Genomic DNA, 288358 nt, shown 5'->3' on the forward strand with positions numbered 1-288358 from the left:
TATCAATGTGCAATGTATAACCACAAGCACTTTGAAAGTAATGAGACTCAACTAAAGTAGAAAGAAAAATCACTCTCGTAGTATGTACGTCTTTCTCCGTGCATGTTCACTGTCAAACTGACGTCATCGCTTCGTGTCAGCTCGTTCTGAAATCTGTTCTAAAAAGCTAGGCAGTCAGAAGCTAGAAAAGGCAATGCTTCCTTATAAGAGTATGCCCTGGACAGCCAACGGAAGATGAGGAAAACTATTCCTCCGTCATTTGACGGGACGGACCAAATAGAGTTCGTCCTATATTGTATACCATTAATTTCCATGTAACGCAATATTTTACTGGAATAACTGTACCCCTTAAACCAACATCACATTGGAAACTTGGCAAATTTCAACATAGGGTCAATTAGCGAAAACATTGCAGCGTGACTTGTGCCATTTCTCATAAACGGTTGAGGAAACAAATCTAGCAAATGCAAAGTGTTGCACGGAATTTACATTTTGGTTATGAACTACATAATAAGCCCAGTCCTCCATAATCGGCGGTTGGTCGTGATTCTGGTGCGAATCCACGTAGATCGATTTTCGTGCACTAGTAAACGTGAAGAACAACGCTAGGTCTTTCACCTTTATGGCATGGTGTGGTGCTAATCCATTTAAATCGGGTTGCGTGCGCTAGTAAACGTTAGGAGCAACGACTCGTCTTCCACCTTTACAGCATTGCTTATTAAGTATACAAAGACAGTTACCCAGTTAATAGCGTGCGCTAATAAGCGTGAAGAACAACGCTATTTTATTCACTTCGCAGCATGGTTTTACATGCATGCAAAGACAATCGCCTACTTGGTATCACACAGCATGGTTTTACATGCATGCAAAGACAATCGCCTACTTAGTATCACACATCATACCTTTCAAAGCGTTCTTCGTGATATGTAGGTTCATAAACTTATTACTAACTGCGAGAGTCCCTTCTTCGATTTCTCTTACAAGTAATTTTATACCATGTGGACCATTCTTGTTCCCATACTTATCATCTCTTTCTACAATACACAATTACTCCTTCGAAAGTTCGGCTTCCTGTCTCGAACGATTATCGTTCCTGTACAGTTTATCATCCTATTTAAATGTTCCTTCACGCGATTCAGCCATATTTCATTGTATCGTGGGTCGGAAATCAGATATGTAATTGAGGATGTCAAATTAAACACCGTTCAGCGGTCAAATTTCCAACCTTATTTTATTTGGCACCAGTTTTAGCGTTTTACTACGCTATCTTCAGCCCCTGACCGACAGGTAGGAACAATCTATCTCGGTTGTGATAAAACCAGGGGTCAGCAATACTGGTATTAGTAGGTACATGCAACAGAGATCACTTCAACCATCACCTGTGTCGGCAGATGATAGCTGAAGTGATCACTGTGCCTGTTTGGAATTGGAACTTTTTTTTTTTTTTTTTTTTTGTCATCAGTCTACTGACTGGTTTGAAGCGGCCCGCCACGAATTCCTTTCCTGTGCTAACCTCTTCATCTCAGAGTAGCACTTGCAACCTACGTCCTCAATTATTTGCTTGACGTATTCCAATCTCTGTCTTCCTCTACAGTTTTTGCCCTCTACAACTCCCTCTAGTACCATGGAAGTCATTCCCTCATGTCTTAGCAGATGTCCTATCATCCTGTCCCTTCTCCTTATCAGTGTTTTCCACATATTCCTTTCCTCTCCGATTCTGCGTAGAACCTCCTCATTCCTTACCTTATCAGTCCACCTAATTTTCAACATTCGTCTATAGCACCACATCTCAAATGCTTCGATTCTCTTCTGTTCCGGTTTTCCCACAGTCCATGTTTCACTACCATACAATGCTGTACTCCAGACGTACATCCTCAGAAATTTCTTCTTCAAATTAAGGCCGGTATTTGATATTAGTAGACTTCTCTTGGCCAGAAATGCCTTTTTTGCCATAGCGAGTCTGCTTTTGATGTCCTCCTTGCTTCGTCCGTCATTGATTATTTTACTGCCTAGGTAGCAGAATTCCTTAACTTCATTGACTTCGTGACCATCAATCCTGATGTTAAGTTTCTCGCTGTTCTCATTTCTACTACTTCTCATTACCTTCGTCTTTCTCCGATTTACTCTCAAACCATACTGTGTACTCATTAGACTGTTCATTCCATTCAGCAGATCATTTAATTCTTCTTCACTTTCACTCAGGATAGCAATGTCATTAGCGAATCGTATCATTGATATCCTTTCACCTTGTATTTTAATTCCACTCCTGAACCTTTCTTTTATTTCCATCATTGCTTCCTCGATGTACAAATAGAAGAGTAGGGGCGAAAGGCTACAGCCTTGTCTTACACCCTTCTTAATATGAGCACTTCGTTCTTGATCGTCCATTCTTATTATTCCCTGTTGGTTGTTGTACATATTGTATATGACCCGTCTCTCTCTATAGCTTACCCCCACTTTTTTCAGAATCTCGAACAGCTTGCACCATTTTATATTGTCGAACGCTTTTTCCAGGTCGACAAATCCTATGAAAGTGTCTTGATTTTTCTTTAGCCTTGCTTCCATTATTAGCCGTAACGTCAGAATTGCCTCTCTCGTCCCTTTACCTTTCCTAAAGCCAAACTGATCGTCACCTAGCGCATTCTCAATTTTCTTTTCCATTCTTCTGTATATTATTCTTGTAAGCAGTTTCGATGCATGAGCTGTTAAGCCGATTGTGCGATAATTCTCGCACTTGTCAGCTCTTGCCGTCTTCGGAATTGTGTGGATGATGCTTTTCCGAAAGTCAGATGGTATGTCGCCAGACTCATATATTCTACACACTAACGTGAATAGTCGTTTTGTTGCCACTTCCCCCAACGATTTTAGAAATTCTGATGGAATGTTATCTATCCCTTCTGCCTTATTTGACAAAGTCCTCCAAAGCTCTTTTAAATTCCGATTCTAATACTGGATCCCCCATCTCTTCTAAATCGACTCCTGTTTCTTCTTCTATCACATCAGACAAATTTTCACCCTCATAGAGGCATTCAATGTATTCTTTCCACCTATCTGCTCTCTCCTCTGCATTTAACAGTGGAATTCCCGTTGCACTCTTAATGTTACAACCGTTGCTTTTAATGTCACCAAAGGTTCTTTTGACATTCCTGTATGCTGTGTATGTCCTTCCGACAATCACATCTTTTTCGATATCTTCACATTTTTCCTGCAGCCATTTCGTCTTAGCTTCCCTGCACTTCTTATTTATTTCATTCCTCAGCGACTTGTATTTCTGTATTCCTGATTTTCCCGGAACATGTTTGTACTTCCTCCTTTCATCAATCAACTGAAGTATTTCTTCTGTTACCCATGGTTTCTTCGCAGCTACCTTCTTTGTACCCATGTTTTCCTTCCCAACTTCTGTGATGGCCCTTTTTAGAGATGTCCGTTCCTCTTCAACTGTACTGCCTACTGCGCTATTCCTTATTGCTGTATCTATAGCGTTAGAGAACTTCAAACGTATCTCGTCATTCCTTAGTACTTCCGTATCCCACTTATTTGCGTATTGATTCTTCCTGACTAATGTCTTGAACTTCAGCCTACTCTTCATCACTACTATATTGTGATCTGAGTCTATATCTGCTCCTGGGTACGCCTTACAATCCAGTATCTGATTTCGGAATCTCTGTCTGACCATGATGTAATCTAATTGAAATCTTCCCGTATCTCCCGGCCTTTTCCAAGTATACCTCCTCCTCTTGTGATTCTTGAACAGGGTATTCGCTATTACTAGCTGAAACTTGTTACAGAACTCAAGTTTTCTCCTCTTTCATTCCTTGTCCCAAGCCCATATTCACCTGTAACTTTTTCTTTACTCCTTCCCCTACAACTGCATTCCAGTCGCCCATGACTACTAGATTTCGTGCCCCTTCACATACTGCATTACCCTTTCAATATCCTCATACACTTTCTCTATCTGTTCATCTTCAGCTTGCGACGTCGGCATGTATACCTGAACTATCGTTGTCGGTGTTGGTCTGCTGTCGATTCTGATTAGAACAACCCGGTCACTGAACTGTTCACAGTAACACACCCTCTGCCATACCTTCCTATTCATAACGAATCCTACACCTGTTATACCATTTTCTGCTGCTGTTGATATTACCCGATACTCATCTGACAAGAAATCCTTGTCTTTCTTCCACTTCACTTCACTGACCCCTACTATATCTAGATTGAGCCTTTGCATTTCCCTTTTCAGATTTTCTAGTTTCCCTACCACGTTGAAGCTTCTGACATTCCACGCCCCGACTCGTAGAACGTTATCCTTTCCTTGATTATTCACTCTTTTTCTCATGGTAGCCTCCCCCTTGGCAGTCCCCTCCCGGAGATCCGAATGGGGGACTATTCCGGAATCTTTTGCCAATGGAGAGATCATCATGACTCTTCTTCAATTACAGGCCACATGTCCTGTGGATACACGTTACGTGTCTTTAATGCAGTGGTTTCCATTGCCTTCTGCATCCTCATGTCGTTGATCATTGCTGATTCTTCCGCCTTTAGGGGCAATTTCCCACCCCTAGGACAAGAGAGTGCCCTGAACCTCTATCCGCTCCTCCGCCCTCTTTGCCAAGGCCGTTGGCAGAATGAGGCTGACTTCTTATGCCGGAAGTCTTCGGCTGCCAATGCTGATTATTTATCAGAATTTAGGCAGTGGCGTGGATCGAACCCGGGACCGAAGACGTTTTGATTATGAATCAAAGACGCTACCCCTAGACCACGGGTATTATTTGGAATTATTACATTCTTCTTAAGGTCTGTGGGTCAAATACCTTGCACGCCAGATGGAATACTTTTGTCATGGCTGGCTCTTCCAAGTATATCAGTATTTCATGATAGTGATGAGTGACTGCAAATCTTTAATTTTCTCAAACACGTTTTTTACGGTATTTCACTACTGTTCACATGACGAGATGACATTCTACAGCCTGTATCACTTGTCCTGACTGGAGGATAGGAATTGCAGCTGTTGCACTTACTGTGTTCACCTCAAGTGCTCACAAAACTCTGATGGAGAAGGTAAATATGTATATTTTTTCAGTCTGTACAACATCAACAAACGCACAAATTTAGGATGTGAATTCAAATTGTGTAATTTACTTGTCCTGTAATCGTATGAATTATTTTGATTCTGTTGTTTAGTGAGAAGTTGATACTAGATTTCCCAGCTTTTAATATCTCTAGAGTGTTATCATTAAGATGTCGGCTTATTTCAGGGGATACTGTTCAATATATAAGTTTTGTTGTTTTGTTTCTGATACAGTTTCCTTTTGTCTACGGTAGGCTTATACTCTTGTGATACATTAGTATGTAAATAGATTTTTTTTCAAGAGCTTGTCTAAAAGGATATCTGTACAAAATACATTTTAAATCTGTGGTTTGAGATACAGGGTATTCTAAAGTATCGTGATCCACTCTCACTTGCCTTCTTAAAACTAAGTGAATTTCTAAATTTCTTTTATTAATGTCTCGTTCGTGAAACTCTTAGAAAACAGTTATTATATCATTTATGTACATATGGAGTCTTCAAAATAGGTTGCTTTTCTGAACCATGATAAAAAAAGTGTTCTCTAAGACATATTCAAAAAGAAGCTGGGGTGGTACTTAAAGCACTTGTGCAGCAGTATGAATTAAAAGAGATATGTCGATTTTAGAATTTTAGCGGACCAAAACTTATATATTTTAGCTGCTGCTCGTGTTTTCTAGAGTACATTTATCTGGAGAATTTCTCTAAAATAATTGTAAATACATTGTTTGGTTGTGATATTCAAGTGTTTCAGCGGAATCAAATGATCGGTTTGTTCAAGTGTCTACAAGGGGCATGGACTTCTATGATAGTTTTACATAGAGACTGCAGACCGCATTATATATGAAGCAGTTGTTGACAGGAAGGAGCGTAAGATATTAGGCTTAGTTTGACGTTTGTTGCTTTTTACAGTTCCATCGATGTGTAATTTCAATGAGTGTCTGGAATAAGTAATCAAATGACAGCCACAGATACGCAAATAATAATCTCCATGTAGTATACGATCTCACAGAGCTATCCACGTCAGTTGCTACCTTCCAATTGTAAGTAGGTAAAATGACGTTCCCAGCCACAGTGGCAAAAATGCTTGGATTCAGTATAGTAAGTAATATAGTAAGTACTAGACTGGGAGAGGAAGCTCAGTCCTTGAAGAAAAATCACACATCACATACATTATTTCTCAAGTCAACATCCCTTTTTCTCCACACATACTAATCGTGCAGGGTTGTGTAGTGAGAGGTTTCTTAACCGGCTTCTGACAATGCATACCTACTTTACTCTAAACCTAACCATTTGTGAAGTGTTTTAACGTAAGATAGACTTGTAGCTAACATAGGCCAAAGGGCATCGTTGATGCCCATCTTGATATCTACAGTATTTTATGAAGCTGACTTATTAATCACGAATAAAAGACTGAATTTTCATATTACCTTGTTACAAATATCGTTTAATTTGTTTTAAAGTACTTATTAACTGGATTATTTATATAAAGCATTGTCATAGGTAATAACGGTGATCACTGGGGTAGTCCATTATCTCTGCCCGTCGTACAACTTGACTTTTCTAAACAAATACACTTTCCGAAATGACAAACATATTTGTTATTGTCGTCTTGAAGTGTTATTTACCTGTTGCTATTAGGGCCTAACGTGCTTACTGTAATTTTGTTCAAAATTAAGTACACACAAGGATGTATCAAAAATCCATGATTATCATTTCAAGTCGTTCGGTTAATTTTTAAAGATGTTCTCTCTTTACTTCCACAACGACCTCATCCCAACGACCACACGTATTCAAACACTGTCATTATTTAAAACTATAAAACTGCGAAAGTCTTGCACTGACATGAGTAATCAGAGAGAGAAAATGAAATAAAACATGCAACTGAGGGCGAGCGAGACAGATAGTAATGACGGGACACGGCAGCAGAACATGACACAATATGTTAGCGTCGGCATAGCAGCGATCGTAATTAGGAGCTGCCATTGTGATTTCGGATGGTTTGACTGTCGTAATTAGTGAGCAACAAGATAATTATCTGTTTCTACGATTAACTAACCATCTTCCACTGACCGTTCTTTTTATTTAAATTCATTTAAGGTTTGTCAGTAGGATCCCTAAACTGTAGGACGACCAAGTTTTCCGAAGACTGACTGCCCAGAAACGATAACACCTTGACGGCGGAGAACCTCAGGTCCCACTGCGGCAGAGCTCCTGCTTTGGTGTTATGTACAACCTCTGGTTCTGAAGAAGACAGCCGACTAAACCCAACCGTACTCGTTTGCATGGTTTTGGGCAAATTACTTAGTTAATTAAGTTTGCCAGACACTGACTCATTCTGACAAAATTACAGACCAATAGCGTTAACATCGGTTTGTTGCAGGATTCTCGAACATATTCTCAGTTCGAATATAATGAATTTCCTTGAGACAGAGAAGTTGCCGTCCATGCATCAGCACGGCTTTAGAAAGCATCGAACCTGCGAAACGCAACTCGCCCTTTTTTCACATGATATCTTGCGAACCATGGATGAAGGGTATCAGACGGATGCCATATTCCTTGACTTCTGGAAAGCGTTTGACTCGGTGCCCCACTGCATACTCCTAACCAAGGTACGAGCATATTGGATTGGTTCCCAAGTATGTGAGTGGCTCGAAGACTTCTTAAGTAATAGAACCCAGTACGTTGTCCTCGATGGTGAGTGTTCATCGGAGGTGAGGGTATCATCTGGAGTGCCCCAGGGAAGTGTAGTAGGTCCGCTGTTGTTTTATATCTACATAAATGATCTTTTGGATAGGGTGGATAGCAATGTGCGGCTCTTTGCTGATGATGCTGTGGTGCACGGGAAGGTGTCGTCGTTGAGTGACTGTAGGAGGATACAAGATGACTTGGACAGGATTTGTGATTGGTGTAAAGAATGGCAGCTAACTCTAAATATAGATAAATGTAAATTAATGCAGATGAATAGGAAAAAGAATCCCGTAATGTTTGAATACTGCATTAGTAGTGTAGCGCTTGACACAGTCACGTCGATTAAATATTTGGGCGTAACATTGCAGAGCGATATGAAGTGGGACAAGTATGTAATAGCAGTTGTGGGGAAGGCGGATAGTCGTCTTCCGTTCGTTGGTAGAATTTTGGGAAGATGTAGTTCATCTGTGAAAGAGACCGCTTATAAAACACTAATACGACCTATTCTTGAGTACTGCTCGAGCGTTTGGGATCCCTATCAGGTCGGATTGAGGGAGGACATAGAAGCAATTCAGAGGCGGGCTGCTAGATGTGTTACTGGTAGCTTTGATCATCACGCGAGTATTACGGAAATGCTTCAGGAACTCAGGTGGGTGTCTCTAGAGGAGAGGAGGCGTTCTTTTCGTGAATCGCTACCTAGGAAATTTAGATAACCAGCATTGGAGGCTGACTGCAGTACAATTTTACTGCCGCCAACTTACATTTCGCGGAAAGACCACAAAGATAAGATAAGAGAGATTAGGGCTCTTACAGAGGCATATAGGCAGTCATTTTTCCCTCGTTCTGTTTGGGAGTGGAACAGGGAGAGAAGATGCTAGTTGTGGTACGAGGTACCCTCCGCCGCACACCGTATGGTGGATTGCGGTGTATGTATGTATGTAGATGTAGATGTAGATGTAGACAGCTGCAACGGCGTCTGCAGCTCCTCTTTGGTCTATTAATACGCAAAAGACTTTTTCAGACCTCACACAGAGGGTTCGCTTACAAAGGAAAATGCCACGTTGGTAAAACTTACTAATTTCTGATTTAGTTGCAGTTATGACCAGAAAAAATGTGAAGAATACCTCTATACTAAAGCATCATTAATGTCTGATATCTCTTTTTCGCCCTTACAAACCACATACAATCACGAATCAAAATAAAGTCAAAATTAATATGCTATCGTTGTTGGCTACAGGCCTCGTTAATCTCCAGTTAAGCTGATTCTTATATGGGAATAAATTTTTCTCCCTGCTCTCGCAGATACTGACGGACGGTTCGTCAGATAACGCCACTCGCAGGCAGGCACACGTAGAGTGTCGACAGCGGCCCTGCCTACTGCAGGTGGCGCTGGTCTGGGTGCCCGTGCCGACCGCTTCCGCCCCAGTCCACGGAGACTTAAGCGCCACTTAATGCTGAAAACTTCGTTAATCATTAATTTTCAGCGTCCTTCGCTCCACCTTCCCCGGAGCCTTTCCCCCGCCCTTGGCGAGGTCCGGGGGGAGCTCCGTCTGCCACGGGGACGAAACTTTTTAAACATTCATTCGAGCCAACATGCGCTACTACGGTGCTCTTTCTTCGCAACTTAACAATTTCCTGCGAGGGGAATGATCGCATAGATCATGCGAGCAGCCTGGAGGGAGTAAGGGTAAAGCGAGCTGGAGGATAGAGAGAGAGAGAGAGAGAGAGAGAGAGAGAGAGAGAGAGAGAGATACAACGAGCTGTTGCCAGATGCTTTTAAAATTTAAAACTTAAGTGCAAGTTAGATTAAACACGGGACGCAACGGCCAGCCCGAGGAGCAGGTAGCGGTAATTTATTCGGAAAACAAGGGCTGCCCACTAAATCATCACCGCAGCAGTTCCCTCGGCCTTGCAGTATTATGAAGCCTTACACCGAGCGAAGTCGTCAATGAGAATCTCCTCACTTTGAATGTCTCGCTCACAACATTCTGCCAAGAAAAAGACAGGGACAAACCGTAACACACAGTGAACGTTCCACTTCTGCCTCTGAAATGTCAGTTATGCTTCCTCAAACGAAATTTGGTAAATTAACATTCTTAAGGGCAAGTACAACTAGAAGCAATAAAGTGTTTCTGTTTTGCATATGCTCGGTTCTTACATCCATTCTACATTATTATCAGCAAGGATTATATATGCCCCAATATTTTATGGCAACGGCCTTGCCGCAGTGGATACACCGGTTCCCGTGAGATCATAGAAGTTAAGCGCTGTCGGGCGTGGTCGGCACTTGGATGGGTGACCATCCAGGGCGTCATGCGCTGTTGCCATTTTTCGGGGTGCACTCAGCCTCGTGATGCTAATTGTGGAGCAACTCGACCGAATAGTAGCGGCTTCGGTCAAGAATACAATCATAACGACCGGGAGAGCGGTGTGCTGACCCCACGCCCCTCCTATCCGCATCCTCCACTGAGGATGACACGGCGGTCGGATGGTCCCGGCAGGCCACTTGTGGCCTGAAGACGGAATGTGCTTCAATATTTTATTCTGTCCAATACGTGCTCCAGACATATCTCATCCATTTTCTATGAGCACCCAGAACAAGGGTAAAGGTTATCTTCACAAACCGAGAACCATAGAGAACCATAGTTATGCTACAGCACAAAAACAGACGTATCAGTTCTATATCGTTTCAAGAAAGTCAGAATATGCAATGGCTACTAACTAGTACTAAGTGTACGCAGAGCTATTTGTTGTGATATCCCGTAATTATTTCGTCGCTTTTCTTCTTGCAAGTCAAAAAGCGGATGGTTCTAGTATCCAAAAGCTTCCACTAGCATTCCGCCATTTAATACGCGATGCTTTCACTTGTGTTACCAGCCGGTATCAAAAACTACGAAAACATTAGTATATAAAGTAGTCGCTTGTGACGTCCTGTCAGAAGCGATACGTTCCTTTCCGAGCATTTGTATTAAAAATTATTGCACTGAGTCAAATCACCTTAAGCGTAAACAAATTTGTCATTTAAAAGTCGTGCACAGGACGAGTTATTGCTGGCACTTTAGCGCTAGGTAGCAGTGGCTGGTGTAACAGATGGTCTCTGTGGGAAAGAAAGTTGATGAGCCTACGACATGAACATAATCGTGTCTAAAAACGTTAACATTTTAGGAACCCAAAACTCAGGCTGTGACCGACCGTTTCTAGGCACTTCAGGCCAGAACCGCGCTGCTGCTAAGGTCATAGGTTCGAATCCAGCCTCGGGCATGGATGTGTGTGATGTCCTTAGGTTAGTTAGGTTTAAGTAGTTCTAAGTCTAGGGGACTGATGACCACAGATGTTAAGTCCCATAGTGCTTAGACACATTTGAACCAAAACTCAGAAATGTCTTGGAGATCACAAAAACATGCTACAGTGGTACAAATCAACAATAAATATGATTTAGTAATATTAAATGGGGATCGTTCTGTAAAACGGGTCACCCACGAGAGTTTCCGAACTTATAACGATATCAAACTTATTGAATGGAGAGGCGGCCTCCACAGATAGCTCACATAAGAAGCAATGCAGCTGTAGTGGAAGAATTCATTAAATTGTTTAAGTTTAGACAGTTTGACCATCATTTACATCTCTAACTGTTTCCTCCTACGCGGAATATTAAGCCTTTATCTTCCTTCATCTTTACAGTGACCAAAGATATTACAGACAAGGATCCCTAGAAACTGAATAATGGATTTTCGTCCGATTTTTCACAGCCAAACCCTGAGTGGGAAATAGACAAACGGCGTATCAAATGGACCATTGTGAGGTCTGGTCTTAATTCTTTAAAAGTAATCTGCGCAGTTAAGAAAAACTTAATTAGTGATTTGAGGCAAATCGGAATATTTCACTGTCAGTCACTTAAACAAAGTGTTAAAATGTTCAGCTCTTCAAGGATAGGTACTCTGCCTATACAAAGTTGTACTGGTGTAGAAATTACGGAATCTTTCTTTCCTGTTGGAAAAATAAACTACATATCAGATTACAGCAAAAATTGGAACTTCTCTGGTTCCTCTTGATCTATAATCTTATACGCTTAATAATAATATAACATTCCGCCCCCTTAGCTAAGCGTTCTGCACGTGTGACTGCCTTGCAGAGGGCCTGAGTTCGATTCCCGGCCGGATGGGGGATTTTCAACCGCTAAGGAACTAGATGTTGTGTAGTCTTCGCCATCATTTCATCATCCACGACCACACAAATCGCCCAGTGTGGTGTCCACTTGAACAGACTGGAAAATCGTCGGCCGAGCTGCCTCAGATGAGGACTCCCGGCCGTTTGTACCATATGATCATTTGATCTCAATAATACAGTACAGATGGATATTCAAATATATTGTTCTTTATGATTTCTCAGCGAAATCTGAAAGTAAAAAAGTTTTGAAAAATGAACGCTCACATGTTTCGTAATATGATTTGTCTAAATGTAAGATATGAAAAATAGAAATATTTGACATACCTCGTTTGGTGTACATTATTTCGAGCATCATTCAAACGTGCGTCAAATGTTCTCCAATCTGTTTTATTTCTTAATTTTAAATAAATCATTCCACAAAATATTTGACCGTTTTGTTAACTTTTTTATGCTCCCCACTAAGTATGAACAGCGTATTTTTATTTCTGGGTGATTGTTTCTGTTTAAACTCCATTCTTCTCCGGATACTACAATATTCATAAGTACGAAATGTAATGACACATCTCCCAGGTTCAATTTTGTCACAAAAAGCAGTACACCCAGTGCCACGTTACGCAAGTCATTATAACGTTGCTACCAAAAGATATTCAAGATTAACGTTACACACATTCGTTGTTTAAGAATCAATCTCAGACTTGGAGAGTAGGGGCTGTCAGTGTTCCCCCAGAAAGATTTTTGACGTGCACTCGGAAATGGTAATAAACAAATGCGAGCTGCGATATGGATGGGTGCCGACATTAGCTGAGTGCCGGGCCTGCGGTCTTCTTTCGCATCTGACTTCCTTTGGCGGGCGCAGCCTTTCTGTCTCTCTCTCTCTCTCGCTGTCTCTCTCTGCTCCCTGAATTATAACTGCTGCTCAGGGAGCTATTAGCCAAATGACGTCTGTGCTTCACTTTCCTCCCTCCTCATCCCGCTGCCCAAACCACGCTCCCTCTACCCCTCTGACTCTGCAACTACGCAGATGGTCGGCGTGGTACGCGCCGACCCTTCTTCTGTCATGACGAACGCCTCAGCAACTCGCCATAGAGACAGAGAAGCGACAAAAACTGTAGTTGCACTCACTTTATTGGGTAGCTTCCGATGATTACGTATGGACATATTTCGAGGCTTGGTGGCAACTATTATTGCTGCTGACTACCATGGTATCGATAAGCCGTTCTTTTCTCTCTACCATACCGGCTCAAACATAAGTCACGTAGGCTCCTCTGGTCGTTCGACTATCTTAGCGGCAGCTTAAGTAATTGAATGTTTTTCCAGTTTACGGTAGTGTTGTTTTAGGTCAGTTCGTTGATACACATGTCCACCTACAATTTACCAATACCTATTAGGAATATTCTCATAAAATAATACATTTCCTCACAGTCGTTTAATGAACAAAGTAAGAGCATATGGACTATCAGATCAATTGTGTGATTGGATTGAAGAGTTCCTAGATAACAGAACGCAGCATGTCATTCTCAATGGAGAGAAGTCTTCCGAAGTAAGAGTGATTTCAGGTGTGCCGCAGGGGAGTGTCGTAGGACCGTTGCTAGTCACAGTATACATAAATGACCTTGTGGATGGCATCGGAAGTTCACTGAGGCTTTTTGCGGATGATGCTATGGTATATCAAGAGGTTGTAACAATGGAAAATTGTACTGAAATGCAAGAGGATCCGCAGCGAATTGATGCACGGTGCAGGGAATGGTAATTGAATCTCAATGTAGACAAGTGTAATGTGCTGCGAATACATAGAAAGATAGATCCCTTATCATTTAGCTACAAAATAGCAGGTCAGCAACTGGAAGCAGTTAATTCCATAAATTATCTGGGTCTACGCATTAGGAGCGATTTAAAATGGAATGATCATATAAAGTTGATCGTTGGTAAAGCAGATGGCAGACTGAGATTCATTGGAAGAATCCCAGGGAAATGCAATCCGAAAACAAAGGAAGTAGGTTACAGTACACTTGTTCGCCCACTGCTTGAATACTGCTCAGCAGTGTGGGATCCGTACCAGATAGGGTTGATAGAAGAGATAGAGAAGATCCAACGGAGAGCAGCGCGCTTCGTTACAGCATCATTTAGTAATCGCGACAGCGTTACGGAGATGATAGACAAACTCCAGTGGAAGACTCTGCAGGAGAGACGCTCAGTAGCTCGGTATGGGCTTTTGTTGAAGTTTCGAGAACATACATTCACCGAAGAGTCAAGCAGTATATTGTTCCCTCCTACGTATATCTCGCGAAGAGACGATGAGGGTAAAATCAGAGAGATTAGAGCCTACATAGAAGCATTCCGAGAATCCTTCTTTCCACGAACAATACGAGATTGGAATAGAAGGGAGAACCGATAGAGGTACTCAAGGTACCCTCCACCACACATCGTCAGGTGGCTTGCGGAGTATGGATGTAGATGTAGATGTTATTAACACTTCTTCATCGAGTATTGGATCTAAGGATCAACACAAATCCTACTTTCTCGCAATAGTGTCAAAAACGTAAAAGTTTAGCTTCCGACCCTCTGCCTCTACAATTTTCCTGACTATTCATGCCCTGACAATATCCAAAATAAACAATAGTAGCCGTAGTACTTCTCATGTATTTTTATTCAAACTAAACGAAAATTCAGCTAAATTTAGAAGAAAGGAAGGAATGTTAGGGTTTAAGGTCTTACGACATCGAGGCCATTAGAGACACAGCTTCTCATGTGTTTTTATACAAACTAAACGAAAATTAAGCTAAATTTAGAAGAAAGGAAGGAATATTTGGGTCCCGTCGACATTTAGACCATTAGAGACAGAGCACAAGCTCGGATTGTTTTAAAGATGGGGACGGGAAACGGCCATGCCCTTTCAAAGAAACTATCCAGCATTCGCTGGAGTGATTTGAGGAAATTACGATAAACCTAAACCTGAGCGAAATTTCGTTTGATAGTAAATGAAACTCTAAGTTCAAGTGATTGAAAATTGTGCATAACGATCGTATTTACAATTGTATTGTTAAGAGTATCATACGTAACGGATCGGATATCACACTACTCGTCACAGACGACGTATTAGCCTGTTTATCTGAAAATAGCTTTCCTTTTTTTCCCCTTGTATGATAATGTTATGCAAAATTAAAAATTGGTGGCACCTCATTTTGCTTTATCTTTTTTCCAACGCTAGAAGTGTCATTATGTAAATACTCAGGCGAAAAATGTTTGCTGCATGTCTTTTTACTGTCTTCTGCGTAGACAACGTTTCCTTTTCCAAAAAAAGCTAAATATTTCTGTGCACATCATTAATGCGAAATCTGTTCTTGTCAGTACTGAAGATTATGTAAACAGAAGTTGTGAACTTTTATCGGGAACGGAAATAAAATAAAGACAATATAATGAATATTTAATACATTTCCATGTATTCCTTTTCTCATTCTTTTCGTAATATTTATAAACTTACAGTATGCTCTAATAGGAGACAATTAGCATCTTCTTGATAACGATAGCACTTCTTAACTTCAACCTACAGTTTAATTACTTGACCTCTAAAACTGTTTCAGCACTCTTAAAGCAAAAAAACCTTGGAATTATTTCTGGTCATATGTAAGGTCCAGTCTCTCGTGGACTCGTTCTGAAACACAAGACGACATGCAGGAAGCAGGAATATTAAATACTGCAATAAAATAAACCTACGCGTGCGGATACTGTCACACCAATGTCTGACCGCCACAGAGACTCATAAATGAGAGATATGATATTAACACCCCGGTATTGTAAAATAAGACTACTTAAGGTGAGCAAGGCTCTAGGCCTTGAAGTAACTGCATTTACTTTTTATGATGAATATATTGCGAAATTGTTTCCTTCCGTAACCCACAATAATCGAGAACATCCTGTGAATCAAATGGTCCCGCTTGGTACAGGACACGGGTAATTGCTCTTTACAAGACCGGATGCACAGAATTACAGACCAGTGTCGCTGACAGCCGTCTGTGGCAGGATCCTGGCATTCTCACAGCTCAAACATTATGATCTTCTAGGAGGAAAGCAAGCTTCCCCCAAACAGTCGGGACAAGTTCAGGAAAAATCATTCGTGTGAAACACATCTTTTAGTATTCATTCATGCAGATCTAATTTTCTACAACAAATGCTTTAGCCAGAATAAACGGTATAAAGAATGACGAGGACTTGGTCGAAAATATAGATCAGCAAAAGGCAGCCTGTTTCAAATAAATCCATATATTGACGTTTCAAATAATTTAAAAGCGAGACAGTCTTAATACACACTTGTAACGAAATCAATCCACAATTCTGGATAACTTTGCGCATACCCGTCTTGCTATAGGACAAGAAAAATCTATGCAAAAACTCTTAGAAACAAACGATAACTCGCGCAGTTCCTGATGAGTGGTGTTTGGAGAGTTTAGATGAACTCTAGGAGGTGGATAGCATGAAAGAAAGTGGTTAGCACTGACGAGTTACAGATACGAACGCAGATACAGGGGCATCACGACAGAGCACACCACGTCAACATACATGAAACTGCGGTGCCAGCGGCTCACGGCGCAAGATGCGTAATCGCATTATAAACAGTTTGCAATATCACAATAGCTATGATCATTAACGAATTGGTAGGCAATTCATCATGAAGCTCGCGAAAGGAAGCTATAAGTTGTGCAAGAATCAGAGTTTATTACCTAATAGTTTCTTTAAAATCATTTGAGAAAAACTGCAGATCGGCAGCCTTGCGCGGCTTGCTTGTCACGTAGTCAAGCGAGTTTGACAATGTTCCACGTTTGGCACATGTTGCCAACCGTGCCAACTACTACTCCCTCCGCTCCAAAGCCATAGCTAATTTTAAACGAGCTACATTCATCACATTAATACAGGATTTTCAGAAACAGTCTGAAAAGCTTGTACGGTTGTTGAAAGAGAGGTGGGCCCGAGAAAAAACTGTTAAGAAAAAAATTCCATGCGTTGTGTCTTCGTTTCCGAGTTAATTAGCATTGAAGTTAGCTAATCAGTCCGTCGCGTGCGCAGATTCAAGTAGCCCGCCAGAGAGTGCGGCAGGAGGTGAGGCTAACAGCATTTACCGGCTTCCGGCAGGTCGTCGGCGACAGACGCGCGCCCTGCAGTCTTTCTGAAACGATTTTACAGAAACTTTTTTTTTTTTGGTCATCAGTCTACTGACTGGTTTGATGCTGCCCGTCACGAATTCCTTTCCTGTGCTAACCTCTTCATCTCACAGTAGCACTTGCAACCTACGTCCTCAATTAGTTGCTTGACGTATTCCAATCTCTGTCTTCCCCTACAGTTTTTGCCCTCTACAGCTCCCTCTAGTACCATGGAAGCCGTTCCCTCATGTCTTAGCAGATGTCCTATCATCCTGTCCCTTCTCCTTATCAGTGTTTTCCACATATTCCTTTCCTCTCCGATACTGCGTAGAACCTCCTCATTCCTTACCTTATCGGTCCACCTAATTTTCAACATTCGTCTATAGCACCACATCTCAAATGCTTCGATTCTCTTCAGTTCCGGTTTTCCCACAGTCCATGTTTCACTACCATACAATGCTGTACTCCAGACGTACATCCTCAGAAATTTCTTCCTCAAATTAAGGCCAGTATTTGACATTGGTAGACTTCTCTTGGCCAGAAATGCCTTTTTTGCCATAGCGAGTCTGCTTTTGATGTCCTCCTTGCTCCGTCCGTCATTGGTTATCTTACTGCCTACGTAGCAGAATTCCTTAACTTCATTGACTTCGTGACCATCAATCCTGATGTTAAGTTTCTCGCTGTTCTCATTTCTACTACTTCTCATTACCTTCGTCTTTCTCCGATTTACTCTCAAACCATACTGTGTACTCATTAGACTTTCCATTCCGTTCAGCAGATCATTTAATTTTTCTTCACTTTCATTTAAGATAGCAATGTCATCAGCGAATCGTATCATTGATATCCTTTCACCTTGTATTTTATTTCCACTCCTGAACCTTTCTTTTATTTCCATCATTGCTTCCTCGATGTACAGAAACTATCCCGTACAAAAAAAAAAGAAAAAATTATTTTAGCGCTACTCATAGCATAGCGTCAGGAGGTGTAGGCACTCCTTCCGCGGGCCTGTCGCTAGGCGGCTCTGCATTCGCGGGGAACGTTCCAGTAGTGTACACTGAAGCACCTAAGAAAATTGTATGGGCATGCGATTCAAATACTGAGATATGTAAACAGGCAGAATACGGCGCTGCGGTCGGCAATAAAGCAACAAGTATCCGGCGCAGTTGTGAGATCGTCTACTACTTTTACAGTGGCAGGTTATCAAGATATCAGTGACTTTGAACGTGGTGTTATAGTCGGCGCAAAAGCGATGGTACACAGCACCTTCTAGGCACCAATGAAGTGGGGATTTTCCCGTACGACCATTTCACGAGTGTGCCTTGAATATCAGAAATCCGGTAAAACATCAAAGCTCCGACATCGCTGCAGCCGGAAAAAGGCCCTGCAACAACGGGACCAACGACGACTACAGCGAATCCTTCAAGGGGGCAGAAGTGCAACCCTCCTGCAAATTGCTGTAGGTTTCAATGCTGAGCCATCAACAAGTGTCAGCGTGCGGAACCTTCAAGGTGGCAGAAGTGCAACCCTCCTGCAAATTGCTGTAGATTTCAATGCTGAGCCATCAACAAGTGTCAGCGTGCGGAATATTCAACGAAACTTCATCGATATGAGCTTTCGGAATGTTCAGCCCGGTGGAGGCTCTGTAATGGTGTAGGGCGTGCGCAGTTGGAGTGATATGCGACTACTGACGCGTCTAGATACGATTCTGACAGGTGACACACGCGTAAGCATACTGTCTGATCACCTGCATCCATTCACGTACATTGTGCTTCTGACGAACTTTAGGGCAATTCCAGCAGGCAGTTCTTCTCACAGCCCACACGTCCAGAATTGCTACAGAGTGACTCCAGGAACACTCTTCTGAGTTTAAACACATGCGCTGGTCACCAGACTCCCAGACATTAACATTATTTAGCATATCTGGGATGCCTTGCAAGTTACTGGAGACAGCTCCACCTCCCTGTACTCTTACCGATTTATGGACAGCTCTAAACCATTCATGGTGTCAGTTCCATCCAGCACTATTCCAGAGATTAGTCGAGACCATGTCACATCGTGTTGTGGCACTTCTGCGTTCTCGCGGGGGCCCTGCACTATATTAGGTAGGTGTACCAGTTTCTTTGGCTCTTTAGTGTTTATACTAGTCGGATCTCACACAATTTTAAAATGGTGTATCTGTAAGATTAAGACAAGATAAGTGAACTATGCAATCTGTATTGAAAATGTAAAACGCAGACGTCCTTCAAAGCAATTATGAAGGATCGGCTCACGTAAAGGAAGCAAATAAAATGTACTGACGAAGATCGAAAAACAGCTTAACATGCACAATAACATCTATAGGGGCACATATCAATCAATAATACAGGCTAAAATATACGAGATAAAAGATAACATAAGCTCACCTAATATGTAGCCGTTAATTATCAGAAACTTTTTAAAGCTTGCGTAATGACTTCGCAGTCTTCGCTGACGAGAGCTCTTTGCTTATTACTTTCACGCGAAAGAAAAAGTGGCACTTCATCAAGTGGAAAATTAATCTACCAGCAAGTGTAAGTTTACGTTCCACACATCCTAAACCACCTGTTCCTAAAACAGTTTTGTCAGTGCTGTCTAAACAGGCATAAAGTATATCACCAAATAGATTTGAGATGGAAGACAGTTTCTATTTAAGAACTACTTCAGCCTGTAAAGAATGTTTAAAACGGATTCGGACGGGTAAGTCAAATAACAAAGGCCATTTATTGAGCAGAAGTTCTTTATGGCAGTGAAGGTTGCAGCTGTTGTGTCGTTGTCAGACGGCATTTCACTCACAAGGTTTGAGCACACTTCACACAGCTACTCTGTTTATTAAGCTGTTTGACAAAGTAACCTGCTATGTCATAAACTACACATCGTCTTGGAATGTTGTCTCTATATGCAATAGGAAGATCATTTTCCCAATCAGATATCATTATTTGTCATTAATTTTGTCCTCAGCAGATCAGTTAATGCATTTGTTTCGTACCTCCATTTCTTTAGCACATAAACGCATCCGATTAACAAATGAAATAAAGGATTGTTCTGAATCCGTCCCAAAGTCAGAAAGCATGGATGCGTGTGATGTCCTTAAGTTAGTTATGTTTAAGTAGTTCTAATTTCTAGGGGACTGATGACCTCAGATGTTACGTCCCACAGTGCTCAGAGCCATTTGAACCAATAGTTCACTGCCGCTGAAATTCTCAAGACTATTTTTTTTGGAAAACTTTAATTGCATTTGCTGTTGAATTGCTGTATAAATGAAAAGCCAATTTTTGGTTCAGTCTTTGGAAAGACGTAGGGTCAACAAGGGAAGAAGTCAATTTTGAACAATTTGTAAGGAGTGCAAATTCATGAGAAGAGTCTAAAGTCTGTATCTGTCTATAGAAATTCTGTTTCTTGACTTATGTACAACAAAATGGCTCTGAGCACTATGAGACTTAACTTCTGAGGTCATCAGTTTCCAAGAACTTAGAACTACTTAAACCTAACTAACCTAAGGACATCACAAACGTCCATGCCCGAGGCAGGATTCGACCCTGCGACCGTAGCGGTCGCGCGGCTCCAGACTGTAGCGCCTAGAACCGTTCGGCCACCCCAGCCGGCTTATGTACAACAGTCTACCTACTTTCATGGTGAAAATAGTCCGAAAAGACCCAACTTTTTCTGCCTTGATTACCCGGATTTTGGATACTACATTCAACATTTCCTGGTTTGCCAGCAATTCCTAAATTAATCCAAGTCTTTCTATGTGATTGACTTCCATCACTTGTGAAACCTATCATTCTTGTCCCAACCTGTTCTAACTGTATGAATATCTGTATCTATATTTTAGCTAGGATGTCACCACACGTTACATTTTTGCTGGCATAAACGGCAGCTGGTTGGGCCCAGCTATAAAGGAGAGGAATAAACATGAATACCAAAGCATGGTTAACCAAAGTATTCTTTTTTCTCCTCTGGAGTTAAATCACCTAAGTCTACAAAGTCATCCAGTTTGAGTGAGGAAGAATTATTCCGAATGTCTTCCCTTAATTTAACTTCACAGAGAATTACAATATGGCCGAGCGGTTCTAGACGCTTCAGTCCGGAACTGCACTGCTGCTACGGTCGCAGATTCGAATTCTGCCTCGGGCATGGATTGTGTGATGTCCTTAGGTTAGGTAGGTTTAAGTAGTTCTAAGTCTAGGGGACAGATGACCTCAGATGTTGAGTCCTATAGTGCTTAGAGCCATTTGAACCATTTTTTAATTACAACACCCAAACGTTTATTTCTGTCCTGTCCGTTTTTAAATACTTCTCTGACAGCATTTATGGCACGTCTATTGACATCATATGAGCATTTAAATTCCTTGCAGAGATTTCTCAAATTATCTTCTGAAGGTAGAGGAAGTAAGTCGTACTTTCGACGATGCCTGTAGCGTTCTGGTGATTTAATTTTGAGAAGCAAACTTCCTAGGAAAAACTCGTCGCTATATCGAATACCAGTTGATTTGTTTGGCACTTCATAAGAATAGTGTCTATGACTAACTTCCGTTTTTCACCCAGGAAATTCGACTTACTACAAGGACATGATTTGCATTGCGTTACAGCAGAAACTTTCTTTTCTAACAAAATTACTCTCTCCCTCTCTTTCCGCAGCTGATTCTGTGTTCTCAATAACATCATTTTAACGTTTTTGACTTTGCGTTTGAGACTGTCGATAATTTTTGTGGCATCAGCCTCACTATATGCTACTTGGGAAGCGTTATGTAGTGTAACTGGCGTACAAATTGCTCAACGTCGGTACATAATGCGACTCCTTGGAGGAGATTTGCGTGCTTTCAAGTGAGTTGTTAAATAGCTTGACAAGTTTGGAAAAAATACAAGGCACTGATCCTGGCTTTAAACTCCATTTCTCGGTATTTCTACCCTGTTTCCTTCCATAGCACATCAGTCCATTTTACCAAACAAATCATCATTGAAATGTCTGTCACATACATATGATTTAGTTGTTAACTGATTATCTTTCCTCGGAATAGCCGTAGCCCATTTAGCAAAATCAGTGGCCATCTTTTGGGGGTCTAAAAAGGTGCCTACCTGTTGAAGATGATTTGTCGTGTCCTGATCGACAAACGGAAGCAAAACAGCACTGCGTAGTCACTAACGCAGTTTTCTTTGTTGGATAGCAATAATTCAATACGACACAGAAATTATCAGTAAATGCGTAAAAAGTCTACTGACACATACGTAAATATTAATTCACTGTTACTTTTTAATAAAAAAGTTCTTTAACAATACGAAACACAAGTAAACATGGCAACAGTTCTTCATCTGTCTTACGAAACGCACTGTTGGGAATCTACTGCAGCCAACCTCAAGCGACCGCTGCGCAGTCTGTCGGAGGGCGCAGCAACTAGTGTTATAGAAGATACGACAGAAACAGAAGCAAGCGCTAGGGCGTAGGACGTAAATGTGTCACGATAGGAACTCTAGATATTTATTGCGCCAAAAATTAATGTTATATTCATGTCGTAATAATGAAGAACGTAATGCATTATATTTTGATAGACATAATGAAAATCAGTAGTTCTAAATACACAGCATGAGTGACGCAACAGAGGCCACATAATTTGCGTCACTGGTCAAAGCCAACTGGCTATTTCGAAAACTCCTCTTTACCTAAAAGATGACGGATGATTAAAAATTTTATGTCACACTTTGTATCTTGGGGACATTCCCTTTGAGCTAGACCGCAAATACGTAATTGTGCCGTTAAGAATTTACGAATAATAATAAATTTGTAAATTAACTGTTGCCTACGTATTAGTCGGGATGTTAGTGGGGCTTACCTTTCTGGGCGTCGTATATCACACGTTTGAAGTACCATTGTAGATCCCATGAACATAGATTCTAGCAGTTTACTAGTGTCAATGCTGGCAAACATACATACATATACATACGAGTGTGGCCACAGTAACACCACAAACTCTTTGTATGAAACGGTATTCTGAAACTAAACATTGTGACTACGAGAGCGAAGCAACTGCGCATCTAACGTATTTTGTTTTCATGAACATCAATGCTCTTCATTTGTTCCAAGTGAGATGTAGCACAAAATAAATTCAATAATTTAGCGAAACGTTTTCGAGATTATCACCTCCGCATGAGATAAAGAGATGATAGTATAGATTATTTTAACGCTTTTTTATTTACACATCCTAATGCAAGATTATTACGCCTCGAAATTCGATATGCTTTTTATTCGGACAAATGACAGTTAAATGAACATTACTAGTGGACAGAATGGAAATTAAAACCGGAACTCAGTTTACGACAGTTAATGTTGGAACTACTTGACGCACATCCCATGAGTGATCTACACTGACTGCTCTGTTAACGAAAATGAATTAGGGCCGAATTAATTGACGCCTCGCCTTAGGGGCGGCCAGAGATTTATCGTTCTTCGGTAATCCCTGTCAGCCTCCCGGCCCCGTCCTCCACACACACACATACGCACGCACACACACACACACACACACACACACACACACACACACACACACACACACACACAACACACGTCATTCGTTTTCAATTTTCGACGCTTATAGCTTTATGACTTCTTATTGTTGCTCCAAAAATAAGATTTCATAATTATGACGGAAAATGTAACTAATAATGGAACTACTTAAAAGAAACATATCATCGACTCTGCACTTAAGAGCTTTCTTTATATTGTGGTAGAAAGGAGTATCTGAGCAAGCCAAGGCACAAGCACCATTCGTGGTGACACGTTTCAAATGGCTCTGAGCACTATGGGACTTAACTTCCGAGGTCATCAGTCCCCTAGAACTGCATAACCTAACTAACCTAAGGACATCACACACATCCATGCCCGAGGCAGGATTCGAACCTTCGACCTAGCGGTCGCGCGGTTCCAGACTGTAGCGCCTAGAACCGCTCGGCAATCCCGGCCGGCCTTGACACGTTTCAGACGGAAAGGTAATAAGCAGAAGGGAAACGTAATAACCATTTTTATCTAGTAATGCTAGAAAACAAATCAGACTGACGTATTTTATTCGCAGAAAGAAAAGAACTAGATGTATTTTAATCTGAAATAACAAACATAAACATTAACCTACAAATGATAGCTAACACGCGCGACCATGACAATTGCTGAGAAAAGAAATGTCAACTTATACACGTATCGATGGGTAAAATAACTATGTAGTTGTTGGTTTCGGTGACATTAACCGACCAGTCAAGGAACATAGAATAACAGTCACCCTACAACTGAATTCAACAATTAACCAAACGGTATGCTGTCGACAGTGCTGCTGGGTGGTGGATTACCACCCACGTCCATGTGTGTGTGTGTGTGTGTGTGTGTGTGTGTGTTACAAGAGGACAGAGACAAAGTCTAACCGAAACAAGAGGCTATCACAGTCTCTGGACGCCCCTTTCTTCTCGGCGCTCAGTGGCTGGGCCCACGTGGTCGATGTATGAATCCGACCCTGGAAGTAGCCACTCTATGTTCTCGGTTGTAGGGAGCAAGTGACATAGCTTCTCACGTTTAAATATTTTAATTCGTAAGTAAGCACTAGATTTGTTAGAAGTTACATACAAATCATTTCGAATTAATAATCGATAATATTTGTGGATGAAACTATCAAAACGTATTAATTTATGTCTATAGTACCACAATTTCCTTACATAACGTCATCAATAATCGGTTCTTTTCGACCTTCCTGTTGCACATCTCTTTGAGATGAAACTGTAACATACTCATTTTTGCAAATTCAAGTTTCTTGTGTCATGGTTAAATTGTAATTTGAAATGTCAAACAATGACGATGACTTCTCTTGAGTACAAATCCTTGTTATCGGTAAAATGTTTTTTATTCCAGTCTTTGATCACAATATGAATTTTTTAGACGATGATCGGTTTCAGTCCGTAATGACCATCCTCAGCTCTTTTTTACACCACGTCCTAAAGTGATAAGGCCATAATGGCATCGTCAAAACATATAAATATAATCAGCATAGCATCGTGATATAGATCTAAAATAAGGTGTAGAATACGCCGCATCGTCCACAGTCATTATTGCAACTGGCTTGTTATCGGTATCCGACACAGCATCTCCATGGCACGAAATTGCAACTCACAAGCCACAGTGAAATTGAAAGGCGGATCAGCAGCGGTACCCGATCCCATGTTGCACATTTTCAGCTGACACACTACTTACAAGAGAGCACTCGAGTGACGAGTGTAATCTGACGACAGTGTACCTGCTGCTGCACGAGGAGCACGGGAGAAGACGTTTGCAGAGTGAGGGCGTGGCGTCAGCCGGCAGCGACGGCGGCGGCGTGTCAGGGCAGACTCCGTGTCCGAGATAAGAGCCGCTCTGCTGCAGACATTAATTAGCCGCCTCCACCGCCGCCCCCCGGCCTGAGGGCAGGGCCGCCTCCGCCTCTACCGATAAGGCCGCGCCGGGGAGCCAGGGGGAAAATCTCTGAGGGCCGCAGTCGCTATCGTCCCCGGCCTTCGCGCTCCGCGAGCTAGCACCGCTGTTGCTGTTCTTCCCCTGTCACATTAACCTAGCTCTGCAACTCTTATCTTCTACGCTATGTGAATTAAATGTAATCTGGACTGCGTGCGACGTACAACTCAGTGATGTACAAAATGTCATTCTCGCTCAATTTTCGTCCACCTTGTTTGCCAAATCAATGTTTTTGTATCGCATGAATCTATGTTGTTGTTGTTGTGGTCAGTCCTGAGACTGGTTTGATGCAGCTCTCCATGCTACTCTATCCTGTGCAAGCTTCTTCGTCTCCCAGTACCTACTGCAATCTACATCCTTCTGAATCTGCTTAGTGTATTCATCTCTTGGTCTCCCTCTACGATTTTTACCGTCCACGCTGCCCTCCAATACTAAATTGGTGATCCCTTGTTGCCTCAGAACATGTCCTACCAACCGATCCCTTCTTCTGGTCAAGTTGTGCCACAAACTTCTCTTCTCCCCAATCCTATTCAATACTTCCTCATTAGTTATGTGATCTACCCATCTAATCTTCAGCATTCTTCTGTAGCACCACATTTCGAATGCTTCTCTTCTCTTCTTGTCCAAACTATTTATCGTCTATGTTTCACTTCCATACATGGCTACACTCCATACAAATGCTTTCAGAAATGACTTCCTGACACTTAAATCTATACTCGATGTTAACAAATTTTTCTTCTTCAGAAAAGCTTTCCTTGCCATTGCCAGTCTACATTTTATATCCTCTCTACTTCGACCATCAACAGTTATTTTGCTCCCCAAATAGCAAAACTCCTTTACTACTTTAAGTGTCTCATTTCCTAATCTAATTCCCTCAGCACGTACCGAATTTTGGCTTTCACCTGTGATCTAATGACATTTTGGCCTGTGAACTCACAAGTGTGCAAACTGAGACAGCACTGAACATTGACAGCAGTTAGTTTCCTTCTTCTTTGGAATGTGGCTTAGTGGTGATAGACTGGCCAGTAGCATATTACGAGGGCTAGGTAAACTTGAAAGGTGGCAGTTTGGTCACAGTCTGACGTACAAGTGTAAGTTAATCAACTTCAGAAGGGGAGCGGGGAGCGGAGGGAGCAAGTCTTGCTCCCTACAGTGCTGGCACCGTAAACTCCGTTTCGTGCTTCCGCGAAAGCAAAAGTCACTCACGGGTTTCGGCGAATTGTTGTTCGGAAACACCACTGAAATCATGTTACGTACTGGCATGTTTAACAGAGATCTGAACCGCAGTACTTAACATACACTTATCGCAAGGAAAGGGAAAAGTACGAAATACTGTGTAGTACAACAAAATGACACAGCAGACAACAATGCTGTCTCACACTGTATTGTCAGACAGCTAATGCTGGCTGAACCCAGAAACAAATGACTATATGCCAAAATCTTTGAACTTTGACATGACAGGCCAACTTACAGTTAACGCAACGTCCACAATCGTAACGCTCATTCGTGTAAAAGTTTTTGTCGTCCGTTAGTTGAAGACACTTTACCGCCCTTACCGGAAACAAGCCATTCGTCACTTAACGTCATATGTGCCACGCGGTTAATGTATTCGCTGGCACTCTTTTTCTATGTAATTTACGATACAGTTATTATGTTTTTGGTTCGCAAACTTCCGTGAAATATAAAGCGACCTGACTAATAGTAAAATAAACGTAAACATTGCCAAAACTAAAAAATTAAATGACATAAGCTACAATGTCTTCGTAAGAAAATACTCTCAAAAGTGTATGTAACTGCAGCTTATCCCACTGAAGGCAAAAGAATAGAAACACACCACTTCATCCACAAGAAGTACGAGGGGCGTTCAGAAAGTAAGCTCCGATCGGTCGCGAAATGGAAACGACTATGAAAATCCGATAAAGCTTTGCACAGATGTGTTGGGTAGTGTCTCTAGTACAACCCCAGTTAGCATCACGTCGCTCTTCTCATTTCTGAGCTCGCAGTGAGTGCGTAAAGATGTCTAGAAAATAGTGTCTGCCGCCAAGTACGAGGGCCTGGTGAGAAATTTCGCCTGAAGCTATGCAGCTAACATTACATAACTGTCGTGCTGTTTCGTCTTCACGACAATTCTCAGCCGCATTCTGCAGGGGCAATGAAGATGCTCCTGCATCGTTTTCAAATGGAAATGTTAGATTACCCACAATACAGTCCGCAATTGTCTCCCCCTGAGTTTCATCTCTGGTCACATGAACCGCTGTCTTTGAAGACAACATTTTGACACAGACAACGAGGTGTAGGCCAGCGTGGAGAATTGGCGGAAAGCACTGGCGGCTGCCTTCTATAATGAGGCTATTGAAAAGTTGGTACAACGCTATGACAAAAGTCTAAGTCAGAACGGCGACTACGTAGAGAAGTAGCTGAAAGGTGTAGCTAATTGTTACAAGTAAAACATTTCTGATGTTCACTGTGGTTTCAATTTGGCAATCAATCGGAGCTTACTTTCTGAACAGGCCTCGTATATATTTCTGTTGCTGATCGCTCTTACTGGCACTTCTCTGACACACAATAAATTTGCATGAAATTTAAAGATTTGGTCTTGTTGCACTTCACTGTACTCTAATTTACGAGTATTTCTTAGTATAATCACTTCTTCATCAAAAGAGGGCTATGCTTAGAAACTCTGACGACGGTTGCTCTGATGTAGCAATTGATTTTTTTCGAGTCGAAATACAGTTTTATTGTTTTTGGCTTTTTATTATCACGATAGCGTGTAATTTTCTCTTCAGCTACAGTTACGATGGCTCATTTGGTACGTTATATAATGTAGGTACTGCGTCCGACACCAGTTTCTTATTTTCTGCATCCATAATCTGATTTGTTTCGAAGTGTAGTGAACGAAACTTCACCTTATTGTACAGATATATGAAAACTTTCTACTATTATCATGCTGTTTGCTCTCTATGTACATTCTCAAATTAAGGCCTATTTTTGACACTAGTAGAATTCTCTTGGCCAGGAATGCCCTTTTTGTCCTCTTGGCTCTTATAAATATTGTATATTACACGTCTCTCCCTGTAGCTTACCCCTATTTCTCTCAGAATTTCGAATTTCTTGCATCATTGTCGAACGCTTTTTCCAGGTCAAAAAATCCTTTGAATATACCTTGATTTTCGTTTAGTCTTGCTTCCATTATCAATTGTAACATCAGAATTGCCGTTCTGGCGCCGTTTCCTTTCCTAAAGGCGAACTGATCGTTATCTAACGAATATCTGATTTTCTTTTCCATTCTTCCGTATATTATTCTTGTGAGCAACTTGGATCCATGAGCTGTTAAGCTGATTGTGCGATAATTCTCGCACTTGTCAGCTCTAGCAGTCTTCGGAAATGTGTGCATGATATTTTTCCTAAAATCGGATTGTATGTCGGCATACTCATATATTCTACACACAAACGTGAATAGTCGCATTGTTGTCCTTCCCCCAATGATTTTAGATTATGATGGACTTTTATCTACCCCTTCTGCCTTATATGATCGTATGTCGTCCTAATCTCTTAAATTCTCATTCTATTTCTGGATCCCCTATCTCTTCTAAATCGACTCCTGTTTCTCCTTCTATCACATCAGACAAATCTACCACTCCTAGATACCTTCAGTGTACTCTCTTCACCCATCCCCTCTGTCCTCTGCATTTTACAATGGATTTCTCGTTGCACTTTTAATGTTCCCAATTTTGCTTTTAATTTCACCGAAGGTTATTTAGATTTCCCTATGTGCTGAATCAGTCCTTGCTACAATCATTTCTTTTTCGATTTCTTCACGTTTATTATGCAGCCATTTCGTCTTAGCTTCCCTGCACTTCCTATTTACATCATTCGTCAGCGACTTGTATTTCTGTATGCCTGAATTTCCCTGAATATGTTTTTACTTCCGTCGATCAACTGAAGTATTCCTACTATTACTCATGGTTGCTTTGCAGTTCCCATCTTTGCACCTATACTTTTATTTCCAACTTTTGTGATTGCCATTTTTGAAGATATCTATTCCTCTTTCACTGTACTACCTACTGGGCTATTTCTTATTATTGGATCTATAGCCTTAGAAAACTTCAAAAGTATCTCGTCATTCTTTACTACTTACATATCCCACTTCTTTGTGTACTGATTCTTGCTGGCTAATTTCTTAAGCTTCAGCGTACTCTTCATCACTACTGCATTGTGAACTGAGTTTATATACGCTCCTGGGTACGCCTTACAATCCAGTATGTGATTTCTGAATCGTGTCTCACCACGATGTAATCTAACTGAAATCTTCCCGTATCGCCAAGCCTTTTCCAAATATACCTTTTCCTCTTATGATTCCTGAATAAAGTATTCGCTATTACTAGCTAAAATTTATTACAGAACTCAATTATTATTTCTCCTCTCTCATTCCTTGTCCCAAGCTCATATTATCCCGTAACCAATTTTTCTGCTCCTTCCCCTACAACCACAGAGATTTTCATCTCCCTTTAGGCGTTGTACTACCCTTTCAATGCCCTCATATACTTTATCTATCTCTTCATCTTCATCTTGTGATGTCGGCATGTATACCTGAACTATCGTTATCCGTGTTGGTTTGCAATCGATTCTGATAAGAACAACACTATCACTGAATGTTCACAGTAACACACTCTCTGCCCTACCTTCCTATTCATAACGAATCCTACTTCCATTATACCATTTTCTGCTGCTCTTGATGTTATCCTATACTCAGCTGACCAGAAATCCTTGTCTTCTTTCCGTTTCACTTCACTGACCTCTACTGTATCAAGACTGAGCCTTACCAATTCCCTTTTCAGATTTTCTTGTTACCCTACCACGTGCAAGCTTCTGACATTCCGACATTCCATCCCCCCCCCCCCCCCCCCCACTCGTAGGACGTTATCGTTGGTTGTTCAATCTTTTTCTCATTGTCACCTCCCCTTTGCGAGTCCCCTCCAGAAGATCCGAATGGGGGATTATTCCGGAATATTTTGCCATTGCAAACATCATTATGACACTTTTTCAGTAACAGGCCGCAAGTCATCTGTTATGTATTTTTAATGCAGAGGTTTCCATTGCCTTCTGCATCCTCATGCCACTGATCACTGCTGATTCTTCCGCCTTTAGGGGCAGTTTCCTTCCCTAAGGACAAGAGAGTGCCCTGAATCTGTGTCCACTCCGCGACCCACTTTGACAAGGCCGTTGGCAGAATGAGAGTGATTTCTTATACCGGAAGTCTTCGACCGACAATGGCAATTATTAATCAAAATTTTAGTGATGGCAGGTTACGAACGCGAGACCAAGGACATTTGTGATTACTAACCAAAGACAACACTCTTAGAAGACGGATCTAGGGTATCACATGTTGCTACGCGTTGTTTATCTTTTTATTTGCTCATTTTTATGTTTGAGGAGAGCACACGGCTGGCTAGTAATGGAGAAAAGTTTCATTTGCCTTGGTGGAAATGAGCTAGCTGAGTGGCCCCATAGGGGTTTCGGCATGTCCTCAAGAGGTCTGTCGCAAAGATTCCGGTGGAAGGAGGCCTGACTCATGGGTGCTGCGTCTGCAGTAAGCTCTCGCCCATTTCGGCTACGAAGGCAGTTTTCTCGTTTGAAACTGGATGCCGACTAGCCCTAAGAGAATTATCATATGTGATGAATTCACCTTCCAGTAGCCAGAACGCAGATGATAATAGTATGGCGCCACTGTCTTACCGCGGGGAAACTCCTTCCTTTCCCTCCAAAAGCTGGTTACCAAATCTTGTGAATCTTGTCCGACACCGTGCTTTGGTGATTTGTGCAGGGTTCTACAATTCTGCGGAAAAGAAAGTGAAATTCTCGCTGGTCCCTGTGGCAATGCCTGGAGATCGTCCCCTATTTACTGAATTTTTGAGAGCTAGAGACTGTTAGCAGGAGACGACGATTCCGATCCGGGAACCGCGAGTGGAGAGTCGTTTGAACATGTCCTGACAGAGGTGGTAGCTATTCTCGACCGCTGTCTCAGCCATTTTGCGTTTTTTGCTCACTTTTGTATGGGTCACACGTTCGCTTATCTAAGCAGCTCACAATTTTGCTTGATTACAAGTCTTCCTTCGTGAGCCTTGTACTCGACTACTTTGTGTTTGCGAGCTGTGCAAATCACCAAAGTTCGCTCTGGTTCCCAAGCAGTCTTCCAATTATATTTAACTCACCCTTCAATGTGTTAGGGGGACGGCCGCGGTGGCCGAGCGGTTCTAGGCGCTTCAGTCCGGAACCGCGCCACTGCTACGGTCGCAGGTTCGAATCCTGCCTCGGGCATGGATGTGTGTGATGTCCTTAGGTTAGTTAGGTTTAAGTAGTTCTAAGTTCTAGGGGACTGATGAGCTCAGATGTTAAGTCTCTTATTGCTCAGAGCCATTTGAACCAATTGTTAGGGGTACATTAAGTGCTAGAGAGGCACCGTGAGACACAAGAGCACAAAAATTTGTTGTAGCGAACATTTGAAGTCCCATTATTGGTTTCTTGCGCATTGCTCGGCAGTTACAGCATTTCTTGCTCAAAATGCTTTTTATTAATTGTATTTTTGGGGGTTTATTGTGTTTAATATGTTGGGTGTGAAGTTATATGTATTTTTCGTGTGATATCTCTCGTGAGTTTAGAACGTTTATTTGCACAAATTTAATTTTGTACATTAAAACTTGCTCAAAACGGAATCATCTGGAACTAAAATAATTTTCCACTTTGGATAAGTTTCCGGATTACACAAAACTCACTGGGCTACATAAAATTTGTCATGTATCATGCACAAAAGTACAGTAAAATTTTTAAATTATGGATATAATATATTCACTCCAGCACAGTAGATGTTTGTTTAGTGTATATTGGACAATAAAACACTGTATTACTACACTAATTGATAAATAGTTAAATCTGTTGGTGAAGTGAAAGTGGAGTGAGTTGACAGAAAGTCATCACTTCGAATGTAATCATCTGTACTACATGAAATGTTTCGCATTTTCATTAATTCAGCAACTGCTGCTGCATTTTCTTGAACTTTGATGGCCACAAAATCGTCTTCTTCTTGACCCCCAAAGCCCACTTTCTTGAAGCATTTGGTGACAGTTTCGGGCTTTATTTCCTTTACTGCCAAACCAAACCAATTTACTGCATCCAGGACAGAAACTGACCGTGCAAGAGCAAACGCACTTCCGGCTTCTTCAACACTAAAATAAGAGATAGCATCAGTAATCACCTATAATGACACTTGCATGTGTAAATAACCCTATGGTCGTGGGTTGTGTGAGGCTGGTCGAACCTGGAGGGAACCAAGACAATTTTACGTTTCATAACGTTACTTTCGGGTGGCAGATTGCACTGTCTAGGAAAAGGAGAAGTTGGTTATTTCCTTTTTTCATTTTGGCATTGAAAGAACACAGCCATTCTTCCATAAGACCACTTACCATCCATGCCTTTTCATTGCTTCGCCATGTGACTGGAAGCTTCTGATGCCTATGTTTCCTGATCAACTTGGTTTTGCCGCCTTTCCAATCACCAGTGGCTTCTCCGTTTCACCTAACATGTTTCCACACAGCAATACAGTGAGTCTTTCCTTGGACATTTTTCCACCGGTACACCTTTTACCTCGAATTGCTAGAGATTTTGAAGGCAGCACGCGATAAAACAGGCTATCGGCACTGAACACATCTTTCTGGTCATAATTCACAATTAAGTCGGACAGTATGGTCTTCCACTCTATTGCTACACTTCCCTGCACATTCTCAGCTTCCCCATGTACTTCATTTCACACTATGTAGTGCCTAGCTTTCAAACTGTCCAGCCATTCTGTGGATGCCTTACACTCCGTAATTCCAAGCTCTTTAGCGACTTTCAGAGCCTCACTCCTCAACATGGATACAGATAAAGGTAAGCTTATATCCACCTCTTTCACTGCGCACATTGCAGCGTAATGTTGGTAGATGCGCAACAATGTTCCTGTATGTGCCGGTGTGCGTCAATAATGAGGAAAACGAGAAAGCCGACTAACAGAGCGCTGACGAACGAACTGTTCCCTTTGATGTACTGTACCGACATTGAGCGTAACTTATCCGTTGTTGAGCAGAACGGCGCATTTTAGGTCCACACCAGCAACGGCGCGCTCCGCTGGATCAGCTTTTGCGCCTTTAACAGAGGTGTTAAAAGTAAAGTAGACCAGTAGAGAATTTCGGAGCAGAGTCTTCCGAAAGAGGGATAGCAGCAGCGGGTACATTGTCAGGGACGCAGGAAAATAGACAGTGAATTTACAGTTGCTTGCGAAATAGAATTGAACGAAACGCAGAGCAGTTCAATTGCAACCATTATGGTGGACGTTCTATCCTGGCTAAAACAAATCCTACTGCAAGCCGAATGAGGCAGAAAAATAGCTTAGCAAATAGATAGAAAAGCCGAACGAATAGAAAATAAATGCAAGAAGGAGACGGAAAAGCTGAAGAAGACAGGAAAGAAGCGAGAGGTCAGAAATAGAAGAGTTAGAAATAAAGGTGTATTCTAAATTCGAATGGCAACGGCCTTGCCACAGTGGATACACCGGTTCCCGTGAGATCACCGAAGTTAAGCGCTGTCGGGCGTGGCCGGCACTTGGATGGGTGACCATCCAGCCGCCATGCGCTGTTGCCATTTTTCGGGGTGCACTCAGCCTCGTGATGCCAATTGAGGAGCTACTCGACCGAATAGTAGCGGCTCCGGTCAAAGAAAACCATTATAACGACCGGGAGAGCGGTGTGCTGACCACACGCCCCTCCTATCCACTGAGGATGATACGGCGGTCGGATGGTCCCGATGGGCCGCTTGCGGCCTGAAGGCGGAGTGCTAAATTCGAATCCAAAGACGAAACTTAGAAGTGGTTTCGGAAACGATGAAAACCGGTGTATTCTGTCTGGCAGAGGCCGAAGTTAGCTTGAAAAAGGAAGAGGAACCCAATACCTCACTTTCAAAAAGGGTGCAGGAGGTTGAAGGTGTTATCATACTTCTTTCGCGAAGTGTACAGTTTCTGGAGAACTGATCAGTATCAGTCTGCACTGAACCTGTACAATCTACAGCGAAGGAAGTGTTTATCTCCTTCAAAAATGAGATAATCGACTGAGAAATGAGGTGGAGCGACCGTGAATAATGGAGATACTATTACTAGTATTCGAGAGTAGTATGAGGATCGAAAATGAGAGCAATAGAGGCGAAAGTTTGCTGCCCAAGCTAGCGCCGTAATCTGTTTCTGAACGGTCTGCGGTTAGAGGCACGGATTCCGTGAACGAAAATGACAAAATGTTTGATGAAAAACAGTTTTTCTCTCTGAACAAATTACAGACTTACACGGTAGGTGGAAACATGCATGTGAAAACACGGATGACTCAGTTTAGAAATAACCTACCGACCTCATGGCTGGAATGGAGAAAATCAGAATTCACGAGTAGCCATTCAAGTGGCGAAGCTATTGTGAAGGTGTTGTCAATAATCAAAAACTGTGCAACCATTGCCGGATTCGAATCAGAAATTATGAAACTATACTGGCCTACTGCTGTGCAAAATAGAGTACGCTTGAGCAATAAGCTTAATTTTCTTACTAAATTCTGGACAAGTACTTCTATTAATTCTAGAATCAGAAGTAGCTATAATTCAAGCTTATGCTTCTCAATCGTAAGAAGTTTATATTCTAGAGAAGGTAATTAAAACTCAGCCGCTGGCAGCAACACGGTTTCAATCCTAGTTAGTGTACTTCGGTGAAATTCTGAAGATAAATCAACAACTGGACAAGCAATATAGAAACGGAAAACTAATTCAGTCGTTTGTTATTACCATGACGATGGAGCACAAAAGAACTCTCGTTTTTGTGTAGAAAAATGACTTGGAGGCTATCACATTAACATTAAAAGATCTGTATGAGATTGAGAGGGAAGAAAAGGCGGCGAGTGTTACGATACTTTCGAGAGGCAGCAATGTGGAAACTTGTGTGCTTAAGAGAGCGCAATTGTAAACGTGGGAGAGAGCGGTAACGGCAAACGGAGCCATAATCCAGAAAATACTTGGCTTAGTCCGCACCCGAGGTAGTCTGACGACAAAGAACCACAAGGGGACGAAATATCGGTGCTTCGAAAAGAGAACTAAGGTGGTGAAGTAGTAGAGTTACGAAACTGGAATTTGGTTTTCTTTACTTGTTCTGTTAACGGTAGCACTAGGGTATTTACGTATAAGTCGCGGTGCGATTTATTCTTAACTGAAAATAGTTAGTGTGTTGTAATAAGTGTTTTGTTCCTGAATGTTCCTTTGCAGCTTTGACCGCATTACATTTAATTAGTTGTCTGCGTAAGGCGTTAGAATAAACGCTCCTCCCAGTGAGATCGCTATAGATGTGTCAGAGAGCACACGTGATTTGCTTTTGCATCCACTTGGGAGAACGTTTGTTTTATTCGTGAGTGTATACATGTTTTCGACATTTTGTAGATTATGATGTGCAGCAGTGGGGTCCGAGAACCATCGGCAAAGCCTAATGAGATGTATTCATTCGTCTGTTCTCTTTCAGTCGCATTGCGCATACTACGCGAATAAATGTTTCCTCACAGTTTGCCTTTGTTTTGTACGGTGCCTCACGTTTGTATCGTTTGTTGAATGATTTATATGTCACAAGCTGCGACACGGTTGCGAATAAAACAGTGATCCGAATATACACTGTGTGATCAACAGTATCCGGACACCTGACTGAAACTGACTTACAAATTCGTGGCGCTCTCCATCGGTAATGCTGGAATTCAGTATGGTGTTTGCCCACCCTTAGTCTTGATGACAGCTTCCATTCTCGCAGGCACACTTTTAGCCGGGTGCTGGAAGGTTTCTTGGGGAATGGAGGCCCATTATTCACGAAGTGCAGCACTGAGGAGAGGTATCAATGTCGGTCGGTGAGGCCTGGCACAAAGTCGGCGCTCCAAAACATCCCAAAGGTGTTCTATGGAATTCAGGTCAGGACTCTGTGCAGGCCATTCCATTACAGGGATGTTATTGTCGTGTAACCACTCCGTCGCAGGCCGTGCATTATGAAAAGGTGCTCAATACTGTTGAAAGATGCAATCGCCATCCCCGAATTGCTCTTGAACATTGGGAAGCAAGAAGATGCTTAAAACATCAATGTAGACCTGTGCTGTGATAGTGCCACGCCAAACAGAAAGGGGTACAAACCCATACATGAAAAACACGACCACGCCGTAACACCACCGCCTCGGAATTTTACTGTTGGCACTATACACGCTGGCATATGACGGTGACCGAGAATTCGCCTTACCCATACCCTGCCATCAGATCGCCACATGGTGTGTAAGTAGGCTGTTTAGGTTTTTATGTTGCTAACGCCACGTACCGCTGTGTATGAAAATCACTGGCTGTGCTGTGTGCCGTCTGTGGATGGTTGGCATTGTTGAAATATTCTCTATTGTAGTGTTGAGCAGTTGGATGTGAACAGCGCGTAGCGTTGTGCAGTTGGAGGTGAGCCGCCAGCAGTGGTGGGTGTGGGGAGAGAGATGGCAGAATTTTGAGAGCGGACGATCTGGACGTGCGTCCATCAGAAAGAGTAAATTTGTAATACTGCATATCATGAACTGATATATATATATGATGACTTTTGAACATAATTAAGGTAAATACGTTGTTTGTTCTCTATCAAAATCTTTCATTTGCTAACTATGCCTATCAGTAGTTAGTGCCTTCAGTAGTTAGGATCTTTTATTTAGCTAGCAGTATTGGCGCTCGTTGTATTACAGTAGTTCGAGTAACGAAGATTTTTGTCAGGTAAGTGATTCATGAAAGGTATAGGTTATTGTTAGTCAGGGCCATTCTTTTGTAGGGATTATTGAAAGTCAGATTGCGTTGCGCTAAAAATGTTGCGTGTCAGTTTAGTGTAGATCAGAAAAAGTAAAGAGCGAAATGTCTGAGTACCTTCAGTTCTGCTCAGCTGTTTGAAAATCAAATGACGTAAGAGGTTTATCAGCACAGTAATTCATGAATTCTTCTAAGGGGTCGCTTCAGGTGTACCGTGATTCGTCACTCCACCGACGTTTTTCCACTGTTCAATCGTCCAATGTTTACGCTCCTTACACCAAGCGAGGCGTCGTTTGGCATTTACCGGCGTGATGTGTGGCTAATGAGTAGCCACTCGCCCATGAAATCCAAGTTTTCTCACCTCCTGCCTAACTGTCATAGTACTTGCAGTTTGGAATTCCTGTTTGATGGTCTGGATAGATGTCTACCTATTACACATTACGACCTTCTTCAACTGTCGGTGGTCTCTGTCAGTCAACAGACGAAGTCGGCCTGCCCTCTTTTGTGCTGTACGTGTCCCTTCACGTTTCCGCTACACTATCACATCGGAAACAGTGGAGCTAGGGGTGTTTAGGAGTGTGGGAATCTCGCGTACAGACGTATGACACAAGTGACACCCAATCACCTGACCACGTTCGAAGTCCGCGAGTTCCGCGGTGCGTCCCATTCTGCTCTCTCACGATGTCTAATGACCACTGAGGTCACTGATATGGAGTACCTGGCAATATGCGGCAGCACAATGCACCTTGTATGAAAAACGTACGTTTTTGGGTGTGTCCGGATATTTTTGATCACATTGTGTAAAGTAAATTGCCTTTATATTAGTACATGTTCTTGTTGAACAGATCCAAAGATGGTCATTATAGACCGAAACCGGTAGTCTGATGACAAAAAAATTTGTGACCACAGACGTAAAGGAAATTTGATCCGTGTGTGATTCGGTGTAATACTTTTTTTGTTGGATGTCGGATTTATATTATAAATGACAGACTTTTGGTGTCTGCCTCTTGAAAATGAGTTTAGTGGGGTGTGAATTTATGCATTAGACTTGAGTTTATGTTGCTGTTGTATGTCATGTGAGACTATGACACAAAAAAAGGTTCAAATGGCTCTGAGCACTATGGGACTCAACTGCTGTGGTTATCAGTCCCCTAGAACTTAGAACTACTTAAACCTAACTAACCTAAGGACATCACACACATCCATGCCCGAGGCAGGATTCGAACCTGCGACCGTAGCAGTCGCACGGTTCCGGACTGCGCGCCTAGAGACTATGACACACACGGCTAACAACGTAGGAGAGATTTGGGCGGCGATTTGCGCCTCGGGGAACCAGCTGAGATGACATGACTTTTTGTCATCCGGTGGTTATAGCCATTTGAGCACTGAGCGTGCTTGATGTTTGTTGTTGTGTGCATCAGCTATCTGTATCACACAGGCTATTCTGTTCCTTATTGAGTCAGAAGTATAAGATAAATCCATCTTACTAGTACCAGCCGCACAGCCTGGTTTAACAGTAAGGGAGCCAAATGTATAAGGATTTTTGGGGAAACGAGAACTTTTATTTCTCTTGTAATTGTGAAACAATCTAACATTCAATTTGCGCAATGTTTCGTTGCGGTAACCGTTTTTGCCTTTCTTAAAGAGAACTGACTTAAAAAGTAGTATAACAAAATTGTTAGCACGATCCCGCTAATCATGTACTCGTGTTAAGAAATAAATCGTTGCGTTCTATTTACGGCGTTGCGGTGCATTATGTTGATGAAGTATTTTTCTCTGTGAACAGTTCGAATGTTTTACAGCTAGCCGCGTCGCAATGTGAGCAGAAGTGAACCTAGAGTAGATGGCAGGGGAGACTGACCCTTCCTCTTTTGCCATAATGACACCCACATACCTTGTTATAGTTCCGGAAGCCGTTGTTTGGCCCTTGGGTTGTGTAACCCGTCAGGTCGAAGCACAACAGATGCTTTTGTCGGCTCAGACAGACAGTAGATTGAGTGTTGCTGCGACAATTCCTCTTCAGAGAAGGTCACTTTGTTACGACTAATAATGTCTGAGCTGTGCCTCAGAATTTTGTATTGTCAGCCCACACACGCTCTCATATTTGTACGATAACCTTTTGGCAAGTACATCACACTACGTTGATTTGCAACGTGACGCATAAATAAATTCAATGTACATGTCACATCTTATAACGAAGGCATAAATTCTCACGGTATGATTTATGCGTAAAATTTTAATTAAAACCATGTGTCTTGCCAAATGAGGCAGATACCATTTAATTTTTCTTGTAACTTGCTCATTTTTTATTTCGTTACAGTTTTGTGAACACTAACATATGGTAGTGACATTTCTTTATATTAATAAATTTTTTGTAATACACATGAACCACTGTCCTTGTGGGTATTTGTCAGAGTTCTTAAGGTGTTTCATGAGAAGAGATCTCAATAGAGAGAGAGACAACAATTACGGTGTATCACTTTTTATGGAAGGAAAATAGTTTATAAGTAAAAAATTCATTTGACTTCACATGGCGATGATGAGCACACGTTACTGATACCAAGTGGACAAAGGTCCCTGTTTTCTGGTTAAAGCTGAACAACACTTTTTTGTATGTGCTAATCGAGAGGTACCGTAGTTACCTTCTTTTTTTTATTGCCATTTTTATCAAACCGGCGACGATGCCTTGCTATATTTTTAATTTAAATTGATGTAAGACTGTCACAAGGCTCATGTTATAAGATTTGCGGTTCTGGGTTGAAGCATGTAATTTTCGTATCATGCCAATGTTCAGTGAGCATTGAGGACAGCGGTCATAAGAGCTTTGTTCTTTTCAAAAGGAGAAGCGATTGGGTGGTGTGACATTGCCATCACATGTCACTATAGTAAGTTTATCTTGCTGATTGTTGATTATGTTTGAGGACAGCTCAAGGCTGTCTAACTGTGGAGGAAGGTTTCAGTTTGCATTGTTGGAAAGCAAGAGGTCTTAGTGCCTTTCATAGCAGTTCCGCCATGACCACAGGTCTGCCACAAAGGCTCTGGTGGAAGCAGACCGGACTGCATTTCGCAGAAGCTTCTATACCAAGTCATTGGCCGTCCATTTCAATTACGAATACTGTTTTCTCCTTTCAAAGGAGTTGCCGCCAAGCTCCCAGAAAATTGCAATATGTGGCGAATTCACATCCCGGTACAAGAACACAGAAGAGAACGTTATGGTACTGATAACCTACCCCGTGGGAATTCTCGTTGTCTTTTCTCCAAAATCTGGTTAACAGATCACGTGAATCTTGTCCGACATCGTGCCTTGGCATGAAGGACTGTACCAATGAGCGGAACCTGGCTAGGCGTCAGTGCCAACCTTCTCCATACTAAAATGCGTGCAGTGAGCGAAAAATGGGAAATTCATGGAGGGTTCCCCTGTTTTCTGGAAAAGAAAGTGAGATTCTCGCTGGGCATTGTGGCAATGGTTGGTGATCGCCCAGCTCACTTCCCCAGAGTGGATTTTTCGAGAGCTGGGGTGTTAGGAGACAACGTTTCCGTTTCGGGATCTGCCGTGGATCGGTCGTCTGGATCTGTCCAGACGTCGGTGACGGTCATTCTCGGCCACCATTTTGAATTCGGTGTTGACTTGTGCCTTGGCGTAATTGTTCGGTGAGTTATAAATAAGTATCTCAGTTAGCGGTCAGTTTTATATGAACAGCTCACAATTTGCAGGAATTGCAGCGCATCTTAGATTGGTTGATTACTTACCATCTTTAGCGAGTCTTGAACCCGATTACTTTGCATTTGCTGGCTGTGAACGTCACGAAAGTTAGATGACGTTTCAAAGGCTCACATCCTTGTTTTGTTCCTCAAGACATCTACATCCCGGCGAAGTCTGTCGGTGTAAGTCTGAAACACCCTGTGTACCCCGTGCTCCTAAGTACCCTACGTGGAGTGTGCTGAAAGATCTTTAGAGGAGTTGGGTGTTTCCTGCTTTCTACCTCATAGTGCACTAATTTAATTAGCATTTTTATTTGGTCTTTAGACGAAATCGCCCATGTATAGCTTCTCTGGGAGAGCACGTATCTGTACACTGAGCGAGCATATAGAAATTTTGGTACAGTTGAATCAGCTGAAGCTAATACTCAGCTCGCTTCACGGATTCAGGTGGCTGCCTACAGCAACAGTAGGTTACAGATTGCCAGTAACAGTAGCTGCCAAGTGCTGCTGGGCTTGCCACTGATTTGAATTCTCAACTACCATTAAGTTTTTGAGGCCAGAACTTCACGCACGGGACTTTTCACGCAGGACGTGCAGAACGTTTGCAGCGTGCTCGAGGTGAGACCCGAGGCTGTTAGCGCGGCTCACACCGGCCGGCTAATATTGACACGTACGCCCTGCCAGACCGTGTCAGGCGTCGTCGAACAATTAGGCGCGCACGGTGGACTGCCGGCCCCGGCCCTGCGCTATTTACCCCGCTGCGCGGACGACCCCAGCCGCCAGCCACAGCCCTTTGATCTCGCGGGCCAGCGGCTAGCTGCGCATCCGACCGCTGCCATCCCCCAACCCCCCACCCCCACCATAACCCCCGCTGTCTCCGGATTAGCCCATTAAGCCCCGGTAATTACATCACTTATGTGCCTTAAACTTCGACAGGTCAAATTTCCTGCAAACGGGTTCTTATTTGTCGACGATGAATTGTCTCTCCTTCAAAGTGATTCATAATCTATTATCGTAATTGACAATCTGGTCATTCGTGTTTCGAGGCGGCGGTTATTGTTTCAATAATGCTTTCGGCATACCCTACGTGGGATATGAAAATGCAGTCGTTTCTCGGCGTTATACATCCACTTCCGTCTGGTTACCATACGTTGACAATGGTAGAATTTGTAAAGCTGTCTTCATTTCAGTGCAGAGTTGTCAAATTTGTGCTACATTTACCTAGGGTAACCCGATACATCGAGACCATCGCTGTTATGGACCTCCCTTCCCGACATCCCTACAAAACTGGATTTTGTCCCGATTTTGTAAAATACTGTCACGAGCTTGGCTCAAGTACTGGAGTAACGCCATCTGTTAGTGCAGTATGTAAATGCAGCCTGAGTTAGTTTTATTTATGTCAACAAGCTCAACGGTCTCAGCGCTTCCATCAAACCTACCTAGACCAATTTACCACTTGGTTTAACCAAGGCTCCTCCAGATCAATCCTTCAAAAACCCAGGCAATCATCACAGGATGTACCATCCCCTCCTTCTGGCTCCATGGTTTCTACCTCACCATTTATGACTGTTACGGCAAGAAAAAGGAATAAAGGTGAGATAGTGTTAATACTTTCATCCTTCTTTACCTCCTGTGCATTACTGCAGATGACGTGTCACTGAGCACATTTGCACTGTGCATGCAGTACACGGGAGGTGCCTAGTTGTTTCCACTGCCCTGTGTGGAATACCTAAGTTCTTGTACACTTCACTAACCTGCTGTCTTCGTGATGATGATGTCCCCAGCGCAGAAAACAGCACGCAGGTCGTAGATTCTTTTTCTTGAGGCTGAAATTAACTTCGCAAGGAACTGCTGCTACGAATAAACTATAACTCATTTGGGATGCCACTCGCGTTTTTATTGATATAGACACGAGAAACTGTTCTTGATCACAACGTACTGAACATATCTTTCCACAGTCATCACATCTGGCTAAAATAACATGAAATACATCCTGTCACAAACAACATGTCTGTCTACTGGAACCGTCAGAACTGGAGAATAAAATTACATGAATCAATACTACTATTACAGACAACATGTCTGTACCTAGCGACGGTCGGAACTGTAGAAAATAAAAGTGCATGAAACAAATACTGCTATAACAGACAGCATGTCTGTATACTGGAACGGTCAGAACTGGAGAGCCGGACTGCCCGGGACACTTCGCGCGCCAAGCCAGCAAGGCGTGACCCGAACGCCACCGAAGTGCATCGGCAGTAATCTCGTCAGTCTTTTGTTTTAGTAATACTTTGATTTTAATAATTTTGAAATGACTGTCGAGAGATGTTTATTTAAAAAATTGAAGTAATTTGGATGACGGGTTTAATTAATAATAGCAACTAAAGTTTAACGTTTTGGCGCCCTACCGCCGAACACAGCAGCCAATTACAGAGCAGCAGCATCATGCAGGCGGTCTTTCTCACGGGAATGGTACCGAATCTAACAACTGTCACCGGTACCTCATCCCACATTGCGTCATCTCTATGCTTCTTGCTTCTCCACTGCCCTGGGAATAGCTTCCTGGAACCTAATATGATGGCTGAATAAGCCAGAAATATTACACTGTTCTATCCAACATACTCTCACCTTGAAATGCCGTGGTCTCACCTTCGATCATCACCTCACCTGGACTCCACATTTCCTTAGCATCCAACACAAAGCCCACAATAGACACCACGTCCTGAAACTCTCATCTGGACACACATGGGGACTGCATCCTTCCACCATCCTTCATACCCACAAATCCTTGTTCCATCCCATCCTTTGTCGTGCCAGTGTCACCTGGATCCCCACCCTTCTGAAATTCTATAAAGCCCTCCAGATCCTTGAATGCAGTGTTCTCTGTCTTGCTTTCTGTACACGTCTGCTGTCCCCCATGAAGGTCCTCTATGACATCTTCCCTTTCCCACATCTCATCCTTTTCCTTGAACAGATCTGTATCCTGTACACCATGTGCAGTCTCGTGTCGGTGTCAGACGAGATGCGACAAATGTAGTGGGCCTCATTGTGTACCACGCCTAACCTTTTGCTATTTGTGCTCCTGTGGTGGGTACCCACAGATCGATCCTGTCCTGAATATCATAGACGACAAAGGGCTCAGGATCTAGCTACGTTGCCGGCCGGGGTGTCCGAGCGGTTCTAGGCGCTACAGTCTGGAGCCGCGTGGCCGCTACGGTCGCAGGTTCGAATCCTGCCTCGGGCATGGGTGTGTGTGATGTCCTTAGGTTAGTTAGGTTTAAGTAGTTCTAAGTTCTAGCGGACTGATGACCTCAGAAGTAAAGTCCCACAGTGCTCACAGCTATTATTATCTAGCTACGTTTAATAACATAGACTTCAGGGATGCTCTGAAAATTGCTCATAAGCCAACCTTTGCTTACGTCACATGGGGACAACAAGTTTTCTATTTTGGGTCGATAGTTCCTGCTCAAATAAACAACAGCACTCCGGATCACCAAAACAAAGATCTTTTTTTTTTTGTATCCCGCCTGGTAGGCGGCGCGTGGGTCTGCTCCTGTAAATTGAAGGGTAGGCCGAATGTAGGAAGTGAGTAGGAGCAGGAAAAGGTGAAATTCTCGGTACAACTTTTTACGTAACAGCACATTTAATAGAGAATATTAGTCAATGACATACGTAACTCACAAAAGTTACACAGGCAAAATCTGTAGTGGCTCGCCCACTACGAAATAGAAACAATGTTGCTTGGCCGTCTACTCGGAATCAAATGTGGAGCGGCGCTCGTAGAGGTGCACAGCGTCGGCTAGAGGGCGCTGTCGTCTGTGTCGGTGTCGCAGTGCCAACCTACGAACTTGCACCTACGTTGTAGCATCATAGCTATCGATATCACACTTTTCTCGCTGCTACCCCCGACAAGCTGACATAGTTATACGCGCACAAGTGAGATTGGTGATAAACGTGTGGATGAGCCTCTTCAAACATTGCTCACCAACCTTATCGATGGCAAACGAAAGTAGATGAACCCCTTAATGTATATGAGTGGTCTCAATAACGAAACTGCTGTACACCACGCAACATGCAGTCATTCTTGTAAGTAAGAATCCACATGTCCTGGTGCTCACAGGGTAACTACTTCGCAAGTACCAAATCAGTTACAGTCTCTAGTTCACAATGAACTAATCGACGAGTTAATAAATGCTATAGAGATTGTCGTTCAGAACAAGCGACGAAACAGTACTGTGAACGATAACGATATCAAGCTACTCGTAATAGATGTCTTTCTCTCCCATCCTAAATTATGATGCATATAAAAGCACTGCATTGGAACGCAATATCAGTTAATCCCAACAGAGAAGCTTGCAAAGAGAACTATTCATCAGTCAGCCTGATACAGTCCTGTTATGCGAAACATGGTTCAAGTCTCAGTAGGCTATTCAAAAAATGGCTCTGAGCACTATGGGACTCAACTGCTGAGGTCATTAGTCCCCTAGAACTTAGAACTAGTTAAACCTAACTAACCTAAGGACATCACAAACATCCATGCCCGAGGCAGGATTCGAACCTGCGACCGTAGCGGTCTTGCGGTTCCAGACTGCAGCGCCTTTAACCGCACGGCCACTTCGGCCGGCGTAGGCTATTCGCTTTAATAATTATTTCCTAAGGGAGAACAGTCTCGATGGGAAAGGTGGCATCGCTACGTTAGTAACAAATACGCTGCTGCGTAAGATTCAAGTTAAATGCCAGAAACAATTAAATCGAATTTGTTGCTGTGCAAATACAAGCTGCCCACAGAACCCATTACAGTAGTTTCTGTGTATAAATTTCCACAATATAGAATCGTGGCTGGCATGTTATAGGCGCTTCAGTCTGGAAACGCGCGACCGCTACGGTCGCAGGTTCGAATCCTGCCTCGGGCGTGGATGTGTGTGATGTCCTTAGGTTAGTTTGGTTTAAGTAGTTCTAAGTTCTAGGGGAATGATGACGTCAGATATTGTCCCATAGCGCTCAGAGCCATTTGAATCATAGAATCGTGGAAGATGACTCGAAACGCCTAATAAATCCGCTTCTGGCTCCATTTATAATAGTAGCGACCTGATTTCGCATCATGTTGTGTGGGGAGGATAGCAATGGCAAGTATTTGATGGATGTTATCGAAGACAATAATCTAGTGACAGTCAACGATGGAACTCCCACTATGGTGTCTACTGCCTTCCGTAGAAGTTCTGCAATAGATATAACGCTTTGCACCCCTTGTTTTACTGAACTTCCCAACAGGCACGTTAAGACTGACTAAGTGGGATCAGATCATCTCCCAATAGATTTCTTCATTAACATAAACGTTGATACTAAACAAATATTTTATGCAAATAGTAAGTGGAAAATTGCAGAAGCCATCTGGGACAAATATGGGGACACAGTTCTAAGACCTCTAGAAATTGTACAGAACAACTGGCGGGAAAAAGAAGCACACCAGATTTTACTAAATGCTATAGAAGCCGCAGCAGATATCATCATTCCTAAGAAATAAGCGATTACTGTTATAAGGCAACATTCTCCTCTCTCGTGGAATCACGAATGCTCGAGAGAAGTTGCAAAACGCCATCTTACTCTAAAAACCTATCACCAAAATCCTGATTAGGATAATTACTTGGAAATGAGTAAAGTAAGTGAGCTGTAAACAAATTTCTGGAAAAAAACGAAAAACTGATTCCGATAGTGTTCTTCACTGAATAATGCAACCAGTATGTCCAATATGTGGTATAGAATACAGGCTTTAAGAAACAGCTGTCTGCCATCGACTCATCCTACTACAACATGTTGGACAGAGGGACATATCGATACGCTCGCTCCTCCAACGGTCCCAATCCGACATTATGCACCTTCAGCTGAAGAGGACAATCGTCGTATTGTATCTAAAGAAGAACTAAATGATGGTATTAAAACATCGTGTGATAGCTGTGGTATTGACCCCATACATTATCCTATGCATGAGAATCTGCCCATGGAAGCAGAAGATTTGCTATTGTTCATTTCTAATCAGTATTTGTTGAAACAGGACCTATTGTAAACGAGGAAGACGCAGGTTATGACTGCAGTTCTGAAAAATTGGAAAGATCTAAATATCTCCTCTATCAACCGATAGTGTTGTCGTCTTATATTGCAAAAACGCTGGAACGAATGGTCAAAATTAGTGGATGAACTAACCTCTCGATTATGTCCCATAAATGTTCGATGGGATTCATGTGGCTTGAAAAGTGTAATTTAATGCTGACAACCTGTATTTGGTTGCTATGGACATCATCTCAGCCTTTCATACGAAAAAACTGGCGTCGCCGCTTTTCTTGACGTTAAGGCAGCTTATGATCACATGCAGATACCGATTCTTTTGAACAAACTGACGGATCTTGGTGTTCCTTCGAGGCTGATATATGGCATCAGTTGCCTGGTCGCTCAAAGAAAAGTCTATATAAGATTTAAAGGAAACATGCTCGATCCGTTTCTTTTCTCTCAGGGCCTGCCCCACGATGCAATTTTGAGCCCTTCTTGTATACTCTGTATACGTATGGTTTACAAAGAATAATCACTCTCCCGACAAAATTTTTACAATATGCAGACGATGTTTCTGTTTGTTCAACTGCAGACTCATAAATTTGGGCTAAAACGGTGTTACTGACTTCTACAGAACACATCGATGAATGGCTGTCTAACAATGGAGAGATCGGCTGAGAAATCGGTGATCGTACCTTTTTATAAATCGAATACTGCTTGCATTGTTGATCATGCCACATACTGAAAGTATACTTTCCAGATAAAATCTCATACTCTTTTCCTCGGTATCATATCTGACTCTTATCTCAGCTGGGCGTCTCACAAACAATCTATTGTTGATATATGCGAGTAAGGAAAAATTTAATTCGCTCCCTCACTCGTGTACGGTGAGGGGCACATCACAGTATTCCACTCATGATGTATCGAGGGATTATTCGACCTAGACTGGACTATGGTTGCATGCTGTATCAGAAACCGCCTAAGACTTTTTTTTTTTTTTTTTGAGTCATCAGTCTTCTGACTGGTTTGATGCAGCCCGCCACGAATTTCTTTCCTGTAACATGTAACAACCTTTTCAACTCAGAGTAGCACTTGCAACTTACGTCCCTAATTATTTGTTTCACGTACACCAATCGCCGGCCGGAGTGGCCGTGCGGTTCTAGGCGCTACAGTCTGGAGCCGAGCGACCGCTACGGTCGCAGGTTCGAATCCTGCCTCGGGCATGGATGTGTGTGATGTCCTTGGGTTAGTTAGGTTTAATTAGTTCTAAGTTCTAGGCGACTGATGACCTCAGACGTTAAGTCGCATAGTGCTCAGAGCCATTTGAACCATTTTTTTGTTCACCGATCTCTGACTTTCTCTACAGTTTTCGCCCTATACAGCTCCCTCTAGAATCTGGAAGTCATTTCCTGATCTCTTAATAGATGTCCTATCATCGGTCCCTTCTTCCTGTCAGTGTTTTCCACATATTCCTTTCCTCTCCGATTCTGAGCAGAACCTCCTTATTCCTTACCTTATCACATCATCTAATTTTTAACTTTCGTCTCTAGTAAAATGGTTCAAATGGCTCTAAGCACTATGGGACCTAACATACGAGGTCATCAGTCCCCTAGACTTAGAACTGCTTAAACCTAACCTAAGGACATCACACACATCCACGCCCGAGGCAGGAATCGACCCTGCGAACGTAGCAGCCGCGTGGTTTCGGACTGAAGCGCCTAGAACCGCTCGGTCACAACGGCCGGCCGTCTCTAGCACCATGTGTCAAATGCTTCGATTCTCTTCTGTCCAGGTTTCCCCACCGTCCATGTTTCACTACCATACAATGCTGTGCTGCAAACGTACATTCTCAGAAATTTCTTCCTTAAATTAAGGCCTATGTTTGATACTGTTAGACTTCTCTTAGCCAGGAATGCCGTTTTCCCCAGTGCTAGTCTGCTTTTCATGTCCTTGCTCGGTCCGTCAGCGGTTAGTTTACTGTCTAGGTAGCAGAATTCCTTGACTTCATGTACTTCGTGACCATCAATCCTGATGTTAAGTTTCTCGCTGTTCTCATTTCTGCATCTTCTCATTACTTTCGTTTTCCTTCGATTTATTCTCAATCCATATTCAGTACTCATCAGATAGTTCATACTATTCAGCAGATCCTGTAATTCTTCTTTACTCTCAGGATAGCAATGTTATCAGCGAATCGTATTATTGATACCCTTTCTCACTGAATTTTAATCACACTCTGAACCTTTCTTTTATTTCCATCATTGCTCCTTCGACATACAAACTGAGCATTAGGGTAAAAGACTACATTCCGTCTTACAACCTTTTTAATCCGATCACTTCGTTCTTGGTGGTCCACTCTTATTGTTCCCTCTTGGCTCTTGTACACGCTATATATTACCCGTCTCTCCCCATAGCTCACCCCTATTTTTCTCAGAATTTCGAACATCTTGCACCGTTGTACATTGTATTTAAATTTGCTGGTTTTATTAAAATAGACAAAGTAAAGCAATTATAATTGCCTAGATCGCGTTGACTATAAAACATTAAAATGTGGTGACTAATTTCACTTTAGTAAGCAGCCGTCTTCAGGTCAGTCATGGTAAAATATGTGTCAGAATACAACGAATTGAAAACCTTGTATTGTGTATACAGCTGGGAACTATGTAAGCTATGTTTTGTCTTAAAAATAATTTCCCGCAGAGTGGAAAGTCGCGTCCTATGGCAGATGACAACGAGTGGGACAGCAGAGGCTGAACCACAGCACATAACAAAGGATGCAGTGACCGTGAATAGCCTCAAGCATTTAGTTTAAGGTCTTCTTCAGATGGTCACCAGCAGAGTCACATGCCCTCTCCACGCAGGCTTTATACTGACAGTCTCTCACCATTCCTGCTGCCCTTTTTTGTATTCGTTTAGTATCCTCTATTGTCTTATTTGGTACAGGTCCCACACACTTGAAGGTTGGCACTTCCTTTACAACTTCGCTGCTTTTACCTCGTATTCTACTAATCCATCGACGTCTACGATCTGCTTTACCTACAACCGAGTCTAAATGACGGGTCCATTTCTCTACAATCTGTTACTTCCAGATCTTTGTGAGAGCTGACCGATTCCTACTGCGACTCATTGATACTATTAAGTACAAAACTTTACCTTACAAAACATTTTAGCAGACAGCCAATCCTTGCACCACTCTGAATCTTGTCAATGTCTTACTAAACGTTTGTGCGGCATTTTTCAGGCAGTACTTCGTTACAGGTAACTGCACCATTTGGCAAAATCAGAGGATACACCTTAATATTGTCTGCTAGATGGTTAATACAGGGTGTCCCGAACCTTTTAGGTCAAATTGGAACGGATGGTAGTAGGTTCACACCCGATTATATTGAGATAGGGAACAATGCTCGGAAATGCTTATTTATTGTGTAATGGGCATAAGCAGCGCACACCACATAGCAAGAATGTTGATCATAGTAATTGTTCAAAACGATGATCGCCAATCTCAATGCATTTCTTGCAACGGCAAGCGCAGTTACGCTCCACTCTCGCAAACATTCCGGCTGTGTGTTGTCCACTGGAACAGTCAGCGGGTAATAAACAGCGTACACCCCTGACCACCAAACAGACATGCTATACACAACTTTCCTCAGAGCACGCATGTCATGGGACTACGAAATGTATCGCACCGGCGCGTTAACCCGTGCGGCGCGGGAGCGGTCTGAGGCGCTGCAGTCACGGACTGTGCGGCTGGTCCCGGCGGAGGTTCGAGTCCTCCTTCGGGCATGGGTGTGTGTGTTTGTCCTTAGGATAGTTTGGGTTAAGTAGTGTGTAAGCTTAGGGACTGATGACCTTTGCAGTTAAGTCCCATAAGATTTCACACACATTTGAACATTTGAACAGAACTGCATGAGTCGTTGCCATGCATGCATCGAAAATGGCGGTCGTCACTTTGAACAGTTACTATGAGCTACGCTGTTATCACGCGTGTACGCTGTGTATGTCCATAACACAATAATTACGCATCCCTATCTCAATATAATCGGTTGTGGACTCTTTGTCACCTGTTTCAATTTGACTCAAAATGTTTGAGACACCCTGTGTCCACAGCTCGTGGTCGTGCGGTACCGTTCTCGCTTCCCGCGCCCGGGTTCCCGGGTTCGATTCCCGACGGGGTCAGGGATTTTCTCTGCCTCATGATGACTGGGTGTTGTGTGATGTACTTAGGTTAGTTAGGTTTAAGTAGTTGTAGGTTCTAGGGGACTGATGACCATAGATGTTAAGTCCCATAGTGCTCAGAGCCATTTGAACCAAGACACCCTGTACATGGATACCAAGGGTCCCAACACACTTCCCGGCTACAGATGAAGTTTCTTCTACATCTGTCGATGACTTTCTCTCCATGGTGCGTTCTCCCTGCCAAGAAATGATCGATTCAGTCACAAGTTAACCCAATAAATGCTGCATGATATTTCAGATCGTCTTGCTAGGAAACCTAGTAAATACATAGTGGAAATGGATGTATCCTATTTGCACTTTCTTTCGTTCTCAAATTTACATATTCTTTTTGAGGACAAGAAACAGTTGTATTTCTAACGTTCCTTGGTTTGATTCTGTGCAGACGACGGAGAGAATAATCGCATTTTTATTGTGTCGCAAATCAAAAGCAGCAGGGAAACGTGTGAAAAAGCAATATAGAATATTGTTCAGTTCTGTACATGCCCACTGTCAAATTCAATCTCTAGCAGATTACTGTATTTTTAGCGTTAGTTTTGGAATTCCTCCCAGTCTAGTTGTTATGAGGTCAGTAAAGAGAAACATGTGGCATCGTGATATTTTTTGCAGCAGGAAGTTTGATTGCACTTAGCAACACGTTAAAACTGGTGCAGAAAGCAGCAGGTGGAACGAGTGCAAGGCGGAGCCAGGTAGTGGGCGGGAAGCAGGCAGTGAGAAGCTGGGAAGCCGCGGCGGCTGAGTCAGGCGGGCGTCGCCGTGCCTGGGGCTGCCTGCTGTTTGCTGAGCGATGTTTGCTTTCGGGCCGGCAGCTGCGCCACTCCTCCAGAGATGGAGCCACTGGCGGCGCCTGCGCAGCCAGGAATGCTCCGACACTGTGCGTCGCCTTTCAACCAGTGTACGTTCTGAAGGAACGTTTCGCCGACCAGCAAGATTGCATTTGTCTTTACAGATAAACTATTCACAGTAAATATTGGTGCATTGAGTCCACCGAGTTACTGTGTCATAATCTGTGTTTTGAAACTAGCTTCAAGCAGGTAACTTCCTTGAGGAAGTTCGTGGTCGTTACCTTCGTGAAACACCCTGAAAAGGCAGAAATGATGGGATAACAATATGCAGAACTACACATGACGGTGGTATCACATATACAAGTCATAAAGCGGCAATGCATTGTTCGAGTTGTCCTTTGTACACAGATGATTCATGTGAAAAATCTTCCGGCATGACTATGGCCGCAAGACAGAAATTAACAGAATTTGAACGCAAAATGGTAGTTGCTAATAGATGCACGGGAGAATCTAATATTCCGTGATCCACAGTGTTAAGAGTGTGCAGCGAATACCAGATTTCAGTCACCGTCACGGCAACACAGTGGCCGATGGTCTTCACTTAACGACCAAGAGCAGCTGCTTTTGCATAAAATTGCCCATGCTAACAGACAAGCAAAACTGCGTGAAATAGCCACTTTTGCATAAAACTGTCCATGCTAACAGACAAGCAAAACTGAGTGAAATAGCCACAGAAATCAATGTCGGACGTACGACGAGCGTATCTGTTAGGGCAGTGCGGCAAATTTTGGCGTTAAAGAGCTATGGTAGCAACAAACCCGAGAGCCTTTGCTAACAGCATGGCTTCGCTTGTAGCGTCTCTCCTCGGCTCGTGGATCTTGAACGACTGGAAAACCGTGGCCTGATCAGATGAGTCCCGATTTCAGTTGGTAAGAGCTGATGGTCGGGTTCGAGTGTGGCGCTGACCCCACGAAGCCATGGATCCAGGCTACAAACAAGGCACTGTGCATGTTGGTGGTCACTCCACAATGGTGTGGGCTGTGTTTACATGGAATGGACAGCATCGTCTGGTCCAATCGCACCAATCGTTGACTGGAAATGGTTATGTTCGGCTACTTGGAGACCATTTGCAGCCATTCATGGACGTCACGTTCCCAAACAACGACGGAAATTTTATGGATGACAATACGTCACGTCACCAGGCCACAATTGTTGATGATTGGTTTGAAGAACATTCTGAACAATTCGAAAGAGCAGTGTGGCCACCTAGATGAACCGACATGAATCCCATCGAACATTTATGGGACATAATCGAGAGGTTAGTTCATCCACAAATTCCTGCATGGCAACACTATCGCAATTATGGACGGCTATAGAGGCAGCATGATTCAATATTTATGCAGGGGACCTGCAACAACTAGTTGAGTTCATGCCACGTCGGTTTGATGAATTAAGCCGGGAAAAAGGAGGTCCGACACGATATTGGGAGGTATTTAATGACTTTTGCCCCCTCAGTGTACAGTTTCCGACCGTCAGACTTTGCGCCAGTATCCTGTGGTATATACCAAATCCCTGCGCAGTGTCTCATGAAATGAAGGCATATGACACGATTGAAGATGACAGATTCGTTTATAGCCGCGACCCCTTTTGTACTGTTCGAGAAGGGAGGTCTGCATGACACGCGCGAAACCACGCCATATACACACACCCATCTACGCTTACACAATACAGATACAGTGTATATGCCATTCTCATACACCACATGGAAAGGTGAATGTGGTTAATCAGTTTTTGGACTATAGTTGTATAGTTAGGTATTCTGTCTTTGTGGTATTGTGAAGTTGAACTCGTGATTAGGGAAACATTTAAACTCATATTTAAGATCGCAAGTAGTATCGTAACTGTTGAAAAGTGATCAGCAATGCAAAAGTTAATCAGAAATTTAACATTAAACTGCGTACTGCAACGCCCATGACAAAGTACAGTCTGTTCTGCTAAATTTAAGAAAACTGTCCTGTTAGCAATAATACAAGCAATCTGACTGAGGGAGAAATATGAAACATAAATAACTACGAAAATGCTCTGTATAAAACTATGTAACTATAGAAATATTAATTGTACGACACGTAAATTATAAATGGCTCACCTATTGGCGCAGTAAGAAATGCAGTGTGCTGCTATCTTTAAATCACTGCAGCAGCTGCCACTGCTATGATATTTAAAAAATAAAAATTCAAACTACCAGAAACGCGATGTGCAGTGTGTGACTTTAGAGCCATCCTCAAAACTTCTGTGCTAATAAATCTTATTACTGCAGTGATCATTTTCAATTAAAGTTCCCGCAGCTTCCCCCGTCGGAAGTTTGAGTCCTGCCTCGGGCATGGGCGTGTGTGTTGTCCATAGCGTAATTTAAAGTTGGATTAAGTAGTGCATAAGCTTAGGGACCGATGACCTAAGCAGTTTGGTCCCATAAAATCTTACCACAAATTTACAATTTTTAAAGAAAAAAAAATTAAAGTTCTAAAACTGTACGTCACTAAGACAAAATATCTTAACACACGAAATATCAAAAATTCACTTTACATTAATAGTGAAAAAACCTGAACAAATTGTCTTTACTTTCATACAAACATGCATGCTGTCCATCTTTGAAGAAAAATCAATAGATCATACATTGGTATATTATTATAAAAATCTCAAATTCTAAATCCCTGACCAAATTAATGTCTACGCTTGAGTGTACTGCAAATGCGCTATTGCAATAACTTTTGAAGTCTGCTGACTGAATTTACAACATATCTCTCCGTCAATGAAAAATAATGTAAGGAAACTATTGCCGGCACACAGCTTGGCCAAAACGCATGTTATGCTACTCCATCACAAGATTCACTTCTCTCTCTCTCTCTCTCTCTCTCTCTCTCTCTCTCTTCTCTCTCCAAAACTGCGTTCCACTCACGAGCAAAGGTTCTACTGAGTCTCGCAGCTCAACCTCTTTGGCAGAGATGCCCTCTGTTACTCAGTTGCTATTGAAGCTTTACTTTTCCATGTGACATCCAAAATGTTACCTACCATAACTACAATTTCCTGTATAAAACAAAACCCTTACAAAGGGGCCGTTGTGTGCGTAGCAAGAGAACTCTTTCCGGTGTCATCTGCAAAGCCCGACGGTGTCTCCCAGCCAACGATAACTGCCTTTTTCTTTGCTGCATAACTCAAAATTTACTTGAGACTAAACGACTAGTATGGTGCTATCAATGAACACTGACTTTCAAAAATGTCACAACGTAATTAATTATAAGTCGCTTGTTTTTACTTCCTGGTTGGTCTAAGTGACATACTTATAACGCATCTGTACACGAAAAGCAGTAAAAGAAGAATGTAATTCTGAGATCAGTATGAATACTAAACAATTGATAATACGAGGTGAAGTGCTGAAGAGGTACGTACAAAGAGTATCTAAGCTTTACGCTATGTTTCTCGCGCTCTCTTCATCGACGGGAACCTACATCCTAGTGAACTGTGACACAGGGAACGGTACGAGTGGAAAGCAATAAATAATAAATCAGAGCGCATGGGCCAAATTAAAATATAAGGAAAATGATCAGTGCTCAGTCCGCGAGTACGCGCTACTTAATATCTACTATAACATCTTAGTATTTAACACAACATTCCAAAATCCTGCCGTTCAAAATAATTTTTGCCTTACAGTACCAAGGAGAGCACAAAACAATAGACAGCCGTACCTCTAGTAACTATACAATGTGGGAGGAATGACAAGAAAAATAAAATACAAGATTTTATTAGCTCAGGACACAATATCCAAAATTAAACCAACTAGAGCAAACACAACAAGCCACAACACTAATAAAAGTACAAGCAGTGATCAAGAGAAATAGTAAACCGATAATCAAGGGGCACTGCGACAGGCTACACAACGCTGCCCACAGAACAAAATAACTGAGACGAGTAATTCAACCAAAGCCGGCAATCGCAAAATGAGGCAAGCAAAACAGTTCATTATAACTGACGATAATATAAGATGCACACTAAAGGTTTAATTCGTACAGAACCTTCTCCTACTAAAAATTATTTCAGATAACGGCGCTAGGCCTTGCAGCGGCCTCGCCATTATCACAATTTAGTAAATAGCACAACTTAAGCTGAAACACAACCGGACACAGGCATGTCCAGAACCGGAATTTTCTCTTCTTGTGCATTGTCGTCCGAGAGACGTCTGTTGATGAGGAATGTTCCTTTTGCCTGTGCTAATGTGATTTTTATGTCCTCCTTGTACAACATAATTTCTGCACCATGTGTATTAGGCCTAGATAGTTCCAAAATTTGATGTCAAGTTTCTCGCAAATCTCATTTCTGCCACTCCGCATTGCTTTTATCTGTCTTTCGAGTACTCCCAGTCCATATCTGTGCCATTCATTCCACGTATCACGTGCTGTGATGCTTCCTCACATCTACTCAGGATAGTAACGTCATCAGTGAATTTTGTCATTGATATCCTTTCACCTTGAATCGAAACCCATAGCTGAACTTTTTATTTTCCAATACTGTACATTTGAAGTACAGGGTCAATAGTGTCAAACAAAGACTACATCCCAGCCTCACAAGCTTATAATCAGAACTCTTTTCGTTTGGTTTTCCACTCTTGTTTTTCTCTCTTACTTCTTCTATATTTTGTGTATTTTTCGTCTTTCTCTCTAGCGTACACATTTTTCTGTCGATTTGAAATATCTTGCTCTGTTTTACGTTTTCGAACATTTTTCCTGTGTCGGCAAATTTTAAGAAGATATCTCGATTTTTTAAGTCTTGCTCCGTTATCGAGTGCAACGTCAGGACCACTTCTCTGGTGCCTTTTTCTTTTACTAAAGAAAAGTTGCTCATCGTATAGCAAACATTCAACCTTCTTTTCCATCCTTCTTTGTATAGATAAGAAACAAAAAGGAGGGGGACGCTACCGGCTCGAATCCAGCAGCTGCTTCTTTGTTAATTGCGAAAAAAGAAGGTTCACGGAGAGTTGGTCGACCACCAGGGCTCCTTGAAGTGTAGGATGAAGATCGAATTGGTTTGCTACTGTCCGGACTGCACCTGCAACGTTGGAGATGAAACAGCCAACTACAACTGCAGTCCGCACCAACGAAATACCTAATATGGGGTCAATTTCATTTTTGTATGAGGTCTTAATTCAATGATCATAAAGAATCCGCCTCGACTGCAAATAGAAACCGGATGTTGACCTAGGTTTCGGCGCGGATAAGCACGCCTTCTTCGAACACACTGAAACTACAAACTATCTAAAGAGGCATGGTCCAACATTAATTCAGAACTCCCAAAAGTGCAAAAAGACTCGCATAAAATCTAAAATAAACGGTACGTGTGTACCATGTAAAGGTAAAGTAAACTGAGAGCCCGCGGCCCACCTAACGCTGGCTGGGGTGAGGAAGCACGCTTCTGACGGTTGAGCTAAGTACAGCCATTGACATGGCACACACGTACCGTTTATTTTACATTTTATGCGAGTCTTTTGCACTTTTTGGCGTTCTGTATTAATGTTGGACCATGCCTCTTTAGGCAGTTTGTAGTTTTAATGTGTTCCGAAGAAGTCGTGGTTATCCGCGCAGAAACCTAGGACAGCATCCGGTTTCTATTTGCAATCGAGGCGGATTCTTTATAATCATTAAATTATTCACGATTGCTGATGCGCTGCAATGTTAAATGTTCAAATGTGTGTGAAATCTTATGGGACTTAACTGCTAAGGTCATCAGTCCCTAAGCTTACACACTACTTAACCTAAATTATCCAAGGACAAACACACACACACACACCCATGCCCGAGGGAAGACTCGAACCTCCGCCGGGACCAGCCGCACAGTCCATGACTGCAGAACCTAAGACCGATCGGCTAATCCCGCTCGGCTGCAATGTTAAAAGTTCACAGGATCTTAATCCCTTGCTTTTTACATCAACATCTTCAGCTACACTCTATGAAGCACTGTAAGGTACGTGACAGTAGTTACTTTTTACTGTAACGTATCTTCCCGTTCCATTCATGGGTGGAGCATGGGAAGAATGGTAGCTCGTACGTCCCAACGCGAGTTGTTGTTTGAGTGGCCATTGCGAAATTAGCAGTTCAGTGCTCTCCGCAATCTGCCGGCGCTAAGCGCTGTATTCCACCCGCCTTATAACTTTGTTGCCGCACGTACACTGTCATCAGTGCATTAGGTCAGGGGCAGCTGAACGTTCAGGGTTCCTGTGCGATATCGTGTGTTACATCATTTGGTTTTAGTCTTTCGGGCAACGGTGCACTGACGTGTGTTTGGTAGTGAGCGAAATGGAGGAGCGAGAGTCCACGTATAGTGCTAGTCCGGTCGGTGTGCTTAAAGTTAAAAAAGAACACGAAAACATTCTAAAATCATCATATCGAACGTACTAGAGAAGCCTGGAACAATGTCAATTTTGCGGAAGTTCATAAGATGACAACAAAATGTTGTATTAGTTCCACAAGTCGACTCTGTTCCGTATTAACAGTGTAGTATTATCGGCAGAATCTCTAGATGTTAGCACATGTTCTCTTTCTCCAAGAAGGAGATTTTAATGAAAACATAAGTTACAGAATTTGATGATTATGGCAAAAAGTTAGTGTGTACTTCGATTCTCCGACAGCCGAAAGTCTCCGACGGCTAGAAAAATACGGAGTGACCCATTAGCTTGTTTAGCTTACCTTTTTACATTAAGGTGTATGATGCACGTTAGTTTTTGATACTAAAGGAGGTAGTTTAATTCTGTCTTATGTAATTTTTAATGAAGGTAATTTTTATTTACTTGATTTACCCTATCAAGGTAACCATCTTCGTGAAAAGATTAATTTTCGTGGCACAGTTACCTCCGCTCTCTGTCTTGTTCGCTCACTTTGTTTTTAATTCAGAAAGTATAATTATGGAGAAAAGGTTTTAGTGGAATGCAGAGACACTGCAGCATCTAGGATGAAGTTTTGTGTAAAATGCACTTAATGTGCACTGAGGACAATGGTCTTGTAGTGTAATTCGATAAAACTTGGATTTCACACACCATACGGAAAAACATATTTTGCTAGACTTCGACGGAAATATTGGCCTGAAAGTACCTGCAGTTGCTGTGGTATAGCGTATATCGGCGATCAGGCTCATGGATGCTGTGACGAATGATCAGTAAGAGCTGCAAATAATTTTTTAAATCCTGGCGGTGGTACGCAAGTATTCGCATGGTGTCGCCCACCCAGTCTCTCGTAAGTAAAACGCGTTGAGATGTGACACGAGTCCATAACGAAGTCTCAGACGTTACCAAGATTAATTTAATAGTTTTCTTAACAATTTTCTCCCAAATTATTCAGCAGCGACATTTTTAATTACACAGGCGGAACAGTTTCACACCTCTTAAGGTATTTTATTTTTTTATCTCGGAATACTTTGATGTTTCCACGATGAAATACGTATTACATGCATTTATAAGATTCGAAAAAGTTCATGTATTATTTTCAGTTCAAATATGTCAGTGGTTCTGTTTCTTTCTACGGTTTGAATAAACAAAATGTTTCTTACAAAAATTTTGTAACGGTAGCTTTTGTTCTTTTCTTAGCATGTGACAAGAATTTTCTTTTGGAAAGTACCCCATCGTATACTAGACTAAAAACGGGAATGTCTAATATTTTTTCGACATTTTTACTAACATTTGAAATTATCACTAACTGGCAGTATTGTAGGATGGTGAGATTAACCTGACGGGCCTATTTTTTTGACTGCCCCTAAACTTTTATCTGTTATGTAATCGCTCATAAAAATTGTAATTTCCGCCCTAACTTGGTTCTAAGAGTTTGCTAAGCAGGTTTTCACGTTTTAGACGACGTATTTATCGAATGACTCTCAACTGAGGTTTTTGAACATTTCAGCGTCACCAAAATGTCACTACTCGTTCCGTTGGTCTGTATACGCCCGACGTCGTGGTTTACTTCGACCAGCTATTCATGCCACAAACAGGGTGGGGCAAATAAAAATGACCCGGGCGAGTGGACACGATTGGACCTGAATGCTTGCATATAACTACACCCTGTGACGCGCAAACCGCCTGTATGCCCGCTACAGGATCCACATTGGTTCAGAGAATAACGCGGCTGTGTCAGTGTGAGTAGAACAGTGCAGAGTTGTTGGTGGTTCTCACATTGGAGCAGCGGTTGTTCGTTGTGGAAAGTTATGTGACAGTAAAGTCGTGGGAACGGTGTGGACAGTTGTTAGGTGAGAAGTTTAATGGTGTCAAAGTGGCAGCAAAGAGTACCATGCAACGCTTAGTCGGAAAATAGCGTCGGACAGGATCTGGTTTTTACAAGTCAAAAAACACTTTGAGACGTCATACACTAGGAAATATGGCTGCAGTTCACCAGGAAAGCCTCCAGAGTCCTTTCAAATCAACGCGACGCCTGTCGCAAGGGACCGGCACATCGCGTCGATCATGTGGAAGAATACTCCACCAGAACCTGCACATGCATCCTTACCGAGTGAGTGTCCGTTGTTCACGCATTGAAACCAGCAGATGCGTCTCAGCGGTTCCAGTTTAGTTGAGTGGCTGTTCACTGACACAACAACGAGTGGCTTAGACATAGATCTTTATGTCTGATGAAGCTTCATTTCATCTGAGTGGTTATTTCAACTCACAGAATCACAGGTTCTGGACAGCGAAGAATACGCATAACTTCCACGAAACACCATTGCATGATCATTGTTGGACGTTTGTTGTATAGTGTCTGCACCCCACATTATTGGCCCCATCTTCTTTCATCAGAAGCTGACTTCGGCCCGCTATATTGGCAACATTTTGAAACCATTTGTGACAGCATTAACGGAGGAGGAAACGACCTACAGTTGCTTCCAACACGATGGAACAACTGCCCGTGCAGCCGGCCGAACCTTGGAGCACACTTACACGATCTTCAAGCCTGACAGAGTTTTAGCAATCAGTCTCGTCGCTGCCCCAGGTCACCTGATCTGTCAGTGTGTGATTACTTCGTGTGCGGAGCCCTCAAGTCTAAGGCGTGTCGCAACAACCCTCATAGTCTTCAAGAACTGCAGCACAACATTTCGGATGAGGTTGCAGAAATTCTACCAGTCCAGATCCGATACGTCTTTAGCAACTTGCTGACCAGACCTGGTATAGTCAGAATCTTCTGCTGTGTTTCTTTGTACCCTGGAACTCTGTTCTCCGAGCCACTTTTATTTAGCCCACCTTATACACTCCTGGAAATGGAAAAAAGAACACATCGACACCAGTGTGTCAGACCCACCATACTTGCTCCGGACACTGCGAGAGGGCTGTACACGCAATGATCACACGCACGGCACAGCGGACACATCAGGAACCGCGGTGTTGGCCGTCGAATGGCGCTAGCTGCGCAGCATTTGTGCACCGCCGCCGTCAGTGTCAGCCAGTTTGCCGTGGCATACGGAGCTCCATCGCAGTCTTTAACACTGGTAGCATGCCGCGACAGCGTGGACGTGAACCGTATGTGCAGTTGACGGACTTTGAGCGAGGGCGTATAGTGGGCATGCGGGAGGCCGGGTGGACGTACCGCCGAATTGCTCAACACGTGGGGCGTGAGGTCTCCACAGTACATCGATGTTGTCGCCAGTGGTCGGCGGAAGGTGCACGTGCCCGTCGACCTGGGACCGGACCGCAGCGACGCACGGATGCACGCCAAGACCGTAGGATCCTACGCAGTGCCGTAGGGGACCGCACCGCCACTTCCCAGCAAATTAGGGACACTGTTGCTCCTGGGGTATCGGCGAGGACCATTCGCAACCGTCTCCATGAAGCTGGGCTACGGTCCCGCACACCGTTAGGCCGTCTTCCGCTCACGCCCCAACATCGTGCAGCCCGCCTCCAGTGGTGTCGCGACAGGCGTGAATGGAGGGACGAATGGAGACGTGTCGTCTTCAGCGATGAGAGTCGCTTCTGCCTTGGTGCCAATAATGGTCGTATGCGTGTTTGGCGCCGTGCAGGTGAGCGCCACAATCAGGACTGCATACGACCGAGGCACACAGGGCCAACACCCGGCATCATGGTGTGGGGAGCGATCTCCTACACTGGCCGTACACCACTGGTGATCGTCGAGGGGACACTGAATAGTGTACCCGTCATCGAACCCATCGTTCTACCATTCCTAGACCGTCAAGGGAACTTGCTGTTCCAACAGGACAATGCACGTCCGCATGTATCCCGTGCCACCCAACGTGCTCTAGAAGGTGTAAGTCAACTACCCTGGCCAGCAAGATCTCCGGATCTGTCCCCCATTGAGCATGTTTGGGACTGGATGAAGCGTCGTCTCACGCGGTCTGCACGTCCAGCACGAACGCTGGTCCAACTGAGGCGCCAGGTGGAAATGGCATGGCAAGCCGTTCCACAGGACTACATCCAGCATCTCTACGATCGTCTCCATGGGAGAATAGCAGCCTGCATTGCTGCGAAAGGTGGATATACACTGTACTAGTGCCGACATTGTGCATGCTCTGTTGCCTGTGTCTATGTGCCTGTGGTTCTGTCAGTGTGATCATGTGATGTATCTGACCCCAGGAATGTGTCAATAATGTTTCCCCTTCCTGGGACAATGAATTCACGGTGTTCTTATTTCAATTTCCAGGAGTGTATTTGTGCAATATTATAGTATGGAGTGTTTTATAAACAATATCTTCTGTATACAGGATTCAGTTTCCCACAATCTAAATCCGCGGTATGATTAACCCATAACTTATGTCATGTGATCGTACTAGTTCATACCTTCCCTCATAGCAAAAGCCAGGTGTTTATATGAAATGAATGTTTCTAGTTGCGACTTAAGAATCACGTAATTTAGTTGGAGCCATTTACATTTTAGGTTTTGTGTAACCGACAACTTTAAGTTACTTTACATTAAATGATAACTCCAGACTTGACACCACACAGATATTTCATTAAGATCTGCCTGTATTTTATTGCAGTTTTTATGGTATAACCTTTTGTCATAGATAACTGTTTCATAAAGAGGCATCCGAGCTTATTATGCACATCAGGTAATATGCGATTAGGAATTTGGTTGACAGCAATTTTTGCTTGTGGCTGAATTAAACAGCAGCATCCTGGAAGCTAGTATGCGTCAGACGATGTTAAATATATTATAACTGCAACTGCATCTTGTTCTGTCCGTTTCCTTCTTTCTAGTTTCCTCAGAAAGAGGAGAGAAGCAGAGTAATGTTCAACGTCCCGTCGACAACAAAGTCATTAGAGACGGAGAACAAGTTACAGTAGGGTGAAGATGGAAAGCTGCCGTGACAATTCGAAAAAACCATACCGGCATCTCCATTAAGCGATTTAGGGAAATCACGGAGAACCTAAATCAAGATGGCCGGACTCGGGTTTGAACCGGCCTCCTCCCGTATGCGACTCCCACATAGAAAATACTAATGAGAAATAAGCTCTGTGAATATAAGTACGAAATTCCGGATACCACTTTCGTACGATTGTGAGCAATAGTTGAAACTGGTCGAGCTGGCATGGACGGCTTTGCCGTATAGGCTAGCTGTATGATGGTCACCTAGCGCACCGACTTACGTGCGGAGAAGCGCCAAGCTTAAGGTAAAAATAGAGAAACTTTCAACAAATTAATGTTTCTGTCCCTCTACGTTGTCAACAGTTATCCTCCTGACTTGCATACTACTGTAATCTCTAAAAAAAGTTTTGAAGCATGACTCGCTGATTTTCGGTCCCTCTGATCGGAAATATGCTCCTCAGTATTTTTTACGCACAGGAAACAGTTAGTTACGTTTGAGTGTCATAAGTATATAAAGGTGCCGCAAAACATTTTCTGAGTAGTTTAGTCTCACGGACACGCAAACACAAGCCCTCCCCATACCACCGTCACCACTAGAAAAATAGTGCTTCATTATCGAAGCGATTGTTCTCTTGTCGAGATATAAGCAGATTGCTCAATTTAATACATTTAACTCGCTTTTGTTTCATTTCCGCAGTACATTTATTTGTTATCAACACAACTTCGTTACTAGTACAGATCTACTTTAGAGTGTAAAATGTATTTATTTTCTTTTTTGGATCATTTAATCTATGCTGCTGCTGTATAGATATGAAGTCTCAAATTGATGAAAACCATCCGAATGCGTTATTTTAAACAGAATGTACCATTTCATGTGGATATTCTTCATCATGGTACGCTACTGCAAGTTGTATAATCTCCTCGACCCAAAGCATGATGAAGAAATCGAAACATCTTTTTTGATAAGGGTTATAATGAAGTTCAAGAAGGATTTCAAGAAGTAGTAGAGACACATTGAGGAGGCGAAGTTGAATTTCGGCAGGAATATTTATAAAAAGGGAAGACCACATGGCACACGATGAGGATAAACTTGACTAAAAGAACAGTTTCTGTACTGCAAGGAACAAAGAGACAAAATAGGAGAGAGTTCCGCCACCACTGTGAGTACGTATCAGGGTGCATCACATTGTTAGAATATTACCTCCTTCTTTAGGTGCGGTGACAGCGGTGATAAGCCTTTAAAATGCTGGAATTGCTTTAAAAATGACTAAATTTTGTTCTTCATAGTTCTGTATAGAAATAAGCACACGGGGAGTCTCAAAGTTTCAATCAGCGTGAGGAGAAGGAAATCCAATACATATTATTGAACTGAAAACCTTCATCGATCTTTCATTTTTAGCTGATGTTAACGAAAATAATTGACACAGCCTAGAAAATCTGTGGGAAAATGATGTGGACAGCATTGAAAACTTTTGCACGGTAATGAACGTAAAACGTTTCTAATTCGACAGTTGTGCAACTTCCGATGAAATGAGACAATTGCACAACAGCCATCGGGAAATATTTTTTATGTTTGTACTGAACTGTCAGAAGTTCTACATCCTCAGAGAAAATGGAACAGTTGAAATGAAGGTGAAAGAACTCCATCGAAGGTGCAACTTTCGCCAACATATACTCAGCAAACTAAATTACCACGGTATTGAGACATATGCTCTCGTTGATTCACTGGTCTTTTAGCTGTGTAATTTGGTAAGACACATTGGGTTTCAACCATGGAAGCATCTTCGGGCGTTTTTCCGTGATAGTATGAATCCTTTTATCAGCCAGGTCGAAATGTGACGGCAGGCAATGAGTTTACCAATATTGTTTTGATAGAAAAGTTAGGAAGATAAAATATTTCTTTTGTTTTGAAGGTGAAGAAAGAAAAGTCTGAATTCCTCTGAAGTTTACTACCACTATAAAGCAAGGGCTGTAAAGAGCTCACTTTGTTGTATTCTAGTTTTCTATGTTTCTAGAAAAGGACGTGCGTGAATCTGGCGATACAGTAGCGTGAGAAAATACTATAGATGGTGACACAGAAAGTAGACGGACGCTATTCATTGTTGGCACATAGTTAAATTTTTTGCTAAGGTTAATGAGAGTGGAATAATACACAAGTACCTAACTTTGCCAACAACGAAAACTTTTGCAGTAGATTATCTCGTGCTATAAGTTTGACTCATTTGTCCGAATAAATATGGACACCTCAGGAATTCATGCGGGTTTGATGATCAAAGTGTGAAGACGAAGCAACAGACGAATGCAAAAATGAAGAAAGTAGGATTAGGGTCAAGAGGAAAAGAGAAGTAAAGACTGGTAAAATATACGAAAAGTTTTATACAAGTCACCCGATCTCATTGAGGAGAACACCACGCTGGACAAAACTTTGATTTATAGCGAGACCACGAACCTACAGCACTTATTAAGAATACGATAGACGTGTGACCTATGGTGTGACGTATGGCAGCCGAGCCATGTACACTGGGCGCAGTTTCCGTTCGGGTGCATTTATGGTAGATGTAAAAAAGGAGGAAGAGCAGAAGAAAGGAGGAGGAGGGATGACGAGTAAGAGGGAGAAGGAAAAGAAGTAGTAGACGAAGGTGAAAGTAATGGTTTGGAAGGCACTAAAACGAAGAGGGGGCGCTTATTTATGAAAGGGAACCATGAGGAGATTCAGGTTCGACGTGTTGACCAACAGTTCCATATTATCTATCTTTCCCTGGGTAGTACAGACTTCATTCTTACTCTCAGCTATTAGCCGTAGTCACTTTTACTACACAATGTGAATCAAGGCAACCAAAGTCTAAATAAAATATTTTGTTTGTTAGCAATAATTTATCCATGTTGCTGGTTGTTGTGCTCTTTGATTGTGGATTATATTATTTTAATGGATACAGCGACCAACCATTTGTTACGTGTTTGCAGGGATACACAAACGTAACTGCAATTACTGTTGAGAGATATGCGTTGGCCAAACAGGGAAATATTTCAGAGTAGGATTCCGGAAACACATGGATGCTCTTCGTTGAAAAAAAAAAAAAAAAAGGCTTATGTAAATCCACATTTGCCCTACATGTAACTGCAGGTCAACATCAGGTGACAGACCTAGTTCATAACTTACAAAATTAAAGAATGAACGTACGTGAAAAAATCGAAATGTATTCCCACAAATGTGCATCCCCAAGTGATATCCTAAATTACAGAACAGGACTACCAAACAAAGTTTTTTCAAACAATTTCCATAATTTTCTCATATAACGACGCACTAAGTGAAACCATAAAATACCGTCATCCATTGTGAGCCCATCAGTGCATAAAATAGTTCCACATGATGAAAATCTCTTGTTGTGTCTTTATTGTTTATAAATTTCATTCTAGCTATGAAGAAAACAGCGTGTAATATTACTCTTCTACGTAAAATACACTAATTATTTTTATTTTCATAATATTTCATATAACTTAATTCAACCATATAGACTACTCAGCAGATTCACGCTAAACAATTTCAGTTCTTTTTAGCTATGCAGAACCTGTAAACAAAATACAACCTTTGACCATAGATGTCTTTTTCGGATGGAAACAGAGATGTCAGTCGACAATATTGCGGCTACTGAGCTGTTTTTTTTACCCAAAATAGATGTAAAAAAGTGTTAGTGTCATATCCATAAACGCGAAAATCGAAATAACAAGCAGAGTAGAAAATAAATATACCTAAGAAAGTGGTAAACCGTGAATATACAACTCGAGAAGTGTAGTAGCTAAACAAAATTGTTATTTTACACAGGGCAGCTGCAGCATCCAATTTGCTGCTAATGTTGTAACTATGTACTGATTGAAGACTCAAACATGTATTACGTTAATTGACGCTTGGCGAAAGCCCGAAACGTTTATTGGCTTAAATAAAAATACAATATAACGAAGTGTCTCGTAGCTGTATTTATTACATTAATGTAATCTGTGTCTGTTGTTTTGCTTTTTAGAGCCTTGACTTGATCGAACGATACCGTCAAAAAGGAATCACGTTGTTGTTGGGTGCAGTGCTGCTCTGAAATGTGTGTTGTTCCTCATTTAGAATTGTTTCCGACAACCAGCAATAATAGGTTGCACTGTTTCGGATACCCGAAATTTGGCGTCAGTTTATGCTAGATATTCTGAATTTTATTCCAGATGTCATCTTTCTATTGTTTTAGAGTCAAAGACGTTGGCCCATTGATGGTTTGGCATAATGCAGAGCCGCAACAATGGAAGTGGCTGCAAATAGTTCAAAAAAATGTGGGATCTATCCTTGTGATCCTTGGTTTCGTCGTCTATGGATTTTCATCCTCAGCAATCTGCAGCAAAGTCCACAAAAGCCATAGCAGGGCCATTGTCGACTGCAGTTAATGGAATGCAAGAAAGAGCGATCTATACTTTCGAAATCAACTAACTTCCTGGACTTCCACCATCATACCCAAAACCAAGAGCAGGTAAAGCAGTAGCGTTGACGGTATCTCCTTTTCAAAAGGCTTTGGAACAGTCGATGGCTAAAGAAAAAAATAGAGCAAGTACCAAGGTTGCAGAGAACATACCATCTTCAACAAAAATGACTGCAGGAGCTTCATTCGATGCATCTGGCAGACGTTCAACATCTGAGGCTACCAAAAGGAAGCTCTTGGTAGGAAAGAGCCAAAAAGTCATGAAGCAGCAGAATAATGGTGAGGAAAACTTTTATTCAAGAGTTGATGAAACCATGTTGAAAGACTCATGAACTGAATATGTAGAGGACAAGCAGTACATTTACGGGGACCTACTGTGATCAGCTGATACCCCTAAAGAGGGCTGGATTAAATGTTTATTTGACACTACAGCAGTGAAGCCATAGTCACAGTGTATAAAATTTGTTTTCTTTAAAAAAGAGGGCCACATTACCGGTTTCGACGAACTACGTCGTCATTTTCAAATGTGAAACATCAGTTGGAGAATATATAATGGGAATTGTGACCATACATCTGACAACAATTACGACAAATAATGTGATCAGGCAACCGAGGCAATAGTGGCACAACCAATTCACTACTTGTGCCACCATTGCCTCGGTTGCCTATTCTTATTATTTTTCGTATTTGTTGTCAGATGTATAGTCACACTTCCCATTATACAGGGTGGTCCATTGATAGTGACTGGGCCAAATATCTCACGAAATAAACATCAAAGGAAAAAACTACAAAGAACGAAACTCGTCTAGCTTGAAGGGGGAAACCAGATGGCGCTATGGTTGGCCTGCTAGATGGCGCTGCCATAGGTCAAACGTATATCAACTGCGTTTTAAAAAAAATAGGAACCCCCATTCGTGTAGTACGTAAGGAAATATGAATGTTTTAGTTGGAGCACTTTTTTCGCTTTGTGATAGGTGGCGCAGATTTTTTTTTGGTATGGCTGAAACGTTTGCAGACTAACCGACTGTTATGTAGCATTCTTTACTTTTCAGAGTAACATTTGGTGCTAATAAACTTTTGTTATTAATTAATCAAATTTTAGTGTTTATTTACAACCCGTAATTAGGAAACTCGATATTAAAAAAGTGGTTCAAATGGCTCTGAGCACTCGGGGACTTAACATCTGTCGTCATCAGTCGCCTAGAACTTGTTGTTGTTGTTGTGGTCTTCAGTCCTGAGACTGGTTTGATGCAGCTCTCCATGCTACTCTATCCTGTGCAAGCCTTTTCATCTCCCAGTACCTACTGCAACCTACACCCTTCTGAATCTGCTTAGTGTATTCATCTCTTGGTCTCCCTCTTCGATTTTTACCCTCCACGCTGCCCTCCAATACTAAATTGGTGATCCCTTGATGCCTCAGAACATGTCCTACCAACCGATCCCTTCTTCTGGTCAAGTTGTGCCACAAACTTCTCTTCTCCCCAATCCTATTCAATACTTCCTCATTAGATATGTGATCTACCAATCTAATCTTCAGCATTCTTCTGTAGCACCACATTTCGAAAGCTTCTATTCTCTTCTTGTCCAAACTATTTATCGTCCATGTTTCACTTCCATACATGGCTACACTCCATACAAATACTTTCAGAAATGACTTCCTGACCATTAAATCTATACTCGATGTTAACAAATTTCTCTTCTTCAGAAACGCTTTCCTTGCCATTGCCAGTCTGCATTTTATATCCTCTCTAATTCGACCATCATCAGTTATTTTGCTCCCCAAATAGCAAAACTCCTTTACTACTTTAAGTGTCTCATTTCCTAATCTAATTCCCTCAGCATCACCCGACTTAATTAGACTAGATTCCATTATCCTTGTTTTGCTTTTGTTGATGTTCATCTTATATCCTCCTTTCAAGACACTGTCCATTCCATTCAACTGCTCTTCCAAGTCCTTTGCTGTCTCTGACAGAATTACAATGTCATCGGCGAACCTCAAAGTTTTTATTTCTTCTCCATGAATTTTAATATCTACTCCGAATTTTTCTTTTGTTTCCTTTACTGCTTGCTCAATATACAGATTGAACAACATCGGGGAGAGGCTACAACCCTGTCTTACTCCCTTCCCAACCACTGCTTCCCTTTCATGTCCCTCGACTCTTATAACCGCCATCTGGTTTCTGTACAAGTTGTAAATAGCCTTTCGCTCCCTGTATTTTACCCCTGCCACCTTTAGAATTTGAAAGAGAGTATTCCAGTCAACATTGTCAAAAGCTTTCTCTAAGTCTACAAATGCTAGAAGCGTAGGTTTGCCTTTCCTTAATCTTTCTTCTAAGATAAGTCGTAAGGTCAGTATTGCCTCACGTGTTCCAGTGTTTCTACGGAATCCAAACTGATCTTCCCCGAGGTTGGCCTCTACTAGTTTTTCCATTCGTCTGTAAAGAATTCGTGTTAGTATTTTGCAGCTGTGACTTATTAAACTGATAGTTCGGTAATTTTCACATCTGTCAACACCTGCTTTGTTTGGGATTGGAATTATTATATTCCTCTTGAAGTCTGAGGGTATTTCGCCTGTTTCATACATCTTGCTCACCAGATGGTAGAGTTTTGTCAGGACTGGCTCTCCCAAGGCCGTCAGTAGTTCCAATGGAATGTTGTCTACTCCGGGGGCCTTGTTTTGACTCAGGGCTTTCAGTGCTCTGTCAAACTCTTCTCGCAGTATCATATCTCCCATTTCATCTTCATCTACATCCTCTTCCATTTCCATAATATTGTCCTCAAGTACATCGCCCTTGTATAGACCCTCTTTATACTCCTTCCACCTTTCTGCTTTCCCTTCTTTGCTTAGAACTGAGTTTCCATCTGAGCTCTTGATATTCATACAAGTCGTTCTCTTATCTCCAAAGGTCTCTTTCATTTTCCTGTAGGCAGTATCTATCTTACCCCTAGTGAGATAAGCCTCTACATCCTTACATTTGTCCTCTAGCCATCCCTGCTTAGCCATTTTGCACTTCCTGTCGATCTCATTTTTGAGACGTTTGTATTCCTTTTTGCCTGCTTCATTTACTGCATTTTTATATTTTCTCCTTTCATCAATTAAATTCAATATTTCTTCTGTTACCCAAGGATTTCTACTAGCCCTCGTCTTTTTACCTACTTGATCCTCTGCTGCCTTCGCTACTTCATTCCTCAAAGCTACCCATTCTTCTTCTACTGTATTTCTTTCCCTCATTCCTGTCAATTGTTCCCTTATGCTCTCCCTGAAACTCTGTACAACCTCTGGCTCTTTCAGTTTATCCTGGTCCTTATCTCCTCAAATTCCCACCTGGAACTTAGAACTACTTAAACCTAAGTAACGTAAGGACATCACACACATCCATGCCCGAGGCAGGATTCGAACCTGCGACCGTAGAGGTCATGCGGCTCCAGACTGAAGCGCCTAAACCGCACGGCCGCACCGGCCGGCAACTCGATATTAAAAACCATATTTTCTTTAGCTGATTACAAGTTTTTATACTTTGCTCAGGTATTATAGAATGAGAAAATACTCGATAGTTTTTTTGCAATGGTAGTATGTAAATATAATACAGCACATTAGACTGCTGATTTACTGGTGATTTTAAATTTAAAACGGTACCCGATAATAGGACACTTCTCTACAGTCTCGGGGAGGGAGGAGAGGAGAGGGGGAGGGCGTCTCGTAGTCGAACTTTCTCTTTGGCTCCCGATACCACAGAAACGCCGCTGCCTGTGTCTGCTGATCTCCCTTCCACTTTGCGTGCCACGCTCCTCCATAAGAGGAGAAGAAAAACAGCAGGCTGACTTCACACACGAGAGGGAAACACTTGGCTTCCGTTTCTGAAAAGAGCAGCAAAAGAGGTCGTGACGCGCCGCCGGACTCACATCGCGGCCGACAGAGGCGCCCACCGCGGCCGGTGGCCCGGGCGGCCTGCCGCCCCAGCCTCCTCCTGCTCCTCCGCCTGACCCTGATTAGACGGCGCGATTAATTGCTGCAGTCTTTTGTCTCGCGGCGGTTAATTGGAAAGCGGCGCGGCTGCAGCTGCCGCCTCGGCGCTGGCGGCGTCCACCGGTCCGGGAGCGCCACGCGGCCGCGGCTGGGGAAGGGAGCGCCCGGGACTTTGAGCGGCGGCCACGCGGAACGCCTCGCTCCGGCGGTTATCTCGCGACGAGCCAGACGGATATGGCGGCTAGCGCCAGCACTCACCGCCATTAAATTCGCTGCCACAGCAGCGCTCTCTGTCAAAGGATCTGGAGAACGTACTGCAAGAGCAGCTAGTAGCTCCATTAAGAATCAGAGACACAGTTAACGACTGATTCCGACTATACCTAGCAGGTAGGGCACAAAGAGCAGAAGTTACGATAAGCTCAAATAAAGTTCAGTTCTTACTACAACACTCACCAGACACTAAATACACTCTAAGAAAAAGATAATAATAATAATATGGTCAAATCTGTTTGAAACCTTATGGGACTTATCTGCTAAGGTCATTAGTCCGTAAGCTTACCCACTACTTAACTAAATTATCGCCGGACGGTGTAGCCGAGCGGTTCTAGGCGCTTCAGTCCGGAACCGCGCGACCATTACGATCGCAGGTTCGAATCCTGCCTCGGCCATGGATGCGTGTGATCTTCTTAGGTTAGTTAGGTTTCAATAGTTCTAAGTTCTAGGGAACTGATGACCTCAGATCTTAATTCCCATAGTGCTCAGAGCCAGAGCCTAAATTATCCTAACAACAAACACACACACTCATGCCCGAGGGAGGACTCGAACCTCCGCCGGGACCAACCGCACAATCCATGACTGCAGCGCCTCAGACCGCTCGGCTAATCCCGCGCGGCTAAAAAAAAAAAGAAAAAAAAAAACAATGTACAACAAAGGAATTATCGGAATGGGACCGAAATCGAGAGATACGATGCACGTGTACAAACAAATTATTACATTTTCGGAAAATTGGGATGATTTATTCAAGAGAAAGAACTTCACAAGCCGAGAAAGTCAGTTACGCGGTGGTCCACCTATGGTGGATGGTTGGATTACAGTGCCAATAATACTCAACACGTACTCAGTTGGGGAGAGAGCTTGTAAGAGGTCCATGACTAAGGAATTTAGTGCTAGCGCACTGGAGCAGATGTAATTTCGATGGATTGCGCACGCGCTGCCTGCGATATGTAAGTTATAAGAGAATCGCAGACCAGAGAGCGGTGTTGGCTGCAGTAAGAGCAGTGTCTGTAGGAGTAAGTAGTTGCTAGCAGTCGTGTGTACGGAGTTGGCTGGGCCGGTCGCGGGGAGCGAAGGTGGTGCCTGAGCTATGTAATATAAGGTAAAAGCAGTTGCGCGCATATATAGTTTGTTACAACAAAATTCGTACTATTGTTATATCAAGTCCCATGTAAATGTTTCAAAAAATCTTTTAATAATAATCCTTTTTATAAAAATCAACTTTTTGATAATCATTCATCTGAATTTAAAGAATTTACTAATTTCTGCAATCCATGGTCATCTCGATTATCGTAAAGGAAAATCAGTCGTTTCCTTTTACACATGACAAATCTAGCGGCCAGCATTGCACTGGGCTGTGCCAGAAAAATTTCTTATAGAAGCAGACATACGCGTTATCCGGCGACTTCATTGAGATAAGAATTTTCAATTTATTCAGAATGATCTTTCAGGGCCATGACGCAGCACTACTGACGTCCAAAATTTACCGGTTTAAATTGATAGTCAGTTATTGAAAGGTTATAAGTGACCCACAATTTTATTGAGAGGTTAGTCACGTTATTATTGCGAGCTTACGGATAATAAACTGTTGGGAGGTTACACTGAATGTGAATGATATAAATATTTTTACTGTTGGGAGATTACAAACTGGTGACCTTGCTGGACAGGATAGGGGTTTTCAAGGACGAAGACAAGCAGTACAAACTGTCGCCACATGTGAGTCGGTATTATCTAGTTGAAATGTAAGTCGAGGATGGTTTTCCGTGGAGAGCAACTAAAAGAAGCGGAGAATATTTTCGACGTACGGTTGTGCTATAATGGTACCATCGATGATAGCCAAAGGGATCGTGCTATGAAATGACATGGTAAACCAGGTGACCATTCGTGGCTGTTGAGTTGTGTGGCAGGCGGCACTCAGGTTGGTATCCAACCACAGTCTGCGGCGGCTCCAGACATACCTTTGCTGGTCATCTGGGCCCAGTGTGAAGTGGGACTGATCAGTGAAGACGATTCTACTCCGGTCAAAGAGACACCACGGACTGCGCGGGGACACCGACCTGCCTGGCGTCCGCTAACCAGCAGTGATGGTCTGGGACCCCTTGGTCATCCACGGTACCCTTGCAACACAGCGGTACGTCGATGATATTTTATGCTCCGTTTTGTTTCCATTGGTGGTAAGCCATCCTGCGCTTACATTTCAGCAACATAGTGTCCTTCCGCACACGACGAGACTTTCCACTGCTTGTCTTCGTGCTTACCAAGTCCTACGTTGGTCAGCAGGCTCGAAAGATCTGTCCTCTACTGAGAACATCTGGAAGATTATGGGTAGAGCCCTAGGACTATTTCGGGATTTGGCAAATCTATCACGTCAGTCGCGCCAAATTTGGCACGATATCTCTCAGGAGGATGTCCAACAAATCATTTAATCAATGTCAAGCTAAATAACTGTTGCGTAACTGTTTGAGGTGGACCAATGCTTAGTCGACTTGCACAATTATTGACGCTCTTTCCTGAATAGATCATCAGATCTTTCTGATATTGTAATCTGTTTATATGCGCATGAGATGCCTGGGCTAGCAGGACAGAGCGGATTAGGTTGTGGAAATGGGCCAAAATGAGTTCCTGTCAGTTGCAAACAACATACAAACTTTATTTATCAACACATAATATTACAACAAGGATGCAAAACACTCAAAACTTTAATCGACCTCCTTTGACTGGCTTTATATCGGCTGAAGGCCGCATTCAAAATCCAAGACAGAAGGCTTAAGCAAAATTGAAATACAAGGTTCTTCTGGAGGTTTCACCCAAGAATATTTTCAAAATCTTCAATCTATTCGGCTGAAGACCTTAGCAATTTAATTTTAATGGAACTAGGCTGGAGGTCCCATGAAATTATTTTAAAACATTTCATGCAAATTGGGCTGAAGGCCTCATTCAAAAGCATAACAGTCTTATGCCTTAAGAGATATTAAAACTCGGCTGAAGGCCGCTCACCAACAAATAATTTAACAGCTTAAGCCCTAGAAAGAAGAGTTTCAGTTTTAAAGGGCAGAAGGCTGTATCTTAAAATATTTCATATACAGTAAAGAATAACAATCTCAAGCCTTAAGGGCAAGACAAGAACATTAATTTAAGAGATATTGATACTCAGCTGAAAGCCATACATCAACCAAATATCAAAAATCCAAACAGGGAAATTATTACATAACACATAAGGAATGGCTCTCAGAAGTTTCCAAGGGTCGGCCTGGGGTTGTAACGCTAGTGCCCGTTTAGGTGAGACAGACAGCCTGTCCAACAACTTCTTGATGTGGCGGAAACTCAATCGACAGAAAGCCGACCGACCAATCAACCAAATCAGTTCCGCTCCATGCAACCAGCAAAACGACCACAAGATTTCAGTACACAACACACAGAATATTGGCGTCCACAACAACCAACAACACCTCAGCTGTCGAACTAAAAGCCGCGCTGGACAGCAACAACATGACGAGGAAAAGTACACTGCCTAAAATTACGTCAACGACCAGGGCAGGTAACCGGAACGTCAACGGCCACAAGGCAGAAGATACTGCTGGTGAACTTCCATAAAAGGGAATAAATTAAGTTAAATTTCACAGGAAGGCGGCTGGAATCTTAGCTGACTTAAATACACACACGTCGTGGCTTGCAGGAGTGTCTCAAAAGCGCCAACCAGGATCAAACGAAGAAATGTAAACAGTTGAGGTTCGATACTAAGTGAGGATTCACCTTTAAATCCATGATCGGTGGGCGACGGACTTCGTAGCACTCGCAAGCAGTACCTCACACTCCAACCGCGCTTGCACGCCGCCAGAGGCTCCAGCCCAACTCCGCGCGACGGGGACTTGCTTGCTGCTCCACGCCTACCGACCGACTGGACTGCTGGTGCGTTCCCGACTGCTTCTCCGTCGCGACTGCACTGCTGGTGCGTCTCCGACTCACTCACTACTCGACACACGACGGCCCGGAAATACTATCAGTCGCTCCAGAGATGGTACGACAGCGTGCTACTGCTGCCACTCACGGGCAAGTAAGGCAGGAAGTTAGTGACGCCATTAAATTGAACAAGAAAACGAGTCGGCACTACTGTATTAGAAGATGATAAACAATTAATGGGGTGGACATGAGCAGCGCACGGCTCAGTATATGTAGAACACATCTACCGATTTTCGTCCTATTCGGAAAATTCTTTGCGGTATTTCGTTTTTGTGTCTTCAAGGGCACATTGATAATGGAATTCCGCAGGATAGCTTATTAGTACCTATCGTGTTTCCACTATACATAAATAACTTCCCCAGGTCTCACAGATGAATCAGTCAGGAGCTTTGAAGTTGAGTGAACTGTGTCCAGAGCTGAAACCTAGAATGTTTGAGATCTCGCTGTTGTTTGCGTGTTGCTGCTCCCAGGGTCAGTGAGACCAACCGCAACAAATGGAGTCTGTCAAGTTGGCGGAAACTATTAGCTGCCTTCTGCTCCTTGATTTTAGTTTGGATTTAGTATTATTCTTATTAGTGAAGTGCAACCAGATGTATTTTCTGCCTTGTGGCCGCTAATGCCCCAGTTACCTGCGCTGGAGGTTAGCGTACTTTTCCGGCAGTGTACCTTTCCTCCTTGTGCTGATGCTATCCGACACGACATGTAGTTCAACAGCCTCTTGAATTGTACTGTACATATGTTTTTGGGAGGGCTACCTTGGTTCTAGTCTTTCCTACGGCCCTGGGTGTGTTTCTGAACACGTGGTGCTGTCTGTCTCTTCACCCTTGCCCAAAAATATTCCATCGTTGTACCGGTGATCGGGCGTTAGGCGGATTGGTTAGTCGGTCGGTCCGCACTTAGGCTACCCCTAGCGTGAGTTGCCATCCTGTTACGGGAGTACAACTCTTGGCTGCCTGTCTCACCGCTTGCACAGCTGTAGTCACCTTCCTCAGGTTGATCCAGGGAGCACTGTCTGTGGATCACTCCGTCTTACTTGGACAAGTTGTCATACTTGTTTAGAATTTACCCTAATGTTTTAACAAGTTATTGCCTTCCCCGCTTGTAATTCCGGCCTTCAGCCGTTAATTGTTTGTAACAGTGCTTGTGGCCTTCAGACGACAATTTATTTTCAGTTTTCTTTTAATAAGGTGTGCAGCCGTCACTATAGCCTGTTCCAGTTCGTTAAGATTGTTTTAAAAAGGTTTTAGTATTTTAACATACAACTACCTTCCTTACTTGTAATTCGGGTGCCGGCCCGTGTGGCCGAGTGGTTCTAGGCGCTTCAGTCTGGAACCGCGCTGCTGCTACGGTCGCAGGTTCGAATCCTGCCTCGGGCATGGATGTGTGTGATGTGCTTAGGTTAGTTAGGTTTAAGTAGTTCTAAGTTCTAGGGGACTGATGATCTCAGATGTTAAGTCCCATAGTGCTTAGAGCCATTTGAACCATTTTTGTAATTCAGGCCTTTAGCCGTTGAGTATTCTAAAATGGCTTGAGGCATTCAGCCCACCAATAATTTTCAACCTTTTTAATCACGCCTTCAGCCGTTGATTTTTTGTAACATTGCTTGTGGCCATCAGCCGAAAATAACTTGGAATTCTTCTAATAAGGCTTTCAGCCGCCAGTGTTGTAAAATGATTGTTGAGAGTCTTGTTTCTTAAAAATGAAGTGTATGTGTTTTCTATGCAACCAACGGTAACTGATTAGGCCCCGTCCATACCTTTCCTGCTTTCCCTAAGTCCCACGTCTCAACGAGAGTGTAAAAAAGTAGTATCAATGTCACGGCCGCATTTTCAGATGACTGGTAGTCACTGGTTAAATTCTGTTTTCGACAGAAACAGTACTAGTAAATTGCTACAGTAATAAGACACTTGCGGGGATGACAAAATTAGGGTTAAAGCAAAGTGGATTATTATTGTATTGAACCAAGTGTGATGTAGCTGGAACAAAGTTTCACCTGCCTGCTGTGACTGCAGGTACCGCAATAAGTGCAAAAACTTGACCATTCTTGTATTGGCCAGAGAAGCCCTTTAGCATGTTACCCAAGCAAGAATTAGCCTTCCTGTGTAGTAGTTTAGATCCCGCTTTACTGTGGTCAATAGATGATTTAGTCACCGCAAAAAAGGACAAATTTAGGTGGATTAAATGTTACAGCATTTTCGGAAATGTCAAGAGAAGCATAAACAAAATATCGTAACAGTGTATCAACCACTTGTGTTATGGCAATACTAGATTTAATTTGTGCCATCTACTTTTGGTTCAGAAAGAGAAAAAATCGTGCAGAGGGAACAACTTATTTTGAAATTCTCTTGGACAGTATTTGTGCTAGTAAGTAAGAGATTTTTAGCATAAAATGTAAAAAGAAGTAAGCTAGAAAAATAATGTTAATCTAGGACAAGATTTCTTGTGATGAAAGGAACGAAAGGTTCAAAGTAAATGGAAATATGTGAGGTAGTTAACCAAACAGATGGAAAAAGGGTAAAATTCGGGGCTAATTTTATTAAAGTGGAAGGGAATGTTAGGCGACAAAACTAGATGGGAACATGAGAGTAAGAAGGTACTAACAGCAAGGGTTACCCCGTCAGCTGCAAGTGTTGCCAGCCACCAATCAGGAAGCGTAAGTGGTCTCGCGGTTCTAGGCGCGCAGTCCGGAACCGTGAGACTGCTACGGTCGCAGGTTCGAATCCTGCCTCGGGCATGGATGTGTGTGATGTCCTTAGGTTAGTTAGGTTTAAGTAGTTCCAAGTTCTAGGGGACTTATGACCACAGCAGTTGAGTCCCATAGTGCTCAGAGCCAGGAAGCGTAAACATTTCAACGCTGTTACCGGGTCAGGCAAAACAGCCACCTTGCCACTCGCTAACATTTCAGCCAGCTGAAAATGATTAGAACAGTAAAGTTACCTTTGTAACGTTATACAAGAGAGACTAGGTGGGACACAACAACTAGCGAGTGTAGACCTTGTAATAAATTCTATATGCAGATGTAGTGCAACTGAAGATTACTGAAGACTCTAGAATAGCAGAATCAGTTCAACCATTACGACTGACGTCATAGAACAAATCCTCTTCTCGGCGACGTAAACACGTAATCCCCCTTGCTTTTGGCACTCGATCAGTACGATCGATGGCATTCATATCGTTCGCACTCAGTTCTCTGGTTATGGTATGCTAACACCTCGTATGTGAGATTCTTCTAGTGCTGGTCTTGCACTTTTTGCCCTCCGAGACGATCAGTGATCGGAAGCCACCTCTGAGTCCAGCATCCATTTCTGACGCCTGCGCAGCAGCCAGCGCTGATGGATAGACCGAGGCTGTACCAGCAACTCAACTCTGGTCCAGTGCCGAAGCTGCCGCAACCTCTAAGGTCTCACGGGTCTGAAGATCCACCGCACCAGCGGACCAGGTTCAGCATTCAGCATAACTACACGGCATCCGACATGTCGGTTCACCTGAGGGGACAACATGGGCAGTGATGACGGAGGGATCGAGAACTCCTCGCAACGGCGTGTGTATCAAAACACGGACTTCTTGGCCACCAACATCTCTAAAAGCAGAGCTACCCACAGGGTAGTGCTACGTCGCCAGCAGGCACCAAAACCGCCACATCCGGGTGTCATCGACTTCCTCTCCCAGTTGGTACAGCACCCTCTGCAGCCGTGAGTTCGCTGTTCGATTCATCGGATTCTTCTCCGGATTATGTAGCTGTTAGTCGGCACAGAAAAGCTGCAGCGACTTTCTTTTCAGTAATATATGGCATAATTTTTAATATTATTTTATTGCATCTAATGACGCCGCACAGGTCCTCGGTCCTCATCCTGACGAATTAGTAGGGGTTTCCAGTGGGTGGACCCTACTCTTACGTCACTGGTAGAAATCTGAGATTGTGTATCTTGTTTCATTACTTCTCCCGGCTTCTGGGCTTTTCTATGTTGTGTGGCTAAAGCCGTTATATCACCACGTTTAGCTATCAACTCTGTTGATAGTAAGTCAAATTTGCAGTAAGTATATGTGTGTGGCCACTGGAATGAACTTTGCTGGCTAAGTTTTGTAAAGGTTCTGTAGTAAAACTGGTACATAATGTTTGCTTGAAGGCATGGTACAACATCTTGTCATTCAAATCTTAGCTCAGATACTCTTTCTTACTACTTCTTTTTCCATAATGACTCTCATCTCTCGGAAAAGAGTCAGTCAGCATGCTCGCTAACGAAGTCTGCATATGGTTTCTTTCTGGGCAAAGAAGTCGCGCAGAAGAAGTTTTCTTTGTTTGAACGGGACTCAAACGCCCCTAAGCTTACACTAGAAGCTTAAATGAAGCAAAGCAAGAAATGGATTATATCATTCTTCATATTAAAAGAAAGAATTGGTCATTCCTTTGTAAAAATACCATAAAATAGTCTGATGTTGAGTAATAAATTTAAATTTTAGGGAGTGATGCTGGTTTCAGGCGCCACTCTCTAGTGTGAATGATGGAGTGACGTGCCGGTGGAGCCCAATGACCGACTGGTCGAGAGAAATGTTTTATTAGACATCAGTTACACACCTCGTCGTCCCCAGTGCAAGGGAGATACGCTCCACACCGGCACTGCAGTCCGGCACTGGCCAATGGATTTCTGGCTTCCGTCCTTGTGTGGATGTCTGCACATCTGCGCGCTGAGACGCTGACGTCCAGTCCGCAGCAATCCAGAGGCCGCTCAGTTGGCCAAGTCCATGACGTCAGTGGCGCTCTCCTTCTTGTTCTGTGACTGTGTTCCGCTGCAGAACACTCGTGCTGGAGTGACACAGGCCCAGCTCACATTCACCAAAGTGTCGAGGGGAACTGCCATGCACAGGACCTGACTCTCCGCCTCCTGGCAGGAGTACGGTGGCGCCAGGCATGGATAGCAAGTCGGAGACACCAGTTCTACAGGGTGGACTCTGTGCAGTAGGCAGTTATCCCAACCCTTTTCCGAATCCATAGCTGCAGCTGTCGGTTCCCAGTCGTTTCTTGAGCTAGCGTAGACCTGATGTGGTGCTAGCAGACTCTGAATGCATCTGCCTAAGAAATTCAAATGGTTCAAATGGCTGTAACCACTATGGGATTTAACATCTGCGATCATCAGTCTCCTAGACTTAGAACTACTCAAACCTAACACACACATCCATGCCCGAGGTAGGATTCGAACCTGAGACCGTAGAAGCGCAGTTCCGGACCGAAGCGCCTAGAACCGCTCGGCCACATTGGCGGGCTAGCTCTTGTTCCATGGTCATGAACTCTGCTGTTTGTCAGCTGATAATGACTGTTGCTCTTCTTGATGTGCATAGCGGATTCGGAGACGGGATAACTGTACTGGTTGATTGTACCATTACATTCCACAAATTCACAGAAATCAAATTTGGCACGTAGTGTAAAATAGGTGGCCGGCTATAGTCCGATAAGGTTACGACGCATACTCGTGAAAAGACCGCTCTCGTCTATAATTTGAGTGCGCTGAGTGCCGAAAAGGGCCGTCAGCTGAGCGCCCCCCTCCGCTGCCCTGTCACGTCCCCCGGCTGCGCCCCGCGTCGCGTGTTTTGAGTGGCCATCAGCGGCCGGCAGCCGGTGGCGCTGCCTGCCCGGCGCCGCGACGCGCCGGCCCGGGTGACGCCGCTAACAAGCGCCAGTAATGACGGCCGCTGACTGGGCGCCAATTACCGCCGCCCGCCGCAAGTGGGCGCCACGCGCGCCGCCCTGCCCTGCACTGCCCTGCCTGCCCTGGACGGGGGTTCCCCTCCGCCCGGACACTCTTGACGAGGCGGCCGCGCACAGTTCCCACGTGCCGCGAGCACGCAGCCTCCAGCACCCCTCGTCTTACATGCATCCTTAAGCCGTCGGCACACGGACCGTGCATCCGAGCGTTGAGCGTGCCGAGTTTCTGACGTCATAGCGTGGAATAGCACGTTCGGGAGTCTTTCCGAACATGCAGAGCAGTATCTGGCATGTCAGATATTCTGAGCGTGCGTCTGAGCGTTGACCAATGAGACGGCACAATGCCACCTACGTCACACGCACGCCGTCTCCCTTCAGTACATAGTTGCGAGACGCCATGTTGGCATTCATTTCAAGTCTATATGTATATATGCCGTTTCTGAGCACCAGCAAATTGAGAATCACTGGAAAACCCGTTGTTAACTGTGTGATTCGTACCAATAAAAAAAATGAGAAACATCATATTCGTGGCAAAAGAATTATTGTAACTTGCGTATTGTCAGAGTAGGCTATTTGAAGGCAGCGACACACTGAAGATCCACCCAAAACGCATTGTTCTTGGTACAATTTGTTATAATTAAATTTCAGTTAGTAACATAATTATCTACAATTAACATTTTTGAGAAGGCGTAATACAGTATGATTAGACATCAGGGAATTGTTGTTAGCTTAGTGTAAAGAGTAGCGTCTCTGTCTATTCATGAGTTTTTGTTGGAGCGGTGGTTCGCGTCATACCACTTCCAAATTTTTTTTCCTAACATTCGCGATTTTAGTAGGTTTTGATACTTTATTATTAGTTTAATATAAGTATATGCTATAATATTTGATGTTATGTAAATATAAGTTCACCTTTTTTGAGGGGTGACTTCGTTCGATTGGCTTAATCTACAGGGCAGCTTGCGCTACTTGTATAAAGATATTTTGCTCCTTTTTCTTTTACGCTTCGTAATTCACATGTTGCAAAGATTCTGCTACTGGGTAGGAACAGTGATCAAGTAAGACTAATCTTGGGGCTTTTACTAAAATGTGGGAATGATGAAATAATGTTTATCTTATGCGGAGAAGTATTCCAAATTTGTACCGCATTGTTTCTAACGGAACTTCTATAAGTCTGTGTCCTTATTGATTGGACGTGGTACTTTCCTTTTCGTGGACGATGGAGGAAATGTGCGTTTTAATAGAACTAACGTGGGAATTTTGCGCGCACCCGTTGAGTAAACAGTGTGATTTACGAACTGGAAACATCCCTCAACTGCCGCTGGAGTGCGTTGCGATCGCGTATACCACGTTGGGACCCACGTACCGTATGAACAAGTCGCATCGTTCCTGAGCGTTCAGCAGCACGTTGAACTTGGCACGCTCAACGTTAACGTTCGACAGCACGGTCCGTGTGCCGACGGCTTTATGTAGTTTTCGTGGAACTCACTACCGTAATCCAGTTACCTCGCGAACCAAATGTACATCTATAACCAATAGGCAAGGTGCATCAAAATTAATAGCGAAACTGACTCTAGTGAAAGACACGAAAATAGAAGCGAAATCGTTGCAGTAAACATGGGATCACAGACGAGCCGTTACGAGTTTGTGGGTGCCAGCTGCCACTGTGTCTACATCTACTTTTAGATGACTACTCCACAGTTCATTCGCGAGTGCTTGACAGAGTGTTCGGAGGACACCCATCAAGTACTACCTGACTGTTGCACTCTCCAATAGAATGAGGGAAAAATGATCACCTAAACCTTTCTACTTCGCAAATCACACCAAAATTTATTAAACCTCGATCTCAATAATTCTCTATTATTTCAGTCTCGAACAGCGCGCGAAAAAGCGAACACTTGTATCTTTCCGTGCGAGTTCTGATTTCCCTAATTTTGTTATGATGATCGTTTCTCCCTATGTAAGTCGGCGTCATCTGACTTGGGAGGTCGGCAAAAGGATCCAATTGCTGTTTTATTCGTGTTTCCAGGAATAATCGCTGACCATGCTAACTCACAGGAACGATCAATTTCGCTACAAGATAAACTACTTCGCAACACCGGTAGGTTCTTCGCAAAAATTTCGGCTCAACTTACACTGAAGCGCCAAATAAGTTGGTAAAGGCATGCGTATTCATATATAGGGATATGTAAACATGCAGAAGACGGCACTGCGGTCAGCAACGCTTCTTTAAGACAACAAGTGTCTGGCGTACTTATTAGATCGGTTACTGTTGCTACAATGTCAAGTTATCAAGATTTAAGTGAGATTGAACGTGGTGTGATAGGCGGTGCACGAGCGATGGGGCACAGCATCTCCGAGGTAGCGATGAAGTGGGGATTTTCCCGTACGACCATTTCACGAGTGTACCGTGAATATCAGGAATCCGATAAAATATCAAATTTCCGACATCGCTGCAACCGGAAAAAGATCCTGCAAGAACGGGACAAACGACGACTGAAGGGAATCATTCAACGTGACAGAGGTGAAACTCTTCGGCGAATTGCTGCTGATTTCAATGGTGGGCCATCTACATGTGTCAGCGTGCTAACCATTCAACGAAACATCATCGAAGCCCCACTCGTGTACATTTCATGGCTTCACAACACAAAGCTTTACTCCTCGCCTGTCTCCGTCAGCTCCGACATTGGACTGTTGATGCCTGCAAACATGTTGTTTGGTCGGATGAGTCTCATTTCAAATTGGGTCACGCGGATGGGCGTGTATGGATATGGGAACAACCTCGTGAATCCATGGACCCTGCATGTCAGCAGGAGACTGTTCGAGCTGGTGGAGGCTCTGTAATTGTGTGTAAAATGTGCAGTTGGAGTTATGGGACCCCTGATACGTTTAGTCACAACTCTGACAGGTGGCTAGTACGTAAGCATCCTGTCTGATCACCTGCATCGGTTTATATCCACTGTGCACTGCGACGAACTTGGACAATTCCAGCAGGACAATGAGACACCCCACACTTCCAGAACTGCTGCAGAGTGGGTCCAGAAACACTCTTCTGAGTTCAGACACATCCGCTGGCCACCAAACTCCACAAACTGAACATTATTGAGCATATCTGGGTTACCTTGCAATGCGCTGTTCAGAAGAGATCTCCACTCTTCGTACTCTTACGTATTTGTGGACATCCCTGCAGGATTCATTGTGTTCTCTCCAGCACTACTTCCGACATTAGTCGAGTCTACGTCACCTCGTGTTACGGCACTTCTGCGTGCTCGAAGGAACGCTACCTGATATTAGCCAGGTGTATCAGGGTTTGGCTGCTCTGTGTATTTCCGGATTTAGCCAGCTTTCAGCGCCTGCAATGATTTGGGCATCAGTGTTTTCCACAGGAAATCAGATTTATCTTATTTCACTGCGAAGGTAATTTGTCCCTATGTAGATGGTAGTCAATAAAATCTTTTTGCATCCGAAGGAGAAAGTCAGTGATTGAAATTTTGCGGAGCCGGCAGGAGCGGCCGTGCAGTTCTGGGCGCTACAGTCTGGAACCGAGCGACCGCTACGGTCGCAGGTTCGAATCCTGCCTCGGGCATGGTTGTGTGTGATGTCCTTAGGTTAGTTAGGTTTAATTAGTTCTAAGTTCTAGGCGACTAATGACCTCAGAAGTTGAGTAGCATAGTGCTCAGAGCCATTTTAAATTTTGCGAAAAAATCTCACCGCAACGAAAACGCCGTGTTTTAATGATTGCCACCTCAATTCGCTTATCATTTCTGTTACTCTCTCGTCCCGTTTCGCGATAAAACAAAAAGATCTGCCCTTCTTTGATCTTTTTGGACGTTTACCATCATTCTTATCTTGTAAGGGTCCCACACCCTGCAACAGTACTCCAGGAGAGGGAGGACAAGCGTAGTGTGAGCAGTGTCTTTAATACATTTGATGTATATTGTTTCTATAAATAACACACAGTCTTCGATTCGCCTTCCCCTGAACATATTCTGCGTAAAATAAAATCTGGCGCGCAACCCCGTGACCGGACCGTCAGCTCGGCTGCAGGCAGAGTCCAGCTTTCTGCTCGTTGCTACACAAGCGGGCCAAGATACGGCGCGTCTCTCGCACCAGCCTTCTATTACCTAGGGACGGCGGTTTTCGCTGAAACAATCGGTTTTCGTTTACATCAGTTTATTCCACGCCAGTTTATCAAGAATCTTAAAACCTCTCAAAACAACCAGTTAGTCGAAGAAAGGCTGAAAAATTTTCACACTCTCATCTTCACCAAACATAGAATCAAAATACTAAATTAAATAGGCAAACGAAAGGAAGCATTGTCCGTCCACCGTTCGCTGCTTTTCTCGAGATGTGAGAAATGGCTGAATACTGCAATCACTATTTCCTGTTGATTCAAATTTGTTGAAACTCTACTCAAAAATCGTACCATTATTTGGATATTACGAATTGTCAATGCTAAAAGTGAAACTGAGGTTAAAGAACTCTGTTTTTCGTGTTGACTTGTCCATTGTCAAGGGCTTCAAGCAGACAAAGCTATATCATGTAGACAAAGGCAACGGATTAGCTACTTTCTATTTTTACTGTACATTGTGAATGAACTTTACGTAATATATATCAAAAATGTTGACTCTCACGGCCGGAAATATCATGTCCATTATAATTATCCGGGCTGTTATGCCGTGGTCGGTTGATGAATTCTGTGTCGATTCCCAACGTTTCGTCTCGACTTCGGGAGGAGGAGGTAGACTATAAATTACATTTCCTCGATGTGCTTGTTTTTAGAAACGAAAATGGTAGTTTCGGCCACTCAGTATACCGCAAACTCACGCACACGGACCGTTATTTGCACCGGGATTCGAACCACCACCCACAACAGAAGCGGAGTGTTATCAAGGCGTTAGCGGACAGAGCTAGAAATGAAACTGCCAGGAAGTTTCATATCAGCGCACACTCCGCTGCAGAGTGAAAATCTCATTCTGGAGAGCTAGAAATATTTGTGAACCTGAGTTGCTCGACGCTGAGGTGGATCATCTCCACAATGCACTAATGAAGAACGGATATTCGTCCGCCGAAATAAAACGCGCATTGAGGCAGCCACGCAGAAATCATACTGACGTACAGGCTACTGCAAAATCTAAAGTTTTACTGCCGTTTGTTAAAAATGTAACGGAAAGAATAGGGAGGATCTTGACGAAGCGGAATATTACCGTAATTTACAAGCCCACCAGGAAGATACAGGAATACCTTAAGCCTGTCAAGGACGCTCGCAAACCATTGGAAAAAGCTGGAGTGTATAGGATCCCATGCAGCTGTGGTGATGTTTATGTGGGTACCACTAAAAGAACGGTTTCTAAGCGTTTGGAAGAGCACAAGGGAAATTGTAGAAGAGGAGAAGGGGAACGATCAGCTGTTACGGAGCATGCTTTCCAGCCAGGGAACCACAATATTCGTTTCGAGGAGACGCAAGTACTAGCGGCCACAAGCGGATATTACGAAAGGCTCTACAGGGAGGCAATCGAAATCGCTAAACACCCAAATAATTTCAACCGAAAGGAGGAGGGCGTGAAATTAAACGGTGTATGGATGCCGGTGTTCAAGAATATGTGTACCACCCGTCCACTACTGGGTCATGGCAACGGCGATCGACGGCGACGGACAGCGGCCAATTGCACTGACGTTTTCAAAACACGTGACGTCACGCCGTGGCGTGGGAGCTTGCGGACACAGAATTTAGCGGCAGTCAGTAGCGAGCCAGTGGGTGTGTTGGACCTTCCACCGAGCTACGGACCTCCTTGAAGATGTCTCCCGCAGTCGGAGACGAAACATTGGGAATCGACACAGAATTCATCAACCGACCACGGCATAACAGCCCGGATAATTATAATGGACGTAATATACACTCCTGGAAATGGAAAAAAGAACACATTGACACCGGTGTGTCAGACCCACCATTCTTGCTCCGGACACTGCGAGAGGGCTGTACAAGCAATGATCACACGCACGGCACAGCGGACACACCAGGAACCGCGGTGTTGGCCGTCGAATGGCGCTAGCTGCGCAGCATTTGTGCACCGCCGCCGTCACTGTCAGCCAGTTTGCCGTGGCATACGGAGCTCCATCGCAGTCTTTAACACTGGTAGCATGCCGCGACAGCGTGGACGTGAGCCGTATGTGCAGTTGACGGACTTTGAGCGAGGGCGTATAATGGGCATGCGGGAGGCCGGGTGGACGTACCGCCGAATTGCTCAACACGTGGGGCGTGAGGTCTCCACAGTACATCGATGTTGTCGCCAGTGGTCGGCGGAAGGTGCACGTGCCCGTCGACCTGGGACCGGACCGCAGCGACGCACGGATGCACGCCCAGACCGTAGGATTCTACGCAGTGCCGTAGGGGACCGCACCGCCACTTCCCAGCAAATTAGGGACACTGTTGCTCCTGGGGTATCGGCGAGGACCATTCGCAACCATCTCCATGAAGCTGGGCTACGGTCCCGCACACCGTTAGGCCGTCTTCCGCTCACGCCCCAACATCGTGCAGCCCGCCTCCAGTGGTGTCGCGACAGGCGTGAATGGAGGGACGAATGGAGACGTGTCGTCTTCAGCGATGGGAGTCGCTTCTGCCTTGGTGCCAATGATGGTCGTATGCGTGTTTGGCGCCGTGCAGGTGAGCGCCACAATCAGGACTGCATACGACCGAGGCACACAGGGCCAACACCCGGCATCATGGTGTGGGGAGCGATCTCCTACACTGGCCGTACACCACTGGTGATCGTCGAGGGGACACTGAATAGTGCACGGTACATCCAAACCTTCATCGAACCCATCGTTCTACAATTCCTAGACCGGCAAGGGAACTTTCTGTTCCAACAGGACAATGCACGTCCGCATGTATCCCGTGCCACACAACGTGCTCTAGAAGGTGTAAGTCAACTACCGTGGCCAGCAAGATATCCGGATCTGAGCATGTTTGGGACTGGATGAAGCGTCGTCTCACGCGGTCTGCACGTCCAGCACGAACGCTGGTCCAACTGAGGCGCCAGGTGGAAATGGCATGGCAAGCCGTTTCACAGGACGACATCCAGCATCTCTACGATCGTCTCCATGGGAGAATAGCAGCCTGCATTGCTGCGAAAGGTGGATATACACTGTACTAGTGCCGACATTGTGCATGCTCTGTTGCCTGTGTCTATGTGCCTGTGGTTCTGTCAGTGTGATCATGTGATGTATCTGACCCCAGGAATGTGTCAATAAAGTTTCCCCTTCCTGGGACAATGAATTCACGGTGTTCTTATTTCAATTTCCAGGAGTGTATATATCACACTACGGGTTCTGCCGAAGGAACATACATCACGCAATCTGATAACTGATTCTACTCAATGGGCCATGAATCCAGTGCGGATGCAAAATAACATTCGACCTCCTGCGAGTAGCTATCAAGGAGAACATGGACGGAGACTGTGATTGGTGGCCCTCGGTAGGTGTCTGGGTCGGTCGGAAGGCGGACCAAGATAGTCCGCTCAGTTGCGATAAACAGTGTCCGGATGGAGCAGTGGTTCATGCAACTGGCTAGTAAACAGGAGAATCTGGGATCGGGTTGTGGCCCGGCACACATTTCTACTCGACGCCACTAATTCCAGATAACGTCCCCGATGTAGCTGACATCAGTCTTTTCTTATTTTTCCTTTCTTCTCCTCCCTCCATCTTCAATTTACGTAATATGAATGAACTGTTTCTGTGGAATAATTTCCTTCCTCTGCCATTGTTTCATAGAAATACTGGCCTCTAATCTTCTCTATCAAGTGAAACACTGCACTTCATTGCTACGTCGCTTCGTAAAAATATTCCCAGAGTAAGGTTGGTGTCACCTGCAATACGATAGATGTTTGACGACGACAGTGAGAAACTATCGTCCATATCAGGTGCGGGCAGGGCTTGCACACTATAAGCACACGACACACGGCAACAAGGACATTATTGTCTGTGCAGTCCTGTACCGTATCTTATGCGTTGTGTTTGTTGCTCGTTTCTGTGGGCATTCGTATTAAAATAGCACTGATAGCGTTTTCAGTTTCTTGTTATTACGAAATATTTCAAATCAATGTAGGTTTCAGGAATAATTGTTACTCTTTATTAATAAAGGTTATTTTAAAACGAAAATTTTAGCACTGGAGCTATGACTATGCGATAGTTTCGTTTTTTACTCGGTTATTAGTAAAAAATAAAAAAGACATCTGTTATAACAGTTGTTGTTGTCGTCCTCAGTCCAGAGACTGGTTTGATGCAGCTCTCCATGCTACTCTATCCTGCACAAGTTTTTTTATCTCCAAGTAACTACTGAGCCCTACATCCTTCTGAATCAGCTTAGTGTATTCATTTCTTGGCCTCCCTCTGCGGTTTTTACCCTCCACACTGCCCTCCAGCATTAAATTGGTGATCCCTTGACGCCTCAGAAAATGTTGTACCAACCGGTCCCTTCTTGTAGTCAAGTTGTGCCACAAATTCCTCTTCTTCCCAATTCTATTCAGTACCTCCACATTAGTTACGTTATCCACCCATCTAATCTTCAGCATTCTTCTGTAGCACCACATTTCGAAAGCTTCTATTTTCTCCTTGTCTAAACTATTTATCGTCCATGTTTCACATCCATACATGGATACACTCCATACAAATACTCTTTTCTTGCCATTGCCAATCTACATTTTATATCATCTCTACTTCGACCAACATCAGTTATTTTGCTCCCCAAATAGCAAAACTCATCCACTACTTTAAGAGTCTCATTTCCTAATCTGATTACCTCTGCATCACCTGATTTAATGCGATTACATTCTATTATTATCGTTTTGATGTGGCTGATGTTCATCTTATACCCTCCTTTCAAGACATTGTCCATTCCGTTCAACTGCTCTTCCAGGTCTTTTGCTGTCTCTGACGAAGTAGATGTGTCATTGGCAAAGCTCAAAGTTTTTCTTTCTTTACTATGTATTATAATTTCTACTCCAAATTTTTCTTTTGTTTCCTTTACTGCATGCTCTGTATATAGATTGAATAACATCGGGGACAGGCTGCAACCCTGCCTCACTCCCTTACCAAACACTGCTTCCCTTGCATGCCCCTCGAGTCTTATAACTGCCATCTGGTTTCCGTACGAATTGTAAATAGCCTTTCGCTCCCTGTATTTGACCCCTGCCACCTTCAGAATTTGAAAGAGAGTATTCCAGTCAACATTGTCAAATGCTTTCTCTAAGTCTACAAATGCTAGAAACGTAGGTTTGCCTTTCCTTAGTCTACCTTCTAAGATAAGCCTCAAGTGTTCCAACATCTCTACAGACTCCAAACTGATATTCCCTCAGGTCAGGTTCTACCAGTTTTTCCAGACTCCAAACTGATATTCCCTCAGGTCAGCTTCTACCAGTTTTTCCATTCGTCTGTAAAGAATTCGTGTTAATATTTTGCTGCTGTTACTTATTAATCTGATAGTTCGGTAATTTTCACATCTGTCAACACGTGCTTTGTTTGGGATGGGAATTATTATATTTTTCTTGAAGTCTGTCTTACCAGATGGTAGAGTTTTGTCATAGCTGGCTCTCCCAAGTCTATCAGTAATTCTAATGGAATGTTGCCTACTCCCGGGGTCTTATTTCGACTTAGGTCTTTCAGTGCTGTGTCAAATTAGTCACGCAGTATCGTATCTCCCGTTTCATCTTCAACTACGTCCTCTTCCATTTCCACAATATTGCCAAGTACATCACACTTGTATAGATCTTCTATATACTCCTTCCACTTTTCTGCTTTCCCTTCGTTCCTTAGCACTCGTTTTTCATCTGAGCTCTTGATATTCATACAAGTGGTTCTCTTTCCTCCAAAGGTTTCTTTAATTTTCGTGTATGCAGTATCTATGTCACCCCTATTGATATATGCCTCTACATCCTTACATTTGTCCTCTAACTGTGTTGTCACCGCCAGACACCACTCTTGCTAGGTGGTAGCCTTTAAATCAGTCGCGGTCCGTTAGTATATGTCGGACCCGCGTGTGGTCACTATCAGCGATTGCAGACCGAGCGCCGCCACACGGCAGGTCTAGAGTGACTTCCTAGCACTCGACCCCAGTTGTGCAACCGACTCTGCTAGCGATGGTTCACTGACAAAATACGCTCTCATTTGCCGAGACGATAGTTAGCATAGCCTTCAGCTACGTCATTTGCTACGACCTAGCAAGGCGCCATTACCTGTTACTATTGATATTATGAATAATACCTCACGCCAGCCTGCGTGAGCTAAAACGTGTGTCGTTCGGCTTCCTCTTGTAACCCGGTGTTGCCTCTCCTGCCAACCCACAACACTAACATTCTCTGTTTAGCAGTTTTGCACTTCTTGTCGATCTCATTTTTGAGACGTTTCTACTCGTTTTGCCTGCTTCATTTGCTGCATTTTTATATTTTCTCCTTTCATCAGTTAAATTCAATATCTCTTCTGTTACCCAAGGATTTCTACTAGCCATCGCCTTTCTATCTACTTGATCCTCTGCTGCCTTCACTATTTCATCTCTCAAAGCAACCCATTCTTCTGCTACTGTATTTCTTCCCCCCATTCATGTCAATCGTTCCCTAATGTTCTCTCTGTAAATCTCTACAAACTCTGGTTCTTTCGGTTCATCCTGGTCCCATCGTCTTAAATTCCCACTTTTTGCAGTTTTTCAGTTTTAACCTTCATTTCGTAACCAATAGATTGCGGTCAGAGTCCACATCAGTCTATGGAAATGTCTTACAATTTAAAACCTGATTCCTAAATCTCTGTCTTACCATTATATAATCTATCTGAAACCTTCCAGTGTCTCCTGTCCTCTTCCACGTTTACAACCTTCCTTGATGATTCTTAAACTAAGTGTTAGCTAAGATTAAGTTATGCTCTGTGCAAAATTCTACCAGGCGGCTTCCTCTTTCATTTCTTACCCCCATTCCATACCATATTCACCCGTTACTCTTCCTTCTCTTCCTTTTCCTACTATCGAATTCCAGTCAACCATGACTATTAAATTTTCGTCTCCCTTCACTATCTGAATAATCTGTTTTATCTCATCATACATCTCTTCAATCTCTCCGTCATCTGAGGAGCTAGTTGGCTTGTACCACTGTGGCAGGCGTGGACTTCGTGTCTATCTCGGCTACAACAATGCGATCACAATGCTGTTGGTAGTAGCTTATCCCACGCTCCTGTTTTTCTTTATTCATTATTAAACTCACTCCTGCGTTACACCTATTTGATTTTGTATTTATAACCCTTTATTCAACAGACCAGAAGTCTTGTTCCTCCTGCCACCGAACTTCACAAGTTGCCACTGTATCTAACTTTAACCTATCCATTTCCCTTTTTAAATTTTCTAACCTACCTATCCGGTTAAGTCCTCTCGCAGAGTCCATGAAGGCCGAAGGGTACCGAATGGCCGCAGTGTCACTCTCAGCTCACGGACGTCACTGGATGCGGATATGGAGGGGCACGTGGTCAACAAACCGCTCTCCCGGTCGTAGGTCAGTTTCCGAGACCGGAGCCGCTATTTCTCAATCAATTAGCTCCTCAGTTTGCCTCACGAGGGCTGAGTGCACGCACCCTCCCCCCCCCCCCCCCTACCAACAGCGCTCGACAGTCGGGATGGTCGCCCATCCAAGTGTTATCCCAGCCAGACAGCACTTATCTTCGGTGATCTGACGGGAACCAGCTTTACCACTGCGGCAAGACCATTGGCTATCCGGTTAAGGGATCTGACGTTCCAACCTCCGATCCGTATAACGCCAGTTTTGTTTCTCCTGATAACGACATCCTGCTAAGTAGTCTCCTCCCAGAGAACCGAATGGGGGCTATTTCTCCTCCGGAATATTTTATCCAAGAGGACGCCATCATCATTTAACCATACAGCGAAGCTGGATGCCCTCGGGAAAAATGACGGCTGTAGTTTCCCCCTGCTTTCAGCACTTCGCAGTACCAGCACAGCAAGGCCGTTTTGGTTAATGTTACAAGGCCAGATCAGTCAATCATCCATACTGATGCACCTGTAAGTACTGAAAAGGCTGCTGCCCCTCTTCAGGAGCCACACGTTTGTCTGGCCTCTGAACAGATACCCCTCGGTTGTGGTTGCACCTGCGATACGGCTATCTGTATCGCTGAGGCACGCAACGGCAAGGTCAGTGGTTCATGGACAGAGACTAAACGAATACCGAAAAATACCGATTATTCAGAACTAAAATACTGGTACCCGTGTTAAGCGGTCGCTTTCTCCCATCCCTACTTTTACCCCGGGGAAAGATCCACGGCACTCATTTAACAGCAGGATGAGTGGCCCTGGAGCCATCCTGGAGGTACTGGGAGGAGTAAAAGTCCCCCACCCCCCTTATCCAGGATGTAGCCCCGGATCTCCAAGGCCGGAGTCTAGCGTTATACCAAACAGACAACCACAGCGATTACATCGAGTGAGATGGTTCCAATTTTGGTGTTATCACTAGGTATTTAATAGAATCGAAAAGCTTTAAATGGAGTGATTTATCTTGTAACCAAAATTTAAGTGATATTGATTTTAGTACTCATCTGGAGAATGCCGGACGTTTTACTGCTTATGGTCAATTCTCACATTTCACTCCATGCAGTATATCTTGTGTAAATCATTTCGAAATTCGGTTTGATCTTCTGACGACTTTAATAGACATTAAATTGCAGCATCGAACCCAGACAATCTAATATGGCTGCTCAGATTGTCTCCTGAAACTTTTATATTGATTCGGTACACCCCCTTGAGTAACCCCATATATCACTTTTGATGACGTAGATCACTTGAAATAACGCATCCAGTAGCGCAATTGACACGATACTTCGTAGGCATGCCATCTGGTTAGAAGTCACTTGTGAGGAACGCTGTCAAAACTCTTTTGAAAAATGGAAATATAGGATCAATCTGAGATCCTTCGTTTATTCCCGTGAATAAATGATTAGTTCTCATTCACATGAACCACATTCCTTGAATCCGTGTTGAAAATGTGTCGATGGATCATTTCCTTCGAGATATTTCAGTACGTGAGGATACAGTACATGTTTCAAACTCCAGCTGCAAATCAGTGACAGTTATACGGTCTATAATTCAGCGGATTACTTCTATTGAATTTCTTGTGCATTGGTGGTAGGGAACTTTTGATGAGCGGCTGGTTGTATATAACTGTTAAAACTGGAGCTTTTTCATCAGCATACTCTGACAAGAATCTAACTTTTATACAGCCTCGACTGAAAGAGTTGCGTTTATTGACTTGTTTCTCTACACCGAGTGTATCTACTTCCAGATTTCTAATGTAGGCAACAGTTCTTGATTAGAAATCTGTAATATTTAATGCATCTTCTTTGGCGAAGGAATAACGGGAACTCATGTTTAGGAACTCCGCTTTAATGGTGCTGTCATGGTATCGATTGTGTCTTGCTGCTTTGTACTTTTGATACAACCAGAATTATTATAAGTGTCTGACATTGATGTGCGTGCTAAATTTAGAGCTTCTTTAAACCATTACCAATCTCCTTTTGGAATATTAGCCTAGTCTTGACATATATTTGAAATGACATGTTGTTGCAACGACAGAACAAAAATACCGTCAAGAAACGAAAACACTTCTGCAAGCCGGAATCTAACTGGCTCAAATTCCACCCAAGGCCTATCTTAATAGGAAATACAATATTATTTCAATACGTTATTATCTACAGTTTATTGAACGCAATGCGTCTTTTAAACGCGGTGTTCCCTGTGTCCCCTCACATTTGCATGCAATGCTGCGCTCGCCTCTGCTGTGAGGCACGAAATCTTTTAAACACCCGCGGATCATATCGTAAAGCGTGACAAGACAGCACAACTTGCTGCCCTAGTACTTAAACCATATCGTCGTGAACGATGTAGACTGCACGTTTGAGATCACAGATAGAAAAATCCAGAGGACTGAATGCAGGTTATCTCGGAGGCCAAAGGAGCAGGCCCAACTCGATATATTCATTTGGACCTTATAACGGAGTTAGATGTCGTCTTACAACAACAGCAAAATGTACCGGTGCCACATCGTTCAACTTACCATATTCTCCAACATCGCGCTAGGGTAACATCATCAAGCAATCCTGTAAGATCCATAAGCAGGAACAGAATCCATCCACGTTTTCGTGGAAGAGAATGAGTGCCCAATGAGACGATCACCATTCGAGGAGAAACGCTGGTCGTGTGAACAAACTGTCTATATGTATCAACGTCGTAACAGTCTCACCACAAACGTCTCGTTCGCAGACCCTTGTTTATAGAATGTTTTTGCTTGATGCTGTGGTATATTTCCGCCCCTTCCAGTTTTCACTGTTAATTATGATACACTTTGTGATTTCCATATCGATAAGTTTTCAGGTGAAATTTCGCCCTCTCTTAATAACGGGCTCAGGACAAGGTCACATGCGCTGAATTTTCTATCATGCACTCCAGAACTCGATGAGCTTCGTCAGTTAATGCGCAGATCAAGGAAAACGTACCACAGAAGTTACATACCTCAACAATGGAGGTACTTTATGAACATTTATAGTAAGAACAGGTACAGTTATAAACAGAAAGTAAAAGAGCTGAGACGGAAGAGCTGGGAGAAATTTGTTAATGATACTATTTGCTTAGATTCTTGGGAGATATCACACAGGATAGACACTGGAAAAAACTGGAAACCCACTGTTTACTCTAAGCAATGAAAATTAAAATCTTAAGTACTCGAAAGACTGGCAAGGTACTGCGAAATGTTCGTGGGAACGTTATTACCAGGTGATGATCTTGACGAAGATACTCCAGATCAGACACGAATTAGAGGAGCCGACTACGAACTGTACATTAACGACTTAAATGTATAGCCACGCTCCGTGTTGGAAAATACTAAGAAATTAAATTCGTTCAAGAAAGGCAAGCCCCTGGGCTGGACGGAATACTAGATGAGGTACTGCACTGTTTAGCTTCAAAATTGGCTCCTGTATTTACGAAATTATATGTTGCTTCTCATGAGCAACAAAAACTTCCTAAGTGCTGACTCAAACCAACTTAGCAATATTGAATAAAAGACTCGATAACGTGCCAACTCTTCCTAAATCATACCGTCCATTCTGCCTTTTGCACACAATTGCAAAAACATTAGAAAAGTTATTATGTGGAATTCTGGCTAGCAATCATGTGATACAAGACCTAAACGGATGGTGATTCGGCTTCTGGAAGGCAGATGAAAATGTCCATTCGACGGCGTGTAAATATGTTTGTGGGGTCACGTTAGACATTGCAGGGGCCTTCGACAACCTGTGGCGCCCTTCTCCTGCTTGCGCAAAATAGAGTGTCTGCGGCTGCTACACGATTGTCCGAGGGCCCACTGTGTCGAGCGATTCGCGGTGCTTACCGCCCAGGGATGTTCGGTCATTATGTGGGCACCCAATGGTTGACCTAAGGATCTGTATGCCGCCCAGTGCTCTGGGACGTTAATATGGAGCAGCTGCTGAACAACTTGCAGCATGAGACAGTTATCCTTGGGACGATGACCTATGCGAATGACTTGCTTGTCTTGGTGCATGCTAATTTTAGGAAACAGCTTTTAGCAAAGTCCTTGGTCGCTATGAAATGCCTAATGAACTACTGCTGGATGATCGGCTAAATCTAGCTTTGTAATGTTTAAGTGTAAGATTTTAAGAGGCCCAAGTATCAAAATATCCGAGAACCAATTAAGCGCCAAATTTCAACAAGATATTTAAGCTAAAATCAACAGTAGAGATAGCAGTAGTATTTGCTTATTTACCGGCTTCGGCTTATGTTAAAGTCACCTTCAGAATTTTTGGCCTCCTATGGCTGACGTTGGCGGATGTTTGGTTTTCTCGGTGTACGATCGTGGTATCACGGGAAAACCAAGGAGCCGCCACCACCAGCAGAAGGAAGCCAAAAATTCTGAAGGTGACTTTAACATAAGCCGAAATCGGTAAGTAAACAAGTATTACTGCGATCTCGACTGTTGATCTTAACCTAAATATAGCACCAGATCGCTGCACTCTATAGACAAAGTTGTCTAAATTTACGTTCAACGAAATGTCCGGGTGACTATCTCGACGAGAAGCTAAGTTTGGAGTCGCATATTAAACAAGTAAACATTAAAACGTTAACACTGTACAACAAATTCATAAGTACTGGACAAAGGAGATTTTCTCTCCCTAGTAATGTAACAAAAAATATAGCATAAGTTTGCTTGCCTCAGTTGTGGGTTACGGCGCAAGTGTCTAGGTACACGGGCTACGCCGACCATGGCAGTACAGAATGTGCAAAGAAACGTAGTCATACCGTCAACAGTAGCATTCGCAAGCACATCTCCCAAAGGCCTTTTTATGATTATGGGGCTATTCTGTGTTCAAATAGTTCAAATGGTTCTGAGCACTATGGGACTTAACTGCTATGGTCATCAGTCCCCTAGAACTTAGAACTACTTAAACCTAACTAACCTTAGGGCATCATACACATCTATGCCCGAGGCAGGATTCGAACCTGCGACTGTAGCGGTCGTGCGGTTCCAGACTAAAGCGCCTAGAACCGCTCGGCCACTCCGGCCGGCACTATTCTGTGTGATTATCAGATAACGCGCTTCCATATATTGGCTTAAAAGGCACGAATTTATGAAGGTAGATTATGGGGTGGGTCTATCAAAATATAAGGGACTTTAAGCAGTTAATCAAAGAGACTTGAGGAAGGGACTGAGAAATTTTGGAACAGCACGTTTAATTTTCTGACATTAAAATTAAAATACCTGCAGCCTCCTCGTTTCAAATTAATTTATTTACGAAATCAGTTTCGGTTTTCCATTATACCATCTTCAGGGGCCCTTGACCAACGTATGTTGGGAGGAACCCAGTCTCGTGTGCAGTCATAACGGGAGTCAGTATTAAACAAGCAGTGTCTGTAGATCTCTGTATGTTTATCAAACGACGATTCAGTTGTAGGGAAGAAGAGATACGCGGTGGAGACGAGTGACCTCGAGGTCACATGGAGAGGCAGACACCTGCCTGCAGCCTGGCGCGCTCTTGCTGAGTCCTTTGAGTGAATGTCGCTTTTTAGCATTAGCTCTGTCTTCACTCTGAACAACTCAAAATTTGTGAGGGCTACTCCAGAACTTCTGTTTTTCTTCACTATTTCCACTTACTTTTATCACTGATGCTTTCTTTAGCTTGCATCTGTGAGATGCACAGATTTGGAAGGCCAGTTGCAATTCCGCAGCATATCGTTTGAAGCGTCAACCAGTTATTAACAGTACATTCTATACCTGTGCGAGATTGACTCAAGCAATCATTTATTGTACTTCTGCACACGTCAACAGGCGTTCAGTTGAGGACTTAAATTTCTTAAACTTAATTTTGTTTCGAAAATGCATAATATTTTTTGTGCTTCAAATAAGCTATCATTTTAGATACACCTAAGTGAATAGATATTCACATTTTGTGAAATCAGTTAATTGCACATTATCCAATAGTGATACTAATTTGTGGAAATAAACTAAAGTTAATGCTTAGGATCCTATTCCGTTTCTTCTCCTACAATAGTTCAGATTAGTCGACACTCATTAAAATACACTGAAGAGCCAAAGACACCGATATAGACATACTTATTCAAATACGGAGATATGTAAACAGGCAGGATACGTCGTTGCGGTCATCAATGCCTATATATAGTTGTTAGATCGGCTACTGCTGCTACAATGGCACATTATCAAGATTTAAGTGAGTTTCAACATGGTGATATAGTAGACGCACGAGCAATGAATTGGGGACTTTCCCGTACGACCATTTCACGAGGGTATCATGAATTTCAGGAAACCAGTAAAACATCAAATCTCCGACATCGCTAAGGGCGGAAAAAGATCCTGTATGAATGGGACCAACGACGACTGAAGAGAATCGACCAACCTGACAGAAGTGCAACCCTTCCGTAAATTGGTGCTGATTTCAATGCTGGGCCATCTACTGTACAAGTGTCAGCGTGCGAACCGTTCAACCGTTCAACGAAACATCTTCGGTATAGGCTTTCAGAGCTGAAGGCTCACTAGTATACCCTTGATGACTGCACGACACTAGGCTTTACGTCTCACCTGGGCTCGTCAACACCGACACAGAACTGTTGATGACTGGAAACATGATGCTGGTCGGACGAGTCTCTTTCCAAATTGTATCGAACGGATGGACGTATACGGGTAAGGAGATAACTTCATGAATCCAGGGACCCTGTATGTCAGCGGGGGACTGTACAAGCTGGTGGAGGTTCTATAATGACGTGGGACGAGTGTAGTTGGGGTTATGGGACCCCTGATACGTCTAGATACAACTCTGACAGGTGACACGTACCTAAGCATCACCTGCATCCATTCATTTACATTGTGCGTTCCAGCGGACTTGGGCAATTCCAGCAGGACAACTCGACACCCCACAAGTTGAAATTGGTACAGAGTGGCTTTAGGAACATTCTTCTGCGTTAAACACTTCCGCTGGTCACCGAGCTCCACAGACATGAACATTATTGAGCTTATCTGGGATGCCTCGCAACTTGCTGTTCAGAAAAGATCTCCATGCCCTCTTACGGATTTATAGACAGTCCTGCAGGATTCATGGTGTCAGTTCCCTCCAGCACTATTTCAGACATTAATCGAGTCCATCCATGTCGTATTGCGGCACTTCTGAGTGCTCGCCGGCGCCCTACACCATATTAGGCAGATGTACCAGTTTCTTTGGCTCTTCGGTGTATTAATAAGGCTGATTTTTTTTGCATAGCTGAATTGTGCTCCCGCCGTGGCGGCATTTCATTGTAATACAGGCGCCAGTATTTGGAACATATAATATATGCAGTATGAAATTTACTTCATTTGCATAACTAGTGGTTAAGTATAATTGTCCTAATTTGTATTTACCACAGAGAATTTCAGTTAACTGCTGCAACTAGCAATTTGTCGTTCAAGTGGTTGATTGGTTGATTTGGGGGGGAGGGAGGGGGGACCAAACTGCGAGGTCATCGGTCTCATCGGATTAAGGAAGGATGGGGAAGGAAGTCGGCCGTGCCCTTTCAAAGGAACCATCCCGGCATTTGCCTGAAGCGATTTAGGTAAAACACGGAAAACCTAAATCAGGCTGGCTGGATGCGGGATTGAAACTTCGTCCTCCCTAATGCGAGTCCAGTGAAAGACTTTAGTAGCTTACATAACGTCTCTGTGTTGAGTTCGTGAATGTGGTAGACAGTTTGCACACTCCACTGCCGAGTTCCAGCACGTCCAGCTCACACACTCTTGAACTGTGAGGCAAACATTTCAAACTTTGTTCTCGTCTGAAGTTTCATAGGACGTATTTGAATATATGACGATTTTATCTGGAGTAACTTACGACTTTTTAAACGATTTGTCTACTCAAATAGGCGTTGGAAACAGAAGTAAACATGTGGTATAACATCAAATAAAATAAACGGCGAACAGACTGAGCTAATGAGGCCGAACTACAAACAGCCACAACACGCATGCCTCACGCGTGTGATTTCCCGAATTCGTAATCTCGAAACAATGCAACTGCAGAGCGAATCGCAGTCAGTCACGGAACGATTCTATTAACTCTGATTGCAGATTAGAACTGAGCATGTAAACAGCCATTGAGGCCGTACGTGACTGTATAACTGCCGCTGAATAGGAGTCTGGTGCTCGAGTGCCACTGAAGTGGTGTTAGCGGCTGCGCAAACCTGTTAGCAGGAAACAAGAATGGCAAACAGCGTCCGTCACGTGGCCAGGTCCTGCAGGAACGGTGGACGTCGCTGAAGTATCCTGAGCGTATAATCTCTTTAATCACAAAGAGATTATATTCAGTGTTCGAAAATGTAGCTGTCGTACTGTATAATAAATATCGCATAAAATCCGTCTTCAGTCACATTATAGATATGTTTTTTTCAAATGTTGTTCTTGTTCCGTACGTCATCTGTAAGTGATGCTTACAGTTGTAGCGTACTTTTGCACTAGGTTTTCGTCATTTCTGTCTCTGTTAAGAAAATATTTTTAGATTATTACACTTTTCGTATGATTTGAAAGTAGACGCCGGCCGCTGTGGCCGACCTGTTCTAGGCGCTTCAGTCCGGAACCACGCTGCTGCTGCGGTCGCAAGTTCGAATCCTGCCTCGGGGTTGGATGTGTGTGATGTCCTTAGCTTAGTTAGGTTTAAGTTGTTCTAAGTCTAGGGGACTGATGACCTCAGATGTTAAGTCCCATAGTGCTCAGAGCCATTTGAACCATTTGAAAGTAGACTTGCATTTACATGAATGTACTGAAAATATTTGCAGCTATATTTTCTAGCATGCATAATCACAGAGTATGTAAATTATCTCTCTCTTTGTCTCTCTCTCTCTCTCTCTCTCTCTCTCTTTCTCTCTCTCTCTCTCACTCACACACACACACACACACACACACACACACACAGAGTGAGAGAGAGAGAGAAAGAAGAGAGAGAGAGAAGAGAGAAAATACAAAGATTTTTCTCTCATTTTTAAATGTTGAGGTAAGATGTTTCTCTCCGCATGTTAAAAGAAGTTTCTCTTTATGTACTGCCGTTAGTCCTGCATCTCACTGTACCAGGTACTTGATTTTTTGTGAGATTCGAGCTTATTTTTCTGTAAGTATGTACTTAGGTACTTTTATAGGCCGGGTTTTCCAGATGTTCCAGAAATCGACATTCTTTCGTTTGCCTTTTGTGTGTAAGAACTTAAGCGTTTTATCATTTACTGTTTTTCTTAAGTGTACGTGGGGGTTACATCGTTTTAACTGAGTAATCAAAAGGAATAAGATGAAAATAGAATATTTTAAGTACTTTTTAGCTCATTTGCAAAATAAGATTGTAGAATACTTGACTACAGTTTAGCGTAAGAGTAATGGGTCCACAGAGTTCGAAATGTATTATGCATTGTTAAAAAAATTTATTGTTGTGATTGCAGGTGGATGCTATACAGCACTTAATGGACAGGCATAGTCGTGGCTGTAACAGAGAAATATCTCACAAAATTTTCTCCCCAGCAGTGAGAAGCATTGCTTACTACTTCTGATATGCCATTAACAATACTGGCGCTACCTTGCAGTTAAGTGTAGAGTCCTGCAGTAGTAGTTAACTTAATTCCTTCTCCAATACTTACTATACTTTCTTGAAAACCATTTTCAGAACAGCCTGACATTTCTTTGCAAACAGATCCACGGTCTAATAGGAGAGGATACGTTTTGGAAATCCACTGAAAGTGGAAATTAACCTTTATGTGAAATGTCTTTTCCGCATCTTCCGCTGCTGTCAAACAGAAGTGATTTAAAACATTATCGACTTCAAAAGAACCATTAATCTATCTTCATGTGCACTATGTTTATTTCGCAACTGAAGCAATGAATTTGATTTCTTGTCTATTTACGACTGTTTTTCAATAAGCCTCTACATCTACTTTTCATCCTAATGTAATAAAAATATAGCTCTTCTAAGCAGAAACTGTCTACTTACAGCTGCCAACTTCAGAAATAACAAACGGCTCGGGAAATTATGCTTCTGCAAATGTGAATTGAAAACATAATAACGAAAGCGTGTAGCTTATACACAATGTCAAATATTCTTCATAGTACTTTGTTTCGCCGGCCGGGTTGGCCGAGCGGTTCTAGACTCTACAGTCTGGAACCGCGCGATCGCTACCGTCGCAGGTTCGAATCCTGCCTCGGGTATGTTTGTGTGTGATGTCTTTAGGTTAGTTAGGTTTAAGTAGTTCTAAGTTCTAGGGGACTGATGACCTCAGAAGTTGAGTCCTATAGAGCCATTTGCACCATTTTGAACTGTGTTTAGGCATTGCGAGACTTCCATTATGAGCTATTGCTCATCGTGCACCTCCACGTCATTGTTGACTTACACTGCTTAGCCAAATCACTAGGGTCATCAGTTTAACAGAGTGTTGGTCTACCATTGGTAAGCAATGCAACAGGTGTATTAGAAGGAATTAACTTAGCACGTCCTTGGTAAGTTTTCGGAGGTATGTGGCACCAGATGTCTACGGGCAGGTCACGTCATTCCCTTAAATTGTGGGCTGATGATTTGTGGGCGCAGAGCTGCCTCCCGGTAGCACCCCGTTTGCTTGCATCGGGTTCCGATCAGGTGTATCTGGTGACCAAGAGAGTAACCTGAGTTTATGATCAAAGTCCTCAAACACCTGGTATTGTGACGTAGACAAACTACTGAGAGACGCGATCGCCGACGGGGAAGACTTCAACCATGAAGAGATGAGAGAGATCCGCAATAATGTTCAACAGTCTACAGATATCATGGTGCTTCGAATACTACCACAGATCCCATAGAAACCCAAGCGTACGTCTCCTATAGCGTAATACACTGAAGTGAAAAACACATGGGACATCTGCTAATATCGTGTCGGACCTCGTTTTGCCCGCCGTAGTGCAGCAGCTCGACGTGGCATGGACTCAACAAGTCGCAGGAAATCCGCTGCAGAGATATTGAGCCATGCAACCCCTATAGCCGTCCATGAGATCTCAGTGGACGCCTTAGGACACGACAACGACTTAACGGGCGGGAGGAAGCTGCAGACCGGGTTAACGGAAAGCATGTTGCTTCACAGCAGTTGATAATCCCATATTTAACAATATACACTTAAAACATCAATAACATACAAATCAGTAGTAACCGTCTGATTTCAGAGCGACAAACCAGAAACACCGAACTTATAATAAAGTAGGCCTGAAGGAACAGGACGTTTAACATGTGACTTTTCTACAATTACAAAAAGAACATTACCATAAGAATATGAGAACCACTCACTAGGTAGTAAACTTCAAACAAGGAAGATGACCCTTATTTAGAAGAATTATACAAGTTTAAGATTACGATTAAAATAACTTGAAGATGGTTTTAGCGCTAACGACTTAGAAATTGACGAATAATTCCTTTTTTTCAGTTTACACAAATCTGCAGGAGCTTTTTCACATTCGCAACTTTTCAAACAGGAAGGTAACAATATTAAAAATTTTACAAGTTCAGCATCTGACACTCTGAAGCTCCTTAGGCGTTAGCACTTTCTCAAATAGGAACGGTAGCAAGATGTACATGTTCAGCATTTCTCCACTCTGGAGAATCTATATGTCATAAACAATTTTTCAAATAGGAAAGGCAAGAACATTTAAAAATTTACAGGTCCATGTCTACGATAAAAGATTGTGAGCACCCTTTGAGCGCTAACAATTTAGGAACAGAAAGGTAACAACGATTTTAAAATTAACACTTTCACCAATCCTCAATTGAAGGATTGAAAGATCTTAAAAGCAAAACAAATTTTAAGGCAGCAATAACAAGGCAAGGCCGGGCTGGCGGAACGAGGCTTGGGGTAGCGGACACTTTGATTTAAACTTATGTCCGTGTGGTGTCACCGCCAGACACCACACTTGCTAGGTGGTAGCCTTTAAATCGGCGGCGGTCCGTTAGTATACGTCGGACCCGCGTGTCGCCACTATCAGTGATTGCAGACCGAGCGCCGCCACACGGCAGGTCTAGAGAGACTTCCTAGCACTCGCCCCCAGTTGTACAACCGACTTTGCTAGCGATGGTTCACTGACAAAATACGCTCTTATTTGCCGAGACGATAGTTAGCATAGCCTTCAGCTACGTCATTTGCTACGACCTAGCAACGCGCCATTACCATTTACTATTGATACTGTGAAAAATGTACCGTCAAGAGCGACGTTCACCATTTATGGATTAAAGTTAAGTATTCCACCAGCTACGTTCGTTTTTTCTAAATTCTAATTTCCTTGTCCTGTTCCAGACCTCACGCCAGCCTGCGCGAGCTAAAACGCGTGCCTTTCGGCTTCCTCTAGTAAAACGGTGTTGGCTCTCCTGCCAACCACAAGAGTCCGAATGTCATAAAGATTAACACCTTACAGACAGGCATGCCGCAGCATGCGAGGAGGGCGCGTGCCTCCGTAACTACCCCAAGAAGGGACACAGCCGACGTAGACTAGCTACGCTCGGTGAATCGGTGGGTAGTGGATAGTACGTTGGGGCCAACGGCTCCAATGGTATGAAAAACTTGGGAAGCCGAGGGCGAACAAATATACATACCACCCCACTCCAAACACCGACCAAAATCTAAGTGTTACAATAACTGCATGATTAAAACAATTGTGGTTAACCAGTTAATCGTTTAACAGTAACAATCAAACAAAACAGCCAATTTTATTAAGCAGCCAATTGTTAATAAAACTTCACAAAACTAACTTAAGAAGTAACTAGAAATGGTTGAGTACTGATACCTGTGGAGGAGACTGCAGTAGTAATAAAATATACAGTAGTAAACGATTTTAAGAGAATTGCTGCGTCTCACCATACCTTCCAACGTGAGCACAGCAAACGAGCCAACATTCATCGGGCCACTAGCGTTTGCTTATCACGGTAGTGCCCGATGCATTAGTCAGGCAAGCGAGAACTTGCCACTTTAAAGGTTATGCTCTAGAACATATTACAATCTATTTACTTTCACATCCAAGCAATAATGACAAGGATCACTGAAATTATGAACAACTTGCAATAAGATGGAAAATACAGTTTAAGTGCACTCAAATATATCATCCATATAGGGAGTCAACACAGCTAGGGGACGAATTTAGTAGCTTCTGTACGGAGTAACGGAGAACAGCAGGCAAACCAGCCTAACGGGAGCAAGTCCAGCACAGGAGCCCATGTACCACAATCCTTAAACAAAAGTAATTTACCCAAAAATAAGATAGGATGGGCGGTTGCCAGAGAAAATCAACGTGATCACGACCCCCACATCAGCAGACAGTCATCCCCAAATCCTGATTGTCAATCGGGGGCAACAGCGTAGAGGCCAACACACCAACACGGCCTTGTTCCAGTAACCGCCCATTTGGACGAGCAACCGCCGATCAGGCCCCACCGTCCGTCAAAAAGCTGCGTCCAAATCCCTCTAACCCAAAAAACGAACTACTAGAAGACCGAAGCGCCACCTTGTGGCGTGACAGGAAAATGGAATTTGCCAGTAAGCAAAGATATAACAGCTCGGGAAACGAGCGGACGCGACTGAATCCATAATTGCGAAAGTGTTACCGTGGCAGAATTTTGTGCATGATCTGAACTCTCGATTATGTGCCGTAAATGGTCGGTGGGACTCTAGTCGGGGGGTCTGGGTGGCACTACCATTCGCTCATATTGTCTGAATATCTCTTCAAAGATCTCACGAACAATTGTAGCCCGGTGACTTGGCACATCGTCATCTATGGAAATTCGATCGTTCTTTGGGATCATGAAGACTATGTGTGATTGCAAATGGTCCCCAAGTAACCGAATACAGCCATCTCCAGTCGACGATCGGTTTAGTTGGACCAGAGGAGCCAGTCCATTCTATGTAAACATAGCCCATACCATTATGGACTTTCCTCATACTTTGCATGTTAATTCCTGCCTTAATTTCACGTAGTGTTGCTTGTCTGTTAGCAAAGACAACTCTGCGCAAACGCCGCTGCTCTCGGTCGTTAGATGAAGACCGCTGGCAACTGCGTTGTCCGTGGCGAGTGGCAATGCCTGAAATTCTGCGTATCAGGGATCCTACAGTTTGTTGGTAGGTTTGTGGAGGTATGCAGCATTAGATGTCAACGCACAGGTCATGTAATTCAAGCAAATAATGCCCGCTGATTTGCGTACACTGTGATGACGCAATCCTTAGTTACATAGAATTTCACCGAGCGAGGTGGCGCAGTGGTTAGCACACTGGACTCGCATTCGGGAGGACGACGGTTCAATCCCGTCTCCGGCCATCCTGATTTAGGTTTTCCGTGATTTCCCTAAATCGTTTCAGGCAAATGCCGGGATGGTTCCTTTGAAAGGGCACGGCCGATTTCCTTCCCAATCCTTCCCTAACCCGAGCTTGCGCTCCGTCTCTAATGACCTCGTTGTCGACGGGACGTTAAACACTAACTACCACCACCACCACATAGAATTTCCATCAAGCAAATTTGGTCACCGAGAGTTCATAGTAATGCTCCCCAAACCACTGTAGCAGGGTTCTGACTCCGAGACACGTACAGTTACATGATGAAAAACGGTTCGCCGTCGCAGATGATATAAATCGTGAAGGGATGCAACTGGTTCACAACTGTTCGCGTGTCTTCGATTACCGGCATATGTTCTATGCAAGCGGAGGAGAATGTCTCCGGTAGCATAGTACTGCTCTCACCAGCTCGACGACGGCGTTTGTGGAGACGGCCATCGGTCTAGTGTGGCAAATATGTGTTTCACGCACAGATCAGACACGTTTCCATTGATCTTTCTCTCTTTCCATGGTACTGGATCACGACAATTTGAACTTTGTCAAAGTTGCTGTGTCAGTGTCGTTCCCCATGTGACTACCGCTTCGTCTTGCCTCACCTTACTGACTTTTCTATGTGTCAGTTGCCTGCTACGCCATCAGGCGGCTTTCAGTCGGACGCTGGGCAGTGGTCATGGCTTCGCCATTGTATTTTCGGTTAGCTCATTACTCTAATTTCGTTAATTATCTATTCAGCAAGCGTTCACTACATATGGGAACCGTAATCCTCTATGTTATTTTGACAAGAATCAGTTAACTGTACGTACAATCTAACACAAAGAAACGACGCAACACAAAGGAATTATGCGAATGGGACGGAAATCGATAGATGTGATGTACATATACTAACAAATGATGATAATTTCAGAAATTTTGGACGATTTATTCGATTAAACAGCTTCACAAACTGAGGAAGTCAATAATGCGTTGGTCCATCTCAGGCCCTTGTGCAAGCAGTTATTCGTCTTGGCACTGATTGATAGGATACTTGGATTTCCTCCTGAGGGATATTTGCCAAATTCTCTGTAATTAGCGAGTTAGATCATCAGAATACCACTATGATTGGAGGTCCTTGCCCTTAATGCTGCGAACGATCTCAATTAGGGAGAAATCTGGCGACCTCGCTGGCCAAGATATGGTTTGTTAAGCAGGAAGACAAGCAGTCAAAACTGTCGCCGTGTGCTGGCAGACATTATTTTGCTGGTTTGCCATGGAGGGCAACAAAACGTTGCGAAAAATATCGTCGACTTACCGCTGTGCTGCAAAGGTGCCACGGATGACAACCAAACGGGTCCTGCTATGAAACGAAACTGGGCACTAGACCATCACTCCCGGTTGTTTGGCCGAATAGCCGACCACAGTCGTGTTGTTATCCCATCATTTTTGGTCATCGGGGCTCAGTTAGAAGCAGGGTTCACAAAGGAAATTCAGTTTTAGCCCATGCAATGAGACAAGAGCAAATATTCCCGACAACACTATAAAGGGGGTTGTTGGTGTATGCTGGTCTGTGGTAGTCGGAGCAAGGCACGCCGTGAGCTCAGACCTTTTTTTGAGCCGCGTATTAATGATTCTTGTGGTCAGTGCCAGTTGCACATCGGATCGATGATTACGATGAAGCAGGGGCTCGGAGTGTCTCTCTAAATGGTTCAAATGGCTCTGAGCACTATGGGACTCAACTGCTGAGGTCATTAGTCCTCTAGAACTTAGAACTAGTTAAACCTAACTAACCTAAGGACATCACAAACATCCATGCCCGAGGCAGGATTCGAACCTGCGACCGTAGCGGTCTTGCGGTTCCAGACTGCAGCGCCTTTAACCGCAAGGCCACTTCGGCCGGCGAGTGTCTCTCTGATGATTGCCCGGTCCCCACGTGTTCGACCATGGTTCACCCATTCCTGCCAGTATCGTCGAGTAGTGGGATTACTCTTATTCAAATGTCGAGCAGTTCGCCAATTTACGGCCAGAGTGGCCGAGCGGTTCTAGGCGCTACAGTCTGGAACCACGCGACCGCTACGGTCGCAGGTTCGAATCCTGCCTCGGGCATGGATGTGTGTGATTTCCTGAGGTTAGTTAGGTTTAAGTAGTTCTATGTTCTAGGGGACTGATGACCTCAGAAGTTAAGTCCCATAGTGCTCAGAGCCATTTGGTTCGCCATTTACTCCAAGCGGCTACTTTGAGCCCAACTACACGGGCTCTCACAAATATTGACATCTGCGTATCTTTTTGACAGGCCTGTCTATGAGGCATAGTTATTGTACACTGATTATGCGGAATGAAATTCGCAATGACTTTGTGGCCATGTCCCCTGTTTCCTATTCTTGACAGTTGCGCGGTGAAATTGCGTTGCTGCGTCACACATTCATCCATCGGTCGCCACGGTCGCCAAAGTTTACAGTTTAGCATTTTCCCTCGATACCTGTATGATTTCTCCAATCAGCATAACTCTTTCATTGTGCGTCGTTTCCTTTTGTCTTAGGGTGTATATTGTACGAATTTTTTCCCCTCACATCACCTTGAATAAGTTAGCTCAAATTAAATGGACAGTCAGAGTTTCTCAAATAATTGAGGCTACACGTACAGCATTTTTCGCAATAGTCCATCTAGAACCTTCTATTGCGTTACTGAAATAATGCCTCAAAATAGTCTCCAGGCCAAGGCAAGCTTTGGATACCTGTTCATAAAGCGGGAAAATGTTTGTAACCTCTGACTGCCGTCCAACCCTTACCCCGATTATGTGTGTCTTCCTTATTATGGATTTCTGCTAAGTACGCAACAGATGCGTGCCGCGCCGATGGCGGACGCACGCGCCGTGGATCTGCGGTGCCGACAGCTGTCGCATATAGCGCGGTCGCCGTGTCACCCATCTTAGGGTTTCTCTGACACGTCGCATGAAAAATAGTGCATGGGATGCAATCCTTTGTTACTAACTGCCTGTCGCCACGTTACAACCTTTAGATATAAAGGCTTGCATCATTCGACGAATTACTGTTTCCTGGAGAACTCACCACAAAGAACAAAACGGAATGAGAACGTAGAAATTACAAGAGACACTTTTTATGCATCCCAGTACTTGCAATGTGTAGATAGGTATTAACAGCGGAGGAAAGCTACCTCTGAATCGCTGGAACAGAGACTGAATCTAGGATACATAATTATTTCGTGACGTATTTATTCGATTTTATTGTGTTATTACTCACTACATGTCAAGAATTACGCTGGGTGAAACGAAACTCCACAAAATTGAGTAGGTAGTTGAACGTTTTTTTCTACTTCGGTGTAAGATACCCGCCCATGGTCGCTAGATGCTCGCAACAGTGGGATGATTTGATTACGACTTACTACATTTCTTCTTTTTCTGCTTTTGTATTTTCTCATTTCTGACTACATCTGGTAGCCGACGGCCAGAAACAGTTCCTGATACCCCCTCCCCTCTGTACAGGACCTGCGTCTATATTGAATCTGTGCTCAAGTGTGGGAACGTTTCTTTGATTGTTTGTCATGTGAACATTGCTACAATCCCGTTATTTATCTAGCTGCGGTCACAGGTTCGAATCCTGCCTCGGGCATGGATGTGTGTGATGTCCTTAGGTTAGTTAGGTTTAAGTAGTTCTAAGTTCTATGGGGCCTGATGACCTCAGCAGTTAAGTCCCATAGTGCTCATTTATCTAGCTGGATGTGGGAAACCACATAAAACCCACATCAAAGCTGGCCGTCTGATCAGCCCTCGTCGTTAGCCCGCGAGGCGAATTATATCTGGGGGATGCTCGTCTCCCCTTATCCCGTGTTAACGAGCTCCGTTATACAGGTGGATCTATAATTTAATTCGGTTTGTTCCCCAAATCACCCTTCATTCTGTGAAAAGCCTGACATGTGCAACCAGCAAAACGTACAACGAAAAATGCAGAGTAATGCAGCAACACGTAGGTGCAAGAGTACTGTTGACGTGAAACTTCCTGGCAGATTAAAACTGTGTGCTGGACCGAGACTTGACCTCGGGACCTTTGCCTTAGTCGGGCAAGTGCTCTACCGACTGCGCTACCCAATCACGACTCACGACACTTCCTCACGGAAGTAATTCCGCCAGTACTTCGTCTCCTATATTCCAAACTTCACAGAAGCTCTCCTGCGAACCTAGTAGAACTAGCACTCCTGGAAGAAAGGATATTGCGGAGACACAGGTTAGCCACAGCCTGGGGGATGCTTCCAGAATTAAATTTTCACTCTGCAACGGAGAGGAGCTGATATGAAACTTCCTGGCAGATTAAAAATGTGTGCCGGGCAGAGACTCGAACTCGGGACCTTGCCTGTAGTGGTCTGTCGACTGATTCCTAGAGGAATTAAACATGTGAGGAGGGGTCGTGGGTCGTTCTTGGGTTGCTCAGTCGTTAAAGCACTAGTCCGCGAAAGGCAAAGGTCCCAAGTTCGAGTCTCGGGCCGGCACACAGCTATTATCCGCCAGGAAGTTTCATATCAGCGGACACTCTGCTGCAGAGTGAAAATTTCATTCCGGATAGTATTTACGTGGTTACCATCTATCGTGGGAACAGCTCAGCGTTGCTTCATCTTGCAGCTCTTCTACTTCATTCAGTGAACCCACAGACGAGATGCTATCGGCCAACGCTTCACCGGTACAGCTGCCCATACGTGGTACGTATTGTAACGCACCCCACCGCAAAGGAAGAGAGTGTAATAAAATTAATCCTTTAATGTTAATCACAGATTCGAGCTCACAATAAAATTTAGGATAAACTGGTGTCAAACTGAGAAAGGTGTGTTAATTATTTAACAAGTCGTGAATTTTAATTACTCATTTAATACTACTAAAATACTTCCTAAGTATGTACCCACTACGGAGGGAGGAAGCAGGATAATTTTGGAATTTTCCGTTTGATTGATACAGAAACAGCACAAGATGGCGAAAAGTAGCTTGGGTTCCTGTCTGTTACTTCGAATCGTCGTTGAGACACACAGTTCTCCTGTGTTCTGGGAATACGCTTCTATTCGGGCCAGCAAACTTGAAGGCAGGAAGAATAGTAGGTACTGTTGCACCTTCTATCTCTGTTAGGTTGGCTACAAGAACCTTTTCGTATAACTCGGACGTGCACTGTAGTTCATCGACCGAGTCTTTAAGTAACTTGGAGAGCAAATCTCCGCCCCGTTCCGTAGCAGTTTCTGGAGGTGACGACATCGCGATATTGATCGTGCAGCATTTTCCGACGCTTAGTGGCAAGTGTTGTCTGACATTACCTTGGAAGAGCCCTGTGTTAATCATCAACGGGTTGCTCGTGAGGATTAGAATTACGAAGCACGCCTCCACTACGATGGTTGCGAATGCCCTGTCGCTACGTTTGCATCGCGAAATACTGGCGCTGCAAATCGACATGTAGCGGGGTAAGCTCTACTGTCCGTCCCCTGTTGCTGTGAACGTATTCGTGACATATGGATAGCTTATTTCGCTATACTGATTCATTTTAATTCATTTTTACGCTATGTCTAGGGACTGATCTTTCTCCTGAAGACATTATTGTTTATGTGAACATTTTGTTCTTTAGATTTCTGCTATAGCAAGTCCATTGATCGCCCAGGGCTGCACTATTGTGAGTCATAATTAGGAAAATTGTGACGCGGCTACCTTTCATTCACGTATTCCATTTCTAAACAAATGCACTGCCGGACTATACTGACTTTCATTGGCCTGTAGCTTCCCTGCTCTCCCCTTTTGTTAAACTATTCGTTACTAGGCGACGAAACACCTACTGTAAGAAACGAAGTCCGACGGCTGGGACAGAAGACCGGCAGGTGAGTGATCTGAGAGGGAATAGCCATAGTTGGTACATCTCCGAAGGACATTTCGTCCATCTTTCGATAATCTTTATTAATTCAAATTTTGGACGAGAAACGACAGAGACCTCAGCTACACACCCAACAGACTAACAAGGGAACCTCCCCATCGCACCCCCCTCAGATTTAGTTATAAGTTGGCACAGTGGATAGGCCTTGAAAAACTGAACACAGATCAATTGAGAAAACAGGAAGAAGTTGTGTGGAACTATGGAAAAAATAAGTAAAATATACAAACTGAGTTGTCCATGCAAGATAGGCAACGTCAAGGACAATTGGAGTCAAGAGGCGCCGTGGTCCCGTGGTTAGCGTGAGCAGCTGCGGAACGAGAGGTCCCTGGTTAAAGTTTTCCTTCGAGCAAAAAGTTTAATTTTTTATTTTCAGACAATTATCAAAGTTCAGGCGCTCACACATAATCAACTTCGCCCTCCAAAATTCCAGGACCAGATTTGCTTGGACATATGCAGGATTTGACGGTCTACACACGGAAAAATTTGAAAACGTAAAAAACATATGTTTTGACAGAGCACAGGGAAAAGTGTGTGAGTGTGAGACTTTTGGATTCATTTGTTGCAGTTTATGTGACAAACTCTTATGTTTTCGTCACTTTTTTGGGAGTTATTATCACTTCCACAAGAAAACCTAAATCGGGCAAGGTAGAAGAATCTTTTAACCCATTCGCCAAGTGTACAAGTTAGGTGGGTCGACAACATATTCCTGTCATGTGACGCACATGCCGTCACCAGTGTCGTATAGAATATATCAGACGTGTTTTCCTGTGGAGGAATCGGTTGACCTATGACCTTGCGATCAAAAGTTTTCGGTTCCCATTGGAGAGGCACGTCCTTTCGTCTACTAATCGCACGGTTTTGCGGTGCGGCCGCGAAACACAGACACTAAATTTATTACAGTGAACAGAGACGTCAATGAACGAAGGGATAGATCATAACTTTGCTAAAATAAAGAAAAACTTTTGGCTTGCGGGGAGACTTGAACCAAGGACTTCTCGTTCCGTAGCTGCTCACGCTAACCACGGGACCACGGCGCTCCTTATCTCAAAACGTCCTTGATGTTGCCTGTCTTCCACATGGACTGCTCAGTTTGTATATTTTGCTTATTTTTTTATAGTTCCACACAACTTCTTCCTGTTTCCTCGATTGATCTGTGTTCGGTTTTTCAAGGCCTATCCACTGTCCCAACTTACAACTAAATCTGAGGGGGGTGCGATGGGGAGGTTCCCTTGTAAGTATCACTGCTAATATAAAATTAAGTTTGCCAGAAAAACAAATCGGAGACAGTACCGAACAGATCTGAGTGCCGCGAGAAAAGAAACAAGTATGTTCACAAACATTTTGAGCGCAATACAGACAAACACAAATTGCGGAAATAAAATAAAACTAAGTTCGATTAACCTGTAACCAGCCGTCGGAGAGTATGGGTTCATACTACCAAAATTCTTTGAAAAATATACCTTCGAGTTTCTTAAGGTACAGTACATTACAGGGAAAGCAACAACGACAGATATAATGGTGAATCTCATATCGCCTTGACTTTAAACAAAAAGAAACGATTTCATTTACATAATTTCTACTAGGAAATCGCTGATGATATACGTAAAATAATTTTTTTGGCACTTAGCTCTGAATGACACTCTAGGAATGAAGTGCGTAGAAATTTTGCAAAGTTCTGGATGTGCTTAGAAGTCTATTGTCACTGTTGAAGTGTGGAAAAACTTTTTCTGAGATTCTCAACTTCAATTTCTCGCCAGTTTAAAGCTAAAAGTTCATAATTTTGAGTTTGTGAAAAATTTATTGTTTAGGTGTTATTACGGGAGATTACACTTTGTTTTCGGTTTACGGTAATAACGTACCAAATGTGTTTCCTTTTGTTCTAAGGACATTCGTACTCCGATTTAATACACTATACGTGTCAGGAAATACATATACTACTGACGGTGAGCTGCATACAATCCCTATACGGTATATCAATTCATCTTCGGCTGTGAGATACAACTGATACTGTTTTGGATGCTACCTCGTAGAAATTATTCAATGATATTTACGTCTGGCTTACTCTCTCCAAATTCCTGAATGTGGGAACGTAATATGTAACGGACAGCCAACCACTAAGAAAAAGTTATCTAGGCGTACTATACGCAAAACTGTTCGTTCCCAGTAATTCCATGGACAAGAAATTATTTACAGTTCAAAAATGATAAATCATGTACTGATAAAATGAAAAAATACGTTGAATTCGAATCTAAGGAGCGATTAAAAAGTTTCCGTTAGAAGGCCACGCTAAATCCAGCACGAAGCTAAACTAAGCTCCGCCCGGACAGGCCATGAAGGCCCAACGAAACCGACCGGCCGCCGTGTCATCCTCAGCCCACAAGCGTCACGAGACACGGATATGGAGGAGCATGTCGTCAGCACACCACTCTCCCGGCCGTATGTCAGTTTCCGAGACCGGAACCGCTACTTCTCAATCAAGTAGCTCTAGTTTACCTCACAAGGGCCGAGTGTTGTTGAGTGCTATTGACGTGGGATTTCAAATTGATTCGGTATTTCTAGATTTCCAGAAGGCTTTTGTCACTGTACCACACAAGCGGTTTGTAGTAAAAGTGCTTGATTATGGAATATCGTCTCAGTTATGTGACTGGATTCGTGATTTGCTAGCAGAGAAGTCACAGTTCGTTGCAACTGACGGAAAGTCATAGAGCAAAACAGAAGTGACTGGTGTTCCCCAAGGTAGTGTTATAGGCCCTTTGCTCTTCCTTACCGATATAAACGATTTAAGAGACAATCCGAGCAGCTGTCTTAGGTTATTTACAGATGACGCTGTCCTTTATCGACTACTAAAGTCATCACAAGAGAAAAAAATTGCAAAGCGATTTAGGAAAGATATCTGTATGGTGCGAAAACTGGTAATTGACCCTACATAACGAAAAGTGTAAGGTCATCCACATGAGTGCTAAAAGGAACCCATTAAACTTCGGTTGCACGATAAATCAGCCAAATCTAAAGGCCGTAAATTCAACTAAATACTTGGAACTACTATTACGAACAACTTAAATTGGAAGGAATCCACCGAAAATGTGGGGAAGGCTAATCAGAGACTGCGTTTTATTGGCAAGACACTCAGAAAATGTAACAGATCTACTAAAGAGACTGCCTACACTACGCTTGTCCGTTCTGTTTTAGAATACTGCTGCGTCCAAGATTGGATTGTCGGAGTACATCGAGAAAGTTGAAAGAAGGGCAGCACGTTTTGTATTATGACAAAGTAGGGGAGAGAATGTCGCTGAAATGATACAGGATTTGGGGTGGACATCATTAAAACAAAGGCGTTTTTAGTTGCGATAGAATCTTCCCACTAAATTTCAGCCACCAACTTTCTCCTCCGAAAGCGAAAATATTTTTTTGACGCCGAACTACGTCGTGAGAAACGATACCATTAATAAAATAAGGGAAATCAAAACTCTCAAGGGAAGATATAGGTGATAGTTCCTTGCGCGCGCTGTACGAGACTGGAGTAATAGAGAATTATTGTGAAGGTGGTTCGATGAACCCTCTGCCAGGCACTTAAAGGAGATTTTCGGAGTATCCCTGAGATGTAGATGTAGACATTCGGTGCTTATACCCCTGCATCGAAGTCTCGCCGTGTTGCGTATACGCTTCAGCAACGCCTTCCAACGGAAGCGTTTTGTCTGCCCCCTTACAGAAAGTATAAGAACAAGACTTTCTAAATAACAGTGTTAACAAATAGTTATTTCATATGGATAGCTAGGAGGACTGTTGATATTTTCAAAAATATCAGGCCTCCGATACACCAATATTTTAAAATATATCATTTCCAGGAGTCGATACATATTGAGGAGAAATATCGATATCGATAAATAGGCGGAATAGGGATCGACGTATCTAGCTATAAAATTATTGGTTACACATTGTAAATATACTTCTGGCTTTAGAGCTGTGTATATAAGTATTGATTTATTATTAGATAATCTGTACATCAACAAACTAGCAGCCTAGCCAAACAGCTAGCGACTTGGAAAGAGTAGTGAGTAAATGACTATTTAAACAAAGGAAATATGTAAGTGCAAATGATTAACACTGATAATTATGACTGTCTGAAAATCGGAAGACAAGAGAACCGAAGCATTCGAGATGTGGTGCTATAGAAGAATGTTGAAACTCAGGTGGGCTGATGCGGTCAGAAATGAGGAGAATCTCCGGAGATTCAGCAGGAAAGGAATATACGGAAAACCCTGACAAGAAGAGAGGGAACATGTATTAAGACATCACAGAAGAACTTGTTTGGCACTAGAGGAGGCGGCGGTTTGTAAGAACTGTGGAAGAAGAGAGAGGCTGGTGTGTACAATGTAATATTTCTGGCTAAGTCAGCCATCATATTAGGCTCCAAGAAGCTGTTCCCAGAGCAGTGCAGATGCAAGAAGTATATAGATGGCGAAATGTGGTGTGAGGTACCGGTAACAGATGTTAGATTCGGTACCATTCCCGTGAGAAAGACTGCCTGCATAATGCTACTGCTCTGTGATTGGCTACTGTGTTCGGAGCAAGGGCACCAAAACGTTAAAGTATAGTTATTATTATTAGCTAAACTACTCATTGGAATGACTTCACTTTTTAATATAAATATCTCTCAATAGCATAGTATCAGTCAGTCATTTTAGAATTATTAAAAACAATTTAAATCAAAAACAAAAGACTGACGAAATTACAGACGAAGCAGTTCGGAAGAGTTCGGGTCACGCCTTTTCGGGTATGGCGTGCGAAGTGTTTCGGGCTGTTCGTCACTCTGGATTAGGCAGTCGAGAAGAACAGACATGTTGTCTGTCGTAGGATGTGTTTGCAGTTTTTATTTAAGTTCCTGTTCGTCACTCTGGATTAGGCAGTCGAGATGCACAGTCATGTTGTCTGTGGCAGGATGTGTTTGCCAGTATTCAGTATCAAAAAGATTCACTCCGGTAGTCATGAGGCACAGACATGTGCCACAAGTAGTGTAATGATACATTTTCGTAAACATTGTCTTTGATCATGTACTTTGCTGTATCAGAAGGTGTTGTATTTAGATCATTTAGTCTTCTCGCGTGGCTATATTAAAATACGCGTGTGGCATCCCAATGAAGTGATACACTGTTTCAGAACAGAACCTCGCTAAAAGTCAGTTTCAACCTCAAGATACAGAACCTACGACCTCCGTCCTGTTTTCTGCGCTGGTGTGCGTACTGTAAGACCATCAGTACACACACCATCAGATTATTGGACTTGTCGCTCTAACGAAGTAGGCGAGTGTGAGCAATATGTCTCGTGGTCTTATTGTGGCGTGTTTATCTTCTGCCATTAGGTCAGACGACAGAAACTCCACTTGCACGCTTAGAGTAGCAGATTGACGGTGACCAACTTTAAACAGAAGTTGATTAATTTTCACGCACATTTATTAAAATAATAACAAGAATAAAATTACTTAACTTGGTTCAGGATGCTATTTTTACAATTGACAATCTGAAGTTCCTTTGGTATTGGTACGTTAATCTTATTCTCACATATATCTCTGATACTTGACAAAAGTGTCTATACATTTATCTTCACGGCTATGTACAGGAATATGGTAATCTTATTAGGCGCAGACTAAAACTTGACCATAGACTGGTACGGACAAATGTAGAACTCGTACAGATGGATACAGACTAATGCAGACTGGTACAGACTGGTGCATACAAATGCAGATTGACTAATCGGAGGCCTGTACACTCGTTATAATACCTTGCGCGTTCATGTATCACTGCGCGAGTGTGATCCACGAGGAGAAAATGTTCTACGTTAGTAGCAATCTTATTGGCTGCGTTACATATTAATACGCGGATCGGCGGAAGCAGAATTTGGTCCGTCTCTATGGCAGCGCCATCTCGTAGTGCGGAGACGGACGAGCGCTGCGCCTGCGCTGTTGTGCTTGGCGGGGCGCGCTCTAGTGGGAAAGTTGTGTACGCGCTGACTACGTGGAACTATGTACACAACACGCCTCGCGTGTACTGCATGCACAGAACAAATGTGCTCAGTGACAGGTCATCTGTAGTAATGCACAGGAGGTAGAGGAGGATGATCATTAGTAACACCAACAATCAATTCAGTCTTCCTTTCTCGCTGTAACAAAGCAAATAATTGAGGGTATAGGATGCAAGTGCTGTGCTGAGGTGAAAAGACTGCTGCAGCCAAGCCCTGTATACAACATAAATTTGGATGAAATCGGTGGTGAAGAGTAGGTACGGTCACCTCGTGAGACGGAAAAGGACTTGCAGTTCGGCAGCTGTATTGGATCTTTTCATTAATGATGGATGGATATGGCATATGTGAAGAAAGCAGTAGAGTTCTCGCCGAAGCGAGCCCATAGATCGTTTTAGCTTGGCGTCTCCTCGGCGTGACTAGTTTTTGTCTGTTGTGCTCTAAAGCGAACCAGCTATGTCTAGTAAAAATGTAGTAGCGAGATACGTGGCGCGGAAGACTCGTACGAACGGGGCGTGCGTGCGTTCAGCGCGCCGGAGGAAGCTGTCCGGGGAATCGCTACAAGGGCGGCACGTGTTTCGGTGTCGGGTGACCGCAGGAAGAAGCCGGCCCGATCGCGGGGACAATGCAGCGGCGCGGAAGTGCCGGCGGCGCCCGCGGCTCGCCCGGCTCGCCTTACAGCGCCGCCGCCGGACGGCTCTGCCCGCCCGCCTACCATTCAACACGTCCGCCCGGCGAGGCATTCGACAAGTGTCGCTCTGAGTCAGCAGCGCTAACAACCCTCTCCGGCGGGCGGGCGCGCCTGCATATTCAACGGCTCTGCCCGCCCCGGGCGCTGCCGCTGCCGCTGCCGCCGCCGCCGCAGCAGGACGGCAATTCTGCAACCGCGGCACGGCGCTGACGTCTTCTCACACGCAGAGCAGGTAGCGGCGGTTTCAGTCGCGCACCGCCGGCAGCAGGAATTTGCGTAAAATTACCCACCCGGCTCTCTCTCGCGACGCAGTATCGGCACCTTCTAAGGAGGTGAAGGGCTAGGGAGAGAGATTTAGCATGCGGAGGCAGAACACTCTGACGAGAAGTTCACGCAAGCGAATTTGAATATTCCAAAAAAAGCTTCAAGAAGCAGGAGGAAAGCTGATGGTGATGATTGAGAGCATGAACTTTGTTCCAGTACATATGACTTCTCGGAATAGAAATTTGTTAACATCGAGTATAGATTTAAGTGCCAGGAAGTCGTTTCTGAAAGTATTTGTATGGAGTGTAGCCATGTATGGAAGTGAAACATGGACGATAAATAGTTTGGACAAGAAGAGATTAGAAACTTTCGAAAAGTGGTGCTACAGAAGAATGCTGAAGATTAGATGGGTAGATCACATAACTAATGAGGAGGCATTGAATAGAATTGGAGAGAAGAGAAATTTGTGGCACAATTTGACTAGAAGAAGGGATCGGTTGGTAGGGCATATACTGAGGCATCAAGGGATCACCAATTTAGTACTGGAGGGCAGCGTGGAGGGTAAAAATCGTAGAGGGAGACCAAGAGATGAGTACACTAAGCAGACCACAACAACAACAACAACAACAACATGACTTCTCACGGTTGTGCTCGTCAGCGCAGCGTCTTAAGTTTCAGCCATTAACTTTGGTTTCACTACAACGAATAATCGTCTGTACAGTACGTCAAGTCCATTGTCATACGAAGTAATTATGATCCTAAGTGTACTAGTAATTTCTGAGAGGCCGGCCCTGTGGCCGAGCGGTTCTAGGCGTTTGAGTCTGGATCCGCGCGACCGCTACGGTCGCAGGTTCGAATCCTGCCTCGGGCATGGGTGTGTGTGATGTCCTTAGGTTAGTTAGGTTTAAATAGTTCTAAGTTCTAGGGGACTGATGACCTCAGATGTTAAGTCCCATAGTGCTCAGAGCCATTTGAACCATTTTTTTTTTTTAATTTCTGAGAACATTTGTCGTAGAGAAACAGCGGTCTAGCTAAGAGTACTTTACAGTGGACACAAACAGTCTCGACCGCAAAAACATTTATTTAGATGGCAACCGATTTCGGTTAGTTTTTGACCATCCTCGGACCCTCATACCGTTATGGTAGGCGGTGGTGGACAAAGGAGCGAGTGTTGTAACTCCACGAGCAGTTGACGTTCGTGGAGTTACAACAACCGCTCCTACAGCAAATTCCGCTGTTTTTCAACCGAAACTGGCCGAGGAGAAGTGGTTATTGAACGCCCTTGAATCTTACATTTCAGCTGGTAGATTCTGAGTTTCTCTAGATTTTTTCTGTTGCTTTTGGAACATGTATTTGAATTTAATTGTCAGTTTCGTGAGCTATTTTGATGTTTGATTTTCTGAAAATACCAGATATTCTTTGTGTGTATTTGTGGTTGTATATGATTCTATACCATCTTCCTTTTTCGTTTTGTTTCTTAAACTTCATTGTTCTTGTTCTTCTGTGTTGCATGTGAATTGTGTGCGATTCTGTTGTGGTGTCGGTGGTAGCTGTAAGTTTGCTGTTTCCGTCTCTTGGTTTTATTGTTAGCTTTGTTACTTAGTTTTCTTTATATCTACTGATTGTGGTTATTCGTGCTGCGGTATTAATTACGTTTTGGTAGTTACCTGTGTTTAATGGTAATGGGGTTAGCCTGTGGAGCATGTGTCTAAGTGTATCTTTTTTGCTTGGGTTCCATTGATATGATGTCTGAATTATTATTGTATCTGTTGTAATGGATTTTCAGTATATGACGAATGTGAGTTGGTAGTCCCAAATCTTTATGGCAGTGTCCAGGAAACTTTGCTGTCTGTTTCGTTAAATATGACCAGTTCTATGTCGTTTATAAATATGTTTTCTACTGTTCCAGACACTTAGGGTCCCGTTGGTAATCCTTCACTTTGTAAGTGAAAGTCATTACTGAACTATAACTGGTTCTGTTCCGTTATTAGCTCCAACAGCTTGACTGTTTGTTTGATCTACTCATGTGGAAAAATACTGTGTCTGTAAAGATTTTCTTCTGTGATGGATATTGTTTGTGGCATTGAAGTATTGGAATATACAGTATATTAATTATATCAATGAGATGAGGGTAGTTGCTTCTTCAATCTGTATGTGTTTTACGTATTCAGTCAATTCTGTAGCGTTTCTTCCACATCCTGTTACTTACTGGCACAATAAATCTTTTGAAATTACAAACCTTTTTATACTGTCGCGACCATACTGTCACAGTAACAGAATGCATTTATTGACACAATTACCATACATCTATCTTTTTGTGAATCCATTCAAATCCCCGAGATGAAGCACAAGGAACATTGCTGGAATGAACCAGAGCGTCGTTTACGACTCAGATCAATTTTTCCAATAAGTTTTCACCATGCTTTAATACAAAAATTTGCTTTGTATGGCATAACAGTGTATAGTGGTATTCGTTCTCCAAGATTAAACTCTGGCATACTAAGAGACGTGGGCCGTACACGTAATTAGTTACGTGAGTGATGTCTGTGGAAAGAGGCGATAGCCGTCGATACTTATACACATAATTTATTGAATGCTAGTTGAAGAGAAAACAAAGTATACCATGGGAATTTTCTAACACAGGCATATGTAAGCTTCTTTGTGGCGAAAGGGTCTAGAACTCGTCGCCGGGCTGCCGTCCAGAACAAGACGAATGAGTATTAAGAAAACGTCTGAAATTAGTTTTGAATAACTAAGATTTAACGCTCATAGTTATCTTTTTTATCGGAAGCCAATTGGAAAAGAAGGTCTTTGGAATAATGCCTACTCTTCTGTGTGATACATAAGGGTGTCTGGTATCAGTACTGCTTCATTTTCCGTTTCGGATTCACTAAAACGCAGCTGCTGTTCCTCATGTAGTAAAGTAAAAGAATATCCATGACGCTTACATTAAAAAACGTCATATTCTCCATGACAACTGACTGAACAAAGAAATTGTTCCTAGCTTTTCCGGTCGGACAGATCAACATCAGGTATCACAAAATGTCAGTCCAGCATATTTCACGAACATAATAATACGTCATCAGTGATGAAATGTACCATGTTGGGTTCTGTTAAGACAAGTCAGTAAAATATCATACTTGCGTCATAGATCTGATAGTTAAAGTTTAAAGTTGAATGGCATTAGCGGCTGGGAGATCCCTAAGGGCAGGTTCAGCCGCCTAACTGCAGACGTTTTCCCTATCCTTCGCGGCGGAAACGCGCCCGCAGGCACCTTTCCTTCGCGAAGCGATAGTGTTGTGTTGGGAAGTGTTTCTGTTAAGTGCAGGTGACTGTTAATGTGTGTGTGTGAGTGTGTGTGTTTGTGTGTGTGTATGTGTTATGAGAGTGTATGGAATATGACGTTATGTCCACGTTGTATTTTACACGTGATTAATTGTGCTGATTGCAATTTTTTGAACGTGGTATTGATCTATGCGATCGAGATTACTAGTAAATATATTTTTGTTAATCGGGAGCTTACCTTAAAGGAATATGATGCTTTTCAAATTTTTGCCAACTGAGTGTCACGGCCCATATAAAATATATTACTTTGTTTCTCGTACAAACTGTCCAGAGGAGTCGCCCTTCCCTTGATGTAAATTTTTCGCTTCAGCAGTGAAGCATTAAGACGAGGAGCTCGCATGTGAGCCTCTTCACCTTGTCAATGGGGTCCTTTGAGCAGCGCGGAGCTGCACTGACTCGAAATTGCAGAGGTGAGGGAGGTGTCCGCAGGGACGCATCTTAAAACTGCAAGGCCAGCGCGTGCTGCTTGCCGTCCCCCTCACCCCCCTACGGCCCTACCTCACCCTCCCTAGCCCCTCTCACGCGGGGCGGCCTGTAATCAGAGCGAGCATTGTGCTCCCTGTTTGGCCGGCCCGCGCTCATTTGAATAATGCCGATGACGTCGGAATTAGCCCGACTCCGGGGCCAGCTGACCACAGCCTGACTCACCAACTACCCCCCCCCCCACCTCCTCCCCCCGGAATGAGACGATGAGCGCCACACCCCACGGCTCTGCACTGCTCCTCATCTCGTCTAACAGCGCGCTGCCAACGGCCCTCCCGAGGACAACGTCAGTTTTATTCCCGATGGAAAGGATGGAGGGAATGTTCGAAATGCGCACCAGAATTTAAAATCATTTGGAGTGACGCATGGAGAGTTAGGAAAAATTACACAGGAGACTATATGATCACACACAAACGGCCAGAAATTGGACTAATGCTTGCCTGAAGCTCTCCCTTCGTGATGGAACCAAAGCTCCTGATCATTACGATTATAAAGTGTTCTGGAAATTTGTCTGTGTTGAAACATTTATTGAGTCAAAAACACACTACCTGCTTAATGGCACATCATACCCTATTGGATAGGAAATTAACACAACCTTTCAGAGGTTTCCAATGCAGTCAAGATTTATCGTTGCAATAGTACATATGGAGTCCATGAAATTGTTACTTACACACAAGTGATTTTGAGGTAACAGTTATCGAACCATCCATATTTGTGAGTGACGTAGCCCTCACGGCGACAATGGAAGAGCTGACTCTGGTATCCAGTCGATCGTACAGCTGGCAAGTTCTGCTGTCCTTGGATACGTTACGCAACGCCTGCTCAACCTGTTCACGTAGTTCTGTAGAAGTTATTGGTTGACGAGTCGCACGTGACATTTCTCGTCCTATCATATCCCACAGGTGCTCTACTGGAGACAAGTCCACAGATCGTGCTCACCAGGGAAATTGCTGTTCGTGTCGGAGAGCACGTTGAGTTTCACAGGCAGTGTGTGGGCGAGCTTTATGTTGTTGGACAACACATCACCTTCCTTTTGCAAGAATGGCAAAATAACAGGTCCAACAACATTTTGCACCTATCGAGCGCTGATTACATCTACATCTACATCTACATTTATACTCCGCAAGCCACCCAACGATGTGTGGCGGAGGGCACTTTACGTGCCACTGCCATTGCCTCCCTTTCCTGTTCCAGTCGCGTATGGTTCGCGGGAAGAACGATTGCCGGAAAGCCTCCGTGCGCGCTCGAATCTCTCTAATTTTACATTCGTGATCTCCTCGGGAGGTATAAGTTGGGGGAAGCAATATATTCGATACCTCATCCAGAAACGCACCCTCTCGAGACCTGGACAGCAAGCTACACCGCGATGCAGAGCGCCTCTCTTGAAGAGTCTGCCACTTGAGTTTACTAAACATCTCCGTAACGCTATCACACTTACCAAATAACCCAGTGACGAAACGCGCGCTCTTCTTTGGATCTTCTCTATCGCCTCTGTCAACCCGATTTGGTACGGATCCCACACTGATGAGCAATACTCAAGTATAGGCCGAACGAGTGTTTTGTAAGCCACCTCCTTTGTTGATGGACTACATTTTCTACGGACTCTCCCAATGAATCTCAACCTGGGACCCGCCTTACCAACAATTAGTTTTATATGATCATTCCACTTCAAATCGTTCCGTACGCATACTTCCAGATATTTTACAGAAGTAACTGCTACCAGTGTTTGTTCCGCTATCATGTTCCACAATAAAGGGTCCTTCTTTCTATGTATTCGCAATACATTACATTTGTCTATGTTAAGGGTCAGTTGCTACCCCCAGCACCAAGTGCCTATCCGCTGCAGATCTTCCTGCATCTCGCTGCAATTTTCTAATGCTGCAACTTCTCTGTATACTACAGCATCATCCGCGGAAAGCCGCATGGAACTGCCGACACTATCTACTAGGTCATTTATATATATTGTGAAAAGCAATGGTCCCATAAAACTCCCCTGCGTTACGCCAGAGGTTACTTTAACGTCTGTAGACGTCTCTCCATTGAGAACAACATGCTGTGTTCTGTTTGCTAAGAACTCTTCAATCCAGCCACACAGCTGGTCTGATATTCCGTAGGCTCTTACTTTGTTTATCAGGCGACAGTGCGGAACTGTATCGAACGCCTTCCGGAAGTCAAGGAAAACGGCATCTACCTGTGAGACTGTATCTAATATTTTCTGAGTCTCATGAACAAATAAAGTGAGTTGGGTCTCACACGATCGCTGTTCCCGGAATCCATGTTGATTCCTACAGAGTAGATTCTGGGTTTCCGGAAATGACATGATACGCGAGCAAAAAACATGTTCTAAAATTCAACAACAGATCGATGTCAGAGATATAGGCCTATAGTTATGCGCATCTGCTCGACGAGCCTTCTTGAAAACTGGGACTACCTGTGCTCTTTTCCAATCATTTGGAACCTTCCGTTCTTCTAGAGAGTAGGGTCCCTTGTAGAAACACCAAAGGCGAAGTTGTAGTTTAACGCATCCCAGAGCATAAGGCCGGGTGTGGGGACAATGTGACTTGGACGAACGCACGCTACGAGACAGCGCTCATCAGATCTACGTCGTGCGTGCAAATGACCATTAGTTGCCCCCTGACAGAATTAGCTTTTATCGCTGAAGAACATGGTGCACCATCCCATCTTTCAAGTGATCCTCTGACGGCACCAGTCGAGCCGTAGACGTCGATCTATAGCGTTAGAGGAAGACGCGTACAGGTGTGGGTGCCCGTGGCCCCGCTGATTACAATCGGTTCGAAAGAGTTCGTGATGACACGTCTGGGCTCGAGAGCACTCTTACTTATGCTGTAGTAGCTGTACGACCTGCAACTCAATCCCTGACAATACGACGATACTGGCAGGTGTTTGTGCTGCGTGGAGGTCCAGGATCTCGTCTACGTAGCACGTCCACCTTGTGTGGCAATTCTCCGAATCGATCATTCCGACACTGGGAAGGCCATAGTTCAACCATTTCCAAACTCATTCATTTGGCCGTAGGAAGCACGAGTGCGTCTCCGCGGCATGATTGCCTGGTTGCTTCATGCTTTGGCGCCATACTACGCCTACTGGGTGTCAGCATTCCCTATTAAAGGATGGGCACAGACGTCATTCTGGTACCTACGCCACTCACTACTCCATCTGTTGGCGGACGACGTTGAAACCATTACCAGTACATCTGCTATCCCCCAGGTGCCATCATCGGATCAAAATCGACGTCGTCTTTTCAGGTGTACTAATTTGTTTCCGGCTTTGTATATGATAGGTGGAAAATGGCTCTGAGCACTATGCGACTTAACTTCTGAGGTCATCAGTCGCCTAGAACTTAGAACTAATTAAACGTAACTAACTTAAGGACATCACACACATCCATGCCCGAGGCAGGATTCGAACATGCGACCGTAGCGGTCGCTCGGTTCCAGACTGTAGCTCCTAGAGCCGCACGGCCACTCATGCCGGCTATGATAGGTAGAGCTATCATCTACAACTCGTGCTGCACGTCCTTACGCAAGTGTTCTGACACTTAACCTATGTGAACAGACGCTTACATCAATGTCATCTTGAGTACTACTAACAAAAATGTATGTAACCAACTAAAGTAATCAGTACGAGGCCTCTGATACACCTCTTTCAGTTACTTCATTAAGGCAGTTTGCAAACAGATAGGAGCCTCCCTACCAGAAATGACCATGCTCACATAAAAAATTCAGTAATAAAAAGGAACAGATCTTTTAAACAGAAGCAGCATTAGAACAAATATACTAAAAGTGGACGAAACCTGATACGTTTCTTACGAAATGAGCATTATGTCTCCAGTATGTAATCTTAGATTAACTAAGAAATATAAAGTTTTGAGTGGAATACCATAGCACGACGAGTCCTGAGATATTAATAAAAGCCAGCCAATGTGCACCTATCAGATTTAAAGTTTTCGCGCTGTCTAAATGCTTCACCAACAAAAATCCACCTCTTTCCTGATTGGTCGTTTAATTTGACATGCAATGCAGAAACATGAGAAAGCAGGAGGTGACACTCATATATACTACAAATGCACCTTTTATCTAATGGAAGATGTAGACATAAAATGGAAAAATTTGTATCACTGCAGATGAGTGTATAGCTCACTTGTTTCGAAAATGAACATCTCCTCTACAAAAAAAACAACATGGATTTCTCAAACAGAGATCCTGAGAAACTGAGCTCGCTCTGTTCCTCCATGAGATCCACAGCGCAGTGGACAACGGCGAACAGGTTGATGCCGTGTTCCTGGAATTCAGTAATGCATTCGACACCGTTCCGCATTCCATTTAACGAAAAAAAAAAAAAAACGAGCTTACGGAGTATCAGAGCAGACTAGCGATTGCATTCATGACTGTCTTGCAGATAGAACTCAACATGTCGCTCTCAACGGAACAAAATCGACTGATGTACACGTAATCTCCGGAGTACCACAAGGAAGTGTGATAGGACCATTGCTGCTTACATTAGGTATAAACGATCTTCTAGAAAACGTCGGATGTTCTTTAAGGCTATTCGCAGATGATGCAGTTGGTTATACCAAAGCAGCAACGCAGAACGACCTACAGAGAACTGATGATTGGTGCAGGCTCTGCCAGTTAATCCCGAACGTAAATAAATGTAATATATTGCGTATACATAGGAAAAAAATCCACTACTGTACAGCTGTACTATTAATGACAGACAGGTGGAGACAGGGCCTGCTGCAAAATATCTGGGCGTAAGTATCCAGAACGACCTTAAGTGGAATGACCACAAAAAACAGATAGTGGGAAAAGCAGACACCAGACTCAGATTCACCGGAAGAATCTTAAGGAAATGAAACTCATCCATGAAGGAAGTGGCTTATAAGGTGCTTGTTCGGCGGATTCTTGAGTATTGTTCATCTATCTGGGATCCTTATCAGGTATGACTGATAGAGGAGATAGAGAAGATACAACGAAGAGCAGCGTGTTTCGTCAAGGGATCGTTTAGCTGGCGAGAGAGCATTACGTAGATGCAAAACAAACTCCACTGGCAGACATCACCAGAGGGTCGTTGTGCATCATGGAGACATTTACTATTGAAATTTCGGTACTGAACTTTTCAGGAAGAGTCGGACAACACATTACTTCACATACTTCTCCCGTATTGACCACGAGGAGAAAATTTGAGAAATTAGAGCCAATACAGAGGCTTACCGACAATCATTCTTTCCATGCACTATTCGCGAGTGGAATAGGCTTGGGAGGGGGGGGGGGAGGATCAGATAGTGTTACCGAAAGTACCCTATACCACACACCATTAGTTTTTTTGCGATGTATGATGTAGATGAAATGATACAAGAGTGAAAGCAATGTCAAAAGAAAAGTGTTTGTATAGGCATAATATTTTTTATAAAAAAAAAACGTTTAATAGAGGTAGTTAGTTTCAAGTTAATCGTTTTAAATTATTGAAAGTATGATTTAAAGCGCTAAGGAAATGAGTTACACGAGATAAGTAATAACAATGGGGAGTCGTAAATGTAGCTTCAGCAAAAGAACTAAATATTTATTACGGAAGTCTCTTTGATACAAATGTAGGAGAGGAGAGCTTTCTAACAGTTATAATTTCGGATGAAGGAACATTTATCTGTGTTAAATGTTGCGTCGTCATTCTGCTTTGCCGGCTCATAAACTACAAGTGTAACCGTAATTAAGAGTTACGTATGTAGTTGTCAACGTGAAATTGTCACTTGTACAGCGAGGCAGCAGTGACTTATTTCGATTTCTCGTCGACTGAATTATCAGTAGTCGGCAGAAAACCAAATGTGCTTCACATTTATGTTTACAGTTCACAGCATGGGTTCGGTGGCAAAAACAATCCACTTTCTAACGTTGCACTACTGTTCGAACAGCGTTGCTTTTCAATTATTGCCGGCCGGAGTGGCCGAGCGGTTCTAGGGGCTTCAGGCTGGAACCGCGCGACCGCTACGGTCGCAGGTTCGAGTCCTGCTTCGTGCTTGGGTGTGTGTGATGTCCATAGGTTAGTTAGCTTTAAGTAGTTCTAAGTTCTAGGGGACTGATGACCTCAGATGTTTAGTCCCATAGTGCTCAGAGCCATTTGAACCTTTTTAAGTCTAGGGGACTGATGACCTCAGATGTTAAGTCCCATAGTGCTTTGAGCCATTTGAACCATTTTTCGAACAAAGTTACAAGAAAAGCAATGACAATGGTTGAAGTTCCCGTGGTAGCCCAAAATTTGCAAGACAAATTTTTCACTTCTTTTCTGGATAGAAAAAGAATATATTTGGGGGCCGGCCGTGGCGGCCGAGTGGTTCTAGGCGCTTCAGTCCGGAACCGCGCGACTGCTACGGTCGCAGGTCCCAATCCTGCCTCGGGCATGGATGTGTGTGATGTCCTTAGGTTAGTTAGGTTTAAGTAGTTCTAAGTTCTAGGGGACTGATGACCTCAGATGTTAAGTGCCATAGTGCTCAGTGCAATTTGAATTTGAATTTATTTGGGGGGTGAGGCACTTTGTATATTTTTCACATACAATTATGTTAGCATGTGGAAGTCTAATTGAGAAGCAGATAGGGACGTGGACGTACAATTTTTTTTTTGCTTTATTTGCGTGCTTAATAATATTGCATTTAAGAGTAGCGCAGTAAAAACTGATCATACCTTCACACGCGAATGAAAATTGTGGCAATGTAGTTGTAAAAGTAATTTGATAACAGAACAGGCGATAAATTAGTTGGGTATAAAAAAGTTAACTCGAGTTGATGGATAGTGCGAGAAAGAAATGGGAGCGCCAGCTTTAGCAGCCAGCCCCCTCCGTCTACCGGGCTCAGCCCGCCCGCTACCCAGGCACCGCCGCAGCCGCCTCGGCCGCTCCCCGCACCTTGCCGGCGCCAGGCCACAGACTGACAGCCGTGATAAATGCCGCCACACCGCAAGGCTGCGTTTATATTTATACAGCGGTCAGACCTATCAAAAGTTAATCTCTCCCATATATCCACTGGCTGTTGACTGCCGAGACCTTTCCGGGAGCCGACACCGCTGAAAACATCGATCAAAATTATCACGGCCTTCGGCAGTGGTGCTACACAGGTAGCACCTAGTGAAGTTCGCCTTTTGCTTCTGTTTCCATGAAGAAGGTGAAATATGATGGCAGAGACACATTTGTAGCTGACGTGTTGCCAAGTCCAAAAAAGGGGATTTCTGCAATGAGCGAACCAGAAAGTTTAGCTGGTTTACGGTGTCATAGGACAGAGTGTCACTTGTGTGTTTGAAAGTTTCTTGTTGTGGTCCTCATATCTCACCATCTGGCCTTGATAGTCCAACGAGTAGAACAGTAGACTTCTGTCCTGGAGATCCCGGTTTCAGTACCAGATACTGGGGTGGATTTTTCCTCGTTCCAGTACCTCCAGGACGACCAGAGACAGATCCATTCAACTTGCTATCAAATGAATGAAGTAGATCTTTACCTCGGTCAAATTGTAAGTAGCGTGTTTGTGTGTTGGCAGCGCTATAGACTGTGTTAATATCGCGGACAGAGCTCTGCGCCTCGGCAAAATAGTTCAAAATGGTTCAAATGCCTCTGAGCACTGTGGGACTTAACATCTGTGGTCATCAGTCCCCTAGAACTTAGAACTACTGAAACCTAACTAACCTAAGGATATCAGACACATCCATGCCCGAGGGAGGATTCGAACCTGCGACCGTAGCGGTCACGCGGTTCCAGACTGAAGCGCCTAGAACCGCACGGCCACACCAGCCGGCCCTCGGCAAGAGATTCTGTGTTTGGAAGGACTAGCAGGTAGTGAGTGGATAGGGAAGTGGATGGAAATGATCTTCTTAGTGGAGACTCTGTGTTGGTATGATTTGTATTGTAAAGTGAGACGCAAGGAGATGTAAAACGAGGATGGATGTTGCTGGTAATGTTTGGGTTGTGGAATTATTGACAACCACATTATTTTTGGAACTGGATGTGACATGATTAAGGTAAAATCTGCTAAATCCATTGTTTCCTCTTCAACAAAATCTTCCTTTTCTAACCATCTAACAATCTTCCTTTTCTAACCATATGCCTCCTAGTAGTTAGAGCCTATAGTAGTTATAATATTTATATTTAGCTGGTTGGATTTGTTGCTTGCTGTAGTTGCTGTAATTCGGGTTATGAAGATTTTCTGTGAGGTAAGTGACTTATGAAAAAGTGTGCGTTATTGTTAGGATTCCTTCCAATTCAGGACCATTCTTTTGAGTTAATTATTTGAATCATGTTGTCATTTTAGAGCAGTCAGATTGCGCTGCGCTTGTATCTTGTGGGTAGTAAATGAATAGGTTAACTTGAGTCGTCCTAGTCAGGGAAGTTCTGTAGGTCAGTGTTGTAATGATAAAAATAAGTACGCATTCAGTAGTTTCAGTACAGGCTAAGAAGTTTCACCCACTCAGTTATTTCAGTAGACAAAAAAACAAACAACGTTCAAAAATGTTCAAATGTGTGTGAAATATTGTGGGACTTAACTGCTAAGGTCATCAGTCCCTAAGCTTACACACTACTTAACCCAAATTATCCTAAGGACAAACACACACACCCATGCGCGAGGGAGGACTCCAACCTCCGATACCACCTCCCAGTGTCATAGCGGGAATAGGCTGCATTCTTCCTGTAGTCAGGCCAATATCATGATCACGGGCTGGCGGCACAGATAGAGATACACCTCGCCAGCGAATGGTCAGGATTACACTGCAACGCATTGCAGGTGTTCCCCTGCAGCAAACACGTCTGTCTGCTATGCTTAACAAATGCTTTATACGGAGATGGTATAACAGCATCATTAGCTGGTAAGTCCTCTAGGATTTCAGCCTCCTATTTCGAAAAGATTTTTCTTATTCGTACTCACTGAGCCGTGGCGGCTTCAGTGAGGGCGCGCGCGTGATCCTACTCGTGCCACTTGTGCGCGCGTTCCATCGACTCCGGCATTCGTCGTATCGTCTTTGCCGGGCTGTGTGTTCCCTCTGGGCTGTGTGGTGCTGAGCGGTGTGTCGGACACGGAGATCGACGGGTGTGGCTGAGTACTCAGCGTCCTGGCGATTGCAGAGAGTGTACACTGTTTTCCTGCGGAGTTGACAGTTGCTATCGGCGAGTTTAGTGGGCAAGAAGCAGCTCTCATCGCGTGCAATCTGGTTACGACTTGCATCAGCGAACTGTGGTGCGCCAAATATCCCGAGACGTAGTGAACAACTTGTTAGCAGCCACGAGCAGCAGGCCAGTACTATCCGGTGCATACCTGGAGTCCTGAAGCTATTGGCCACCTTGATATTTGTATGAAATTATCTGTATGACTGTTTAGTAAGTAAATTGCGTAAAGATTTTTAATTCTCCCCAGTGTGAGCTGGCCAGAAATCCAGTTTCTTAATGCGTTTCGGTGACTCTTTGGGGCTGTATGCCTCAATCTAGAAGTATCTGTAAGAACCAGGCTAGTAGTTGCAATGTTCATCTTGTACTTGAAATCATAGTTTGTTATTATTGAGTATTCGATACTACTAATAGTAATTTCTGTTTGTTGTAGACTTCATGGCCCTTCCTGGGGGGAATCATTGGATTTGGCTACGCACGTGTGGGTCATTTGTGTGTGTGTGTGTATGTGTGTGTGTGTGTGCTTGTATTTGAACACTCTCTTACTCCGTGTTGAGGAGCCCTTCGGGTTATAAGTGTACTGTTTAACCGACCATTAGCCATTTGGTGCGTAACACAATTACAGTGTCTATTGGCCACTAAGAAGTCCAAGTACAGGTATATTTTGATTTTTAAATTTTGTTTCAATCATTATGTAATTATTCTTTTAAATTGCTGTGTACATTGCTTCTTGTTGTTGCTGGGTTGGCTAACTTGCAATGATATGAGCGGACCGCTCCCATACTGAAGCTTTAGTAGTTCAGTTTTCAATTGGCCATTTAAGTATTACTGTGTAAATTTTTATCAAATTTGCTTTGCTGTTTGTTGTTTTGTATATGTTGACAGCCTTGTTTCGGCAGCGGTTGACACGTTGCTGTTCTGCTGTTCCGTGACAGGGACGCGCTTTCCTTCCGCTCCGGCGGCCTTCCCGCCATCACACGAAGCCTGAGTGTTGACAGGTCACACGCGATTTTTCCCATCTCCAGTTTCAGCGTCAAGTTGAGTACTTTGTTGTTATTCTTTTGGTATCGTGCCACAGCCGGGGCGTCGCCAGATTAGGAAGTAACTGAGTCAGTATTTCTATTACTGTAAAGCCCTTGTGGGCATGTGATGAAAGTCTTTGGGCAAACTGAGTGCTGAGTTTCTAGATTTCTTTAAAAAAATAAGAGGTTAAATGTAATGATCATTTTAATACTATTTTAGGGGCCCGGTAGTTCATCTAAGTACTTAACGTGATTTATGTGGACAGGGTTGTGACCAATAAGTGAAGTACTAGTGTTGCTTCGGTCTTGCATGTAGATAGTCTTTGGGCAGCTTGGCCGTATCCTGTCCATACAAGAGCAGAATAACTAGTGGAGATATATATGCATTTTAATGTCTTTATTTAATGTTTGTTGAATGTACACTCTTGGAAACTGAAATAAGAACACCGTGAATTCATTGGCCCAGGAAGGGGAAACTTTATTGACACATTCCTGTGGTCAGATACATCACATGATCACACTGACAGACCCACAGGCACATAGACACAGGCAACAGAGCATGCACAATGTCGGCACTAGTACAGTGTATATCCACCTTTCGCAGCAATGCAGGCTGCTATTCTCCCATGGAGACGATCGTAGAGATGCTGGATGTAGTCCTGTGGAACAGCTTGCCATGCCATTTCCACCTGGCGCCTCAGTTGGACCAGCGTTCGTGCTGGACGTGCAGACCACGTGAGACGACGCTTCATCCAGTCCCAAACATGCTCAATGGGGGACAGATCCGGAGATCTTGCTGGCCAGGGTAGTTGACTTACACCTTCTAGAGCACGTTGGGTGGCACGGGATACATGCGGACGTGCATTGTCCTGTTGGAACAGCAAGTTCCCTTGCCGGTCTAGGAATGGTAGAACGATGGGTTCGATGACGGTTTGGATGTACCGTGCACTATTCAGTGTCCCCTCGACGATCACCAGTGATGTACGGCCAGTGTAGGAGATCGCTCCCCACACCATGATGCCGGGTGTTGGCCCTGTGTGCCTCGGTCGTATGCAGTCCTGATTGTGGCGCTCACCTGCACGGCGCCAAACACGCATACGACCATCATTGGCACCAAGGCAGAAGCGACTCTCATCGCTGAAGACGACACGTCTCCATTCGTCCCTCCATTCACGCCTGTCGCGACACCACTGGAGGCGGGTTGCACGATGTTGGGGCGTGAGCGGAAGACGGCCTAACGGTGTGCGGGACCGTAGCCCAGCTTCATGGAGACGGTTGCGAATGGTCCTCGCCGATACCCCAGGAGCAACAGTGTCCCTAATTTGCTGGGAAGTGGCGGTGCGGTCCCCTACGGCACTGCGTAGGATTCTACGGTCTTGGCGTGCATCCGTGCGTCGCTGCGGTCCGGTCCCAGGTCGACGGGCACGTGCACCTTCCGCCGACCACTGGCGACAACATCGATGTACTGTGGAGACCTCACGCCCCACGTGTTGAGCAATTCGGCGGTACGTCCACCCGGCCTCCCGCATGCCCACTATACGCCCTCGCTCAAAGTCCGTCAACTGCACATACGGTTCACGTCCACGCTGTCGCGGCATGCTACCAGTGTTAAAGACTGCGATGGAGCTCCGTATGCCACGGCAAACTGGCTGACACTGACGGGGCCGGTGCACAAATGCTGCGCAGCTAGCGCCATTCGACGGCCAACACCGCGGTTCCTGGTGTGTCCGCTGTGCCGTGCGTGTGATCATTGCTTGTACAGCCCTCTCGCAGTGTCCGGAGCAAGTATGGTGGGTCTGACACACCGGTGTCAATGTGTTCTTTTTTCCATTTCCGGGAGTGTATATTCAAGTCCTGTTGTGGGATTAGCCGAAAAAAAATGGCTCTGAGCGTATGGGACTTAACATCTGTGGTCATCAGTCCCCTAGAACTTAGAACTACTTAAACCTAACTAACCTAAGGACATCACACACATCCATGCACGAGGCAGGATTCGACCCTGCGACCGTAGCGGTCACGGGGTTCCAGGCTGAAGCGCCTAGAACCGCACGGCCACACCGGCCGGCTGGATTAACCCACATTTGTGATCTAGCTTGGGAGAGGGGGGGGGGCAGATTGCTGCTTCAGATTTATTCAGTTAATTAACTGTTTGTAATAGGACCACCATGGTGTTGCAGAGTTGACAGTTTGGAGTACTACTTGTAATTTTATATGCAATTCAAATGTTCTTATACACTATGAATTTAATTTAAAAGTCTTAACTATTTGTATGTATTTCGCAAGAATCTTGGTAACTGTCAGCTGGTTCATGATACATTTTTTATTGAATAAAAATGTTTGTTTCGTAATTATCAATGACGCATCAAGTTCGGCCTCCTTCCACGTGTTTTCCTTAAATTAATCCTGATCCTTGTTCTTGGTCACACTCATTAGGCACCTCTCTTTTTCAGGCTGTGAATGACGTGAGTAAAGTGTAACTGTTAAGCGACGATGGCGAGTTGCTTGAAGAGGGTGGGGAAGGGGGTGGGTGAACGGAGAGGAGAGGTAATTTATTGCCGTATTTCTTTAGACCTGTCACCCAATATTCGAGGTCGGTTCGCATTTACAATACGAATACCACAGATCTTAAATCGAAATTTTGAATTTCAATGTAGAATTTCGATATATTCCACGTAGTTCTCCAAACCCTAACCTTAATGTGCGAGGGGCATTCAGTAAGTAATGCAACAAATTTTATTTCAGAAAGCACTTCAGTTTTTTTAAGAAATTCCAGTATACAATATTATTTCCCCTCTACAAAACACTGTCTTTCAACATAATCTCCTTTCAGTGCGCCGGCCTTACATCACCTTACAGGGAGGCTGTTTGCCCTCACTGTGCCACTCTACTGGTCGACGTCGGAGCCGCTGTCTTGCTGCATTAATAACCACCCCATCATCCATGTACTGCTTCTCCCGGAGTGCATTCTTCATTGGGCCAAACAGATTTGCCGAAAAGTGGGAGATCCGAGCAGTAGGGTGCATGAGGAACAACAGTCCAATGAAGTTTGTGTGCTCCTTCTGGGTGCACAGGTTTGTGTGAGGCCTTGAATTTACATGGAAGAGGACAGGTTCGTTTGCATTTTTGTGGCAACTAACACACTGCAGGTGTTAAAGATGTGTGTGGACGATCTGCACGACCCAGTTGCGATAATCACAGACGCCTCGCCCAACGACTCACCGTGCTTTGTTTCAGTGACAGGTCTCCGTAGACACCCTGCAAGCGCCTATGAATACATGCGATGCTCTGGTTTTCCGCCAAAAGCAACTCAATCACAGTTATCTGTTTGGCGCGCACCTCCGTTACAGACGCCATTTTGGAAGCTATCTACAGCGCAGCTGCCTTCAGAAATTCATGAAGCTATAGAGACCAATGAAAGTTCGCATTTTTTCAACCGAAATTGACGGAGAAAAAAATGTGTTCATTACTTATTGAATGTTTCTCGTATACTGTGCTTCCTAATATGGTTCCCGATGTGCGATTTCACAGTTTTTATTAGGAGCTTGGGACGTCACGTTTCGGTCTTCCGAAAGAATATATTGTTTTCTAGAACGTTTTGGCCACTGGCAAATATTTGGAGTTGCAGCCCCATAGTTTTTGTTGTTTCGTGAGAGTTTATTGTTTAAGAGAAATTGTGTCTATTTGATACAGCACAGTTAGCCTGGCTAACTGGCTTACTGGATGGGATCAGATAGATTATATAATGGTAAGACAGAGATTTAGGAACCAGGTTTTAAATTGTAAGACATTTCCAGGGGCAGATGTGGACTCTGACCACAATCTATTGGTTATGAACTGTATATTAAAACCGAAGAAACTGAACAAAGGTGCGAATTTAAGGAGACGGGACCTGGATAAACTGTCTAAACCAGAGATTGTACAGAGTTTCAGGGAGAGCATAAGGGAACAATTGACAGGAATGGGGGAAAGAAATACAGTAGAAGAAGAATGGGTAGCTTTGAGGGATGAAGTAGTGAAGGCAGCAGAGGATCAAGTAGGTAAAATGACAAGGGCTAGTAGAAATCCTTGCATAACAAAAGAGATTGTGAATTTACCTGATGTAAGGAGAAAATATGAAAATGCAGTAAATGAAGCAGGGAAAAAGGAATAGAAACGTCTCAAAAATGAGATGGACAGGAAGTGCAAAATGGCTAAGCAGGGATGGCTAGAGGAAAAATATAAGGATGTAGAGGCTTATCTCACTAGAGGTAAGATAGATACTGCCTACAGGAAAATTAAACAGACCTTTGGAGAAAAGAGAACGTACGAACATCGAGAGCTCAGATGGAAACCCAGTTCTAAGCAAAGAACGGAAAGCAGAAAGGTGGAAGGAGTATATAGAGGGTCTATACAAGGGCGATGTACTTGAGGACAATATTATAGAAAAGGAAGAGAATGTAGATGAAGATGAAATGGGAGATATGATACTGCGTGAAGAGTTTGACAGAGCACTGAAAGACCTAAGCCAAAACAATGCCCCGGGAGTAGACAACATTCCATTAGAACTACTGACAGCCTTGGGAGAGCCAGACTTGCCAAAACTCTACCATCTGGTGAGCTAGACAGGCGAAATACTCTCAGACTTCAAGAAGAATATAATAATTCCAATCCCAAAGAAAGCAGGTGTCGACAGATGTGAAAATTACCGAACTATCAGTTTAATAATTCACGGTTGCAAAATACTAACGCGAATTCTTTACAGACGAATGGAAAAACTAGTAGAAGCCGACCTTAGGGAAGATCAGTTTGGATTCCGTAGAAGTAATGGAACACGTGAGGCAATACTGACCCTACGACTTATCTTAAAAATAGATTAAAGAAAGGCAAACGTACGTTTCTAGCATTTGTAGACTTAGAGAAGCACTTTTGACAATGCTGACTGGAATACTCTCTTTCAAATTTTGAAGCTAGCAGGGGTAAAATACAGGGAGCGAAAGGCTATTTACAATTTGTACGGAAACCAGATGTGAGCTATACGTGTCGAGTGGCATGGAAGGTAAGCAGTGTTTGGGAAGGGAATTAGACAGGGTTGTAGCCTATCCCCATGTTATTCAATCTGTATATTGAGCAAGCAGTAAAGGAAACCAAAGAAAAATTCGGAGTAGGAATTAAAATCCATGGAGAAAAAATAAAAACTTTGAGGTTCGCCGATGAAATGGTAATTCTTTCAGAGACAGCAAAGAACTTGGAAGAGCAGTTGAACGGAATGGAGAGTGCCTTGGAAGGAGGATATAAGATGAACATCAACAAAAGCAGAACGAGGATAATGGAATGTAGTCGAATTAAATCGGGTAGCGCTGGGGGAATTAGATTAAGAAATGAGACACTTAAAGTAGTAAATGAGTTTTGCTATTTGGGGAGCAAAATATCTGATGAAGGTCGAAGTAGAGAGGATATAAAATGTAGACTGGCATCGGCAAGGAAAGCGTTTCTGACGAAGGGAAATTTGTTAACATCGGGTATAGATTTAAGTGTCAGGAAGTCGTTTCTGAAAGTATTTGTATGGAGTGTAGCCATGTATGGAAGTGAAAAATAGTTTGGACAGGAAGAGAATAGAAGCTTTCGAAATGTGGTGCTACAGAAGAATGCTGAAGATTACATGGGTACATCACATAACTAATGAGGAAGTATTGAATAGGACTGGGGAGAAGAGGAGTTTGTGGCACAACTTGACTAGAAGAAGGGATCGGTTGGTTGGACATGTTCTGAGGCATCAAGCGATCACCAATTTAGTATTGGAGGGCAGCGTTGAGGGTAAAAATCGTAGAGGGAGACCAAGAGATGAGTACACTAAACAGATTCAGAAGGATGTAGGTTGCAGTAGGTACTGGGACATGAAGAAGCTTGCACAGTATAGAGTAGCATGGAGAGCTGCATCAAACCAGTCTCAGGATTGAAGACCACAACAACAACAACAACAACAACAACAGTTAGCCTGGCCATAAAAGTAGCTTCTCGTCCAGTTCTGTTGTGTTTTCAGTCTGTGACGAACATATTTTAAAAAAACTAACTACGATCCTGTTTGTCTACATACAGCAGTCTGCACTTCCGGACAGTATTTTCCCCTCGCAGTATAGAACTCAGATAACTTTCATGTTGCAGCATAACAATCTGTACGAGTTCAAGTTGAAAGGTAACACTGTTTGGACTATATAAAAAGGATGCAAAATCTAGTTTAGTGACAACATTTATTTTCCCAAAACAAAGACAGACATAAATTATGCTTAACAAGTTTTGATTGTAAACTATAAACAACTAACAGTTGGTTTAAAACCGCAGTGAACAAGGATCCTGGGTGGCAGAAGTGGGTCAAGTACTCAGGCCTGAAAAATGTGGATAACGCAATCTGAATTGATCTGACCCTGAGCAGACTTTGATTGATAATCTACAGAAGTTTCTCAATATAGGTGCAGCTGAGAGCAAGTGGCGATTGAGATCTGTATGCTCTGACAAGGCTGGAGCGGCAGTACGTTACCCTTCTTGCTTCGTGCAGCGATGTAACTTGTAGCTGGCGAGATGTGTGCGGCGGAGATGAGACGTGAGGCGGCACCTGTGAATCGATCGCGGCCACGAAAGAAATGCAAAAATCTCACGGTCTAGCGATCAGGCAGACGGATCGCAATTTACTCTCTATCAGAGCTCTAAAATCATATCAGATTTCAGTGTGTGATACATCCATTCGCTGGTCGTAGCAAGGACCAATTTGGCTCACTTTGGCGCACAAGGATACCAAACGCCAAGACTGGTAAACCAAAAACGAATAAGTGTGCCCTCGGCAAACGAGTAGTCCGAGATAACATCGGAAGTTCACTGAGGCTTTTTGCGGATGGTGCTGTAGCATATCGAGAGGTTGTAACAATGGAAAATTGTACTGAAATGCAGGAGGATCCGCAACGAATTGACGCATGGTGCAGGGAATGGCAATTGAATCTCAATGTAGACAAGTTTAATGTGCTGCGAATACATAGAAAGAAAGATCCTTTAGCATTTAGCTACAATATAGCAGGTCAGGAACTGGAAGCAGTTAACTCCATAAATTATCTGGGAGTAGGCCTTAGGAGTGATTTAAAATGGAATGACCATATAAAGTTGATCGTCGGTAAAGCAGATGCCAGACTGAGATTCATTGGAAGAATCCTAAGGAAATGCAATCCGAAAACAAAGGAAGTGGGTTACAGTACACTTGTGCGCCCACTGCTTGAATATTGCTTACCAGTGTGGGATCCGTACCAGATAGGGTTGATAGAAGAGATGGAGAAGATCCAACGGAGAGCAGCGCGCTTCGTTACAGGATCATTTACTAATCGCGAAAGCGTTACGGAGATTCGGAGATGATAGATAAACTCCAGTGGAAGACTCTGGAAGGGAGACACTCAGTAGCTCGGTACGGGCTTTTGTTGAAGTTTCGAGAACATACCTTCATCGAGGAGTCAAGCAGTATATTGCTCCCTCCTACGTATATCTCGCGAAGAGACCATGAGGATAAAATCAGAGAGATTAGAGCCCACACAGACGCATACCGACAATCTTTCTTTCCACGAACAATACGTGACTGGAATAGGAGGGAGAACTTCTTTCCACGAACAATACGTGACTGGAATAGGAGGGAGAACTGATAGAGGTACTCAAAGTACCCTCCGCCACACACCGTCAGGTGGCTTGCGGAGTATGGATATAGATGTAGATGTAGACGTTTGAAGGCACGCTGTCGGTACAGTAAGAACTTCCTCTCCAGTCTAAACTACTCGCAATTGAAGTAGGTCTCTGGACAGGTCCCAAGCACCAACCACACATGCCAGACCATCGACCAGAATTCCTGTTATCAGACCTAAGTGCAGTACCCGATTGCCTCGGACCTCCCCAGAAAAAAAAATCCGTTTTCCCGGGAAGTGCACATACGAAACCACCTTCTCGCCGTCTTGAGCCAATCATAGGGCTCTAGAGGCGGTAAATCTCCCCTCCCACACGACAGCACAAACTCCTCTCGAACCAGGGCAAGAGTTAAGAAACCTGCGTCTCTGGAAAAAGAAGAAACAGCAAATTTCTGGCTTTTTAAAGTTTTCATGGAGGGTGAAGATGTTTTTATCCGAAGTCGCTTCGGTTCCTGTGGCAACAAGCAAACATATATAATCTTAAATATCTTTATCTAAATCGCCGGCGCCTTGGAGCATGTTAGTCCTACGTGAGACGTGTAATAAAGACTCTATCTCTAAACGTTTGTCAGACGCCAGAGTTTCTTATACAACCGAGGTGGCCAACAGAAGTGGGTCACAGGTGTATTTGCAGTATCACACGGAAACTTGTGAATTTTTATCACGCATGGCTCTGCACTGTGTAGACACGTCCCTTCAGTCCATCGCCCCCAGCCCAGCCTTTAGCTCGTGCCAATGCAGGTATAGCAGCATTGTTCTGCTGGAGACCTGTCTCAATGAGAGGCTACACCTTCTGCCCTGTACTTCTGGGGATCGGTCCGGCTAGATTTACTGACGGATGGGCTCACCGCCAATTGCTTTCAACTCCAAACATCGAGCTAAGAACCATAAAAATACCTCATGCTCTTAGCACCCTACCAGGTCTGCTCAGGCCATTAACTTTCTAAGCCTCGCTCAAGGTGCGTCAGGTTATAACAAAATTCTTAGTAGTTTTTCGTATACGAAAAAATTGGTGAGAGTAACTTGTCCCCCCTCAAAGTATGCAGCCACGTGGTCAGAGAATGTTTGCTCGTTTCTATTCTCATTTCGTAGCATTCCGAGGCGACGAACATTCAGTAGCATTTCACTGACAAGTGGAGCATCCTTCAGTAGACGGTCAGCTAAGATCACGACCCAGGCATCTTGCATTAATGGGTTTTTCTCTTCCTCTGTCTCATTTACTCCCTGGCGTCAGTTATTTAATATTATGGGATGAAATACTGCAAGTGTAGGTCTTGTGTCCTTTCGAGCTCTAATTTGCATGTGTTAAGCCGCAACATGTCCGGAAGCCTTGCACATTACACAGTTTGTTGATTTAAAACCAGTGTTTGTCGTCGCTTCAGTGTTTAACGCATTCATATAGTGAACATAATCGTACCTCTGTGCTGTAAATATACATTTCTATTCGGTCTAATCTGTGCTCTCAAACATATTTCTGATTGTTGTTATGATGCCTACTCTATATAACTGTGCTCCTTATAATTAACAAATTATATTACGCGATGGGGAAAAATGCCTGTGACAAACAATTGAACGCCATGCCTAGGCGCCAAGATTGTAAACAATCCGGTAATGGGTGACTTGCGGTGGACTCTGTAGTCACAGGAACTGGTTAGTCCTCTTATACACCACTGCACCATACCACAGCAACTACATTACCCAGTGTAGATGTTACCTAGCTGAAATGCTAAAATAGGCTTTGCGGCTTAAAACAGGTCAATCGCACATGCTGTAGTAACTAGGACTTTTACACCTCTTGCCAACCAAATACTGATGTTCCAGACTTTTCCCAGTGCCAGGAAACGAACCTATCACTTCTACATCGTGCAACACAGCACTAAGGTACATTGGAGACTTTTCATTGTTTCAGCAGTTCACAAAGGAAAATAACGATGATAAAGTGATGCAAGCAGAGGCAAGTCGGCCAGGAGGGCGTCCCCTATGTAAAGCACCCTGCCCTGGGCCTTGTCAATTTCATTAATCGTTGTTTTTTCTAGTTTTACGAATTAGTAGGTTGCAATTAAACAAGAACAAATAAAAATAAACAACAAAATATAACTGACCTTAGAGACAAAATTTCTGCAGCCTGAGCAAGATTGTCATTAATTTCTAGTTGCTTTTCAGTAGACTGCAGGACAGGAATCACGTAGCACCCTGCAGACAAGAAACACCGTAGTATCGTCACATTCAGCAAGTGCCTCTCAGGTGATGAATCCTCAGCAAGTTCTTTGGTCCTGAATCTAATAATCAGTGCAGTGCATGCCGTGACCTTCAGTTGAGTTCATATACCCCGTAGTTTCTTCCCCTTAATATTTTCACATAGAAAAAGGTGTAATTAGATGAATGACGAACACTAGCTTCACTTAGCGAAGGTTTATTCAGCACTTGCACACACAAAAGCGCTGAGCGAACTGCCTCCGGACAGAACTTATATAGTATATATACGGCTACAGAACATTCCAGTACAATGAATCTTGACATTTGTGGATACTTCTAGAATATACTCGAACCGTATAAATGAATTAAAATTGTGCAGTGCAAGTCAGTTTTGAACTTATCACAGCCCAGGCAACAGTTTAGTACCATAACCATTACACCACGGTGCTACTCAGCTTCTTCTGCGACAATATTCTCAGGTCGCCGTAGCTAGAAATCAATGGTTGCAACAGGCTTTATGCTCCTCAGGAAGGTTGTTTCTTGGTCTGAAATAGCGAGGTGGCGCAGTGGTAGGAGCACTGACTCGAACTCTGGTGGGACGGGTTTCGAATCCCCGTCTAGTCATCCTCATTTATCATTTTCAGCAGTGCTAGTCTTACAGGAGACCTGTGAAGCTTGGAAGGCAGTAGGTGAGGTACCAGCGGAAGTAAAGTGGCTGGGACGGGTCGTGAGCAGTACTTGGCTAGCGCAGATAACAAATTTATAAACAAAGTTTTGGAGTTGAATTGGAAAAAGTCGGTAGACCACAAGAAAAAAATTAAAAATAAATTAAACAAAGATCTCCGTAAACGGTGCATTGCTGGATCGAGACCAGCTCAACTTTCTTTTAATTTATATTAAAAATAAACTACAACAAAAAAGAGAAAAAAAGTCGGTAGAGCACTTGCCCGCAAATGGCGAAGGTTCCGAGTTCGTGTCTAGGGCTCTCACCCACTTTTAACCTGCCAGAAGGTTTCATTCTCACTTAGTCTTTCTGTGTTTACTTTAAACAAACGTAGAAGAATGTAGATGTGATTTCTTTGGGATACGGCTGATATCCGTTCTCATCCTCCACCCATTCGAACTCCATCTCTAATGACGTCGCCGTTGACTGAAGTTAATGAATGTTCTTCCTTTTTTTTTTTTTTTGACATGAGACTGAGAGAATGGAAGTTACAGTTACACAAGATACCGGGTCATCAAGAAGTCAGTATAAATTTGAAAACTCAATAAATCACGGAATAATGTAAATAGCGAGGTACAAATCGACACACATGCTTGGAATGACATGGGGTTTTATTAGAACCAAAAAATACAAACGTTCAAAAAATGTCCGACAGATGGTGCTTCATCCGATCAGAATAGCAATAATTAGCATAACAAAGTAAGACAACGCAAAGATGATGTTCTTCACAGGAAATGCTCAATGTGTCCACCATCGGTCGGCCGAAGTGGCCTTGCGGTTCTAGGCGCTACAGTTTGGAACCGAGAGACAGCTACGGTTGCAGGTTCGAATCCTGCCTCGGGCATGGATGTGTGTGATGTCCTTAGGTTAGTTAGGTTTAATTAGTTCAAAGTTCTAGGCGACTGATGACCTCAGAAGTTAAGTCGCATAGTGCTCAGAGCCATTTGAACCATTTTTTTGTCCACCGTCATTCCTCAACAACAGCTGTAGTCGAAGAATAATGTTGTGAACAGCACTGTAAAGCATGTCCGGAGTTATGGTGAGGCATTGTTGTCTTTCAGCATCCCTAGAGTTGTCGGTCCATCACGATACACTTGCGACTTCAGGTCACCCCAAAGCCAATAATCGCACGTACTGAGGTCTGTGGACCTGGGATGCCAAGCATGACGAAAGTGGCGGCTGAGCACACGATCATCACCAAACGACACGCGCAAGAGATCTTTCACGCGTCTGGCAATATGGGGTGGAGCGCCATCCTGCATAAACATCGTACATTCCAGCAGGTGTTTATCAGCCAGGCTGGGGATGAAGGGATTCTGTAACACGATTGTCATGTGCAGTTACTGACGGTTTGCTGTCCAGCGCCATCTGTCGGACATTTTGTGAACTTTGTTTTTTTCGGTTCTAATAAAACCCCATGTCATTCCAAGCATGTGTGTCAATTTTCACATCTGTATCTATTCCGTGGTTTATTAAGTTTTCAAATTTATACTGACTTTTTGATCACCCGGTATATCTTCTCGATTTCTACCGTTGGTCTTGGTTTGACGTCAGAACTTCGATCAGTCATTTTACTAGTGTGAATTTCAGGCACCCTGTTAGGTGCTCCCTGACTCATTCCGCCCGTTGCTGAACTGGCTAATGGTAGCGGAATTCCTCTAGACGTGGACTGCGTACTCTAATCCAGACCTGATTCGTAACGTTTTCCCTCACGTGTGATCCACTTGCCACACTTCACACGAATGCAACGTTGCTGAAGGCAACAGCCGGCGCTCTGGGTGAACACAGTGTAGCGGATGCGTGTGCGGGCCTCCGCGTTTGACGATCCCACGGTGGGGCGCGGACACGCGCGGACAGGTGCGGCCGGGTTCGGCTGCGGCTGCGGCTGCGGCCGCGGCAGATTGCGAGCCGCGCTCGAGTTTCAGCTGCTTCCCGCGCCAGCATCCGCTTCCGCCGCGCGCCGCGCGACACGTCACCATTTTTAACGGGCTTCCGCCGCCCGCAGCAGGTGGACTGCCGGAGCGCGCCATCTGCGGCGCTGGCACTGCGCTGGCCGCAGGACGCCTCGAGCCGCCCTCAGGGGTCCATACATGGTCCACCAGTGTTTTGCGTGTTGTGACGAGGAATGTATTGGATAGGTGCAGCTTGTAACAAAGAGCTGCGAGTCGGAGCCAATCAGAAACACAGATAATTTGAAACAATGTGTTGTAGAAATAATTACGGAGAAGCATTTGGACTTTTTCCCACGTGAATTAAAATAAGGTCAACTTATTTAGAACTGTGTTATTTTTCATACAGGTAATAGCTACAGGCGGAAGTGAAGCTGTGCGAACGGATCGTGAGTCGTACTTGAGTAACTCCGGTAGAGCATTTTCCTCCGAAAGGCAGAGTTCACGAGTTCTAGTCTCTCTCCAGCACACAGTATTCATCTGTCAGGAGCCGGCCGGATGCTATAGTTCAAAACAAAAATAACTTTGATTTATTCGTCCATTAAGTTCACAGTCTGCGCTGTACATCGAAAACAGTCCACCAAACAGTCCACTCACCAACACACGTTACTCAACTGTCCGCACTTCCCTATTTTCAGGTTCCTTTGTGACATGGTAGTACACAACATGAAGCACTTTAATATATTTATATTTTAACTTCACAGACGGCATTGCATCCTTATACAACACAGTCCAAAGCTGCTGCTATAAACACGTCATTCCGCCACTCACGCATGACAATAATCTCTCTCATGCGACTGCCATACTTCCGAGTAGCCGGTCGGAGTGGCCGAGCGGTTCTAGGCGCTTCAGTCCGGAACCGCGCGACTGCTACGATCGCAGGTTCGAAACCTGCCTCGGGCATGGATGTGTGTGTTGTCCTCAGGTTAGTTAGGTTTAAGTAGTTCTAAGTTCCAGGGGACCGATGATCTGAGATGTTAAGTCTCATAGTGCTCAGAGCCACTTTTTTTCATCTGTCAGGATTTTTCATATCAGCACACACCCCGTTGCAAAGTGATAATTTCATTCTGCAAACGTCCCCCAGGCTGCGGCTAAACCATATCTCGGCAAGATCCTTTTCTCCAGTCATCCGATTTTCGCAGTAGGAAACACAGGACATTCAATAGCAATAAATTTAATTTCTCTATTTATTGCTGGGACAAATACTTCTTTGAGGTATAGAAGGTAGGAGACGAGTTACCGGCGGAAGTAAAGCTGCGAAGACGGGTCGTGGGCTGTGCTTGGATAGCTCAGTTGGTAGAGCACTTCCTATTTCCAGGCATGCTGCCACAAGATGGTAGGTCCGCAACTGTTCATTACTGCGGTGTCAGTCCATCAGATGCAACAGACACATAGACTAAAATCAGTGAGGGTACTTGTTGCCCAGTATATACTTTGTTGTACAGAAACTGTTCACGCCCTTTGGCACCATATTGAATCAATAATTATGATTAATACCAATGTGCATTGTTTGAGAATCGGAGTGTCAGCCTGAAACCGGTAACCACTACAGCTCAATTTTAATCAGTGCAACTGAGACTGACGAAAAACAAAAAGCCAATCTGCTCGGTGCAGCACTTGCTGGCGAAAGACAAAGGTCACGAGTTCGAGTCTGTCTTACACACAAAATTAATCTAGTTTAGAACTGATTCTTGAGTTTCTCCCGGCGTATTTGATAATCAAAATATCCACGGGTATGCTGCCGGTCTATAGTGCCCAACGGGCACTATAGACACTATAGACCGGCAGCATACCCGTGGATATTTTGATTAGTTTAGAACTGTTGGTATTGCGCATCACTTTTTCGAACAGTTAGTAATTTTAAGGGTTTCCAAAAGCCTGAGTCTACAGTAGTCGTATAAACCTTAACAAAACATTCATGTTGCGATTCTTACAATGAAAGACAGTCAGAAAAGTCTCCGTAAGTCCATCTTTATACACGTGATGCTTTGATGCTTGAAGTGATCACTGTCTCAAAAATCTATGGATACCTGTCACTGAATGCTGTCCCCTATTTTGACTGGACCACTCAGGGGGCCTGAAGATTTAATATATCACCGAAGCTGGTTGCTCAATAAAATAACAATTTGGAAATTTAGACGGCTGAAATGTGTTTTGATTTGGCATTCTCTAACCAGCAGAGTGGCTGGACCTTCACTGTAAAATAGTATGTCTCTATATCTTTCTATTATGTTACGGTGCAGCCTTAATCGGTGTTTCGTACTAATGTTTTGATAATGTTAAGTATATTCTTTCGTTTTTGACATTGGCACTTCTGTTCATTGTAGTAAAGGCATACTGAGCTTGTAAAGACTCGCTACACTATAATACAGTAACCCGTCACCCTGCACTATGTTTCTGCCTAAAAAATTACTTTACCAACGTGAAAAACGATGGGGTCGAGGAAAGAATTATTAGAACAATCAACTTGTTCACAACATTCGGCAATCACTGATTTTCCCGTTATTCGTATTTGTAAAAAAACTGTGACTGTTGAACGATTTGTGTCGAATGGCTAGATGCTGGCTGTGAATGGTTGTTTTACAGGCTCCCCACAACCGCATTCGGAGTTGAAATCTACTAACATAGAAATGTTGGCTCGAATTGATTAGCTGAAAAAGCACTGAATTGGCAATTAAAAACAGTTTAGGGCTAAATATCTCAGACCGTCACTGCCAGACCGAGCACTTCCCATCTAGTCCTCGCATTGCTAAAATCAATAGAAATGTTTACCCGGTGGCGTCGCGTCCTCGCTTGTGGTATGGCTGACGGCTCAGCCCCCACCTTACAGGTGTGTCGCGTTACCGTGATAATCTCCGGGACTGTCACAATTGAATCCTTGAGAAAAAACTGGAGCACAGCAAATATAAATGTCTTAGGAATGAAGTAAATAGGAAGCACACGACAGACAAGGCGAAGTCGCTACAGGAAAAATGTGAAGAAATCGAAAAAGAAATGATACTCGGGAGGTCTGACTTAGCATATGACAAAGTAAAAACAACTCTCGGTGAAATTAAAAGCAGGGCGGTAACATTAAGAGTGCAGTTTAGGATTTACCCAGTAACGAGACGGAAGAATAAATAAGAGTGGACATGGATGACGTAGGCGATCCAGAATTAGATTCAAAATTTAAAAGAACTCTTGAAAAAGTGAAACAACGTGGAAGGAATAAATAACGTTCCATCGGAATTTCTAAAATCATTGGGGTAACTAGGAGCCGAAGGACTATTCACATTTGTGTGTAGAATCTATGAAGCTGCCGACGTACCATCAGACTCTGGAAAAAATGTCATCCACACAATTTCGAAAAGAGCAAGGGCGGAGAAGTGCGTAAACTATCGCAAAGTCGGCTTAACAGCTAATGCATCCAGGTTACTGACAAGAATAGTATACAGAAGAATGAAAAAGAAAATTGAGGATCTGATAGACGACGATCCGTTTCGCTTTAGGAAAGGTAGAGGCACCAGAGAGGCGATTCTCACGTTGCGTTTGATAATGGAAGCAGGCTCAAGAAAATGAAGACACGTTCACAGGATTTATCGACCTAGAATAAGCATTCGATATCGTGAAATGGTACTGAATGATTTCGCAGGACAGAGCTGATCAGGTTATGGTTGTGGAAAGGGACCAAAATCAGTTACTGTCAGTTGCACTAAACACACAAACTTTATTTTCCTAAAAGCACTTAATCATACATGCCCTTAAAAGGAGCCGGCCGGGATAGCCGATCGGTTCTAGGCGCTACAGTCGGGAAACGCGCGACCGCTACGGTCACAGGTTCGAATCCTGCCTCGGGCTTGGATGTGTGTGATGTCCTTAGGTTAGTTAGGTTTAAGAAATTCTAAGTTCTAGGGGACTGATGACCTCAGAAGTTAAGTCCCATAGTGCTCAGAGCCATTTTTGAACCTTAAAAGGATTCAAAACACTTCGGCTGAAAGCGCGAACACAAGTTATTACAGTTGCTTTAAGGAATACACGCGGCTGAAGGCCTTACTTAAAAAAGAGAATCTTACGTAAACACTCGGCTGAAGGCCACACACTGGACATAGAAGAACTGGGGCTTAAGGCCTGGATAACAAGAATTTCCAATAGAGAAGAAAATTTAAAAAGTTTTTAAACAAATGAATTTTCAAATTTTAATTTAAGACGGCTGAAGGCCTTATCTTACAAATATTTGACATGAAAGCTCGGCTGAAGACCACATACTGAATATAGAACAACTCACGGATTACGGCCTGCATGACAAGGATTTGCGATAGAGCAAAATTCCCCTTATTTTTTCTTTGAAAAAAAAAATAGTTCAAACAAGAACCTTCAAAGTTTTAACTTAAGACGGCTGAAGGCCTTATTTTAAAAATCAAAACCAACTAAATTAATAGGCGGCTGAAGGCCTCGCACCGTAATTGAGACAAAAATCACAACCTAGAAACCAACAGAACAATGGTGCTCAGAAGTGTTCCAAGGGTCGGCCTGAGGAGGTGACTCTAACGTACGGTTAGGTGAGATAGGCAGCCAAGAATAAGATGAAGTAATCAGAAGGCAACCCGACCCAGGGACGACTGAAGGACCGACCAACAACCTAATTAATTCCGCTGCGCCGACCAACGGCACGACAGCGGATATTGCCAGCCGAGGACGAAGATACCAGCAGCTCTACGTCTTCAGAATTTGCGTCTAAAAACAGCGAAGGCACAATAACAACTCAAAAATATGAACAACACTAAGGCTGTCGAACTACACGCGGTACGGACAGCAACAACACGGCGAGGAAAAACACACTACGGAACACTACGCTAATGACATCGCCGCGGAGACTTCCACTCTGCTCTGTCCCAACCGACCGGATTTCCTACTCCACTACGCAGACAAATGGTTCAAAAGGCTCTGAGCACTATGCGACTTAACTTCTGAGGTCCTCAGTCCCCTAGAACTACTTAAACATAACTAACCTAAGAACAGCACACACATCCATGCCCGAGGCTGGATTCGAACCTGAGACCGTAGAAGTCGCGCGGTTCCAGACTATAGTGCCTAGAACCAGTCGGCCACAACGGCCGGCCACTACGCAGACAGTTCAGTTGAATTTACACAAGCTAGACACAGTTCCACGAAAACACTTCCACAAGAACTCGAACTATCGTAAAAGCAATCACTGTGGAACAACCAGGAGGAATGACAAGTCGACACACACAGAGAACGCGAAGCGGTCGGTGACCAAATACACGTCGTCCGATGAGACGACCGACCGAACGACCAACCAAGGTCTTCCCCCACTCAAGACATGTGTGTCGGCAACGGTGGGACGAGTCATGGCTGCCCGGACCTCACTGCTGCTCCGTCCCGACTGCCTTCGGACGCACGACGACCCGGAGACACTGGCTCGGACCCAACCACGCAGAGGGAACACTTGCCCATTGGCTACCCTACATCTCTGCACAAGAAAGGAACCTGACCCGTGTCCGGCAAGATGACCAACTGACGAGGCCCAGAAACTACACGTCGCCCAATGAAACGACCGACCGAACGACCAACCAACGGTTGGTCCCGCTCCAGTCTCCTTCCGTCGGACACTGCTTGTGTGTCGCAAGCGGTCGGTGAGTACTGGCTGACGGACCTCATTGGCGCTACGTCCCGACTGAACTCCCGACACACGACGAGCCGGAAATACTAGCGGTCGCTTCAAAGATAATACGACAGTGCTCGTAACGATAGGCGCTGCTGCTGTCGCTCAAGGGCAGGCAAGCCAGCAACTTAGTGACGCCAGTAAATCGAATAAGAAACAAGGCGACAGTTCCGTAAAGAGAAGCTGTCAAGCAAGAAACGGTATGAACACGAGCCGCGCACGGCTCAGGTACATGGCGTTCGAAGTTCTGAGAAGAGGAGAAGTAAGCTATAGGGAAAGACGGGTAGTAAGCAATACATACAAGAGCCAAGAGGGAACAATAATACTGCAAGACCAAAAACGAAAAGCACGGATTAAAATGTGTGTGAGACAGAGATGCAGTCTTTCGTCCTACTGTTCAATGTACACATCGAAGAAACAGTGACGAAAATAACAGGAAGGTACAGGGCGAAAAGATTTCAATGATAAGATTCGCTAATGACATTGCCATCCTCAGTGCAAGTGAAGAAGAATTACAGAATTTGCTGCGTAGAATGAACAGTCTAATGAGTACAGACTGAGAAGAAACCAAAGAAAGACGAAAGTAATGAAAAGTCGCGGAAATAAGAACAGCGAGAAACTTGACATCAGAATTGGGGTTCACCAAATAGAGGAAGTTAAAAATTTTGCTACCTAAACTGAAAAATAATCCATGATGGACAGGGCAAAGAGGACATAAAAAGCAGACTAGCACTAGCAAAGAGGCACTCATGGCCAATACAAGTCTACAAGTATGAAACATAGGCCTTCATTTGAGGGAGAATTTCTAAGAATCTATGTTTGGAACAGAGCATATAATGGTAGTGAATCATGGACAGTGGGGAAACTGGAAAAGAAGAGAATCCAGGCCTTTGAGCTTAGTTGTTACATAAACATGCTGAAAATTAAGTGGACATAAGATAAAGAATGACGAGGTTCTCCTCTGAATCGGCGAGGAAAGGAAAATTTGGAAAACACTGACAAGATGAAGTGTAGGATTACAGGACACCTGTTACCCCATGGTGCTAGAGAGAACTGTAGAAGCAAGAAATGTAGTTGAAGTTAGAGAGTGGAACACGCTCAGCAAATAATTGAGGACGCTGGTTGCAAGTGCTACTCTGATACGAAGAGGTAGGCGCAGTGGAGGAATTCGTGATGGCCGCATCAAACAAGTCACGTTTTTATACCGTTTGACAATGCCAATATAGGCTATAAATTAATTTTGCCTCTTTTATTAGCGTCAAGGAGACAGCTCATTCTGGTGATGATCATAACGATCCAAATTGGTCATTGAATGACACAAATAATTACGATCTGAGATTGTGTTGGTCTGTACATATTTTCGCTGTTTTCTTCGAGGTGTTCATTTCAGTCCTCATCAATTATTATTCTTGTTTACAATAAATTATGAATACGAATTTCGTCCTCATATTTTCCTAACTTAAATTCTTACGGTCTTCTTATTTTCGCCACAGTAATTAGAACCGTACCGTATCGCATTTGATCTTATTTGACTTGTCTGCTAAGAAAGCAGCACTTTGTGGAGCAGGGCTATAGCGCGAGCTGGAAATGGCCAGCTGAAATGTCTCCACTAGGCTCCTGAAACTAACTGGATGGAAGGCTTGAATGTGAAAATCACTTCAGGCAGCAGTTTGGGACTCGATTAAGGAGAGTGGGCCGACTGTTCTAGCAAGGTCTAAAAGGCAAATCTTGTGCTCTCTCGGGCGGAGACGGTGATTAAATGTCTATTTAGAAGGTCGGTAATTAGTGATCAACCAAATTATTTTTTAATTACGGAAACCCTGCAAGAATGCGATGAGTGCTCTGGAAAATCCAAGTGTGATGGTTTTGTATGCTCTTTATTTGTTGACTTTGAACTATTATACTGTTTGCTCCTTGTGAAGACAATCGGCCGAAGCTGTTAGGAGCCAACAGCAGGCGGAGTAAGAACTATATTGAAGAGCCAAAGAAACAGGTACATCTGCCTAATATCAGGCAGGACCCCTGCGAGCACGCAGAAGTACCGCATCATGACGTGGCATGGGCTCGACTAATGCCTGAAGTAGCGCTGGAGGGCGCTGACACCATGAATCCTGCAGGAGTGTCCACAAATCCGTAAGAGTACGAGAGGGTGGAGATTTCTTCTGAACAGCACGTTGAAAAGCATCCCACATATCTCAATAATGTTCGTGTCTGGAGAGAATGGTAGCCATTGGAAGTGTTTAAACTCTGAAGAGTGTTCCTCGAGCCAATCTGTAGCAATTCTGGACGTGTAGGGTGTCTCGTTGTCCTGCTGGAATTGCCCAAGTCCGTCGGAATGCACAATGGACATGAATGGATGCAGGTGATCAGACAGGATGCTTACGTACGTGCCACCTGTCAGAGTTGTATCTAGACGTATCAGTGGTCCCATATCATTCCAATTGCACATGCCCCGCACCATTACAGAGCCTCCACCAGCATGAATAGTCCCTTTCTGACACCCAGGGTCAATAGATTCAAGAGGTTGTCTCCGTACCCGTACACGTCCATCCGCTCGATACAATTTGAAACGAGACTCGTCCGACCAGGCAACGTTTCCAGTCAACAACAGTCCAATGTCGGTGTTGACGTGCATAGGCGAGGCGTAAAGCTTCATATCGTGCAGTCATCAAGGGTACACGAGTGGGCCTTTGGTTCCAAAAGCCTATATCGATTATGTTTCAGTGAATGGTTCACACGCCGATACTTGTGAATGCGGATCATTGAAATCTGCAGCAATTTGCGGAAGGGTTGCACTTCTGTCACGTTGAAGGAGCTCTTCAGTCTCATTGGTCCCGTTCTTGTAGGAGATTTAACGTTTTACCGGATTCCTGATATTCACGGTATACTCGTGAAACGGTCGTACGGGAAAACCCCCACATCATCGCTACACCGGAAATGCTAAGTCCCATCGCTTGTGCGCCGATTATAACACCGTGTTGAAACTCACTTAAATCTTGATAACCTGCGATTGTAGCAGCAATAACCGATCTACCACCTGCGCCAGACTCTTGTTGTCTTACATAGACGTTGCCGACCGCAGCGCCGTCTTCTGCCTGTTTACATATCTTTGAATTTCAATACGTATGCCTACACCAGTTTCTTTGGCGCTTCAGTGTATTAGCGGTGTGAATTTTCGAGTCCAGTGGCTGAACATAGGAAAGCTTTCGAAAGCAGACTGGCACATAGCAGTGATAACTGATTTTGTAGTATTAAAGCAGTATGAATCCGAAGATTGTTCTGAACACCACAGTGCATTACTAGGCATGGCCCTCTTGGAGGTGGAATGCTGCCCCCTTCCTCTGTGCTTCTACCTGACTTACCCAGCCAATTATAGGGGTCCTACAGTTTAACGTGGATTCCGAAGCACGATGTAACTCGGTATTTTCACATCAACTAACATTGCCAGAAGTGAAAGAAGTGATAAGTGACTGGTAACAATCCTTCGAATAACCAGGGATCGAACCCGTGACCTTAGGATTTGTAGCTGCCTTCTTTTTCCTCTAACCACCGAGTTGGAGTTGTGGCAACTTCAGCACTATGACGACGGTAAAAATGAGGCTGGCGACCCTTAGACAAATTTTTAATAGAGTAGCATTGCGAGGAATCAATTCAGATTAGTCTACAGCTTTCAAATCTGTATTTCACAGATACTTCTCCAGTTCTTGAATTCCGTTTTCATTTATTACCTCTGTAGTTTTCGAGTTGTTCTCATTTGTCATGCACACTCATATTAAACATGAGGGCCATGAACTGAGAGTTAACTACAGTATTTGCACTATGATTGAGCACTCTCGATTAATCTATAAAAATATTATCAGCAGCAGTGCAGCTTCCCAAAACTCGTGTTTTCAGATTGTATGACGGCAGTTAGATTACATGCATTGGCAAGGGACTTACGTACAGCTCTAGAATGGGTATACTATAGATAAGGTGAATTAAAATCTTCACCTAATGTTATCTCGATACTGTTTCGAAGCTAAAATGTTTAACAGTGCATCAAGTTGTTTTATGAATAAGTAAAAATTGCCACGTAAACCCCATATATTCCACTTTGACTTTGAATAACTTCTTACAAAGTTCCCCGTCCATCTCGCAGCCGTATTAATCAAAATGACGAGCGATTCTACCAAGCCGTTTTGGGTATGTAAATAAGTAACGAGGGGAGCGCTAATATACGATTTTCATGTCCAGCGTATGGAACGCGATGGTGCAAAATCTGCAATTGTACTATTACTTGGGATCAAATGAAAGCACCAGTTGCTCTTATGTTTCTATTTTTGATTACCAAGACCGATTAGGGCCATTAAATCAATTTTCCATTAAATCAATTTTCCAGTGGTTTTAGGTCTATCATCGCGGCATTACACAGAACTGGCCTGATGGCCAAAACCGGTCTTGATAATCGAAAAGGTAATGTAAGTGCAACTTTTTATGTCATTTTATCCCAAAAACTTTCTCAGATTGTTGTTGTTAGATAATGGAAAGGACACCTACACTATTTGTAAGTTCTCGTTCCTTCTGTTTGTCACGAGATGTGTACAAGTGAATGAAATATTATGAGGTGATATAGATCTCAATATATATTTTCTTTCAAATTCTCAGTCTCTTTAATACAATGGCTCCACAGAGTAATGCAATGGTTACAGAATAGATAAATCACAACTACATCGCGTGTAGCCTCGAGTGAGAACCCGACGATATTCTGTGGTCGCGATAAATATTCGTCTCATGCTGTCACGTTGCCGTCTTACACCTATGTACCGAAACATTACAATCACCTGATAAATTGCATGTTTTTCCGTCTTTGGAACGAAATATATCACTGATTCTGTGTATCGGGATTCGACAGCTTGTTGGTAGATTTGTGGAGGTATGTGGCATTACATACCTACGCCCAAGGCATGTAATTCAAGTAGGTAACGAGCCACTGATTTGTGTACACAGTGGTGGTGCGCGATACCCTCCCAGATGGGTTCCGCAGGATTTACATCAGGCAAATTTGTTCTCCGAGACATCAACGTCAGTTCACCATAATGCTCCTCAAACCACTGTAGCATGCTTCTAGCTCCGAGACAGGGACAATTATACTGCTGAAAGATGACATCAAGTGAAGAGATGCAAGTGATTCAGGTCCCGTGCAAGCGCAGAGGCATGTCTCCCAAAGCATACTACTGCTCCCACCAGCCTACGTCAGCGGCTCGCTGCTCATTTCGAGCCGCCGTTCACTTCGATGAGTGCGTTTGTGGAGACGGCCATTGACCTATTATGGAAAAAATGTGCATCGCCCGAAGAGCCGATACGTTTCCATTGATCGACGGTCGAGTCCCGATCGTCCCGTGTCTACTGCAATAGAAACTGACAATGTCGTTGGGCCAACATGTGAACACACAGGAATCGTCTACTGCGGATCTCCATGTTCAACTATGCACTCCGTGCATTGTGCTCCGAAACACTTGTGCGTGCACCAGCACTGTGCTCTTTCGGAAGAGAAGCCACAAGGCACCACCTATCCTACTTTACAGACCAGACAAGCCTCCGACCCCTATGTTCTGTGAAGAGACGTGGAGGTTCAAACATTTAGAGCCTAGTGGTAGTTTTACTGTCATTCTACCTCTTTCCGTGGATATCACAACAGTTTAGCACTTGAACATTCGACCAGCTTCTCCGTTTTCGAGATACATAAGATACAGCACGTGCCCACAGCACTACCAGGCGGCATCCAACGTCGCAGTGGTCAGCGGTCATTTTTGTTCTGGCTGGTCCATTCATGTCTGTATTAACATTGTTTTCTGTATTGCCCTCCAAAGACGCCTGCAATCGATTGATTTACGTTTTGACAGTGGTTGGCCGTTGCATGCGCGAAGGACCTGTCATGTAATCACTTTACGCGTCCTTTTTATGTATTATTTCCTTTTCGATGCCGCCCAAGCTTTCTTTTACTCGACACTAGACTTCTTTTGCTTTTTTTTTATTGCTGTGAACGAGACATTTCCTGTGAATTTCGATTTCTGTAATTCCGAGCACATTTACTGCTCATACGAGACCGAAACGTCCCCTTAGAAAAATTAATGCATTACTGTGCTGATAAACCTCTACGTTATTTGATTTTCAAACAGCTGAGCAAAACTGAACGTACTCAGACATTACTCTCTTTACTTATTCTGATCAACGCTAAACTGACATACAATATTTTTAGCGCAACGCAATCTGACTTTCAAAAATCCCTACAAAAGAATGGCCCTGACGAACAATAACCTATACCTTTCATGAATTACTTACCTCACAAAAATCTTCGTTACTCGACTACTGCAATACAGCGAGCACCAATGCTGCCAAATAAAAGATTCTAACTACTAAAGGCACTAACCACTGATAGGCATAGTTAGCAAATGAAAGATTTTTTTTTAGAGAACAAACAATGTATTTACCTTAATAGTGTTCAAAAGTCATTATATATATATATATATATATATATATATATATATATATATATATATATATATATATATCAGTTCATGATATCCAGTATTACAAATTTGCTCTTTCTGGCGGACACACGTCCAGATCGTCCGCTCTTAAAATTCTGCCATCTCTCTCCTCACATCCACCACTGTTGGCGGCTCACCTCCAACTGCGCAACGCTACGCGCCCAGTACTACAATAGCGAATATTACAACAATGCCAACCAGCCACAGACTGCACACAGCACAGCCAGTGATTTTCATACAGAGCGCTACGTGGCGTTACCAATATAAAAGCCTAAACAGCCTACTTATAAGACGACAACTTTGATTTTTTGGTAATTTTCAATTTAATAGCTACTTTCATATATATCTGGGAAATATTTTAATTGTCTCTTTTTGGGTCCTAGTAGAACTCCGCACGTTCTTCACAGTGAGACGCGGATCAATGTCCTAACTAAGAGCGTGTCCACGCTACATCGGTACGCATGCGACGATGCCGTCGCACGTAAAACAAATACTGTGCGGCAGACACATAAATACAGACATGATCTGTCGACTGTGGGATCAAGCACTGTTTACGCGTTGTCTGCCTGATTGTTAAGTAAAACTGACAGTATTTTGTCACACAAGGAAGTTCGACCGGGTGCCACAGTAACTGGCGTATAAAAGTTCTCATGTAAAAAAAAAATAACAAAACGTACAAGAAGCAAGTGTTTCGAATTTTTCAGTAGACTGGTGCGATGTACGAGGTACTGCGTGTTGGTGACAGAGTTTGCCAGGTTGCGTGTGTAGGGTCCCGGTGCACATGCCGCCAGGCCCCGCCTCCGTGCCCGGGACTGTGACGGCGGCATCGGACGCAGCAGGTGAGCTGCCGTGGGACTCTGTAGGGTCGTGGGTGCCCAGAGGCACGGACGCGGTTCCCACGGCGACCGCCATGCGGGCACTTGCTGCAGTTTCCGGACAGGCTGCACTTGCCGGGGATCGGTGTGCAGACAGCGAATCCGCCGTGCGTTGCTGCCCCAACCGTTCCGCACTTCTGCTCTATCTGCAGCTGAAGCCGTCTCGCCGTGGCAATTAGCATGGGCCACTGAAACACGACAGTGCTAAACTCAACTCTTTTGTTTCCTGCTGGAAACACACCGGATCTAATTAATAGTGTGCAACAGCTAATCTTCTTCTAAGAGCAGTCTATCTTACATCGCTAGAGCATCGACGGATACTATATATATTGGCCACGACATCTTGGTAGATGATTGTTGAAGTGTCTGCGTGTTTATGGGTTGCATTTTTTCACATGACTTGTCAAGCCAATGGCAGCACGGCATCTCTTGCCGCAATTGTCACAAGTATATCTGGCTGCTGAGGCAGGAGCAGTGGTAGCATTGCGAAGCTTTTTCTGCCTTAATCTAACAAGCCTTTATCATGCTTCGACATTCCAGATGATATATCATCACGCCACTCTGGTCTCATGCTAGCTCGTGCCTCCCATCTGTTTGTGTCGATTCCAAAGCTCTCCATATCTCGTTTACAGGAGTCCTTGAACCTCAATACAGGACGTCCTACAGGTCTTTTGGCTAAAGAGATCTCTCCAAGCATCACTTCACGTGGTAATCTGTCAGGATCCATACGGTGGACGTGTCCCAGCCAGCGGAGTCGCCTCTGCTTCAAGATAGCTGAAATACTAAGCGGTAGGGAAAAAGCGCAAGTCGTACCTATTTTTGAGATGGATCGTTGGACGGATGTACATAATTATACACCTATATTGCTGACGTCAATTTGTAGTAGGACTGTAGAATTTGTATTATACTCATGCATTATACCGTTTCTGGACAACTCTGTTCGTCCAGAAGATCCAGTGCACCTCTAAAGTGCTTTTTCTAAATAAACTATTTTCATCATTAGCAAAAGACGCAAAATAATCTACACTGCCCTTGGTCTGCGATCGTGGAAAGACATCTGTACTCTTCACCAACATTAGCCATGCAAATAAACAACTCTCCACCTGAAGACGACGGTGTGAATCGTCGAAACGGGTAATGGCTTAATAAACAAGTGAAACACACACTACACACTTGCCGGTTCAGCCAACACATGTGCACCCGTTATTTTGATGAGAACTCCTACGAATGAAAATTTTTGGCCCTGTAACAGTTTCAAAACAATTTTTTCATTGCTTCAAGCCGCGTAGAGTGGCCGCGAGGTTAGAGGCACCTTGTCACGGATTGCGCGGTCCCTCCCGCCGGAGGTTCGAGTCGTCCCTCGGGCATGGGTGTGTGTGTTGTTCTTACCATAAGTTAGTTTAAGTAATATGCAAGTCTAGGGTTCGATGACCTTAGCAGTTTGGTCCGTTAGGAAGTCACACACATTTTAACATTTTAACATTGCTTCAAGGAATTCTTGAAGTTACGTCGCGTAATTCTAAATATAGTAGGAGTGTGCAAAAATAGAAATTTTTCGGGGTATCTTCGATTTACATCTTCGGTTTTGCTGGTTACTTTGAGCAACAACAGACTGCTTTTAGTGAGATTATTCTTTGAGCCTTCTATCGACTCCGATGAGAGAAACGAAAGAAACTGCAGATTCATGAGGATGTCAAGGGGAATAACGATACCTTTAGTTTGAAGTTCTTCAATACACGATAAAAACGTTACATATATTTGCAAATAGTGAATGTGGCTCGGTCTTTTTTTGTTTTCAGAACGGGCACGAAATGCTGCATCTGTAGTCCAGTCACATTCGACGTTGTTGAAACTAATACACTGCGATCGATATCTATGTATCCGATCTCTTTGTGTCAAAGCGGCACTGACAACACAAACGACATCAGGAGGCCTAGTACCTGCAGCAGTACATTTTCTACGGTGTGTTAAGAATTCTACATAAATAAGGGCACTGCGATTTTCAATATATTCTTGAACAGTGGAGAAAATCTTAGTCACCAGTTTACCACTCCTGAAAACCACTTTGAAAATAAGTCGTGGTTGTTATTTTCTATAAGTTCTCTATATGTATATCGATATCCCAGTCGATTTGCCAACTTTTATGCAAAAGCCTTACACAGTGAACATTTTCCTGTACCAGGACCGTGTGAAATAAAAATGCGCCATCGACTTAATTATTTCGATATCTGCCCCACTGTCTCATTTATTGCTGTGTATGTTGTTTTCTAGCCACGCTGTTAATCGATTACTTACAGATTTCTGACGTGACCAGTTTGTTCAGCTATGAGAAGTAATCTGTTTCTTTTGGTTGTCATCCAGCATCCAGCTGTCTAGAAGCAAGAGGGAGACGAGAGCAGCAGCTGGTTCGAGCAAACAGGCCAGCCAGCTTCCTGCGATACCGCCGGACGAGACACAGCGCTTCACTGTCGGCGCGCACCGCGCGGACGCTCTGCAAACAGGCTCCCGTACGACGCTTCGCGAGAATTCCGATCGGGGCTCTGATTCGCTGCTGTTTCAAGGACACCGGCCACATTTCCGCAGCTCTTATGTAATCGAAAAGCGCTCAAGAGCGAACTGGGTAGAATGGCTTCCTATAGTGACTGAAGATGGTTCAAATGGCTCTGAGCACTATGGGACTTAACTCTGAGGTGATCAGTCCCCTTAGAACTTAGAATTAAACTTAACTAACCTAAGGACGTCACACACATCCATGCCTGAGGCAGGATTCGAACATGCGACCGTAGCGGTCGCGCGTTTCCAGACTGAAGCGCCTAGAACCGCTCGACCACATCGGCCGGCAGTGACTGAAGAGTTCATACTTCAGGGAGACCTGATACGATCTCTTTAACAGCTAAGTGAGACAGGCGGCAGACAGCCGCCACAGCTTAAGGTGGTTCGATACGCCGTGAACGTTAGTACGAGAAAGGGCGGGATGATTCTTGGTGGAGGAAGTGGTTTTGTCGCTGGTACGAAACCCTCACAAAGTAATTAATTACTTTGGTGTGTTTATTGTAACCTGTATTAATATTAAGGCGCAACTCGTATTTTCATGCTCGGAAATCAAATGAGCCAAGAAATTAACAGCGGGTTTTATAAAGGGGATGCTTTCCAGACTCCATATTGCATTTAATAGGGCTATTATACTGACTTCTCCAATGGCCTTGCCGCAGTGGTAACACCGGTTGTCGTCAGATGGCCGAAGTTAAGCACTGTCGGGTTGGGCTAGTACTTGGTTGGGTGACCATCCAGTCGGGCCGGCCAGGATGGCCGAGCGGTTCTAGGCGCTACAGTCTGGAACCGCTACGGTCGCAGGTTCGAATCCTACCTCGTGCATGGGTGTCGGTGATGTCCTTAGGTTAGTTAGGCTTAAGTAGTTCTAAGTTCTAGAGGACTGATGACCTCAGAAGTTAAGTCCGATAGTGCTCAGAGCCATTTGAACCATCCCGTCGGCTGGCGCTGTTGGCAAGTGGGGTGCACTCAGCCTTTGAGAAGCAAACTGAGGAGCTACTTGCCTGAGAAGTAGTGGCTCCGGTTTCGTAAACTGACAATCGTTTTGAATCTCAAATGCGTTCATTTCATAAGTGTAGACAGTATTACAATGGCTTGGAGTCGACTGCCACCTTTACAAAATGTGCAACGCACTGTGACGATAACGTAGTAATTTCCTTTTAAACAATTTGAAATTGCTTGTTATGACTAACCGTTACCATACAGTGTGCTGAGAGTATTATCAGCAAGTGTGACTGGTGCTCCGCGACTTGCCGTAGAGTGTGGCAACCATTTGTCGACAGCGTACTCCATTTTGAGATCAGGAAAGAGTTAATTTCGGCTGATGTGTTATGCACCAGCGTTACAGTAGGTGAGGCCCACGATTCTCTTGCTGTTAAAATTTTTGCTAGTGCGAAAGAACTACAAACTTTATGCAACGTGATTACGCAATTGATGGTCCCAAGTATTAAAAACTAACAATGTTCCCCTTCTTATTTATAATTTTTGTGTGCCACAATCACGTGATAAAATTTATTCCATTCTGTTTTGGTACGGTACGACAGTACAGCAGACTTGCATTGTAACTGATATTAAAAAGTAGTCCTAGGTTGCAAACTGCTTTTCATTGGTTCAGAATACACTGTATGAGCGCTGTTCGGCCGCAGGATTTTGCACCTGGGCCATGTTTACGATTTATAAGCGTGGTCTTATCCCAAACCGTTGCGAATGATGACCCACATCGTACGAGATAACCTGATGATACCTTGCCCGGGTGAAAAGTGTCGTTTTCGAACCACTAAAGAGCACTGTGCAGAGTAAGACTTTTTTAAATATTAACGCTCACATGAGCTCTTCACAATGTTGAAATCGGTATCGACCAGCAGTTGGTCACCTTCAGACTTCCAACAGATAAAAAGAGGACAGAAAGAATCATTACAGAGCATATAAACACCTCCACGTAATTATAAAATCGAATGAAATCATACTTAAAGGCACATGCTAATAGCATTTCCCGTTACTTTGTCAGCAATACTGCTGGCAACTATAAGCAGAGGTAGAGGTTTTGTAAGCAGACTGAAATCCACTATTGATTCACTCGCGAAAAGTCACAATTAATGAACCGACCGGGCTGTTATGCTGTGGTCCAATGGATTTCACATTTAATCCTAGCATTGAGTTTAAATGCAAAATCCATTCGACCACGGCATAGTAGCCCGGAACAATTTATTAATCGTGACATTCCTGGCCGTGAAAATTTACATTTTTCATGCACTTTTCAAACTTAAGTGTTCAGAATAAGGGGTGCGGGGAGCGCTTCATAGGGACATATGTATGCATTAAAAAAGAAAATTATTGTACAGGATTAATGATTAAGAAGACCAAAATGTTGTAGGAAAAAATGAAAAATACTTACATGCACTAATGTTCGTTAGCAACAATGAATATGAGGTGCATTCTGTCATCTAGGCATTTGTGATGATACGTGGCTATTAGGCGACCACTTCGTTAGCTTACCGGGTTGGAAAGGACGACACACAGAAGTCAAATATAGCGACTTCCCGCTACGAACTATATGTAATGAGATATCAGGAAGGTGGTGAAACGAAAGTCAGTTGAGTTAGCCCCTCTAGATGTAGGAATAGGCATCAGATCTACGAAGAATCGCTCATTTCATTTTAATGTGTCTTAAAATATATAAGAAATAAAGCAACGTAAGTCAATCAGTCTCAAGTACAGTATGTAATTTTTTCCAGATGTCCCCATTCTCTGCGAGAGTTTCGCAGCCGTCGGTGGGAAACTCACAAGCCCAGCGACGGTTGTCATTTCCCACTTTCTTCAGCATCACCTGATTTAGTTATGCTACATTTCATTGCCATTGTTTTACTTTTGTTGATGTTTATTTTATAACGTCTTTCCAAGACAGTATCCGTTCCTTTCAGCTAATCTTCCGAGTCCTTCGCAGTTTGTGATAGGATTACAATGTCATGAAGTGTTAGTGCGACGCAGAGTTTCATCACCCAATTGTACCCTCACAGTGTGTCAAGCTCCACCAAAACCCATCAACTCAGTGGCAGTAGACGAGTTGTTTACTACAGATGTGTTCTGATGCTCCAACTAAAAAAAACGAATATGGTGGAACACCTGCGGGGCACTGCATAAAACGAGATGAAAAATTATTTGCGGTATGGTAATGAGGAAGGTAGGTACATGGAACCAGACATGTCAAAAAAAAATGGTTCGAATGGCTCTGAGCACTATGGGACTTAACATCTATGGTCATCAGTCCCCTAGAACTTAGAACTACTTAAACCTAACTAACCTAAGGACAGCACACAACACCCAGCCATCACGAGGCAGAGAAAATCCCTGACCCCGCCGGGAATCGAACCCGGGAACCCGGGCGTGGGAAGCGAGAACGCTACCGCACGACCACGAGATGCGGGCCCAGACGTGTCCTAGAACACTAGCGACCACTACGATAATTTTGAAGCATTAGTCTGTTTCTTTCGTGTCAGAACTCGTTTAGCATTTTCTCAGATGGAATGCCAAAGTATGTCTTCAGAAACTTAAGGTCTACGCCCCTTGAGTTGATCCAGTTTCATTAGACTTCGCACAGCGTAAGGATTCGAAAACAGTCGCTCACTAATACAGGCTGAACTACGAGAAATTGACGACTTAGCTCTACTGAACAGCCAGCATTTTAGATGGATGAAATTTTAAATCCAAACCTAAAACTTTTCTGAAAGACTCACGGCTCATTTGAAGACTATGTGTATTTTGACGTGCTGCTCGTCTCGAACTGTTGACGATTTTCTCTCTCAAAAGAGTTATGTGTTCAGGTGTCATCCCATTTTTATTGGGACCTATTTTCTTAAGAACGATTCCTGTTTTTCTGGAAGATATAACTCATCTTACAAACGTATTTCGACTTTGAGATGTGCGATGAAAATGATGATGCAATATCCGCTGTGTTGGGAACACAGAGTCAATGTTAGGAAAAATCTTTCGTAAGCGAACAAGCGATGCTCTAATTTTATCTGTACCGTTGCTAATGAAATGGCGGACGCTCCCCAAGTGAATAACTACGTCTCATTTCCAAAAAAATGCTTCAAATGGCTCTAATCACTATGGGACCTAACATCTGAGGTCATCAGTTGCCTAGACTTAGAACTACTTAAACCTAACTAACCTAAGGACATCACACACATCCATGCCTGATGCAGGATTCGAACCTGCGACCATAGCAGCAGCGCGGTTCCGGTCTGACGCACCCAGAACCGCTCGGTCACAGCGGCCGGCGTCTTATTTCCCTCTTACCACTCACAGAGGTGTTTTTTTTTTTTTGTATTATCAGTCGTCTCATTGATTTGCAGGGGCCCGACACTCTCTCCTGTGCCAACCTCTTCATCTCAGCGTAGTACCTGCAACCTATGTCCTCAATTTTTTTCTGAATGTATGTCTTCCCCTACACTTTTCACCCTCTATAGCTTCTTCTCGTACCATGGAGGTTAATCTCTGATGTCTCAACACGTGTCCTATCACCGTCCCCCTTCTTCTTGTCAGTGTTTTCCATATGTTCCTTTCCTCATCTGCTCTTCAGAGAACCTCCTCATCTTTGATCTTATCAGTACACCTAATTTTCAGAATTTTTCTGCAGCACCACATTTCAGACGTTTCTATTCCCTTCTGTTCCGGTTTCCCCACTGTCCATGATTCCTTGCCAAGCAATGTTCTGTTCCAAACGTACATTCTCAGAAATTTCTTCCTCAAATTAAGACCTTTGTCCGAGACAGGTAGACCCTTCTTGGGCAGGAATGCTCTTTTTGCCTGCTTTTAGGGCCACACGCCTCAACCGGTATAAACAGAATCTTTCAGAGGGTCGCTATGTTGTCCGTCCGTTTGTCTGTCCGTTAAGACCCCTTTTTGTCTTTTCGCACTGTAAAAGAATTAAGGTTCTAAGTCAATTCAATCAAAAGGTACGGTCACTTATGCCATATTTGTTGATACAAACTCACTCACTGCTATCTAATAGAGTACTTCCTCTTGACGTAGAATCATGAAATTTGGCAAGAAGCAATTTTTCACAGTACAATTACGGGAAATAATCCGAAAATTGTTAATATGTTATTATTCATAGGAAAAAAAATTATTTTGTAAAGTGTTATTCGATTTAAAACTTGAAATTAAAACACTCTCGAAGATCTTGGAATCTCTGGGACCGATGTCTTTCGAGTTTCATTATCGATAGCACGAAAAAGTTGTCGGGATCCAGGAATGGATGAACTGTCTATACACATACTTAAGTTTGTACGGAACGCTCAGAGCACGAGTCCTTGCTTCGACCGTCATGGGTTGTTTTCATTCCAAGATAGCAAAATCCCTTAAATTCGTCTGCTTCGTCATCAGCCATCTGATGTTATATTTCTCGCTATTCTCATTTCTGCTACCTCTCATTACTTTCGTCTTCGTACGGTTTACTCTCACTCCATATGCTGCACTAATCAGACTGTTTATTCCACTCAAAAAATCCTGTAATTCTTCGCACTTTCAACGAGGACAGCAATGTCATTAGCGAATCTTATCATTAATATCCATCCACCCTGATTTTTAACCGAAGTTTTGAACCTTTCATTTATTTCTGTCATTACCTCTTCGACGCATAGATTGAAGAGCAGGCGCGAAAGATTACGTTCTTGCCTTATCCTCTTTTTAATTCGAGCACTTTATTTTGGTCCTGCAGTCTTATTGTTTCCTGCTAGTTCTTGTTCATGTTGTATATTACACGTCATTCCCTACAGCTTACCTCTATTTTTTTCAAAATTTCTGACATCTTGCGCCATTTTACATTGTCAGACGCTGTTACTAGGTCGCGATTCCAATGAGCGTGTCTTGATTTTTCTTCTGTCTTGCTTCCATTATCAAAAGCAGCTTGAGAACTGTCTTTGTGGTGCCTTTAACTTTCCTGAAGCCAAAATGATCGTCATCTAACAGGTACTCAGGTTTCTTTTGCATTCTTCTGCATATTGTTCTCGTCATCAGCTTGGATGCATGATATATTAAGCAAGGTTTTGCGATAGTTCTCGCACGTGTCCGCTCTTGAAGTCTTCGACATTGTGATAATATTATTCCGAAAGTCTGATGGTGAGTCGTCAGTCTCACAGATTTTACACAGCAGGCTGAGTAGTCGTTTGAATGTCACTTCCTCAATGATTTTAGAAATTCCGAAGGAATTTTATCATCCTTTCTGCCTTATTCGAGCTTAAGTATTCCAAAACTCTTTTAAAGTCTGATACTAATACTGGATCCCCTATCTCTTCTATATCGACTTCTCTTTCTTCTCCTATCACGTCATCACGTAAGTCCTCCCACTCGTAGAGGCCTTCCCTGTATTCTTTTCACCTATCAACTCTCTCCACTGCATTTAACAGTGGAATTCGCATTGCCTTGTTAACGTTACCATCCATGCTTTCAGTTTCATGGAAAGTTGTTTTTACTCCCCTATACGCTGAGTCAATCTTTTACACAATCATTTCTTTTCCGATTTCTTCACATATTTCATGCAGCCATTTTGCCGTAACTTCCTTGCACTTTCTGTTAATTTCATTTCTAAGTGACTTGTATTTCTGTATTCCTAAATTTCCCTGAACACTTTTTGACTTCCTTCTTTCATCGATCAACTGAAGTACCTCTTCTTCTGCTATCCAAGGTTTCTTCAAAGTTCTGTTTCTTGCACCTGTGTTTGTCTGTTCAACATCTGTGATTGCCCTTTTCAGAGATGTCCACTCCTTTTCCGGTGAACAGCTTACCCTGGTATTCCTCATTGCAATATCCACATCCATAGCGAATTTTAAGGTCTGTCATCATTCCCCAGTACTTCAGCATCCCTCCACAGTGATTCTTCGTAACGATTCTCTTAAACTTATTTCTGCTGCTTATCTTTACTGACTTGTGATCTGAGTCTGTTTCTGCATCTGGGTACGCCTTGCAGTCCAGTGTCTGATTTCTGAATCTCGGTCTGAACATGATATAATCCAGCAGGAATCTTCCCGCGTCTCCTGGGTCTTTTCGAAGTAAACCTCCTTCTCTTGTGATGCTTGAATACAGAATTCGCTATTACCCTTTGAAATTTGTTGGAGAACTCAATTAGTCCTACTCCTTTCTCGTTCCTACTATTAAGTCCATATTCTCGGGTAACCCTTTCTTCTATTCGTTCCCCTACAACCGCATTTCAATCACTCTAGCAATAAACTCTTAGTTTCTCTATCTCTCCATCTTCTGCTTGCGACTTTGGCTTGTATAAACTATCGTTTCGGCCTTTGTGTGCTATCTAATCTGACTTTCCCATTCATGACGAATCCTACTACCATTATACCATTTTCCGCTGCTGTTGGTGTTACCATATATTTGTCTGAACAGAAGGCCTTCTCTTCTTTCCATTTTTCTCTCAGATGTACTACTACTTCTGAAAACGACCATTCTACATCTACATCGATAGTCTGCAAACCACCTTCATGTACCAATGTCATTTCTCTGTCCCCTGTTCCAGTCGCTAACTGTCGGCGGGAAAACCGATTGACTGTAAGTCCCCGTGTAGGATCGAATCTCTCAGATTTTATCTTCATGGTCTTTCCGTGAGATATACGTAAGAGGAAGTAACACAACTGATACCTCTTCTAGGAACGTACGCTCTCGGAACTTTAACAGTAAATCACAGGGTGACGCAGTACGTCTCCGCTGCAGCGTCTGCCATTGGAGTTGGCTGATAATCTATGTAACGCTGCTCTTCTTTGGACCTTCTCTACTTCCTGTAAGTCCTGTCTGGTACGGATCCCATACTGAGGAGCAGTTTTCAAGTACTGGTCGAACGAGAGTTTTGTAAGTTATCTCCTTTGTTACTGGACTACATTTCCTGAGGATTCTTCCGGGATGTCTTAGTCTGGCATCTCCCTTTACAGCGATTAGTTTTGTGTGGTCGTTCCAATTTAAATAGCTCCATACTCGTACTCCTAGATATTTTATACAATTAAAACTTCCAGTGATTGTTCAGAAATAGTGTAATCATGTAACAAAGGGTCTTACTGTCTATTTATCTGCAGTACGTTACGTCGTTCACGCTGAGGATAAATTGTCAGTCCCCGCACCAATCGTCGATGCATTGCATATCTTCCCGGATTTCGCTACAGTTTCCTAGCATTCCGACTTCTCTGTGTACATCATCCGCAGAAAAACGTAATGGATCTTCCTATTTTGTTTATTAAGTCATTTGTACACTGAAGCGCCAGACAAACTGTTGTAGGAATGCATATTCCAATACAGAGGTATGTAAACAGGTAGAAGACTGCGCTGCGGTCGGCACGCCTGTATTAGACCAAAAGTGTCTGGCGCAGTTGTTAGATCGGTTACTGCTGCTACAATTGCAGGTTATCAAGATTTAAGTCAGTTTGAACATGGTGTTTTAGTCGGTGCACGAGCGATGGGATGCAGCATATTCGAGTGGCGATGATGTGGGGAATTACCCGTATGACCGTACCCTGAATATAAGGAATCTAGTAAAACATCAAATCTCCGACATCGCTGCGACCGAAAAAAAGATCCTGCAAGAACGGGACGCTGAAGAGAATCGTTCAACGTGACAGAAGTGCAACCCTTCCGCAAATTTTTGCGGATTTCAGTGATGGGCATCAACAACTGTCAGCGTGCGAACCATTGAACGAAAAATCATCGATATGGGCTTTAGGAGCACGGCACAAAGCTTTACGCCTAGCCTGGACCCGTCAACACCGACATTGGACTGTTGGTGGTTGGTAACATGTTGCCTGGTCGGACGAGTCTCGCTTCAAACTGTATCGAGTGGATGGACGTGTACGGGTATGGAGAAAACCTCATGAATCCATGGACCCTGGATGTCAGCACAGGACAGTTCAAGCTGGTGGATGCTCTGTAATGGTGTGGGGCGTGTGCAATTGGAGTCACATGGCACCCGTCATACGTCTAGGTACGACTCTGACATGCATCCATTCATGTCGATTGTGCATTCCGACGAACTTGGGCAATTCCAGCAGGCAATACGACACCCCACACGTCCAGAATTGCTACAGAGTGGCTCGAGGAACACTCTTCTGAGTTTAAACACTTCCGCTGGCCACAGAACTCTACAGACATGAACGTTATTGAACTTGTCTGGGATGTCTTGAGACGTGATGACCAGAACAGATCTCGACCCCGTCGCACTCTTACGGATCTATGGACAGCCCTGCACAACCCACGGTGTCAGTTTCCTCCAGCACTATTTCAGACATTAGTCGAGTCCATGCCACGTCGTGTTGCTGCACTTCTGCGTGCCCGCGGGGGACCTAAACGATATTAGGCAAGTGTACCAGTTTCTTTGGCCCTTCAGTGTATTTAGTGTTGAAAGCAATGAAGCTATAGCACTTCCTTTGGGTACGCCAGAAATTGGTTGTACGTCTGAAGACTTCTCTCCATTGAGAGTGACATGCCGCGTACTGTTTCCTGGAAACTCTTCAATCCAGCCACACTGATGGTCTGATATTCCGTACGCTCATATTTTGTTCATAAGGCGGCAGTGCGGAAGTGCATCGAATGCGTTATGGATGTTGTGCCGTATGTTGCCCTGTATGTCACACACAGATTCCTTATCAATTTGTTCAGCCTGTCCTGTCTTGTGCCATAATAGTACAAACACTGGTCAAAAACTCGATTAGAGATAATCTCATTTCCTTTTGAACGTTGGGCTCCATAAGGTTGCCTTCTTGTGCAGCGACCGTTGAATATAAAATTATAAAGAATGTAGCAACCAGTCACGGAAACATAATTTATTTATGTTGTTGCAAATCGATTTCGACTGATATCAGTCATCATCGGTGCATTTTTCTAACCAATACATGCCATAAGTAGAAGTACTGTCTTTGGCAGATTTCTGTCATGACTTTTACTTGTGGCATGTGTCGGTTAGAAAAATGCACCGATGATGACTGATATCAGTCGAAATCGATTTGCAACAACATAAATAAATTATGTTTCCGCGACTGGTTGCTACATTCTTTATAATTTTATATTCAACGGTCGCTTTCCTCTATATTTGACTATTTTTCTCGAAAGTCACGACTATGTATGATAGAAAACAACTCAAAATACTTTTCTCAATTATTTTTATCAGCGTCCTCGACATATTTAGGTTCTCTCCCTCATCGTCATGTGGATTCCGTTAGTGTTTATATATGTGTTTTAGCTGGATGCAGTCGGTTGTTGGCGTTTTCTTTCTTCTTCGTATTGGCGCTTCAAAGGTTTATACTATATGGGACAACTATATACACTCCTGGAAATTGAAATAAGAACACCGTGAATTCATTGTCCCAGGAAGGGGAAACTTTATTGACACATTCCTGGGGTCAGATACATCACATGATCACACTGACAGAACCACAGGCACATAGACACAGGCAACAGAGCATGCACAATGTCGCCACTAGTACAGTGTATATCCACCTTTCGCAGCAATGCAGGCTGCTATTCTCCCATGGAGTCGATCGTAGAGATGCTGGATGTAGTCCTGTGGAACGGCTTGCCATGCCATTTCCACCTGGCGCCTCAGTTGGACCAGCGTTCGTGCTGGACGTGCAGACCGCGTGAGACGACGCTTCATCCAGTCCCAAACATGCTCAATGGGGGACAGATCCGGAGATCTAGCTGGCCAGGGTAGTTGACTTACACCTTCTAGAGCACGTTGGGTGGCACGGGATACATGCGGACGTGCATTGTCCTGTTGGAACAGCAAGTTCCCTTGCCGGTCTAGGAATGGTAGAACGATGGGTTCGATGACGGTTTGGATGTACCGTGCACTATTCAGTGTCCCCTCGACGATCACCAGTGGTGTACGGCCACTGTAGGAGATCGCTCCCCACACCATGATGCCGGGTGTTGGCCCTGTGTGCCTCGGTCGTATGCAGTCCTGATTGTGGCGCTCACCTGCACGGCGCCAAACACGCATACGACCATCATTGGCACCAAGGCAGAAGCGACTCTCATCGCTGAAGACGACACGTCTCCATTCGTCCCTCCATTCACGCCTGTCGCGACACCACTGGAGGCGGGCTGCACGATGTTGGGGCGTGAGCGGAAGACGGCCTAACGGTGTGCGGGACCGTAGCCCAGCTTCATGGAGACGGTTGCGAATGGTCCTCGCCGATACCCCAGGAGCAACAGTGTTCCTAATTTGCTGGGAAGTGGCGGTGCGGTCCCTTACGGCACTGCGTAGGATCCTACAGTCTTAGCGTGCATCCGTGCGTCGCTGCGGTCCGGTCCCAGGTCGCCGGGCACGTGCACCTTCCGCCGACCACTGGCGACAACATCGATGTACTGTGGAGACCTCACGCCCCACGTGTTGAGCAATTCGGCGGTACGTTCACCCGGCCTCCCGCATGCCCACTATACGCCCTCGCTCAAAGTCCGTCAACTGCACATACGGTTCACGTCCACGCTGTCGCGGCATGCTACCAGTGTTAAAGACTGCGATGGAGCTCCGTATGCCACGGCAAACTGGCTGACACTGACGGCGGCGGTGCACAAATGCTGCGCAGCTAGCGCCATTCGACGGCCATCACCGCGGTTCCTGGTGTGTCCGCTGTGCCGTGCGTGTGATCATTGCTTGTACAGCCCTCTCGCAGTGTCCGGAGCAAGTATGGTGGGTCTGACACACCGGTGTCAATGTGTTCTTTTTTCCATTTCCAGGAGTGTACTTTGGGTAGATTAGAGTGATCGGTTATAAGAAATTTTATCGCTGTTTATAACTCACTATATAATTTGGCTTCCATGTCGTTTCTGAATAAAGTGAGACGCACAATAACTACGTTACTGCACAAAACATCTGTAGTAGACGGCTCGCTGTAATACGCTGAAAGACACTTTTAAAAAACATCTAGATCTATTATAGGGGACAGAAGGCATTATCCAGCACATTCATCTCTGCCCAACACCCGTCACAAGCCACGAAGTTTCTTATGACTGCAGGATCACCGCTTTTCAACACCGTAATCGTGCAAAGGGATCGACTGGACCGGTACACAGTGCCAAACGCCGATGAAACGCTTCAGATACGTCAGTGACCACGTGTGGTTGTGCAATCCATTTGCCATTGGGTAGAAATCACGGACCAGAAAAATAATATATCTGCAACTGCACCGCACCCTTAAGTCCTTTATCCGCATCCATAGCCTCAGTTCTTTTATCCGCATCCACATTAACGGATTGCAAAATATTGTTAATCACTGTAGCGAGTTCCGTACCCTAACGGTAGATGTCCGCTCGACCGGTTTGAGTTTTGGTCTGCTGAAGTCGGTCCTCGTAATTTACATACATTTTCAACTAACACAGAAGCCGACTATGTCCACAATGTAATATAACATATTAATGACACATTCCTTAAGTTAAAATTCTGTCGTATTCTCTTAAACGGATATTATGAATACTGAAACTTCCTGGTAGATTAAAACTATGTGCCGGGCCGAGCCTCGAACTCGAGACCTTTGCCTTTCGCGGGCAAGTGCTCTACCAGCTGAGCTATCCAAACACGACTCACGCCCCGTCCTCACAGCCGTACTTCTGCCAGTACCTCGTCTCCTACCCGCCAAACTTTACAGAAGCTCTCCTGCGAACCTTGCAGATCTAACACTCCTGAAAGAAAGGATATTGCGGAGACATGGCTTAGCCACAGCCTGGGGGATGTTTCCAGAATGAAATTTTCACTCTGCAACGGAGTGTGCCCTGATATGAAACTTCTGCAGAATATATCCTTAACATAGGGAGCCAAATTGAGGTCGTGTCTCAAGTTTTTATCACATATTACAGGCTCTTAAATGATAATAACGTAGTTTATTTATAAAATGTACGTTAATGCACCACAATGTCAAATCAAGCTAACTGTAGCTCTTAGGACATTTAGGGCTGCAGTGTGTATTGTATTTCACAGCAACGTTCATAGCATCGTCACTCCTATCATCGTCAGACACTTACTAACGCCTTTTCTCTCCCTTGCCATCTGTATCGTTTGGTTGTAGTTGCTGCAGTTCATTCCACTGATAATAATTAGTAATATAGATGTTTTAATCCTGCCTCATAATTTTTTTCCCCATGATTTCACCTTCAAGATGGTTTTATGTTGCTACTGTGTCGAATTGGGCATCCAATTAATTAATTTTTTTCTCCGTATCATGTTAATCAATGTCCTTCTCTCTTTAATTCTTTTTCAGTATTTTTCCTTTGGATTTTCCTTCAGTGCAAGACGTTTTAGTGGCTCTTCTCCAAGTCTACGTCTCTAATGCTTCTATTTTAAAAAATTTTTTTTTGGTTTCCCCAGTCCCCTCTTCATAGCCGTTGCTTACAGTGCTTTTGTCTCTGTATTCAGGGGGTTTTTTGTTACTAAAATAGTTTTATTTGTGGAGGCTTATACAGACATTCAAATTACCCTTTTAGTATCTATTATACTACTGTTGTCATCTCTGATTATACTTCCCAAGTAGCGAAATTCATTTACTTGCATTGGTATTTCATATTCCATTTTAACGTTCGTCCTTACTTGCCTAATAGAGTTAGTTATCTGCCACCGTTATTCTAATCCTATTTGTGTTGTTGTACAAGGCATCAGAAGAATTTTTGGACTTGTGGTTCATGTCCTTTGCAGAATCTGCTGACACTGTTATATTTTCATAATAAAGGAAAGGAACACAGCAATCAGTCGCAATACCACTGGTTGTTTATTATTCTTGCACATTCAGATTTCGGCTATTTATGGCTGAAATCTGGATATGCAAGAACAATGAAAGGCCATTGGGACTGCGACTTGCGACTGATGGCCGCGTTATTGTCCTCCCTGGTAAGAGCCTACAGTCACTGTGCACAACGATACCTTATGGGATCAAAATTGGTTATCACATTTTAAAAAATCGAATAAATTGTGTTTTTACCATCAGTTTTGAACACCGTTTTGCCGATTATCGAACTTGCAATTTCTATAAATAAATATCGCGAGAGGACAGCTTTGTTAGATACATCCACGTACCCTACCCTCTTTCTTAAATGGTACAGTCACATTAATGCGACTACAGCTTATCTTCGACGTCAACATGCAAAAGCTACTCACAGAGAGCAGGTGGCACCACTAGCAGTGGAAGGTATGTAAAGCGTCTCTGAGTACCCAGAAAACAGCGCAGTCGTTGTCGTAATACGAAAACAGAGTGATTTGTCTGACGTCCAGAGGGCATCTTCACTGCCTTTCGTGCTTCGGGTAGAAACTGATGGCCTTTCGCCGTGGTTAAAGTATTAAAGTATACCATAGATAGCGAAATGACGCTGTCCAAAACCGGCGCCGATGGAAATGTGGTATACCGCCTACCGTATATGACAGGGGTAGGCGACGGCTGCGGAGATGTGTACGTGCGAATAGACGTTGAACTCTTCAGTGACTGACAACCCACATAAACCAAGGGGCTACCCATAGTGCCCGCTCAACGAACGTTGAGCGTATGTTTCTACGTGTGGGCCTCCGTAGCAAGCACCTGATTCGTGCATCCATATTGCCTGCTATTATTCAACGAAAGCTCCAACTTCCATGCCATTACCGCAACTGGACGCCTACTGAGTATCGACATGTGGGCTTTCCAGGAGAATCACGTTTCATTCTCCAGCGAACTGAAAGGAAACACGCTACAACACCCATCGGAAGGGTCCAGGCTGGAGAGCACTCCATGGATGGTCTCGACATTCTGGAAGGCACAATGGATCAACTCAAATTTACATCTATCATTGGGCACCATGTCCACCCCTACATGCATTTTGTTATTCCTCGTTACGATGCTATATACCATCAGGACAATACAACGCGACACACATCTCGAGTGTATGTGCGTGGTTCGAAGAGCGACGGGGTGAGTCTGGCAAACCAATTTCCCTGGATTGAAACCCAATCGAGAATCTGTCTCTAGAGGAACGGAGGGTTCCAAATGATTGGGAAAGAGCACAGGTAGTCCCAGTCTTCAAGAAGGGTCGTCGAGCAGATGCGCAAAACTATAGACCTATATCTCTGACGTCGATCTCTTGTAGAATTTTAGAACATGTTTTTTGCTCGCGTATCATGTCATTTCTGGAAACCCAGAATCTACTATGTAGGAATCAACATGGATTCCGGAAACAGCGATCGTGTGAGACCCAACTCACTTTATTTGTTCATGAGACCCAGAAAATATTAGATACAGGCTCCCAGGTAGATGCTATTTTTCTTGACTTCCGGAAGGCGTTCGATACAGTTCCGCACTGTCGCCTGATAAACAAAGTAAGAGCCTACGGAATATCAGACCAGCTGTGTGGCTGGATTGAAGAGTTTTTAGCAAACAGAACACAGCATGTTGTTATCAATAGAGAGACGTCTACAGACGTTAAAGTAACCTCTGGCGTGCCACAGGGGAGTGTTATGGGACCATTGCTTTTCACAATATATATAAATGACCTAGTAGATAGTGTCGGAAGTTCCATGCGGCTTTTCGCGGATGATGCTGTAGTATACAGAGAAGTTGCAGCATTAGAAAATTGTAGCGAAATGCAGGAAGATCTGCAGCGGATAGGCACTTGGTGCAGGGAGTGGCAACTGACCCTTAACATAGACAAATGTAATGTATTGCGAATACATAGAAAGAAGGATCCTTTATTGTATGATTATATGATAGCGGAACAAACACTGCTAGCAGTTACTTCTGTAAAATATCTGGGAGTATGCGTGCGGAACGATTTGAAGTGGAATGATCATATAAAATTAATTGTTGGTAAGGCGGGTACCAGGTTGAGATTCATTGGGAGAGTGCTTAGAAAATGTAGTCCATCAACAAAGGAGGTGGCTTACAAAACACTCGTTCGACCTATACTTGAGTATTGCTCATCAGTGTGGGATCCGTACCAGATCGGTCTGACGGAGGAGATAGAGAAGATCCAAAGAAGAGCGGCGCGTTTCGTCACAGGGTTATTTGGTAACCGTGATAGCGTTACGGAGATGTTTAATAAACTCAAGTGGCAGACTCTGCAAGAGAGGCGCTCTGCATCGCGGTGTAGCTTGCTCGCCAGGTTTCGAGAGGGTGGGTTTCTGGATGAGGTATCGAATATATTGCTTCCCCCTACTTGTACCTCCCGAGGAGATCACGAATGTAAAATTACAGAGATTAGAGCGCGCACGGAGGCTTTCAGACAGTCGTTCTTCCCGCGAACCATACGCGACTGGAACAGGAAAGGGATGTAATGACAGTAGCACGTAAAGTGCCCTCCGCCACACACCGTTGGGTGGCTTGCGGAGTATCAATGTAGATGTAGATGTAGATGTAGAACCACCTCGATCTCGCTATTGGCACCGTGGAGCCTCACCCGAGAAACCTAGCGCATCTGTTCACGGCAGTGGAGTCGGCACGGCTTCACATCCCGGTCGCTGCCTTCTATTAAAAAAAAATAATAATAATAATAAAAAGAACCTCACTGACTCTCCTCGCACGTCTGGCATCGGCCCTTGCATCAAAAGATGGTTCTTCAGTATTCTGGTAGGTGCTCACATTGATGTGACTGGACAGTGTAGTGCCAGTGATATCTATGTACTCTGATTTGCGTATAGACTGCAAAATCAATCTTACATCTGTCTATTGTATTCCAGTTTTTTAAATTTTCCAAACAGTATCTTCCATTCCACTGCAATTGCGTAGAATATTATTTACGACATACGTAACACATAAACAGGTGTCACAGCGTGAAGTGGAGATACCAGTGGATTAAGTGACTTAAAACAGCCTCCAGGTAGCTTTGTTCCACCTTTTATGTGCGTAAGTGCCCTCCGTTACAACAAATGGAACAGAAATAATTTCGAACAAGGCAACTGCTGATACGACGGAAATGGGACGTGAGTGTTATTATTCTCAGATAGATACACAAGGACAAGACGTCGTCTTTAGCAGTTCCAGGCACCAACCGAAGCATCTAGCCTCTTCACGACAGTGTGCATTTAAGCCAATATTGATGCGCTCGGTTCCAAGTGGGTAATAATACTGACTTAACCTATAATAGTTATTATTCGCTTGTTAAGTAAGAACAGAAGAGCGTATTACTGGCAATTGCCTCTAACTTCTAATCAGAAAGTAATTATTATTTGCGGATATCTGCAAATACCCACGCACGTGTCAGCTTTGGCGCAGACTTTGATCCGAAAAGTTAATATTACTGCTGATACCGGCATCGCTCAGGAAACCTTCAGGCGGGCTTTGCAGTTATTCTTGTTTGCGAGAAATCTGGATGAGGTTGATTTCGCTATTGTATATAAAAAGTTTCGCCGATGACATTGTAGTTCTGTCAGAGACAGCAAAGGACCTGGAAGAGCAGCTGAACGGAATGGACAGTGTCTTGAAAGTAGGATATAAGATGAACATCAACAGAAGAAAAACAAGGATAATGGAATGTAGTCGAATTAAATCGGGTGATACTGCGGGAATAAGATAAGAAAACGAGACATTTAATATAGTACATGAGTTTTGCTATTTGGAGAGCAAAATAACTGATGATGGTCGAAGTAGAGAGGATACAAAATGTAGACTGGCAATGGCAGCGAAAGCGTTTCTGAAGAAGATAAATTTTGTTAACATCGAGTATAGATTTAAGTGTCAGGAAGTCGTTTCTGAAAGTATTTGTATGGAGTGTAGCCATTTATGAAAGTGAAACGTGGACGATAAATAGTTCGGGCAAGAAGAGAATAGAAGCTTTCGAAATGTGGTGCTACAGAAGAATGCTGAAGATTAGATGCGTAGATCACATAACTAATCAGGAGGCACTGAATAGAATTGGAGAGAAGAGAAATTTGTGGCACAACTTGACTAGAAGAAGGGATTGGTTGGTAGGGCATATGCTGAGGCATCAAGGTATCACCAATTTAGTATTGGAGGGCAGCGTGGAGGGTAAAAATCGCAGAGGGAGACCAGGAGATGAGTACACTAAACAGATTCAGAAGGATGTAGGTTGCAGTAGGTAGTGGGAGATGAGGAAGCTTGCACAGTATAGAGTAGCATGGAGAGCTGCATCAAACCAGTCTCTGGACTAACGACCACAACAACAACATATAAAAAGCTGTCAAATGCCTTCGTTTGTTTGAATGCAGAATTACCACTAGGAAGACTATTAATTATCCTGTCGCACTCTTAGAAGTATTTGAAACCTACACGAATAACAGACTTCTTAAGTGCCCTCAAAGCTACCCAACTTGAATCGTACAGGAAAAACCTTGGTTGTGTTTGTCTCGAACGTGTTTTTGACCAATCTCTGTGAATTGTAGAGGCAGGATAAGGTTGGCTTCACCGTGCTATATCCTACACACAAATTATACAAAATTAGTCACGACCCTTAATTATTCTTTATTCGTCAGGATGAATCATTGTGTTGACGAGCATCCTACTGGGCTGGAACTGTAGAAAAAACCAAGCAGCACGATATTCTCGAATAAATACACACTGCAAACACATTTCACATTTTTCTGCATATGCTTAGCTTCTGAATATATTGTTACGACCTATAGACGAGGTACAAACTGACCTAATCCTATGTTCTTTTTTACAATGTATACTTCAATGTAATGCACTTTTTTTGGCTTTAACTAAAACTCTGCACCCACTGCTGACATTCAGAAGAAACAGACACTGCGCATTTGAGGATATGAGGCCAGTGATGATTAAAGACATTTGTCGTATCCACCTACAAGACACTGGCCTAAAATATTCTCTGACTTGCCGATCTTCTAATTACAGTGAAACATAACTGAATGGTTTAACCTGCAACTGAGTTGCAGCGTGGGGAAGATAGGATACGGCCGCCCTCCTAATCGCTTTAGCGTGCTGTATCGCCGCTGTTACGCCTTAACTTAATGGCACTGCAATTGGCCATAACGTGACTTTTGCTGATTTTCCATTCTAGACATATATAGGTGTGGGAATGGGGAATGTCTTCGAAAAGATTGTTCTTTCTGCCCTGTCCTTCCACTGTGGAATGCATACATCGACAGAAAAGTCAATGTGTATGCTGGCTTCAGATCATGTAAACATCGGACGTGTCCTTGGTAAACGTATTGCTTTACATATTCCCAGAGGCAAAAGTCACATTGGTACGGATTAGATGGTCTTGCAGGCCATGCATCTGGAAAACCTCTGCAGATAATATGTTCGTGGGAGATCTTTGACTATGACGTTTTGCCCCTCTTGAATGAAAACAGTGATTACCGCACAGTTACGATCTTTCAAAGCAGAAGCCACATGCTGTGCAAGGAGGTTTCGATATTGTGCAGACGTCACGGCAGGTCCGATAGGCCCTCTGCGTGTATTCTGTATAAAGCATAACGGACTGAAAATTAGGTCCTTGCGAATCAACACCATGCAGTCACATACGGAGAGTGCAATGGCTCTCTGTACACAACACGCGGTTTAGCAGTACCCCACATTCGGCAATCCTGTGTATTCACCCTGTATGGTGAAATGTACCTCGTCACTCTATAGAATATTGCCCTGCCACGTGTCGAGTCCGCAGCTCGTGGTCTAGTGGCTAGCGTTGCTGCCTCTGTATCACGGGGTACCGTGTTCGATTCCCGGCCGGGTTGGGAAATTTCTCTGCCTACGGACTGGGAGTTTGTGTTGTCCTCATCATTTCATCATCATCATCATCATCATCATCATCATCATCATGCGTGATGTGGCTATACTGGACTTCTTAAAACATTGGAGTGTGAAAAAATTGGGACTTTGTACGGGTGCTAATGACCGCGCAGTTGAGCGCCCCACAAACCAAACATTATTACATCGGACGTGTCGTCAACTTTGATGCGTGCCAGAAACCGATGAGCAAATCCAGAACTTTGCTGCGGGTCTTGAGGTTTCAGTTGCTGCAACGTCTGGATCTTGTATGAGTACTAGTGTTAAATGAGACGCGAAGCTTTCTGTACTGTTGACAGTGGAATGGACAATTCTGGAGACACTACACAAGCGCTAACACTACATGGAGCACGTCCTGCATGATCAGTTTAAGCATGAGCAACCCCGTCAATAACTTCCACTGGAATACGACGCCTTCCTGTTCCAGCTACCACATCGTGCTCACGAGTCTTCTTAAATTCCATCCTCTCCATGCCATTTATTGTCATCGGGCTTCTCCTAAGACCCGTCAGCCAGCGGTACTCTCTGAAGGCAACACTGTAACTGCTGCCTTACACATAAAACAGAGCACGGCCATACTGTTCACTCACGTCACGATGTGTCAAATGACAACGTGGATGTCATACCATCGTATAACGTGCAGCGCCGGATTTGTAGCTGCTGGCCACAATTGGAACTAATGTTCTGTCTGGCATAAATCTTTCCCGTATAAACGCATTAGCATATCTACCAAGTTTCGCTGGCATGCGATAATTACAACCTACACTGGACCCCAGTCAGTAGCTGCACTTCAATTATAACCACTGCTTCTAAGGCCCACGTTGTTATGTTTACATTTCTTCCTGTCGTGTCCCAAGTCCGACAACTGCTATCTGACAGCTGCGAAAACAGACAGTTTCAAAATATCCTAACGTTATACAAGGTGCGCGAATTTTTAGGAGCGAGAGGAATGTGTCTCCAGAAGCCACTCACGCTGCCTTATCTGCCACAAAGTCTGGCAGCAGATGCCTTTCACAGTAAACAGAATAGAGCGGCGGCGCAGGCTTTATGCTCCAGATGAGCCTCTTTGTAGCGGAGGGAGCGCTGAAGCCGGAATTCTTCAACAGATGGCATTATCGACCGCGACAGTGACGGCGCGGCGGTGAATCCCCAGCGCGGGGACGCCGACGCCGACGCCGCACCGGCGAGTGCGCCTCAATGTTCGCCTAACGACGTCATTAGCGCCACGCTGCGGCTGCGGCCAACGTGCAACAAGTCCCGCCGGGAAACGAGCGCAACTCTCAATAGTGGCCTAACGGTCCGCCTCCAGCGTAGCAGACCGGGAGCCGGAGGCGAATTCTCAGGTACGCCTTGCTATCTCACACGCACCATGTGCAGCTTTTGCAGAAACGCCGGTCCCCCATTTGAAAGCTGTCTGTTATTATTGTCAACTACCAAGTGTTTAAGATTTTACGCGTCTGTTATTCCCTAGCAGCCTTCTTCTGTAATATCTGCGGCCACTAATCGTGTATCTGTGTAATCATTACTGCTACGCTGGTTTACCTGGACTATCCTCTCTGAGGCAAGTGGGTACAGCCAATGAAATTTTAAGCTGGCTGTAGAGACGGCATGTTTGGTTCAAATGGTTCAAATGGCTCTGAGCACTATGGGACTTACCATCTGAGGTCATCAGTCCCTTAGAATGTAGAACTACTTAAACCTGACTAACCTGAGGACATTACACACATCCATGCCCGAGGCAGGATTCGAACCTGCGACCGTAGCAGTCGCGCGGTTCCGGACTGAAGCCCCTAGAACCGCTCGGCCACCGTTTCTGGCAGAGACGGCATGGTCTGCAAATTTGAAACACATAGTCCTTTTCTTGTTCATTCCTCATGGTTCTGTTCTGCGGTACGATACGAAATGAACCTGCCACGAAACATATTCAGAAGCAAATAGATTGATGAGTAACTGTAGCCAGAGTTTGTGTCAGTGATAATAATAACAGAACTGTGAACTGCGTTTGCTCTGCAAACGAGCGGTGTAAATTCGGATATTAGCGCAAGGTATGTTCAAAACATGTTGATCTTGTTCGAATCGAGCCATGATGACTTACTGTGAGGAACTTTTGCATCCACCTGGGCCGCTATCGCGAATATCCTAAACCGTGAATCGATTTGTAACCGACATGCGCAGAGAAGTCCCCATTCAGCGGTCATTTTCCTGCGTTTTGATGGTTTCAAGAATAATTTGCCAGGAAGTTTCATATCAGCGCATACTCCGCTGCAGAGTGAAAATCTCATTCTGGTATGTAACACTAGTTCTGAAGCACTGCGTAACCAGCTGCCTCATTTCAGAAACAATTCCAAATCTTCAGTCTTGGATTATTAATTTGCACCTGTGGACCTTGACAAATCCTACATCACTGTGTCATGGCCTCTGGATGAATAAATAAATGAATAAACAAATTAAATGAAATTAAACACCCATTGATGCGGTGCCTAGCAGCAATAAGAGAGATTAGACTACTGCTTTCAGTACGACAGTTACTCCGATGAGAACCATTTCTCATATTGTACAAACAGTAACGAAAGAACGGAATCATTTAATTATTCATTGTTTTCAGGTTCCAGAAGATAAGGAACTATTATGCTATGTGTTCATACTAAGTTCGTCCGCTCCCGGTAGCTGAATGGTCGCCGGCGCGGTAGCTCACCGTGTTCGGTCAGAGGGCTGCGTGCTCTCTGTAATAAAAGAACTGAGTCGAGGAACCCATGATCAATTTGAACGGATGTCTTGTGACGTCCGCCCCGACCAAACGCAACTAACTATATCGAACAAAATGAGGAAAAAAAAAAAAAGGGTCATCGTGACGGATTGTGAATCCTCTGGGCCCGGGTTCGATTCCCGGCTGGGTCGGGGAATTTTCTCCACCCAGAGACTGGATGTTGTGCTGTCCTCATCATCATCCTATCATCCTCATCGACTGCAGGTCGCCGAAGTGGCGTCAAATTGAAAGACTGGCGCCCGGCGAACGTCCTCCCCGACGGGGGGCCCAAGCCATACGATTAAATAAATAAATACTAAGTTCGATGGATATCCTGTGTTATCAATTCTTTACAGCAAAGTATCTGGATTTATAGTTGATAGCTCAGATATCAGGTTTTACTTATAGCTGAAATCTATAAAATGTTCGCCGGCCGAAGTGGCCGTGCGGTTAAAGGCGCTGCAGTCTGGAACCGCAAGACCGCTAGGGTCGCAGGTTCGAATCCTGCCTCGGGCATGGATGTTTGTGATGTCCTTAGGTTAGTTAGGTTGAACTAGTTCTAAGTTCTAGGGGACTAATGAGCAGTTGAGTCCCATAGTGCTCAGAGCCATTTTATAAAATGTTCGTGGAATCAAATGTTAGATTCATTGGTGTGAAGTTCGCCCTTCAAACACTAGTAAATTATTTCAGATGGCAAACTACATCCGTTGTGCTTAGTTTGTGTCTGTATTAGGTTATTCCTGAAGAGCAGTCAGATCGCGTCATGATATTCTTTTTCGGTCACTGTTCAGCAGTAAAGTGGGTAGCTTTCATCAGCGAAATGTAATGTTGTTGCTGAAATTTCCTTCCTCTTCCGAGGTCTTTTATTACTGCGTGGCCTATGTGATAAAACTCCTTTTGACATCCCCCCTTCTTGCTTTATGTCCAGAAGTGGAAGGAATCTTTGTGTATTTTCATTCATCCCATCTTCTGTTTCAAAAATATCAAGCTCGGTCCAAACACTGTTCCTTTCAAATCTATCCAACCTATCGTAGCCTTTGCTGAATCTTAGAAACCTAATTTCTGTTGCTTGTCTCTTACCAAGATATTTAATATTTGCCAACTGTGTTCTTACTAAAATTTCATTCGTCTTTTTATTATCATTTTCCTAAATAATTTTGTTCCGATTGTTCAACATATGGCCTGGTAGTATGCGGTCAATATCATCACTTTTGTGTCATAAGCTGTGCACCGCCAAGGTATTGGAAGCGAGACACTTGTTCGATAGATCTATTACCTGGTCTCCACGGCGGGTCTGTTGGCCTGGTGGTAAACAGCAGTGTCTGTTAATCGAGATGCCGCGATATTGAATCTCTGTGGAACTACAGAAATTTTCTGTTTACTTTTAGTCTGACCTTCATCTCTCAATCATGTGAAGAGCCACTAAGGACGGTACGTGCATCGGATTCCAATATAAGTTGAAGGTTCACTTCCTCACAACTGGAGCTGATCAGGAATATGCAAGGCGCCGAAGTGGCGACCGTTTAGCAGACCTTCACTCGGCCACTGAGCCACAAGCAATTGTTACAATGGGAGCGATGCACCTGATCTACATGGGCTCTAAAAATGCTTCGAAACCGTCTCCACTGGTTTAACATACTCGAAACCAAACGTAATTTTCCAGCAATTTGACAACTAGTTAGCGTATCTACACTTTATTAAAGATAGGATATTTTCGACCAAACAGCTAGCTTATGAAAACCTGTTTGATACACTAACAGAATAATACCGTCTTCACCATCAGTTTCTGCACCAGCTGATGAAGCTGTATGTGAAATAAAGAAAAAAAGGAAAGATATAAATAATAGATTCCAAATGAAACTGAGAAACAAACAGAATGTGAAAAATCTACCAGAAAAACAAAAAAAATAGAAAAGGATAATAGTACCAGTGGAACCAACTCTAAGAAGACAAGCCATAAAAATACATCAAAATCTCACACACAGATGCTCGCTTAACCTAGCAGCAAGATCCATTGCAGGAATAGCACTGTTGAGAACTTCAGTTCAGTGAAGATTTTCGTATAAAGAACTTCGAGCCTGCAAGTACTCACACAAGACCCAATAGACATTCGTAAAATATACACTAAGTAACTTAAATGTATCAGTGGAAAGATAGTTCCTCTGTTGGTGCTTTTTTCATCATTGTGCATATTTTATTTGTGGCCCCTTAAAATAGTACGCATATTGTTTCTTCTGTCGTTTTGTCCCGCTTTATTTTATTCCAGAGCGATCGTCGTTCCTCTGTCTGTTGTTCAACTCGCGTGAAATTGGTGCTTTAACTCTTCTGTGACCTTATATTATTTGTGGCAGTCATTATAATATATATAGATTTTGATGTACTACCATTATTTCATATTCCTTGAACTATTGTATTTTTTTCTTCTTTTCTTTTATTAGTTTTCTGTCGATTACACTACTTGTTTCAAAGATTATTTAATTCCTTGTTTTAAAGATGTTTCATATTTTTATCTCTTCGTATTTTGGTATGCGTTTCCCACTGTGCCGTTGCAATTTGTATTATCTGGTACTGTATCTACGTAGCCTTTTTGTCCCCTTCTCTTTGTACGTTCCTTGTCATGTTCTTGTCTAATTCGTGCACTATCTTCCTGTTGCATCAGTTAATTGATGCTGTAGTGATGATCAAGCTAGCTCTTTAATTGAAGGTGTTCTGCATAATCTGCATGCCATGTGTCTGATGGCAGCCAACGTTTGAGGAAATGGGTGGCTTTGTCTCATGTGTATTATCACTTCTGTAGCCGTTTCTTTTCTGAGTATATCGAGGTTGTGGATTTATATGTCCATTATGAACTGTACATTGGGTGTACACCATTTATCTGCATGTTTATTTGTTAAAAATGGTTCAAATGGCTCTGAGCACTATGGGACTCAACTGCTGTGGTCATAAGTCCCCGAGAACTTAGAACTACTTAAACCTAACTAACCTAAGGACATCACACACATCCATGCCCGAGGCGGGATTCGAACCTGCGACCGTAGTGGTCGTGCGGTTCCAGACTGTAGCGAGTTTAACCGCTCGGCCACTCCGGCCGGCCATTAGGTTTATTTGTTACTGTGATTCATCTTTGATATCATGTACTTATCAATACCAGTGTATGAATATACTTTTATGCTTCTATCATTTCGACAAAAATTCTATTTTCAGTGTAGGTTATTAAAATATTTGAACCAGTACATATTGAATAGCATTTCCGTCTGGCTTGCCTTTCTTCTGAACGTAGAATAAACCATTAAATTCAAAATGTGTTAGGTTTGTGAGTTGTTATATCAGTTCCGTGTTAGTGTTTCCAATTTATGGAACAGATGTTTCTCTATTATTTTGTTATATCCTTGAGTGGAATTGAAGTATATATTTACTTTATATTAGAGGAGGCAATATAAGTTTTTGAGCTCATAGGATTGTCTCTCATTTTTTGATTGAACTAACGAGCTTTTAAACTTTTGTCATCTGTCCTGTAATGTTCAACAAACTGCTACAGCGTGAACGTCACCAATTGGTGTGTGGAAGCATTCAGGTTAATAACTGGTAATATGGGATGACTACTGTAATGCATTTTTATGGCTTTCCTTCTTAGAATTGACTCCACTGGTACCTTTTATACTTACTATTTTTGTGTTTTCCTGATAGATTTTTCACATTCTGGTTGTTTTTCAGTTTCAATTGGAACCTATTATTTATATCTTTTCTACCTAATTACTTTTTATTTTTTATTTTTTGAATGGTGCTCTATGACGTACTACGATCTGAATATTACTGAGTATACTCTATTGAGGCAAATACCTCGCTTTCTTGAAATCTCGATCTAACTACTTCGAAAATAGCGCGTGCAGGCGTCCTACTTTGGTTAATATATACAGAATTCATCATCGAGACAATATTTTAATATTTTTTTCATAGATAAATTTGTTTTCCTGTATAATTTGCCTATGATCAATTTAAAGAACAATTTATCTTCATAAATCAGTTGTAAAAGATCATCTTGTCACTCTGTAGGCAGTATCGGTATCACTCTAACTCAAACAGTCGACCTTTTTTCATATCCTGTCTGATATCGTTTAGCTGTGCTCTTCTACAATGACAATTCTAGGGAGCTGTCTCTGTTTGTTTATTTCATACTGTTATTCGGGTGCATAGTTAGTTATTGCGGGACCAGTTGATGTGAAGCTGTAAAACTGTTCTTAGTGGTTTCTGGATTTGGAGAGCGGTTTTATGTGTGATAATGAGAATTATTGTCCTGGAAATATCCTTGTGTTGCCATTTAACTCCTTCATCACATTAAATTGTACACTCTCCGGTGGTAGCTTTCCCTGAAACTTGATGGAAATTCACTTGTTATTTCTGAATAGTCTTGTTAACGTATCTCAGTTCGTATGTGTGCTAAAGTTAATTGAGTTCTGTTAGCAGCTACTTTGTTTACGTTTTGATTTTTTGCTGCCAGAGATTATATTATCTGGTCGATTTTCTTATTTATTGGTTGCACTCAAAACGTTGCGTCACAATGTTATTCCATAGAATCTATGGAACATATCTTATATAATATTGTCGTTACAAGAGGATGGTATAAGACTGATGTGGTATGATGATTTCATAATTCCTTCAATACTGGCAGTTGTCATACCAATGGAAAATAGTAGGAGAGCAAATATTTATGTGTTAACTGTCACTCATCTTCTGCAGGACATCTGCCACTCTTTGTTCCATACCTCCCTTGCTGGTTTCAGACTGTTTGGAGAAGATCACTAGGTGGGGTTGTGCAATTACTTTTTCCATTATAAGTGGCATACTTAGTTAAAACATGTACATTTTGTTTCCTTTCAGGACGTGATAAACCTTCATGCAAACGAATGTGAGCTGCTTTTGAAGATTTTGGAATAAAGTCAGTACTTGCTGTATGTTATATGCAGCAGGATGATTGCTTATTATGACGGGTGAATGCCTCGAGAGAATAAGAACTGATCTAGAATATTATTATCAGTTCTTCCGATTGATAAGAATGACATATATCCCGCAAGCTGGCTGTCCATTTTTCTGCACTGCAAGCCAGATCGAGCATGTCACTGACTGATGAGTGCATAACTGGCACGGACTGCTGCAAGCGGCGGTGTTACCGCAATTCGGAACGGCACGTCAGGTTTATCCAAAGGGACAACTGCCAAAGGGCATCACGTCGGAGACTGCTGTATTTCCTATTTTTTCCTAATTGTTTATTTTTCATTTGACGCTTTCACGCAATAACGTCAAATAAAAGAAAAGAACACAAACTCATTTTGTAAATTATTGTGTACTCTACAACACATCCACATTTCTGTCTCCTTTGCGGCAAATTTGTGAGAAATTGTCCAGCGACTTATTTCTTACGTGACACTTTTGTACACTCGTTTTGTAAGTAAGATTTTATGTCAAAATATTTTCATGAGCTTTACGTATTGGAACCTTAAGGAAATTCGCGTATGCAATCCTTTATTATGGATGACGGGCTACTTTTTCATGTTCATGTTATAAGTGTGCCATACACTGTAAGATAATTAAAGTCTTAAAATTGTATGAATTTTATGCGCCACGATCCACGTTGTTGCGTGTCGCTTTCATTGGTAAACGGTTTCAGTCTGGGTGGGTATCGTGCCGTTAAGGGTCTGTATTTTGAACGTGGCAGGGAAACTACAAAATCTGAAAAGGGAAATGCAAAGGCTCAATCTACATACACTGGGAGTCAGTGAAGTGAAATGGAAAGATAACAACGATTTCTCTTCAGATGAGTGTAGGATAATATCAACAGCAGGTGAAAATGGCATAACGGAGTAGGATTCTTATGGAAGGAAGTTAGGGGATAGAGTGTGTTCCTGTAACAGTTCAGTGATAGGGTTGTTCTTATTAGAATCGAAGCAAACCAACAACGACGTTCAGGTATACATGCCGATGTCGCAAGCTGAAGTGAAGAGATAAAGAAAATATATGAGAATATTTAAAGGATAATATAGTATATAAATGGAGATGAAAATTTAATAGTCATGGGGGACTGGAATGCAGTTGTAAGGGAAGGAGTAGAAGAAAAGGTTACAGGAGAATATGGACTTCGGACAAGGAATGAGAGAGGAGAATCACTAATTGAGCACTCTGATAAATTTCAGCTGGTAATGGCGAATACTCTGTGCAAGTATCACAAGAGGAGGAGGTCTACTTGGGAAAAGCATGGTGATCCGGGAAGATTTAGTTAGATTACTTCATGGTCAGACAGAGATTCCGAAATAAGATACTGGATTGTAAGGCGTATCCAGGAACAGATATAGATTCAGATCACAATATAGTAGTGATGAAGAGTAGTCTGAAGTCTAAGAGATTAGTCAGGAGAATCAATACGCAAATAAGTGGGGTACGGAAGTACTAAAGAATGACGAGATACGATTGAAGTTCTCTAAGGCTATAGATGCAGCAATAAGGAATAGCTCAGCAGGCAGTACAGTTGAATAGAAATGGACATCTCTAAAAAGGGCAATCGATGAAGTTGTAAAGAAAGACACAGTACAAAGAAGAACCCACTGGTAAAAGAAGAAATACATCAGCTGATCGATGAAAGAAGGAAGTACAAAAATGTTCAGGGAAATTCAGGACTACAGAAATACGAGTCGCTTAGGAATGAAACAAACAGGAAGTTCAGGGAAGCTGAGACGAAATGGCTACGTGAAAAAGATGAAGAAATTGAGAACGAAATTACTGTGGGAAGGACTGACTCGACATACAGAAAAGTTAAAACAACCTTCGATGAATTTAAAAAATAAATGATCGTAACATTAAGAGTGCAACGGGAATGGTTCAAATGGCTCTGAGCACTATGGGACTCAACTGCTGAGGTCATTAGTCCCCTAGAACTTAGAACTAGTTAAACCTAACTAACCTAAGGACATCACACACATCCATGCCCGAGGCAGGATTCGAACCTGCGACCGTAGTGGTCTTGCGGTTCCAGACTGAAGCGCCTTTAACCGCACGGCCACTTCGGCCGGCACAACGAGAATTCCACTGTTAAATGCAAAGGAGAGACCGTAAAAATGGAAGGAGCACATCGAAGGCCTCTATGAGGGGGAAGATATATCTGACGTGATAAAGAAGAAAAAAGAGTCGATTTAGAAGACGTAGGGGATCCGGTACTAGAATCAGAATCTAAGAGAGCTTTGGAGGACTTAACGCCAGATAAGGGAGAAGGGATGGATAACCTTCCATCAGAATTTATAAAGTCATTGGGGGAAGCAGCAACAAAACGACTCTTCACGTTGATGTTTAGAGTATGAGTTTGGCGACTTACCATCTGACTTTTAAAAAAAAATATCATCCACACAATTTCGAAGACTGCAAGAGCTGACAAGTGCAAGAATTACCGCACAGTTAGCTTAACAGCCCATACATCCAAGTTAGTGACAAGAATAACATACAAAAGAATGGAAAGAAAATTGAGGATAAATGGCGATCAGTTTGGCTTTAGGAATGGTAAAGGCACCAGAGAGGCAATTCTGACGTTATGGCTGATAATGGAAAAAAGACTAAAGAAAAATAAGTACACGTTCATAGGATCTGTGGACTGGGAAAAAACATTCGACAATGTAAAATTATGCAAGAAGTAGGAAATTCTGATAAAAAAATAGGGCTAAGCTATAGGGAGAGACGTGCAATATACAATATGACAAGATCCAAGAGGGAATAAGAAGAGTGGACGACTAAGAAAGAAGTGCTCGGATTAAAAGTGGTACAAGACAGGGATGTAATCTTTCGGCCATACTGTTCAATCTGTACATCGAAGAAGCAATGATGGAAATAAAAGAAAGGTTCAAGATTGGATTTAAAAGTCAAGGTGAAAGTATGTCAACGATACTATTCGCAGATGACACAGCTATCCTGAGTTAAAGTGAAGACGAATTACATGATCTGTGAATGGAATGAACGATCTAATGAGTACACAATATGGATTGAGAGTAAATCAACGAAAGGAGAAAATAATGAGAAGTAGCAGAAATGAGAACAGAGAGAAACTTAACATGAAGACTGATAGTCACAGCGTAAATGAAGGAATTCTGCTACCTAGGCAGGAAAATAACCAAAGACGGACGGAGCAAAGAGGACAACAGAAGTAGACTTGCACTAGCAAGAAGGGCATTCCTGGCCCAGAGAAGTCTACTAGTGTCAAAGATAGGCCTTAATCTGAGGAAGAAATTTCTGAGAATGTGCGTTTGCAGCACAGCATTGTATAATAGTGAAACATGGACTGTTGGAAAACCGGAACAGAAGAGAATCGAAGCGTTTGCAGCGCAGCATTGTATAATAGTGAAACATGGACTGTTGGAAAACCGGAACAGAAGAGAATCGAAGCATTTGAGATGTGGTGCTACACACGGATGTTGAAAATTAGGTGGACTGATAAGTAAGGAATGAGGATGTTCTGCGCAGAATCGGAGAGGAAAGGAATATTTGGAAAAGACTGATAAGTAGAAGGGACAGGATGATAGGATATCTGTTAAGACATCAGGGAATGACTTCCATGGTATCAGAGGGTGGTGTAGAGGGCAGAAACTGTAAAGGAAAACAGAGATTGGAATACATCCAGCAAATAATTGAGGACATAGGCTGGAAGTATTACTCTGAAATGAAGAGGTTGGCACAGGAGAGGAATTTGTGATGGGCCGCATCAAATCAATCAGAAGTCTGATGATTAAAAAAAAATTACGTTTCACCGTTCTACTGATCTGTCGAATCACATCCCTTGCAGTATCCCACATAGGGCCGGTGGTTTTAATTTGGTTGGAGTAAAGCTTAGAGCTTATCGCTACCAAGTCGATCTGACGCCTTCTTGTGTTATTTTCATCCCTAAATTTTCCCACACGATTTTCCAGTTATGCTGCGGTAGCTGCAGTTCTCATTGATCAGGAATTGGAATTGATTTGAGAGGTATGGCATATTTTACGAACTTCTTCTTCTTTTAGGACGTTCTTTGGTAATTTTTATTGAGATAACAGTTTTGACGGAAGTTTAGTGATTGTGGGATACTGGCGACATTAACCGTCACTGATTCTACTGTCGAGCAACATTTGAAAAACAGTACATCAGTTGGTGAATGTGGTTCCTTTTCCGTTACACGCTTTGTTCTGTTGACGGGTAGTGCAGCAAATTTTGCACGCAAATTCCTTAGATCCATTCCACCCTCGTTTACACAGAGTACGCGAAGGAACTTGCCCCCCTTCTTGCAGCGGTGTACCGTAGGTCTCTAGAAGAGCGTAGCGTTCCAAAAGATTGGAAAAGGGCACAGGTCATCCCCGTTTTCAAGAAGGGACGTCGAACAGATGTGCAGAACTATAGACCTATATCTCTAACGTCGATCAGTTGTAGGTTTTTGGAACACGTATTATGTTCGAGTATAATGACTTTTCTGGAGACTAGAAATCTATTCTGTAGGAGTCACCGTCAGATGGCTTGCTGAGTGTAGATAGAGATGTAGAAGCTGAGGGTGCAAGTCTACAGAGAAACCTTAAAGATTTTGCCCTTCCGTAGAATATCGCTTGCTGCAAAGCCCTCTCTTTTTTCTTGGGAGGGGGAACGACCTAAGCTGAGCATCACGCTTTTTCAAATATTTGTGTGTTGGTTAGGTTGACCTTTTCGGCCATAGCTAAATTTCTACCCACCTGGATCTTTACTACCGCTCTTGTGTTAGTAATGTCGTGGACCAGCTGAGAACCTCAGTTCTTTGCTGACCATTTGCCACAGTGACGCCTAACACTTGGTGTTGATTTTTGGCTGTTAAGAGGGAGATTGCCTTCGGGTCCGAGGAAACGTCAGCTCTCGATCAGTGTCCGTTGGTGCAGCCATCAGCATCAGTCAGCATCTTTCATCAAGACATCTTGTCATACGGTCCCACATTTAGCACTGATAGGGGCGGCGGTCGAACTGGGACCCTAATAGCCGTTTAACGAGTGCTGTCACCAGACTCCACCAGCCAGAAGTCGCGGGTTGGACATTGTTCCCTGGACACCACTTTTGCTGCAAGCCGCTGGCGGGCCAGTTAGCGACGCCTTTCATCCGCCGTGTGACCGCGAAGCACGGCTGCGTCAGCAGTCAGCTGCTGGCTGCCTAGCGAGGACGCTCCAATCTGTGTCGCGCTTCGCCGGGGATCTTCAAAGGGCACCGACGCCGAGGACTACCCCTATCTGGACTTGGATCATCCCTGTACCACAAACAGGTCTAATAAGTGTGTATGGTTCCAACAAAAGCATTGCTAAATTTTCTCCTGCTTCTCACTGACGAACCCCATGCCCTTGGTGAGGAGATCAGAGCGACCATCCTTGCAGTCCTGCGCTTCCTCCGACACGTCACCTTGGCTGCACAGCTGCACACTACTTAAATCTGCCGAACCCGTTACAGAATGATGGTGTCCGAGGGACGCATACGCTTATTTTTTTTCTCATTTCACTAGAATCCCAATCTGTGTTTATCATCCTCTGACGCTTCTCCATCAATAGTGTTGGGTTCCGATAAGGCCTCCGTCTGTATATTGAGTCTTCCACTGAAAGATGTCGCACTTGTAGCTAGCATCGCAGCAATGTAATTTCTGAACCGTCCTGCTGCTAATCGCAAACTTCGTCAGGAGTGGACGCTTGTTCAGATAATATTTTGAATTAAAATACGCCAGTTACGATTAGAATCTTCAGTGAAAGGTTATCTTCTACAAACTGTGTTCTGCGTGACGTCGTATATGGAGCAAGACTTGTTGACGTCATATACTGTGCAAGACTCCGTTGATCTGTAACAATAGGTTGTCGCTTGGCATGGATCCTATAGTGCCAAAGCGAACTCCGAGTGATTTGTATTAGCACTTATAAAGACGGCGTTTGATTGGATACTAAGCCAAATCAATGTACAGACATGCACAACTGAAGTGGGTCGTATTTAAGCTTGGTGTAGTCTTAGTCTCGACTATTTTGACTGCTCCTTAGATGAATCCCATTATGGAATGTTGTATACTTATTTACTTTTCGCAAATTCAGTAACGTGTAATACACTGGTTGCTAGGTTGTGTTTATTTTGCCGGAAAACAGTATAATCAGATAATAATAAAGTAGAAACAATATAAAGAATACAGAACGTAAACAAAAGCAACATGCATAACGTTAGACAAAAATGTTCTTCGTTTATCCCAACTTATCGGTTATACACACTCTTTCGAACAGCTGATTAATGAGCTCGGATGTGACTACCTCTGGCAGCAATACAGGCCTGACAAGCGACGGTACATGCTATGAATGATGCCATAAATCTCGTGTTGAGACAATGACTCCCATTCTTCCTGCAGCGCTCTTCACAAGTCTTAGGGGGCAGTTGGTGGATGCTGAAGTGATGCAACCCGAGTCTCTAGTGCACCCCAGACGCGCTCTGTGGGATTCAAATAGGGAGAGCGAGCAGGCCACGCCATGCGTGCAATTTCTGACGTTTCCAAGAAAACATCAACTGCGTCGAGCATTATAGTCCAGCAATAGGAAGTCTTGGCCCAGAACACATTGCAACAACTGCACATGAGCTCCTAAGATCTCGTCCAGGTACCTGACAGCAGTTAAACCTTGCCGATTTAACCGTACACTTTCATGAAGAGGTGTTCGAATGGTCAAAATAATCCCTGCCCACACCATTAGGGATCATCCTCGATATCAGCCTCTTTCCACAATGGTTGGGTCCCGAAATCGCGTTCCGAGTTTCCTTCAGGTGCGAATCCGTCGAGAACCACTGTCCAGACTAAATAGGGACTCCTGTGTGAAAAGAACATTGGCCCACTGTTCGAACGTCCAGGTGGCATGTTGCCAACATCACTGTAGACGTTCCCTTCTGTGAAGACGCGTCAGAAGTACATTACAGCAGGTCTCTGACAATAAAGACCACTCTGCCGAAGCCTTCTGTACGCCGTTTGCGTCACTACAACACGTCCAGTGGATGCTGTGAGGTCAGATGACAATTACCGTGCAGAACTAAGGCGTTACCGTCGAGCCCTTACAGCCAAATAACAGTTCTCTCTTTCTGATGTTACACGGGGTCGACCCCGCCCTAGTCTTCAGGATACAGTTTCGATCTCCTCTACAACATGTTACCATATCCGACAGCAACAGAACGATTCACATTAAGCCACCGGGCCACATCAGTTTGCGACTGCCCTGCTTCCATTCTTCGTATGGCCCTCCACCGCAGAGAGCGTGGTAGGCGTCTTCTCTGTGACATACTGCGCCGTCTTAGACTGTGTACACAGCGATAGTGGGTGTGGGAGTACCCGGCAAACACTTTTCGTTTTGTTAGGTGTCCTGTCGTCATTGCTGGCGTGGTTGTCCATTGACCAGAATGTCATATTCGGTACAGGACACGACTGTACTTACGTCTCTTGACAGTTTGTATGATTACATCGTGAACTAGATACGGGACATGGAAATACTGGTTTGTTGCTTTAATTTTGGACACCAGTGTATGTCCTAACTCATCGTAGAATCTTTGTGACGAAAAGACGTATTTAACTACCATCTGGGCCTGAAAGTAATGTGGTCCTATAATTCAAAACCCGATTTAGGCGGCTGCTGACAGTAAATATAACCGTTTGAATTTTTGCATCAGGATTCTTAATCACTATGCCATTTGGTCTTAGAATAATTTAGCCATCACAAGATATGTTTATATAAACCTTCTACCAGAATTTTCCTCCTCGTTAAAATACCAACATCATAAGTATGCCGTAGATCATTTGGACTTAGTGTAGGTGGATTGAAATTGTGTTAAGCAGGTATGATGGCAAGACTGAGTGTTGCGGTGGACATTTGCTTATTCTCCAGAGGCTTGCTTGATTACTTTGGGTTTGTCATGATCCGTGTTCTACCAGAGAATACTTATACCATGTTGTTCACAAAGCCGACTATAGTATGGCGTCTTAAACAATTGAAAACCATTAGGTTGCAAAACTTGTATCTGTAGATTTTCCTTATCTCTGTTTATAGATTCCTCTTGGCCAGAAATGAATCCTAATTCAATGAGATTGAGAAGTTTTGAAATGGGTGAACAGCAATTCAAACCATTTACCACGATATCGAGTGATCACCCTTCTCCTCTCCCCAACAGAAGGATCCAGGTCGTTGAAACTGTTAGAACGCAATGCGGCGCTCTCCTTGTCGGTCGGCCAGTACGCGGTCCGTATATCGCAGTGATTCACGCTCCAAGCTATTTCGTTCGATGAGGCAACATTATAACTTTCTTCCAAACACAGCAGATATCTGTAATAAAGATTCTCACGGCTGTGTTGCTCTAGCTATTTCTGCTGTGCCACCAGATTGCTTTCGAATAAACACTGTATCCATTGCCATTTTCGCGTCGTCTTGTACCGGTACTTTTATTGACCTGGAGAAATGATAAGGAAATTGTTTCCCGGTGTTCAGCTACAATCGCATGTTGTCGTTTGTCCTAGACATTACCTCCTTCTTACAAAACAACGTTACTCGAGCGGACTCTCGCCGTCGGATAGTAAACTCTAATGACAGTGGTGAAATGAAGCAGAAGGGTTTAGTCGATTGCCGTTAAAGCTTCTACGTGGGAAGCTCCGGAGCGTGCGGCGCAATTGCCGCTACTCCGCTCTTTAGGACACACAATCTGCCCTGAGTGCACTTTCCACCCAAAGTCGATGTCCTCCACCCTTATAAATATTAAAAGGGCTGTGGTGGTCTCTTGGAGGAAAGGAAGTTTCAAATTCCATGGCTGTTGTAAATGGTGCGCTCCAGATCTGAAACGCAGTTGCGTTGCGCCCACAATTTCGTCACAGGCTGTGAGGTAGCACTCGTTTCTTCAAGCACAGACTAATTAGGAATATACTGGAAGATAAAAATAGTAACAAGTTTGTTTGAATGGCCATCCTCCGCAGCAAGCATAGAAATATTTAACCGCCATTTGTCGCTGCAGTGTAATTTATTTCTCCCAGACGCGTTTCATCTTTTCTTTTTTACTTTAAGTCATCTGCAGTGGGATAGTTTGTGGGCATCTGCATTTTCTCTCATCTGGTCTATAGGTCACACTATCACTTCATTTTCGAAACATTATCACATTTTTATATTCCGATTTTTTTCTTCACGCTGTTCACCATGTTTACTTTTCTTTTGTGGTGTACTATTACTCTTCTGCCACTAGATACTGATATTTGTTCTAAAACTGTGGTGAACAGAGTGGAGAAAACGTCTGGAATATAAACACGTGCTTATGTTTCGGAAATGAAGCGGCAGTGCGACCTCCAGACCAGATGAGAGGAAATGCAGATGCGAACAAAATTTCCCACTGAAGGTGCCTTAGATTAAAGGGAAAAAAAAAGGCGAAACGCTTCTGGGAGAAATAAATTACAGTGCTCAGTGCAGCAAGAAAACAAATGTAGCACTAACTTATTCCACATTCGGAAGGATTTACAATGATCTAAACGTACAGTTTCTCCCATCATGCAATACAAAGCAAAGGTAGAAGTAAATTAAGGTTGCCATTTCGATGATCTTATGTTTTACCTCAAAGAGACAAATTACAGAACCAAGAGGTAGTGAAAAAATGAGGGGAGGAAAGCATAACTGTACTAAAAGTACAGACTGTAACATGACAGGTCTTTAAAAATGTAAACATCCGAAACACATAACATGGTAGTAGTAATGTAGTCAAAGGGTAATATTTAATATAACAGCAGTACTTTTAGTGATTATGTTGGGCGTGGTAGATATGTAGAGAGGAAACGATTACCCCTGACGGTGTTGTACACAATCAGAAGAATGTAAAGTAAACATTATTCAGTTCCAGGAAATTTACACGATTTAAGGTTCTTCTGGTATTGCTAAAAGCCAAGATGTATTTTTAAATAAGGCATAGAGGGAATTCTTCCTCTCCTTTTCGAATATCTGGAGCCATTCTTCGACTGTATTTACTTCAATGGAAGATGAGAAACATATTGTTAAAAAACTTAGAGCTAAAATATAATGTGTGTCCTTCCAGTACTTTAACCTGATACTCTCCCACAGTCAGATATGATATTTTTATTTGTTCGGATCTGCATTTCCCATTTGTTCTTACTATTTGATTATATTAATATTAATTAACAGTATTCCAGAGAGTACCGGTATCAGGTGTACTATATTGCAGCTACCTGCTGCAGTAGAGTAAATCTTCTGCTTTCCATTTCCTTTTGGATGGTGTTGATATTTGCGTACATGGCTGAAGTCATGTACTACAAAGAAATTCCATTAGAAGTTTCAGGATTACATGGAAAAAGCGGTATAAACAATACGACCTTCCGAACCAGATTATGATCAACGTCAATATCATTTCCACGCTCCAGAAAATCTGGTACTGCTCTACATGGATTTCCTTTTCTATAATACTGTGGCTATTCGCCGTTGTTGTTCACATATTTGGCGCCTGTGAATGTCTTTAATATGTAGGTACTTGAAGATCTGCCTCTCTAATTCATCATGAAACTTCCTCTTAGTCTCTTAGAAGCGAACATTTCAATCAAACTATACTCGAGAGTGGACGTGGAGACTTATTATTTTCAACTGCCGTACCGTTATAATGATATTCCTCAACCATGTCCATCACACGACTTTCCATCCTAGTTATTATCTTAATTCCCTATTTTACCCGTGTTTGTATTTATCAACCAATTCTGTTGCTAGGATGCAACTCTTATCTAGTCCAAGATTTGTTGTTGCGTGAAATCTATATTCTAACGTAGGTGCAAGCTGCATTGTACGTAGAAAGATGGAAATGATATACTGCCTGGAATAGTTACTAAACTATGAGAATTTTGTTACCGATCTCTCGGTACGAAAATAAAATAGGGAATAAATAGAAAAAGGTAAAACCATAATCATGGGATATTTTTAGCTTAAAGGTTTCTTTATGTGATAAGGGAAGAAGAAGAACTGCAACTTGAGGGAACCGAGCTCGTGGGAAAAAATCAAGTTGGAAGACCCTCCCAGTCTGCAGTTGCCTGGTTTCTCTGCCTTGAACATAGCACATAGCACTTACTTGTAGCGGCTGTTGCGCAACACTTATAGACATGTCGCGACGGTAGGATACAAGAACTTATCAATATTTTATTATCACATACAATTCTTTATACAGGGTTATTACAAATGATTGAAGCGATTTCACAGCTCTACTATAACTTTATTATTTGAGATATTTTCACAATGCTTTGCACACACATACAAAAACTGAAAAAGTTTTTTTAGGCATTCACAAATGTTCGATATGTACCCCTTTAGTGATTCGGCAGACATCAAGCCGATAATAAAGTTCCTCCCACACTCGGCGCAGCATGTCCACATCAATGAGTTCGAAAGCATCGTTGATGCGAGCTCCCAGTTCTGGCACGTTTCTTGGTAGAGGAGGTTTAAACACTGAATCTTTCACATAACCTCACAGAAAGAAATCGCAGGGGGTTAAGTCGGGAGATCGTGGAGGCCATGACATGAATTGCTGATCATGATCTCCACCACGACCGATCCATCGGTTTTCCAATCTCCTGTTTAAGAAATGCCGAACATCATGATGGAAGTGCTGTGGAGCACCATCCTGTTGAAAGATGAAGTCGGCACTGTCGGTCTCCAGTTGTGGCATGAGCCAATTTTCTAGCATCTCCAGATACACGTGTCCTGAAACGTTTTTTTCGCAGAAAAAAAAGGGGCCGTAAACTTTAAACCGTGAGATTGCACAAAACACGTTAACTTTTGGTGAATTGCGAATTTGCTGCACGAATGCGTGAGGATTCTCTACCGCCCAGATTCGCACATTGTGTCTGTTCACTTCACCATTAAGAAAAAATGTTGCTTCATCACTGAAAACAAGTTTCGCACTGAACGCATCCTCTTCCATGAGCTGTTGCAACCGCGCCGAAAATTCAAAGCGTTTGACTTTGTCATCGGGTGTCAGGGCTTGTAGCAATTGTATACGGTAAGGCTTCTGCTTTAGCCTTTTCCGTAAGATTTTCCAAACCGTCGCCCGTGGTACGTTTAGCTCCCTGATTGCTTTATTCGTCGACTTCCGCGGGCTACGCGTGAAACTTGCCCGCACGCGTTCAACCGTTTCTTCACTCACTGCAGGCCGACCCGTTGATTTCCCCTTACAGAGGCATCCAGAAGCTTTAAACTGCGCATACCATCGCCGAATGGAGTTAGTAGTTGGTAGATCTTTGTTGAACTTCGTCCTGAAGTGTCGTTGCACTGCTATGACTGACTGATGTGAGTGCATTTCAAGCACGACATACGCTTTCTCGGCTCCTGTCGCCATTTTGTCTCACTGCGCTGTCGAGCGCTCTGGCTTCAGCCGAACAAAACTTAATGAGTTTTTCTACGTATCTGTAGTGTGTCGTGACCATATGTCAATAAATGGAGCTACAGTGAATTTATGAAATCGCTTCAATCATTTGTAATAGCCCTGTATTTTTGATAACATTATTATTGCTCATCATAAAAAAACTAACCATACTGAACGCAACTGAAAAATTCGTCTCTGCCATCTCGCTTTCGTTATTTGCACTGCTGACCATTAAACCTGCAACACCAGTAAGGTGAAATTCAGCAAAGGTAAAATTGGCATGAAGAGTATTACACACTAGCTTATGGAATAATTAACATATTAAGACAAACATATAATGTAGCTAGGAGTAATGTCATACACATTTTGCATATCAGGAAAGATTATGCAGTTCGTCTCTCATTCGTAAGACGTATTTCAATGTTTTTCTCCGTGAGAATATCGTGTTATTCCTCGTGTAATAATACACAACTGGCCATTAAAATTGCTACGCCAAGAAGAAATGCAGATGACAAACTGGTATTTATTGGACAAATATACTATACTACAACTGACATGTGATTACATTTTCACGCAATTTGGGTGTATAGATCCTGAGAAATCAGTACCCAGAACAACCACCTCTGGCCGTAATAACGGCCTTGATGCGCCTGGGCATTGAGTCAAACAGAGCTTGGATGGCGTGTACAGGTACAGCTGCCCATGCAGCTTCAACACGATAACACAATTCATCAAGATTAGTGACAGGGTATTGTGACGAGCCAGTTGCTCGGTCACCATTGACCAGACATTTTCAATTGGTGAGAGATCTGAAGAATGTGCTGGCCAGGGCAGCAGTCGAACATTTTCTGTATCCAGAAAGGCCCATACAGGACCTGCAACATGCGGTCGTGCATTATCCTGCTGAAATGTAGGGTTTCGCAGGGATCGAATGAAGGGTAGAGCCACGGGTCGTAACACGTCTGAAATGTTACGTCCACTGTTCAAAGTGCTGTCATTGCGAACAAGAGGTGACGGAGACGTGTAACCAATGGCGCCGCATACCAACACGCCGGGTGATACACAAGTATGGCGATGACGAATACACGCTTCCAATGTGCGTTCACCGCGATGTCGCCAAACACGGATGCGACCATCATGATGCTGTACACAGAACCTGGATTCATCCGAAAAAATGACGTTTTGCCATTCGTGCACCCAGGTTCGTCGTTCACCATCGCAGGCGCTCCTGTGTGTGATGCAGCGTCAAGGGTCACCGCAGCCATGGTCTCGGAGCTGATAGTCCATGCTGCTGCAAACGTCGTCGAACTGTTCTTGTAGATGGTTGTTGTCTTGCAAACGTCCCCATCTGTTGTCTCAGGGATCGAGACGTGGCTGCACGATCCGGTACAGCCATGCGGATGAGATATCATCTCGACTGCTAGTGATACGAGGCCGTTGGGATCCAGCACAGCGTTCCGTATTACCGTCCTGCACCCATCGATTCCATGTTCTGCTAACAGTCATTGGATCTCGACCAACGCGAGCAGCAATGTCGCGATACGATAAACCGCAATCGCGATAGACTACAACTCGACCTTAATCAAAGTCGGAAACGTGATGGTACGCATTTCCCCTCCTTAAACGAGGCATCACAATTACGTTTCACCAGGCAACGCCGGTCAACTGCTGTTTGTGTGTGAGAAATCAGTTGGAAACTTTCCCCATGTCAGCACGTGGTATGTGTCGCCACCGGCGGCAACCTTGTGCCAATGCTCTGAAAAGCTAATCATTTGCATATCACAGCATATTCTTCCTGTGGGTTAAATTTCGCAGCTGTAGCACGTCATCTTCGTGGTGTAGCAATTTTAATGGGCAGTAGTGTAGAAACCAGCAGCCTGTGTCGGAAACTGATAACGACAGATTCGGGAATTACAGAGAATGTGGTTGATCATCCCGCTATATTTCTGCTCTCGTAGGTAGGGGTCCCACGGCTGACATGAGAATATGGACTCAACGGATGCAAGAGGGCACCATGTGCTCCCAAGCAACCATGCAACTAGCGCCCAAATGACAGATATTTTTACTGGGCCGTGCAGGGTCGTACAGCTACGCAATATACCTTGTACGAGAAATGAGATTGTTTGCATCAAGATCTGTATTCACATAGACAGTGCGAAGACGTTTGGATCACCAGGCTTGGCAGCTAGGCTATAGTGGCCATCATGAAAATAGGTACCTCAAGGTCATCTCATTGTCTTACAGCACTGACAGTTAGCGGTAATCTTAGATGTTACTAAAAATGCCGAAAAAATATTAGAGATATTTATTTTTAGTATAGAATATGATGCAGTACTTTCCAAAAGAAAGTTTTTGGCAACTACTACAACTGCTAAGATGGTCTTGTAAGCCGAAAACCGGTTAACACAACTGTAAACAAAAGCAAACTAGTACTTTTCATTTATAATTGCTACTATAAAGACTAAAAACTAATATCATAAGAAATTTTGAAAAAAAGAATAACTTTATACTTCAACTTGTTGATAAAACGAAACCACCGATATATTTGGACTGAAAAAATATATGAACATTCTGAAAGTTTTTTGATGCCAGCGTTACACATTTTATCATGAAATCATGAAAAAATTCCATGCAAAAAAATAAAATACCGTAAGAGTTGTGAAACTGTTCCACCTCTGTAACGGAAAATGTTATCACTGATGAATTTGCGTTCTGTTGGAGCCTGTAGAAACTTCCAGCGAGGAAGTTGTTAAGAAAGCTAAAAAATTAGATTTGGTAACATCTGAGACGTCATTATTGTAAGATGTCACCTATGAACACATTTTGTTCGCGAGAGACGTCGTGCACTGCCGTGCGCGAGTACATGCTTGCCGTTGCCGGTATTTTTGTTAGGACGGCTCTCCTTAATCCCAACGAGAATATCCCCTAACTGGAAAATTTTTTATCTGCAGTTCTTACTGACCGTTGGCCACTGCACCCATCACCCAAATCGGTGATAGACCATAGAAATGTAACTGCAGGTGTTTTCAGGCCACTACTTCCATTAAAGTCGAGCAAAATGTATTTGTGCATATGGTTCTGTCAAACACAACTTTTTTCGACGTATATTATAAGACTGTTTTCCTTGCCAAGCAATCAGTGTATAGAACACAAAACTTCGTTCTTGCAGCTGCATTTTTTCTGTATTCCTTTAACAATTTTTGTCCACCATTACCCTTTCTGAGTCATAAACGAAGTGAGTGGAGAACACAAGAACATATGTCTCTCAACCAGAATAATCTTTTTTTTTTTTTTTCACTGCGATCGCCCTGTGGCCGGCCGGAGTGGCCGAGCGGTTCTAGGCGCTACAATCTGGAACCGCACGACCGCTACGGTTGCAGGTTCGAATCCTAGCTCGGGCAACGAGTGCAAGAATTATCAGCAGCAGGTTTCCCTCTACGGGAAAGATTTTGTAGGTGGCTTTTGCACCATCTCATCACAATTGTTACCAGTCCTCTTTACCGACAAATCAACCTTCACCAGAACTGGCATCATCAAATTGCTTAATCGTCTTCTGTGGACTATAGACAATCCTCAGGGAATAGTTTAGGCATGTCATTAGCACTGGTTCAGCATCAATATGTGGGCAGGGATTCTTGGCGACAATCTCGGCCTCTTCACGACGTGAATACCCGGCCATTCTGCTGCTTACAGTACGCTGCGTGAGTCACTCAGCCTGCAGCACACAAGGAATACAAGGCACATGGTCAGAAGAAATTTCATTCGTCAGTGCCATCTACTGTGGCAACGATGCATTTCCGGACTCATGTTCTTCGGACCTTTTTTCCTCTATTTACAGTCAGGAATCCGTTCCTGCAGTTTGTCTGTTTTATTACTGTTCACTCTGTAAATTTAATTATTTGCTACGCTTCCTGGTGTTGCAGATCTAATGACCAGCAGCGTTTTTTCCTTGAAAATTAAGGATACTTAAGTCCTACCATACACCTTAACAGTTACGTACAGCTTACGTTTACGGCACTTCGAAACTTTCAGAATAAAATCAAACTGGAGTTATACACAATGAAAAGGTGAAATGAGCGGGGATGTGGGAGTCATAAGGGAGTGAACGCGTTCTTGAAAGAAAAAGATTCCGCAACTTTATTTAACGCAAACAGTTTAGTAAACGATACTTTAGATTATTCAGTTAAGCAAATGTAAATGATTATTAAACTGTATAAAATACATCAAATACTGTTAACACGAAAAAGGCGCCAAAAATGTATGATTGTCTAACACCCAAACAAATCTTTAAAAGCCCTAGTAAGTAAAGTTCCAGCTTAACATGAAAATTTATCTAAAAAACCAATGATTTAAACATACAATTTAACATCAAAATTATTTAAAAGGGTGACAATGATTGGATCAAAAGTTGCTATTAACAAAATGTTTCGCAGGTACCAGTAAAAAGATAGTTTAACGCCATAAAGCCTTTAAAAACAACAAAGATCTAATTATATAACGTAACATCAAAAATTTATTTTAATGGCACCAGTAATAAAATAGTCTAGCATCAAAAACCTTTAAATTTCTGCAGACCAAATTAAACAATGTAGTATTAAAATTTATTTTACGAGCGTCAATAATTAGAACAAACACTGTACCGGTCCATGGATTTAAACTTAATACAACCGCTACTTCCAATGACGTATGTTAAATTACAACTCAGATTTTATGCCGAGTAAGAACACCTAGCTCTCGACCTCAAAACTTTGCCTAGAAGCTGACATTAACATTCGATATCGCTCGCAAAGGTCGTCCCACTAGTTTTATTTTAGTTTCTCGTTGTGCACAGTGTCAGCCATATTGTGTATGATATGTGCACGTATCCTGTATTACAATAACTGATCTATAAGACCAGGAATATGTTTTTTTTTTTACGACGACATGTCACAGACAGGTCAGACATATTTTATCATTTCAGCATGCACTGTAGAATGGGTACAAAACCGAAATCATGACTGTGTAAAATAAGTGAACAATTAACAGTTAATTGGCGGAAATTCCTTCCAAAAAATTCTATGCGACTTTCGTCCCAGACGAAAGAAAAATTACTGAATTGTATTAGGCAGTATTATGGTCGGTATGGTTGGCAAAGGTGAATTTACAGGGATATGAGGTTGGTACGAATTAAGGCAGGCAGGAACACAGAGCAAGTCAGCACTGAATGGCTGCAAAAGCTGGAATGGTGCCTACAATATGCATTCGTACACATATTATGTGTATTCCTGTACAGAGGAGATATTTTTTGAAAGACGCTTGCCTCGTGTCGGCGGATAAATACATTATTGTAGTGACTGTGTTGTTCAGAATACGATGCAGGCGTGCCTGAAGGAACATTACATAATACTTCTGAACAACACAGGCACTGCAATATCGTACACATCAGATCGGTCCAAACACTACTTTTTGCCAGCTTGACTATTAGATGTGCTTTAGGCATGACGAATAATTACGAGTTTGAAGTTTTCATCATAAACGCGACGAATCCCTAAGATTGTTGATGAACTACGGACGTTACCGCTCTTTGGTCAAAACGGAATTTTACTTTTTGAGCATTATGATAGTCACTACCGAAATGAAATGTCAAGAATCCGAGACTGTTTATTGTTACCTGTTATACAATAATTTCCATAAAGTCGCAAAATCTAAGACGCGATCTGAACGAGAAGGAGACGAACCGCATTCGCGCTTCTGTCAAGCAACCGCTTACTACAGTACGTGTTTTTTCAATCGTGTTTCTAGCCAGCGGAACTCTACGTGACAGTGACTTCATCACGAGATCGCAGAACCCGACCGGTGCTGACGTTGGCGGCGTTCCCTGTAAATCACTGTGCCGGCGACGCCTGACAGGCTGTTTCCTTTGGCCACGCCTGGGAACAGTGGTTTTACGTGCCAGCCCACAAGCACATTTCTGTGACTGACCACTGGTCTTATGCAGCTGTCAAATTGCTACCACACGCTAAATCAGTCTCAGTGGCTCATGTCCCACCTCTGAGAATCCACCCACACGTCATAGTGCCAATTGCCGATGAAGAACCACGTATCGAAAAATAAAATTGAGAAAATTTCATCTGAAGTGGATTGAAAGTTAATGGTAGATAATGGCCGTCGACACTAGTGCTTCAGTTTGACACTTAAGTTAATTTCTTTTCTGCATAGTGTGAAAGTTTGTATATAAAACACTAAGCTTTATTTTGTCTACTTTGGAATATTATTTGATGTTTAAATGAAAGTATTTTATGATAGGATGGAAAGAATTATTAAAATATACTGTTGTTGCAAATTCTCTGATCGCAGCCACTTATTTAAGGAACTTTCATTTTGCGTAAACTATTATTTATTTACAAGTGCACCTATTTCGCTTTTGTAGCGGTTTTTGTGCTTCAGAATAACGACGTGGCTTTAGCTGTTTACGTACATAAACTAAATCTTCATACTAGTAAACCAGATTCTGAAATGATAGTTTCACGCTTTACCTTGAAGTCAACCAACGAATATTGTTAACTAAAGCATTTCACACAAAGAAATGAAAACTCCTTATCATCTACTGAAACGAAACTGAATGGTGACGTTTCCGATAACTTAAATGATAAGAGTGATAAGATAGTTTGTGATATTATCAAAAGAGCAACACTTCAACAACATTCTGACTTCAACAAAGTACCCAACACGTTAAGATAACAACTGTGGTACTTCGCACCTTTCTAACTAGCATTATTTACGGATGAAGCATAGGCTATTTGATTTGAATTACTGAGCTGAGATTTCATGAACGGAGACAGCTAAAGATAGTCTACATACCAGATGCGTTAAAATTACAACTACAATGATATAATTGTTTTGTTTAGTATTTGCTTTGGAGACAGCTAAAGATAGTCTACATACCAGATGCGTTAAAATTACAACTACAATGATATAATTGTTTTGTTTAGTATTTGCTTTATATACTGTGATCAGCCAGAAAATTGTGACCATTCACGTAATAGCCGATATGTCTGCTTTCGCATTATGTCCGCTTTTGGCACGGAAAACAGCGGGGACGCGACGCGGCATGGAAACAGTGACGCCTTGGTAGGTTGCTTTAGTGAGCTGGCACCACATCTGCACACACATCTCATTTAATTCCCGTGAATTCCGAGGTAGGGGCGATGGGCTCTGACGCCACGTTAAGTCACATCCAAGATGTGTTTGATCGGATTTAGATCTGGTGAGTTGGCGGCCAGCACATCAACTGGATCTCGCCACTGCGTTTCTCGAACCACTCCATCACACTCTGGGCCTTGCGTCATGGCGCATTATCTTGCTGAAAAATGCCACCAGCGTCGGGAAACACGATCATCATGAAGGGGTGTACATGGTCTGCAACCAACGTAAGATATTCCTTGGCCGTCACGGTGCCTTGCCCAAGCTCCACTGGGCCCTTGGATGGCCATGTGTATGTTCTTCAGAGCATAATGGAGCCACCACCAGCTTGTCTCCCTCCCGCAGTAAATGTGTCAAGGAGCAATTACCTTGGAAGACGACGGATTCGCATTCTCCCATCGGCATGATGAATAAGGTATCGGGATTTATCACACCACGCGATCCTCTGCCACTGCGGCAACGTCCAGTGCCGATGGTCGCGTGTCCATTTCGGTGTTCGAAATCGTGGTGTTAAGAAACTTTATAGAAGTTCTGCAAGGTTCGCAAGAGAGCTTCTGTAAAGTTTGGAAGGTAGGAGACGATATACTGGCAGAAGTAGAGCTGTGAGGACGGGCCGTGAGTCGTGCTTGGGTAGCTCAGATGGTAGAGGACTTGCCCGCGAAAGGCAAAGGTCCCGAGTTCGAGTCTCGGTCCGGCATACAGTTTTAATCTGCCAGGATGTTCCATATCAGCGTACACTCCGCTGCTCATTCTCGTGGTGTTAACATTGGCACATGCATGGCTCGTCGGCTGCGGAGGCGCGTGTTCGCTGCACTGTGTGTTGAGACACACTTGTACTCTGCCCAACATTAAAATTCACGGCCTGTCCTGTTTTACCAGTATGTCCAGGCTACGACGTCCGACATTCGTAATGAGGGTGGCCGTCCAACCCCACGACATCTGGACGCGGTTTCACCCTGGTTTCGCCACGTGTTGAAGACACTCGCCACACCACTCCTCCAACATCTGACAAGTTGTGGAGAGCCTCCGAGCCATCATAATATGCCGTCGGTAAAACTCACACAGACAGCGTGCCTTCCCCATTCTACAGACGTACAGCAGTCTCACTGATGCTACATGCACCGTGTTTGTGTCCGACTAGCAGTCATTTCTCGCCGGGTTACGCTGTTATAGGCTAGACGGTTAATATCGATAGCAGGTCGGTGATCATAACGTTATGGCTTATCAGTGTATGTATAAAGTGGTTGCACTGAATTAGTGATCTGAGTTTCAGGATATAAATAACATTTTCGCTTACTTCGAAACGATGCTTTGTTTACACACTAAGCACATATGTAGATAATTCTTAAGGAAGTTGTATGTAGTAGAGGCATTTTCTAGTTTTCTCATAACGGAATAAAATTTGAGTTTTTCTCTTGAGTTTGCAATGTATTTTAGGAGAGGGAGTTGGAAAATACGTTTCCCCTGTCGTCTGTGGGCAGAGAGTTGTGTGATATGGGCAAAAGACGGTGAACGGGCACGTGCAAGACACCGATACACCACTGGGTAGAGGTCGACCGCAATCAAGCAGATGGCGCTGTCGCAGTGCCTGCGCTAAGTGGAGACCAGCCGTTCAGTCCTTTCCTAGATCTGTGCAGAGAAGGTGCGTTTTGGAGTCGTGGTCACAGGCGGAAGTGACCTGTTATCCGCTATGAATGGGCACGTGGAGTATCAAAAATGGCTCTGAGCGCTATGGGACTTAACATCTATGGTCATCAGTCCCCTAGAACTTAGAACTACTTAAACCTAACTAACCTAGGGACAGCACACAACACCCAGCCATCACGAGGCAGAGAAAATCCCTGACCCCGCCGGGAATCGAACCCGGGAACCCGGGCGTGGGAAGCGAGAACGCTACCGCACGACCACGAGATGCGGGCGTGGAGTATCAGGCACAGAAATTCATAACCGCCTTGTTGAGGTGTATGGGTCAGGTGTGATGTCGAGGCAAATGATGCGGAGGTAGTGCCAGCAATTCAGTAATGGACGTCAGGAAGTGCAGGACATACCGAGACCTGGACGGACGCGCACGGCCACTACAGATGCAAATGTCAGGAAGGTGGATGACATGATTAAAGCGAACCGGCGTATCACCATCGATGGAGTAGCGGCAGAACTTGGAGTCGGACATGAGCGAGCTCACAAGATCATCCACGACATTGTTCGATGCAGAAAGGTGTCAGCAAGATGGGTGCCCCGCCATCTGACCCCGACACACATGGAAGAACGCATGGCTTTCAGTCTGGGACAACTCGTGCGTTACCATGAATCTGGCAATGACATTCTGTTTCGGATTGTGAGGTGGAATGAAACGTGGGTCCACCATTATACGCCCGATTCGAAGGCCTCATCCATGGAGTGGCAACATCCGTCATCACCTGTACGAAAGAAGTTTAAAAGCACTTCATCTGCAGGTAAAGTGCTACTCACCGTTTTCTGGGACGCCAAAGGAGTTTAGCTGCTGGACTTTCTGGAGGATGCGACAATCAATGCTGCGCGGAACTGTGCCACTCTGTCGAAATTGAAAGAGGCGATTCGGAAAAAGCGGCCTCCCCTCTCAGATCTGGCGTTCTGGTGTTGGATGACAATGCAGGACCACACACGGCGACGGCAATGCAAAACCATATTGCAACTCTGGGTTGGGAGCGCCTACACCATCCGCCTTACAGTCCGGATCTCGCACCAAGTGACTCTCGGCCAAGAAGACTCTCGGCGGAAGGCACTTTGGCAGTAATGCTGACGTCAAACAAGCCGCTCAACGCTTTTTCTGTATGCAACGCCCTGATTTTTTCCTGGAAGGCTTTTAGAAGCTTATGAAGCGGTATGACAGATATCTCAATCTACATGGAAATTATGAAGAAAAATAAAGATGTGTCTTATCTTTAATGTCTCATTCTCTTTTTTTTCCTTTTACACATAACTTTGACCACAGTCGACAGGTAAACTTATTTTCCAACTCCCTCTCGTAATTTACTTGGCACCAGAGTTCTTAACGCCACCGATCTAACATACAAATGTACCTTATAATATAATTATGTTTGCATATGTAATTATGACGGCGTTGGGAGAGCCAGTCCTGACAAAACTCTACCATCTGGTGAGCAAGATGTATGAGAAAGGGGAAATACCCTCATACTTCAAGAAGAATATAATAATTCCAATCCCAAAGAAAGCAGGTGTTGACAGATGTGAAAATTACCGAACTATCAGTTTAATAAGTCACAGCTGCAAAATACTAACGCGAATTCTTTATACACGGATGGAAAAACTGGTAGAAGCCGACCTCGGAGAAGATCAGTTTGGATTCCATAGAAATATTGCAACACGTGAGGTAATACTGACTCTACGACTTATCTTAGAAGAAAGATTAAGGAAAGGCAAACCTACGTTTGTAGCATTTGTAGACTTTGGGAAAACTTTTGACAATGTTGACTGGAATACTCTCTTTCAAATTCTAAAGGTGGCAGGGGTAAAATACAGGGAGCGAAAGGCTATTTACAATTTGTACAGAATCCAGATGGCAGTTATAAGAGTCGAGCGGCATGAAAGGGAAGCATTGGTTGGGAAGGGAGTGAGACAGGGCTGTAGCCTCTCCCCGATGTTATTCAACCTCTATATTGAGCAAGCAGTAAAGGAAACAAAAGAAAATTCGGAGTAGGTATTACAATCCGTGGAGAAGAAATAAAAACTTTGAGGTTTACCGATGACATTGTAATTCTGTCAGAGACAGCAAATGACTTGGAAGAGCAGTTGAACGGAATGGACAGTGTCTTGAAAGGAGAATATAAGATGAACATCAACAAAAGCAAAACGAGGATAATGGAATGTAGTCGAATTAAGTCGGGTGGTGCCGAGGGAATTAGATTAGGAAATGAGACACTTAAAGTAGTAAAGGAGTTTTGCTATTTGGGGAGCAAAATAACTGATGATGGTCGAAGTAGAGAGGATATAAAATGTAGACTGGCAATGGCAAGGAAAGTGTTTCTGAAGAAGAGAAATTTGTTAACGTCGAGCACAGATTTAAGTGTCAGGAAGTCGTTTCTGAAAGCATTTGTATGGAGTGTAGCCCTGTATGGAAGTGAAACATGGACAAGAAGAGAATAGAAGCTTTCGAAATGTGCTACAGAAGAATGCTGAAGATTAGATGGGCAGATCACATAACTAATATGGAGGTACTGAATAGAACTGGGGAGAAGAGGATATTGTGGCACAACTTGATAAGAAGAAGGGACCGGATGGTAGAACATGTTCTGAGGCATCAAGGGATCACAAATTTAGCGTTGGAGGGCAGCGTGGAGGGTAAAAATCGTAGAGGGAGACCAAGAGATGAGAGTACACTAAGCAGATTCAGAAGGATGTAGGTTGCAGTAAGTACTGGGAGATGAAGAAGCTTGCACAGGATAGAGTAACATGGAGAGCTGCATCAAACCAATCTCAGGACTGAAGACAACAACAACAACTACATGCATTATTAGAACATAGATTTCAAATAGAATGGCGAGACGATGTTGAAATTGTAAAGTTCGAACGAATGATAGATTTCAGTTAGAATTTCGAGCCGATATTAACATTGTAAATACCGATCGACCGTTAATACAATGTAATGAAATTGCGAAACAGAATGGATCGTAAAAATGGATGCATATATTTAGCTCTGGGTTGACATTACTGTAATTGATATTGGTAAAATAGGACGTATTTGAGTAGAAACTTCGCGACTGAAAGAAACTGCAGTCAACAGAGCGTAAATTACGTGTCGACTATTACTTCCAAAGTGCAGCATTAATGTTGCACTTTATGTCTTTAAACTTCATTCCCAGCGTGACGTTGCCGTCAAGAGTCCAGAGGTAGCGTTAAATTACCTGCAGATTCTTCGGAAAAAATAAAATTCCCATCGAATTAACAGAATAACTGGCAAGAATACGCTCATGAATAGTTTATTTAGAGACACTTACCTAGAATCGAGTAACTTCTTCTTTCTCTCTGATGTCAGTAGGTGCTCATCGTAGCGCTGGCTCCGTGTACAACGCTAACGCTGGCAGCCGAAATGATGCATGATAGCTCTACCGCCGTCTACCTCTATAGAATGTTGCTCAAAGCCAGGCGCTAATCCAGGGTTCGCTTTGGAAAAGCAACCATTATTATTCTCTGCTTCCGCTCAAATATAACTTCCTGTCACGCTTAATTGGAATATGCCTGTAATTTTAGTAACAACAACATTAAAATGTATAAAACATTTTAATGTAATAATAATAATACTAATAATAATTTGTTTACGTCGTTGCTTAGTACATCGCTTTAGTATAAGGTCCAAAAAATTGGAACTCATAGAAACATTGCTTGTTAAAAGCATACGTCAGAAAATTTGAGAAGTTGATGTATCCCACAGTTATTTTAAGAACTACGATAACAACAGACTCTCACAAATCCATATAATATTGAAGTGTGTAACGTCCCCTTAGAAAAATTATAAATTACTGTGCTGATGAACCTCTTACGTTATTTGATTTTCAAACAGCTGAGCAAAACTGAACGTACTCAGACGTTTTTCTGTTTACTTATTCTGACCATCACTAAACTGACACACAAAATTTTTTATTAGCGCAGCGCAATCTGACTTTCAATACTCCCTACAAAAAAATGACCCTAACTAACCATAACCTATACCTTTCATGAATCACTTGCTTCACAAAAATCTTCGTTACAGCGACTGCCAATACTGCCAGCTAAATGAAAGATTCTAGCTACTGAAGGCAGTAACTACTGATAGGCATAGTTAGCAAATGAAAGATTTTGATAGAGAACAAACAATGTAGTTAACTTAATAGTGCTCAAAAGTCATAATAAATATATATATATCAGTTCATGACATCCAGTCTTACAAATTTCCTTTTTCTGAGGGACACACGTCCAGATCGTCTGCTCTCAAAACTCTGCCTTCTCTCTCCCCACATCCACCACTGCTTGCGGCTCACCTCCAACTGTGCAACGCTACGCGCTGTTCCAATCCAACTGCCCAACACTACAATCGTGAATATTCCAACAATGTCAACCAGCCACAGACTGCACACAGCACAGTCAGTGATTTTCATACAGAGCGCTAGGTGACGTTACCAACAAAAAAACCTAAACAACCTACTTACAAGTGCTTACCCACAGTCATTAGGATTTTACTAACCACAACGACTTAAGTCTCCAGACCATCTGTTACGCCCCAGAATAGTATCCCCAGCAGACACTAACAATTCGTCCAGGTTCTACCTTCGTGGCTCCCAGAAGCCCAACTGCCTGTGTTAGTGACCAGTAGACTGCCAGCTGGGGGAAATGCTGATCGAGTTGCGGCGAAGATGGAAGCTATCGCTGTACAGGAGAACAACCGAGTGCCCAAGTCTGCGAGCGAAGCAAAATGACGCCGTGTAAGCCAAGAGATACCGTCATACTAGTGACAAAGCAGAGTTTCGAAGAAAGGCTACGTACAACGCAATTTTATTCAGGTGTCGAGCCAGCAAAAAAAAAAAAAAAAAAAAAAAAAAAAAAGGTTCAAATGGCTCTGAGCACTACGGGACTTAACATCTGAGGTCATCAGTCCCCTAGAACTTAGAACTACTTACACCTAACTAACCTGAAGACGTCACTCACATCCAAGCCCGAGGCAGGATTCTAACCTGTGACTGTAGCAATCGCGCCTAGAACCGCTCGGCCACCGGTTGAGCCAGCAGAAGATAACATTTGAAAGATGAAGTTGCGGAAGTCTGAAGTCACTAGGAGAGTTTACAGCGAAGTAAAAACCGGGACACATGATGCGATAGCCGTCACCACCGCCACAGAGCGCACAGGAAGCGCTAATATAAATACCCCAGCCTTCTTATCAAATGTGAGTGCCGGTTTCTGTTGCTGACGGCCGACTGCCCAATGTGTAGTCTCAGCTCGGGTGACAGATGGATCTATACAGTGAGAGAGGAGACTATGTAGGTCGAACTTTAGCACGCCTAGCTGTATTCAGTCGTCTAAGGAGCCGCGAGTCCTGTTATCAGCTTTCGAGGCAGCACTGCTGGGGCACGAAGGGCACTGCTGAAGCACTGATCTGACCGGAATGCTGTCAGTCATCCGCCTTCAAGAAATTGACCACCACTGCAGCTCATCCCATTCCTGTGGCAGACACCAACGCTGTTGACTCCTATCTATTAAGCAGAGGTTGAGAGCCAATGAATGCTTCAGGCGGACCTGGGTCGATATTCCTGAGTGTAAATCTTCCACGTTCGCGGGAACAGTTTGGAGATCGATTCGTAGAGCTAGAGGCTGCTGGTTCCGTGTTGCTGCGTCGGCCGCATTGCTGCGTGTCGGCTGCTTGCCGGCTTTCCTTCACTGACGAGGCACTGTTCCACCAGTCTGACTACGGCTCAGCACTTCGGAAGACAATTCTCCATTACTTAGTAATATATGCGTTTTGTCGGTGAAGTTTCTTTGGCACTGTCGAGCGCAGTCAAGAAGTTACCACAGCATCCCGCCCGATTCACTCCTGGCGACTGTGGGAATTTGGGACTGGATCTCTATATATCGCTAAGTGAGAGTGAAAATGAGGAGAATGTTATTTATTTCTGTCGATCCCGCCTACACTCGGTAAAGTCACTCATATTTTACTTTTATTGGTGGAGGATCTTTTCATTTCTCTCTTCTCTTACTCATCTTCCTGTGGTTGCCTGTTTTCACATACCGTGTCGGATTTATTGTTGTATACCTTCAGCCGGCTTTATCACTGGCGGTAAAAATGGATGAAATGGCTCCAGTCACTATGGGACATAACATCTGAAGTCATCAGTCCCCTAGACATAGAACTACTGCATGGGGGCTTAATTATTTTAAATTTGAAAATAATTTTTAATTTTGGTGGCTGTATGTCCGATTACGCTGTGTCTCGTAAACGGTTGGCCCTGACTAGTATTATTACGCAATCTGACTGCATGGAACAACAACAAAGAATGAAATGAAATTTTCCGTTAACACAATTAATTAATTAAGTCCCCAGCAACTATAAAACCTACGAAACCGAAGCACAAGTGTAATTGTTCTGTGTGTGGGAGTGTGACTCAACGTACACATCTGGCACGGTTCTTCTTCAACAAGACAAGAAATTTTAAATACCATTTATACTGGAGTAACTAAAAAAGAGAAATACTATAATTTCGTAAGGAAAGCAGAATTACACTCTAATACAAGAACACAAGCCAGATGCTTTGTTGACTGAACCTGTAATGACGCATTATTTAAGACATTGAGATAATAAAAAGAAATGGAAATTTTTTTTTTCTTTTACCTTCATATATTGACGAAAAGCACTCTAATCATTACAATATTTCCACACCGACTCGTTACTATCACATCTCAACAAGAACTTTTCAGTATCACATCTCAGCAAGCACTATCTGCTACGAGTTCTCAACAAGCACTGACTACTACGAGTTCTCCCCAAGCACTGCCAGTGGAGGCGGCTGATTAATACTCTTTGGCGCAATCTCTGGCGCTGTGGCTCAGTGTAGCCACCTTTCATATGCCCTTCCTCCACGGGCTAGAATTTGATGGTATTTTTGCCAGCATTGGTGGTGAAAATACCACCAAATTCGTCCACAAAAATACAGACAAAAATAAAAGATAATATTAATACCTAAATATCACATAATTAGTTAAAATTTTGGCTTTGCACTGACCTTTCAATAACCTAATATATAAAATACAGTAAGCAATACAAATTCTTTCATACATGTGACTTTACATAATAGTTCACACAATACACAAAAAATCAGTTTATACAAATGTTCACATAAAATGCTTTGAATGATTAGTTCCAGCAGTAGCACCCAGCAATGGTCAACAGGAGCAAACACCAACAAGTGACATCATTCAGCCGAAGCAGTTCCATTAGTGGCACCCAGCATTGTTGAACAGGTGCAGAAACCAACAAGCGACATTATTTCAGTACAAGCAGTCCATCAGTGGCACCCAGCAATGTTGAGCAGGTGTAGACAGCAATAAGTCACATTATTTCAGTAAAAAACAGTCCATCAGTGGCACCCAGTAATGTTGAGCAGGTGCAGACACCAACAAGTGACATCACTCAGCAGAAACAGTTCCATTAGTGGCACCCAGCATTGTTGAACAAGTGCAGACACCAACAAGTGACTTCATTTCAGTAGAAGCAGTTCCATTAGTGGCACCCAGTAATGTTGACAGGTGCAGACACCAACAAGTGACTTCATTTCAGTAGAAGCAGTTCCATTAGTGGCACTCAGCAATGTTGAGCAGGTGCAGACACCAACAAGTGACATAATTTCAATAGAAGCAGTTCCATCAGTGGCACCCAGCAATGTTGAACAGGTGCAGACACCAACAAGTGACATCATTTCAGTAGAAGCAGTCCATCAGTGGCACCCAGCATTGTTGAACAGGTGCAGACACCTACAAGTGACATCATTTCAGTAGAAGCAGTCCATCAGTGGCACCCAGCAATGTTGAGTAGGTGCAGACACCAACAAGTGACATTATTTCAGTAGAAGCAGTCCATCAGTGGCACCCAGCACTGTTGCGTAGGTGCAGACACCAACAAGTGACAGTATTTCAGTAGAAGCAGTCCATCAGTGGCACCCAGTAATGTTGAGCGGGTCCAGAGAGCAGTCCATAATATTCACTATCACTGATCACACTGTTCATCAGAGTTTATTAGCAGAAATTAAACATGTCCTAGTGGCACCAATCATGTAGAAAAAGTACAAGTAACAGTCCATAATATTCACTATCCTAATCACACAGTTCATCAGCAGAAATTAATCATTTCTAAGTGGCACCCACTATGTTGAAGAAGTGCAGGTAACAGTCCATAATATTCACTATCAGTAATCAGACAGTTCAGGCATGAACAATAGTTTGAATCCACATACAAATGCTTTTACACTAAACATACATATCATAACAAACACACAAATGATGTCAGATAATTGTCATATTAACTATTACAAATACACAAATACCAGTAAACCTATAATATTTATGGGTGTCAGTGCAAGCCACTACAAACAAATAAAATAATATTTAGGAGATAGGTGGGTAGGATTAGGAAAGGAAAACACACAAAACACACTCACTCATCTTTCATCCACATTAAGTACTACTGTGTAATTGAATAGTGTTAACTGTGTAAATGCAATTCTGTCAAAATTTGATGTTCATCATGTGTATCAAGTAGTAGTGGCAGCAATGTATAACAGTCAATAATAGTTAAGTCAACGTCATAGTCATCATGTCAAGACCAATGTTTGCCAAGCCAGATCAAAATGTACGGTTGCTGAACAACTGTCAGTGAGCCAAGATATGCAATTACTTCCTCTCTTCAAAAAAAAGTATATACTGCTTAGTGATTTAACAAAGTGTGTGTATAGACTATCTTCCTTCCACTTTAGTGCTCTAGTCTGCTATCTTCATCCTCCTTGTTCCATATAGACCAACAAAAAAAAAAATATGCACCTCACTTACTTTACCTCTTATCCAACAAAACTCCAATAATCATCAGCATCACATAATCTCAATACTTCAATAATACCTCTTACGTCGATACATATAAATCTTATCATCAATATCATTTACCTTACCTCTTGTCCACAAAAACTCCAATAATCATCAACTTCATATAATCTCAATACCTCAATAATACCTCTTCAATACGTCGATACATATAAACCTTATTACCAATATCATTTCACTTCCATGACAACTCTTTCCTCTAGTCAGTCCCCTCGAACAAGTACAGATAAAATCCTAATGCAAACCTCATCATCCTATACAATCCGAGGACACATTGTCAACACACAACCTCTGTGTAATCCATCTGACCCAAATCTTCTACTCATTATGAATTATAAACAAAAGAAATGCATACATGACCTCTAACAGATTTTAGTTCGAATAACTCTCAGTAATTAAGTACGATTACGGAGTGTGAATGATCATAATATTTCACAGTGTGTACACCACTTCAAGAATCATGGCAAACAGAAGCAAACATGTGGAGTATTTCTTGTGTCAAGTGTCACTTCCTATTTCAATTGATCACGAAAAATGCAGTGTAATAACTGTCAATGGTCTAAACCTAGTTTTGGTATGTCATGTCGTTAGCTTACTTCCTATTAGCATAAATTTATACAGCTTCCACAAAACCTCCAGCTCATGTGACTTCTATGAAGTTTCTTGTACTAATGTCGTTTATGTCGAATTATAGCAGTTCATTTTCCTATCTTAAAAATATAAGGCACTGAGCATAAGCAAAACATGCAATAGCGAGTAGATATACCAGTAGAGAACAGAATGTCAACAAGTGGATGCCGCACAATTCTTACAACGAGGCTCTGCCAAGCGAACAATCTATAATTAATACAATAATGTGACCTAAACTCTATGTTCATACAGAGTATATCAGCATTTCTATATACCAAATTAAAGAGTAGTTATGACAACAAAACAGAAATGTGTAAATATGCAATCCATAAGCAAGGCAGCAAATATGTTATCTAACATAATAAACAGGTCATTAGCATCATATCAGCATAAGCAAATAAATGTTAATATGTAATCTTAATAAGTAAACATGAAGGCGCAAGCAGATAAATCACAAAGTATAACTTACATACCTAACCACATCAGCACAATTAATCAGGTGACAATTATAATTTAAATAAATAAGCACAGCAGGCACATAATTAAAAAAATATGACATCAGTGAAAAAGCAGTGCAGCCAAGCGATGCATAATATATACAAATAACAACCCTGTTCATTAATAAAACATTGACAAAAATCAGCAAATGTACGCAAGCACATCGCTTCACAAGTAAATTCATAGAACATGAAATTAGCACAAAGTATGAATCACGTAATCACGAGCAGCAAATTACGTCTAAAGTACGTACCTAAGTGGAAATTTGTTACCTGAAAAATAAACTCAATTAATAGTTACCTTTTTAGTTTATTAGTTTCTTCTTGGAAATTACATTCTTTCCGAAATTTTCTCGATAGCAAGTCCTCTTAACGTCGGAGACACACAGAATTTACCTGAAGTTCTTAAATATTTTATAGAACCGTATCCTGAAAAATACTGAACGTCAATAACATAGTTCATTAAGTCACTATAGCTTTATACTGAATTTAGTCGGAGAAATTAGACTGTGTATTTGTTTACGGCTGTCAGTGCATTCGCACTGAGCGCTCGATCAGCTGTAGGCGCGTGACGTAGGAAGCAATTGTTTGCGGTCAACGACTGCCTTGTGCGGCGCGCAGACTTGACTGTTGCTTTGAGCTTATGCCGCCGCCAAAACACAGCGCGGTATCCTTGTATTCTCTGCATGTTTACGTAAACTGTTGGTTTCTCGAAAGTATGTCATTCCACAAAAATTTTGACTTTAGATATATGATGTATTCCCTTAGAGCGTCGAGATTTAAGAGTTTCTACTTCAACAGTGTTATCATGTATAATTTTGCGAATTCTATATGGACCGTTATAAAGCAGAAAAAATTTGCGACACAAGCCTTTTCCTGTATGAGACAAACGATGAGACTTAATTAACACCTTTTTGCCAACTGAAAAAGTTTTTAAACGACCAGGACGTTTAGCTGATTTCTCTCTTCTAGCAGCCGCAGATGCAATATTTTCTAGAGCCAGGTTGACAACTTCAGAATGCCGCAGTTTCCGTGTAGGCGGAAAAGGAACGATTTCAGAAATGCGATTTGTCGGTGCTTTGTTTTTTAATATCAGTATCGGCGGTAAAGAAGTTGAGTCATTAGGAAGTTCATTCAGAATGTTTTGAAAAATATGAAGATACTGATCCCACGTTCTGTGATTCTAATGACAATAAAGACGACACAATTTATTGATTTCCTTCATCCATCTCTCTGAAGCGTTAGATTGAGGGTGAAAAAGTGAAATGAAAATTGGTTTAATCTTACGACGCCGTAGAGTACGAAGCCAAATTTTAGAACGAAACTGTGATCCATTATCTGATATAACCTTATCAACATGACCAACTTCTTTAAGAAAATGTTTGATGAAAGCATTAGATACTGAACGAGCTGTTGCTTTGCGTAACGGTGTTAAACACACATATTTTGATGTCAACTCCACTGCTACGAAAATGTACGCAAAACCATTAGTAGAACGAACCACTGGACCGAACAAATCAACTGCAGCCATGTCCTTTAATTTCGCTGGAATGATAGGAAACAACGGTGCTCTGTGAGAAATTGTTGGCGGCTTAGCCTTTTGACATAATTTGCATTTGGCCAGAACAGATCGAATACGTTTTTCCATATTACTGAAGTAGCAATTTTCTCGTAATTTATGAAAGCATTTTCTAGGTCCAAAGTGTGCATAACTGAAATGCGTATACCAAATCAGCTTATTAACCCACTCATCAGGAATACAAACTAACCAAACAGAGTTGTCGACCGATTTTCGTTTAAAAAGAATGTCATTGCGAACTGAATAGCATCTAGTTTCTCTGGATCAGGAGGAATACCTTCTGTAGAAAGAATGTGACCAAGAAATTTCACCTGAGAACGACCAAATTCAGATCTTTCCAATTTCACTGTAATGCCAACTCTTGCAAAAATACGTAATACTGAATCCAAAATTTTGTTGTGCTCACTCCAAGAACGTTTAGCAATAAGAATATCGTCAACATATGAAGTAATATTGTCACGAAGATAAACAGGTAAAATTTCGTTTAAGCTACGAATGAATGCTGCAGAAAATATAGTAAGTCCAAACGGTAATTTCCGAAGTCACTTTTGGGTAAATTAGTCATATCAGGTTATTGTTTACTTACTCTCTAGATAGATTGATAGTCGAAGAGTTGTTTTGACAGATGCAAAGAATAGTAAAAGAGTAGGTAGCGGTACAGAAAACTAAAAGAGAAATAGCACCACTACAGCTCGGGGCCCTATGCACGCTACTGCACATATTCACTTAGTGTAGTGAATCCCCTGAGGACTTTAATAGCCTCACATAATTTCCAGTTTGTGACTTAGTGGCCAATTTGGTGGAAGTGCGTACATAAATTGATCTAACTATGAACATGGATGTATGTCATTCTTAGAATTGCGGAAGATCTTAAATTTCCGAACAGTGAAAAAGTGATTATAGTCAAAGTTTCCGCCTCGTGGCGACAAAGACCTACCGCGTCTGTCCCAGTCCCAACGTTGATTATTGTCAAGTTCACGCGCCTCGCGCTCTCTTATTGCATCCCGTAAATGAAATAAATTACTTTCTTCAAACCCCTCTGCTAAACTAAGACTTGTCAATTTATCTGAGATCTCCTCAACTCTTTCCGATGAGTCACTTAATTGTCCTTTCTGTTTATTTACGTCTTCCGTAAGTGTCGCGACTCGGGTTTCAGTATTGACACATTTGGTAGTTAACTGTTCATATTGTTGTGTTATGTTATTTAATCTGTCATTTGATACGGACTCCTCGATTCTCTCAAGTATTTCTTCCTTATCGTGTGCACATTGTAAATTTAACTCTGAAAATTTCTGTACTATCACGCGATCTTTTTCTTCCTGTTCCCTGCCCTGTTCCTCTTGTCTGATTTCTGTTGAAATTAAGCTATTATTGTGTGTCTTCAAAATCGGTTGTACTTCTTCTCTAATTTCTTTATTTGATTCGTCTTTCATGTATTTGAAACATGTCCCTGTTCGTGAGCCTAACTGTGTTTCCATTGTTCCCATATCAGTTTCTAATTCAGATCGTATCTGTGATCCCACTGCTTTCATCTCGATTTTAATTGTTCCTATTTCTGTTTCAATTGTTCCTATTTTTGAGCATAACCGTGTTGTCATTGCTTTCATCTCTGTTTTAATTGTTCCTATTTGTGTTTTAATCGTTCCTATCTCTGTTTTAAATTCAGATCGTAACTGTGATCCCACATTTAATATAGCACTCATCAACTGCTCCATAGTAACTGTTTCAAAATTCTTTTCACCCCTAACATTTCCCACGAAACCAGTTTCCTTCGTCATAGCTGCAAAGCTATCTGAGTTCGATACTATTCCAGAATCTTCTGTCGTTAATCTCGGATTCTGAAAATTTTTTGATTGTGAAAAATTTTGAAATGGTTCCGGACTATTTTCCCGACTTATTACATTATTTTCCACTTCATTATCCATCATACTGTTTTCCTCTGTTGGCGAGTTCGCCATGTTAACAATTTCGTCATTCTCACTATCCATCATTTTTGCCGTTTTCATCGATCGCGTAATCATTTACAAAACATACAAAACTCGTCACTGTACGAAAATTACACACAATGACTCTTTATCTCCAACAGTACCATTTACATGAAATGTCTCCCTCAAACACGATTAATCGAACAATTGAAATAATTGCACTAAATTGTCAAACGCGTATACAAGGCAACAAAATTAAATTATGAAATACCATTAGAAGAATGACAATTACCAAATCTACACATGCAATATAGACTACAATTACTAAACTACAAATTACTACAACAATACTACTGTCTACTATTTTTACAATCAGAAGAATTCCAAGGGACGATCTGAAGCAGCGGTCGCCACGTGCGTGGGGGCTTAATTATTTTAAATTTGAAAATAATTTTTAATTTTGGTGGCTGTATGTCCGATTACGCTGTGTCTCGTAAACGGTTGGCCCTGACTAGTATTATTACGCAATCTGACTGCATGGAACAACAACAAAGAATGAAATGAAGTTTTCCGTTAACACAATTAATTAATTAAGTCCTCAGCAACTATAAAACCTACGAAACCGAAGCACAAGTGTAATTGTTCTCTGTGCGGGAGTGTGACTCAACGTACACATCTGGCACGGTTCTTCTTCAACAAGACAAGAAATTTTAAATACCATTTATACTGAAGTAACTAAAAAAGAGAAATACTATAATTGCGTAAGGAAAGCAGAATTACACTCTAATACAAGAACACAAGCCAGATGCTTTGTTGACTGAACCTGTAATGACACATTATTTAAGACATTGAGATAATAAAAAGAAATGGAAAATTTTTTTTTTCTTTTACCTTCATATATTGACGAAAAGCACTCTAATCACACCGACTCGTTACTATCACATCTCAACAAGAACTTTTCAGTATCACATCTCAGCAAGCACTATCTGCTACGAGTTCTCAACAAGCACTGACTACTACGAGTTCTCTCCAAGCACTGCCAGTGGAGGCGGCTGAATAATACTCTTTGGCGCAATCTCTGGCGCTGTGGCTCAGTGTAGCCACCTTTCACTACTTAAACCTAACTTACCTAAGGACATCACACACATCCATGCCCGAGGCAGGATTCGAACCTGTGACCGCAGCAGCAGCACTGTTCCGGACTGAAGCGCCTAGAACCGCACGGCCACAGCGGCCGGCCTGGTGGTCAGGTCGCAAACTTTCACGTAAGAAGTTGAAGAGTATTCTGAATTAAAGGCAGTTCGTAATTTTCCAGAGCCTTTGATGCTGTTTTATTCTCCAAAATGAATAACTTTCAAGGAAACATCACCAACCTGACTGCATATTTTAGGGAGAAGAAAAGCACACTAGCAAAATGTCAGCCTCAGGAATCGATTTCGCGCGAAAATTTAGGCCATAATTTTGAAAGCACGTTGTAATGACCTTCTGAAAGTACAGCTTTTAAAACTTCTCTTGCATCAGTTGTTTGTCACTCGCTCCGCCCCTCTGCAGAATGTTAGGTTTTAGAAAATCGAATTTGACAATTGTAGGCCAGATATACTGTACACTTGTTAGGGGTCCTAGAATTGAAGGAGGCCTCAGCCGAGCGAGTTTCAAAACTGGTAGGTCTCTGAACCGAATATCACTGCAAGTAGCTATTTATCGTTCCCATGTAATTCTAACAGATTTGTTATGATCATTTTGAGTATCAATATTTAAGCATTTATTTGGTATTTTCCTAAATTTTAATGCGAGAAAAGGAAATTGGAAAATAGAAAAAGGACACACGAGACATTTCAATCAGATCATTATAGTCATTTTGTTTGTATTATTGTATCTACATTTGTGAGAAATGTAGTGTGTAACCTATGCATCACTGCACGCATCATGATGATACTGAGCGTAGAAACGTGGGAAACAATAATTATTGCTCCATGCAGCGGAAATAATGAATACTGAATTCTAGTGTAACCATATTTTTTTCAATGTGTCGATGCAAAACAAACTTGGTTTACATTAATGAACTGTTCTAAGTCGTAGTACAATTCGCGGCGTACCACACTTATTGAAGCATAGCACCAAACAGTGGTGTAGATGACTCATAAAAGGAAACGGTGCTCGCAGCAAAAGTCGATCCATAGCCCTCCCACATAGGTAAGTAAACGCTTACTCGCCCGGCTGTAGACTTTGAATATTAGCAATCACACGAAGTATGCGAGCACCACTAAAATTTTCAAACTTGATTTTCTCGAAAACGGTGGAGAGTTTCGTTTTCCATTTTACATCTTTTGAATTCCTAATCGTGCCTTACAAACGTTGTTAATATGGATCAAATCGCTCAGGGTATAGTATCACTTCATAACCTGAATTATCGCTTTGGCCTGCGAAAGCGCAGCATTGTATATAATATCGTTGGCTTGTTAGCGTTCGCCGGCCGCGGTGGTCTAGCGGTTCTAGGCGCTCAGTCCGGAACGGCAGTCTGCTTTAGGCGGTGGCGCGGCTCGGACCTGCTGTCCAGGCCGCGGGCGCGCGTGGACGAGGAAGTGTTTACACCGCCGGTACTCGCGCGTGTTGTTGTCTGACTCGATCGCCATGGCGCACAATTTTCGAAAGACTACGCTCCAATTTACGTTCGACAACGAATTTGCCAGACCCAGAGCTTTCGAAATAGAGCGTTTTATGAGGGAAGAAGTTCGTTTACCTGCTGCAGATATAATTGGAATACACCTGTCCATTGTAAGCAGTACGATGTACGTAAAGATGACCGATGAAGCTGCGTGTGAAAGAACTCTCTCCGCTGCTCAAGGAGGATTTAAATTTCGACACTCTGATGGCCATATCAGCCATGTAGCAGTAGCTCCTTCAGGACTGGGTGTGAGCGTCATTCGGATCATTGAATTGCCGTTTGAGGTGCCAGAATCGATGGTTACTGAATCGCTGCGACCATATGGAACGGTACTTAGTCATACGCCTGAACGCTGGGCAAGTTTTAGTACCTATCCTGTGCTAAACGGCGTGCGACAGGTGCGGATCGTCCTTACTAAACATATCCCGTCTTATTTATACATTGGCGGATGTCGAGCTATTGTGATCTACGATGGCCAGCCACGCACCTGTTCTGGCTGTAGTGGAGAAGGACATATCCGCTCGGAGTGCATACAACGCCGCGTCGTGCAACTGCCACCTGGAGAAGCGTCACAGCGAGAAGTTCCTACGCAACTGCCGATGACGTACGTGTCGGTGGCTCGCCGGGAGGTGTTGCCCAGTTCGGAGCGTGACAAGGACGTGTTTATGCAAGAGCAGACCTTGTTACGGGAGCATGGAGGTGACTCGGAGAATGTCCCTACACCCACGTCACGTCAGTTGAGGGAGGAACCTTCCGAAAACTCACATGAAGCACGCGGCGTGGAAGTAGAGGTCGAGACAATGGCGCCGGCATCGGACCAACAAACGACGAACACAGTGAGGCAGCAGAGGGCAGGGCACGCCAACAGCGATCGCCGAAGCGTTGCAAAAAGCGTCGCCATAGTTCGGGTGACACGTGCCCCCCTAGCCTAGGGGACACGGAAGATATCCTAGCCGAAGAACTGTCTGACACAGAACACGTGCCTTTAGAGGACGCTGACAGGATTCCGTCAGATGGTGACCGGATGTCCTACCTTTCAGATGGTCCCTCTTCATTGACACTGACCCAGCGCTGCCGACGAAGGAGTCAGGGATACCAATGTCCCAGCAGCCACGTCGAAATACATCAGAGGACGTTTCTCGGATGGATGACCACTGCGACTGGGCGGAACCAGTCGAAGACATACAGGAATTGCCACCTCCTAATGATGATCACTCACCTACAGGATGCACACCACGGAACGACAACAAAGGAGGGCAGCCCGTTGGAGGGCACCCCTCTGAGCACGAATAGTGGACTAAAGCCCTTGGAGTTCTCAATGACATGACACGAGCATGACAACGACAATGAACCAAGCATATAAGGTGGGCACAGTGAACATTAACACCGCACGTTCGCTTGCAAAGATGCAACTTCTCCGGGACAAAATTTATGCCACTGACGTTGATATTCTGCTGATGCAGGAAACCTGCAATGCTGCTTTTCCCGACGTGCATGGATGCAACACTTACCTAGCGCCGACTCCAGATGGAGGACGTGGCACAGCAATATTAGTCCGGGAAGGGATTCAGATGTGTGACCTCGATTACCTTCCTTCGGCTCGGGGTTTGGCTACGACCGTGAACGGCATTCGTATCGTCAACATCTATGCACCCTCCGGATCTGACAATCGACAGGCGCGTGCACGATTCTACTCGGAGGAGATTGCCCCCCTATTCAATGGGAGGTATGACCACATCTTAGTAGGAGGGGATTTTAACTGTGTACTCACACCGAATGATCAAACTCCTGATTTCAGCTCCTGCCACGCATTGAACACGATCTGCCGGGACATGGCCCTTATGGACACGTGGGAAAAGATCCATGGGCAGCGAGAGGGCTACACGTATTTTACTAGCCACTCGGCGAGCAGGCTGGATCGGATTTATGTTTCTGACGGATTAAGAGATCACGTGTTGGCTGCTGAACGTTGGCCCACAGCTTTTACAGATCGCCTTGCATATTTATGCACGTTAATCCTCCCACGGCAGAGGGTCTGGCGGAGTCTTAGTTCCTGGAAACTTAATTCATCCTTATTGGTGGATCTCGAATGTCGCCAGCGGATCGAAGAAACATGGCAGACTTGCTCTCGCCATCTGCTGATGCACCGTACGGTTCTTTCGTGGTGACTGCAGTGTGCAAAACCGGCGATACGAAGAGCTCTCATCACATATGGCAAGGAAAAAGCGAAATGGCTCCGAGATACACTTGATTATTACTACATGGTGCTCCGCGACCTGTCCTCCAGGGCCCCATCGCCCAAGCGTCAAGCGGAAGTCCATCGCATTCAGGCCTGCATTTTATCGATCACGAGACGTCGACTGGAGGGACTTTCGATCCGTGCTCGGTGCTTGGACAACGTCGATGGAAAACGTATTGGCATTCATCATGTGTCCAAGGAACATGCGCGTAATCGCCTATCCCTAATCACAGTCCTCCATGATGACGATGGTCGACCTTTGACGTCACAACAGGACATTGCTGCAGAGTTTCTGGAGCATTACCGCCTCCTTTTCACTGGGACGCCGACGGACAATCGGACAGGAGAAGAAATTTTGCGACAGATGCAAACGGAGGTGGATGGAGCGGATGCAGAGGCGCTATTGGAACCCCTAACGGAAGATGACATCCGGGGCGCACTCGCGAAGTGGACCAGATGGGTTGACACTCGAATTTTACCGCGCATTTGCGGATTTAATTATGTCCCAGTTGGTATTGATGTATAATGAGTTATTGAGCCCCGACACGGACGTTCCGTCGCAGTTCATAGCGGGACTACTTATACCAATACCTACACTCCTGGAAATTGAAATAAGAACACCGTGAATTCATTGTCCCAGGAAGGGGAAACTTTATTGACACATTCCTGGGGTCAGATACATCACATGATCACACTGACAGAACCACAGGCACATAGACACAGGCAACAGAGCATGCACAATGTCGGCACTAGTACAGTGTATATCCACCTTTCGCAGCAATGCAGGCTGCTATTCTCCCATGGAGACGATCGTAGAGATGCTGGATGTAGTCCTGTGGAACGGCTTGCCATGCCATTTCCACCTGGCGCCTCAGTTGGACCAGCGTTCGTGCTGGACGTGCAGACCGTGTGAGACGACGCTTCATCCAGTCCCAAACACGCTCAATGGGGGACAGATCCGGAGATCTTGCTGGCCAGGGTAGTTGACTTACACCTTCTAGAGCACGTTGGGTGGCACGGGATACATGCAGACGTGCATTGTCCTGTTGGAACAGCAAGTTCCCTTGCCGGTCTAGGAATGGTAGAACGATGGGTTCGATGTCGGTTTGGATGTACCGTGCACTATTCAGTGTCCCCTCGACGATCACCAGTGGTGTACGGCCAGTGTAGGAGATCGCTCCTCACACCATGATGCCGGGTGTTGGCCCTGTGTGCCTCGGTCGTATGCAGTCCTGATTGTGCCGCTCACCTGCACGGCGCCAAACACGCATACGACCATCATTGGCACCAAGGCAGAAGCGACTCTCATCGCTGAAGACGACACGTCTCCATTCGTCCCTCCATTCACGCCTGTCGCGACACCACTGGAGGCGGGCTGCACGATGTTGGGGCGTGAGCGGAAGACGGCCTAACGGTGTGCGGGACCGTAGCCCAGCTTCATGGAGACGGTTGCGAATGGTCCTCGCCGATACCCCAGGAGCAACAGTGTCCCTAATTTGCCGGGAAGTGGCGGTGCGGTCCCCTACGGCACTGCGTAGGATCCTACGGTCTTGGCGTGCATCCGTGCGTCGCTGCGGTCCGGTCCCAGGTCGACGGGCACGTGCACCTTCCGTCGACCACTGGCGACAACATCGATGTACTGTGGAGACCTCACGCCCCACGTGTTGAGCAATTCGGCGGTACGTCTACCCGGCCTCCCGCATGCCCACTATACGCCCTCGCTCAAAGTCCGTCAACTGCACATATGGTTGACGTCCACGCTGTCGCGGCATGCTACCAGTGTTAAAGACTGCGATGGAGCTCCGTATGCCACGGCAAACTGGCTGACATTGACGGCGGCGGTGCACAAATGCTGCGCAGCTAGCGCCATTCGACGGCCAACACCGCGGTTCCTGGTGTGTCCGCTGTGCCGTGCGTGTGATCATTGCTTGTACAGCCCTCTCGCAGTGTCCGGAGCAAGTATGGTGGGTCTGACACACCGGTGTCAATGTGTTCTTTTTTCCATTTCCAGGAGTGTAAATCGACAGCGAGTGTCAGCGCCCATCAATTTAGACCGCTCACGATGCTCAATACTGATTATAAGATCTTTGCGCGAATCTTGGCGGCAAGGCTCAAGACTGTAATATCCAAGACAATACCACCAGACCAGGCTTGTCTAGGGGTTCGGAGCAACATACATTCTATCCTCGGCGAATACCGTGACGTAATTTTCCTGACGGAAGCTTGTCGCATGCGAGCGGCGTTCGTATCGATGGATTTTGATCGTGCCTTTGACAGGATCAACCATGATTTCCTTGACTAGACCATGCGATGCATGGCGATACCACAGGATTTTATTACCGTCCTCATGCGCCTCCTTCGCGGCGCTTCTTCGACGGTGAGAGTCAATGGCAGGGAGGTAGGAACGATTCCTGTTTGCAGCTCAGTTAGGCAAGGATGTCCCTTGTCGATGATACTGTTTACAATAGCGCTCGAACCATTGATGCAGACTCTTAGACGGACTCTAACAGGCGTCCGACTCCGTGCGAGCTCCTTCACGTGTCGTGCTTATGCCGACGACTTGATGATACTCGTCCGGTCGGAGAACGAAGTAAGTCAGGTGGTTACCCTTCTTACTACGTACGGAGTAGCTGCGGAAAGCAGGGTCAACATGAATAAAACCAAGATCATGCACATCGGTCGAGGGCTGGACGCTCTGCACAGTCCGTTTACGACGGTGGACATCCTGCGATGCTTAGGTGTATTGTTCACCCGATCGCTACGGCAATCAGCGGCGGCGAGCTATCGACGTCTCCTCCAGAACGTCCGACTGCACATACGCAACAATTCACTCCGAACGCAAGACCTCCTCCAAAGGGGGACTACACTTATGTTCACCTGGCCTCGCGACTGCCTCACCTGGCACAGGTACTACCAATGCAACATGGTATTGCCGACAGATTAATGGCGGCCTTTGGATACTATGTCAGCCAAGGAATGTTGTTTAAGGTCAAATACAAGACTTTAACTCTCCCACACCATTCTGGAGGACTTAACCTCACGGATGTGCGGAACAAGGCTCTAGCTCTATACCTGCGAGCGACGATACGCGCTTGGAACCAACGGCAACACGCCATCACGTCGGCCATCCTGGATGTGCTTCTTCCCACGTCCTCTGAACCACCGGTGGCGGTAGGCACAATCTCGCCCTCTTTTTCTCACGTCGCGCGATTTCTTGTTGATTTTAGTTATGTTCAGTTACAGATACCTTCCACAAGAATCCCCACTACCCGTGAGATATATCGATACTTGCGGCGTCATCATGGCAGCAAAGTCGTCGAACTTAAACACCCAACACGAAACTGGCGACAGATTTGGCGAGCTGTCCATACACCTCTCCTCACCACAGCAGCGCGATCGTCATGGTATACACTAATCAACCGCAAGACAGTCAACCGCCAACGATTGTACGACATTCGCCTTATATGTGGCATGCAGGACACCGACGAACATTCCCTGCAGTGCGGTGAGGCAAAGGATGTCTGGCAGCTGACGCAACGCATCATGGCCCTCCTCCGACGCACCGACGAGTCAACGATGACGACGGACGCTTTATTTTTCCCTGACGCTGTATTTTTCCCCTCACAAAGAACTTCAGCAATCCGATGGATTGGAGGACACGCATCGCATTACGTGCTCTCGCGGACCTTGATATCGGGCATGGACTATTTGCATTATCTATTAGAACAACACGAAATCATCCGACGCCACTCTAAATATAAAACGCATTTTGCGAACTTTCTAGGCAGCATGTTTCACAACCCCCCGAAGCGGTGGGGAGTCCCAGGTTTACGTTCTTTCGAGGGATAGGACGTACTCCCAGTGAAGTGACGAGGATGTCACTTCAGCCCTATATTTCTTTCCCTTCTTTTTTATACATGATTTTTGTTTTGGGACATTAAAATTAAATGAATAAATAAAATATTATTGTTACTAACAAAAAAATATAAAAAAATAAAAAACAAAAAAAGAGGTCTTTAGTTCAAGTCTTCCCTTGAGTGAAAAATTTTTCTTTCTTAATTAAAAAAAAAAGAAACGTGGATAGAGCGTCTGCCATGTAAGCAAAAAAAATAAACAAAAAAAAAAAAAAAAGAACGGCGCGACTGCTACGGTCGCAGGTTCGAATCCTGCCTCAGGCATGGATGTGTGTGATGTCCTTAGGTTAGTTAGGTTTAAGTAGTTCTAAGTTCTAGGGGACTCATGACCACGGATGTTAAGTCCCATAGTGCTCAGAGCCATTTGAACCGTTTTTTTTGTTAGCGTTCCGTGATGATTAACGCCCTTGTGTATTCCGTGACTTTACTAATGATTTTTTTTATGATAGTAGATTTGACTACGAAAGGACGTATTTTAGAAGGAGGTGTACTTCTACTGTTGAAAAAAAAGACGGCCGTCATTGATTCGAGATATAAGAAAATATTAATTTTTGTCAGTATACGATCTTGTAAGAAACTGAATATATAATACCTTAATAGCGGAGCACTGAAAAGAACATTTTTATGAAATAATACTTAATTATTATCTTAAAAGGTAATATTTTTCTCATTTTTGAAGTGAAAATTATGCTCATCTTTCCTCTCCTAGTAATTACGATACAAAGTGCAAGCAAGCAGAAGATTTAGTATTTTGAATGCTAGGTAGTACTGTGCGATCCCTGTTCAACAACACGTCTGTTGGAATGAACAGATTCTCTTTTGTGAAAATTTGCGGAACTTGTTACCTATCGACACAGACTATCCTAGTTGTTCAGAATCCTATCGGTCTGACTTGCTCTTTCAACAACAGCGCAATAAGTTTTCGGAGCTGCATTACGACGCAGATCTTGAAAAACTGCTTCTTATGCTGGCTGCTAAGAAGAACTTTAACCTTGGGTGCTCTCGAATGTACTTCGGAGACACCATGCATTACTGTAAAATTAATTCACACACCAAAAAAAGTTTTGCGTCATCAGGGTTCCCAGAAATTCTGAAGATAGACGTCGACTGTGGATATTGTATCACAGACACAGTCCCTCTGACTGTTCAGAGATGTCACTAAACCCGCCCAAAGATGTAAACACCCAAGCATGAGCAGCACCTATCAGACGGAGGGGATCCGACAGCCGATCAGTTGCAGTTATTCCACCAGGAAGGAGGTACACGGCTCGCGGTGTCTGCAGTCCAGCCATGCCTTGACGGTCAATACCACAGTCCGACGGCGTCCGCATTGTTACTTTATGCCAGGAAGGGTTCTCAACAAAGGAAGTGTCCAGTTGTCTCGGAGTGAACAAAAGCGATGTTGTTCGAGCATGGAGGAGACACAGAGAGACGGGACCTATGGATGACAGGCCTCTCTTAGGCCGCCCGGGGGCTACTACTGCAATGGATGACCGCCACCTATGGATTACGGCTTGGAGGAACACTGACAGCAACGCCACCATGTTGTATAACGCTTTTCATGCAGCCACGGGACGTCGTGTTGCGACTCAGTGTGCGCAGTAAGCTCCATAGTGCGCAGCTTCCCTCCCAGTGTCCATTGCGAGGCCAATTTTGCAACCACGACACCATGCAGCGCGGTACAGATGGGAACAATAGCGTGCGGAATGGATTGGCATCACGTTCTCTTCTCCGATGAGTGTCACATATGCCTTCAACCAGACAACCTTCTGGTGCAGCAAGGTGGAGGTTCCCCTACAGTTTGCCGGCCGAAGTGGCCGTGCGGTTAAAGGCGCTGCAGTCTGGAACCGCAAGCCCTCTACGGTCGCAGGTTCGAATCCTGCCTCGGGCATGGATATTTGTGATGTCATTAGGTTAGTTAGGTTTAACTAGTTCTAAGTTCTAGGGGACTAATGACCTCAGCAGTTAAGTCCCATAGTGCTCAGAGCCATCCCCTACAGTTTTGGGGTGGCATATGTTGCGCCGACGTACGCCGCTGGTGGTCATGGAAAGCGCCGTAGTGTCTGCACGATACGTGAATTCCATCGTTCGACCGATAGTGCAACCATATCGGCAGCATATTGACGAGGCATTCGTCTTCATGGACGATAATTCGCGGCCCCATCCCGCACATCTTGCGATTGACTTCCTTCAGGATAACGACATCGCTCGACTAGAGTGACTAGCATCTTCTCCAGAACCCTATAGAACATGCCTGGGATAGATTGAAAAGGGCTGTTTCTGGACGACGTGACCCGCCAACCACTCCGAGGGATCTACGTCGAATCGCCGTTGAGGAGTGTGACAATCAGAACCAACAATGCCTTGACGAACTTGTGGGTAGTATGCCACTACGAAAACAGGCATGCATCAATGCAAGAGGACGTGCTACTGGGAATTAGAGGTACCGCTGTGTACAGCAATGTGGATCACAACCTCTGAAGGTCTCGCTGTTTGGTGGTACAACATGCAATGTGTGGTTTTCATGAGCAATAAAAATAGCGCAAATGATATTTATGTTGATTCTAATTTTCTGTACAGGTCCCGGAACTCTCGGTACCGAGATGACGCAAAACGTTTTTTTGATGTGTGTAATTTACTGTTTTTCAGCAAAGAAAACAGTAATTAAGGTCCACAGCACTAAATATTTTATTTTTGATGAGTAGGTCATTTTCAGTTTTCATATTCAAAGGTAACACCAAAGGACAGACTTATTTGAATCGTTTAATGCTAGGAAGGAAAGAGGACCTGTTAAGAGTAGGGAACAGTAGTTACAATTAATTTGGCAGCGGAAAGTTGCGAAGCTGCCTGTCTGTTTCTTCTTTTTGCTCTTATGAGCAATAATAATTTTTCTTGTGGTCAAGGGAAGGTCATTAGAGGGGAAGTTCGTTCGGCCGCCTTGTGAGTGCGAAGTACTGTACAGCGGAGTGACAAGCAGAGCCCTCTTACTCGCGAGAAATTCAGGGGGAGGGAAGAGGTGCGGGACGAAGAAACATCTGCCCAACATGTTTTGAAATCTTGTTCGAGAACACATGTTACTCTACGCGATAAATAGTAAGTAATATGAGTACATACACTGCTGGATATTAAAATTGCTGCACCAAGAAGAAATGTAGATATAAACGGGTATTCATTGGACTAATATATTATACGAGAACGGACATGTGAAAACATTTTCACGCAACTTGTGTGCATAGATCCTGAGAAATCAGTACCCAGAACAAACACCTCTGGCTGTAATAACGGCCTTGATACGCCTGGGCATTGAGTCAAATAGAGCTTGGATGGCCTGTACAGGTACAGCTGCCCATGCAGCTTCAAAACGATACCACAGTTCATCAAGAGTAGGGACTGGCGTGTTGTGACGAGCCAGTTGCTCGGTCACCATTGACCAGATGTTTTCAATTGGTGAGATATCTGGAGAATGTGTTGGCCAGGGCAGCAGTCGAACATTTTCTGTATACAGAAAGGCCCGTACAGGACCTGCAATATGTGGTCGTGCATTATCCTGCTGAAATGTAGGGTTTCGCAGGGATCGAATGAAGGGTAGAGCCGCGGGTTGAAACACATCTGAAACGTAATGTCCACTGTTCAAAGTGCCGTCAATGCGAACAAGAGGTGACCGAGATGTGTAACCAATGGCACCCCATACCATCACGCCGGGTGATACGCCAGTATGGCGATGACGAATACACGCTTCCAATGTGCGTTCACCGCGATAATCGCTGTGAATAGTTGCTGAACAGATCAGAATAAATTTGAGTCTCGTAACGAATAAATACCCCACTCATACGGTTATAGTTCATGGGGACTTCAACATTCCCTCGATATGTTTGCAAAAATACTTGTTCAAACCCGGTGGTAGGCAGAAAACATGTTCCGAGATTGTCCTAAATGCTTTCTCCGAAAATTATTTCGAGCAGTTAGTCCACGAACCCACGCGAATTGTAAATGGTTGCGAAAACACACTTGACCTCTTAGCCACAAACAATCCAGAGCTAATAGAGAGCATCATGACTGATACAGGGATTAGTGATCACAAGGTCGTTGTAGCTAGGCTCGGTACCGTTTCTTCCAAATCCACCAGAAAGAAACGCAAAATAATTTTATTTAAAAAAGCGGATAAAGTGTCACTAGAAGCCTTCCTAAGACACAATCTCCATTCCTTCCGAACTGACTATGCGAATGTAGACGAGATGTGGCTCAAATTCAAAGATATAGTAGCAACAGCAATTGAGAGATTCATACCTCATAAATTGGTACACAAAACAGGTCCGAACGCTGTTGCAGAGGCGACGGAAAAAGCAAGCGAAGTTCAGAAGAACGCGAAATCCCGAAGATTGGCTAAAATTTACAGACGCGCGAAATTTGGCACGGACTTCAATGCGAGATGCCTTTAACATTGTCTTGAAATTTGGTAGAAAATCCGAAGAAATTCTGGTCGTATGTAAAGTACACAAGCGGCTAGACGCAATCAATACCTTCGCTGCGCAGTGCCGATGGTACTGTTACCGACGACTGTGCCGCTAAAGCGGAGTTATTGACCGCAGTTTTCCGAAATTCCTTCACCAGGGGAGATGAATGGAATAGTCCAGAATTTGAAACACGAACAGCTGCTAGCATGAGTTTCTTAGAAGTAGATACCTTAGGGGTTGCGAAGCAACTCAAATCGCTTGATACGGGCAAGTCTTTAGGTCCAGATTGTATACCGATTAGGTTCCTTTCAGATTACGCTGCTACAATAGCTCCCTACTTAGCAAATCTGTACCTACAGATTGGAAAATTGCGCAGGTCGCACCAGTGTTTAAGAAGGGTAGTAGGAGTAATCCATCGAACTACAGACCTATATCACTGACGTCGGTTAGCAGTAGGGTTTTGGAGCATATACTGTATTCAAACATTATGAATCACCTCGAAGGGAACGATCTATTGATACGTAATCAGCATGGCTTCAGAAAACATCGTTCTTGTGCAACTCAGCTAGCTCTTTATTCGCACGCTGTAATGGCCGCTATCGACAGGGGATCTCCAGTTGATTCCGTATTTCTAGATTTCCGGAAAGCTTTTGCCACCGTTGCTCACAAGCGACTTCTAATCAAGCTGCGGGGCCTATGGGGTATCGTCTCAGTTGTGCGACTGGGTTCGTGATTTCCTATCAGGAAGGTAGCGGTTCGTAGTAATAGACGGCAAATCATCGAGTAAAACTGAAGTGATATCAGGTGTTCCCCAGGGAAGCGTCCTGTGACCTCTGCTGTTCCTGATCTATAGAAATGACCTGGGTGACAATCTGAGCAGTTCTCTTAGGTTGTTCGCAGATGATGCTGTAATTTACCGTCTAGTAAGGTCATCCGAAGACCAATATCAGTTGCAAAGCGATTTAGAAAAGATTGCTGTATGGTGTGGCAGGTGGCAGTTGGCGCTAAATAACGAAAAGTGTGAGGTGATCCACATGAGTTCCAAAAGAAATCCGTTGGAATTCGATTACTAAATAAATAGTACAATTCTCAAGGCTGTCAATTCAAGGAAGTACCTGGGTGTTAAAATTACGAACAACTTCAGTTGGAAAGAGCACACAGATAATATTGTGAGGAAGGCTTACACTACACTAGTTCGTTCTCTGTTAGAATATTGCTGCGCGGTGTGGGATCCTTACCAGGTGGGATTGACGGAGGACATCGAAAGGGTGCAAAAAAGGACAGCTCGTTTTGTATTATCACGTAATAGGGGAGAGAGTGTGGCAGATACGATACGCGAGTTGGGATGGAAGTCATTAAAGCAAAGACGTTTTTCCTCGCGGCGAGATCTATTTACGAAATTTCAGCCACCAACTTTCTCTTCCGAATGCGAAAATATTTTGTTGAGCCCAACCTACATAGGTAGGAATGATCATCAAAATAAAATAAGAGAAATCAGAGCTCGAAGAGAAAGGTTCAGGTGTTCGTTTTTCCCGCGCGCTGTTCGGGAGTGGAATGGTAGAGAGATAGTATGATTGTGGTTCGATGAACCCTACGCCAAGCACTTAAATGTGAATTGCAGAGTAATCATGTAGATATAGATGTAGATGTAGAAACACGGATGCGACCATCATGATGCTATAAACATAACCTGGATTCATCCGAAAAAATGACATTTTGCCATTCGTGCACCCAGGTTCGTTGTTGAGTGCACCATCGCAGGCGACGCTGTCTATGATGCAGCGTCAAGGGTCTACGAGGTGATAGTCCATGCTGCTGCAAACGTCGTCGAACTGTTGGTGCAGATGGTTGTTGTCTTGCAAACGTCCCCATCTGTTGACTCAGAGATCGAGACGTGGCTGCACGATCCGGTACAGCCATGCGGATAAGATGCCTGTCATCTCGACTGCTAGTGATACGAGGCCGTTGGAATCCAGCACGGCGTTCCGTATTACCCTCCTGAACCCACCGATTCCGTATTCTGCTATGAGTCATTGGATCTCGACCAACGCGAGCAGCAATGTCGCGATACGATAAACCGCAATCGCGATAGACTACAATCCGACCTTTATCAAAGTCGGAAACGTGATGGTACGCATTTCTCCTCCTTACACGAGGCATCACAATTACGTTTCACCAGGCAACGCCGGTCAACTGCTGTTCGTGTGTGAGAAATCAGTTGGAAACTTTCCTCATGGCAGCACGTTGTAGGTGTCGCTACCGACGCCACTCTTGTGTGAATGCTCTGAAAAGCTTATCATTTGCAGATCACAGCATCTTCTTCCTGTCGGTTAAATTTCGCGTCTGTAGCACATCATCTTCGTGGTGTAGCAATTTTAATGGCCGGTAGTGTAATATGTGAACCTCAAATATACGTTTAGTGTTATTTTAAAGTTTATAGCAGATGAGAACGGAAATCCTTACTCGACCTTGTGTAGGAGTCAGTGGATATAGCGAATGCCATAGAATATATTGTAAAAAAGCCCCTCATTGTTTGGCTGCATTTTATCGATGCGCCAACGAGTGAAAAAATGTTTGTTTTGGGTGACAGGATGAGCGATATCTGTAGCAAGTAGGTCGCGAGACAGATAAGGGAGTGAGCGGGTGAGGCGGCGTTTCACACGGCAGGCGTCGCCCACGGGATTCGGACATGGCCCGCTCTCACGTGAGTACCCGCCGCCTCTTATCCGCCGCCCGCCGGCCACGTCACACAGGCCGCAGCGCGCCTAGACGTCTGTTCGGAGACGAACTGCGACGAACGCCGCGCTCAGCTCCGACGTCCAGCAGAGCGTACGGGTGAAGTTCAAAAAGTAAGTTGTAGTCAATTATTTACTGAGCCTGGAACATCTATTGATCAAGGCGTTGTACAATACACCGCGAAACGGTAACGTGACTGCTATTTTGTCTAAAACTGACATGGTGAGACCGTGGCTGTGTACAATTAATGTAGGTTAATTCTTACAGAGAAGAAAACAGCAACCAGCCACTATTAATACTGCTATTTATTTAGGTAAATAGCGCCGTTACCGGTTTAGAACTGGAAAGTTCATTATCAGACGGCTGTTCACATGATTTTCAAGATACAATCGAAAACGGGCAATAATGTAAAGCGTATCTTGAAAATCATGTGAACAGCCGTCTGATGATGAACTTTCCAGTTCGAAACCGGTAACGGCGCTATTTACCTAAATAAATAGCAGTATTAATAGTGGCTGGTTGCTGTTTTCTTGTATGTAAGAATTAACCTACGGTAACGTGACTGTTTCTCTACGTGGCCATCAAAATCTCATCTGAATGTTCCGCTGATATTACAAATGAATGACAATAATTATCCGGCACCTTTGAACGAACAACGTTTACAGATCTTCATCGTAGTTTCCCACAACTGTATTTGTGAAACGAATTTGGCTTTCCCAAGCCGAATATTTTACTTCGTATTGTTACCTTGACAGTGTGTCAGCATCAACGTACGATATTCTGCGGACATCCACATACTTATGAAAATATGTCTTACATTTGATATGTTTTATGAACATTGATTTGTCAGGACAAAGCTAGCCGTTGAGTGCTTATTTTTCTTGTAATGCATGTCTTCCTGTGTCTCATGAAATTCTTATCACGGAGAGCGGCATTTCAGACAGGCTATAAGGCCTGATTGCATATTGTCTGCTTTATAGCGATAATATAGTCGATTATCATTCCTCCAAACGAAACGATGCTTTCGAATTTATTATGTTGTTAAAAATTCCTATTGCAGATATATGCTTTGATAATAATAATAATAAGTAAGGAAAAACTGTAGAACGGAAACAGCGTGCTTAAAGAAATGTCGCTGTGTGTTAAGTTTTATACGATAATGGGACATGATAACTGTGTAAATTTGTTTCACATCGTTATGCGGTGCCTTGATAGATAGATGTTTCGTCTAATGATTGACTATAACTTACTTTATTAATTCATGTACAGTTGCTTAGTCATAGGGCTATCTGCGTACTGTGACGGCAATTTGCACGTCCACAGGATTACATATGACCAAGATGGATAGCCTACGTGTGAAAGACGTCTCAGAAACAAAGAATAAAGCTTGCTCCCTGCAGTAGATAGTGAACATGAACACTAGACGTATTTTACGATCCTCTACTTATTATATACTTGGTTTCAACGGCTATGAGATGTGTTCTTCAAGATGCAAATAATGAATTTAGTAGAGTACATTATCGGATATCCAATTAGATAACTTTTTCTGTGTTTGAAGCACAGTCAGCACAATATGCATGTGTTCTACTATAGTACTATACTACGTTTTGTGTGTAGATATTTCTTACTCATATTGTGATAACTGTTTTAATTTCGACACCAGTCGAGTTGTGTTACTTGGATAGCTCTGGTTTCTGTTCGGTTGGAATGCACGCAATATTTAAAATTTCCTCTAGCATTAAATCTTTTCTGGTTACAATGTAAGATGCACAGTTCAGACTAGGTGCATGCATTTTTTGGTATTTTTTATACATAAGAGGTGTTGTTGTTGTTGTGGTCTTCAGTTCTGACACTGGTTCCATGCAACTCTCCATGGTACTCTATCCTGTGCAAGCTTCTCCATCTCGCAGTACCTACTGCAGCCTACATCCTTCTGAATCTGCTTAGTGTATTCATCTCTTGGTCTTCCTCTACGATTTTTACCCTCCACGCTGCCATCCAATACTAAATTGGTGATCCCTTGATGCCTCAGAACATGTCCTACCAACCGATCCCTTCTTCTAGTCAAGTTGTGCCACAAACTCGTCTTCTCCCCAATTCTATACAATACCTCCTCATTAGTTATGTTTACCCATCTAATCTTCAGCATTCTTCTGTAGCACCACATTTCGAAAGCTTCTATTCTCTTCTTGTCTAAACTATTTATCGTCCAATTTTCACTTCCATACATGGCTACAGTCCATACAAATACTTTCAGAAACGACTTCCTGACACTTAATTCAATACTCGATATATACGAGGTATTTAATGATATTCTGTCAGTGTTTCAACATCAGGGGAGGATGATGAAGGTGTTACTTGATGATCCTCATATTCTAGTGAGTATTTAACGATACACGCGTCCCGAGCACGTAGTATCGCATGTTGCTGTTAAATGTGAATTAAGCATGTAAATAACGTAGATTCAGAGTGTTGTGTCGCTGTGCGCTGAACAAGGCGGGAGTCGTGAGGAAGCAGTACAACTTACACATCAAAGCTCTCACACATGCTCTTGGTAGGTTCGAATTCTATCTGAGGAAAGAAAGACCAGGTTTTTGCCGCCGGTGGACATCAGCGCGCGGCAAGAATCCTATCGGTGCTCCCGAGGATGACTATCCGAAACGGCACGCCAAATACTTAACAGTTAAAGAATAGCCGCCTTGTGATTAGTTGGCCCTTGTAAGGGATCCACGGTCTTTTACTCAAAGATGAACATTTTTTACTCGCATCTATGGAGGACAGGCCCAGAATCCGATAGTTAGTAGCGTGTGGCCAGCGAGTGTTATAGTTGCCATATGGAGTTGGGCAGTAAATGTAGTGGTAATGACGTAGCTGTAGGAGGAATAGCGTACCGACTGAATGTGTATTCCAAATCAAGGTCATTTAAATAGAAAGCTTAATCTGTCACATTACTCGACTACTAAAAATGCCATAAATTTAATCGGGAGAGTTCCTCTCCCTTCTTCAGAAGTGCTTGCATAACAGGCCCCGTTATCTGCCCACAATTCGAGTAAAGTATAGGTAAAGCACACTTCCCACGTAGGAATTCTTTCATCCTGTGCTGGCGGACACTTTTTGGGCTGCAGATAAGACACAGACAAAATGGTATGCTGGTAGTGCTGTAAGAGCGCTTTCCTGCCAGCAAAGGTTTGTATTTCATTTAGAGAAGAGAAATGTTTGTGCACAGACATTCTTTTCGGCAAAAGGATTATGACGAACAACGTCTAAACGTACTGAAGCTTATGATACTGTGATAACGTTGTGCCAAAAGTATAATCACCGATTGACAAAAATAAACTAACGTAATGAATCACACGTTTAATCTGAGTGTTCACTCCTGACGGCCAGGTCATAATACTAATATGGTTCTTCTATCTTCAGTCAACATCCTCTCTTGCGTATTGGCTGTTGAGTACCACTGTAAGAATCAAGAATTAGGGAACCTTTGAGAATGATCAAGTTAAACTATCAAGCTACTGAAATTTTAGTTCTCAAATTTTTATGGTTAGGTTTGTCAGTGCATCGAGTAAAGTGAAGTTCCGGGCGGGAACTCGTGCCAATCGCTGGCACGAATCCTCCCGGCGGATTAGTGTCGAGGTCCGCTGTGCCGGCCAGTCTGTGGATGGTTTTTAAGGCGGTTTTGCATCGGCCTCGTGGACTGCTGTACCCTGTTGTGGGATTGTGAATCACTGAGGGCTACGGCAGGGACGAAGCCTCTCCATCGTTTCTATTTCCCCAGTTCAATACAATACAATACAAAGTGAAGTCGAAAGTACTGCAACTAAAAAGTACAAGTAAACGATTACCGCAAAACATCGATTTCCTGTGATATTAAAAGTTAGAAGAAGAAAAGAAAAATTTCAAGGATGGCCTCAGGGTTTGTGTTTCCTAATTCCACTGAATTAATCTGTGACTGCTGTAGCAACTGTAGGACGACACCGATATGTTTGGTTAACTGTCTAGATTTGGAATGGAACTTTTATTGAAGACTCTGTAGGCACAGAAAACTCTGTAGGACCGTAGACGTGAAACTAACTGTTGCTAGACAGGTACGAAGCCATGTAATCCCACTAGGCACCCTTTATAACCATTTATTTCTTGTTATCAGGAAAGACTTATAATCGACACTTAACACCAGCTTTATCAGAGACCTTGTGAGCGTATGTTATCTGTTTGACAATACTTCAGAACAAAAATTCGGGAGCTTTATGTAGAGAGTAACGATGTAGCGAAACGTCAGTCGTCCACCTAACTGAATGGCACGAAGAGAAATGTGGTTGTTCGGGCATTTGGCAGGCGGCCAAACCAATGTGACTGGATAGCGTGTCAGTGGCACCTTGCCATGGTAGCTATAAGCTCTTACGAATTTCAATGAACTTTCACAGTTCCTAAATATTCCTTCATCTCCACAGTGGCGGTGACATTAATGAATTGTGTAGGATTTGTGTACTTTGTTTTGAGATTTCTTATACAGCTGCCACCAATCTGTCTACTCCCTGCTTTTCAAAAATGTGACAAATATACTCGAAGTTTGCATCACCCAACACTTAAATAGAAACTAAGCCGGGTTCAATGGTTCAAATGGCTCTGAGCACTATGGGACTTAACTTCTGAGGTCATCAGTCCCCTAGAACTTAGAACTACTTAAACCTAACTAACCTAATGACATCACACACATCCATGCCCGAGGCAGGATTCGAACCTGCGACCGTAGCGGTCACGCGGTTCCAGTCTGTAGCGCCTAGAACCGCTCGGCCAACCCGGCCGGCACTACGCCGGGACGACGGCTAAAACCGATCAAGAGCCTTTATCTGTAAAGCCCCTCATTCTTGTACAATCGATGGTTAAAGGTTAACGAATCCAAGGACCACATCAGCGTAAGTCGCTGAAGAAAGAATATTGTGTAACAGTAGATTCACAGTAGAGGTAAATGAGGTTCTATTTGGCAAGAAGTAAAACGTTTGCTTCAATCAATGTGTGATAAAGCATGCTGTACGCACAGAGTCATACACTGTCCAATCATATTAATGTGACACCTGTAGAAGTCCGAATAACCACTTTTTACAGCTACGAACGCCGCGAGATATGCAGGAAGAGCTTCACTGAGGTTCTGAGGTTCTGGAAGATACCGACAACGATGCAGACTTCAGTGCCGTGGCGAAGTGCACTAGGTTTCTTACGTGAGGATCCAAATCACGAGGAGTCCGATCGAGGTCGTTCCACAGATTGTGGATTGAATTTAAATCTGGTGAGTTTGATGCCCTTCGAACCACGCAGACAGACTGCGAGCTGTGTGACACGTTGCATTGTTCTGCTGGTAGATACCATCGTGCTGATGGGAAACGAGCTGCTTGTAGTGGTGAACACGGTACCCAAGGCCAGATCCGTCTATGGCAGGAAATGGCACGAAAACATTCCCCACACCATCGCGCACCCTCCTCAGGCCTGGAGCCTTCCAACGATTGTTGAACGGTGTTTGCTTCCATACGTTTCAGCTTGTACACGCCAACGGCCATCTGCTCGGTGGAGCATAAAACATGATTTGTCTGGAAAGGACATCTGTCGCCACTCAGTGGATGTCCAATCGTGGTTCGTCGCGGATGAACAGCAGTCAGTGCACGTGCATGAACCTTGCGCCTGCTGCGTAACCATATACGCAACAAAGTTCGTTGAACCGTCGTTGAGGGGGCTGTATTGGTAGCCCCTTGGTTCATCTGGGTGGTCAACTGTCTAACAACTGCATGTCTACTCGCCTGTACACATCACCGCAGTCGTCGTTCACACTTGTCGACTTTGGCCCGGGGTGTACCGGCCCTGGTTTTGGACAGAGCCATTTTGTACGTGTACGTTAACCACTGCTGCACACGATAATTTTCAGACTTAGCCGTTTCGGAATGCTTCCACCTTCGTCAAATAAGTCGCTCCTTTTCCGCATTGCGACAATGACGACATTGTTTTCCGTGGTCCCTCGACAGGCCTTACACACTTTCAATTCTAGTGCTGCCACCTGCAGTCTGTGAGTGATTATTGCATTTTGACGTCGAATATAGGAAGCGGTCACATTAATGTGACTGGATCGTGTATTTCCGTGTATAAAAGTTACTGTGTTGTAAGTTCTTACCTTGTTCGTGAGCAGAGTTGAGATGTGGACTTTAAATGAAATGGTTCAAACACAATGGAACTGGACAGCGCTAAGACCTGTGTCATGTGTTCGCTGTAGCTTTAGATACTAGATTATTAGAGTGAGGACGCACCGTAGATGATGTAGCCTGTCTACATGTTTCCCTGTTCAAGTGTGCATACTGTTACATTCAGCCGTGTTTTAATTACTTCATTGAATCTTAACGTATGCGCTTCGATGACGAATGAAAGAAAATGTGGCTATAAGTACTATAGCTTTTTGCCGAATGACAGTACAGTTAAGTTTGTCACAACTGTCTATTCCATGTTTTTTTTTTTTTTTTCTTCAGCGTTCTGCTCGTAGACAGATGGAGAGTTTTACAGATAAATGCCCCTAGTAGGTGGTGCAACGTGCACATGTCCATATTTTAGAGTCATTTTAATTCGGTTTATGCGCTCGAGCTGGGGCACTCCTCTTGTTAATACTGAGCCTGGCTTGCTCACTTTCTTCTGGTGTACTGTGGTAACTCTTCAAGGGGATAGTCGGGACTGTGCAGCGTAGTGACCCCTCTGTCAGTGGGTTTGTCGACTCCACTACTTGCGAAGGCATTAGTTTTGCAGTGGTCATAGCTCCTCAGTGAGAGCAATAGCGACTGGGATCGGGTAGAGGCTCAGGTGAAGTAAATTCAGTTTCTCCCAGGTTTTGCAACAGTAACAGTGTGTCACATTTTAATATTGATCTCATGACATTTCATAATTATTTTATTTACTGCGTACTGCATCGCTAGGCGCATGCCATAATATATACAGCATTTCACATGAACGTTAAACATCGTACGTGATAATTCCTAACTCAGCAGTAGTAAGCAAAGCCAGCCCCCTCTTACGTTAGGGAGCTACGGGCACTGTGACGTATATTGATCATGTGAGTTCACAACTTGCTTCTCCACACCAGCTCAGCTGTGTGTTAGATACACTGTATAGGTGACTGTTCAAGTTACTTTTCAAGTTACTTTTTTGTCCCTCTAAATACTTTTTCAACATTTCGCAGTACGTTTTCCACATTTCAGAACATTACAGCGAATTTCATACTTTTTGTACAATTATACATACATACTTCTATCGTTCACTCTTTACTCGTTTACTGCTGTCCGTAAGCAAATTTCCTCTCAGTGCTTATTATCATACGTCTGTGGAGACATGTGCAAGTAAGTTCCAGACGTACCAGACCTCATCTACATGTCACCATCCAGTTTCTTTCATACAACGACCAAAAATGGTCTCGAAGCAACCATACATTTTGGAGCATTCAGTCTCTTACATACATATGCTTTCTTGATCTCCATGATTCACTACCATACAACGCTATGCCCCAAGCGTTTATCCTCAGCAATATCTTTATAACCTCGTTTCGTCCGTCATGGAGTATCTTGCTTCCAAGGTACCAGAAATCATTAATTTAGTCGATTTCGTGATCACCAATTTTGATATTAATCTCCTCGCTATTCTCATTTCTGCTACATTCAATACTTTTATCTTTTCTCGCTTTACTCTCAATCCCATTAGAAAAATCCTTTCAACAGATCATGTAATTCTTCTTCACTTTTACTGATGATAGCAAAGTCATCAGTGAATCTTAACCACTCATATCCTTTCACCCTGAATTTTAATCCCATGAATCTCCTCCTTTCAACGTAGTCATAGAAGATTGTCTCCTTTAACGTCATCAACACTTGAGCCTTTATATTTCTTTGGTGTTGTAACAGGGATGTGTCATCTTTGTATTGCGCAGTTCTTCGTTTTATTCATCATAAAGACGGGACAGCATCTTAATGGGCACTTGAGGTGTGAGTATTGATCTCAGGAATCCACTTGCCTGGTCGCAGTGGTTTTCTTTACTGCACAATACTCAGTGAGATGGAAATGGCTTCACTTGAGGTGTCATGTTCTACAGATGCGTCCATTACCAGAAGCGCAGTACGGCGCCCATTTGTGAAGTTCTGCTGAGAATTTGTCCCTGCATGTTGGTGAAATGGAGAACTAAAACCAGACATGCAACAGCTGTAAACGCTACACTTGGGAATCGGCGGTTGCTCAGAATCATGACAGTTGTACAATAAACTACCACTCTTCACTTATGATGCAGTAGCTGGCAGTAGATGTTAAGAAGGTAAGTAAGTTTGGAAAATAATTTAAAAATTGTTTTTACTGTGGGACGTGGAATATAAGTACGAAAGCTATCACATAATCAGCTTAATATATCATGCATAAAGCTGCTGTCAAAACTAATATACAGAAGAACGTAAAAGAAAATTGATGGTCTATGTGATAGCTTTAGGAAAGATAAAGGCATCAGAAGAAGTTCTGACGTTGCTCTTGATAATGGATGCATGGCCGAAGAAACGTGAACATACACTTAGAGAATTTGTCGACCTAGAAAAATCGTACGGTAACGTAAAATGGTGAAACCAGTGCGAAATTCTGAACAAAAGCTAGAGGGAAGCAAAAGGGGCAGTAAAGGTGGGAGACCAAGATTGAAGCGCTCGGATTAAAGAGTGTAAGGGATGCAGTCTTTCGAGGAACGTTCAAGAGTCGGATTAAAATTTAGGGTAAAATCATATCAATGATAAGAGTCGCTGATGGCACTGCGTACTCAGTGAGATGAAGAAGAGTTGCAGAGTCTATTGATCGAACTGCTCTAATGGGTACAGAGTATGGATTGAGAGTAAACAAGAAAAAGACGAAAGTACTGAATGTAGCAAAATGAGAACAGCGAGAAACTTAATATCAAAACTGATGATCACGGTGTAGACCAAGTTAAGTAGTACTGCTAGCCTGGAAGCAAGGTAACCCATGACAGACGAAGCAAGGGGGACGAAAAACGCAGGCTAGTACAAGCAAAGGCGGCATTCACGGCCAAAAGAAATCTCCTGGTATCAAACATACACCTTAATTTGAGGAATAAATTTCTGAGAATGTGCGTTTGGAGCACAGCATTGTGGCGCACTGAATCATGTACAGCGAGAAACCGGAACAAAGGAGAATCGAAGCTTTTCAGATGTGATGCCACACAAGAATGTTGACAATTAAGTGGACTGATAAGATAAGGAATGCTGAGTTTCTAAGCAGAAAAGGAAATGAAAAGAACACACTAAAATCCACTAGAAGGAGGTGACATTATGATAGATCATGTTTTAAGACAACTGGGAAAACCTCCATGTTACCAGAGGAGCTGTAGAGGGTAAGAACTTTTGGGTAAAACAGAAATTGGAATACATCCAGCATATAACTGATGTCCTAAGGTGCAAGGGCTATTCTGAGATGAAGAGGTTAGCGCAGGAGTATCAAACCAGTCACAGAAGGGCGGAAGCTACATACGTTATATTTTCCTTGTACAACGAACTGCTGGTGCTATCTAGAGGAGAAATGAAAAATTATACCAATCTATCGTACACTCAAGCTGCTGTATAACACCTTACCGTTTTAGACACTATTCTCGCATGCCACAATACGTAAGTATCTGTGGCGCAAGCCCGTGATCGACCGATTGGCCTGAATGAAGGAGAGCACAGGGAGGTGAGAGAGGCTGGCAGGCCTATTACCCCGGCCGCCCTGTAGCCCCGGGAATGATCTCCGGTACTCATTTGATAGCAGTCCGACGACGAGTGAACCTGGGGTCGTCCTGGAGGAACTAGAACGATGAACAGTCCCCACCCTTATCGGGAACTGAACGCGGAACCTCCAGAGTGCAGTGTTCATCCGTTATACCAGTACGCCATCTGGTATAATATACGTTGGGACAAAATGACAGATGTCATGTTAGGAGTTTCCTTAAGGGATGGGGAGTAGACATGGTGTTCGCTTGCGTGTTCTTGTGGTGATACTGACTTTGTAAGCGAGGGCATAGTCTGTGTTCGTTTTGAGCTCAGAATCTGTGTTGCCCTGTTAATAATGTGAACTCCTATAATGATTCATAATTTTATAAAGGCACTGAAGGAAGTTTTACGACAAGTGGACGCAAAAAACACATATTGCAATGTATGCAGAGGTAGTGATTTTTTCAGTGATGATTACAGCAGAATTCGAGACGTATTTGAGTAAGGCAGTCTATATCATTTGTTTTGGGTGGCCAGTTTCGGAAAACATAGGCCATTTTCAGATCTGAATACATTAAAACTCGTTGCAACAACTGTTGATTACGTGCAACAAATTCTGCGACGGGTTTTTCATGTATCCATAACTGAAGATGGCATGTACTTGCTGAAACCGGTCGTCCAGAATGAACGTAAACACTGTGCTGAGTGCGGAACACTTGAGCTACAGTACTATTCCTCTTGAGAAGTTTAGGGAAGTGAGGTGAAAGAGAAAACACACAAGTGCATATAAGGCAAAGCAGGTTGAACGAAGAAGAACTTTAAAAAGTGAATGTGCAATATGATTTGCTTCGATCTCAGCCTCCACCGGGAACGAAGGAAAATTCAGTTTACTTTAGAATATGCAAATAAGAGTTAAAAACATCAGTTAGCTGTACGCCAATGTTATAAAGAAAGAGTGTATTTAACTGCTAAATATCAACATCTAAAGACATTAATGTTTATCATATTTCCATGATGACTACAGAAAATGCTTTATAAAAGCCGAACTTCTCTGAACCGCTGATAAGATGAAAAAAACAATAATAATTGATAGAAAATTAAAAGATTGTGAACTGTATTACTCAAAAAATTTGAATATACAGGTCACTGTACTGTCTCCTCGGTAGTCTAACGCCGTCTTTTAGTAGAGAAGTCGACACCTGAAGAAAGAAGAGTAAAGCGATGTAACTAATATCACTGTATTTAGTGATATAGTACATAAATAAGGCCAAGATGTCTGCTGACCATCTGCTCGACACTGTTCATTTTCCATCTTGCTGTAATACATTGGCATCGTAACGGAGATGAAAGTGTATGTTCAGTTTCACTTTTACCACATTTACTCGGCATTTATGTGAACATTTTCTCGATTAACTTCACTATTTATGGTATTATTTTTCAACACAAACTAAGACTACAGGGCTAGACCGAAACAGAAAATGTGCACACAGTTAATGAATGTCAGGAGGAAATGAAATTGATGTTGGGTGTGAGTAATGGTGATGTTAGTAAGTGATGGGATTTTCTGATCCATCTGATGACATTACCCACAGAGGGTGCAAACATTTTTAAAGTTACAGGGAGCGAAATAGGGGTTTCTGTACGTTATGCTATTCTACCATAGAGTAAAAATACTTCTGGAGTAAGCATTCAGATGCGCAGAATTGATTTTGTGTTGACAACATACATTGCCAAAATGGTCACGTGACATTCAAACGGCATAAGTTTTTCCGTAATGCCTCCTATAAAATTTGAATGTCATTATATCGTTAGTATGGATTCCGTTCGTAGGAGCTATGGATTTAGTATAGGCGTTTTGTAGATGTCATAACAATCTGTATTTGATACTTGGAGTAAACTGGGCTCTTAGCTATCAAGAGCAAAATGAACGAGTACCACGTCACGCCACCATTGCGTCAGCGTGTATTTACGCGTGCAGGAATATTAACCTATGAAGATGGCCCATCAGTGGTAGCCACAAGAATTGTAACTAATACTCCCACTTCTCCAGCACAAACGCAGGAAAGCTCCCGTTTATAAGAGAACGCGACACTAGCCTCTGACAGTGTTCTAGCAATAGTGGACACAGGAAGATCCTGAAGACGATCCCAGTAGAGGGGTCGAAACCTCTATTACTTTAGAGGAAATATGACGCATCCCAACCACACAGAAGATTTTACCTTTAGTGTATTTACGCTGTTCGTCACGTCACGTCACTTCACGTCACGTCAATCCGCTTAGCCCAGTACCGAAAGGCGAAAGCGAGGCTATGAATCGCCAACCTCGATACATAAGGTCGGAGTATAGTATCAGAATAGAGAACTAACAACGACAAAGTTTATTAACTGCCAAAGCTAACTTCATAATATGTATTCTTGATCAGTAATGTTTGATAAAGTGCTGAGAACTGAAACAACATTTCAAAACATTGACATTAAATTGCTAGGGAAGATATATAAAAACAAACATCTCCAACACTAGCTGTAAAGAAATAAATGGAGACTGTTTACCTATATCGATTACGTTTTTTCCTCACGTAACTAATAACGTCATAAACATCTGTATGTTTCTCCTTTGTTAAAGGAGTTAACACGTTATTCAATGAAAATTTCTTCATCAACTTGATTCTTATTTACGTACATTGTGGGCGTCAGCTCTGTTCTGTTATTGTTAAACCCAAATAATTATCGCTTTGAAATACCAGATCTCGCTTGTGTAAGAACATTCAACGGGAAAAAAATGCAAGTCATCATGAAACTTTTCAATTTGCTACGAAAACAAGCACAATAATAAAATAGAGATTACTAATGCAAAAAAAAGCCCCTCAAAATCCACTACTATAACACGAGTGAGTACGATGAAAATAGGCTAACTTAAGATGTTAGCAGAGGACAATACAGAGAAACCTTGATCTTCCGTGGCGTGACGTGACGATCTGTTGACGACCTATGTGGATGTTGCATTTGAAATGCATTCTGGAATGTTTTGATGTCACGGGACATGATGTTGACATCCATTGTGAACTGGTCTAAAGCAAACAGCGTCGCCCCGAGATCACATGACAATTTCAGCTTAATGTTGACAAATACGCAGAACGCAATGCTCAATTGAGAGATATTTCTACACTATGCGTTGTATCAGTAATGCAGTTGATGAGTTCCTCGGGTTATGCGTCGGGAATCGACAGTTCTGCAACAGCGAATACTCGACGGTGTAATGTTTACTTGCTAAGTGTTTGTAGCTCATTTGTTTCCTGTCGCTGATTTGTCTCAAAGTGACACACAGGTATACTGGACATCTTTGACATTCTGTGTTAGGTCGCACAGTGTCGGAATTTGGTGTCGGCAAAGAGCTGCAGGATGGATTACTCTCTGTTATAACTGTTGCTTGGAACAGCCTCAGTTTGTAGCAGTCGATTACAAACCATGATGCAGGAGATCCCGGGTTCGAGTCCTGGTCGGGGTACACATTTTCATCTGTCCCCGTTGACGTATGTCAACGCCTGTAAGCAGCTAAGGGTGTTCATTTCATTGTAATTTCAATCTAACGAGATGAATCTCTGCAGTCGCGCTATCCTCTGTGTCCTCGGTGGCTCAGACCAAATGTCATGCTATTACGTGGGTCAAAGGGTGGGCGGTCGCTTATCTCTTTCATGAGGGACCTAAATCCCGCCTCGACTTCTGGACCTATTTACGAACAGCCCATGCAGCTCTCGAAAACACGCCACGTTACCGAACATTATTTGCTAACTATCTTCGAGCGGTCTTTGTTAGACCTCCACTGAGTTGGGGGGTGCTTGGCTCAGAGGGCACCTACCCCTCCTCCCCCGGCGGCGACTGAGTTTCAACCGCCTACTATCTATTCTACTTCTGACCTCCGCGGATGGGAGAGCGCGTCGCAGATTGCGCGGATTTTGTTTCTTTTTGATTTTCCTTTTTCCTTTCTTTTTCTTTAACCAGAATTTATATTTCTTTTCTCTTTCGCCGATGTGTTCACATAATTTCATGATATTAGTGAATCTTACAAAAACACATGCAAATCAATAAATAACAACGCCTTCCACTACTGTTGATTCCTGTGTCTCCCATTTCCCTAAGCACCACAGGCTCGGTGGTGGTGAGGAGGACACTGTGGCCAGGCCTCGGGTTTCGACCTCTGCCCACTTTGCCCCCCGAGCCCCTACCGGTCCACTACATTAAAAAAACAAAAAAATTTAAAAAAAGTGGTCAGCGCGACAGAATGTCAGTCATAAGGGCCCGGGTTCGATTCCCGGCTGGTTCGGAGCTTTTCTCCTTTCAGGGACTGGGTGTTGTGTTCTCCTAATCATAAAAAAAAGATTGATAGAGCGTCTGTCATGTAAGCAGGAGATCCCGGGTTTGAGTCCCGGTCGGGGCACACATTTTCATCTGTCCCCGTTGACGTATGTCAACGCCTGTAAGCAGCTAAGGGTGTTCATTTCATTGTAATATAACGCGTCTGTTGTCTATGTAGTACAATGCTCCAGATTGGAGAAACTGTCTTGCGTATGTTGGTTTAAAATGAAGCCTATATAATCATGAGGTGACCACCGTGATGAATTAATTACAGAAGTGACTGCTTGCTGCAGGCAATATCATTAGTCTACGTTAGCACAGTGGTGTCCATACAACAAGGAGGTTGACTCAGCCATACACAGCAGCAGGGGGCAGCGTGCAACGTGACGCGCCAGTGAACTGCGTATTTTTCCTGTATTTGTCTGCAGTGTGCACCAAGGGGAGCGCGTTGAAAAATTAGCGATGATCTTTCCTTGTTATGCTGTGACGATCATTATTTCCATTTCTGCTTTTATTATGGATGATATGAAGCAAATGTGACATTTCTCGAGAGAGTGAGAAGCACAACTAATGTTCCTATGTGAAACAGCATTGGCAATAGACTGGAGACACAACAGCTGGAGCCCGCAACTTGGAGCAGAGATAGAGAGCGCTCTGGCGGTGTCACATGGTATTCTCCGTCTCTTTCTGTTCATATCACACCTAATTATACCCTTCTTTTTCCCCCTTCCCTCAGCATGCTGCTGGCTGATACAAGGCAACACTCATTAACCTGCTGTCAAACTGTGAACTTCTTCTTCACGGCACGACATATTTGAGGGCTGGACCTACGAATATGAGGCACGAACAGAACCAGCATGACAGTTAACACTCAGCATCAGGTAAATTACGTCGGATATTACGTTTTTTACTTGAAAACCTTTTAAAAATCTGACATCACAAACTAACCGTTTTGCACACTAAAGTAGTTCATCTTTCCCAGAATCAATCTTTCATTGTGTGCATTGCGTCTGAATTTTCCTGCCAGATTAAAAGTTTGTGCCAGACCGGGACATGAACCTGGAGCCACACCTCCTGCAGGCAGTCATTTTACTTACTGAGATATCCAGGCACGACTTACATCTCACAGCTTGAATTGTTTCAAACATAGTTCTCCTACAGACCTTGCGAGACTAACATTTCTAGAAGAAACGATATTGCAGAGAAACTGCGTAGCCACAACCTGGGAAATACTTTCCACATAGAATCTTTCGCTCTGCAGTGGAGTGAGGGCCATTTATGAACGTTCTAGCTAATTTTTGGTAACTTGTACTCACATGAGATAAGGCATGTTTTGGACCCTGACGTCTCGCTGCGTGAAAAACCCCCAGAGGAAATGGAGACGTAAGTAGTTGATCCACCAACGTACGCGGCTTTGAAGTGAATCGATGTGCCCTGTATCTGTTCATCAATCTTAAACTGCGAACTGTCCACTGGTACCAACGCAACGGCTGAGTTGTCCTACGTTTTGTGCTGTAAAGCTGAATAAATGCTGTGTTCAGTGGTTGGCTTTGTAGTGTAGTATTCGATGGGGAGTCCAACATCTCCCTCCCCTCTTAAGATGTCGGAAAACCGATGCCACCGTAGATGTGAACTTCATCCTTGAAATTATCCTCTGTAAAATGAAAGTAGTTAAATTAGTCATAAACTTCAATTTTGAGGAAAACTCTCCATGGTCTCGCCGCGGTGCTTGTGCATTAAAACTCGGCGTTCCGAGCATGACGTCAGTAGCCTTCCTCACGGCTACTACTTACTGTACTCTCGAAGGTGAGGATGGAGGCACCCTTCGAAGCTTTGTGTGCTACATCACAACTGACACAGCTATAAGAAAGGGATCCCTTTTCACAATAATAACGCTGCCAAAATTTTGGTGGATATTTATTTCTGTCTTCATTGCTCAAGTACGGTATTCAGTAAATGCTATTTGATGGTACTTTTTGTGCTCAGGTGTATATTTTCAGAAGAAGAAGAATCTTGCCTGTTTTCTTCATGGGATGTTGTTTAATGTAATTTTCTTAATTTAAGTTAGAGCAGTTTTTGATGTTGCTAAGCAACAGTCATACAACATTTTTGAAATGAACACACAGTCATTTGACTGTATTGTTGCTTATTTATTTATGACCCAGGTTTCCGCCTTTTATGCCAGGGCATCAAGCTTAATGTAGTGCAATATAAGTTAATGACATAAACTCAGTCACTTAAAAAATGGCATGAAAGGCCTGAACCTGGATCGTAATTAAATAAACGACAGTACAGTCAAATGAATGTACTCATTTAAAAATTAAGTTATCGCGTTTGGATTCAGTTTCAAAATGTTATCCAGCGTTATCCAGCTGTTACCCAAGGAAAACCATTTTGCAAAAGCTTCACTTTCAATGTAATGTTAATATTAAGTCAAGTATTCAGCCACGTTATCGATGAATTGACAAAGAATTCTTTCCCAGTATTTTTTTCCGCGAGTACATCGGCCTTGCTTATCTCTGGACACACACACGCATGTGGCCACAGCAAACATTTTTATCCTCTGATAGTAACACAAGACGTGACATCTGCGGCTTGAAGACGTGATGTAACACACGTCTAGCTTCTCGCTGATATGGCATCTGCATTTATCTCATTTTGTACGAACTGTGTTAACGGAAAATATTTCAGAGAATTAGGATTTAGTGCATCACTAGTTTGTTTGGTCGCAGTGTACCTGATACAAGGACGTTGGCCAGCTGATCAGTGAGCTGTAGCGCATGGGCATCGTGTGTGACGATCCAGGGTTCGATGTTCCGTCGGGTAGACATCTCAGTTTTCACCATCGACTCACCTGCTGCATGCAACTGGATAGCACAAGTAGGGGTGTCCGGCGAAACCTGATAAAGGAGCATACAGAAAACCCAATCGAGTACAAACAAAATTCTGTTGGGTCTACAAAAAAAAATATGTTGAAGTAGAGTGAAAATCTACAGGCATTTTCGAAAGGTCAGAAAAAAATTCAAAGGAGAAGTTTAACTGAAATTTTGTTTAGCATCTACAGTAACTTCGAGTTACATTGCTACATTTTACAATTCGCCACTGTTGGGACGTGGTCCGCAGCTCGTGGTCGTGCGGTAGCGTTCTCGCTTCCCACGCCCGGGTTCCCGGGTTCGATTCCCGGCGGGGTCAGGGATTTTCTCTGCCTCGTGATGACTGGGTGTTGTGTGCTGTCCTTAGGTTAGTTAGGTTTAAGTAGTTCTAAGTTCTAGGGGACTGATGACCATAGATGTTAAGTCTCATAGTGCTCAGAGCCATTTGAACGATTTTGTTGGGACGTGTCCACGACCACACCGTGAAAGAAGCTATCTGATTTGATGTTATATAAACACAATGTCCAGCGTGTACACAAGGAAAGATGTACCGTTCTCTGTCATGCAACACCGGGTTAGCGCAGTGGTCGTAAGAATATCCTAACCGGCAGGGACTGGAAAAAGAAAGTGTTACCGCTTGACAATGAAAATCAGTTTCAGACCCGACGTGCATTAATAAAGGTCGACCCGAGTTAGTTTCCGGGCAACACTGTGAAGTGACTTCCACTCACTGGGCATTAGAAATCGAGTACCTCGCAGAGGGTCGTTGCTCACAGCAGTATAAGAAAATTAGCGCGTTCAGTGCGACCAAAACGGTATGGAAACTCTACAGTAGCCGACTGGAGGCGTGTATTGTGGTGTGCTTTATTCCAAATGGTGAAACGTGTTGAGAGCTCCGCCGGCCCACTGTGTATGGAGTGTAGTTCAGGCCGTAGGTATTTAGGTCATAATTTTGAGGCGTTCTTCGTCTCGGACACACTCACTCTGTTACCGTGTGCATGAACCAGGATGTTTATCACAACACTATCAGTGATCGAGCGTTGCCCTTTCTTGTACATCTTCGTGATGAATGTCTCGTGGACGCTTTCATCTTCCGAAAGGCCAACAGCCATACTCACAGCACTGCTAGCATAGTTTTCTGGTTTTTAGACCACTCAGGCAACCTGCGACACCTCAATTAGCCTGCTAAATCAGCCACTGAAAATGTTTGACCTTCTTTGGAACTGAGGGTGAAATTTACAGCCACTGAAAATGTTTGAACTTCTTTGGAATTGAGGGTGAAATATACAAGGGGGACTTCAGTATGCGATGCAATACATCTTCTGCCGACCAATTTAGACTGAAAAAATGCAGAATTTGTTATAGGACCTCGCGGAATTTTCTCGCTTCAGCCCCTATTGTTTCATGAACTTCCTACAGTTGGCGGCGTTATGCGTATCCTTCAAAGTGGTGTCTGTAACGGAGATACGTTCCAAGCAGAGCTCTGTCACTGAGTTACCAGAGCGTCGCAAATATTTGTAAACTTGCAGTATGTCTACGGAGACCTGGCAGTGAACAAAAGCACGGTGGGTCGTTGGGCGAGACGTTTGACATCATAGCAACAAGATCGAGCAAACCTGTTCGACCTCCCCCATGTCGGACGGCCACATATAGGTATGATTCCTGCAGAACTAGAACGTGCAGACATTCTCATTCGACTTCATCGATGAATCACAGACACACCTCGCTGCTCAACCAGATGTCTCTGTTGGTCATATAGAGGCATATAGGCAGTCATATTTCCCTCGTTCTGTTTGGGAGTGGGACAGGGAGAGAAGATGCTAGTTGTGGTACGAGGTACCCTCCGCCACACACCGTATGGTGGATTGCGGGGTATGTATGTAGATGTAAATGGTGGTGCTGACACACTCGGCCACCAGTTGAGGTACTCACAAGGGTGTGGCCGCTTGTTTCCTCGCCGCCTGATAGAAGAGTATAAAGAGCAAAGAAGGGCCATTTCAATGAAGGACGAACTCCGCGGCGGCAGTACGTGGATGAAGGAGAGGTTACTGGTGTAGCAAGGCGTAAGGTCTGACGTCGACCAACAGAATTTGCACCATGGGGTATACAGGACCTTCCAGCAAGGTTGCGTAAGCCCGTCATAGTGAACGGAGGCTATGCTGAAAAGTAGGGTTCTGTAGCCAAAAGAGTGGGGAATAATATGGCGTATTAGAATCATGATGGAAACTAACAAAAAAGTCTTGCATTACGTATTGAAAACTCTCATAGCAGTCAACATCCTCGCAAGTTCGTAGCTCTACGCGATCTAATCGTCAATAAATATCATATAACATTCCTGAAGAAACTTATGGACTCTCTTCCTAGCCGAATAGAGACCAATGTCGCGGCTAGAGGTTATGTTGCACGACCGTGTATTAACAATGGTATTCATTTTGCTGAAAGTACGTTTGTACTCACCTTTTAATCAATGTGTTGAGAAATCAGATCACAAACTATGTTGGAAGCAAGCTAACATTTCTTTAGCAGCACTTAGGTGGGAAGCAGGTGAAACAACGATTGTTCACTGTCCTCGAAAAATGTGTTCGCGTTTCTCTTATCCGTTAGAATAACCTGCATGAAAACTGAAGTTTCAAGTGGGATGGTACATGTGTCGGAGGGACAGGCTGTATGGGATCAGCAACTTGAAAACCATCGCTTTAGCAGTAAATAACCCAAAAATGTGAGGCAGCATTTTTTTCTACCAATGAATCAGTTGTTCGTTCTGAGGACGGTCAGAAGATAAGAAAAGCTGCTGCGGAATTTTGACTTCCACGTGTGAGACTGAGGCCCCGCAGAAAGGGTTTATTCACTGTGCTTCCATTTCATAGTCACGCAAAGCCTAGAGACCATCCGCAATGCAAGATGAAGACGAATACCACCTAATAAGAAGAGTTGTATTATGTTTCTTCGCATATATTTCTCGTGGCTCTTTCGGACTATACATACACGAAAGCGATCGGAAAAGACCGAAAGTCACGGTTAGCAATAACAAGAATAAGAGAATAGTTTAATTCCATTAGCGTCTGCCACAGGACTTTGGAACATCCTATCAATTGTATGGTCGCACCTGGTGACCTAGAAACCTAGGGGTTTCCTTAGTTGACAATACTGCAAGAATTCCATGAGAAAATGTTTATATGCTACATGAACTAAAAAACAAACAAACAATAAGATGATTTTTTCCTATGATTTCTGCGCGTTTGACGGTCTGATGTACGGTCCTGAACTCGTGCGCTACACTAATCTCTAGTCAAATTTGCAAGATCAAACGCTTAATGCGCCAACTGAAACAATCGAAAGTTTATCAGTTGCACATAAATGCAACTTGTATTTTATCAGTAACGTTCCTTCATATTCGTAAGATGGTAATAAATATAAGATTTGTAGCTCTATTTTTATCTATCTAATGACGTGCGAGAATACAGCTGACACTTAATCATTTGTGACTGGATTTAAACAAAAGAAAGTCTCTGCTGTGCAGTTCCATCGGCTTGACTTTCTGAAAGTGAATTGTACACTTTTTATCACCACCGTTCAAGGAATTCTTCACCGTTACCAAGGCTTTAATCGTCTTACACACGCATGTTCGAATCATACGAAAGTTCTTCTAAAAATTTAACAACTATATCACTCATTTTATAATCCTTACTTGTGATTCCTTTCAGTGTCTTGCAGCTAGCGTCTGATGCATCTCTCCGCAACAAATAACACACACAAGTTTGCTTAGAAACTGCCGTCGAGGTGGATAATATTAAGAATATTTTCAGAACTCTAAGTTCAGAGTTGCAAATATTTTTAGTAATTACCAAATAATAAAAGAGAGAAAATCGTAAACAAGCTTAATGTTCGTTACCAGTGACTATAATGAAGTTTTCGCACTTTTTTGATCACGTTTTGGCGTTTATTCAAACGACAGCTGGTTATCAACATCCAAAGATATTCACCTATTTCTTTCGTTCATCATGCTGTTACACGAGGATGTTAATGAATTATTTGGGAAGCTTCCAGTGTTTATCAGCAGTTTAAATGTGCAATGTTAATTGCCAGGATGTTTAGTATATCTGAAGAAAAATTGCGGCACGTCAAACCATTCCACTGACAATTCCGGAACGTCAAATCAATCCCTTGACAGAGGGTAAAGACTTTCCAAAATAAGTATTATCACTATAGTAGATACTTAAGAAGCGTTACTCATATGAGAGTTCTCCCAGTTCCTCCATGCAAGTAATCTGAATTTTGAGTACAGCATTAGTATGTATCGCCCGTTTTCTAAGATATTTCGTAAGGTATTCGTCACAATATCGCCTTGTCATCTGATAACGACGAAAGAATCATATACCTTATCTTCCCAAGTATACACTTAGTTAGAAGATTTCTCAGAGTGTAGGACCTAATATCGCAAAGGTGATGCTTGATATGCGTCCATGACAGTGGCGAAGCGTGGCATTTTTTCTAGGGTAGGCCTAGAATTACGAATTTCGGAAAAAGAAAACTTGTAAAATACAAATTCTGCAAAACTAACTTAGTTACATATTTCTACCAAGACTGGAAATACTACAGAAATTGTTATAAATAAATGCATAAAAATTTTAAACGGCTACACATTAATAAAAATATAGCACTAAGAAACTCACCTTTACATCTTTTTATAAATTACTTACATCCTCTTCTCCTTTTTTTCTGTGCGTAAACAACAATAACCAAATATGAACTCCCGTCCTTTTGTTGAACATTTCACAGTTCCCTTCTCTACGGCCAAAATCGTCAAGTTTGACAAATTGTCATTTATCATTGTGTTTCGAAGGCAGGTTTTAACGCATTTTAATGTACTCATGCTCTTTCACAAGATGTAGTGGTTGCTGAAATTGCAAGAACCAACGACAGTAATTTCACATATTCGGAGAACACGCTTTTTAATCCACTGTTTATAATGTATTTAAGGAGGTCCTGAGGCTGTGGACGTTTACCATCATTGCTGTGAATAACCGTAAGCTCTCCTTTCAGTTTTTCACTCTCAAAGAATTGATATATTTTAAGTAGTTTTTCAGCTTCATATATCGGGAAATATCTTATTTACAGGTATGTAAAATATGTTTATTAAAGTCCTGGAACCTAGTTTCCGTATTTACTACTGCTGTGTAAATTATTTCAAATGTTAGTTTCTGTTTCGTTAAAATTAATTTCAAATACTTCTGCTGAGTTTATAAGAGCTCCAAAACGCGTTTCAGGGTAATATACTCACATATTACTTTCCAAGAACCTTAATGCAGTTTTCAATTTCGACCTTAGAGCGTCTTATGTCCACGGTTTTTCTTTGCAGCATGTCAAAGAAGATACTTGTATGCTGTAAAACAGAATTACGTAGTTACAGTGGAAGAAGAAAAGTTTGATCATCCAGTATACTATTTAGCCCAATTATTTGATGTAAAAATTATAATCCTACACTTCATTGCTTATCACATCATTAAATGCTGCTCTCAGGCTTGTATAGTGAAGAATAATGGTTTGTACAGCGCATGAATGCAAGGACTTGGTGAAACTTCACATATCAACGCACACTCTTCTGCAGAGTGAAAATTTCTTTCAAGGACTTGGTGGCTTCAATCCCCTTTCCCTCGGATGTTCACTTCTTTTACTGGAACGGCTAAAATCGCGTGAAATTCTGAGAAATTTCTCACAAAATGTTTTACTTACGTGATTGTTTTTCATGCTTAGAGGAAGGTTAGATTAAGTCGATGTGCATAGCCGTGGATAAAGAGAGCACGAGGATACGCTTGTTTCACGACAGAATGGAGAGCATAATTTTTTCCTAACATTACACTGTAGCTGTCATTTGTTAGCGATGCCAAATTGTTTTTATCAATATTCCAACTGTTTAACATTTGCAACAAAACAGTGGCTATGCCTGGAGCACTCCGGTCTTTGAACACATCTTTAAACGCTACAAATGTCTCTTGCATTTCCTCTGATTCGTTATTTGTAAAACGAAAAATTACACGTATTTGACTTCTAGTTGAGACATACGTTGTTTCGTCGGCTTGTACCGATATAAAAGGGCTATTTTTAGCTTCACTTTAAATTTGTTATTTAACATCTTCCGCAATAAATGATATTAATTATTCCGTGTGTCAGAGGAAGGGCCTTTAAATACTTCGTCGGATGCTAAATGATCTTTCATGTATGGTTCTTTTTCTGCCAAGAAACTAAAAACGTCAAAATAATTTCCTTTATTTAATGACACCTCAGATTCGTCATAATCTCAAAGAGCTAAATTTGCCGTGCTGAAAAGCAGATAGTCGAAATGTCTCTCCATTATACTTCCGTTTCGATCAATCTTCTGGTTATGTTCCGAAGCTTCCAAGAGTGTTGATTCTGAAAGAGGATGGTCAATTGTTCGTGTACCTAGCTGATAGTATGGAACAGCTGCTGTGATATGTGAAATGGAACATTCACGCTTTCTAGGTTTCGAAAGGAAATTTTGAAGACTCTCTTCGCTTATTCCTCATTTACGCCATTAAAAACCGTCATTATCCATTCCAAGCAGTAGACGGTAAAAGCAAAAAAAAAGTTTGTTATTTACAACGCTGACACTTGACCATGGTTTTGCCTGGAAACGTCTTACAAATTTTAGGCAAGATTTCTTAATAGACCTCCGCATTAGCTTTTGTTCTTTCACCAGGAGTTTATCTTCCAAAGCAAGGCGAGAGAAGTATGCAGCGTTTTCAGTTAAGAAACTCAGTGGTTCTTGTGATGAAATAAACGCTTCCATGGTAGTTCAAGCTAAACAGCAATGCAATGTATTACACGATAATGATTTAAATATTAGACCACTCACCGTTTTCCTTTCGACAATACAATGACAAGACTAATCGACGATGACACCTCAAACGTGACAGGGCACGCCGAAATATAATTCACAAATGAGTTAAACGCTCGTGTTATATCCTACATTTGAACTTCAAAATTTATAGTTCAGGTTCATTGTAAGCACGTGTATTACTGTTGATATAAAAACCGAGAGGCACGTTACAGAACTACCAACGTTTGAAATAAATAAGGCTACTTAATTCTAATCCGAGCAACAACGAAAATACACAGGCTATATCCTATCATCTTACAACTTCCAATGATGCATTTACATAGATTTTCTATGAGTTATGAATCATTTCTTGTTCTTTATGTTTTAAATGGAGAGTTATTGGTTTGTCATTCTGCCCGGCTTTCTGCGAACATGGCAGACGATCCGAAGTAGCGCTATCTGTTAGGGAACCACTGAATGATCGTTTATTCACCTGCTGATGAGCAGTAGAAACAAATCAAACGCCAGCTTTTAAAAACCGTACCCACGTTGTAAAACTCCAGTGCGCCACGTGAAAGCGATGGGCTTAAAAATGGTTCAAATGGCTCTGAGCACTATGGGACTAAATGGCGAACCAAAAGGCTCTGAGCACTATGGGACTTAAATTCTGAGGTCATCAGTCCCCTAGAACTCAGAACTACTTAAACCTAACTAACCTAAGGACATCACACACATCCACGCCCGAGGCAGGATTCGAACCTGCGACCGTAGCGGTCACGCGGTTCCAGACTGAAGCGCCTAGAACCGCACGGCCACACCGGCCGGCGCAATGGGCTTACTGCGCATGCTCGTAAGAAGCACGGAATTCCGAGCTGATACTGGCTGCAAAGCTAGAGGACTGGTGGGTGCGTATACGAAGTTGAAACGTAAAATATTTGAAAACATTTACGAGGGTTCGTGATCAGGTCGTTTTAAATTCAATTTGGACAAATTATTTTGGAATTTTTTGGGTGGTTCAGCCTCAGAGCCTTATCGGACGCTTCGCCACTGCTCAATGATGATAAAAGAAATTAACAATAATAAGATGAGAAAATCGGAAAATTTTGTTCTACAATTCTAATTTAAGTATTTGAGTAGTTTTTCTATGAAACAAGATAAAGATTGTGTATGGCATAACTAAGAAATCAAATATTTCTCTCGCTGAAGAAAGGCATTATCCATGGCGTATCAAGCCAGGTTATTCGACATATGTTCAACACTAGACATAGCATTGTGTCCTGAGGAAGCGTTTCACGGCCTCGACGAATTCGTAGTGAAAGTGAAATATAGTTTTCAAATAAATGAACCATCTAAACAACAGGAACAGGGGGAACAAATGAAGAGATGCAGGACAGTAGTAGAGCGTGAGACAGCGTGACTGGAGAGTAAAACAGTTCCTAAAACATCTATATTGGACTAGGACTGCACTAAACGACTTGTTTATAATACGTACGTAAACCATACATACATAAACCTCTTGGTGAATCAGTCTGTCTATGAGTGACAACCGTATCAAAGTCCCTACAGTAGTTCCTGAGATTAGCCTTCATACACAGGCAGAAAAACACGACGGGACCTTAATTCATTACCTGAAGTGAGACACTGGTATGCTAATCTTAAGGACGAAAGGAGCTTTCGCAAGAAGTGTCACTGCCAAGCAAAATAGCGCGATAAAACATGAACCTTGCATTTGAACTGCTGCGGTATAATACAAAAGGCAACTGAAAGAAACACGCGACGAACAGAAAGGTACTTTTACGAGGGTGAGTCAAATGAAAACCTTAAATATTTTTTAAAATATTATTTATTGTGCAGAAGTGGTTCAAAGCTGTTTCACTTTTCAACAAAATCTCCCCCACGCTCAATGCAAGTCCTCCAGTGCTTACAAAGTGCATAAATTCCTTTAGTAAAAAAATTCTTTTGGTAGTCCGTGCAACCACTCATGCATCGCGTAGCGTACCTCTTCATCAGAACGGATTTTCTTTCCTCCAATTGCGTCTTTGAGTGGTCCAGACATATGGAAATCACTTGAGGCAAGGTCTGGTGAGTATGGTGGATGAGGAAGACACTCAAAATGTAGGTCTGTGATTGTTGCAACTGTTGTACGGGCAGTGTGGGGCCTTGCATTGTCATGTTGCAAAAGGACACCTGCTGACAGCAATCCACGTCGCTTTGATTTGATTGCAGGACGCTGATGATTTTTTAGGAGATCTGTGTATGATGTACTGGTGACAGTGGTCCCTCTAACCACGTAATGCTACAAAATGACGCATTTTTCGTCCCAAAAGAGAGTTAGTATAACCTTCGTTGCTGATGGTTCTGTTCAAAACTTCTTTGGTTTTGGTGATGAGGAAAGGAGCAGTTCCTTGCTCGCTCTTTTCGTTTCCGGTTGGTGGTGTAAATGAACCCAGGTTTCGTCTCCAGAAAACGAATCTTTGCAAGGAAGCCATCACCTTCTCGTTCAAAGCACCGAAGACGTTCTTCAAGCATCAACACGTCGTTCTCTCATTTCAGAAGTCAACTGCCGTGGCACCCATCTTGCAGACACTTTGTGAAACTGGAGCACATCATGCACAATGTGGTGTGCTGACCCATGACTAATCTGTAAACATGCTGCAATGTCATTCAGTGTCACTCGGCGGTTTTCCTTCACTATGGCTTCAACTGCTGCAATGTTCTGTGGAGTCACAACTCGTTGTGCCTGACCTGGACGAGGAGCATCTTCCACTGAAGTCACACCATTTGCGAACTTCCTAATCAATTCGTAGACTTGGTGCTGTGACAAACATGCATCACCGTACTGAACCTCCAATCGTCGATGAATTTCAAAAGGTTTCACACCTTCACCGCGCAGAACCGAATAAGAGAACGCTGTTCTTCCCTGGTGCAAGTCGCAAGTGGGGCGACCATCTTTATACAGACACTGCGACGGCATGTGTACACCTGCACTACGCTGCCACCTACAGGCCATTCTGCACGCTGTTTGTAGCACGCTTAAAAACTTACAGGATAACGGGCGAAATTTCGATTTGTTATTACAAATTTAAGGTTTTCATTTGACTCACCCACGTATTTACAGGCAATAATTACACTGCAGTGACAGAACAGTCCCCAGAAGTTAGAACTACTTAAACCTAACTAACCTATGGACATCGCACACATTCATGCCCGAAGCAGGATTCGAACCTGCGACCGTAGCGGTCGCGCGGTTCCAGAATGTAGCGCCTAGAACCGCTCGGCCACTCCGGCCGGCCACTCGCAAGGGCCTCAGACGGTGGCATAAAAGACATCAGTGAAACCACCCCCTTTCCTTGGAGCGTTGACTCCCACACATTTTGCGGAGGAAATCGGCATTTTACAATTGATATGAGCAACTGGACGACTTTCTTGACAACCGTTGACACTTATGACACCTACTGGGTTGTTCAGCCCTCCTTTAGGGACACAATGGGACAGCAGTCCTAACGAACGCCATCGGACTCTTTTCGTGTGCAAATGTCTTCCTGAGAGACAATCTTCACTCCTTCCAAATTAATAACGTAAGTGTAGACTACATGTGGCTTGAATTCAAAGAACTCGTATCGGCAGCAATTGGGAGATTTATACCAAATAAATTAACAAACGACGGAACTGATCCTTTTTGGTACACAAAACGGGTCAGAAAACTGTTGCAGAAACAACGAAACAAACACGCCAAATTTAAACAGACGGCAAATCCCCAAGATTGACGATCATTCACAGAAGCTCGAAATTTAGCACGGACTTCAATGCGAGATGATTATAATAGTTTCCACAACGAAACTTTGTCTCGAACCCTGGCAGAAATTCCAAAGACATTCTGGTCGTATGTGAACTACGCTAGCGGAAAGACATAATCAGTGCCATGTCTGCGCAATAGTAATGGAGATACTGTCGAAGACAGTGCTACCACGGCAGAGTTACTAAACACGGCCTATCGAAATGCCTTCACAAAAGAAGACGCAATAAATGTTTCAGAATTCGAATCAAGAACAGCTGCCAAAATGAGTACCGTAGAAGTAAATATCCTCTGAGCAGTGAAGCAACGTAAATTACTTCATAAAAGCAAGTCTTCTGGTTCAGACTGTATACCAATTACGTTTCCTTCAGTATATGGTCATGCATATGCACCGTTCGCTCGGTTAAAAAAAAAAAAAAAAGTTCAAATGTGTGTGAAATCTAATGAGACTTAACTGCCTAAGGTCATCAGTCCTTAAGCTTACACACTACTTAATCTAAATTATCCTACACACACACCCATGCGCGAGGGAGGATTCGAACCGTCGGGACCAGCCGCGCTCGATTAAAAATCCGTACCCGAAGTCTGGAAAGTTGCACGGGTCACACCAGTATTCAAGGAAGGTAACAGGAGTAATCCACTAAATTAAAGGTCCATACCATTAACGTCGATATGCAGCAGGATTTTGGAACGTATATTGTGTTCGAACATTATGAATTACCTCGAAGAAATCGGTCTATTGACCACAGTCAACACGGGTTCAGGAAAGACCTTTCTTATGAAACACAACTAACTCTTTATTCGCACGAAGTGTTGAGTGCTGTCGACAAGGGATTTCAAATTGATTCCATATTTATGGATTTCCGGAAGGCTTTTGACACTGTACCACACATGCGGCTTATAGTTAAATTGCATGCTTGTGGAATATCGTCCCAGTTATGTGAATGGATTTGTGATTTTCTGTCAGAGACGTCACAGTTTGTAGTAACTGATGGAAAGTCGTCAGAAGATCAAAACAAATATCAAAACAATTTAGAAAAATATCTAAAAGGTGCGAAAATTGGCGGTTGGCAATAAATAATGAAAACTGTGAGTTCATCCACATGAGTGCTAAAAGGAATCCGTTAAATTTCGGGTACATGATAAATTAGTCAAATCTAAATGCTGTAAATTCAACTAAATACCTAGGAATTAGAATTACGAACAACTTACATGGGGAGGAACAAATAGATAATCTTGTGGGGAAGACTAACCAAAGACTGCGTTTTATTGGCAGGACACTTAGAAAACAGATCTACTAAGGAGACTGCCTACGCCACGCTCCTCTTCTAGAATTTTTAGAATACTGCTGCGCGGTGTGGGATCCTTACCAGATAGGATTGACAGAGTACATCGAAAAAGTTCAAAGAAGGGCAGGACGCTTTGTGTTGTCGTGAAATATGGGAGAGAGTCACTGAGATGATACAGGATTTGGGCTGGACATCATTAAACCAAAGACGTTTTTCGTTGCGACGGGATGTTCTCACGAAATTCCAATCACAAACTTTCTCCTCCGAATGCTAAAATCCTTTGATGACACCAACCTACATAGGGATAAATGATCACATCAAAAAAAGGGAAATCTGGGCTCTTAAGGAAAGATATTATTTCCGCGCGATATACTAGATTCGAATAATAGAGAATTGTGACGATGGTTGGATTAACCCTCTGCCAGGCACTTAATTGTCATTTGCAGAATATGCATGTAGAGGTAGATGTAGATGTAGTGAAACTGTAGTGTTTGTTCTAGTGTAAAGTGTGGAACCGCTAAGGACAATCCAAAAACATTTCGTGGCCGAGCGATTCTAGGCGCTACAGTCTGGAACCGCGCGACCGCTGCGGTCGCAGGTTAGAATGCTGCCTCGGGCATGGATGTGTGTGACGTCCTTAGGTTAGTTAGGTTTAAGTAGTTCTAAATTCTGGGGGCTGATGGCCTCAGCAGTTAAGTCTCATAGTGCTCAGAGCCATTTGAACCATTTTTGAAAAATATTTCACGAAATTTGAACGCGATCCGAACCAGCGAAGAGTGATTTTGCTTTTACAGCTCTCTGCATAGTTCAAATGGCTCTGAGCACTATGGGACTTAACTGCTGTGGTCATCAGTCCCCTAAAACTTAGAACTACTTAAACCTAACTAACCTAAGGACACCAAACACATCCATGCCCGAGGCAGGATTCGAACCTGCGAACGTAGCGGTCGCGCGGTTCCAGACAGTAGCGCCTAGAATCGCTCTGCCACTCCGGCCGGTATCATTTTAAAAATCTATCTGTATAGAGACAAGCTGTGGGGGACTCTTGGAATACTGCTGCTCTGGCCGCTGATAATGAGCTGGAGGAATCTGAGGGGTGTCTGGTGGTTACTCGCCTGCAGGCACTTAGGAATCTGTCACGGTTCGTGTAGGTACAGGTGGAATTTTGAAGTGGGCAACAAAAGATGGCGGGTGGCGCGATGGGTGGTGCCAAACAGGGTGGTTTTAGAGCAAAGCTTTGCCGTTTCATTTACGCAATTATCAATGTACCACCACTCTTGCGACAACACTACAGAGGGAGAGAAATAGAAGGGCTGAAAAAGTATAAGCACACTTTGCTGCTTCGAATCATGTTCAATATTTGTCGAACCGTTTTGAATGGTCCCTAGTGGATCCACCGTGTCCACCAGAGAAAAAACTGCTGTCGACCTGCACTCCAAAGGGATCGATGGGTACGATCACGTGCATTGGGTGTCGCTGGCCCACGACTTCCGTCGAGAAGGGTTGAATCGCCTGTAGGGTGTCAGCAATGTCAAAGGTTGTCAAGAAAGTCGTCCTTTTACTCATCACAACTGCCCATTGCCGTTTTCGACCGCGAAATGTGTGGGAACCAACGCTCTAAGGAAAGGGTTAGTTCAATGATGCCCTTTATGCCAACGTCTGATGTCTTTTCGTGTCGATTCTGAGCGGCGGCTTTTTTGAAATGTTTTCCTCGCCCACCCATAAGAAAACCACATGATTTCAACACTGGGCGTCGCGTTTCTGACATCCTTCGCAGAGGGATCAAAAAAGTGGGGAAATGCTGATGTGACTTCAAAAAAAAAAAAAAAAATGGTTCAAATGGCTCTGAGCACTATGGGACTTAACATCAGAGGTCATCAGTCCCCTAGAACTGAGAACTATTTAAACCTAACTAACCTAAGGACATCACACCTGCCCGAGGCAGGATTCGAAGCTGAGACTGCAGCGGCCGCGCGGTTTCACACTGAAGTGCCTAGAACCTCACGGTCACACCGGCCGGCCTGATGTGACTTCCCATCAAGTGACACTGTGACACGTCCGTGGTGGCGATGGCCAGAATTTTGGTAAATTTGGTGCCAATGCGACGTCATCAACCCACTTTACACCACACATGAACTACTGAGCTCTGGGCCTTTTTCCCCTTATGTCGACACGTCGCTGTTTAAAGCGTCGTCGAGTCCGTGGATGACATCGCAGTGTGCCACGATTTTGCGTCATCATAATGTTGAAGGCACCTTTGAGTCGAATTTAAAACTTACACGTCCCAATAAGAGACCGTTACGGGGGTTCGAAAAAGTGATCCTTCGTTTGTATTGTGCAGTGAAGATCGATATACCTTAATAAACTTTATTTCCGTTGATAGGGCTGTCTGAAAGTTCTAGATATGAGCTGTCTAACACTAACAAAGTATGTGACGCTGATGTACACGTGGATGATGAATCTTGTTCAACTATCGTTTGTATATATGCTCGTCGCTGGCCGCAGACATCACAGCCGTGAAATCAAACAGTCAGTGCCAACTGCTTGTGCTGCTAGCGGATCTATTTTGAATCTTCACGTATACAGGGTGATCCATTGATCGTGACCGGGCCAAATATCTCACGAAATAAGCGTCAAACTAAAAAACTACAAAGAACGGAACTTGTCTAGCTTGAAGGGGAAAACCAGATGGCGCTATGGTCGGCCCGCTAGATGGCGCTGCCATAGGTCAAACGGATACCAACTGCGTTTTTTAAAATAGGAACCCCCATTTTCTATTACATATTCGTCTAGTACGTGAAGAAATATGAATGTTTTAGTTGGACCACTTTTTTCGCTTTGTGGCAGATGGCGCTGTAATAGTCGCAAACATATGGCTCACAATTTTACAAGAACAGTTGGTAAAAGGTAGGTTATTTAAATTAAAATACAGAACGTAGGTACGTTTGAACATTTTATTTCGGTTGTTCCAAGATAATACATGTCCTTTGTGAACTTACCATTTCTGAGAACGCATGCTGTTACAGCGTGATTACCTGTAAATACCACATTAATGCTATAAATGCTTAAAATGATGTCCGTCAACCTCAATGTATTTGGCAATACGAGTAACGACATTCGTCTCAACGGCGAGTAGTTCGCCTTCCGTAATGTTCGCACATGCATTGACAATGCGCTGACGCATGTTGTCCGGCGTTGTAGGTGGATCACGATAGCAAATATCCTTCAACTTTCCCCACAGAAAGAAAGCCGGGGGCGTCAGATCCGGTGAACGACGACCAGTCCACCTTCTAACATTCTGCGTGGTGTCTGTTTGTTCTATATCGTGTCTCCCCACCACTTTCGCGCAACGACGCTCTGAGCGTGTTTTTTTAGGGAATTGACTAGTTTGAACCTGGGACCTGTTGCTGGTAAGGAGACGCCAGACCACACATGACATGTAGAATCCAGAAGAGTTCAGTGAGACTAGCGATGATATAACCAAATACTTAATGATTTCAGCGTCAGCTCCACTGCACTCCCTGTAAAAGAATCTTAATACTAACTAAATTTAGTGGAAGGGGTTCAAGGCTTTCCTATTTTTAGTTAGCTGGTAAAATAACGTCGAAAAAGCAGTTAAGTTTACCATTGGAAATTTTATTCTACTCACAAAACATTGTTTATAAATTGCACTATTGATAAAAGGAAATGTTTTAATACGGGATGGTAAAAACCAACTACGTTCAACAAAAATGTGAACGAATATTCCCTGAGTGGGTTTCCAAGTTCTAGGATGACCTATGCCATATCACATCTATAATCTAGGTTTAAATCAAGTTTCACAAGAGAGAAAACTATCAAAATGGTCTACAGTGACCCTCAATTATCTTTAGTTACTTATCTAACTTGTCGTAAATTACAGTGGCTGATGTGGCTTCTCAATAACTATATAACAGAAAAATCATCAGGTTTCAGATTTTCATTCAAGTGGCAAATGTGAACACCATGAGTTTTAATTGACGATCGACACTAGTATTACGCAAAAAGGGGGTGTAACAGATGAGACTTCTGCAGTTCTGAGTGAAGCTTTATGCGCTGTTATGCGGCATCGCATGCGTTCATTGCCTTGTCGGTGTTCGTCAGGGGGCGGTGGGCAGCACAGCTCCGCTCACCTCGCCGTCTCGGAAGCAACTCTGTCCGAACTTCTCCTTACTACAATTTACCAAAGTTGGTTTAGAAACACTATCTGGCTGTGTTGTCATCCGACCAATCAGGGTCTCAATGTCAACCTTAAGCTCCGCCTACAAAAATTCTGTCTATCCAATGAGAAACGTTATACTTTTCGTGGTGGGGCAAGTTTGCAACGTAACAGAGACGCGAAAAAGTCTCACGCTAAAACTTGCAGCTGGTGTGTTCCTTTAGTGTTATCGTAAGATCTATACTGTTCTTCTGGAGGGCTCTATATTTTGACATGGGATGCAATGTAACAGAGACGCAAAAAAGTCTCACGCTAAAACTTGCGGCTGGGGTGGTCCTAGCGGTTAGCAGGCGACGTGGGTGTCCGTCCGTCCCTTATCGTAGGGCCTTCCAGCTTAACACGGTTCTGCTCTTGGCTTCTGTTCTCGCTTCTCCCCTCGGAACTGCGTCTGTCTCACGGTGGGAAAGTATGACATGCATTTAGGCATTCTTGTGTTAGTCTGTGGTATTCCATTTGGTCACTCGTTACTCGTATTACTTTGGTTAATTTAATGTCAGGATTTATTCGGAGCTATGTGACATACTACTGGATTTGCTTATCATGTCAGGGTTTTCATGGAAGGTGTTGGATTTGCCTGACGCCTTACAACCTGTCATGAAATATGCTATCCAGTACCGCTTCAACCGCACGCGAGCTATGTGCCGGACATCCATCATGTTGGAAGTACATCGCCATTCTGTCATGCAGTGAAACATTTTGTAGTAATATCGGTTCCCGAGTACGAGTCTCGCTCGGGCACACGGTTTTAACCTGCCAGGAAGTTTCATATCAGCGCACACTCCGCTGCAGAGTGAAAATCTCATTCTGGAAACATCCCCCAGGCTGTGGCTAAGCCATGTCTCCGCAATATCCTTTCTTTCAGGAGTGCTAGTTCTGCAAGGTTCGCAGGAGAGCTTCTGTAAAGTTTGGAAGGTAGGAGACGAGGTACTGGCAGAAGTAAAGCTGTGAGTACCGGGCGTGAGTCGTGCTTCGGTAGCTCAGTTGGTAGAGCACTTGCCCGCGAAAGGCAAAGGTCGCGAGTTCGAGTCTCGGTCGGGCACACAGTTTTAATCTGCCAGAAAGTTTCATCGGTAGAACATTTCGTAGGAAATCAGCATATATTGCTCCATTTAGATTGCCATCGATAAAATGGGGGCCAATTATCATTCCTCCCATAATGCCGCACCATACATTAACCCGCCAAAGTCGCTGAAGTTCTACTTGTCGCAGCCATCGTGGATTTTCCGTTGCCCAATAGTGCATATTATGCCGGTTTACGTTACCGCTGTTGGTGAATGACGCTTCATCGCTAAATAGAACGCGTACAAAAAATCTGTAGTGTCCCGTAATTTCTCTTTTGCCCAGTGGCAGAAATTTACATGACGTTCAAAGTCGTCGTCATGCAATTCCTGGTGCATAGAAATATGGTACGGGTGCAATCGATGTTGATGTAGCAAACTCAACACCGACGTTTTTGAGATTCCCGATTCTCGGCAATTTGTCTGCTACTGATGTGCGTTTAGCCGCGACAGCAGCTAAAACACCTACTTGAGCATCATCATTTGTTGCAGGTCGTGATTGACGTTCCACATGTGGCTGAACACTTCCTGCTTCCTTAAATAACGTAACTATCCGGCGAACGGTCCGGACACTTGGATGGTGTCATCCAGGATACCGAGCAGCATACATAGCACACGCTGGTTGGGCATTTTGATCACAATAGCCATACATCAACACGATATCGGCCTTTTCCGCAATTGGTAAACGGTCCATTTTGACACGGGTAATGTATCACGAAGCAAATACCGTCCGCAATGGCAGAATGTTACGTGATACCAAGTAGTTATACGTTTGTGAAAAAAATGGTCCAACTAAAACATTCATATTTCTTTACGTACTACACGAATATGTAATAAAAAAGGGGGGTTCCTATTTAAAAAAAACGCAGTTGATATCCGTTTGACCTATGGCAGCGCCATCTAGCGGGCCAACCGAGGGGGGCCATCTGGTTTACCCCTTCAAGCTAGACACGTTTCGTTCTTTTTGGTTTTTGCGTTTGACGCTTATTTCGTGAGATATTTTGCCCGCTCACTATCAATGGACCACCCTGTATATTCCTATCGTTTGGTTTAACCTATAAAATTTTATATTGCATAGATTTTCTGTACCTGTTCTTCGACAGAAGTTCTTCTCCCCAAGTCAACTAGCTTCGATCTTCACTTTCCTTGTAACAAAATGCTTCTCCCGTCGCCTTATCCCACACATTATAATCTTTGGCAGTGGACTCTAAATTGAGTATTAGTACTACAGTTTTGCCGCTGTTACCCTTGGATTCAAAACCTTTATTTACAGTTCATTTTATGAACACTGGACTCTCATTCCGGAGGACGACGGTTCTCATCCCCGTCCAGTATTGAAGATTTACGTTTTTTGTGATTTCCCTAAATCGTTCCGGGCAAATGCTGAGATGGTTGCTCTGGAAACAACAGGGTCTGTTTTCTTCCACATCCTCTCGTAATCCTAGCCTGTACATCGTCTCTAATGACGGCGCTGTCACCAGGACGTTTAATCTTTATTTTTCCTTCATTCCATTTTAAGAAATTCTGTTGCTTTGCTACTTCATTACATTGGATAAATGAAAGAAAAAACAGTTTTGTATTTGTGGGTCAGTGTGAGACACCATGCACGAAATTCTTTTCCTCATTTATGATTCACTCTGTATATTTTAATATGACGATACAGTTCAGCTAAAATACGTGATACCAATTTGTGGTTTGTTCAGTAGCACGAGGGAGAAAGTGTTAGAGAATGGTTTCGTGTGAGCAAAGTTTACATGAAGTTTATCATATCAACGCTATATGACAATACTAGGTACCTCTAACGCAGAAACTGACCAAAGTTGAATAAATAAACAATGTTTTAGCAAGTATATAGTTCTGGCGAAAATAATGTCATTCTAACAGTGTATAGCGACAATGTAAGGAAACCTGAAAAAACTAAATTTCCAGGGCGACACTAAGCAGTACATTGAAGCAACATTCCGTACCTATTTAAGACTCCTGTCGTATGTCCCTCTGAAGTAGCGGTTCATAAATTCACCAATTGGTGAAAGGTGTTTCCCTGTAATATGTAATGTTTGCAGTCACAAAAAAAATGGCTCTGAGCACTATGGGACTTAGCATCTGCGGTCATAAGTCGCCTAGAACTTAGAACTACTTAAACCTAACTAACCTAAGGACATCACACACATCCATGCGCGAGACAGGATTCGAACCTGCGATCGCAGCAGTCGTGCGGGTCCGGACTGAGCGCCTGAACCGCTAGACCACCGCGGCCGGCTTGCAGTCACAGTAACAGAATTTAATAAATTCAGGGCCACTTCTTTAGCAGCCTGAAATATATTAAAATATGTTATACTTAAGCTCTGCTAAGAAATAAAATGATCCTCCATATTGGATCTACAGTACTCTCAGGTTATCTAATATTACATGAGGAAATCTAGACAAAAGTTTTCATAAAACGTTAGAAGAAAATATTTTCTTACTCAATCTAATGCTGTTTCTCGGTGAGCGCGCAGATGAGTTCTTGAACAGAATACACACTGAGGTGAAAAAATGTCATGGCGATATACACAAATACACATAGCGGTGGTATCGCGTACAAAAGTTATAAAAGAGCAGTGAATTGGTGGAGCTGTCATTTGTACCCAAGAGACTCGTGCGAAAGGATTTCCGCCGTGATTGTGGCCACACGACGGAAATTGACTGACTTTGAACGCGCAATAGTCGTTGGAACTAGGCGCATTGAACACTGCATTTCGGAAATCGTTAGGGATTTCAATATTCCGAGGGCCTCAGTGTTAAGAAAGTGTCGACAGTACCAAATTCTGTCATCACCTCTCGCCACGGAGAACGTAGTGGCCGATGGCCTTCGCTTAGCGACCGAAAGCAGCAGCGTGTCCTACAGTTGTCAATGCTAACAAAGAAGCAAGACTGAGTGAAATGTCCGCAGAAATCAATCTAGGGCGTACGACGAACGTATCCATTACGACGGCGCGGCAAAATCTGGTGTTAACAAAATACAGCAGCAGACGACAGACACGAGTGGCTCTGCGAAAAGAACAACTTTACCTCCAGCGACTCTCCTGGGATTGCGACAACATCGGTTGGACCCTAGATGACTGAGAAACGGTCACCTGGTCGGATGAGTATCGATTATGGTAGCTAAGGCCTGATGTTAGGGTTTTAATGTGGCGCAGACCCCACAAAGTTATGGACCCAAGTTGTCAACAGGCTACTGAACAAGCTGGTGGTTTCTCCATAATGGTATGGGCAGTGTTTATATTGACTGGATTGGGTCCTCTGGTACAATTAATCCGGTCATTGACCTGGTAATGGTTAAGTCGGCTTACTTGGAGACCACTTGCAGCTAAGCATGGACTTTATGTTCCCAAACAACAACGGAATTTTTGTGGGTGACAATGCACAATATCACTGGGACACAATTGTACACGATTGGTTTGAACAACTATCTGGACAATTCCGGCGAATGGTTTGGAAACCCAGATCGCCAACATGATCCCATCGAAAATTTACAGAACAGAATCGAGAAATCAATTGGTGCACAAAATCCTGCACCGGCAAGACATCCGCAATTACCGGCGACTATAGAGGCAGCATGGCTCGTATCTCTGCTGGGGACTTCCAACGACTTGTTGAGGCCAGGCCACTTGAAGGTAGTGCACTACGCCGGGAAAAATGAGGTACGACACAATGCCGAGAGGTGTCACATGACTTTTGTGAGATCAGTGTATTCACTTCTGTCCACACGGAAGGCACTATAGGTGTTTAGATCAGGAGCGAATGACTCTCGCACAAAAGGTCCTTGCACAACTCTTATCATTAACACTATTTAAAAACGAAAATATAGTTAAAAAATAATAACCCACAAATTTTCTTACCCAGACATGAAACTACATCATCTACACGAGTAAATTGTTCGACTGTAATGCCAAGCTAATGGCAGAACGCCTACTAGGCTGAAACTAACAACCGTAGTGTCCATCTAAAGACACCAACACACATGTAGGGACTTGCAGTGATGGAATGAAGGGTAGAGCCACGGGTCGTAACACATCTGAAATGTAACGTCCACTGTTCAAAGTGCCGTCATGAGGTGGCCCAGACGTCTAACCAATGGCACCCCATACCATCACGCGGGGTGATACGTCAGTATGGCGATGACGAATACACGCTTCCAATGTGCGTTCATCGCGATGTAGCCAAACACGGATGCGACCATCATGATGCTGTAAAGAGAAGCTGGATTCATCCGAAATAATAACGTTTTGCCATTCGTGCAGCCAGGTTCGTCGTTGAGTACACCATCGCAGGCGCTCGTGTCTTTGATGCAGCGTCAAGGGTAACCGCAGCCATTGTCTCCGAGGTGATAGTCCATGCTGCTGCAAACGACGTCGAACAGTTAGTGCAGATGGTTGTCTTGCAAACGACCCCATCTGTTGACTCAGGGATCGAGAAGTGGCTGCACGATCCGTTGCAGCTATGTGGATAAGATGCCTGTCATCTCGACTGATAGTGATACAAGGCCTTTGGAATCCAGCACGGCGTTCCGTATTACCCTCCTGAATCCACCGATTCCATATTCTGCCAACAGTCATTGGATCTCGACCATCGCGAGCAGCAATGTCGTGATACGGTAAACCGCAATCGCCATAGGCTACAATCCGTCCTTTATCAAAGTCGGAAACGTGATTGCACGCATTTCTCTTCCTTACACGAGGCATCACAACAACGTTTCACCAGGCAACGCCGGCCACCCGCTGTTTGTGTATGAGAAATTAATTGGAAACTTACCTCATGTCAGCACGTTGTAGGTGTCGCCACCAGCGCCAACCTTGTGTGAATGCTGTAAACAGCTAATCATTTGCATATCACAACATCTTCTTCCTGTCGGTTAAATTTCGCGTCTGTAGCACGTCATCTTCGTGGTGCAGCAATTTTAATGGCCAGTAGTGTAAGTCAAAAAATGTTCAAATGTGTGTGATTTCCTAAGGGACCAAACTGCTGAGGTCATCAGTCCCTAGACTTTCACACTAGTTAAACTAACTTAAGCTAAACTATGCTAAGAGCAACACACACACACAATCAAGCCCGAGGGAGGCCGCGAAATGAGTGACATAGCGCCTCAAACAACGCGGCAACTCCGCGCGGCTATAAGTCATAGCATCTATAAATAAAAAGATTGAAAAGAAAGTGAGCAGGTAGTGTAGCCTTTCTTAAGCCACTCTGTAAATCTAAAGTGACAGCTTTTCATACTGTTCGTAGTTCCTGACGAACCAGACGTTGCATTCTCTTACGATACTACTACTTACCGGAGAAAATAGCGCCCGATATTTTCAGGGGAAGGAATATCACATGTTTGAACGTATTTGTAGCCTTTCAAGCGAAGTTTATAGATGTAATGGACACTTAAATACTGAGGAACTGTTGCAAAAAGAAATAAAAATGTTTTTTCTTCTTTTGAGATGAAGAGGCGTATGAATACGACGAATACATCGATCAGCTGCGAAGAACTTCAGTCTTTGCAAGAGTCACTTACAGGGCTATTAGGAGAGTAAGAAACGATCAGCCTCGTGGTAGAAACCATAGTGAGAAGGTCTTATTTGCAACAGATAGCTATACCTTCCAGCTACTTCGGTGCGTAGCCACCGCTCCGACTTAAGACATCTATTGTAGTGTTTTACCCATTGTGCAGTATCTTCGTCACAGAAGTCAGCCCCTGTACTTTCTAAAAATTTTCTACGTTGAGCAGAAACTCGTTGTCTCAGCCAAAATGTGGTCTTAGAAGTCAGCAGTCCATTTGAGCAGAGATGAAAATGAGAGGAAGCTAAGACCGCACTGCATGGCACTTCCCATCGAAAATGCGTCAGCAGTATTCTCATGGCCCCTGCATGCACGGCCGAGAACTGTCGTGAAGAAAAGAATGCGAAACATTTACGTTGTGCGGGGCTGCGTAAAATAAGGCGAAATATCCCGGCAGGCACCCATAGTTGGTCGGAGGCACTGATTTCCTGGCATTTTTACACGCTCGCTGTGCTCTCAGAATCGAGAAGAGCGACGTGACGCTATCTAAGGTCATACTACAGATACTGCCCACCATACTTGTGCCAAGCTTCATCGGATTTTCTCTAAGACTTTCCATTTCGCGTCCGATCATTCATTACTTTCCAAACAGCCCTCGTTTTTGTTTTGAAGTGAAATTGTGAAGGGCGTCCTTTCGAGCTAGATCCGTAGAAAGTGTTTGGGATCATTTGGAACAGCGGGTGAAACATACCCACTGTTTGGTAGCTTTATGGGACCTATTCATTAATGGGTAGCTACAGCCAGCTGTGGGACACCATAAAAGACTTGTGATTCTTCTTCAGCGGATGGAGGCTATTATCAAGACTGGAGATCGTGTTCTATGGTATTACCTTGATGCATTTTGCGGGTCAAAAATGTTTTTCAACTGTGCTAACTGAAATCACTGTTTTCGTATTTTGTTGTACTCTTCGCCACCAGCAAATTAACTGCAGAGCTAAAGGGTGAGAGTTATTAAACTATATGAAAGACAACGTAAATTAGATACAAACAACAGCATGAACACACTTCATTCAACATGTAAACGTCACTACAGATATTCGGATTTAGGTTTTGACATGTCCGATGTACCTGCCGTCATTGGCGATGATGTGGCACGGACGAATATCAAAATTTTGCATGACGTTCTGCGGTGTTGGAACATTGATGGCGTCGATGGCCACCTGAATTACTGCTTTCAGCTCAGCAATGGTTTTGGGGTTATTGCTGTATACCTTGTCTTGAATATATCCCAACGAAAAGGAGTCGCATGTGTTCGGATCCGAAGAATATGGCGGCCAATCGAGACCCATGCCAGTGGTTTCTGGGTATCCGAGAGTCACAATGCGGTGCCCAAAGTGAATCGATGGGGTCGAGGTCCGTCTTACATGAACCACATCTTGTCGATAACGGGGTCAACTTGGATAATGGAGATGAAATCATCTTCCAGACCCTTCACATACTGTTCGATGGTCACCGTGCCATCAAGGATTATCGCACCGATTATTCTGTGACTGGACATTGCACACTACACAGTCACCCACTGAGGATGAAGAGACTTGTCGTTTGCGAAATGTGGCTTCTTAGTCCCCTAAACACGAGGAATGAAAGTGGGCTTCTTCGCTGTAGCAAACCAAACGCATGCGCATACTAATTCCCATCATGCCCCGCGGCCAACCAGGCAGTTTGAACGACCTAATGCAAACAGTTCTACATCTACATCTACATCTACATTTATAATCCGCAAGCCACTCAACGGTGTATGGCGGAGGGCACTTTACGTGCCACTGTCATTACCTCCATTTCCTGTTCCAGTCGCGTATGGTTCGCAGGAAGAACGACTGCTGGAAAGCCTCCGTGCGCGCTCGAATCTCTCTAATTTTACATTCGTGAGCTCCTCGGGAGGTATAAGTAGGGGTAAGCAATATATTCGATACCTCATCCAGAAACGCACTCTCTCGAAACCTGGACAGCAAGCTTACACCACGATGCAGAGCGCCTCTTTTGCGGAGTCTGCCATTTAAGTTTTTGCTAAACATCTCCGTGACGCTATCACGCTTACCAAATAGCCGTGTGACGAAACGCGCCGCTCTTCTTTGGATCTTCTCTATCTCCTCTGTCAACCCGACCTGATACGGATCCCACAATGACGAGCAATACTCAAGTATAACGAGTGTTTTGTAAGCCACCTCCTTTGTTGATGGACTACATTTTCCAAGGACTCTCCCAATGAATCTCAACCTGGCACCCGCGTTACCAACAATTAATTTTATATGATCATTCCACTTCAAATCGTTCCGCACGCATACTCCCAGATATTTTACAGAAGTAACTGCTACCAGTGTTTGTTCCGCTATCATATAATCATACAATAAAGGATCCTTCTTTCTATGTATTCGCAATACATTACATTTGTCTATATTAAGAGTCAGTTGCCACTCCCTGCACCAAGTGCCTATCCGCTGCAGATCTTCCTGCATTTCGCTACAATTTTCTAATGCTGCAACTTGTATGTATACTATAGCATCATCCGCGAAAAGCCGCATGGAACTTGCGACACTATCTACTAGGTCATTTATATATATTGTGAAAAGCAATGGTCCCATAACACTCCCCTGTGGCACGCCAGAGGTTACTTTAACGTCTGTAGACGTCTCTCCATTGAGAACAACATGCTGTGTTCTGTTTGCTAAAAACTCTTCACTCCAGCTGGTCTGATATTCCGGAGGCTCTTACTTTGTTTATCAGGCGACAGTGCGGAACTGTATCGAACGCCTTCCGGAAGTCAAGGAAAATGGCATCTACCTGGGAGCCTGTATCTAATATTTTCTGGGTCTCATGAACAAATAAAGCGAGTTGGGTCTCACACGATCGCTGTTTCCGGAATCCATGTTGATTCCTACAGAGTAGATTCTGGGTTTCCAGAAACGACATGATACACGAGCAAAAAACATGTTCTAAAATTCTACAACAGATCGACGTCAGAGATATAGGTCTATAGTTTTGTGCATCTGCTCGACGACCCTCTTGAAGATTGGGACTACCTGTGCTCTTTTCCAATCATTTGGAACCTTCCGTTCCTCTAGAGACTTGCGGTACACGGCTGTTAGAAGGGGGGCAAGTTCTTTCGCGTACTCTGGGTAGAATCGAATTGGTATCCCGTCAGGTCCAGTGGACTTTACTCTGTTGAGTGATTTCAGTTGTTTTTCTATTCCTTGGACACTTATTTCGATGTCAGCCATTTTTTCGTTTGTGTGAGGATTTAGAGAAGGAACTGCAGTGCGGTCTTCCTCTGTGAAACAGTTTTGGAAAAAGGTGTTTAGCATTTCAGCTTTACGCCTGTCATCCTCTGTTTCAATGCCATCATCATCCCGGAGTGTCTGGAGATGCTGTTTCGAGCCACTTACCGATTTAACGTAAGACCAGAACTTCCTAGGATTTTCTGTCAAGTCGGTACATAGAATTTTACTTTCGAATTCAATGAACGCTTCACGCATAGCCCTCCTTACGCTAACTTTGACATCGGTTAGCTTCTGTTTGAGAGGTGTTAGCTGCATTTAAACTTGCAGTGAAGCTCTCTTTGGTTTCGCAGTAGTTTCCTAAGTTTGCTGTTGAACCACGGTGGGTTTTTCCCGTCCTTCACAGTTTTACTCGGCATGTACCTGTCGAAAACGCGTTTTACGATTGCCTTGAACTTTTTTCCATAAACACTCAACATTCACCAGGGGGAGCATTATTGATACTCATGGGGCTGTGATCCCTTGATGTAAAAATCAGGGAGCCTGCCGCATGGTACTGGGTAAAAAAGGGGCAAATTGAAAAAACTAGGGATATTATGGGGGTCAGAGTGAAGGACAAAATATCAATTAAAAGAAGGGGAATGGAACTCTGGCAAGAAATCTGGGATAGGGATGAGACAAGAAGAAGAACTCACCAACTCTTACCAAACGTTCACGAAAGATTGAGAATGAAGCATTTTCAGCCAAGCACTTCCTTACTGGGCATGGCCCGTACCCGGCATATCTTTGCCGTTTCGGGAAAAGAGCGCCACCATCGTGTGACTGTGGTGCCGAAATGGGCACACCGGATCACGTGGTCTATGAGTGTCCCCTTTTCGACGACGTTGCCGCTGACTTAAGATAAAAAAAAATGTTTCAAATGGCTCTGAGCACTATGGGACTTAACAGGTCAGCAGTCCCCTAGAACTCAGAACTACTTAAACCTAACTAACCTAAGGACTTCACACACGTCCATGCCCGAGGCAGAATTCGAACCTGCGACCGTAGCGGTCCCGCGGTTCCAGAATGTAGCGCCTAGAACCGCACGGCCACCACGGCTGGCGCTGACTTAAGAAATTCATTGCCAAACACAGACACCTTTCACCTTATTAGAGACCCAATCACCTTCAACATCATTGATAAATTGGCCAGCGAGGTATCCGCCAAGGTCCCAAGGGAATATCGTAGGGAGATTGAGTAGTTAGAGAACCAATATGTGACACAACGCACCATCCCATTTCGCCGGGGTGCGTACTGGCCGACCGCCATGGCGATAGGGATCCGACGCATCCAGCACTAGGGGGAGGGTGCGAACACACCGATTAGAGACTGAAGCACACCAATTACGACCCAGAAAATAGAATTACCTGTAGGAAATAGATAGTACACCTGCAGCGATTTGCGTTAAGGCCATCCCAGTGCCAGGGGCACGCCCACTGGGATTAGATCGGTGGGCATGGCCATGAAATACTAGATTTATATCTTTTACTGACACACCTGTAACGCTGCAGGATGTAGTTGTTACTAGAGTAGGTCTGAGTAGATAGCATGGTAGACTAACAGTAGATCATTTAGATACCCATAGAACTAACTTCCTGTAGCTGATACTAATAATAGAATATAGAGTTTTTGGTAAATGCTGCTAAAATGTAACATTGTATGTAATTTCGACCCACTAATGATTTTAGGTGGCGGTTTATGTTGTATAATATTGGTTTTTGATGAATAAAGATTTTCTTAAAAAAAAACAAACAAAAAAAACACTCAACATTGTCAGTGTCGGAACAGAAATTTTCGTTTTGATCTGTTAGGTAGTCTGAAATCTGCCTTCTATTACTCAACCGTTCAGAGGTCATAGTGATCTTATTTCATATGGTTCATTGAGTGTCACCCCATAGTTGGAGCTTGCGCGGTACAGCAGGTGGATACGCGGGTGCTGTGAGTGTTGCGTGCGGCGCAGGTGATGCTGTGGACGGGCGCGCTGGTGGCTGCCTGGCTGGCGGCCGGCGCGGCGGCCAATTGTGCCACCGGCTGCACCCAGACGACGTTCCGCGCCTACACCGGCTGCCTGCAGAACTGCGGCGCCGACGTCGCCGTCACCAACTGCGACTGCTCCGCCACGGCCTGCACCCGCTGCCCCGGCGACAACACCTGCTGCCAGACTTGCTGCAACATACAGCAGGTACTCAGCCTCTTGTCTGCTAAGTCCAACAGCTTTCCGGACAAAACACGTGCCCGAACTCTACCTTTTCGTGCTACAATACTTCTTGTTGCTTCCAGCAAAGGCCATGTTATCGTGAGCGTGCACTTTCGGTTTTCATTCGTCTGTATTCTGGTTTTCTTGATGCTCTCCGATACGATAACCTCTTCTGCGCCACACACTCACCCAAATAGTGACATATGGTTTGCTGCTTTGGTGTCAGCATAAATAGCTGTCAGATTGGAGGGTTAGACTACTACAAGTTAGTGTAGCTACTATTTCAAACAGTATTCACAATTAAATATTAAAGTTCAATAAACCTTTATTTTAATGGTTGCTACACTACTGACCATTAAAATTGCTACACCAAGAAGAAATGCAGATGATAAACGGGTTTTCATGGACAAATATATTGTACTAGAACTGACATGTCATTACATTTTCACGTAATTTCAGTGCATAGGTCCTGAGAAATCAGTACCGAGAACAACCACCTCTGGCCGTAATAACGGCCTTGATGTGCCTGGGCATTGAGTCAAACAGAGCTTGGGTGGCGCATACAGGTACAGCTGCCCATGCAGCTTCGACACGATACCAGAGTTCATCAAGAGTAGTGACTAGCATACTGTGACGAGCCAGTTGCTCGCCCACCACAGACCAGACGTTTTCAGTTGGTGAGAGATCTGGAGAATGTGCTGGCCAGGGCAGCAGTCGAACATTTTTTGCATCCAGAAAGGCCCTCACAGGACCTGCAATATGCGGTCGTGCATTATCCTGCTGAAATGTAGGGACTTGCAGGGATGGAATGAAGGGTAGAGCCACGGGTCGTAACACATCTGAAATGTAACGTCCACTGTTCAAAGTGCCGACAATGCGAACAAGAGGTGACCGAGACGTGTCAGCAATGGCATCCCATACCATCACGCTGGGTGATACGCCACTGTGGCAATGACGAATACACGCTTGCAATGTGCATTCACCGCGATGTCGCCAAATACGGATGCGACCATCATAATGCTCTAAACAGAACCTGGATTCATCAGAGAAAATGACGTTTTGCCATTCGTACATCCAGGTTCGTCGTTGAGTAAACCATCGCAGGCGCTCTTGTCAGTGATGCAGCGTCAAGGGTAACCGCAGCCATGGTCTCCGAGCTTATAGACCATGCTGCTGCAGATGTCGTTGAACTGTTCGTGCAGAAGGTTGTTGTCTTGCAAACGTCCCCATCTGTTGACTCAGGGATCGAGACGTTGCTGCACGACCCGTTACAGCCATGCGGATAAGATGCCTGTCATCTCGACTGCTAGTGATACGAGGCCGTTGGGTTCCAGCACGGCGTTCCGTATTACCCTCCTGAACCCACCGATTCCGTATTCTGCTATGAGTCATTGGATCTCGACCAACGCGTGCAGCAATGTCGCGATACGATAAACCGCAATCGCGATAGACTACAATCCGACCTTTATCAAAGTCGGAAACGTGATGGTACGCATTTCTCCTCCTTACACGAGGCATCACAATTACGTTTCACCAGGCAACGCCGGTCAACTGCTGTTTGTGTACGAGAAATCGGCAGGAAACATTTCTCGTGTCAGCACGTTGTAGGTGTTGCCACCGGCGCCAACCTTGTGTGAGTGCTCTGAAAAGCTAATGATTTGCATATCACAGCATCTTCTTCCTGTCGGTTAAATTTCGCGTCTGTAGCACGTCATCTTCGAGATGTAGCAATTTTAATGGCTAGTAGTGTATTTATTGTTATTTACTATTTAATTATTTATTTTTATTTATTTATTGTTTTTGTTTATATTTATACTCAAATCTTGGTTGTAAAGTTTTTCCAAAGAATATAAAATCAAATTTTCAGCAAGAATTTTTATATAGTTATCACTGGTGACAGTCAAAACCAGATGGGCCCAATCGCCGTACCAGAATCACCCATAAGTACTGACAGATATAGGTAGAATACGAACAGGCACAAGGCCAGTTACAATCACATCACTACAACAAACCAAAAATTAAAATTACAATTGAATT

At 43.4% G+C, this 288358-nt stretch overlaps 1 pseudogene; it reads left to right on the forward strand.

Annotated features, from left to right (window-relative positions):
- The first annotated feature begins 34111 nt into the window (after positions 1-34111).
- Positions 34112-34228, forward strand: LOC126419858 (5S ribosomal RNA; annotated as a pseudogene).
- Positions 34229-288358: the final 254130 nt, after the last annotated feature.

Source organism: Schistocerca serialis, chromosome 1 (assembly GCF_023864345.2).
Source record: "Schistocerca serialis cubense isolate TAMUIC-IGC-003099 chromosome 1, iqSchSeri2.2, whole genome shotgun sequence".
In the NCBI taxonomy this organism is placed as follows: domain Eukaryota; kingdom Metazoa; phylum Arthropoda; class Insecta; order Orthoptera; family Acrididae; genus Schistocerca; species Schistocerca serialis.